Source organism: Oryx dammah, unplaced genomic scaffold (genome assembly GCF_014754425.2).
Source record: "Oryx dammah isolate SB20612 unplaced genomic scaffold, SCBI_Odam_1.1 HiC_scaffold_1, whole genome shotgun sequence".
Taxonomy (NCBI): domain Eukaryota; kingdom Metazoa; phylum Chordata; class Mammalia; order Artiodactyla; family Bovidae; genus Oryx; species Oryx dammah.
This window is the reverse complement of record NW_024070185.1, coordinates 100,087,616-100,335,842: the sequence shown is the minus strand read 5'-3', so window position 1 is coordinate 100,335,842 and position 248,227 is coordinate 100,087,616. Positions and strand designations below refer to the sequence as shown.

General features: G+C 44.0%; 3 protein-coding genes across 4 annotated transcripts; 2 read left to right on the top strand and 1 right to left on the bottom strand.

Moving 5' to 3' along the window:
- The first annotated feature begins 71,055 nt into the window (after positions 1 to 71,055).
- Positions 71,056 to 86,538, top strand: SLC46A2 (solute carrier family 46 member 2). Its single transcript, XM_040239396.1, has 4 exons — positions 71,056 to 74,925; positions 76,440 to 76,523; positions 76,896 to 77,052; positions 85,708 to 86,538. The coding sequence occupies exons 1-4, from the start codon at positions 73,806 to 73,808 to the stop codon at positions 85,763 to 85,765; spliced, it is 1,419 nt and encodes a 472-aa protein (XP_040095330.1). The 5' UTR covers positions 71,056 to 73,805; the 3' UTR covers positions 85,766 to 86,538.
- Positions 86,539 to 90,537: 3,999 nt separating this feature from the next.
- On the bottom strand, positions 90,538 to 199,193 carry SNX30 (sorting nexin family member 30). Its single transcript, XM_040239402.1, has 9 exons — positions 198,807 to 199,193; positions 149,820 to 150,011; positions 137,535 to 137,645; positions 125,917 to 126,075; positions 122,889 to 123,084; positions 120,156 to 120,355; positions 108,204 to 108,290; positions 100,293 to 100,445; positions 90,538 to 96,678 (listed from the first exon to the last, which is right to left on the bottom strand). The coding sequence occupies exons 1-9, from the start codon at positions 198,960 to 198,962 to the stop codon at positions 96,619 to 96,621; spliced, it is 1,314 nt and encodes a 437-aa protein (XP_040095336.1). The 5' UTR covers positions 198,963 to 199,193; the 3' UTR covers positions 90,538 to 96,618.
- Positions 199,194 to 215,381: 16,188 nt separating this feature from the next.
- On the top strand, positions 215,382 to 232,987 carry LOC120863359 (INTS3 and NABP interacting protein). 2 transcript variants are annotated; one of them, XM_040239502.1, is made up of 5 exons: positions 215,382 to 215,418; positions 217,036 to 217,111; positions 226,680 to 226,782; positions 228,853 to 228,943; positions 230,269 to 232,987. In XM_040239502.1, exons 2-5 carry the CDS (start codon positions 217,087 to 217,089, stop codon positions 230,362 to 230,364), a joined length of 315 nt encoding a protein of 104 aa, XP_040095436.1. In that variant the 5' UTR covers positions 215,382 to 215,418; positions 217,036 to 217,086; the 3' UTR covers positions 230,365 to 232,987. The 2 variants fall into 2 exon arrangements, with proteins under 2 accessions (XP_040095436.1, XP_040095429.1); XM_040239495.1 differs by having other exon boundaries at positions 215,398 to 215,563.
- Positions 232,988 to 248,227: the final 15,240 nt, after the last annotated feature.

Genomic DNA, 248,227 nt, shown 5'->3' with positions numbered 1-248,227 from the left:
GTCTGGTGGTAATATTTTCATGAGTGTGTTTCAGCTCAGACCAAAGATTGTGGGGCCTTTAGCATTTTTCCCATTGGTAGAGTTGGAGAGATGGGAACTCTAAGGCAATTGGTTCAGAAAATCTCTTCACAAAACACTAGGCCATGAATATATGGCGGCCTAGTTGTCTCTCTTTCTTTCTCTCTCTCTCTCTCTCACACACACACACACATGCGTGCGCATTTGGCAGTCAGCCTTGAGAGAAGAGCAGAGAACCCATGGCCCTTCCTCCCCACCGCCTACAGCCTGGCCACAGTGCTCTTCCCGCTCCATTTTTGCCCAGTCTTCTGGGAGTCTTGAAAAAAGATTCTGACATGGCAGGTACAAGATTTGGCCAGATGGAGGGAGATGGATGTTTCTGGAATGTGATCCAGTCTTTTGAGTTGACTCTGAGTGAGCTGAAGGCACTAGAGTTCTCTAAACATACAGGTAAAAATGGAAGAGCAGATTTGCAGGATTCAGAAGAAAAGGAGGGACTGTGTAAGGGGAGCTCAGGAGACAGCCTGTGCCTGGGCTGTACTGTTTTCCATTTCCTCAAATCAGTTTGCCTAATTTGACTCACACTTTTTTTTAAGATTTTTTTTGGACCACTTTTAAAGTCTTTATTGACTTCATTACAATATTGCTACTGTTTTTTATGTTTCGGTTTTTTGGCTCGGAGGCATGTTAGATCTTAGCTCCCTGACCACTGGACCAGCAGGTAAGGTCCTGACTCATAGATTCTTATAGACAAATATGAGTCTTAATTCTAAAAAAAAAAAAAAAAGGAAAGAAATTCCTACATTTGTGGTCATCTTGTATAATACATATATTGCTATACCTCTTCCCCAAACTGACAGCTATGCCCACATCTCCCCATTGTTTAAGGCCAGGAAAAGATTTGTAAAAAGCGTCCCCCCACCACTGGCTTGTTGCTCTCATTTCTCTTTCACTGCACTTTTTCCTCTCAGCTGTAAGGCAAGGAACAGAATAAGAATCCATCTACGTCTTCTCTGTTTGTAAAAGGGGAATAATAATGATGCACGCTCAGTCAGTGGGTGGTGACCAGGTACCTGGGGGCACAAATGGAAGTGCACAGTCTCTCCTTTTTGGTATGGAAGCATCCCCTAATTCTTTATTAGAAGTGCCCGTGTTCATGCTCAGTTGCTCAGTCATGCCCGACTCTGCATCCCCATGACTGTAGCCCGCCAGGCTCCTCTATCTATGGAATTCTCTAGGTAGGAATACTGGAGTGGGTTGCCATTTCCTCCTCCAAGGATCTTCCTGACCCAGGGATGGAACCCGCATCTCATGCATAGGCAGGCAGATTCTTTACCACTGTGCCACCTGGGAAGTCTAGTAACTACTAAATAATAGATTGTTGTGAAGATTAAATTACTCAATATTGCAAAGCATTTAGAACAATGCTTCACATGCAGTAAGTACTATCTGAAGTGTTTGCTGTGATTATGCTTTTAACACATTTGGTGATTCACTTTGCTAATAATTATAATTTTTTATCTATCTCCATCATTGCAATTCATCCATAGTGTACTTTTAGTGAACAATTCTTATCAGATTTTTATTTAAGATAATACTAACTTCATAAAATATATAAGGGAGTTTTCTACCTGAAAATGATTCAAATAGCTTTGGGAGGATCTCTTCATTAGAGACTATCATTTATATTATAGACAATGTATCTGTAGAACAATTGAGCCATCATCTTTGGTAACTGCTGTCTTCTAATTTTCCATTCCTCTAGGGCTGTGATATTTGTGTTGTCCACCAAAAATTTACATTTCTCCTGAGCAAATTGAAATTAGATGTGCCTTGCTTTAATCAGTGAATGTGAACGGTAGTTCCAGAGGTCCTGTGTATCAAGATTTTTTAAAGCTCCCCAGGTGATTCTAAAGTGCACCCAAAGCTGAAAAAATGCTTATGTAAAGATGAAATGAGTTAGTTCCCCCCACACATCTGTAAACTAGAATCCTAGAATGCAGGAGACTCAGGTTCGATCCCTGGGTCAGGAAGATCCCCTGGAAGAGGGAATGGCTACCCACTCCAGTATTCTTGCCTGGAGAATCCCATGCACAGAGGAGCCTGGCAGGCTACAGTCCATGGGGTCTCAAAGATTCTGGCACAACTGAGCGACCGACACTATCCAATGGTGGCCAAGTGGTCAGGGCTGAGTTAGATGCAAAGAGGCCACATGGGCCACTTTGGAAGGCCTCTTCCTGAAAGCCTGGGGTCTGGGGGCTTCTGCTAGGGTTCCTCAGACTCTCTGCAAGCCAGAGAAACTAAGTCGATACAGAGCGTGTAGGGGAAGGCCTCCCAAGGGGGCTGTGGGTTGACTGGGAAGTATGAGGCTGGCGCAGATGTTTTTAGAACCTGGGTGTCTAGAATTCCCCATACCTCTCCACACAGGAGTTGCAAAACTTAGAGCCTGCAGGAGACCTGTGTTGGCAAAACCTGGAGCCAGCAGGTGGTTGGTTGATCTCAGCTGCTTGCTGGTTACAGCTAGCCCTCAATGTGTTTGGGGACTGGGAACTTCACCTACCAGGGCCCAGGGCACCCCTAGGTATGTTCAGAATTTGGACCTCAGATTTAGGGCCTGGTGGGGAAGAAGCATCTGGCTGAAAGTGAGTGAATTTGGAGTCTTCGCTTACCCAGCAACTCCAGTGCCTTTAGGAACTAAGGAAGCACCCTCCACCCACAATAGCCCAGCGCTCCTCCAGCCTCCTCTCTGAGGACTGTGAGTCAGTGTAATGTGGGCAAGTCATGAGTTCTAACCTCCAAATATAGGCATTTCCCACTGACCATCAGAAATGAAAGTCAGGTTAATGAAAATCAGAGATTCTGTGTGAAAATGCTAACCAGAAAGTTATTTCCTATTTTTAATGATTGCTTTCTTGAGATATAATTGACAATTAACTGCATATATTTAAATCTGATGTTTTTACATAGATGCTCCCATGAAACCATCACCACAGTCAGGATAGGAGGTATCTTTGTGATCCCCCAAAATATCCTCTGTCCCTTGGTAATCCTTTCCTCCCACATCGCCACCCAAGCCTCAGGTAACCACGTTTCCATTTTCTGTCTCTAGAGTTTGCATCTTCTAGAGATTTATACAAATTCAGTTACCAGTATGTACTATTTTTGTTCTGCTTTCACTCGGCTTAATTATTTTGAGATTCATTCATGTCATGTTTATCAATATTCTTTTCTTTTTTGTTGCTGAATAGTGCTCCATTGATGGAGAAGGAAATGGCAACCCACTACAGTATTCTTGCCTGGATAATTTCATGGACAGAGTAATCTGGCAGGCTACGGTCCATGAGGTCACAGAGAGTCAGACACGACTGAGCAACTAACACACACATAGTGCTCCATTGCATGAACACATAACAATTTGTTTACCTATTCCTTTTGATGTTGATGGACATTTGGGTTGTTTCCTAGTTCTTGGCTGTTACAAATAACTACTATGAACATGCGTTTACAAATCCCTTTATGAACATATGTTTACATTTCTCTTGGTTTATACCAAGGAATGGAATGGCTAGGTCATAAGTGTATACTTAATTTTTGTAAGGAGCTGATGATTTTTTTCTAGAGTGGTTTGCCATTTTACATATTCATCAACAGTGTATGAGAGTTTCTATTCCTGCAGATCCTCACAAACACTTGGAATTTTAAGTAGAAAAAACTGTGATGTGTTACACAGAATCCCCAAATTCCCAAGTTTCCAAAAATCTGAGTAAGACACGTTCAGTTCAGTTCAGTTGCTCAGTTGTGTCTGACTCTTTGCAACCCTGTGGACTGCAGCACGCCAGGCCTCCCTATCTATCATCAACTCCCAGAGTTTACTCAAACTCATGTCCATTGAGTCAATGATGCCATCCAACCATCTCATCCTCTGTCGGCCCCTTCTCCTTCTGCCCTCAATCTTTCCCAGAATCAGGGTCTTTTCAAATGAGCTCTTCTCATCAGATGGCCAAAGTATTGGAGTTTCAGCTTCAACATCAGTCCTTCCAATGAACACCCAGGACTGATCTCCTTTAGGATGGACTGGTTGGATCTCCTTGCAGACCACATTAATTGAATAAACAGTAAATTGTAATGTTGGGACATAAAAAGCTTAAAGCATTATTTCATTACCAAAAACTAACAGGGCTGCCTTGTGTTCACCTAAGCCTGGGATGCTTTTCTTAGACCATTAGAGATGCACATGATTTTTGTTGATAATTCTGAAGTTCTCTCAGTTGTATGCGAGTGAGTTCAGTTGCTCAGTAGTATCCAACTCTTTGCGACCCCAGGACTGTAGCTTGCCAGGCCTCCCTGTCTATCACCAACTCCTGGAATTTACTCAAACTCATGTCCATTGAGTCCGTGATGCCATCAACTATCTCATCCTCTGTCATCCCCTTCTCCTCCTGCCTTCAGTCTTTCCCAGAATCAGGGTCTTTTCCAACGAGTCAGTTCTTTGCATCAGGTGGCCAAAGTATTGGACTATAATCCAATTCTATGTGAACTAGAATCCAAACTTTCCCCAGACTGTTAAAAATATTGCACAATATTTTTTATTGTGAACTTAAGTTTTCCCCCAAAGAGCTGCCAACCACCTGCCACCATTGTACTGAGAAATACAAATATTCCATGAAGATTTGGGTATGAAAAACTAAAAGACTGAGAAAACATTCTATAACATATGCCTTTATTTCTGCTTTTCCCTTGGGGTTCACAATAGGTGCTGTGCTTACTCTGTTCCTTTGACTGCCTGGTCTTATCACATTTTTCCTTTATCCCCTCTTCCTGTTAAAACAGAAATTATGCAACCTTCAGATTCAAACAATAAATTTGCTCTTTCCACCCAACTACCCACACCCCTACCTTGGTGTTGGATGTGATCATGTGACTTGCTTGGCCAGTAGCATGTTGGTAGAAGCAATGGCGTGTCATTCCTTGGCAATTTTGAGAGCCAGTATGCAATTTATCCATCTATCCCTTTGGCAGCACCCAATGACTACTTCTTCCACTTGGTCCCAGAGAATGATGATCCAGAGTCTAGAGTCCTCAGCCAATTTGTGATGGGCAGTTTGGTTGAGAAAGAAATCTTTATGGTGGTAAGCCACTGAAATTTGAAGGTTGTTACCGCAATACAACATTACTATTATGCTGAATCTTGTTCAGTTGCTCAGTTGTGTCTGATTCTTTGCGACCCCATGGACTGCAGCATGCCAGGCTTCCCTTTCCTTCACAGTCTCCCAGAATTTGCTCAAACTCATATCCATTGAGTCAGTGATGCCATCCGACCATCTCATCCTCTGTCATCCCCTTCTCCTCCCGCCTTCAGTCTTTCCCAGCATCAGGGACTTTTCTAATGAGTCGGCTTCTCAAATCAGGTGGCCAAAGTATTGGAGCTTCAGCTGCAGCACCAGTCCTTCCAACGAATATTCAGTGTTTATTTCCTTTAGGATTAACTGGTTTGATCCCCTTGCAGAATACGTGAAGTCAATTTTGGACACCAAGCAAAATTCCTCTAGGTTTTCAAGTTTATTGCCACAGAGTTTTACCTAATATTCTCATGTATATGTCTCATCTCTTCTAATTATGTTGTGAAGCATGTTGCTTTTTTCATTCTCAATCACATTTTTACTGAATATCTGAATCTGCCTTACATACTTTACTACTCCAGTTTTGGGTTTTATTTGTTCAACTTTTTTTCCTAGTTCATTAATTTCAACTTTTATATGAAGGGAAGAGTCTAGCATGGTAGTTAATATCAGAAACTCAATCCAGACTCTCTGGGCATGAATGAAGGCTTTATCAGAGTCTAGGTATGTGATCTTAAGCAAGCTTCTTATTCCCTGTACTTGCTTCCTCATCAGTAAATTAGGATAATGAAATTACCTACCTCATTTGCTTTTTGTAAGGATTAAAACATGCAAAACAGTGCCTAGCAATTATGCAGGTTCAATGGTATTACTATTTCTCTTTGTTTTGTTCTCCTCAAATTACTGAGATTAATATTTGGTTCATTTCCTTTCAATCTTGAAAATATTAAAACATTTAAAGCTAACAGATGGTCTCAGATTTCAGCTTTAATTGTGTCACTTTGGGGAAATATTCCCTTTTCATTACAGATTAATTTCATAATTGAGTAAAAATACCTGAATCAAATAGGATATCAAAATTTCTCAATTCAAATTAAGAATTTGTCATCTTTATTTCTAATTTTATTGATTAGAAAAGAACCTTTGAATTTTTTAAGTGGCCAAATATGTATGCTGTTTCATATGCTCCACAGAACATATGTTCTCTATACAATAGTTCACTTAGAGCTATTATATTACTGCATATGTATTATTCATCTGATTTTTGCCTACTAAATAGCTCTTAAAATTACTATTTAACAATGCCACTAAAATTTTTCTTATCAAGTTTCCATTGTCTTTTGGGAAATTTTTGCTTCTACAGTTGGCTAAATGTAGGCCAAGTTTGACTACCACATTTCCTACTTAAACAGCAACTAATTATATAAAATCCCTGTTTGTCCTGTTATTGCTTTAATAGTCTCAACCTTCCATTTGGAGGAGATTAACTATTTTACATTTGCACACACTGAACATGATTAAAGTGGACGTTTGGAGGGAGGAAAAAAACCTATAATTTTGTTCATGTAACTCCAGTGTATCATAAACAGTAGGGAGCCGTAGAACACGAAGAACATAATATACATTGAAATTTGTAGGCAAGCCATAGCTAGGAACTAGATACAGAGAACAAAGTGCAAGCTTAGGGATAGAGTTCTATATCAAGGTGATTTTTTTTTTTTAATTTTTGGTTGTTCTGGGTCTTCATTGCTATATGTTGGCTTCCTTTAGTTGTGGCAAATGGGGGTTCCTCTCTAGTTACAGCTCACAGGCTTCCCATTGCAATGGTGTCTCTTGTGAGCACAGGTTCTAGACATATGGGCTTCAGCGGTTGCAGCACGTGGGCTCAGTAGTTGCAGAGCACAGGCTGGCGTGTGGGATCTTCCCAGACTAGGGATTAAACTTATGTCCCCTGCATTGGCAGGCAGACTTCCATCCCTTCCACTGTACAACCAGGGAAATCCTGGGTGATTCTTGGATATTATCTGCATTAACACATTAGCTTCATTTTCAACATACTTCAACCTTCCCAGGTCACTCTCTAGATATACTTAACATTAGCCTTAAGCTTAATGTTCTAGAAATGTCCTTACTGCTTCAAGGCATGGTTTATGAATACATCTACTGTATATAAAGTGTTTGGAGAATGGTTAAGGAAATAGCATGGTTGGTTGTGTGGTCTGTAAGGCTGCTTATATTGAGGCAATTAATGCTGGGACTCCAAGTTAAACATGGTATACTGGGTGTATGATTGCCTGTGATTCCTCCTGAAACCTGCTAAAATTAAGTCTTTGAGGAGAAAAAAAGAGGAAAGTGATGGAATCCCTCAAGGGAAAAAAAAAATTAAAGAGGAATAAACGGCAGTGAAGGAAGGAGAGAGATTTGGGGGTTCCCTGGTGTCTCAGATGGTAAAGCGTCTGCCTACAATGCGGGAGGCCTGGGTTCAATCCCTGGGTCGGGAATATCTCCTGGAGAAGGAAATGGCAACCCACTCCAGTATTCTTGCCTGGAAAATCCCATGGATGGAGGAGCCTGGTGGGTTACAGTTCATGGGATCGCAAAGAGTCGGACACGACTGAACGACTTCACTCACTCACTCACTAACCGGAGAAAACCCAAAGTATGGCATTGGAAAAGCCAAGAAGAGCACAGCCTCTCAGTCCAGCACTCAGGAAACCCTCCAGCTCAGGAGACAGGGAGGCAGAAGGAACATCTTGGGAGATGGATCAGAGATGCCCTTTGACACCACCTCTGCCACCAGCCGTCCAGACTGCTTCCGTGGTGGGGGCAATGGAGGCAGTGACATGTGGTTAGTGTCTGGATCTCCGTTTTGGGGTTCAGTGGGTTGTCTGTGGGGTGCCATTTTATATAAAGGACTTGAGCAAATGTGGAGGGTCCTGGAATTAATTCCCCCTTGAGATACTGCTTTTTTAAAATTTATTTTATTGAAATACAGTTGATTTACAATGTTGTGTTAATTCCTACTGTGTATCAAAGTAGTTCAGTTATACATCTATATATACATTCTTTTCATATTCTTTTCCGTTATGGTTTATCACAGGATATTGAATATAGTTCCCTATGCTATACAGTAGGACATTTTTAACCCGTTCTATACGTACCAGTTTGCATCTGCGAATCCCAAACTCCCAGTGCATCCCTCCCCCGTCTCCCTTCCCCTTGGCAACAAAGAGTCTCTTTCTCTGTGTCTGTGAACATGTTTCTGTTTCCTAGGCAGGTTCATTCGTGTCATGTTCTGGATCCCACGTGTAAGTGATGAAGCGTTTGCCTTTGTCCTTCTCTTTCTGACTTCCTTCACTTAGTATGATAATCTCTAGGTCTACCCATGTTGCTGCAAACAGCATTATTCCATTCTTTTTTATGGCTGAAGAGCAGTATTTCATTGTTTATGTTATCACGTCTTCTTTATCCATTCATCTGTCAATGGACATTTAGGTTGTTTCCATGTTTTAGCTTTTGTAAACAGTGCTGCTATGAACACTGGGGTCCATGTATCTTTTCAAATTACAGTTTTCTCTAGATATGTGCCCAGGAGTAGGATTGCAGGGTCATATGGTAAGTCTATTTTTTGTTTTTTGAGGAAATTCCATACTGTTCTCCATAGTGGAAGCACCAGTTTACATTCCCACCAGCCATATAAGAGGGTTCCCTTTTCTCCACACTCTCTCCAGCATTTGTCATCGCAGACTTTTAAATTTTTATTTATTTTTTAATTCAAGGGTAATTGTTTTACAGAATTTTGTTGTTTTCTGTCAAACACGAATCAGCCACAGGTACACATATGTCCCCTCCCTTTTGAACCCCCCTCCCATCTCCCTCCCCATCCAACCCCTCTAAGTTGATACAGAGCCCCTGTTTGAGTTTCCTGAGCCATACAGCAAATTCCCTTTGGCTATCTAATTTACACATGGCAATGTAAATTTCCTTATTACTCTTTCCATACATCTCACCCTCTCCTCCCCTCTTCCCAAATCCATAAGTCTATCCTCTATGTCTGTTTCTCTGTACAGTTCAGTCACTCAGTCATGTCCGACTTTTTGCGACCCCATGGACTGCAGCACACCAGGCTTCTCTGACCATCACTAACTCCCGGAGCTTGCTCAAACTCATATCCATTGAGTCGGTGATGCCATCCAACCATCTCATCCTCTGTTAACCCCTTATCCTCCCACCTTCAATCTTTCCCAGCATCAAGGTCTTTTCCAGTGAGTCATTTCTTCATATCAGGTGGCCAAAGTATTGGAGTTTCAGCTTCAGCATCAGTCTTTCCAATGAATATTCAGGACTGATTTCCTTTAGGATGGACTGGTTGGATCTCTTTGCAGTCCAAGGGACTCTCAAGAGTCTTCTTCAACATCACAGTTCAAAAGCATCAGTTCTTCAGCACTCAGCTTTCTTTATAGTCCGACTCTCACATCCATACATGACCACTGGAAAATCCATGTTAGACTAGACATACCTTTGTTGGCAAAGTAATGTTTCTGCTTTTTAATATGCTGTCTAGGTTGGTCATAACTTTTCTTCCTAGGAGCAAGCATCTTTTAATTTCATGGCTGCAATCACCATCTGCAGTGATTTTGGAGCCCCCCAAAATAAAGTCTGTCACTATTTCCACTGTTTCCCCATCTATTTGCCATGAAGTGATGGGAGCAGATGCCATGATCTTCGTTTTCTGAAAGCTGAGTTTTAAGCCAACTTTTTCACTCCCTCTTTCACTTTCATCAAGAGACTCCTCTTCACTTTCTGCCATAAGGGTGGTGTCATCTGCATATCTGAGGTTATTGATATTTCTCCTGGCCATCTTGATTCCAGCTTGTGCTTCATCCAGCCTGGCATTTCGCATGATTTTCTCTACATGTAAGTTAAATAAGCAGGATGACAATATACAGCCTTGACATAGTACTCCCTTCTCTATTTGGAACCAGTCTGTTCTTCCATGTCCAGTTCTAACTGTTGAGTCTTGACCTGCATACAGATTTCTCAAGAGGCAGGTCAGGTGGTCTGGTATTCCCATCTCTTTCAGAATTTTCCACAGTTTGTTGTGATCCACACAGTCAAAGGTTTTGGCATAGTCAATAAACAGAAGCAGATGTTTTTCTGTAACTCTCTTGCTTTTTTGATGATCTAACAGATGTTGGCAATTTGATCTCTGGTTCCTCTGTCTTTTCTAAACCTCATCTGGAAGTTCATGGTTCACATACTATTGAAGCCTGGCTTGGAGAATTTTGAGCATTATTTTGCTACATGTGAGATGAGTGTAGTTGTGTGGTAGTCTGAGCATTCTTTGTCATTGCCTTTCTTTGGGATTGGAATGAAAACTGACCTTTTCCAGTCCTGTGGCCACTGCTGAGTTTTCCAAATTTGCTGGCATACTGCGTGCAGCACTTTCACAGCATCATCTTTCAGGATTTGAAATAGCTCAACTGTTATTCCATCACCGTCACTAGCTTTGTTCATAGTGATGCTTCTAAGGCCCACTTGACTTCACATTCCAGGATGTCTGGCTTTAGGTGAGTGATCACCGTCGAGATTATCTGGGTCGTGAAGATCTTTTTTGTACAGTTCTTCTGTGTATTCTTGCCACCTCTTCTTAATATCTTCTGCTTCTGTTAGGTCAATACCTTTCTGTCCTTTATTGTGCCCATCGTTGGATGAAATATTCCCTCAGTATCTCTAATGGTCTCTGCATTGCTACTCTATAAATAAGTTCTTCAGTACTATTTTTCTAGGTTCCATATATGTACACTAGAATATGATATTTATCTTTCTCTTTCTGACTTACTTCACTCTGTATAATGGGTTCTAGGTTCATCCACCTCATCAGAACTGACTCAAATGTGTTCCTTTTTATGGCTGAGTAATATTCCATTGTGTATATGTACCACAACTTCTTTATCCATTCATCTGTCAATGGACATCTAGGTTGCTTCCATGTTCTAGCTATTGTAAATAGTGCTGCAATGAACAATGGGATACTTTGTCAGGAAGCACTTAACAGGAGGCTTCCTGTGTGTTGTTTTGGATCTGTCAGGAATTCTCTGTTCCTTATTAATTCCTGAATATTCAGGAATTAAGAGGAGAGGCAAGCCTCTCCCGGGGGCTGAGGAATCCAGGCATTTCCTTCGTTAGTTTTTCTATACGGTGGTAAGTACCCTCTTCCTTTTTATGAACCATATGGTAAAAGTGGTTATTTACAACCCTCTCTTTTTCATATACATGACCTCATGTTTCCTTGATAACTTGTAAGTTTTGATTTTATCTCTGCTGAAAATAGCTATCTTGTAAGACAGTATAAATACCCACACAATGTTGAATAGAACACCTCTGCTTCATCAGAGCTTTGGTCCCCCTGTCTTGCTTTCTCTTCCTCTCCCTCTCCCTCTCCCTCTCTCTCTTTTTCAGGCTGATCCCCTGGAGCGCAGAGGCTCTCTGAGTCCACCTTCCTGCCCGGGCTTCTAAGACCCTCTCGAGAAGGCGCTTTGCACCTTCACCCCATCGAGAGGGTGACTGAGGCCTCCGTGAACAGAGCAAGCCCCATGCCAGGGGCTTTGTTGGCTTTCTGCATAAACCAAGGAATATCAGCCTCTTTCTCTTTCCTTTACTTTCTTATTGGTTGACTCCAGACCACCAGGTTCCAGTCCATTAAACGACCTCAACAATACATGTGTCTTTTTCAATTTTAGTTTCCTCAGGGTATATGCCTGGGAGTGGGATTGCTGGGTCATATGGTGGTTTTATTCCTAGTTTTTAAAGGAATCTCCATACCATCTTCCATAATGGAAGAATCAATTTACATTCCCACCAACAGTGTAAGAGCATTCCCTTTTCTCCACGCCCTCTCCAGCATTTATTGTTTGTAGACTTTTTGATGATGGCCATTCTGACCAGTGTGAGGTGATATCTCATTGTGGTTTTGACTTGCATTTCTCTAATAACGAGTGATGTTGAGCATCTTTTCATCTGTTTGTTAGCCATCTGTACGTCTTCTTTGAAAAAATGTCTGTTAGGTCTTTTTCCCACTTTTTGATTGGGTTGTTTCCTTTTCAAGCATTGAGTTGTATGAGCTGCTTGTATATTTTGGAAAGTAATCCTTTGTCAGTTGTTTCATTTGCTATTACTTTCCAACCCAATGCTGAGGGTTGTCTTTTCACCTTGCTTATAGTTTCCTTTGCTGTGCAAAAGCTTTTAAGATTAATCAGGTCCCACTTTTTTCCTTTTGTTTTTATTTCTATTACTCTAGGAGGTAGGTCAAAGAGGATCTTGCTTTGATTTATGTTGAGTGTTCTGCCTATGTTTTTCTCTAAGAGTTTTATAGTTTCAGATCTCACATTTATGTCTTTAATCCATTTTGAGTTTATCTTTGTGTATGGTGTTAGAAAGTGTTCTAATTTCATTCTTTTACATGTAACTGTCCAGTTTTTTCACCACAATTTACTGAAGAGGATGTCTTTTCCCCATTGTATATTTTTGCCTCCTTTGTCAAAAATAAGGTACTCATAGGTGCATGGGTTTATTTCTGGGCTTTCTATCTTGTTCCATTGGTCTATATTTCTGTTTTTGTGCCAGTACCATACTGTCTTGATGACTATAGCTTTGTAGTATAATCTGAAGCCAGGAAGGTTGATTCCTCCAGCTCCATTCTTCTTTCTGAAGACTGCTTTGGCTATTTGGGGTCTTTTGTGTTTCCATATGAATTGTGAAATATTTTGTTATAGTTCTGTGAAAAATGCCATTGGTAATTTGATAGGGATCGTGCAGAACCTGTAGACTGCATTTGGTAGTATAGTCATTTTCACAATATTGATTCTTCCTACCCAGGAACATGAAATATCTCTCCATCTGTTTATGTCATCTTTGGTTTCTTTCATTAGTGTCTTATACTTTTCTGTGTACAGTTCTTTTGTCTCCTTAGGTAAGTTTATTCCTAGATATTTAATCTTTTGTTGCAATAGTGAATGGGATTGATTCTTAATTTCTCTTTCTGATTTTTCATTGTTAGTATATAGAAATGAAAGTGATTTCTGTGTATTGACTTTGTATCCTGCAACTTTGCTAAATTCACTGATTCAGTTCAGTTCAGTCACTCAGTCATGTCTGACTCTTCGTGACCCCATGGACTGCAACACACCAGGCCTCCTGTCCATCACCAAGTCCCAGAGTTTACTCAAACTCATGTCCATTGAGTCAGTGATGCCATCCAACCATCCTCTGTTATCCCCTTCTCCTCCTGCCTTCAATCTTTCCCAGCATCAGGGTCTTTTCCAGTGAGTCAGTTCTTCATATAATGTGGCCAAAGTATTGGAGTTTCAGCTTCAGCAACAGTCCTTCCAATGAATATTCAGGACTGATTTCCTTTAGGATGGACTGGTTGGATCCCCTTGCAATCCAAGGGACTCTCAAGAGTCTTCTCCAACACCACAGTTCAAAAGCATCAATTATTCAGCACTCAGCTTTCTCTATAGTCCAGCTCTCACATCCATACATGACTACTGGAATTCACTGATTAACTCTAGTAATTTTTGATACTATCCTTAGGGTTTTCTATGTACAGTATCATGTCATCTTGTTGCAGAATGTTGTACACCATTCTGACTGGTGTACCTCATTGTAGTTTTGATTTGCATTTCTCTAATAATTAGCAGTACTGAGCACTTTTTCATGTACCTGTTGGCCATCTGTATGTCTTCTTTGGAGAAATGCTTATTTAGATCTTCTATCTTTTAATTGGGTTGTTTGTTATTGAGTTGTATGAGCTGTCTGTATATTTCGGAAATTAACTCCTTGTTGGTCACATCATTTGCAGATACTTTCTCCCACTCTGTAAATTGTCTTTTCATTTTGTTTATGGTTTCCTTTGCTGTACCAAAGTTTGTAAGTTTGATTACAGCCCATTTATTTTTGCTTTTATTTCTATTGTCTTGAGAGACAGACCTGAGAAAATATTGGTACAACTTGTCAGAATGTTTTGCCTGTGCTATCTTCTAAGAGTTTTATGGTATCATGTCTTATATTTAGGTCTTTAAGTCATTTTGAGTATATTTTTGTGTATGGTGTGGGGGTGTGTTTTAACTTCATTGATTTACACAATGCTATCCACCTTTCCAAACACGACTTGCTAAAGAGACTCTCTTTTCTTCATTGTATATTGTTGCCTCCTTTATTGAAGATTAATTGACCGTAGATGTGTGGGTTTACTTCTGGGCTCTCTGTTCTGTTCGATTGATCTATATGTCTCTTTTTGTATCAATACCACACTTAAAAAAAATTAATGTAGCTTTGTCATATCGTCTGAAATTCTGGGAGGGTTATGCCTCCTGCTTTGTTCTTTTTCCTCAGGATTGCTTTGGCAATTGTGGGTCTTTTATGGTTCCCCATAAATTTTAGGATTATTTATTCTAGTTCTGTGAAAAATGAGAGGATGACTATGTTGTGTGAGCTATCTGTATATTTTGGAAATTAAACCCTTGTCAGTCAAAATAGCTCTCTCTATTTTGAAAGAGAGCCAACAGGGTTTTATGATGGTTGGGACATGTAGCGTGAGAGAAAGAATATGTTAGATTTTCAACTCAAACAACAGGAAAAGTTGAGTTGACATTAGTTGAAAACAACCAGAGTTACAGGCTTAGGAGAGAAGATCTGTTCAGATTTAGATAGATTTGAGATGCCTATTGGACATTCCAGTTGCAATGGAGAGCCATTATCTTTGCAATCCTGGTCAACAAACAAAATGTCCTCTACCCTAGAGAGGGGCATTATCTGTCCTCCCAAGCTGTTTGCTACATGAACATGTGTGAAAAAATGGTCCAGGATATAAACTGTCACAAGATATATAGGTATGCTATTGAAGACTACCTTCTCAACAATATCCACCCCTCATTTCTACATTCTCTGACCTGCCAAATTTTCCTATGAATACATCATTGAGTCAGCCATTATGATTAATTAAGCCAGCAGGAACTAAGACCAGATCCATTTAATTTGTATTCTGCGCAGAATTAGACCTGTTGGTCACCCTACAATGCTGATCTCAGCTATGCCCCCCAGCGTTCCAGCTGAACAGAGCTCAACTATCAGTGTCTACCTTAGAAAGCCAAATGACTTTCTTCCTAAGGTTCTGTATTACCTCAAAGCATTACTCCAAGTGGGGCAGGATGTATTCGCAATTGCAGTGTCCTTGGAAAGTTTCCAGTTTGGGTCAGGGGATGGCTCTGAAGTAGGATCTACATCAGTTGGAAAGCACAGGTTGATAGTCAACTCGTATGCCCTTAAGATCCCAGTTATATCCATTTGGAGGGTATGCCGGAGGACAGTCAGTCTAGCCAGTTCCCATCACCAGCTGGGTTGTATCTGTCCACCTCACAGTGGTCAGAACCATCTGGCTGAGAATGGCAGAGTCAGCCTGTTTAAATTTTTTGCAACAGTTTGGGAGAGAAATAGCATGGGTTTCCTCCTATAGGAAGGCTCCAGACAGGTTCACCTCCCAGGTGCTGCTTTTGTTACCAAATAAATTGGGTGACTTGGGTTCCACTGCTTGCCACTTACAAATCAATTACATACTCACAAATGGTAGGAAAAAGGTGCCTTTAATCAGAATGCTGGCAATCTGGGGAGATGGTGGACTCAACATCCCCCCAAAACCATACCTGAAGATTCTGCTCAGACATGAGGTGTTTTAAAGAGAAATAGAGAAGTAGTCTCAGTTAATCACTGAGACAGAGGTCAGGGTCATAGCCACCCCCCACTGTGTGTGGGCTTGTGCTGCTTGTGATCTTCCTCCAGTGTAGATGCTACCTTGTTCACGCAGTTTGGTTACAGTTTGTTCAGGAGATTACTGACGGGGAAGCTAGGGAAGAGGTATGGTCATCTGTTAATTACTTATTCATTTCTACTTCTTTAGTCTATGGGGAGAATCAATAAGTTAGGTAAGGAATTGTGTGTGTGTGATTAAAAGATTTGACAGGTGTGCTTGGGCCAGAGGTGAGTAGAACCTGAGGGTGCTGGTTTAAAAATTAGTTACAATGAAAGTTTTGCTAAAGTGATAAGAAACATGAGCTTCCTGCTGAGGGCAGTTTCCTACAAGGAGCTGCTTACAAATCCCCACTTGTCAGAAAAGCATTCCATTTCTATGGGATTAGGAGTGAAGGCCTATTTTCTGTAACTTCTCCATGGTGACAATAGGGTGCCATAGTCTCAGAGTGGGAGATGTCAACATTAATCTATAGCATCTCTTTGCTGACAATTTTAATTGCCCATTTACTTATATGGGCAGAATAAGCTACAGATATGTTGATGCCCACAAAAATACTGATTATTATAAGCAATAATGTTAACCCCATATCAGTTCTTGGAATTGAGCAGTACTGAAATCTATGGCTAGCACAAGTTAGAGCACCTTATGTCATGGCTACAGTTTAGACATCAGGTATTTAGTTTTTTCCCTCTGGTGGCAGTTACAGTATTTATAAAACAATTCAGGAATGCACATCAGATACTGAGTCTGAGACTCTACTGTCCTAACCATTAATTGCTTGGTTTTGTACTTGATGTGGGAAGCAGGGGCTGTAGGGTCTTGCTTGTTTCCACTTTGCTGCTCTTCCTTCACCTCCACAAAATCTTGTGTCTTATTCCAGTAGCTATGATTTTACTTTTCATCCAATCATCTCCTACTCACATCCAGAGTCAGGTAAGAGACAAGGGCATTTTTATAAAACCGAAGAATTAACATGGGGATCCTCTGGGCCTCCCTTTCAGTGTAGTCAGAGTAAGCTGAGAAGTAATGTGAAGTAGGGTCAGTGATGTACAGCCTCAGAGGGGATGGAAGGGCTGAGAGTTGATCTGCTAGCAGGTGGAGGGGAAACATCCCTCAGGATGTGTCCTTGCTGGCCATGGGACGAGCAGATCAACTTTTGACATAAAAGATAGATTTAGGTCAGCAGCTCGACTCCAGCTGGTCTCAGAATCACCCATCTCATCTCACCAAAAACTTAACTGTAGAGGGTCTCCAATTTTACCCTGCTTGCAAGCTGACAAGTTAGTCTGCAGACCACTGTTTTTTGGATACCAGGCAAGAAGACACGAAAGCCCTGTGTCAAAGACAGAAAGACTTATTACATGACAGGCAGCATGAGCCCATGTCTACATGGGTTCCCTTTGCTGCTAAGTCCAAGGGGAGCAAAGTAGTACAGGCTTAGGTAGATGCTACACATGGCGCCCTTGTCGTAGCTAAGGAAATCTAGTGTTAGGAGACTCCACTTATTTACAGTGAAAGTGAAGTCGCTCAGTCACGTCCGACTCTTTGCGACCCCAAATAGTACTGGAGTGGATTGCCATTTCCTTCTCCAGGGGATCTTCCCGACCCAGGGATTGAACCCAGGTCTCCCGCATTGTAGACAGATGCTTTACCGTCTGAGCCACCAGCTAACAAAATGTCCACTTTCAACCACTTATCAAAATGTCTCATTAAGAGTACTCAAGGAGAAATCCACTTAGTTTTAAGTGACTTAGAAATTAAGAGTTCTGGCAAGATGAGTAGTCCCTGCAACATAAGGACCATTGTTTGCCAGTTCATACTGTACTTACCTCCTACCGCTGTGTTTTCTCAGATACCAACCCTCAGGCTGGTCTGGCTAGAGTCTAGATCCCTACTTGCTTTCAAGTAGCTTCATTGTGTGATTCTATGGACTTTCTTCTTGAGTAGAAACTTCCATTTTCTGACGGCTTGGACCTCTGGCTTGCTCAGTGCTGTAGGTGGAGCCTGTGGAAGCAAGAGTCCGTAGCAAGTAGAGATGACATTTTTCTCCTTTCCTAGGAGGTGTTCTCCCTCCCCAGTTTCCAGTGGGAAAAACCCAGGGACCTACCTTGTCAAACCATGATTTTCCCCATCCCTTCATGTGGAGGTTTTATTTGGGTTGTCTTCATGGTCCTGGTCCCCATAGGTAGTAATTTCCTCCAAATCCAGGTCTGAAGCCTTTGGAGTCTGGGGTTTGTCAGGAAAGTCTTCTGGTTTGGTGAGAGTAGAAGAAACAAGGACCTAGTATTTTGGTTCACAGAACTGAATTTGGTAATAAAGAGAGGGAACCTCTGTTATCATCATGGTCCAGACTCAGGCCTATGTTTCACTCATCTTGTTTGAAAAGTTCTAAGATTGAGGTAATGGTAGGAAACAGGAGTTTGAAGCCAACCGGGAGGGTTAAGGGAAAAAGTAGATTGTCACTAGTATAAATTCCATAGCATAACTTAAGGTCTGGTGCCGTCACTCCCAGACGACTTTCCCTGAGCCGAAGGAAACTTGTGTAAGTTATTGAATGACTGAAGTTCAGTTTACACCCATGGAAGAACAGACTCACTATAAAGTGGCTTCAAGTCTCCTATCCCAGATTCCAAGCTCAGTACATGTAAACCCTGCCCCAGAAGTGAACAGGTGAAACTTAACTGCCAGACATTATGTACGGTCCTACCAAATATCCTCACTAACTTTTCAAGATCTCCATTAGCTGTCTTTTTTTTTTGGCCACACCCCCACAGCTTGAGGGATCTTAGTTCCCCAACCAATGATGGTACCTCAGTCCTTGGCAGTGAAAGCACAGAGTTTTAATGGAATTTCTCACTCTTTTTTTTTTTTTTTAATGTGAGCGCCTTTAAAAAAAGATGTATTTTGTTCCTCCGGGTCTTGGTTCCACCTTGCAGGATCTAGTTCCCTGTTCAGTTCAGTTCATTCGCTCAGTTGTGTCTGACTCTTTGTGACCCCATGAACCACAGCACAACAGGCCTCTCTGTCCATCACCAACTCCCAGAGTTTACCCAAACTCATGTCTATTGAGTCAGTGATGCCGTCTAACCATCTCATCCTCTGTCATCCGCTTCTCCTCCTGCCTTCAATCTTTTCCAACATCAGGGTCTTTTCAAATGAGTCAGCTCTTCACATCAGGTGTCCAAAGTATTGGAGTTTCAGCTTCAACATCAGTCCTTCCAATGAACACCCAGGACTGATCTCCTTTAGGATGGACTGGTTGGATCTCTTTGCAGTCCAAGGGACTCTCAAGAGTCTTCTCCAATACCACAGTTCAAAAGCATCAATTCTTTGGTGCTCAGCTTTCTTTACAGTCCAACTCTCACATCCATATATAACTACTGGAAAAACCATAGCCTTGACTAGACGGATCTTTGCTGACAAAGTAATGTCTCTGCTTTATGACAAAGTTGGTCATAACTTTCCTTCCAAGGAGTAAGCATCTTTTAATTTCATGGCTGCAGTCAACATCTGCAGTGATTTTGGAGCCCAGAAAAATAAAGTCTGCCACTGTTTCCACTGTTTCCCCATCTATTTCCCATGAAGTGATGGGACCAGATGCCATGATCTTCGTTTTCTGAATGTTGAGTTTTAAGCCAACTTTTTCATGCTCCTTTTTCACGTTCATCAAGGGGCTCTTTAGTTCTTCTTCACTTTCTGCCATGAGGGTGGTGTCATCTGCATATCTGAGGTGATTATTTCTCCTGGCAATCTTGATTCCAGCTTGTGTTTCTTCCAGCCCAGCGTTTCTCATGATGTACTCTGCATATAAGTTAAATAAGCAGGGACAGCCTTGACATACTCCTTTTCCTATTTGGAACCAGTCTGTTGTTCTATGTCCAGTTCTAACTGTTGCTTCCTGACCTGCATACAAATTTCTCAAGAGGCAGGTCAGGTAGTCTGGTATTCTCATCTCTTTAAGAATTTTCCACAGTTCGTTGTCATCCACACAGTCAGTTTCAGAGACTACTAACAAGTTCCCAGAAAGACTCCTATTTGCTATTGATTTCAGCTGTTGTCTTCTTATTCCTGGAATATTTTTCTCATGTGGAACCACTACTTATTTATGTCTTCCCACTAACTGGACCACTAAGCATGCACCCTGCCCCAGATATTTCTATTGCTCCTAACAATCAGACCTTTCCTATCCCACTAACTCCTAACTGACCCAGACAGGCAATTCAATTCATTCCTCTATTAATCAGTTTAGGAATAGCTGCTGGGATTGGGACAGGGACCACAGGACTCAGCACTTCTTTAAATTACTATTAAAGCCTTTCTAAAGACCTCACTGAGAGCCCAGAAGAAATAGCTAATAGCCTTATCACTATCCAAAACCAGCTAGATTCCCTGGCAGCTGTGGTCCTCCAAAACAGAAGAGGATTAGACCTCCTCACAGCAGAAAAAGGAGGCCTATGCCTATTTTTGGAGGAAGCCTGCTGTTTCTACACCAATAAATGAGGTGCTGTAAAGGAAGCAGGAAGAAATCTGACAAAGAGGGCCTTGAGAATACACCAACACCTCAGTAATTCATGGGAAAACTGGTTAAGCAATTGTGACCTGGATCCTACCTTTTCTAGGCCCTCTCCTTCTACTTACCCTTATTCTAACTTTTGGTCCATGTTTAATGCAGCTTTTTTCAAAATTTCTTCAGGACTGCTTACAAGCCTTTACCAACCGAACTATCCACGAGCGACTTCTAACTTACTCAGATTATCAAAAACTTGGACCCCACACAAATCTCCTTGACCCGCAATCCAGCCTTTTCTTATCTTATCCCCAGGACACAGGAAGCAGTTACAGAAGATAGACCTCGGCCCTTATCCTAAATCAAAAGGCTGGAATGATGGGGCCCACATGGGGTCTCATTATAAGATGGCTCTTTATGTCAACCTCGCAAATAAAGAATAAAATCACAGTGGTCTGTGAGACTGACCAAATTTCCCAAATGGCATCCTGTTAACTCACTGGCACCTGTCTTCTCAAAGCTGCGAAACCACCAGATTCTAGGCCTCCAGCTATACGTGAGCATCCCTTCAGAGAATTTGTCACTGGTGGGGTATAAGAAGGATTCTGTCAGAAAGGGAGAACGCTGGTTCTCCTTAAGGGCCAGTCACCCTCTCTTTTCCCTCTAATAAATTTCCCTTTTCTTGCCTGACTGCCCGACTTGCTCTCTTTTTCTCTGCACTTGCCTTACACTTATCTCTTCCAGTTTGGGAGTCTCCCTTTTGGGTTAATACTCAGTGGCTTCAGAATTTCTCCCTTATTTTTTTTCCACTCCCTGGCTAGATTCCTAGAGGGTTTTAGTGTTGTCCTGACTTTGGGGAGGAGGCACCTGGGTGCCTATCATCAGTACCCACCTTCAGAGACATCCTGCCTGCTCTGGTCGTGGTTCATCTGCACCCATCCTTTTTGTTTTACTTGCTGAACATTGTCAGCCCACCTCCTCTCCCCCTTCACTGGTCTCTATTCAATCTCCCTTCCTAACAATGGGACCATCCATGCATGCCTGTTTTTTTCACCATCACTCTGCCATCCTGGGGCAGTAAGGAAGACTCTCCTACAACACTCAGGAGCCCTAAGACTCTGCAGGGTGTGGTGTGGGGGTAGGGAGGTGGAACCACATCAGGCCCTTCTCTTAGCCTTCAGAGCCCTGCCCTCCGCTGCTCTGCTATGTGCCCTAGCTGGTGAGGCTCTTTCCTAGCCTAGGATCATACACAGAAGCTACATACAAGTTCACATTTAGAAGCTTGTCTGGTGCTTTTTTTTTTTTTTTTTTTGCCATAGTGTGCAGCAGGCAGGATCTTGGTTCCTGCACAAAGAGGAACATAGTCCCCACCTGCAGTGGAAGCACGAAGTCCTAATCACTGGACTACTGGGGAAGTCCCCTGGGGAGTCTACTGTGGTTCTACTCTTCAGCAAGGGGAAGTAGCTCAGAAAGGGGGCACAGGCAAGGATGGGATGAACTGGGAGATTAGGATTGACATATATACACTACTATATGTAAAATAGATAACTAATGAGAATCTTCTGATAGTACAGGGAACTCTACTCAATGCTCTGTGTTGACCTAAATGGGAAGGGAATCCAAAAAAGAGGGGATATATGGATATGCATAGCTGATCCACTTTGCTGTTCAGTAGAAACTAACACGACATTGTAAAGCAACTATAACCCAGTGACAATTAACTTAATTTAAAAATTAAAATCAGGAAATAGCTCAGGCTCACTCAGGAACACTCACCAACAGAATTCTCTTAATATTTTCTTCTGTGGTGGGAAACATATTTCTTCCAGGCCCTTTGTTATTAGTCAGGGGGTGCCTTCTAGACAGGGGCGCCTATGAGTACAGCATCCAAGCCAAGGGGCTCTGCTTTTGGGTCCACTTGTGGTATCCATAATTGGAGGCCCTGATGGAAGAAGAAGCCTCTTAGGCATTAAGTGATGTTGTGGTGTTAAGTAAACAGAGGAAGGAGAAGGTCACAACGGCAGGGGGGAAAGCCTGGTCATTGCTGCAGCTGACTGACTATTGAGGGGAAGCCAGCTGCTGCTGGGGTTCTGGGCTGACCCCTGAGAGCTTTTGCTATGAACCCCACCAGAGCTTCCTGCTTTTCTAAGAAAAGCCAGGAAGCTGGAGATGTATGTGAAATGTCCTGGTTTTAAGAAACACCAGGGTTGTGTGGACCAAGTGAGACCGGTTTGTGTGCCTGTGGGCTTCAGGTTGGTTTGCAGCTGCCCCCTCAGTCCAGCACCATGGCTGACAGGGCCTGATAAGTGCAGAGAGAGGCAGCAGGGCTGCCAGGGTGCCAGCATGGCACTTACCCACCCACAGTCTCTCTCGCAGCCAGGAATCCCACTGCCAGTGGCCTGGAGTCCACACTCATTATTCCTTGAGCTGCTAAGGCCAGGAGTTCTGATGTCCTGGCATGGTAGGGCTCCTGTGCTTAAATACTTTCCTCCTCTGACCAGCTCTCAGTTGGAGTGTAGGCTGGGCTTTGGACTGTAGGTGAGTCAAATGACCCCTTCCGTTTCTACTGGAAGCAGAAGCAGCAGCTTCTAATCTGTAGACTGAAGGGCTGACTGGTTCTGGAGTCTTTAAGGAGCCAACCTTTGAGGGAAGGTGTTTTTGTTGTTGCTCAATTGCCAAGTCCTGTCGGACTCTTTGCAACCCATGGACTGCAGCACACCAGGTCTCCCTGTCCTTCACTATCTCCTGGAGTTTGCTCAAACCCATGTCCTTTGAGCCATCTCACCCTCTGCTGCCCCATTCTCCTCTTGCTCTCAATTTTCCCCAACATCAGGGTCTCTTCCAGTGATCTTCGCATCAGGTGGCCAAAGTATTGGAGCTTCAGCTTCAATATCAGTTCTTCCAATGAATATTCAGGGTTGATTTCCTTTAAGATTGACTGGTTTGATCTCCTTGCAGTCCAAGGGACTCTCGAGATGATTTTCTGGAAAGTACTGGTGTACCTGGGATTAATTATTAAATACCTTGGACTTGAAAAACTGGTTTTTGTCCTTCTTCTTGCCCCATGCGTATGGTAAGCCTTTTGCTGCATATACATGTCTTCTTGAAAAATACGTAGCATAACTGGCGTGAATTGAAACTCCATATCAGTAGCATCATACCGTACGCTTCCTTCTCCAGCTGCTTTTTCCCACTCAGATCCTGATTGTAAGATTTAGATAAACAGAAATGGGTAAAATCAGAATTATAATGAAAATGTTTTCAAGTTGTGGTAAAATACACAAAAAATTTAATGTAAAATAAAATAACATAACATAAAATTTACCATCTTAAGCACTTTAAAACATACAGTGTAGTGGTATTAATTACATTTATAATGTTGTTTAACCCTCACCACACCCGTCTCCAAAACTCTTTTCATCTTATAAAACCCAAAGTCTATACCTACCATCTTGGACTATTTTAATCTAAAAAATGACAGATCAAATAAATAAAAAATAAGAGTATAGAATTTTTAAATAATCATTATTAATAACACAAGTATAGTACATAAATATATAGAGAAGACTGTGAAAAGAATATATATTCACTATTTGGAGGGTACAAATACCTTTGGTTATTTTTTAGACCACAAGGAAATTCTTCATTAATTCTGTGGATATAGAGAATATAAAACTAACACTTTGATTTAATCTTTAAAAAAAGCTTTTTAGACTATAGGTGTTAAATCACACTGGTATTAAATGAGAAGCCTTGAAAAATTCCATCCTTGTTCAAACAAGTACTTTGAGAATTAAGAGTTTAAGTGAAACTTCCTGGTGCTAACCATGCCCTATATAACTCATGCTTTGAGATGATCACCCTCAAATAATCAGGGTTTCAGAGGGAGGTGTTGAAAGCCTGCCTGTCCTGCTTACGCTAAAACCAACCTAAAATTTCCAGCTTATCATGGGATATGCCCTTTTTGTTTATAAGTGAAATTGTTTAAAGGGATTCAGTCCATTCAGTTGAATTAATCAAGCATCAGCCAAAGAACATATGAATGACTAGATAGGAAGTCTAATGGAAAAACAAAAGCTGAAAAAATCCAGTTATATGAGCCAAGTGCGTGTGGAAATTTCACATAAATTAAGACGGCATAGTTGACACACACCACTGTATAAGTGTAAGGTAGACAGCATAACGATGACTTACATGGCGCCGTGAGATGCTGACCACAGTGAGTTTAGTGAACACCCATCATCTCATATGGATGCAAAATTAAACCAAAGAAAAAAGGATTGCTTCCATATGATGAGAACACTTAGAAGTTACTCTTTTAATGACTTTCATTTATAACATACAGCAGTGTTAATTATATTAATAATGTACATTATATTCCTAGTACATATTTATCTTATTTAATTAGAAGCTTGTACTTTTTTACCACCTTCATCCAATTCTCCCTTCCCCTATACCTCCAGGGTAGACTTTTAATAAGTGGTGTTGTCACAGCTAATTAGAAAAAGATAACACTAGTATAAACTTCAGCTAGATTAGAGAGCTGTATGTAAAGGAAAAAAATAGAAGAAAATCTGGGTGGATTTCTTTACACTCAGCAATAAGGAAAACTTTCCTAATTATTCAAAATATAGCCATGAAAGAATATATTGATAAAATTGACTACACAATAACCAGAAAATTTTTGCATGCGAAAAGTACTATGTGGAAAATCAAAGGATAAATGACAAACTGAGCAAACAATTTATTACCATGTCACAAAGGGTTATGTCACTAATATAAAAAGCTTTTTAAAAAATTTTAATTGAAGTTTAGTTGATTTACATTATTGTGTTAATTTAAGGTGTAAAACACAGTGATTCAGTTATATATACATTTTTTCAGATAGCCTTCCTTTATAGATTATTATAAGATATTACATATAAATTTGTCCTGTATAGTAAATCCTTGTTTCTTATGTATTTTATGTATAGCAGTTTGTATTTGTTAATCCCATACTCCTAATTTATCCCTCTTGCTTTCCTTTGGTAATCGTAACTTTATTTTCTATGACTGTGAGTCTGTTTCTGTTTTATATATAGATTTATTGTATTATTTTTTAGATCCAATAAACTTTTTTTTAACAGTTGCTTAAGAGCACCAAAAGGAATGATGATTGTGATGGATTGAATATATGAATATAAGAAATCCACAAGTGAGATATCTAACATCATGCTGTACTTCTTGTCTACATGTTTTTGCCATTTAAAGATGATTTACAGAGCACCACGTCAAGATGACAAAGTGAGCCCCAAGTCCATTAAAATACGGGGGTGTTTTAAAGCCTTAAGTAAGAGTGTTTGTCAATGAGCATCTTTTTCAAGCAACTCCACGTTATAGGCTTCCCTGGTGGCTCAGACAGTAAAGAATCTGCTTGTAATGCTGGAGACCCGGCTTCAATCCCCTGAAGAGGGGAATGGCTACCCACTCCAGTATTCTTGCCTGGAGAATTTCACGGAGGAATTCCATGGAGGAGCCCGGTGAACTACAGTCCAAGGGGTCGCAAAGAGTCAGATACGACTGAGGGACTAACATACACAGCCCTCTGTAATTGCAAACACAAACCATACTTTACAATGGTGACATCTAGTGGCCATATTAACCAAATGGCTAAAGCATCACCAGGAGTGAGACAATATGAGGTAATGTGGCTCTTTGTGACTTACAAAATGAAATATATTGCATCACCTATGACCAATTCTTGCCCAAAATGTTTAACTCGAAGTTAATCAAGCCTTTAGTTCTAGTCTCTACTTTACAGGAAACCCAGGGGATACAAGAACAGGTTAAACAGCACTATGAAAAAAAGACAAATCCAGAAGGTAGGGCGTTAAAAAAAAAAAAAAGCACTGGTCTATTCTTTTCAAAAAGTCCATACCATGGCAGTAATGGCACATCAAAAAGCAATGATGTAGAGAAAAGTGGGAGAATTGTTCCCAGGGATCTATTGATCATTGATCTGTTACTTGAAGTTTCTAATAACGGTTCACTGGGATTAATTGGGTTTTGATCGATGAAGTAAAGAACTATGTCATGCTTTTTCTTTCATTGCTTCCCCTAGTTATACCAGCTAGAAAGAAGCCTCTCCAAGGTTTAAAAAAGTCAGGTTCTATTTGACTTAATATCTTCATCACATTAGTCCCATAGTTTGGAAAAGATTGCAAAGAGCCAAGGGTGACAGTAGCAGAGTGCTCATCATAGTATAGCACTGAATGGTTACTCTCCCCTCCCTTCACCCCAGTCAAACTTCAAGGCCCCAGTGAGCCCCAGAAGCATGAAATCAGGTCTAGCTCCAGTGTCCATCGCCTCACAAGCCCAAAACAGTTTTCTCCTTGCCCGCTCTAAGATCATCACACTCTTTCTTTGAAGCCCAAAGTCAGACTGTTATCCCCTTTTCCCAGACGGTGAGGCTACTCACCTGCCTCCGCCAATGAGAAGCTACCATTAGGAACTCCAGGCAAACCCATCTCTACCCTCCTAAGGAATACTTCTAAGGAAACAACTTCAAAGTTCTGGGGAGCTATCTTTAATGAATCCAAGGGGTGGAATTGTTGGTCCCTTTTTATAAATGAAAGTTGATTAGGGAGGGGAATCCACAAATTTGATCTTGGTAACACATCACCTCTGGTAAGATAAACCACTACATCTTATTTTGAAAGATGGCTTTTTAACCTAAAGAATAATGTAGACATCACACCCACTAGGATGGTTATGATAAGAATACATTTTTGAAAGAAAATATAAGTGTTGGGGATATGGAGATAGCCTCAGAAATTTCAGGGATTCAATTGATCTAAATCCAAACAACTGATTTTAAGTATTCATATCTGGTTATGTTTCAACAGCTCCTTTGAGTTAAGTTTTCAGAGACTAGGTCCCAGTTCCTCTTTAATATCTCCTAAATAATAAGTCTGTGAAGAACTGACTCATTGAGAAAGACCCTGATGCTGGGAAAGATTGAAGGCAGGAGGAGAAGGGGACGATGGAGGATGAGATGGTTGGATGGCATCACCGACTCAACAGACATGAGTTTGAGTAAGCTCCAGGAGTTGGTGATGGACAGGGAGGCCTGGCATGCTGCAGTCCATGGGGTTGCAAAGAGTTGGACACGACTGAGCGACTGAACTGAGCTGAAACAGTAAGTCAACAATTGAGGAGTAGATACTTCGAACCATTAGTGGAATAAAAAGGAAGATCCGAAATTTTTTCCTGAAGTATCAGTTCAGTTCAGTTCAGTCACTCAGTCGTGTCCGACTCTTTGCGACCCCATGAATCGCAGCACGCCAGGCCTCCCTGTCCATCACCAACTCCCGGAATTCACTCAGACTCACGTCCATCGAGTCCATGATGCCATCCAGCCATCTCATCCTCTGTTGTCCCCTTCTCCTCCTGCCCCCAATCCCTCCCAGCATCAGGGTCTTTTCAAATGAGCCAACTCTTCGAATGAGGTGGTCAAAGTACTGGAGCTTCCGCTTTAGCATCATTCCCTTCAAAGAACACCCAGGGCTGATCTCCTTCAGAATGGACTGGTTGGATCTCCTTGCAGTCCAAGAGACTCTCAGGAGTCTTCTCCAACACTGCAGTACAAAAGCATCAATTCTTCGGCACTCAGCTTTCTTCACAGTCCAACTCTCACATCCATACATGACTACTGGAAAAACCATAGCCTTGACTAGATGGACCTATGTTGGCAAAGTAATGTCTCTGCTTTTCAATATGCTATCTAGGTTGGTCATAACTTCCCTTCCAAGGAGCAAGTGTCTTTTAATTTCATGGCTACAGTCACCATCTGCAGTGATTTTGGAGCCCCCAAAATAAAGTCTGCCACTGTTTCCCCATCTATTTCCCATGAAGTGATGGGACCAGATGCCATGATCTTCGTTTTCTGAATGTTGAGCTTTAAGCCAACCTTTTCGCTCTCCTCTTTCACTTTCATCAAGAGGCTTTTTAGTTCCTCTTCACTTTCTGCCATAAAGGTGGTGTCATCTGCATATCTGAGGTTATTGATATTTCCTCTGGCAATCTTGATTCCAGTTTGTGTTTCTTCCAGTCCAGCGTTTCTCATGATGTACTCTGCATATAAGTTAAATAAGCAGGGTGACAACAGACAGCCTTGACGTACTCCTTTTCCTTATTTGGAACCAGTCTGTTGTTCCATGTCCAGTTCTAACTGTTGCTTCCTGACCTGCATATAGATTTCTCAAAAGGTGGATCAGGTTGTCTGGTATTCCCATCTCTCTCAGAATTTTCCACAGTTTATTGTGATCCACACAGTCAAAGGCTTTGGCATAGTCAATAAAGCAGAAATAGATGTTTTTTTCTGGAATTCTCTTGCTTTTTCCATGATCCAGCGGATGTTGGCAATTTGATCTCTGGTTCCTCTGCCTTTTCTAAAACCAGCTTGAACATCAGGAAGTTCACAGTTCACATATTGCTGAAACCTGGCTTGGAGAATTTTGAGCATTACTTTACTAGTGTGTGAGATGAGTGCAATTGTGTGGTAGTTTGAGCATTCTTTGGCATTGCCTTTCTTTGGGATTGGAATAAAAACTGACCTTTTCCAGTACTGTGAGTTTTCCAAATTTGCTAGCATATTGAGTGCAGCACTTTCACACCATCATCTTCCAGGATTTGAAATAGCTTAACTGGAATTCCATCACCTCCACTAGCTTTGTTCGTAGTGATGCTTTCTAAGGCCCACTTGACTTCACATTCCAAGATGTCTGGCTCTAGGTGAGTGATCACACCAGCATGACTATCTTGGTCGTGAAGATCTTTCTGTGTATTCTTGCCACCTCTTCTTAATATCTTCTGTTTCTGTTGGGTTCCAGACCATTTCTGTCCTTTATTGAGCCCATCTTTGCATGAAATGTTCCCTTGGTATCTCTAATTTTCTTGAAGAGATCTCTAGTCTTTCCCATTCTGTTGTTTTCCTTTATTTTGTTGCATTGATCACTGAGGAAGGCTTGCTTATCTCTCCTTGCTATTCTTTGGAACTCTGCATTCAGATACTTATATCTTTCCTTTTCTCCTTTGCTTTTCACTTCTCTTCTTTTCACAGCTATTTGTAAGGCCTCCCCAGACAGCCATTTTGCTTTTTTACGTTTCTTTTCCATGGGGATGGTCTTGATCCCTGTCTCCTGTACAATGTCACGAACCTCCGTCCATAGTTCATCAGGCACTCTATCTATCAGATCTAGTCCCTTAAATCTATTTCTCACTTCCACTGTATAATCATAAGGGATTTGATTTAGGTCATTATTGAAGTATAGTTGATTTGTAATGTTATGTTAATTTATGCTGCATAACAAGGTGTTTCAGTTATATATGTATGTATACAAATGTATATATACATTCTTCTTTTAGATATATATATGTTCTTTTCCAATATGGTTTATTGTAGGATATTGAATATAATTCTCTGTGCTATACAGTAGGACCTTCCATTCTCTATATTTAGATACAGAAGCTTACCCCTGCTAGCCCAGACCTCCCATTCCACCCCTCCCCCTGAAAACCACAAGTCTGTTCCCTGCGCCCATGATTCTGTTTACCTCACAGTTTCGTTTGTGTCATATTTTAGACTCCACATGTTACCATGTGGTTTTTGTCTTTCTCTTTCTGACTTCCTTCACTTACTATGGTAATCTCTAGCTGCATCCACGTTGCTGTACATGGCATTATTTCTCTTTTCATGGTTGAATCGTGTTCCATTGTATATATGCATTTTCTTTATCCATTCATCAGTCAATGGACATTTAGGTTGCGTCCGTGTCTTGATTATCGTGAGTGGTGCCGCTGTGAACATAGGCGTCCTTGTATCTTTCTGAATTATACTTTTGTCTGGATATATGCCCAGGAGTGGGGTTGCTAGAGAAGATTTTAAAATTTAAGAAACCATGCCAGATAACATCTACCCAGAGAAAACTGTCCACACATACACTAAGATAACAGTAACTCCTTCATTCAATACAGTCTTCCTTTGAAAAATACACGATAGGACTTCCCTGGTGGTTCAGGGGTTAAGAATCCACCTTGTAATGCAGGGTCCATGGGTTCAGTCCCTGGTCTGGGAACTAAGAACCCACATGCCACAGGGCAACTAAGCCCATGTGCCACAGCTAAAACCCATCGCAGCCAAATAAATGAATTTTACAAAAGAAAAATACACCATAGATGGATATGAATAGTCCCCTTATATCAGGTTAGGGTATAAGAATTGGAGAAGGAAATGGCAACCCACTCGTGTTCTCCCCAGGGACGGGGGAGCTTGGTGGGCTGCCGTCTATGGGGTCGCACAGAGTCGGACACGACTGAGGTGACTTAGCAGCAGCAGCAGCGGGGTATAAGAAGTGATTTCCTACAAAGGTGACTCAGGACCAACAGTCAAACCTTCCACCTTCAGATTATCAAGCATTACAGTCTTTCCTTCCTGCAGTCCATCCTCTCTGCAGTCCATCACTAGGGTGGCTGCTAGTCACAGAGTCCATAGACTTACTGCCAAGTCAGTTTTACCTTTAATAAAAAAAGCTGATATGCCTACTCAATTCTCCTAAAGCCTTGCTTTCTCCAATTTCTCACAAATTTAATATGGAGTCTCAAGAGCACAATGAAACCATCTGAACAGGGCTCCCAGGGCTCCTCTTCCCTAGGAATCACTGTGGATAGAGGTTGAGTGCTGTGACAGCAAGATTGAAAGCAAAAGATTCAGCTCTCAATAATACCTAGTCAAACAAGAAAATCTGTGAGATAATCCAGACCAATTATAAATGTATCATGAATAGGTTATTATATTACTTAATAAGCCAATGAATAAGAAAGAATTAATTATAGGAACATATAGGAAAAAAGATTTTAATGTCTTGACTTGACATGAAATAGTGACATCAATAAAGACAGCATAATATCTAATATAGTAAGAACATCATCCATAAATAGGTTCATGTGCCATTAATTTAAAGATTATGTAATATTAGTTACTGCCCAATAAAAAATGAATTGCCCTGAAATCTCACAGCTCATATTTGAAGGAACCTGTTAAAGTCTCCATATGTGACAAAAATCCCAGAAGGTTGTATTACCAATGAAGTGAAAAGTTGAAAGAAACAAGAAACTTCTCTAAACTATCGACTAAAAAGTTATTGTCATGTCAAAGGGTGATCAAAGAGTATAAAAAAGACCTGAAGGGGGAAAAGAGCATTACAGAAAGGTGTCAAACAGCTAATTAATAGAAATATTAAGTAAAATTCAGAAAAATAATTCTGAAGTTTGTGATATGTGAGTTATATCTTAGCTTCGTGGAATTTGTGTTTTGTTGTGATTTATTTCTCATTCCCTTTCATCAATGTTTACTTTTATTTGGGTAATTTAGAATTTGGTTAAGGAGGTTTCCCAAATTACATAAGCTTAAGGCCCCACAAAACTTTGATTTCAGGAAATTCCCTGGTGGTCCAGTGGTTAGAACTCTGGTACTTTCACTTCCAGGGCCTGAGTTTCATCCCTAATTGGGGAACTAAGATCCCACAAACCGTGCGGCATGGCCAAAAAAGAAAAACCTGATTTCAACACGATGTCCAATAAGTTGCATTCTCTCTGAGCTGAGAAACTAAAGAGGGTCTGTGGGGAAGTGGCAGTGATGAAGTTGGAAAGGGGAATCGAGGCTGAACCACAAAGGGTCTTGATGCTAAGGGACTTGAGGGCTTCTCTCCTGCAGAAAGCAGGGACAGAGGAAGAGTTTTAGGCAAGGAAGTACTGTGATCAGAACTTCTATGAACACTGTGGGGGAGGCTATGGAGTCAAGGAGGCTATCAGCAACCCAATGCCAGAGTCCAGGTGAGAAAGCAAAAGGATCAGCTTAGGCCTTTCGACAGCGATGATCCAACTTACCCAAACTTCGGGAGACCTGGGGCAAGAAGACTACGCTGCCCTTTTAAGGTGTTTATTTAACTATCTACTTGCATTTTATACTCCCTTTAGATATCTCTGTAGAAACAGTTTAGTACATGATTCTACAACTGAATCAGATTGCTCACATAATTTTTCAATTGAGTGTTCACACAGGGAGTTTACTTCATTTCATTTAAAAGCTATTATAAAGGTGCTGCAGCTCAAGCATCAGACCACCCTTCAGCACAACATGTAGCATGAATCTGCTTTAAAAATTTCACAGTATCGCTTGTCTAAATCAAATTAGATCCCAATATGCAAATATGTTTCACACGATGGACAGGTGTTGCTACTACCACAGTCAACCTGGGCCAGCTTTCTATTTTATAAAACAATCTAGCTGTGTTGACCTGGAATGCCTCTTTGTTTGGAGACTTCTCCAAGTGGCCATTGTTTTTGAGAGAAACATAAGACATTTAGTAGTTTCTCGAAGAGAATCAGATACATTCAACAGTCATCTTTCCAAATACCAAATGCATCTGTGCTGGCAGAAATAGTCTGACGGTAAGGCAGATTGTAAAATAGTGGCCTTAAGAGGATTATTCATTACACAGAAGTGTTATACTTTAATTTGATTCACTAGCTAAACTAATATATCTCTGGCCTTTATTTATCAAGTAATAATCCAGAATCCATAAAGCCAGAATCCATAAAGATTTTGATTAGGTGTAAGCAAATAAGAAAGATAAGGAACTCATAGAGATGCTGAACTTGAGTACTTTCTGTTGAGTCTCAGATCATGTTTTTAAACTAAAAACATTTTATGCTAATTAACCTGTCAAAGCATGAATACAAAAATTGTTCTTTTCAAATAATTGGAAAATGGGTACTGTTAACAGAATTTGTGACGGATAGTAGTAACATACTGTGAGATGCTCAATTATATGCCATTTTAACTATTAATATGTAGACAGCATCTAGACTCATCAAAACACCAAGAAATTTTTCAATGACCTTGTATGAGGAGAGCTAAATGATAAGTAATAAACACGTTATTTTCTACTTAAAGTAAACTCCTCCCAAATAAAGTAGGCTCTTGGGAAACACTGTCTGAGCTGGAAACAGGTAAAGCTTGTGGGGTACTCATGGCTGATCAGGATAAGCCCTCTGCTCTAAGATCTCAAAAACACACGAGGGGCAAGGGAGGCTGCAGGTGAGGGAGAATGAGGTCCAACTGTTGCCACAAGGAGGAGAATGAGAACAATCTCTCTGCCTCTTCTGCCTGTACAGTGTCCTCATCAATAGAGGGGTCCTCTAATCAAGCACCCTTTATATGCCAGGGGTTCCTTCAAGTTACAAACAGAGTCTTAATACTGCAATTAGAATGTCCACTTCAAAATATTTATCGACGTTTCTATGTTTATTTCAAAGATAGGTCTTCACCCTTCTCCCAGGGCCAAGTCCGCTGCAGGCTACAAGAGAATGTGTCCTGCTTTCCCCCTCTTCTCCTCTCTCAGATTCCTCAAGGCAGTTTCTGGCTCTCTGAGAAGCACAGGGAGGGGCAGGGAACAGGCCAGAGTGGAAAAGTTCCCACTTGGCTGATACTATCCTAAGGTGACTTTGTGCTTTCTGGACTTGATGTCTGTTTAAAGCAGATCCTTCCTCATGGTGATCCCCCTGAGTGTCCACTGATTACCATCCACATGCTGGGACCAATGCTCCTTTGACTGGTTTCTTCCTATCTATACTTCAATTCACGGGGTCGCAAAGAGTGGGACACGACTGAGCGACTGAACTGAGCTGATACTTCACACCCCCACTTAGCATCTTCCTGTAGCACATCACAGAATCTTCCCTGGAAGGTCATCCACTTGGGCAGGATTCTTACAGTCCTGGCCAACATTTTCTGTAACCATTTCTGAGAATGTGTGAGCTTTGCCCTGCCTTTTGGAGAGAAGGTGGTTATTTTCCAAATGCTGACTGTTCCAAGGCAGCTTTGGCTTTCTTAGCCCAAACTGGCTTCTGCATCCCTCGGGGTCCCCAACAGCAGAGAGCAGGTGTTCAGACCCATCGGGAGATGTACTGGATCTCTGAAGGAGGCCAAACTGGGATGATGGAGCAACCACAGACAGAGAAGCCTGGCAGAACAGACCAGGTGAGAGCAACAAGCTTAGAGTTTGGAATGAGCAGTCATTTCAAGCACAGAATATGATTTTCATGGTTTGACCATGAAAAGGAGCAAGCTCAAGTACAAAACGAACCAGAGACCCAACTGACAGCTGTTCTATAAGAAAAACATCTCTCCTCTACTTTCCTTTCTCAGGATTCCAAGAGGATAAGTGATTCTAATATAAGTGAGCTATATTTGCAAGGATCCCCGAAAATGTCTGGGACTATTTAGGGAGCTGTTTCTAGGAAAATAATGTGCTTCAGACTAATAAACCAGTAGAGGCTTGGAGCATGCAACTGTGGTCAGTCTTCTAAACGTGATCATGGAATCCAGGAGAGTAGAGACTTGATGTTTTTTGTTTGTTTCTGTTTTTTATAAATTGGAGTATAAATGCTTAACAATCTTGTGTTGGTTTCTGCTGTACAACAACATGAATGAGTCATAATTCTATACACATATCCCTCTGGAGCATCCCTCCCACTTCCTGTCCCACCCCTCCAGGCTAGGCTTCCTCTGTTACTTAGCGGCTGCCCACTAGCCGTCTATGTTATACATGCTAGAGTATATATGTCAGTGCTACTCTCTCCGTCTGACCCACCCTCTCCTTCCCCTGCTGCACCAACAAGTCCTTCCTCTACCTCTGCATCTCCATCCCTGCCCCGCAAACAAGCTCATCAGTACTGTTTTTCTAGATTCCATGTGTATGCATTAATATACAATATTTGTTTTTCTCTTTCTGACTTACCTCACTCCGTATAACAGGCTCTAGGTTCAGCCACCTCAAGGACCACTGACTCTCTTTTCATTGCTGCTATATCCTCAGAACCCAGAACACTCTTGTGTTAGTAAAGAATTAACCTTGCCCAAAGAGAATTCTGGCCTTTGCCCTTAGTGACTGGAAGGTGATCTCCAGGTGATCTCGTTTATAATATCCTACCAGAGAAGAGTGTCTTTGTTTACTGTGAGGTGAGTACAGAGAAAAAGAAAGTGATCTGGGTGGTCAGGCAAGAAAAGGGAAATTTATTAGAGGGAAAAGAGAGGGTGACTGGCCCTTAAGGAGAACCAGTGTTCTCCCTTTCTGATGGAGTCCTTCTTATACCCCACCAATGACAAATTCTCTGAAGGGATGGTCACGTAGCCAGAGGTCTGGAATCTGGTGGTCTCAAAGCTTTGAGAAGACAGGTGCCAGTGAGATAACAGGATGCCATTTAGGCAATTTGGTCAGTCTCACGGATCACTGTGATTTATTCTTTGTTTGCGAGGTTGACATAAAGAGCCATCTTATCAATGAGACCCCACGTGGGCCCTATCATTTACCTAGGGGCCTTGGGCCACCCAAGGTCGTTTGACAGGGTGATGTATGATAGGGGTTTTGGGCTATGCAGTATTAGCCTTCAGAGGGGCTAGAAATTATAGGTCAGCACATGTGCTGTCAACCATGTCTGCGTGGTTGCTCCAATAAAATCTCTGGATACCAAGTCCCAGATGAGCCTCTCCAGCTGGCCCTACTCCAAGCACGCTGTCACACATTTTTGCCAGGAGAGTATTCTACCTGTGACTCTACTCGGAGAGGACTGCTGCAGGTTCTACTCTTGGAAACTTCCTGGACTCTGCCCTGTGCATCTCTGCTTTGGGCTAATTTTGTGTTCTCTCGCTGTAACAAAGCATAATCGTGAGTGTTACAGCTTTCAGTGAATTCTGCAAGTCTTTGAGTGAATTATCAAACCCAAGGGTGGACTTGAGAACACCCACCCCCGAACTTTCAGTTGCTGTCAAAAGTGAGGATGGTCTGGCAGTCTCCCTACCACTGCAAGTGGCTTGCACAAGCAGATGTTCAATAAGTGTTCATTGAAGGAAGGAAAGGATGAAGGTATTTGTATATACCAACCAAGGAAGCCATGCCAGTTACCTAAGGGTAGTGTCTTCTTAAATATAGCATCATCATAAAGTTTTGTGTTTACACAATTTACATGACAAAATTAGACTTTTTAATCCTGTCGTGTTCTTCCCAAGTATACTTGGACTTTGCTCGTCATTTCGTAAACATATTTCAATTACCACATTATTTCAAAAACCAAATACCAAGCAGATTTCCGCTTGAAGAGTGAGAATAACAGCAGTGTCATAAACATCTTTACAGAGCATAGGTGGGGTGGAGGCTCGCCCGGAAGGAAGATGCCACTGTAGGTCTTCCTCTGGAGTTACTCCAACATGAATACGTGGAGGGCAGCTGGCCACAAGAGAGACACATCTTCCATCCATGGTTGGCTGAAGCTTCACACGAGAGCTCCTCACAGGCATAGCACACTCTCTAGAGCGCTAAGGACATGGTGGGGTCTCTCCTCAGTGTGTGAGACCAGAGCAGGAGAAAGCCTAAATATGTAATTTGAGGGCTTCTCCCTGCTCGCCCTTCTTCGGTGAACCAGAAAAGTTCTCCTCTGTCAGCTTCAACTTCAGAGTCCAGTTCATCCCCAACAGCAGGTTACTCTCCAGGGACTTTTCAGAGCCGCGATTTCCCCCCACGCAGTTTTCAGCAGTGAATAGCTGGGAGGCAGTTGCTTTCAAATCAGAAGCAGAGAACAGAGTGTTTGTATGATAATGAGGCATAGCCATGGACGGAAAAGAACTTCTTATTCCTGATTCCTATCAGCTTTTTGATGGTTTGGTAGTTGCGTTTTCTCCCAGGATGTAATTCTGGCCTTGGAAATCACCAAAGAAATACTGGCTCCCCTACCCAGACCTGGGCTCACCGACCTTTCAACCTTTAGATCCCCGGTTTTGATCTGATATCCTCAGGCGATGCAAAATTTTGCCATAGATGCTCATCAGCCTCTTTCTAAGAATTCCTACTTCAATTCCAGAAACATATTAAGAAATCCAACTTCTATTTTTAAACTTCGCTAGTGGGTCAGTTCCACTTAAATGTAACCCAGATCTTATTAGGTGGTGCTTCTAGCCTTTTAAGTTCTAGAGAACACAGGCTTGAACCCTCCTCTTCTAGAGTCTAGGGTGAGAGTGTGCCAAGCCGCTTCAGTGATGTCCAACTCTTGGCAACCCCGTGAACTGTAGCCTGCCAGGCTCCTCTGTCCATGGGATTCTCCAGGCAAAAATGCTAAAGTGGGTTGTCATTTCCTTCTCCAGATCTTCCCATCCAGGGATTGAACCTGAGTCTCTTACGTCTCCTGCATTGGCGGGCAAGTTCTTTACTGCTAGCGGCACCTGGGAAGTCCATGGGGTCCATGGAGTCTAAAGCTTTTCAGTGTTTCCTACAAGTTCCCAGAGGGTACATTCTCACGGTCACTCAGTTTCCATGCTCCAGCCTCCTCATGGGCTACCTTTCTCTGTTCAACTCCTTCTACAGTTATCACATAATTCTCATTTATATAAACAGTTTAAGTGTTTTATATTTTCATCAAAATTTGGACTAAGTCAGTAATGGAAGCAACCTCACTTGACATCTCAGTTAACTTGAGATCTCTCTCCCTTCTTAAAAATATCCTTTAACAATCAACTACATAGAACTCCCCATCTGATCATATACTTCTCTCTATCCCTTCTTTTCCAAACTCTCCAAACAAATTTCATTCTTTATTGCAGCAGAGCAATTTATTTATTTATTTTTTAATATTGTTATTTAGCTGCTTCAGGTCTTGGTTGTGGCACGCGGATCTTCGTTGCAGTGTGTGGATTCTCTAATTGTGGTGCACAGGCTCAGTAGTTGCAGCACTCAGGATTAGTTTCTCTGGGGCATGTGGGGTCTAGGTTCCCTAACCAAGAATCAAACCCATGTTCCCTGCATTGCAAGGCGAATTCTTAATGACTGAACCACTTGGGAAGCCTCTGCTGCAGAGCAATTTAATCATTCCACTTTGTGGCCGTGGTTCTTGCTGTTGACTCCCACTCTCTACCAATCAGTTTATCAAAATATTTTCCTAAACCAAAGAGTTCTCTGCCTGGAGAGAATCCTGGTGTAATGAATTCAAGTGTTTTTATTCGTTTCATAAAGAAGTACAGTTTACCCTTGAACAACAAGGGGGTTAGGGACGCCACCCTCTGTGCAATGGAGACTCTGTGCAGTTGGCTCTGTATCTACACTTCCCCTGTATACTTGGTTCCTCCATAAACGTGGTTTCACATGCATGGATTCAACCAACCCGGATTGTATAGTACTGTAGTATATACTACTGAAAAAATCCTGGTATGAATGAACCCATGCAGTTCGAATCCATGTTATTCAAGAGTCAGCTGTATTTTGGCTCTATTGGGTTCAATCAACAAACGATCACTCCTTATCATTGCTCATTCGTGGAGATGGGCACTGTTTTATATTGGATTCCCTGGAGAAAGACGCTGACACAGAGAACTGCTTGCAGAAGGTTTATTGAGGAGTGTTCTTGGAGGTATCCTTGTAAGGAAATCAGGAAGGTGGGGCTGGGCTGCAGTGAGGCTGCAATCGACACCAGCTCTGTGAAGCTTGAATAACTCTGATAAGGACTTTTGGAGTTGACCCAAATTGAAGCAAAGGAATTGGACCTTTGTATCCTTTCAGTTGCCAGTTGTTCATTGAGGGGATGATCCCTGGGAATGGTGCAGAAGCTTGGGCAAAGCAGCCCAATGTGTGAGTGGAATTACCAGTGAGGGATGCAGCTATGGGTGGGTAGTATTTGATACTTAGCTGGGGATTAGGTGCATTGGCTCTGAAGAGAGGATTTGAGTAAACACTACAATATTTGCTGCAGCTCACTTCTCACATCTCTCAGATCCAGCTGGGAATGACTTTTCCACAACTCTGGGTGACCTAGTTTACTAGGAAACTGACAAGAGATGGGTTAGTGTGACAAACTATGGCCACAGCTAAACTGAGGCCATGAATGATTCTCCTCCCCCTCCCTTTATATCCTCTCACCACCCCTGCTGGTCTATGCAGCTGGTGAGGAGACCCGGATCATTGTCCTGAAGGTGTTTGTGCCTAAACCTACTGTCTTACTCAGTCTGGCCACTGCACTTGTCCATTTACTATCATTAACATGGGGCATGGGAACTCTGAGAGACACCCCATGGAACTCCTGAACACCGAATATTCTTTCCTGTCCCAATGAGTAGCTTCAGCCCTAATTATCCCTACTTTTCCTTTTTTGCCTGCTATTCTCTTGTCACACGGGCCTGAGCAACAGCCATAGCCTAAAGTTTGATGGGATTCTGTGTCTCCTGATGGTAGTGGCCCCTTCTAGACCTGCAGAGCTAAAGCTGCAGGGTTCAGTTCAGTTCAGTTCAGTCCAGTCGCTCAGTCATGTCCGACTCTTTGTGACCCCATGAATTGCAGCACACCAGGCCTCCCCGTCCATCACCATCTCCCGGAGTTCACTCAGACTCATGTCCATCAAGACCATGATGCCATCCAGCCATCTCATCCTCAGTCATCCCCTTCTCCCCCTGCCCCCAGTCCCTCCCAGCATCAGAGTCTTTTCCAATGAGTCAACTCTTTGCATGAGGTGGCCAAAGTACTGGAGTTTCAGCTTCAGCATCATTCCTTCCAAAGAAATCCCAGGGTTGATCTCCTTCAGAATGGACTGGTTGGCTCTCCTTGCAGTCCAAGGAACTCTCAAGAGTCTTCTCCAACACCACAGTTCAAAAGCATCAATTCTTCGGCGTTCAGCCTTCTTCACAGTCCAACTCTCACATCCATACATGACTACTGGAAAAACCATAGCCTTGACTAGATGGACCTTAGTCGGCAAAGTAATGTCTCTGCTTTTGAATATACTATCTAGGTTGGTCATAACTTTTCTTCCAAGGAGTAAGTGTCTTTTAATTTCATGGCTGCAATCACCATCTGCAGTGATTTTGGAGCCCCCAAATATAAAGTCTGACACTGTTTCCACTGTTTCCCCATCTATTTCCCATGAAGTGATGGGACCGGATGCCATGATCTTCGTTTTCTGAATGTGGAGCTTTAAGCAAACTTTTTCACTCTCCTCTTTCACTTTCATCAAGAGGCTTTTTAGTTCCTCTTCACTTTCTGCCATAAGGGTGGTGTCATCTGCATATCTGAGCTTATTGATATTTCTCCCAGCAATCTTGATTCCAGCTTGTGTTTCTTCCAGTCCAGCGTTTCTCATGATGTACTCTGCATAGAAGTTAAATAAGCAGAGTAACAATATACAGCTTTGACGTACTCCTTTTCCTATTTGGAACCAGTCTGTTGTTCCATGTCCAGTTCTAACTGTTGCTTCCTGGCCTGCATACAGATTTCTCAAGAGGCAGGTCAGGTGGTCTGGTATTCCCATCTCTTTCAGAATTTTCCACAGTTTCTTGTGATCCACACAGTCAAAGGCTTTGGCATAGTTAATAAAGCAGAAATAGTTGTTTTTCTGGAACTCTCTTGCTTTTTCCATGATCCAAAGCTGCAGGATTGGGAAACACAAATTCCCCAAGAGGGTCACTGGAAGTGATAGTAAGAGGTGTCACACTTACTTCCACCTTTTAGTTTTCAGATGCATGTAGTCCACATTTTAAGGGTCAGAGAACAGCATCATGGGCCTCCTAGGTGGCGCTAGTGTTAAAGAACCTGCCTGCCATTGCAGGGGACATAAGATACGCTGGTTCCCTTCCTGGGTCAGGAAGATCCCCTGGAGGAGAGCATGGCAACCCACTCCAATATTCTTGCCTGGAGAATCCCATGGAGAGAGGAGCCTTGTGGGTGACAGTCCATGGGGCAGTGGAGAGCTGGACATAAGTGGGTGACTTGGCAGCAAGCAGCATCAGAACAGCATTGTGTAATGGTCATTGATTTAGAATAACCTGGATGATAACAGCTCATCCTTAAAGGGTGTTACCTCTAACCTAAGACCCTCTTGATCTTTAGATGATCTATTTATGGATGTATTTATTTTTGGCTGCACTGGGTCATTGTTATGGCTCATTGGCTCTTCATTGCTGCACAGGGCAAGTGGGGGCTACTCCTCAGTTGTGGTGTGCAGGCTTCTTGTTGCAGTGGCTCCTCTTGTTGCAGAGCAACAGCAGCATGCAGATTCTCTAGTTGTGGTGTGAGCTCTAGAGCGCAGGCTCAGTAACTGTGGTGCATGGGTTTAGTTGCCCTGTGGCATGTGGAATCTTTGTTCCTTGACCAGGGATCGAGCCTGTGTCTCCTGTATTGGCAGGCAGATTCTTACCCACTGTGCCACCAGGGAAGTCCCTTGGTTAGTCTTACAAAGACCATTGTACTGCTCTACCATGTGCTGGGGTCCAGCCCCAGCAGAGTCCAGGGATACCCTCAGGATGAACGGCGTTGGCAAAAGAATGATACGGGGAGACCAAGCTTCAGTGAGCGAGGCCTGTAACTTGATTTTCAAAAGGAGCTTTTATACCCTGACTTGTACATAGAGGAAAATGAAAGATGCAAGGTCATGCAGAGTCAGCTCAAACATTCCAGCAATTTTGCCTTTATTGAAACCAGGATTTTTTTCTGCATACCTTTCCCAAGGGTATTATGCTGTGTACATTATCTTTTGGCCTTGGAGGCCTGTTGACATTTTATGACCCTTTTTTGATAAAGGTTGATCAACCAGAAAACTTGTTTTCCCTTGAAGTGTTTTTTCTTTATACCTCTAATCTGTGTCAGCCTCAGAAAGTACTAAACAAAGTTACATTCTCATGGAGCAAAGGTGTAGTGGGTTACAACAAAAAAAAAGAACTTATTAGCTCAAAGGTCTGATGTGATTAATACCAAGGCTACTACTTGTTTTTCTTACATTCCAACTATATTAACTAAGGCACTCCCAGGAACACAATGGATAAGGGATATGGGAACTTGGCAGCAATCATTGGCTCAACAATGAAACCCTTCACCAGTATTATTTTAATAAAAATTTTTCACCCCTCGAAGGGCTCTATATTAGAATGCTTAGGCTTCCCGTGTCATGGTTGGGATGTTGTGAACAAGCATATGTGTAGTTGCAAGAGTCTGGATAAACCTGCCAAGCAAGCTAGAATGCTAATGGGGGGGTTGAATTGAAATGCTCCTTTCATGCCAAGGAGACTTATCAACTAGAGCCCTAAGTTGATTTTCTCCAGAGAAAGGTGGTCGGGGATAGCCCCCTGTTAATGTCAGAAGAGGTGGTGAAAGGCATAATACAGTAAACAGTAGACAGACAGATTTTGGTTTGGGGTAGATGCTTGAGCAGGTCCAGGGAGTCCCTCGAGTCCTGATCCGTCTTGCCTGTCAGGTCTCTTCCGCATGACCTTGTCATGGGTGGGATCTCCCGTGCTGGCTCCCGGCAAGCATGCTCGTGGCTTCCAAGTGATGAAGTATGTATTCCAAGACTTTGTGGATCCCATGGCCATGTGCCAACTACTGTACCTCTTTTGTTCTAAAGTAGGATCCTTAGCTTTGATCTCTTGCTGATAACCAAACCCTCTATCTGGTCTCAGATAGTGGTGCTGACTGAGGCCCCACATCAGGAAAAGTTAACCTATATATAGAATATGTTTTGAACTTGGTCAAGATGATAGCTGCCCATCCTAGTGTGCTAGGAATACAAGGTAGTCAAGTTGCTGCCAAGTGACTGGTGAGTTTCCTTAGGATGCTATATTGGGGATCAGTGGCGGTCTCTGCTGCTGACAAGTGGGACTTTCAACAGAAGCAATATTCATACCTTGGGGGACTTATAGAACTAGGTACACTTCCCAGAAACTTTCCCACTGGGGGGATTTCCTCACTGCTCTCTTTCAGTACCACACCTGAGTGGGGTTCTGAGGCAGCATCAATCCTTGGCTTATTAAGTTCACTGACGTATTCAGTTGGCACTGACTATTTGTGAACCAAGCTCAATCTTTCTCCCCATTGCTTGGCTGTCATAAGAGATTCCTCATGCAGCTGGTGTTGAGGGAGGGCACCGGAGGACATGGGATCTGGGCCACCTGTTCATGCCCCTTGTTTGTGCCCTCTGGCCCTGCCCCAGTGTAAAAGCTCAAAATTGTCCAGAAAATAAGATATTCTCCTGTATGGTATCTTCTACACACACATTATCTCATCTACATCTGGCCCATCTTATCTTCCTCCCTGTGATCCTCTCCAGTTCAAGAGAGATTAGCCCTTCCATCCCTTCCTTTCACTGTAAGATTGTGATCCATTTCTTATTCCCTCTCCAAGCTAACTCTTCAAACAGTTTCTTTTCACTGGCTCTTTCCCATTAGTCTACAATCCCTCTCAATAACCACACTTTGGATAGGGACGCTGTGTTGCATAGCTCCACAAGGCACCATTGACATAATCATCTATGTAATTGGAGCCTCCTGGCGCTGAGCACAGCACATAATAAAACGAATGAACAATGATGAGTGGGAAATGGAGCTCACTAAGCAGTGCTCTGACAGTCCCTGGAGGAGGGCATCAGTTCAGTTCAGTTCAGTTCAGTCACTCAGTTGTGTCCGACTCTTTGTGACCCCATGAATCACAGCACACCAGGCCTCCCTGTCCATCACCAACTCCCGGAGTTTACTCAAACTCACGTCCATCAAGTCGGTGATGCCATCCAGCCATCTCATCCTGGGTCGTCCCCTTCTCCTCCTGCCCCCAATCCCTCCCAGCATCAGAGTCTTTTCCAATGAGTCAACTCTTCACATCAGGTGGCCAAAGTATTGGAGTCAGCTTTAGCATCATTCCTTCCAAAGAACACCCAGGACTGATCTCCTTCAGAATGGACTGGTTGGATCTCCTTGCAGTCCAAGGGACTCTCAAGAGTCTTCTCTAACACCACAGTTCAAAAGCATCAATTCTTCGGCACTCAGCTTTCTTCACAGTCCAACTCTCACATCCATACATGACCACTGGGAAAACCATAGCCTTGACTAGATGCATGGCAACCCACAAATATTCTTGTCCAGTGAGTCCCATGGACAGAGGACCCCGGCAGGCTGCAGTGCATAGGTTCACACAGTCAGGCATGCCTGAGGCGACTTAGCATGTGTACACAGGTGGTGCTCTACCAATTTTCACCTACCCGTGGTGGCAGTGGCTGAGCAGTTCTATCCAGTGAGCTCACTGCGATTTTCTTAGCAGTGTAAATCTTTTAAACACAAGGGTCCTGGGATTAGAGTCAGATTCTAAAAGAAACCGAGTTTTGCATCGCCTCAGCTTAAAAAAATCTTTTGATGGAAGGAGTACAATTCCCACTTAGCTTAGCCAGCTGTTCACTCGTTTCTTTGTCCAGTCAGTCAAGAAGCCTTGACTGAGCACCCCCTATCTCTCAGGCACTGTGCTCCATGCTAAAGATTCAGGTGAGGATAAAAAGAAAAAAGCATGGACCTTTCTGATATTAATAAAAAATTCATACAAGCACCATTAAATTACAACAGTGGATACAATTACAGATTAAAAGTACATGATGTTATGAGGACATCTAATAGACCAAAACAAGAAGTTCAAGACTTCCTTGAGAATGGGATGGCTGAGTTAACCTTTGGAGGGAGAGTAAGTGTTGTTGATTAGATAAAATGGAATTGAAATATTCTAAGCAGAGAAAAAAGCATGTTCTAGGGGCCCTGTGGGGGGATTCAAAGAAGGGAATGATGAAAACCAGTGTGGCTGGACCTCTGTGAGCAAGGAGGAGGGTCAAGTGAAATGAGACTGAAGGGGTAGGGAGGACTAGGCCTCATAAACAAGTTGGGAGATTATTGAAATAGATCACAGGAGAAAAACCAGTGGCTTGTATGAAGGTGTCTTTGAAAAGCTCTATTAGAAATTCATTCCTTATATCAAACATGCCTAGTGGCCCCCAGATCTTTCTCTGGAACCACAAAGAAGAAGTCACATCAATATGGCAGACTTTTAAGCAGATTGAGGAATGCATTGTGCTACCACTTCGTGTACTCTGCCCCTTCTTGCCCTTACCGCTTAGTCTCCTTTCTTCTTTTTTTTTTTTTGGTTGCACCGAGTCTTCATTGCTATGCACAGACTTTCTCTAGTTGTGCCGATTGGGAGTTCCTCTCTGTTGGTGGTGAGCAGGCTTCTCACTGCAGTGGCTTCTCCTGTTGCGGAGCTCAGGTTCCAGGTGCACAGGCTTCAGCGGTTGCTGCACACAGGCTCAGTAGTTGTGGCACACAGGCTTAGTTGCCCTGCAGCACGTGGAATCTTCCCAGACCAGGGATCGAACTTGAATCCCCTGCCTTGGCAGGTGGGTTCTTATCCACTGGACCACCAAGAAAATCCTCCTTTCTTCTTGTTTAAAAAGCATGATTCTTTTAAGAGGTCCTCAAATGGCCTGAAAATGAATTCCTTTTGCCATCCTCACTGCCCTTTCCAGAACAGTCTCAGTTGGTTAATAAAGACTAAATCTCATGATGAGACAAATCTTCTAGAGATTAAGACTAATATAAAAGATAGGCTTGATATGTTAAACTTTAATTAGAGTATGAAAATAAACAAGGAAGTGTTAAACCTACAGCCTGACAGCTAGAAAAATCATAAATTAACTTCTGACTTCTCCATCAGGCTATTACTAATAGAAGTCAACATTTATTGAGACTTTAAAATATATACTATGTACATTGACTCATTTAGTCCTCAAAACAACCTTTGAGGTAGGTCCTAATATTATTCCCATTTTACAGATGGGAAAAATAAGGTACAAGAGACTAAGGTTATGAAATCAGTAATCATGAAAGCCTAGACTCAAGCACTAATCTGATTTCAGGGATTGTGCTCTTACCACTACACTACACTGCCTTCCAAGGTGAGAAAAACTATCTTCAAACTTTTAGAAGGGAAAAATATAAACATGATTTAAAGGAATTAAAGCCCAAAGTTAGAGAAAATAATCAGAGAGTTTATAATTATTTGACTTTAATCTAAAGCCCAGATGAAGAATATTTTAAGACACTGAAAGAACAGTCAGATATAAACCCAAAATAATAATTGGTTATCTTTTAGAGGGCTTCTCTGGGGGCTCAGTGGTAAAGAATCCACCTGCAATGTAGGAGACGCAAGAGACGCAGATTCGATCCCTGAATCAGGAAGATCTCTGGGTTGGGAAGATCCCCTGGAGAAGGAAATTGCAACCTACTCCAATATTCTTGCCTAGGAAATCTCAAGGACAGAGGAGCCTGGCCAGCTACAGTCCATGGGGTCACAAAGAGTTGGACACAACTTAGCTACTAAAAAACAACAACAAATATTGGAAGATGATTAGAGATGTCCAGTATACGGTCAGGCCACTCAAAATGGCTGTTTTCTTGCTCTTTGTACATCCCCTGACCCTCAGCCCCTGTTTTGCCTGCCCCTATTCACATGAGGGCTGTCCCGATGCCTCAGTGGGTAAAGAATCCACCAGCAATACAGGAGTCATAAGAAATGCAGGTTCAGTCTCTGGGCCAGGAAGATCCCCTGGAGGAGGAAATGGCAACCCGCTCCAGTATTCTTGCCCGAAAAAAACCCATAGAGAAGCCTGGCAGGTCACAGCACAGAAGGTGGCAGGGAGCCTTAGGCGCTTGGTCACACACAGGTGCTTGGTCACTTGCCCCAGTGAGTGCTTATTCGAGTCCTTAAGCCAGAATGGCTCCACGTGCTAGTATATTGAGGGAAAGTTCTGCACTTGGGATGATTGTTAATCCAAGGGGCTATGAGGGACGTGCCCTAACTGCTGGTTTCCTTGGTAACTGATGAGCCAACCCAATGTTAATTCCCCCTATAAATAGTAGCCACGGCCCCAGTAGTGAAGTTTGCTGCCATTACCTTCCTGCCTGCCTCATTTGGGTGTTGCTCCTGGACCTTTTCCTTCAGGCATATGAGATCCCCCTGTCCAACAAACCACTGGTGTCTTTCTCATTATCTCTGGGTTCTTTCTTTGGTCTTGACGCTGGTCAGCTATGAGGCTTGCAGGCCTTTGGGGTGCAGCCCAACAACTAGCAAACCAGCTGGGAGGCCGAGGAAACTCTGATGAGTGCCAAGATGTTAGGAAATAAGAATGGGGAAGGGAAAGTGGCGGGTTAACCCGCCCACTAGCACGTGGGCCCCTGTGGCAGCTGACCACCACGAGAGGTGCCTTTCTCTTATATTGATGGTGCATTGTAAACCTCAGTCTCTTTCATGTTTAAAAGTAGCAGCCCTGTGCTCATGGCTCATCTGATTTCTCAGGGGGTGGCTGGTGAATATAGACAAAATATAAGGACCTGGAATATCTACAAAATACATGCATATCGCCTACTCACCACACCTAAACAACTACAGGCATGGGCGTTGGGAATATTAACTCAGGGACAGGCTTATGAATTGGACATGGCCAATTACCTGGAAGGGTTTGGAGGGGACCTATGGCAACAACAAAATAATAAAGTACCCTTGGGCTTTTAGTTCTAGCTATGGAAAGGGACAGAGCAAAGATTTATGTGATGGAAAATAGCTACATGCTGAATATGATGTGTTACAACAGGTGGAAGACATCATGAAAGGCCTACATGAGTTGCCAAGCAATGCAGGAAAACATTATTTGGGGTCTAGAACGGCTGTGTGTAATAATACTGGACCCCCATGAACATGGATCGCAAGCACTTCACCGGCCAGCTATTGGTCAGGACAATACCTTTTGCCTTTGCCACAGGATCTACCCCCAGGGAACACATTATAAAATGGCCCTGGGACTGGCAGAGAAGTCCCAGAGGTCTGGGTTTGCTGCCCAGTGGGAAACAGGGCTGGAAAGGGGTTTACAGAGTTCATCAACCCCACCTGAGACTACTAAAGTTTATATGGGGACCCTCATGGATTGGAGAAGGAAATGGCAACCCACTCCAGTGTTCTTGCCTGGAGAATCCCAGGGACGGGGGAGCCCAGTGGACTGCTGTCTATGGGGTCGCACAGAGTCGGACACGACTGAAGTGACTTAGCAGCAGCCCCATCATGGAGAAAGGCACCGTTGTATTAACCAGTGGTCTGTTGTTACACAGCCTAACCAGGATTTGGCCCCAGCTGTGGGGACTGGGGGTGGACAGGCAGTGTGGTCCTGCAGGCTGGGACAAAAATCACAGGCAGGGGTGGTGCTCTCTCAGAATGCTGTTACTTCTTGCATTTGGCTTAAGGGTCATGATCTGCCCTGTAATATGCTTATTAAACATCTTTCCACTCTAGTCTGAGTGGAGGGAATCTGTTTGCAAACTGGGTGACAGTGTTGGCCTTACTGTGAACTGAGTCTGGTTGCTGGGTTTACAGTGAGATGCGGTTTTTATCCTCCTCTGGCCATGAAAAACTGACCCGATAAGCACCTGGCTTCCTCTCGCTGCTTGTTAGCTGCTGGTAATCTGTATTGTATTTGTGGTATTCAGTTGCAATGTGTCTCTACAGACTGACCCCAAGGATTTAGCAGAAAAGGGGTGGACCAAGTGTCCACCACTGCAAGGGTCATGCAGAGTATGTAGGGACAGAGTGGATGGTCAGGCCATTCAAGATGGCTGTTCTCTTGTTCTTTGGACATCTGCTGCTTGACCAGTCCCCACTTTGCCTGCCCACGAACCACATGAAAGTGCTTTTCCCACTTCCCCAGCTAGTGATTGTTGGAATCCTTAGGCCAGACTGGCTCTACCTGCTAGCTTATTGAAGGGAAGCAATAAGTTAAACAATTAACTAAATGAGAGCAGAAACATCTGCTCTCCTGGTGGTCCTTAATCTGTAAGGTCTACGAGGGACTTTCCCTTCCTGGTGGTTTCCTTGGTAATTGATGAGTCAACCTGACATCAATTACCCCTATAAATGTAGCCACACCCCTGAGTAGTGAAGTTTGCTTCCACTGCCTGCCTGCCTCATCTGGGTGTTGCTTCAGTCCTATAAGATACCCCTGTGCAATAAACTCGGAGAAGGCAATGGGACCCCACTCCAGTACTCTTGCCTGGAAAATCCCATGGATGGAGGTGCCTGGTAGGCTGCAGTCCATGGGGTCACTGAGAGTTGGACACAACTCAGTGACTTCACTTTCACTTTTCACTTTCATGCACAGGAGAAGGAAATGGCAACCCATTCCAGTGTTCTTTTCATGCACTGGAGAAGGAAATGGCAACCCATTCCAGTGTTCTTACCTGGAGAATCCCAGGGACCGGGGAGCCTGGTGGGCTGCCGTCTATGGGGTCGCACAGAGTCGGACACAACTGAAGTGACTTAGCAGCAGCAGCAGCAGTGCAATAAACTACCGATGTCTCCGTCACTGTCTGCAGGCTCTTTCTTTGGTCTTGAGGCTGGGCAACTACAAGGCTTTTTCAGGCCTGCAGGGTGCAGACCAACATCCAACAAATTAAAAAGAACATGCTTTCAAAACATAGGGTTGACTTTAGAAAATTGACTTTATCTCCATCATTCACCTTTCCTTTCATCTGTATTAGTATCTTGTATTACTGACTGGGAAGCACTAAATGGCTTTAGAAAAAACTTTGGAATTGTAACTCTTAACTAATCATCCACTGATTTATTCACAAATACTTACTGAATATCTACTGAATGTCAGAGATTGCTAGGTTCTGGAGAGTTAAAACAGGGTTTTTCCTCATGGAAATCTCTTGTGAGCAATATCATTATTGATATAACAATAACATAAATGTGGGCATAATGACATACTAAATCATATGCTACAGTTTAAAATTGTGTCCAGAGCAATTTTTAATTTTAAGTGGCAAGCAAGAATGTAAATGACTATTATGAATTTTTAATGAAATTTATACAATGAAAAAATCTTTATAATCATTCGATGATTTAAAAGTTTGGTCATATACAAAGAGTAAGACAATGTCTAAAATTAGAATAATAGTAGTGAGATTCCACGGGGTCACAAAGAGTCAGACACCACTGAGCGACTAAACCAACTGAACTAATGGGCATCCTTGTCTTCCTGATTTTAGAGAAAATGCTTTCAGTTTTTTGCCATTGAGGATAATGTTTGCTGTGGGTTTGTCATATATGGCCTTTATTATGTTATGTTACCTCTATGCTTACTTTCTGGAGAGTTTTATCATAAATGGGTGTTGAATTTTGTCAAAAGCTTTTTCTGCACCTTTTGAAATGATCATATGGTTTTTATCTTTCAATTTGTTAATATGGTGTATCACATTGATTGATTTGCATACAGTGAAGAATCCTTGTATCTTGAGATAAAGCCCACTGGATAATGATGTATGATCTTTTTAATGTGTTGTTGGATTCTGTTCACTAGAGTTTTGTTGAGGATTTTTGCATCTATGTTTATCAGTGATCCTGGCTTGTAATTTTCTAAATGAAATTAAAGAATCTGTTTAGAGTCCACCTTTAAAAATTGAGATAATTTATATATCATAAAATTTATCCTTTTAAAGTATATAATGCACATGTGTTATATTTAGCAATGGAACATTACTCATCCATTCAAAAAATGAAATAATGCCCTTTACAGCAACATGAATGAACCCATTGATAATCATACCAAGTGAAGCAACACAGACAAGAGACAAATATCATATTGTTTACATGTAGAATCTAAAAAAGATACAAATGAACTTATATTCAAGACAGAAATAGACTCACAGATATAGAAAACAGACTTATGGTCCCAAGGGAAAATGCAAGGGGAAGGATAAATTAGGAGTTCGGGATTAACATATACACGCTGCTGCTGCTGCTGCTGCTGCTAAGTCGCTTCAGTCATGTCCGACTCTGTGTGACCCCAAAGACGGCAGCCCACCAGGCTCCCCCGTCCCTCCAGGCAAGAACACTGGAGTGGGTTGCCATTTCCTTCTCCAGTGCATGAAAGTGAAAAGTGAAAGTGAAGTCACTCAGTCGTGTCCGACTCCTAGCGACCCCATGGACTGCAGCCCACCAGGCTCCTCTGTCCATGGGATTTGCCAGGCAAGAGTACTGGAGTGTGTTGCCATATACACACTACTATATATAAAATAAATAACCAATAAGGACCTACTGTATAGCACAGGTAACCCCACTCGATATTGTGTAATAACCTATAAGGGAAAGGAATAAGAAAAAAATAGATGTGTATAACTGGCTCTCTGCTGTATACCTGAAACTAACACAGTATGTAAATCAACCATACTTCAATAAAGGTTTACAATGCAGTGGTTTTTAAATATTAACAAGGTTGTATAACCATCACCACCATATAATTCCAGAACACTTATCACCCCAAAAGAAATCTGCTACCCATTAACGGGGTTTCCATTTCCCTCCTTGCAGTCCCTGGGAACCACCAGTCTATTTTCTCTCCCTATGGATTTGCCTAATCTGCATATAAGTGTTATCATAGAATACAGGGCCTTTTGTGCCTGATCTTCACTTAGAATATTTTCAAGATTTATCCATGTTGCAGTGTGAATCAGCACTTCATTCCTTTTTATGATTAGGTATTCCATTGTAAGGATATAACACCTTTTTTAATCTGGTCATCAGTTGATGGATATTTGGGTTGCTTCCACGTTTTGGCTATTAGGAATGCTACTATGAACACTCATGTTCAAGTTTTTGTAGGGGCATATGTTTTCAGTATTCTTATATAAACATCTAGGACTAGAATTGCTGGATCTTATAGTAACTCTGTGTGTAACCTTTTGAGGAATTGCTGGAATGTTTTCCAAAGTGGACGCACAACTTCACATTCGACCACCAAACTAGAGATCTCTTCAAGAAAATTAGAGATACCCAGGGAACACTTCATGCAAAGATGGGCTCGATAAAGGACAGAAATGGTATGGACCTAACGGAGGCAGAAGATATTAAGAAGAGGTGGCAAGAATACACAGAAGAACTGTACAAAAAAGATCTTCACGACCCAGATAATCATGATGATGTGATCACTCACCTACAGTCAGACATCCTGGAATGTGAAGTCAAGTGGGCCTTAGGAAGCGTCATTACAACAAAGCTAGTGGAGGTGATGGAATTCCAGTTGAGCTGTTTCAAATCCTGGAAGATGATGCTGTGAAAGTGCTGCACTCAATATGCCAGCAAATTTGGAAAACTCAGCAGTGGCCACAGGACTGGAAAAGGTCCGTTTTCATTCCAATCCCAAAGAAAGGCAATGCCAAAGAATGCTCAAACTACCGCACAACTGCACTCATCTCACATGCTAGTAAAGTAATGCTCAAAATTCTCCAAGCCAGGCTTTAGCAATATGTGAACCACCAACATCCACTGGATCATGGAAAAAGCAAGAGAGTTCCAGAAAAACATCTATTTCTGCTTTATTGACTATGCCAAAGCTTTTGACTGTGTGGATCACAATAAACTGTGGAAAATTCTGAAAGAGATGGGAATACCAGACCACCTAACCTGCCTCTTGAGAAATCTGTATGCAGGTCAGGAAGCAACAGTTAGAATTGGACTTGGAACAACAGACTGGTTTCAAATAGGAAAAGGAGTCCGTCAAGGCTGTATATTGTCACCCTGCTTATTTAACTTCTATGCAGAGTACATCATGAGAAACACTGGACTGGAAGAAACACAAGCTGGAATCAAGATTGCCGGGAGAAATATTAATAACCTCAGATATGCAGATGACACCACCCTTATGGCAGAAAGTGAAGAGGAGCTAAAAAGCTTCTTGATGAAAGTGAAAGAGGAGAGTGAAAAAGTTGGCTTAAAGCTCAACATTCAGAAAACGAAGATCATGGCAAATGGTCCCATCACTTCATGGGAAATAGATGGGGAAACAGTGGAAACAGTGTCAGACTTTATTTTGGGGGGCTCCAAAATCACTGCAGATGGTGACTGCAGCCATGAAATTAAAAGACGCTTACTCCTTGGAAGAAAAGTTATGACCAACCTAGATAGTATATTCACAAGCAGAGACATTACTTTGCTGACTAAGGTCCATCTAGTCAAGGCTATGGTTTTTCCTGTGGTCATGTATGGATGTGAGAGTTGGACTGTGAAGAAGGCTGAGCGCCGCAGAATTGATGCTTTTGAACTGTGGTGTTGGAGAAGACTGTTGAGAGTCCCTTGGACTGCAAGGAGATCCAACCAGTCCATTCTGAAGGAGATCAACCCTGGGATTTCTTTGGAAGGAATGATGCTAAAGCTGAAGCTCCAGTACTTTGGCCACCTCATGCAAAGAGTTGACTCATTGGAAAAGACTCTGATGCTGGAAGGGATTGGGGGCAGGAGGAGAAGGGGATGACCGAGGATGAGATGCCTGGATGGCATCATGGACTCAATGGATGTGAGTCTGAGTGAACTCCAGGAGTTGGTGATGGACAGGGAGGCCTGGCGTGCTGCGATTCATGGGGTCTCAAAGAGTTGGACACGACTGAGCGACTGAACTGAACTGAACTGAACCGCCAACTTCCAGATGTTCAAGCTGGTTTTAGAAAAGGCAGAGGAACCAGAGATCAAATTGCCAACATCTGCTGGATCATGGAGAAAGCAAGAGAGTTCCAGAAAAACATCTATTTCTGCTTTATTGACTATGCATGGCATCCGGCCCCATCACTTCATGGGAAATAGATGGGGAAACAGTGGAAACAGTGTCAGACTTAATTTTGGGGGGCTCCAAAATCACTGCAGATGGTGACTGCAGCCATGAAATTAAAAGACGTTTACTCCTTGGAAGGAAAGTTATGACCAACCTAGACAGCATATTCAAAAGCAGAGACATTACTTTCCCAACAAAGGTCTGTCTAGTCAAGGCTATGGTTTTTCCTGTGGTCATGTATGGATATGAGAGTTGGACTATGAAGAAAGCTGAGGGCTAAAGAATTGATACTTTTGAACTGTGGTGTTGGAGAAGACTCTTGAGAGTCCCTTGGACTGCAGGAGATCCAACCAGTCCATTCTAAAGGAGATCAGTCCTGGATGTTCATTGGAAGGACTGATGCTAAAGCTGAAACTCCAATACTTTGGCCACCTCATGCGAAGAGTTGACTCATTGGAAAACACTCTGATGCTGGGAGGGATTGGGGCAGGAGGAGAAGAGGATGACAGAGGATGAGATGGCTGGATGGCATCACTGACTTGATGGACATGAGTTTGGGTAAACTCCAGGAGATGGTGATGGACAGGTAGGCCTGGTGTGCTGCGATTCATGGGGTTGCAAAGAGTCGAATATGACTGAGCAACTGAAATGAACCAAGTGAAGTGAAGTGAAGTGGTAGCCGCACAGTCGTGTCTGACTCTTTGTGACCCCATGGACTGTAGCCTGCCAGGCTCCTCCATCCCTGGGATTCTCCAGGCAAGAATACTGGAGTGGGTTACCATTTCCTTCTCCAGGGTCTTCCCAACCCATAAATTGAACTTGGGTCTCCCATATTGCAGGCAGATTCTTTACCACTGATCCACCAGGGAAGTACTGTATCTAGTTTTGTAAGTTACCTTCATACTGTTCTCCATAATAGTTGTACCAATTTACATTCCCACCAAAAGTGTAGTAGGGTTTCCTTTTCTCCACACCCTCACTAGCATTTATTGCTTGCAGATTTTTTTATGATGACCATTCTGGGCTGTGTGGGGTGATACCTCATTGTAGGTTTCATTTGCATTTCTCTAATAATTACGGATGCTGAGCATCCTTACATATGCTATTTCGGCCATCTGTTTGTCTTCTTTGGAGAAAAGTGTATTTAGATCTTCCACCTCTTTGTTGATTAGGTTGGTTTTGTTGTTGTTGTTGTTATTGAGCTGCATGAGTTTGTATATTTTGGAGATTAAATCCCTTGTAGGTCATTTCATTTCTCCGATTCTGTGGGTTGTTTTTTCATTTTGTTTATGGTTTCCTTTGATGTACAAAAGCTTTTAAGCTTAATTAAGTTCCACTTGTTTACTTTTGTTATTATTTCCATCACTCTAGGAGGTAGATAAAAAATGATACTCCTGAGATTTATGTCGGAGTGTTTTGCCTACGTTTTCCTCTAAGAGTTTTATAGTATCCAACTTTACATGTATGTCTTTGATCCATTTTGAATTTATTTTTGTGTATGGTGTTAGGGTTTTAATTCATTCTTTTACATGTAACCGTCCAGTTTTCCCAGCATTGAAGAAAACTGTCTTTTCTCCACCATATATTTTTGCCCCCTTTGTCACAGATTAGGTAATCACAAGTGCATGGGTTTATCTCTGGACTTCTAGCCTGTTCCACTGATTCACATTTCTGTTTTTGTGCCAGTACTATACTGTTTTAATAACCATAGCTTTGTAGTATAGTCTGAAGTCAGAGAGCCTGATTCCTCCAGCTCCAGCTTAAGATTGCTTAGGCTAGTTGGGGTCTTTTTTGTTCCCATACAAATTGTAGAATACTTTGTTTTAGTTCTATGAAAAATGCCATCAGCAATTTTATAGCATTGCATTAAATCTGTAGATTATTTGGGGTTGCATAATCATTTTCACGATATTGATTCCTCCAATCCAAGGACATGGTATATCTCTTCTTCTGTTTGTGCCATCTTTCATTTCTTTCATCAGCATTTTGCAGTTTTCTGAGTAGAGGTTTTTGCCTCCTTAGGTTTATTTCTAGGTATTTTATTCCTTTTGATGTGATGGCAAATGGGATTGTTTCCTTGATTTCTCTTTTAAATCTTTTGTTAATGTATAGAAATAGAAGAGATTTCTGTGTATTCTATATCCTGCAAAATTCCAAATTTATTGATGAGTTCTAGTAGGTTTCTGGTAGCATCTCAGGATTTTCTATGTATAGTATCACATCATCTGCAGACGGTGACAGATTTACTTTTCCAATTTGGATTCTTTTTCTTTTTCTTCTCTGATTGCTATGGCTAAGACAAGGGAATTGCATAAGGCTATCAGCCGACTTCAGCAGAAACTTCAGGGCAGAAGGGAATGGCATGATGTACTGATATATTTAAAGTGATAAAAGGGAAAAAAACCTACAACCAAGAATACTCTACCCAGCAAGGCTCCCAGTCAGATTTGACTGAGAGATCAAAAGATACACAAACAAGCAAAAGCTAAAAGAGTTTGGTACCACCAAACCAGCTTTACAGCACATGTTAAGGGAACTTGCCTAAGTGAAAAAGGAAAGGCCACAACTAGAAACAAAAATATTATGAAATAGCTCAATAGTAAAGGCAAACATACAGAAAAGGTAGGAAATCATCCACACACACAGTTAGCAGGGGATTAAAAGGAAAAAGTACTAAATCAACTATATCCACAATAAGCAGTTAAGGGATACACAAAAATGGAGATGTGAAATAATATTAAGAACAGTAATCATAAGAGGAGAAGAGTACAAATGCAGGGCTGTTAAAATGCATTTAAGATTAAGAAGTCAGAAACTTTATCATATATATAGACTGCTGTATTAAAACCTCATGATAACCACAAACCAAAAATATATAGTAAATATACAGAGAGAAAGAAAAAAGGAATCCAAATATAACATTAAAGAAAATCATCAAATCGCAGGAGAAAACAACAACCGAAAAAAAAAAAATCCCACTATAAAAACAACCCCAAAACAATTAAAATGGCAATAAGAACATACATATCAATAATTACTCTAAATGTAAATGGATGAAAGGTTTCACCCAAAAGACAGCTTTATACTGTTATCTCACCATCTAACAAAGGTCATTAAAAATCATGACAAAAATTTTTACCATAATCAATAATACATCTTGTATAACATTTTAAGAGGTTAACCAAAAGGACACAGTTTTACATGCAGTATCAGTGCAAATGTTATTATTGTTCAGTTGCTAAGTCATATCCAACTTTTTGTGACCCCATGGACTGCAGCACACAGGCTCCTTGGTCCTGCACTATCTGAGTTTGAGCAAATTCATGTCCATTGAGTTAGTGATGCTATCTAACCATCTCATCCTCTGCCACTCCCTCCTTCTTTTGCCTTCAGTCTTTCTCAGCATCAGGGCCTTTTCCAATGAGTCAGCTGTTTGCATCAGGTGGCCAAAGTATTGGAGCTTCAGCATCAATACTTCCAGTGAGTATTCAGGGTTGATTTCCCTTAGGATTGACTGGTCTGATTGGACTGCAAGGGACTCTCAAGAGTCTTCTCCAGCACCACAGTTTGAAAGCATCAATTCTTTGGCACTCAGCCTTCTTTATGGTCCAACTCTCACATCCACACATGACTACTAGAAAAACCATAGCTTTAACTATATGGACCTTTGTTGGCAAAGCGATGTCTCTGATTTTTAATACACTGTCTAGGTTTGTCATAGCTTTCCTTCCAAGGAGAAACCATCTTTTAATTCCGTGGCTGCAGTCATCATCTGTAGTGATTTTGGAACCCCTCCCTCATTAAAGGGAAGTGATGTGGAATAAACTAACCCAGGTCTGTTATGACTCCTCCTAAATCTTGAAAACATTAAATTGATTTCTGAAAGGGGAAGCAGATGGTCTTTTCTCTTCAGCCCTACTGTGATTCTGTAAGTTTGGCAACATTTACTCATGGGAAAATGCCCTTGATTGTTTCTTTCTTCCTCTGGACTAGTTTCAGCCTTTTCCATAGTGTTTGTGTTTCTCTGACACTTGTAGTCTTTGAAATCAGAAAGTGATCATGTCCTAAGTTGATTTACCTCACTACAGAGGTGTTTCCAGGCCTATGCCCTTCATGTCTCTCTAAGATCTACTTTTTCTGTTTCACACACACAAGAAAATTTGACTCGTAAAAATGATAGTGCAAACCAAAAAAAAAAAAAAAAAGCGCATCAGGATGACTCATGCATAATTTCAGTTTTAAAATAACAATAATGCTGCTTCCCCCTTTTTCCTTGCCTTCTTCCTGAATTATAAAAGATGGTTTTTGAGACAAAACTTCTTTAACTAGGAACAGACACTGCATTTTAATTTCTTAAATTTGGGGGGTAGCATTTTGGAGATTTTTTTTCACTCAGAGGTGGCTGAGCATGTGTTGGGTAAGGGGCATAATTTAGAACCCCACTCCTAAATTAGGGAACTTCAAGTTTCTGTCAGCTCCTGAAATACAGGGATCTTTCCCCCTAGAGAATCGATATGGTGAAGTACCTGAGAGGAGGGAATGGTGGCATTAGATCTTTTTATTTTTTTAATTGGAGGATAACTGCTTTATAATATTATGTTGGTTTCTGCTATATAACAATGTGAATCAGTCATAAGTGTATATATATACATATCTATATCTATATCTATATCTATCTCCCTTCTCTCTTAGCCTCCTTTCCCGCTCCCATCCCACCCCTCTAGGTTGCCATAGAGTGCCAGGCTGGGCTCCCTGTGTTATACAGAAGTTTCCCACTAGTTATTTATTTTAGCCATGATAGTGTATGTATGTCAATACTACTTTCTCAATTCATCCCATCCTCTCCTTCCCCTGCTGTGTCCACAAGTCCATTATCCATCTGTGTCTCCATTCCTTCCCTGCAAATAGGTTCATCAGTACTATTTTTTCTAGATTCCATATAAATGCATTAATATGACATTTGTTTCTCTCTTTCTGACTTGCTTTAAACAGGCTCTAGCTTCATCCACCTCCCTGCCACTGACTCAAATCCGTTCCTTCCTGTGGCTGAGGAACATTCCATTGTGTGTATGGACCACAGCGTCTTCATCCATTCATCTGTCGATGGACATCCAGGTTGCTTCCACGTCCTGGCTGTTGTAAAGAGCGCTGCAGTCAACGTTAGGGTACATGTGTCTTTCTGAATTGTGGTTTTTCTCTGGGTATACGCCCAGTAGAGGGATTGTGGGTCATATGGTAGTTTTATTCCTAGTTTTTAAAGGAATCTCCATACTGTTCTCCAAAATGGCTGTATCAATTTACATTCATTAGCTTTTGACTGAGACAAGAAGCAAGGTAGGTGTATGTGTGTGTGTATTTTAAGAGTTGCTATATCCTGACCTAGGAGAACCAACAAGGGCTGATTTGCTAAGATTAATGTGATCCCTAAAGCACCTTTGCCAATGAAGTTTCTTGGTTTATTAGGAGCTGCCAGGTGATGAGACAGGAAATATGGGCTGTCGCCTCTGCCTCTACATCCAGCCCCATTGACTGCAAAGTTTTCAGTAAATCAGGGCTTGCAAGATTAGCAGGATCATGAGCTCACCTTTGTCACCACTCAATAAAACCCACTGTGTGTCCAAAGTGTAGTGCTAATGAGGCTAAGTATCTCATCCCAAAGGTACCAGTGAGTCAAACTTAGCCCCATGGTCACATGCTGCTGCTGCTGCTGCTGCTGCTGCTAAGTCGCTTCAGTTGTGTCTGACCCTGTGCGACCCCAGAGATGGCAGCCCACCAGGCTCCGCCATCCCTGGGATTCTCCAGGCAAGAACACTGGAGTGGGTTGCCATTTCCTCCTCCAATACATGAAAGTGAAAAGTGAAAGAAGTCGCCCAGTCGTGTCCGACTCTTTGCAACCCCATGGACTGCAGCCTACCAGGCTCCTCCATCCATGGGATTTTCCAGGCAAGAGGACTGGAGTGGGGTGCCATTGCCTTCTCTCTACTCTGCTGCAAACACACGCTATGTCGGAGGGTTTAAGTGCAACCCATCACCACAGCCTGACGGGAGGAGAGTGATACAATGGAAGGTGTGGATCATATAATTAGACTAGGGCTAACATAACTGTGGATGGGGGGCCTAAAGTTCCTTATAATGACTAATATTTAATTTTCCCATCTCTAAAAGTCTAAACCCATGGGTTCCTTAGACAGTGGGAATGTAACATCTTTATTCACTTACCTAACAAATATTGATCCTGTACCTTCTAGGTGGGACAATATATTAAGCTCTGGGGCTTTGGCAATGAAAATATGGTCTCAGCCCTCATTCATTTTTTTTTTTTAAACAATCTGATGGCATCAAAAGTTATGAAACAAATTTACCAGCAAAAGTGAAAATTACAGCTTTGACAAAAGGGATTATGAGGTGCTGAGGGACGTTCTAATGGGGATGGGGTGCAGTGATAGCTAGGAAAGACAGGGCATGTTTTCCAGAGGAAGTGGTACTTGAGCTGAGACCCAAAGGATAAGTCAATGTGAACCAGTCAAAAATAGGAATTAAGTAGCTTTTGAGAGAAGGAATTAATTGCCTGTGCAAAAGCCTATGATAGGAGGAGTGCAAAGAATATTTGAGAAATAGAAAGCCAATATGGCTGGAGTAGAGACAACAACGAGTGCGGCGCATGAAGGTGGAAAGGAAGATAACAACCAGACTGTGCAAGGCTGGCAGACCATGGTAAGAGGATTTGTCATCCAAATAGGATAAGTGAAGTGAAGTCGCTCAGTCGTGTCCAACTCTTTGAGACCCCATGGACTGTAGCCTACCAGGCTGCTCCCTCCATGGGATTCTCCAGGCAAGAGTACTGGACTGGGTTGCCATTCCCTTCTCCAGGGGATCTTCCCGACCCAGGGATCAAACCCAGGTCTCCCGCATTCCAGGCAGACGCTTTAACCTCTGAGCCACCAGGGAAGCTCTCAAATAGGATATGTATCTTGAAAAGAGAAATCTGATTTCATTCCTGAAGAAGAATGAAAATAAGTAAAGATCAATTGATAGTTGATTGTGTGGGTTAAACAAGAGATAATGATACTTTGAACTAGGGTGCTAATATCGAAAGGGAAAGAGCTCAATGGATCATGGAGATGTTTAAGAGATTAAGAAAAGATGATTTGGTGAAGAATTGCATAAATAAGGCAAGAAAGATATCAAGGATACTTTTATAACATATTATCTGGAAGGATGGATGGTAGTACTGTTCAGAATAACAGGGAACGCTGAAATGGGGCTGGGGAAAGGAATCTATGAGTATGGACTTGTACACATTAGAAAGATATCAAGTAGGGAGTTGATATGTGGGTCTGGAGTTCAGAAGGGTCTGGATTGGAGACAGAGCAATGAGTCATCTATATATGAAAGTGAAAGTGTTAGTTGCTCAATCCTGTCCGCTTCTTTGTGACCCTGTGGACTATAGCATGCCAGGCTTCTCTGTCCATGGGCTTCTCCAGGCACAAATACTGAAAAGGATTGCTGTGCCTTTCTTCAGGGGATCTTCCCAACCCAGGGATTGAACTTGGGTCTCCTGCATTGCAGGCAGATATATACATATGGTACTTAAAGCTATATGTGTAGGTGAAATGACCCAATCAAAAAATGGGCCAAAGAACTAAACAGACATTTCTCCAAAGAAGACATACAGATGGCTAGCAAACATGTGAAAAGATGTTCAACATCACTCATTATCAGAGAAATGCAAATCAAAACCACAATGAGGTACCATCTCACGCCAGTCAGAATGACTCCTATCAAAAAGTCTACAAACAATAAATGCTGGAGAGGGTGTGGAGAAAAGAAAACCCTCTTACACTGTTGGTGGGAATGCAAACTAGTACAGCCACTATGGAGAACAGTGTGGAGATTCCTTAAAAACCTGGAAATAGAATCGTCATATGACCCAGCAATCCCACTGCTGGGCATACACACCGAGGAAACCAGAATTGAAAGAGACACGTGTACGCCAATGTTCATCACAGCGCTGTTTACAATAGCCAGGACATGGAAGCAACCTAGATGTCCACCAGCAGATGAATAGATAAGAAAGCTGTAGTACATTTACACAATGGAGTATTACTCAGCTATTAAAAAAGAACGCATTTGAATCAGTTGTAATGAAGTGGATGAAACTGGAGCCTATTACACAGAGTGAAGTAAATCACAAAGAAAAACACCAATAACAATATATTAATGCACATATTTGGAATTTAGAAAGATGGTAATGATGACCCTATACATAAGACAGTATGAGAGACATAGATATAAAGAACAGACTTTTGGACTCTGTGGGAGAAGGTGAAGGTGGGATGATTTGAGAGAATTGCATTGAAACCTATATATTACCATATGTGAAATAGATGACCAGTGCAAGTTTGAAGCATGAAACAGGACACTCAAAGCCTGTGCACTGGGACAACCCAGAGGGATGGGATGGGGAGGGAGGTGGGAGGGGCGTTCAGGATAGGGGACCATGTACGCCCGTGGCTGATTCATGTCAGTGTATGGCAAAATCCACCACAATATCATAAGTAGCCTCCAATTAAAATAAATAAACAAATTAAAAAGCTATATGTGTAGGTGAGATTGTTTAGAGAAGAGACTGAGATGAGAGCCTGTGACTGAGCCAATAAAGAATTGTAACTTTATATTCATTTTTACATTCTTTTCAATTGTGGTTCATCATAGGATACTACATATAGTTCTGTGTAAAAAGCAAGACCTTGTTGTTTAATCCAGCCTATACATAAAAGCTTACATGTGCTAACCCCAACATCCCACTCCATCCCTCCTCCAACCTCCTCCACTTTGGCAATCACCAGTCTATTCTCGGTGATTCTTTCTATTTCATAGATTAGATTCATTTGTGTCATAGTTCAGATTCCACATATATGTGATATCCTGTGGTATACGTCTTTCTCTGACTGACTTCACTTATTATGATAATCCCTAGGTCCATGCTGCAAATGGCATTATTTCATGTTTTTGTGGCTGAGTAATATTCCATTGTATATAGGTACCGCATCGTCTTTATCCATTCACCCATCAATGGATGTTTAGATTGTTTCCATGTCCTGGCTACTGTGAATAAAGTTATGGACATAGAGGTGCATGTATTTTTTAAAATTATACTTCTGTCTGGATATATGCAGATCATATCATAATTCTATATTTAGTTTTCTATACTATAGAAGCTAGTTTCTATATAGTTTCTGAGGAGTCTCTATACTGTTTTCTACAGTGGCTGCACCAACTTACAAGGAATTTTAACTTTTAAAGACTGGTTAGGGTTTGAATCTCCAAAGGTGAAAGAAAAGAGTGGGTTATAGAGAAAGGAGATAAACTAGGAAGTGTGGTATAGGCAAAGCGAGAGCATAAACTCTCAAAGGTTTAAAAGAGAGGGCAAAACTCTTCGCGGCTGCTCAGTAAAGTAGGCTGAGGACAGAAAATGTCCATTAGATTTAATGACATGGAATCAATGACTTCAAAAAATCCATTTTGTGACAAAGCTGAAGATAGAAAATTGCAGAGTTGAAAAGTTTGAATGGACTGTCTAGAAGTAAAATGGAAAATAAAGTTTGAGGGGAATGGCAAAGTTCTGAACTTGTAATTTTGGAGGATGAAAGAGTGAGAGTTGACTGGAAGAATATCATAGGACTGCTGGGTAGCTTAGAGGGCTCATTTGAGATTGGAGTCAATAAATTTATAGTTCAAATCTGCCTTATTGTGAGACTTACAACAAGTCCTCAGCTACCTGAATGCCAGCAGATGACCAGGTTCATCCAGGGTTGACATGCAAAGATAGAAAAACCAGAGAGTTTGATATATGGAGAAGGGTATTGCTAAAATGATGTACCATAAAATCTAAGATGAGAAAGAAGGAAAAATCATACATTGATTTGGAATGATTTGGAAAGTCATACATTAATGTAGGAGTGAGCAAGTCCTGATAAAGGAAACCCTGAAGTAGAAATAGCTGAGCAAGAAACACAGGAAAGGGGACTGTCGTCAGAATTTTGTTGTTCAGTTGCTCAGTCTTGTCTGAATCTTTGTGACCCCATGAATGGCAGCACACCAGGCTTCCCTGTCTTTCACTATCTCCCAGAGTTTGCTCAAACTCATGTCCATTGAGTCAGTGATATCATCCAACCGTCTCATCCTCTGTTGCCCCCTTCTCCTCCTGCCTTCAATCTTTCCCAGCATCAGGGTCTATTCCAATGAGTCACCTCTTTGCATCAGGTGGCCAAAGCATTGGAGCTTCAGATTCAGCATCAGTCCTTCCAATGAATATTCAGGGTTGAGATCCTTTAGGATTGACTGGTTTGATCTCCTTGCCATCTAAGGGACTCTCAAGAGTCTTCTCCAGCACCACAGTTTGAAAGCATCAATTCTTTGGCACTCAGCCTTCTTTAGAGCTCAAACTCTCACATCCATACATGACTACTGGAAAAACCATCACTTTGACTATATGGACTTTTTTTGGCAAAGTGATGTCTCTGCTTTTTAATACACTGTCTAGGTTTGTCAAAGCTTTCCTTCCAAGGAGCAAGTGTCTTTTAATTTTATGGCTGCAGGAACCATCCATGGTGATTTTGGAGCCCAAGAAAATAAAGTCTAACACTGTTTCCATTTTATCCCCCATCTATTTGCCATGACATGATGGGACCAGATGTCATGATCTTAGTTTTTGGGATGTTGAGTTTTAAATCAGCTTTCTCACTCTTCTCTTTCACCTTCGTCAAGAGGCTCTTTAGTTCCTCTTTGCTTTTTGCCATTAGGGTGGTGTTATTTGCATGTCTAAGGTTATTGATATTTCTCCTGGCAATCTGGTTTCCAGCTTGTGCTTCATCTAGCCTCGCATTTGCATGATGTACTCTGCACATAAGTTAAATAAGCAGGGTGACAATATACAGCCTTGACGTATTCCTTTCCCAAGTTTGAACCAGTCCATTGTTCCATGTCCAGTTCTGTTGCTTCTTGGCCTGCATACAGGTTTCTCAGGAGAATGATAAGGTGATCTGGTATTCCCACATCTTTAAGTATTTTTCAGTTTGTTGTGATCCACACAGCTAAAGGCTTTGGCGTAGTCAATGAAGCAGAAGTAGATGTTTTTCTGGAATTCCTTGCTTTCTCTATGATCCAATGGATGTTGGCAATTTGATCTCTGGTTTCCTTTGCCTTTTCTAAATCCAGCTTGTACATATGGAAGTTCTCAGTTCATGTACTGTTGAAGCCTCGCTTGAAGGATTTTGAATATTACTTTGCTAACATGTGAAATGAGTCCAATTGTAGGGTAGTTTGAACATTCTTTGGCATTGTCCTTCTTTGGGACTGGAATGAAAACTGACCTTTTCTAGTCCTGTGGCCACTGCTGAGTTACCCAAATTTGCTGGCATATTGAGTGCAAAACTTTCATAGCATCATCTTTTAGGATTTGAAATAGGTCAGCTGAAATTCCACCACCTCCACTAACTTTGTTTGTAGTGATGCTTCCTAAGGCCCACTTGACTTCACACTCCAGGATGTCTGGCTCTAGGTGGATGGTCACACCATTGTGGTTATCTGGGTCCTTAAGACCTTTTTTGTAGTTCTTCTATGTATTTTTGCCACTTCTTCGTAATATCTTCTGCTTCTATTAGGTCCATACTCTTTCTGTCCTTTATTGTGCCCATTTTTCCATGAAATGTTCCCTTGGTATCTCTAATTTTCTTGAAGAGATCACTAGTCTTTCCCATTCTATTGTTTTGCTCTATTTCTTTGCATTGTTCACTTAAGAAGTCTTTCTTATGTCTCCTTGCTATTCTTTGGAAATCTGCATTTAGATGGGTATAGCATATTAAAAAGCAGAGACATTACTTTGCCAACAAAGGTCTGTCTAGTCAAGGCTATGGTTTTTTCAGTGGTCATGTATGGATGTGAGTTGGACTGTGAAGAAAGCTGAGCACCGAAGAATTGATGCTTTTGAACTGTGGTGTTGGAGGACTCTTGAGAGTCCCTTGGACTGCAGGAGATCCAAACAGTCCATTCTAAAGGAGATCAGTCCTGGGTGTTCTTTGGAAGGAATGATGCTAAAGCTGAAACTCCAATACTTTGGCCACCTCATGCGAAGAGTTGACTCATTGGAAAAGACTCTGATGCTGGGAGGGATTGGGGGCAGGAGGAGAAGGGGACGACCCAGGATGAGATGGCTGGATGGCATCACTGACTCGATGGATGTGAGTCTGAGTGAACTCCAGGAGTTGGTGATGGACAGGGAGGCCTGGCGTGCTGCGATTCATGGGGTCGCAAAGAGTTGGACACGACTGAGCGACTGAACTGATCTTTCCTTTTCTCCTTTTCCTTTCACTTCTCTTGTTTTCTCAGCTATTTGTAAGGCCTTCTCAGACAACCATTTTTGTTTTCTTGAATTTCTTTTTCTTGGGGATGGTTTTGGTCACCACCTCCTATACAATGCTATGAACCTCCATCCACAGTTCTTCAGGCACTCTGTCCACGAGATCTAGTCCCTTGAGTCTATTTGTCACTTCCACTGTATAATCATAAGGGATTTGATTTAGGTCATACCCGATTTGCCGAGTGGTTTTCCCTACTTTCTTCAATTTAAGTCTGAATTTTGCAATAAGGAGCTCATGATCTGAGTCACAGTCAGCTCCCAGTTTTATTTTTGCTGACTGTATAGAGTTCCATCTTTGTCTGCAAAGAATATAATCAATCTAGTTTCGGTATTGACCATCTGGTGATGTCCATGTGTAGAGTCATCTCTTGTGTTGTTGGAAGAGTGTGTTTTCTACGACTAAAGCGTACTCTTGGCCAAACTCTGTTAGCCTTTACTCTGTTTCATTTTGTACTCCAAGGCCAAACTTGCCTGTTACTCCAGGCTAGATACTCCAGGTATCTCTTGACAGTCCCCTATGATGAAACGGACATTTTTTTTTTTTTTGGTCTTGTAGAAGGTCTTGTAGGTCTTCATAGAACCATTCAACTTCAGCTTCTTCAGCATTAGTGGTTGGGGCATAGACTTAGATTAGTGTGATTTTGAATGGCTTGCCTTGGAAATGAACCAAGATCATCCTGTCATTTTTGAGATTGTAGCCAGGTACTGCATTTCAGACTCTTTGTTGACTATGAGGGCTACTCCATTTCTTCTAAGGGGCTCTTGCCCACAGTAGTAGATATAATGGTCATCTGAATTAAATTCACCCACTCCTGTCCATTTTAGTTTCAAATATTGATGTTCACTCTTGCCATCTCTGTGTTTGACCACTTCCAATTTACCTTGATTCATGGACCTAACATTTCAGGTTCCTATGTAATATTTTTCTTTACAGCATTGGACTTTACTTTCACCAGCAGACACATCCACAACTGGGTGTCCTTTCTGCTTCGGCTCAGCCTTTTCATTCCTTCTGGAGCTATTTCTCCACTTCTTCTCCAGTAGCATACTGGACACCTACCGGCCTGGCACGGGGTTTATCTTTCAGTGTCATATCTTTTTGCCTTTTCATACTCTTCATGGCGTTCTCAAGGCAAGAATGGTGAGTGGTTTGCCATTACCTTTTCCATCACTTTAGAGGTGGTACAGGTACAGTTGATGATCAGACTCAGGATCCAAGGGAGTTTGTGGTTGAAGAGGGGTAGACGTCACAAGAGATGAGAGGTCGTGTGCTTGGCTCCATCAAATCTTTTTCATTTGTAGCTGGTGGAAAACCCAAATCAAACTGTGATTGGGAAAGAAGAAAACAGAAACTTTTGTTATCAAAAAGTGAAGAGGTAGTTTAGGTTAGGCACAGCTCATAGGATGCCATCAGGGTCTAACTGTCCATCTTTCAGCTCTGATGTACTTGATAAGGGCTTCAATCTTAGGCAAGCTGTGCCTTAGTGAGAGCAAAAGAGCTGCCAGCAACTCCAAGCTTTCATCCTTACCAGTCTAAGATGAGCAGAGAGTCTCTTCCCTAACTAGTGTCCTGCGCCAATTCTTATTGGTCCAAATTTGGGTCATATTTCCATCCATGAGCCAGTCACTATGATCACAAGCACTCAGTGCTGTGATTGGCTAGAACTGAGTCTCATCTACCCTTGGAATGGTTCATCAGAGGGAAAATGGGGTGTATTATCAGAAGAAGAATCAGTGTGTCCTGGCTAGTAAAAACAGATGTCTTACTTCTACAGTATTGAGCAGGTTGTTCATCAAGCCATTCAGTTTGGGAGATGAGCTTGGGGTGGAGAGGAACCTCATTAAGCCAGAATCTTTGAAAGAGGAGTTGTGGGCTGGTATCAGTGACTTCATGTGTAAAATAGAATTTGGAGTGTTAGTACAGTGCCTGTTGATAACTCTTCATACTGAAAGATCCTTGAGGGCAAATGGTTTGCCTCCCTGGTACCAAATAGTGGTCCTGATCCTCCAAAAATGCTGTAAATGATGGATGGATGATGAATGAATTAATTAGTTAATCACTGAGTTTGAAAATACCGTAGATAAAAACAGGCTCAAAGTACTTGACAAAGTGTTCAACAAATACATCCTTTTCCAAAATGTATCTCTTCTCTTCAATTATGTCAGAAGTGGAGCATTGTGAAAATAGCATAGACTTTGAAGTTAAATCAAGATTTGAATTCTAGCTCTGTGTGACCGCAAATGACTTCACTACCCTAGGTCTCAGTTTTCTCATCTTTAAAATTGGGCAGAGCTGCCAGTTGGTTACAGTGCCATGTAGAGGGGGAATGGCCAATGAAATAATTTCCCAAGGGGATCCATGGATTGCATTCATTATTTTGATAACCTAATATAGTCAAGGCCTAGCTCTCAGCCTGACAGAGTAAAAAACTTCATTTCATCCGCACGTAAGAGGGAAGTCATTTCCCAAAAAGAGGCCCACATTGACCAAATTAGAAAGGCAGAGAATTCAGAATACCAGTGTATTAACTTACTATGAGAAATTATTTATTCATATAACTAGCATATCTTCTCCCTGTGTGCAGCTACATAAGATTGTTTGTGCTCAGGCATGGGTAATTGGGCTGCCTCCTGCTTGCAGAGATGGCCCAGCCATTGGGAAACCCTAGAAAGAAAGTTCTTGGATGGTCACTGACAAGATTTATCTCTGTATTTTAGGATGAGTTTGTGCCTCTTTGTTCATTATATAGTTAAGTCTTGAAAGGCATATTCTTTCTTTCACTTGCATTGTCTTGGGGAAAGGCTCTTCTCAGCCCCTAAAACATCAGCAATAAAGAACACCTTTCCCATCAATGCAGGCCGCATCAGCCACCAGGGTCTCCTTGACCGTCAATGTCAGACGGCTTAACTCCCACAGTCCACAGCCTGTGACAAGCCCATCCCAGATTATAGCCAATCCTTGGGAGACTGGTGTTCCTATGGTCTCTTTCTGCTCATGTGATTTTTGCCCAGAGTTATGTTAATCCAGACTTGAATCACAGCTCCTTCACCAGTTTCTACCAAAGTAAAAAATCCGACTCACACAATATGTTCACAAGTAGACTTTTCTGTAGAACCAAGGAGGCGTGGGTGAGGTCTCAGGAAACATTTATATACACAGGAGAGACTGTAAGCTCTTTAAAGCCCTGTTAGACCTTCCTCTTTTAAAGTTCCTCTGACCTCCCTGACAGGGGAGTTCCTGTTCTCAACAGACCGGACTCTCACTTCCCCACACCTCCTGTCCACCTCCCCTCCTCCCCGCCCCCTCTACACTCCCCCACCCTACTCTCCGTCCCTCCAAAGCAGCAAGCTGTGTGACTCAGGCACAGAGGCTCCACCCACTCTCTGGTGCCTCCTCCACAGCTGAAACCCAGGCCTGGGGATTTCACCTTTTAAACAACCCAAGGCATTTTCCAAAGACTGACTGTTCCTTTCTTTGGGGGCCTGTTGAGAAAACAGATGTCCTCTTTGGTTGAGAAGTGCCTGGGATACGCATTCAATCAATACATTTCATCCATCCCTCTGAGTCCTCTCCATTTGTTCATACATTGTTGATCAAGAAAGGTTTCATTATGACTTAAGTGTTCCTGCCCCTCTCCACATTCCTGCGCAGGTTGGGAGGATGGCCTCAAATAATGTTCTCTGTTACCATATTTCCCCTATGGCTACAGGCTTTCAAAGACAAGTGCTAAATGCTGGCTCCCCAACTTCCTAGCTGTGTGATCTTGTGTGAATAACTTCACCTCTCTGGCCTCAGTTTCTCCTCTGACAAAATGAGGTGATAAACTAGTTTACAGACTTTTGGCGTGGGGGATGGGGGATGAAATTTATTCCTGTAGATTGCTTTGGGTGTGCTCAGTCACTTTGGTCTGACTCTGCGACCCTATGGACTGTAGCCGGCCAGGCTCCTCTGTCCATGGGATTTCCCAGGCAAGTGTACTGGAGTGGGTTGCTATTTCCTACTCCAACCCAGGGATCGAACCCACATCTCTCTTGTCTCCTGCATTGGCAGGTGGATTCTTTGCCGCTGAGCCACGGGGAAGCCCCTGTAAATTGCTTAGTATATAATACAGGCTCAGTAAATGTTGCTGCTCCTTTTTATAAGTCCCTTTCTTCTCAAATAGTGTGACTTTATCAATGTGAAAAAACGAGAATTTAACCTTTGCAGTTGAATAATGCAAGCCTTGTGCTAGAGACTAAAGTGTCAGGGTCAGGCCTCAACTTGGCTTAAGGGCTATACCTGCTGGTAGCCTAGACTACACAGGACAGCCAGGCATTCACTTAGCTATAGCCTGCTTCAGAGATGGAGAGAGGAGTGGGACATGATGAAAGATACAGTGCTGACCTCAGTAGCCTAAACTGGGAGAGGCGCCAATTGCCCTGGTAATAGTTCATTTCTGGGCCAGAGAATTCAGGTCCCAGGGCTGGCTAGCACCATGATGACACAGTTCCCACCAAATGTGTCCTGGCATGAATCTCTCAGAGGCCCCTCAAATTTCCCTGGTTTCACAAAGTATGGGAAGAAGTGAGACCTCATGGACCCTCCCAGACCTCTAGGGCTGTCTTCTAGGCTCTGTGGCCCCAAGAACAGACAGACCTCTTGATTAAATCCAAGTGATCCATCTGGTCCAGGCTGTTGTTCTGGTGGCCATATCTGATGGGTGAATACCATCTTCCTCCACAAGCTATCCATCCCCTGGAGCCTCTGCCTGTTACAGGTACAGGCTGGTCAGACTGCTTTGTTTGTCATGGCCTCTGGAAGAACAGGGTTAAGAATGGAGTGGGAGAGCCAGACATGGGTTGGGTGAAACCAGCACCTCCCAAGGTAGGCCTCCGTGACGGAGTGCAAGAGGGCAGTGTGGGAGTTTTGAGGGACTGCCCGGCTTGTAAGAGAGATGAGGTGGGACGTTCTCTTTGCAGAAGGCAGAGCTGACTGGACCTGGACACAGGGCCATGAGCAACAGGGAGGGGTAGAGAAGATTATAGCTCATCTAAAAACTGTCTAAAGGGTGCACATCTACACGAAATCATTTAGAGTTCAGTCCCTACTCCCACAGGTATGTTATCCTTTTGACTTTATAAACTCTCTGCGCAGATCTGATCCTCCCTTGTATGACTTCAGGTTCCTGCTTGCCTGAGCTGCATCGGGGTTAAGCACACAGGGAGAGAGCTGGAGTGTTCTGCCTTTCCACCCCTGGGGATGATTCTGAAGAAACGTTGCTGTCTGTGGTGCGCCTTGGCCCCTGCACCACCCATCACCCTGGTCCTCTTTGCAGGAGTGTGTACAGGAAGCAAGGCAGCCAGGGAAACCCGTCTCCACCTATCCCCAAGGCAGTGAGCCCATGACATGGAAGAAGAACTGCAAAGAAAAGCGAAAGGGTCCTGGGGACTTTACTCAGAAGCAAATAATCCTGGTGACTTTGTTTTTGTGGAATCTGCCCCTGCCAGAGTCCAGTTTAGCATCTGTAGGGACATGCTGGGCTGACAGGACCTCCCCATCTCTTTCTCAGTCCTGCGGTTTGAGGCCAAAGCCTCCAGACTGGGACCTATGCTGGCCTGGGTCCTGTCGTGGCTCTGGGCCCATTAATTCAGGTGCTCAAAGCAGGACTCTTCTCTGAGAGGTCTTTGGTATGGCAGAAGGGCTAAGCATAGCTTCTCCTGAGGTTTTTGTTTGTTTGTTTTTAATTATGGTAAGAATACTTAACATGAGAGCTCCCCTCTTAACTAACCTTTACATGTATAATGTTATTGACTATAAATACAACGTTGTACAGCAGATCTCTGGAGCGTCTTCGGTACTTAGCTTAACTGAAACTTTATGCTTGTTGATTAGTAATTCCCCATGTCTTCTTCCCTCCACCCCCATCCCTGGCAAGCACTGTTCCACTCTGACAATTTTAGATACCTCATACAGGAGATCATGCAGTATTTGTCTTTCTACAACTGGCTTATTTCACTTAGCATCATGTCCTCAGGTTTGATCCATGTTGACACAAATCTCAGGATTTCTTTCTTTAAAAAAAAAAAAATTTATTTATTTATTTATTGGCTGCATCGGATTTTAGTTGCGGCATGCAGGTTCCTCACTGGGTCATGCAAGATCCTTGTTGCGGCGCCCAGACTATTTGTGGCACACGCAGGCTCAGTTGCTCCTCCTTAGGTATCTGACCAGGGACTGAACCCTCATTCCCTGCATTGCAAGGCAGATTCTTAACCACTGGACCACCTTCTTCTTAAAGACCAAATAACATTCAGCTATATTTATATACCACATGTTCTTTTTCCACTCATCCATTAATACACATTTAGGTTGCTTCTATATCTTAGGTATTCAACAGAGTCAAAAGGCAATTTACAGAATGGGAAAAAATAATGCACACTATATAGGAGGTTAATCTCCAAAATGTGTATGAATTTCTACAATTCAGTCGTAAAACAAAAATGTGCTAAGGACTTAGACAAAAAAAAAAAAAAAAGTTCTTTGGGCAGAGATTTCTCCAAAGAAGACAGACAAATGGCCAACATGCATATGAAAAGATACTCTAATCGTCGGGGTAATGCAAATCAAAACCACAATGAGGTATCGTCTAATTCCTCTCAGGACGGCTATACCAGAATAGCTATAGAGGTGATGGTGAGGCTGTGAGACACTGGAGCCCTTGCTCACTGTTGCTGTGAAAGTGGGGCAGCTTCAATGGAAAACGATGTTTCCTCAAAAAAAAAAAAAAAAAAAAAATGAAAGCAGAGCTACCCTATGACCCAGCAGTCCCGCGGCTAGGTATTTATCCACAAGTCTGAAATCAAAGAGAGATTAGCGCTCCTGAGGGTTGGTTGGTTGGTTTCTCTCGAAGTCTGGCGCTACCCGGGCTCCCTACAGCATGTAGGTCCCCGTTGCTTAAAGATAAACTCCCTCCACTGATCCCAGGCAGATTCCTAGGCACCCCACTGCTTAGTCCAAACTGCCTTCCAGGGCCAGAATTTTGCTTCCTGCCCGGGGGACTCAAGCCAGGCCTGGGCAAGTCCCAGGGGAGAGAGCGCCCAGCTACCTGCGCGGATCAGAGCAGCGTGACGCGGCGGGACTCGCTGTGCGCTCCCCAGACGCATGGCTTCCCTGGGCCGCGGCCAGTCCCGCTCCCCCGGCAGGGCGGAGCGTGGCCTTTTTTAGTCCGGGGAGGAGTTGCCGGGGAGGAGTTGCCGCGGTCCGGGAGGTCACCGGCCCGCAGGGCTGGCTGCTGTCACTTGCGCCCTGTTGCTCGGGTTCAGCTCAGCTCACCCGGTTCCCGCGCGAACCCGGAGCCCCAGCCCTCGGGAATAGCAGCCGCAGCGCCAGCCGGCCAGCCCCTCCATCCCCCTATCAGAGACCCTATCATGTGCCAGGGGAGCATCTGGCCGTGGAGGGGCCCCCCGCCTCGCATCCAGGTGTGGACCTGGATCGAGCCTGTGGTGGCCTCCACGCAGGTGGCCACCTCCCTCTACGACGCCGGGTTGCTCCTCGTGGTGAAAGCGTCCTTCGGAGTCGGGACCTCCTCCAATCACAGTTCCAGCCCGTCACCCCGGGGGGCTCTCGAGGACGAACAGCAGAGGGCCATCTCCAATTTCTACATCATCTACCAGCTGGTGATGGGCCTGACGCCCCTGCTGTCGGCCTACGGGCTGGGCTGGCTCAGCGACCACTACCACCGCAAGGTCTCCATCTGCGTGCCCCTGCTGGGCTTCCTGCTCTCCCGCCTCGTGCTGCTGCTCAAAGTGCTGCTGGACTGGCCCGTGGAGATGCTGTACACAGGGGCCGCGCTGACTGGACTGTGCGGCGGCTTCTCCGCCTTCTGGTCGGGGGTCATGGCCCTGGGATCCCTAGGCTCCTCCGAGGGTTGCCGCTCCCTGCGCCTCATTGTGATCGACCTGATTCTGGGCTTGGCGGGGTTCTGCGGGAGCATGGTCTCGGGACATCTCTTCAAGCAGATGGTCGGGCACTCCAAGCAGGGCCTGGTGCTGACCGCCTGCAGCGTAAGCTGTGCCACCTGTGCCCTTTTGTACAGCCTGTTCGTGCTGAAGGTCCCCGAGTCCAAGGCCAAGCCCCGCAAGGCAGTGGATATAGTGCCTGGCACTGCCGGCAGGTATGACACCCTGGATCCTGATCAGACAGACAAGCAGAGTGTGGTGGGGGCCCCTCCACCTCCTGCAATGGCTAAGCCCAAACAAATCATCATTGCCCTGCTCTTTGTGGGCGCCATCATCTATGACCTGGCAGTGGTGGGCACAGTGGACGTGATGCCGCTTTTTGTGCTGAGGGAGCCTCTGAGTTGGAACCAAGTGCAGGTGGGCTATGGTATGGCTTCGGGGTACACCATCTTCATCACCAGCTTCCTGGGCGTGCTGGTCTTCTCCCGCTACTTCCAGGACACCACCATGATCATGATCGGAATGGTCTCCTTTGCGTCAGGAGCCCTCCTCTTGGCTTTTGTGAAAGAGACATACATGTTCTACATTGGTGAGTCTGGCATTCTTGGGGAGACAGGAACGAGGACACTGCTGATCCCCTAAGTTGGGGCATACACCCACGGTGCTGTGGTCTGTCTCAGCTCAGCACCAGAGATCATGTCTGCTACCTAGGAGGCACAAGGGACACAGGATTATGCGCACTTGAGTTTGGCTGTGTTGCCCACTGTTATCTGTGTTGCCCACTGAAATGTAATCAGAGCAGGGTCTGTAGCTCTAGGAAGTCAAGGGAGAGATGGTCAGTGGTGCCGGGAGTCAGGAGAGGCTTCAGGATGGCCTTGAGTGGAAGAGATGGGGTTAAGTTTATCTCCTTGATTTTAAAGGGATAAAATATTTTCAAGTAATCCAGCTGAAAAGGTCCTTTAATTAAAATCATTTCAAGTCAAGCACAGGCTTTTCAAAAAGAGAGAAAAATCCTCCATAAATGCCTTCCACAACCAATATAATACATTCCTTCAAGGAAGCAGAATGAAGTTTCTGAGGACACAGACAACCACAAGCAGAGCACTCTGGACCAGTGCTCTAATAGAGCTTTCTAGAGTGATAGAAATGTTCTGTAACGTTTCTGCCTAATACAGTAGCCATTAGTCATGTGTGGCTATGAAGCCCTTAAAATGTGGCTAGAGCAACTTGAACAGAACTTTTCATTTTATTTCATTTAAGTAGTCATGTGACTTGCCAGTGGCTAACGGAACAACTCTAGACCATTCCCAGAGACCACCCTTTGACTGAGGTCACACGGCTCAGAAAATCATCTCACAAAATGGCTAGATTACTTTTAGCAAGCTCCCAGTTAAACAGGCCAAGTGCAAGCCTGAGTAACCTCTCCCCTTCCCTCCCATCACTTCTAGCCACTCCCACCCCACCCCACCCCCTCGCCACACACACAGACACACACACACACAGACACACACACACACAGACACACACACACACAGACACACACACACACAGACACACACACAGACACACACACACACAGACACACACACAGACACACACACACACAGACACACACACACAGACACACACACACACAGACACACACACAGACACACACACACCCACCCTCCCCAGGTTGATGAACAGGGCTAGAGGGAAAGAGCGGGGTGTAGCAGCTATGTTAGTGGCACACGTTTCTGGTGCAGCTTGCCAAAGCCACTGAGCCTGCGTCCCAGAGATGATGGTGTAGGGTGAGGGCAGACACTTCCCTTCTGGGAGGCAAGGAGCTGTAAGTCACTTGAGTGACATCAGCTCCATTTCCTTAGAAACCACTTAACTCTGCCAATAAAGACGCCCTTCACCACCTGTCACCATGTCCCCGATGCCTTGCCACCTTCAAGATAGGTCTGCAGCATCTATAGCTCCATCCGAGAGCTCAGGGAGTCAGCCTGCCCTGGGGCAGGGTGGGGAGGCGGCTTCTAAGGGAAGTTTTTCTGTTCTGATTTAACTCTTTGGCCAAGGCTGGGCTCCAGTGAGGAGTGTTTTCATGTGCTTCTTTTCCAGCTCGGGCCATCATGCTGTTCGCTCTCATCCCCATCACAACCATCCGATCAGCAATGTCCAAACTCATCAAGGGCTCCTCTTATGGTGAGTGAAAGGAATCTGAGAGGTTTCAGAGGCACTTGGTTTGAGGCACAGGGTTTGGACTGACAGAAGGCACAGGAGAGAGCTCCAGCAGCAGCCTTGAAGACACTGGGCACACACCAGTGTCCATCCAGGGTGGAAGGGGTAGGAGCAGGAGCAGGGGAGAGACTGGGAAAGTCACAAAGGAGAACACTGCCACCCACGGGCCGTGGGGAGAGCCAAGTGGATGCAGGCCAGAATCCTGGCAACATGCGCCGGGAACACAGAGGGAGTCAGGGAAGGGGAGGGGGCTCCCGAGAGCCTCCCAGAGACTCAGCTATCAGGGAACACGGAGGGACAGCACAGTAACCTTGGTAACCTCGGTCCCTTCCACAGGAAAGGTGTTCGTCATCCTGCAGCTGTCCCTGACGCTGACTGGGGTGGTGACATCCACGCTGTACAACAAGATCTATCAGCTCACCATGGAGAAGTTCATCGGCACCTGCTTTGCACTCTCCTCTTTTCTCTCCTTCCTGGCCATCCTACCAATTGGGTAAGACAGGAGCAGTTCCTGCTTTTTGGGCCGGGGCTGAGGTCAAGGACTGTTGGAGCATTTCCAGCCTATTATCATAAAGTATTTACTTTTCACATTTACACAATGGGTTCTGAGTAGGTTCTCCCACTAAGAAAAACTTCTCCTGTTCCCCCAAACTAATAATCTGGTAATTTGGGAATTCCCTAAAGTCATAAGTAATAAACAGAGGGCCTCAACATGCTGGCTCACTTCCTGGCAGTTTTGTAATAGGAGCCTCATATACTTTCTTGTAATCAGAGGCTGGGATAAGAAACCCTCTCGAACCACCCAGACCTTGTTGAGTCTCCTTTAGGTGACAGTCATCCAGCCTCACTTTCAAGTATTCTTTCTTCTCTGTATCTTGGGAGGGCTTTGAGCACCCCTGCAGGACATGGGTAAGTCCTCTGACCTCTCTGGGGAAATTGTCTCATTTGTAAAACAAGAGTGCTTACATTCTGGGAGAAAACAGGCAGGAGGAAGGCTGGAGATACAAAGGCCCGTGGGGAGAGTTGCCAGCTGAGGTTATCACCAATATAGACCACACAAAATAGTCTGGTCTTCAACCAGCCCCATTCAAAAGAAATACAAAACCACAAGCACAAGCCATATTATATGATTTTAAATTTTCTAGTAGCCACGTTTAAAAACGAGGAACAGGTGAAATAATTTTAATAATATATTTGATTTGGCCCAAGCTCCAAAGTATCTTTGTAATCAACCTACAAAATCAATGAGTTCTTTTGAATTAAGTCTTTGAAATCTGGTATATTTTATACCGACAGCACATCTCAACCTGGACTCCATTTGAATACAAGAATTCAGAAGCCAGTGTCACTAGTGGCTACATATTAGACAGCTGAGCTTTGGTCTGTTTAGGCCCTTTTCCCACACTTGTATCAATCCCACCAGAGGAGAAAGGAACACAGTAATGATATTCACAATAAGATACAAAGGGCATGATGTGGATTTGCATTTTAAAGGGATCTACTTGGTAGTACACTGGAGCCCTCCATATCATTAATGGTGGCGTTCTAGGCTGCAGAGTAGAAGAGTTGAAGGCAGGTTGGGAAAAGCTAAAGGTAGGTTGGAAAAAGTGGGAAGTGGATGGTGAAAAGGGCCGCCTTTGGATTCTCGCATCACGTTGTATAGCTTGATGTGCTTGCATAGAAAGTTGAGCTTCCTAAGACAGAAGCCATCAATCATGAGGGTTCTTTGATTTCACAGTTGAGAAAATAAGATCAAACAGTTGAGAGAATTTGTGCAAAACAGCAGACTTGATTACCAGTGCAATCTCTGGCCAGTTTTCATTTGCAAACTGTCCAGCCCTTAGGCCTTTTCATGTGCCCCTGTTTTCATGAGAGTCTTGGATGAATGGGTTGGGCTTAGCTAGACCTGACCCACAATGCAAACTTCTCTGGAGTGCCAGCTCTTTGTCCAAGTGAGTAATGGATTAATAACTGTGCCACTTGGAAGTTACCAAGTCCTGTTTGATTGGCAGTTGGTTGAAACAGTCTCTTTGACCTAAACAGATCAACAAAAAACAACAAAAGAAAACAAGGCTGACTAGACTAGTTAATATCTCATAGCTAGAGAAATAGACAGACAAATGAAAGCAATAAGAATATGCAATAAATGGTTCCTTTCTACAGCTTCATTGCTTTCCCTTTTTAAAGAGACTTTGGGGCATGTGAAGCAGGCGGGCTGCTCTCACCCCAGGTGGGGAAACCTCACCCCAATGGACTTGGGCCGAGTCCTACATTGTGTGCATGGAATTTTAAGATATCTAGGATCTTCCTCAGCTTATACCACAGAAGCTGGGTCAGTATTTTGAACCAATCCTAAGTAGTAATGCTTACGTGAATTGAGGCACTCAACTAGATGCCTCTGTTGGAGACATTTAGCAGTAGAGGGACTCGCGTGCTAACAAAGCCTCCTTTGCCTGCTGTACGTTGGAATCATTTGGAGAGATTTAAAAAACTACGACTGTCTGGATCCTACCCAAGGAGATTCTAACTCAGTTGATCTGGGATATAGCCTGGGCATGGGAATTTTTTAAAGCTCTCCAGTTTATTCGGATGTATAACCAAGGTTGAGAACCTTTGGTAGAAAGGGAGTGTTTCTAGTACTTTTCCTTCCACAAAATCACTAAATGAACAAAATCCTGAAAATTTCTTTCAAGCGGCCAAGGCTGCACCACCAATCATTAAGCACGATCAACAGGAAAGACCAGTAGAACTCTCAAGCTGCAGAAAGAAGAGCTACATTCCTAAGACAGGAAAGCCCAGGGAGTGGAGGAGGGCAGAAGGTGGAGAGGAGAGGTTCCTGGGTCCAGCTGCCAACAGCTCATTTGCAATAAGTGACTGTGGCCCCAGCCCTTCCTGGTACTGAAGTGAGCCAACTTCACGGCACCATGAGAACCTGCCCTCTCCTCCTCACTCTTCCTTACGTGCAGCAGGGAGATGCTGAGGGAATGTCTGTCTGACTCTGCCCATCCGCAAGCCCCCAACCCCTCGTCACACATGTACTCAGCTGCTGCCTTGTGGTTCATAGATGCCATCAGAAGTGAATGGGCTCATCTTCAAAGTAGACCTCTAAGCCTGAGTTCTTTTGCACCCATCCTGTTCCCCTCCCTCAATCTCTCAAAGATAATACTAGCAAACATGTAAACAGTCTTGATTATGTGCCAGGCACTACTTTGAATGTTTTATATGTTTTAGCCTTCTCAAACAATCCTCTGAAGCAATTACTATTTTATCCCCATTTTGCAGGTGAAGAAACAAAATCTAAGGTGTCATGTAACTTGCCAAAGGTTACACAGTTAATAAGGGGCAGTGACAGGATTTGAACCCAGGCAGTTTGTTCTTAGTCACTATTTGACGGTGCCACCCCTTCTCTCCCCTTAGAGTTTACTTGTACTACTTAGCAACCCCATCTCCTGAGTTCTTCCTGTCAGAACTGACACGTGGCTGGCCACCTTCTCACCTCCTCCTCGCCCCCAGCCATGTTCTCCAGTGCTGGTCTGCACCTGCTTATTTCCCATTCACTTTCAACCCACCCCAGACTGACTTCCCTGTTCAGTGCCTCCAGGGCTGCGCTGAGATCTGACTTCCTCACAGCTGAGTACAATGGCCTCCCTGCCATCCCCTCCCCATTGGTTCTCAGTGGCCCCCAACACTGTGGGTCACTTCTTCCTTGGAAGGCACTTGTCACTTGGCTTTCTTAACACCTCCTCTCCCGGGTTTCTCCTACCTCTCTGACTTCTCCACAAACCTCCACATGGAAGAGTTCTTTGAGGCTCAGATCTGGGTTGTCTTCTCATTTCATAGTCTCAAAGCAATCTAAATTATTTTCAAATTTTCAAATTACCATCTGTTTCCAAAATTGCATCCTTGACGCCCTCCTAACATCTGCTCCCCTCCAGTCTTACCCATCCCATTAAATGGCATCACACTCAGCCAGGAAAGAAATCTGAGAGTCACCAAAGTCCTCCTGCTTCTTCATCTTCCCGTACCTCCCATCCATCAAGCCTCATTGATTCTACCTCCCACATATGCCTCAAACTACTGTTGCTACCCTAGTCCAAATCACTTGGGGGATCAACTTCGCCCCTGAGCCAACCTCCCCGCGTCCATCCACCCTCTCTTTACCAGGTGGCCTGAGAAATTTCCTTAGAGTGGACACCAGTTCACATCATCTGCTGCTCAAAGCTCTACTTGGCTTCCATGGTTCCTAGGATGAGCGCCACTGTCTCACGGTGGACCACAGGTCTGGCATAACCCAGCCTCGCCCTCTTCTCCAGCCTGCTATTCCTGCCACTCACCACGCTCCCCTCTCTGCTTCAGCCCCAGGAGCCTCCCCATCATGCCCTTCCCCTTTCTTTACGCACATGTCGTTTTTTTTTGGCTGGGCTGAGTCTTCGTTCCTGCAGGGGCTTTTCACTGCGGGGGCTTCTCTCATCACAGAGTGCAGGTTCTAGCTCATGCAGGCTTCAGCAGTTCTGGCTCATGGGCTTAGTTGGTCCTTGGCATGTGGGATCTTCCCAGACCAGGGATCAAACCTGCACTGGCAGGTGGATTCTTAACCACTGAGAAGCCTGACGCCTCACACCTCCTTCTTAATATAGCTAGATGTGGTCTTAACTTGAACGCCATTTTCTCAAAGAGGATTTGAGAAAATTCCCTTCCCAATCTAAGCTAGATCCTTCTACAATATGCTCCCCTAGCTTCCTATACTTTTCCTTCAGAGCATAAGAATTGACGATTACTTAGTGATTTAGTTTTACATGCTTGCTCACTAGACCATAGGCTCCCTGAGGGCAGGAACCACGCCTGTTTGAGGGACCTTGTACCCTGTGTCCAGCAGAGAGCTTAGTGCATAAGAAATACTCAAAGTCTTTAATGAAAGAACAACTGACAGAGGGTGTGACGTCAGCACTACTGACCACCCAGGAGCTGCCTATTGAGCTGCCATGTCAGGTGCCATGCCACCATGATCAACAAAAGTTGATCACCAGTCAATCTAAGGAAGAAAGAGAAAATTTTAGTCCTGCTAATCCAAGGATTATAACCCAGAGGGAGACTATTTCAGGAAACGCCGAGGACTGTTCTACTTATAAGACGCCAAGGCACAGTTACAGTTCTATGTTTGTGAGACAACGTATTGTGGAGGGGGTGGGGGATAAATTAAAAGAGTTTGGGATTAACATATACACACTGCTGCTGCTGCTGCTGCTAAGTTGCTTCAGTCATGTCCAACTCTGTGCGACCCCACAGACGGCAGCCCACCAGGCTCCTCCGTCCCTGGGATTCTCCAGGCAAGAACACTGGAGTGGGCTGCCATTTCCTTCTCCCATGCATACATGCATGCTAAGTCACTTCAGTTGTGCTCGACTCTGTGTGACCCTATGGACAGCAGCCTAATCAGGCTCCTCTGTCCACAGGATTCTCCAGGCAAGAATATTGGAGTGGGCTGCCATTTCCTTCTCCCATGCATACATGCATGCAAAATCACTTCAGTTGTGCACGACTCTGTGTGACCCTATGGACAGCAGCCTAACCAGGCTCCTCTGTCCACAGGATTCTCCAGGCAAGAATACTGGAGTGGGTTGCCATCTCCTTCTCCTATATACACACTAGAGATAGGAATACCAGACCACCTAACCTGCCTCTTGAGAAATCTGCATGCAGGCCAGGAAGCAACAGTTAGAACTGGACATGGAACAACAGACTGGTTCCAAATAGGAAAAGGTATACGTCAAGGCTGTCTATTGTCACCCTGCTTATTTAACTTCTATGCAGAGTACATCATGAGAAACGCTGGACTGGAAGAAACACAAGCTCGAATCAAGATTGCCGGGAGAAATATCAATAAGCTCAGATATGCAGATGACACCACCCTTATGGCAGAAAGTGAAGAGGAACTAAAAAGCCTCTTGATGAAAGTAAAAGAGGAGAGTGAAAAAGTTGGCTTAAAGCTCAACATTCAGAAAACGAAGATCATGGCATCCGGTCCCATCACTCCATGGGAAATAGATGGGGAAACGGTGGAAACAGTGTCAGACTATTTTTTTGGGCTCCAAAATCACTGCAGATGGTGATTGCAGCCATGAAATTAAAAGACGCTTACTCCTTGGAAGAAAAGTTATGACCAACCTAGATAGCATATTCAAGTTCAGTTCAGTTCAGTCACTCAGTTGTGTCTGACTCTTTGCGACCCCATGAATTGCAGCATGCCAGGCCTCCCTGTCCATCACCAACTCCCGGAGTTCACTCAGACTCACGTCCATCGAGTCAGTGATGCCATCCAGCCATCTCATCCTCTGTTGTCCCCTTCTCCTCCTGCCCCCAATCCCTCCCAGCATCAAAGTCTTCTCCAATGAGTCAACTCTTCGCATGAGGTGGCCAAAGTACTGGAGTTTCAGCTTCAGTATCATTCCTTCCAAAGAAATCCCCGGGTTTATCTCCTTTAGAATGGACTGGTTGGATCGCCTTGCAGTCCAAGGGACTTTCAAGAGTCTTCTCCAACACCACAGTTCAAACGCATCAATTCTTCAGCGCTCAGCCTTCTTCACAGTCCAACTCTCACATCCATACATGACTACTGGAAAAACCATAGCCTTGACTAGACGGACCTTAGTCAGCAAAGTAATGTCTCTGCTTTTGAATATGCTATCTAGGTTGGTCATAACTTTTCTTCCAAGGAGTAAGCGTCTTTTAATTTCATGGCTGCAATCACCATCTGCAGTGATTTTGGAGCCTAAAAAAATAAAGTCTGACACTGTTTCCACTGTTTCCCCATCTATTTGACATGGAGTGATGGGACCGGATGCCATGATCTTCGTTTTCTGAATGTTGAGCTTTAAGCCAACTTTTTGTCTCTCCTCTTTTACTTTCATCAAGAGACTTTTTAGTTCCTCTTCACTTTCTGCCATAAAGGTGGTGTCATCTGCATATCTGAGGTTATTGATATTTCTCCCGGCAATCTTGATTCGAGCTTGTGTTTCTTCCAGTCCAGCGTTTCTCATGATGTACTCTGTATAGAAGTTAAATAAGCAGGGTGACAATATACAGCCTTGACGTACACCTTTTCCTATTTGGAACCAGTCTGTTGTTCCATGTCCAGTTCCAACTGTTGCTTCCTGACCTGCATACAGATTTCTCAAGAGGCAGGTCAGGTGGTCTGGTATTCCCATCTCTTTCAGAATTTTCCACAGTTTATTGTGATCCACACAGTCAAAGGCTTTGACATAGTCAATAAAGCAGAAATAGATGTTTTTCTGGAACTCTCTTGCTTTTTCCATGATCCAGCGGATGTTGGCAATTTGATCTCTGGTTCCTCTGCCTTTTCTAAAACCAGCTTGAACATCAGGAAGTTCACGGTTCATGTATTGCTGAAGCCTTTGCCGACTAAGTTCCATCTAGTCAAGGCTATGGTTTTTCCAGTAGTCATGTATGGATGTGAGAGTTGGACTGTGAAGAAGGCTGAGCGCTGAAGAACTGATGCTTTTGAACTGTGGTGTTGGAGAAGACTCTTGAGAGTCCCTTGGACTGCAAGGAGATCCAACCAGTCCATTCTGAAGGAGATCAGCCCTGGGATTTCTTTGGAAGGAATGATGCTAAAACCGAAACTCCAGTACTTTGGCCACCTCATGCGAAGAGTTGACTCATTGACGACTTTGATGCTGGGAGGGATTGGGGGCAGGAGGAGAAGGGGACGACCGAGGATGAGATGACTGGATGGCATCACTGACTCGATGGACGCGAGTCTGAGTGAACTCCGGGAGTTGGTGATGGACAGGGAGCCCTGGTGTGCTGCGATTCATGGGGTCACAAAGAGTCGGACACGACTGAGCAACTGAACTGAACTGAACTGATATATAAAATAGGTAAACAAGGGCTTACTGTATAGCACAGGGAACTCAATATCTACTAACCTATAATGGAAGAGAATCCAAAAAAGAATATATATATCACTTTGCTGTACACTTGAAAAAAACACATTATAAATGAACATACTTCAATTTTTAAACATTTTCCAAGATGGACCGGGGGGGACAAACCAAAGCAACATATTGACAGTTTACGTAGTCCAACAAGGTGAGCGATGGGTTGTGACCTATTACAAGATTGAGAACGGAATGTTATCTCCCAGGGAGTTATCTTATTGGAACCAGGAAGAAATTCTTTTTTTTCTTTCCCAGCGAGTAGGAATTCCTGCGTCTTCTAAGGGGATCAAGTTGACACAATGCGGGTGTGCAATACACTCTAAAGTGGAGGAGATGGTTACTCAAATGGGCAGAGAATCTTAATGTTGAAAAGTTTTCCTGTCCTGCTTTAAAATAACTCACCAACCACGTAGCTGTGCTATCATGGTCCCACAGCTGGGGTGAGCTGTGGAGTTGGGCCTGGAACAAGCCCTGTGGTCCTGGGCTGCCTGCCTCTACTTGCCTCTTGCCAGCTCTGTCATACAGTGAGCTTTAAGAATAGTGAGTGCTCCTCCCTGGAGAGCCCTGGGTAGGATAGGAAATCTGTGTTTGGAAGTTTCTACAAAGCTTTTCCTTAGAAGGATTTGGATTTCTGTCCACACCCCACCCACTAGCTCCAGATGTGGTCCATCCATTAGGAAGAACTGTGTTCCAGCTTAGAACCTGGGGTTCCTAGAGCTCAAACAGTGGAGAAGGAGAACACCAGAGGTTGAAGGACATGCCAAAGGTCACACAAATTCAAGACTTCAATACAGCTCTTCATTCCTAGGCGTCCATTTCATCTCCCAGTATTTTTAAACAATGTGATGATTTATGGAAGAGAGAAAAGGGCAATGCAAAGGCAGAAGGGGATGCAGCTAATTCCGCTTGGGATGAGTGAAGCTTGAGCTTGAGGTCCGCATGGGAGTGCGTCATCAGACAGAAGTGAGATGGAAAGAGGCCCCAAGAAAGGGAAAATGTAGATGCAAAGGGCTCTCCATATTATGGGACAGGAAGGAGGCTGGAGTGAGGGAAGTTCTCTGGGGCCACTTTCCTCTAGAGAGTACAGTGGTTCTGCTGCCATAATGGACAGAGTCTCCGAGAGACGGCTAGAGACCCTCCCTCCCCATTCCAGCTGTTCCCCTGTAATTCTCTGTTGTAAATTCTTACAGCATCGTGGCCTATAAGCAAGCCTCGTGGTTGCAGCCTGGAGACATCACAGAGAAATGAAGATGCTGATCTGCGGGAGCCAGAAACACCAGCAACGGCCAGACTCCCTCTGAAGACCAAGGACGGGACCAGGAACTGGTGTCCACAGTAATCCATTGCTCAAGGAACCCAAGTTCCAGCCAGAGTTGGCCTCAGAATGACTTGCTGTGGCTCAGGGGTCCTGGGTGGGTGGGGGAAAGCACTTAACTGGTGATGGAGACACTTTCTCAGCTTTCAGACGTTGCTATTAGGCAGAGGTTGGGTTCTGCAGACAGTAGAGTGCGAACTTTCAAGGGAGATACAGAGGCCACAGGCACAGCCATACCCAACATGGAAGCCAGTTTTTTTTCCAGGAATGTTCTGGGGGCTCCACCCATGGTAACTAGTCACCCAGGAGTCCTGTGTGAGAATGCAAAGGCAGTCAACCACCTGAGGGGGATGAGGAAGGGAATTTTCAAAAGAACTGCCAACACTGAACATCATTCAGTATTTTTAAAATTGAAACAGAACCTTGAAAACAAAGTTTAGCTTTCTTCCCTCAGGCCTTGTTAGGCACAAATGACTCCGGAGCGATCTAGGGCTCATGCATTTGAAGTCAGTGTAGTTTTGTTTTTAAGAAGGAAATTATCAAAAAGGCTTTCTTCAAAGGAATACTTTCCATCAACAGTACTTCCCAAAATGAGAGGTGTGAAAGGAGAGGGGAGATATGTTAACACCATTTTATTTTGAGTACTTATTTTTTTTTAATTATGTGAATAAAAGACTCACCTAATAAATCAACATTCATAGCATGAGTGTGTGACTCACTGTCTCTTTGGTCAGCTTCCCTCTAGAACTCAGACATGGCATTCTCAGACTAGGATAAAACTTAAAGTTAGAGAATGGATTTAAATCTCAGAGCATTTGGGCTCGGAGTCTGTTATCATCACTGATGCCCTGCATGGACTGGTCCAAAACTTCAAGGCACATCTTCTTGGATCCTAGCACCATGCTAGGTGCTGAGGTAGAGCAAGCATGTGACAGCTCCCAGCCCACCAGTGTCTGACCTACATAAGGGAGGATATAACCCAAATCCAAGAGCACAGAGAAGGCTTCTCGAGAGAAGTGGCATAAAAGTGGAAAGATGAGTTACCAAGGCTGGATGTTAAGTGAGACTCCAGGCAGAAGGAACATGCTGGAAGACCTGATGGTGAAAATATCCCCAAATACAGAAAATCAACAGGGAGGGAAAAAAGAGGGATGGAGGGAGAGGTATCCAGGGGGCTGGAATCGAGAGGTGAACTGGGACAGTGAGGAGGAACATCAAATCAGAGCCTTTAAAAAGTTTCTCTTTAGGGACTTCCCTGGTGGTACAGTGGATAAGAATCTGCCTGCCAATGTAAGGGACACAGGTTCAAGCCCTGATCTGGGATGATTTCACATGCTGTGGGCAACTAGGCCCATGTGCCACAACTTCTGAGCCTGTGCCCTACAGCCCAAACATTGCAACTACTGAAGCCCACATGCCTAGAGCCTGTGCTCCAAAACACGAGGAACAACCGCAATGAGGAGCCCACGTACCGCAACCAGAGCAAGCCCTCACGCAGCAGCAAAGGCACAGGGCAACCAAAAGTGAGCACATTAGCTTTTTTAAAAAAGTTTCTCCTTAGAAATACAAATCAAAACTACAGTGAGGTACCTACCACCTCACACCAGCCAGAATGACCGTCGTTAAAATGTTTACAAATAACACATGCTGGAGAGGGTGTGGAAACCCTCTTGCACTGTTTCTGGGAACGTACACTGGTACAGCCACTATAGAGAACAGTATGGAGGCTCCTCAGAAACTAGCGTCGCCATATAATCCTGTAATCCCACTCCTGGGCATATACCCAGACAAAACTATAACTCAAAAAGATTCACAGCGCTATTTACAATAGCCAAGACAAGAAAAAGCCTAAGATGTCCATTGACGAATGAAGAAGGTGTGGTACATATATACAATGGAATGCTAATCAGCCATAAAAAAGAATGAAATGCCGTTTGCAGCAACATGGATAGACCTAGAGATTATCATACTAAGCAAAGTCAGAAAGAGAAAGACAAATACTATATGATATCACTTACATAGTGGAATCTAAAATACAATTCAAACCAACATATCTATGAAACAAAAACAGACCCATAGATACAGAGAAGACACTTGAGGCTGCCAAGGCAGGGCGGCGGGGGTGGTGTAGAAGAGGGAAGGAATGGAAGTCTGGGTTTAGCAAACTATTATATATACAGGATGGATAACAACAAGGTCCTACTGGATAACACAAGGAACTATATTCAATATCCTGTGACAAATCATAATGGAAAAGAATATGAAAAAGAATATATGTGTGTGTGTGTGTGTGTGTGTGTGTATAATTGAGTAACTTTGCTGTACAGAAGAAGTTAACATTGTAAATCAACTACACTTCAATAAAATTTTTTTTAAAAAGGAAGAATCAGTTTCTCTTTAATAGGATAGCTGTTGAATGGTTTTGGGCAAGAATGTCAAATGCTTACATCTGTATATTAGGAAGAGGACTTTGGCAGCACTGAGAAGGAACTGGCTTTGGAAGGAGTGAGCGAAGACTTGCAGAAAAGCGACAAGCAGAGAGGCCTGTTGAGGAATCCAGGTGAAGATGATGGTGGGCTGACACTAGGTAAGAAGCTATGAGGATGGAGAAAGGTTAGACAGACTTGGGGGAATATTTGGAAGCTAGAGGTCAGCAGGAGTGGGTAGTGGATGAACTGCAGAGAGTGAGGCAGATGGAGGCAAGAATGATTCAGACTTGGGATTCCGGCAACTAGAAGGGAGGCACAGGTCCTCGCTGAGACGGGCAACAGGAGCAGAGAATGTGTGATGGGGAAAATGAGTTCAAGGCCATGCTCTAGGCAAACTCTAATCACTTTGCTCATTCCTCTTGACTCCTTGCCTTCCACCCCAGCCCCTGACCAGTTCCCCAACCTAAATGAATCTAATCACTAGCTTCCCCATTCAAGCTTGCTCTCAACATCTAGAAAAATTTCCTTACTTGTCCATACTGACCCTGCCATAAACTGTGGGTGTTCACCTAAGCTGGGCTCACAACACCATAGTACTGACTCTTTTTCAACCCCACCTGTCACCAGGTCTTTCCAGGTCTTTCTCCAGGTCTTTCCAGCAGATGTTGTAAACTGTTAGTTCTCAGAGTGTGGTTCCTGGATCAGCTTCATCAGTATCCAATGGGAACCTGTTAGAAAAGCAAATTCTCTAATATGATCTGAGACCTAGAGATTACCATGCCAAGCAAAGTCAATCAGAAAGACAAACACCATCAGACTCTAGGGGTGGAGCCCCCAAATTGCTGTTTTCACAAGTTCTCAAGCTTAGGAACCACGATTCAAATCTATGGAAATCTTTTACTCTTTTGAACTTTCCCTGAGCCCCCCTCCACCTCTCCCAGGATCCCTAATTCCTGAGGACCCCAAAGTCCTGCCCTCGGTTCTCCTCCCAGGTACTATAGTCTACCAGAATGCTCTTCCCAACAATCTAGTCAACACCTCCCCCTGGGTCTCCTCAAATGTAAGTCCAAACCAAATTCTTCTTCTACCCCACCATCTAAGCCTACTCCATCTCTTATGTTTTTCCGCTGATTGATTTCATGTTTCCATAAATGACATCACCTCCCAGCTCCCAGGCTGGAGATCACCAAGTTGTCTTCACCTCACCACTGAAATCCATCTCCCTTTCTATCACTTCTAGTTTATCATCCACTCCCTTCTATTTCCCCGGACCTTCCGTCTGACTACAATCCTCCAGCATACTATTTTCATAATCTTCTTAAAAGGAAAACAGTTTTAAAAAATGATATATCCCCCCTTTAAAATTTTCAACTGGCAAAACATAAATTTTCAGTAAAGCACACAGGAAGGATTCTTACGGGAACATCTCGGATATTTAAGTTGGCTGGATTTGAACAAGTAGTAGGATAAGTCTTCCCATAAGGGTTATGACGTAAGGAGGGCCCAGCAGACACTTAGGTGCTTTGTAGACATTATTGCTAGTTTCTATCGGCGACCCTTCAGGAAAGGCATATCTTCATTTCAAAGATAGTAATGCTGAATTTCAGAGAGATGGCACTTGCCCAAAGCTACAGCACTAGTAAGTGGAAAAGCTAAGACTTGATCTCAAATCTCTTACCCCACACCTTCCTGCCTCATTTTGTGTGACTGAAGTCTTATATTAATGATGTCTACTATCAAAAAGCCAAGTTTAGCACCAGCAGAAGTCTAGTTCCAGTGCACGGCCATCATGAGGTAAGCTTAACTGAGCACTGTGGTCTCTGATTTACAACACACTCAGATGTGCTAAAGAACCACAGATATTTCTCCTTTCTTTACAGATTTTTAAAAAAATAGCAATAAAAAAAATAGGCAATGACTGGCTCTGACTCAGAATATGACACTGTGCTTTGCTACGGGATAAAGTGGGAAGAAATCCTTCATGTAGTTACCTAGGCCGCTGCCAGCCTTCCTGCCAATCACAGTTACAGATGGACAGTAGGTGGTTTCTTCATCTTCTCAGATCAGTACCATCTTGTAAGATGTAGGAAAGGGTAAATTGAGGATAAGAAATGAAGAATACAACAGTTGGTATTTTTTTCCTGTTGCTTTGCATATCCTGATTCTTGCCTATAAACAGATACCTCCTTAGAGAAAACGAGAAAATAGGATTAAGAGTCATGCATATTCTGTACTATAAAGCTGTACAAACGGAACATGACTCAAGGTAAAGAAAGCATCTTTTATAGGTTTATTGGTCCATTACTTTAAGTTAATTGAGGTAAAGAAACCTTTTTAAAATTTACAAGCTAATAGTTTTTATCAAGCAATACAAATTCATTTGTTTTACCTTGAAATGTAATACTAATCCCATAGTAAACAATGGACAGAATTTTTTTTTACACAGATATGAAAAAAAAGTGGACAAAAATCTCATGCCAGCATCAAAAATGCAACAAGAATTTTTTTTTTTTAATAATCTCTGGGTTCCGTAATTTAAAAAAGAAAAGTGACATTCTTTTTAAAGTTTGGTAGCTTCATGAAACAAGGACTTTGATCTGTAAATCACTTTCTCATCTACAACACACATTCTCAAGCACATTTCTTTTTTTTTTTCACAGCTTTTGATTTGGCTTAATGCCAGCAAGGACAGAGGAGAACACATTTACACAGAGGACTTCATCAATACCTCAAGGATTTTCTTTTAAAATTCTAAATGTAAAGAATGATTTCTCAAATAATAAACAGTCGATAATTTGGACATGACCTAAGCAAAAAGGTTTGGTTTTTTTCTCCCCCTGCCCCCAAGAGTTAAAAGTTAGAAAGTTTGCTGGCAGTTTATTTCATGGGAATATATCAGATGTAGCTCATGTCTGAACACATTCCCGACACACGGACATCAGGGAACAGGCACACAGGGACGGAGGACAGGGCGCTACAAGACGGGACCAAACCGCGGGGGTGCCCAGGGCAATGGCGCTGACTGCTCGGAGATGCTGGTTTGTTACTCGACAAGGGCCCAGCTGACTCAGGCCTCACTCTGTCCCACTGGGTCACGTTTTTGCTTGCAGTGTACTGTCTCCTCCTCACTTCCCCACTGGGGGAAAAGCGATTCCCCTCCCCTCCTTCCAGCAGCACCTGTGACTGGAGGGATGGTCTGAGAGTGTGAGCCAGCCTGTCACACAGCCGTGTTGGCAGGGGCTGCCTGCTCACACCCGGCCTCCAGGGAGCCCAGAATCACCTGGTGAGAGGGCTGCGCTGCCTGGAGAGGTGCGCTGTGCAATACCCAATCACTGGCTTTTATTAATAGTGAAAACTCTGTGACAAAGGACCAAATTCTGTGAGTCAACACCGTGTGTTCGTTGTTTTTTGGCATTTCAACCTGTGGAGAATTTCTATGTAAAATATGCTGCCTCTAGGCCCCCACAGTATCTTTTAAAAAGCTCTTCTACAGAAGCGGGGTAAACCTTTAATATGTCATCATCTATAGAGTTCTTTGTATCTGTGATTTGTCGATGCTGATACCATAATCTCCTCTACAATAAAATATGTGCCAAAAGGCACGAAATGCGTCTTTCACACTTGAAAACAACAACGAAGAAAAAGGTTTTGTGGTCCCTGTATTTCCTGACATTATCAAAAAATATCATTTGGCAATAGCAGTACTTAGCTTTCTCTTCCCAAAAGGCAGCCCTAATTATGAACCTCACTTTCTGGCTTGTTTCTTTAAGAGGAATGAAGACTGGCTAGGTTAGGCCTCAAGTGTTTAAACTGAACAACTGATTACATCTCTAAAAACTCTTTCCTAACCAGAATCTAAACAACAGTAGTCGAAGAATAAGGCATATTAGTAGGTGTTGACAAATTCTCAAAAAGTACTGTTAGGCTTTTAACAGTCTGTGGCATGTCCAAAAGTCTGGATTTGTTGATTTTTCAAGTGCTAAATACACAATGTTTACGAATGAAACAAATATCTTACTGGTTTGTTAGAGTTATTTTTTCCAAGTACTTATTTACAGGCTATCTATGGTAGTAAAAACTACCTGGATAACATTTTTTTTTTGGCCACACAGAAAGGGTTAGACAGTCATACCCAGAGAACATTTCAAACTCATATGACTGAGAGAACAGTCACACCCCCTTTAACACCCCTCCCCCAAAGCTTTTCTAACACACACAACCCTGCGCCTGCTCTGATCTGTGCAACATGGGGAGACCAGGTACCCTCAACCTAAAAAGCTGGCCACCTACTGGGTGGGCTGGTGAAAAAATCAGGTTTCTTAAATTCACTGAATTCAAAACTGCAAGGAGGTGAACAACTCCAACACACCCAGCTCCATCTGTAGGTCTGGCCCAGAGGGTGGCAGGCAAATTTGAGGGAAACGTTGTCAGAAGAGAGACCACAGTGAGTGAGTGGGTGCGCGGGCATGCTCCAGCTGGTGGCCCCTTGGGGACTCTGGGAAGGGAGAAGGCAGAACCCAAACCCCAACATAATTTCGTGTTACTCCAGCCTGATGATGAGACCATCAGGCCATGAGTGAGAAGGCAGGGATCAGCACTGGCGTGCCCTACCCTGACCACACACAGACCTACACTGGCCTTATCTGTTTGGGTCTCGGGATGGCTTGAAAATAGGCTCCACCCTGGCTGCTCTAAAGGGCTGTTTCTGCTCAGAAGATGGGCTAGTCTAGACTTTGCTCTCCCTATACTCTCATCTGCTCAGGACACAGGGCAGAGAAGGACTCTCATGAGACTCAGTGAATAGTGTTGAAACAGAATCAAGTGCCTGCAACTCGAATGCTGTCAATGGCAGGGCCAAGTCATACAAACTCCGAGTGCTTCTTGGGCTGATACTGTCCCAAAAGCAAGTCCACGTGCAGACAGCCACATGGCAGGTTCCCTTCTCTAGACTGAACTGCCTGGCGTCCCAACAAAAATGGCAGCCTCGCAAGCAATGAGGGCCACGTGTGCCTTTTAATTTCCCCCATTGTGGATGGCGACTGAGAAAACACATTCAAGTCAACAACACGTAAGACACCCTCTGGGTGTGGCTGAAATTTGGCATGAAGACATACTTAGGTTACATTCACCACCATCCCTAGAGGTGTGCTGGGTTTTGTTATTTCAGCTAAAGAAAGGTGTGTGGTGGGTTCAATGAGCAGCACAGTGAAATACAAGCCAGTCACGTCCACAATCACACTTATCTGAGGAATCATTGTTAAGTCTTAATAAAGGATAAAACCCAACCCCGAACCTGGCCTGAGCAGGAGCAGGTTCTTTGCTTTGAGCACAGTAGCTGACAGCCTTCTTGGCAATCCAGCACGGGGTAAGGACGAGCAGTGTCCCTAAAATGCTATAAATCACCACTGCTCTCTTCAACCTCATCTGCATCTCTAAAATCGCTCAGTTTCTACAAGCTCTTTCTTCTGCCCTAGCCTGGACTTCTAACCCAGGTGAATGGAACCTTCCACTTCCCCAGCCCAGGGACAGTCAACAGGGATGACTTTCCACTCCACAGCCATGTACTCAAGTTTCAACCTGTCCACATGTGTCTAAGGTTAAGACACAGCCTGAAGCAAACCTCTCCCAGAAAATAAACACAAGAGAGGAGTTGGTGATTCACGACTTTGTGGAGCCATGAAGGATGGGGTGATGAACCAGGAGGCAGTCTTTGGCATAGAGGTCTCTGGGTTATGGTTCCCATGCGGAATCACCTTTGTGATGATGGAGATAAAGAGGTGAATGCTTGAGGCTGCAGACCTTCTGTGGTGGGGCCCTTGGGGATGTGAAGGGCTGGAGAGCCTCCACCACTGCCTATTATCCCTTGCCTTCTGGGCCAGCCTCCTCACCTCATCAGATGCCAGCCAGAAATAAGGGACAAAGGTTCATTTTCTGGAACAACCACTCCTTCAAGGAAGGCTGCAAGGTACCCTGGTCCTCCAAGCTCTGCTAACAGTGGCACGCTGGAGGTTGGTTTGCCTCATTCCAGCTCTCCCTGGAGGCTTAAAAGTACAGGCACTTCACTGAGGGACCACACAAACAGAGAAAGACAGAAGCCCAAGATGCCTGCAATGCTTCAGAACCAGTCTTCTGCCTCCAATCATGTAAGAGGATGACTGTGTACCCCACTTATCTCCATACGTCCCAGCAAGGAACCTGATGGGTTTCTTCTGAAGGGCTGCCTTCTTGCCCAACTGACCTCCCACGGGAACGTCCCTGGGCTCTGGCCAGTAGCAGCAGACTAGACTCTAGTCTTTCTGTAACTCCTTCCGTGGTTCTTCCCAAGCATTAGTCACGCCAGACATTTTTAAAGCATACGTTCCACCAGGCAAGACTTCGCACGTTTGTTCACTTCTGGGACAGTCTAGTGTCTTCTGCCAAATATCCACAGAAGGCCATCAACCCGCTATCAGATACACGCCCCGATTCTACCAGCAAGCTGTCACGCTGGACCCGCACCACCACAGCCACACCAACAGGATGGTTTAGAGGTAGAGTGAAACACTGACTCACCACTCGGGGTCAGTGAACTCTTCTTACCCTTTTTCTCCACTGAATCATCTCTAACTGTACCAAACGGAAGATTCACATCAGAGGATTTTAAAATGGCATGAATGGGGTCTAACAGTACACGAAAGTACCAACTGACACACAAATTATCCCTTAAACCATGACTTTTTCAAACATGATGAAAACAAAACCAAACTCTTCAGGGCTGTCTGATGGCTGCCCCACCAGCATCACAGCCATGGCTACCCCAAGATCAATTCTGCAGCTAGAAACAGGATGTAGTGACCTCAGGAGGTTGCATGCTGACCAGTATTTGCAGGTTCACTTGCAAACACAGCAGGGTCTCAGCACAGCTGTTTCATTAAAAATAATAATAATACTACCGCTTATTTGAGGCTCAGATTTGTAATTTTATAGAGATGAGCCACAGACAAAAGAACACAAACATCACACAGGTAGTTTCACTTCAAGAGGGGAAAGATAATAAGCTGGAGGAAGAGATCCTTTTTGTCTATTTTGTGTTGACACACTTGAAAAGGAAACCTGTTAAGAGTCTGAAATGAAGGCTTCAAATGGAGCCAGGAGGAGATGTGAGCTTAACTAGAAGCAAAGAGTTTGCTGTCACACATGTCATCTTCGAGGCCCATCTGGATGCAGGCTCTTCTTTCTGACTAGGAAACAGCAAAGTTAAAGCACTTCATGAGGAGCATTCATTCACACTAGAGTTTACAAACCTTCACTGTATCCTAAGAGCACGCCAGCCTCTCCCCCAAAGCTTGCCCAAACGTTCAGTGGACAGAGGAGGAAACATTAAACTAGCAATTTTTGGTGAGGTAAAGGCAAATTGCACAAAGTGGACGCGGGAGGTGGGGCTTGGTATACGACTGCTGACCTCAGCAACTCTCAACAACTCAGAGTTATTCCGACTTCAAGACAACAGATGACCCCTCTCAGGCCTGTCTCTCTACCCTGATGACATTTAACAAGCAAAAGAACGGTGAAGAACGTCACAGAGAAAAATGCACCCTTTTTTTTCATTTTACATAAAACAGTTCCCAATCTACTACATTTTAGTGTCTGAAAATGAGTTTGGGGAACACTGCTCCCTCCACTTCCCAAGGCATCGGCATAAGGACAAGGACGCTGGCTGGCTGGCTCTAGCATGGATGCACCAAGACACCGATTTAAGCGGTCCCACATGAACTGGAAACCCTAACGCAGGTGTCACTCGTGACGGGCAGGCAGCAGGCCACACTCAGAGCCACACAGACCACTGTACATTAAGGGCTTTTCCTGGAGGCGCCGACACCACCTTCCAGGCCGAGACGAGTCAAGGCCCGTGGAGGCCGATGTCAGAGCGGCCAGGCGTCCACAGAAAGCAAGCGCCGCCTCCTGCTTATGCCTTCCCCAGGGCCTTGCGGAGCAGGACCCGGCTCTCCTCCTCAGCAGGCAACTCTGCTGGCCCCAGAGAGGGGACTGTAATGAGATGTCAGAATGTCAGCTGAGGGCTGACGTGCCCCTCAGTTTCAAATCTTCGTAGTGTCCCACCGAGCAGGTTCCTTCACACCATGGAGGCACGCTTCTTCCTCTGAGAGATGACGACAGCCCTTTACGGACTCCACCAAGGAATAAATACTCATGGAAAACAACTGTTGACAGAGGTGGGGGCGGGGGAGGGAAAGGAGTACACCGAGGAGAGATGCTGCTGCGGCTGTTTTCTCGGTGCCGCGTGTCCGGCACCGCAGGGACGTTCCGGGGTGGCTGCCAGGCCCTGCGTAGGTAGGAGAGTCTCAGTCCCGAGGAGGAGCTTACTTGGCCTCTTGCTTCTCCTGCAGTAGTGGGATGATCGACTCCCACGCCATGAGGCACTGGAATGACAACACACGCACAGTGCGTCAGCGTGGAGATGCAGATTTCAGGGTCAGCTGTGAGCTACCCTCCCACAGCCAATCCTGCTGGGTCACCTTTGTCTAATGGCGCCCTACATGGGTTATTCAGAGCTAGTAGAAAGAAGGGAGGCAACAGGTGTTTGATTTGACTACATCCCTTTCCCCCATCTCTATGAAAGACAGCAATGTCTCTACGAAGCCTAAGTGAAGTATCTGTAAAGCTCATCCCAGTGAGTGGGAAAGGTATTCACTGAAAGAAATCCCCTCCCTTTCAAAAGCAGAAGAGAGAGGCAGGCTGCAAACCCTTGGTGAGGCCCCAGGTTCCTATCTGCGGTGGAGACACTGCTCCATGTGTGGGTGGGAGGTAGAAACCATCTTGGAATGGGCCAGACGTGTGACTTGGGGCGCTCTCGTTCAGCCACCTCGGATCTGAGGTGGAGAACTACACAAGGCCTTCCTGAGAGGCAGCACCGGGGTGAAGCAGGACTTCAGAGCTGAGTCACTGGGGAGGAGGAGACACACATCTCCAAGGAGACACACATCCCCAAGTCAAGCCGGGGGAAGGGAGTGGTGAATGGCTCACCGCTTCCTTCCTTGGTGACTCTGAAGTTGGAGAAGAAGCTGGACTCAGACCCTACCCTACAGAAGGAAGCCTGGGGAGCCTCAAGGAACTTGCTGTCAGAGAGAGACCCAGAGCGGGGTCCGTGGCATCCTGGGTCCCGCTCTCTACCTCTGCCATCATCTCTCATCTGGAAGGTTCTGTGTCAGTGATGGGGACCAAGGCCATACCAGCTTGCCTGCTTGCTTTCTTCCCTTTTTAGCATTTTAAAGATATATTTTATTATACAACTATTACATGGAAACATTTTCACTGTGAAAAAAATTCAAACAATACAAATGAACCAACTAAATATGAGCCTTCTTTACCAAGTGAAATACTGGCCAAATGCTCAAGCTTTTTCCCACCCCAGGACCCTTACATATGTTGCTTCCTTTGCCTGGAATACTTGTTCTTTGTCTCTGTGACTCAGGTTAAAAGTTGTGTCCTCAGACTGGCCTTTCCTGCCCACTCTGCTTGCTCCTTCCATCCTGATCTGAATGACGCCTCCCTCAACTTTTCTCCCAGCTTTCTGTTCTTTTCCTGGAGGGCCTGCATCTCTCTGAAGAGGTGGGATTCTTGGATTAACGTGTCTCCTCCACTAGACAGGGGCTTTCCTGATAGCTCAATTGGTAAAGAATCTGCCTACAATGCAGGAGACCCCAGTTCAATTCCTGGGTTGGGAAAATCTGCTGGAGAAGGGATAGGCTACACACTTGAGTATTCTTGGGCTTCCCTTGTGGCTCAGCTGGTAAAGAATCCACTTGCAATGTGGGAGACCTGGGTTTGATTCCTGGGTTGGGAAGATCCTCTGGAGAAGGGAAAGGCTACCCACTCCAGTACTCTTGCCTAGAGAAGTCCATGGACTGTACGGTCCATAGGGTTGCAAAGAGTAGAACGTGACTTTTGCTTTCACTCACCACTAGACAAGGGGTCCTTATTGGAAGGATTGATGGCTAAAGCTGAAACTCCAACACTCTGGCCACCTCATGTGAAGAGTTGACTCATTGGAATATACTCTGATGCTGGGAGGGATTGTGGGCAGGAGGAGAAGGGGACGACAGAGGATGAGATGGCTGGATGGCATCACCGACTCGATGGACGTGAGTTTGAGTGAACTCTGGGAGTTGGTGATGGACAGGGAGGCCTGGCGTGCTGCGGTTCATGGGGTCACAAAGAGTCAGACGCGACTGAGCAACTGAACTGAACTGAATGGCAGGAGTCCGGCTGCTCTGTGTATCGATGTGTACAAGGAACCAGGTACACAGATAGTACACAGAAAGCATCTGCCAAGACGAGGCCCCAGGGCAGGGGCCCTGTTTGCGGTATAGTGGGAGGACACAGATAAAGGCCCTGGGTTTGAGATCTGAGCCCTGGGAACACTGGAATTAATCACCAAGAAGAGGAGGGGACATCAGCTGAGCTGGCCCTGGTGCAGTGGGAAGGTGGGGGACAGTGAGGGTGGGAGGGAGGGAGGGATGGAAGCCCCATTCACTGTGCATCAACCACACGCCAGGCACATTCCAGATGCTCCGGCATCATTTCAGTGTTTCTTCACCATCATTCAGTGGAGAAGGATCACTCCCATTTTACAGATGAAGAAACAAAGGCAGAGAGAGGCACCCTGCCTAATGGCCCAGTCAGCAGAGGAATGAAGCCTTGACTTCACCTGGAATGATCTTTCCACCTGTGGGCAGGCAGGACTGTCCCCCTCACTGATAATGCATGGGAATCCTCAGGGCTGTGGACCCAGTGGAGCCAACTCTGACCCTAGTTCAGTCATACACAAGTTGTGTGACCTTGGGCAGAGTTTTAAAACCTTGCTGAGCTTCCACGTCTTCAGCTTTAAATTGAGGGCCTCTAAAACCCACGTCACAGTGTTATGGTCAAGGTTAAGTTTAAATTTAGCAAGCCGACATATGCAAAGCATCCAGCCCAACGTCAACTCAGACACACAGTGAGCGTCCGGAAGAAAGGTAACGAGGACAGGAGGACGGCCCCTCCCCCTCTCCGAAGCAGTCTATCCTCGACCTGGCAGGCAAGGGCCATTCCGTGACTCTTTCTCTTAACCCTCCTCCAAACTAAGGCGCAGACACGCTGCCTCTGAGCAGCAGCCAGAGCTTCAATGTTTTTGAAGGAGATGGATTCTTCCAGTTTGGGCCGAGGACATGTTTCTAGAATTGTGGTGGGAGTAGCTGAGTTAACGGTTGTCCAGCTTGATTTCAAGTCTACAGGTTACTTGTTGAATTATGATTGGGCCAGTCTTCATCTTCATTAAGCTTTTAAGAAATATTAGGATTCATTAGCAACCATGCTCTAGAGTTGGATGTGCTAGGGGCAAACCTTGACTGAGGATATTCAGCTGCAGCTTCATGACAGTTGAGCCTGTGTGCGTGCGTGCATGTGTGTGTGTGTTGGGGGTGCTTAACATGAAGTCCACAGATCAAGGGACTCATGAAAAAAAATTGTTTTTTAGTGTTAACAGTTTTCCTTTGTAATCCTATATCCTTTTGTATTAGGTATTTAAAAACAGTATTTTAAAGTCTATTTTAAAAAACACATAGTGTTCTAATAAGGAGTCTCTTTACCAGATGACCAAAGGGATCCACAGAAGAATAAATGCAAAGAACCCTTGGGTGCAGAACCAGAACAGCCTGACAGGGCCCCAGAGCCTCCATCAACTGGGGGTATCCATGTGCTACAGGCCTGACTGGCAAGCAGCTGCTAGAAGAACTAGAGGGCTTGGAGGGTAAAACCAGTTTCATCAGCAGGGGGTGCAAGTGAAACCCCTGTGGGCACCTGAGGGGCCCCCAGTTCCAAACTCAGCACCACATCTAGCAGAGTAGGGTGAGGACACACGGGGTTCACTAAGACTAAACACGCAAATTAAGGGAAGGAGATGGGCCTGGCAGGATCCTTCCGGACTTCTGGCAGGCCCTGACCAGAGGCTCTGGCTATTAAAGGGAGGACTGTCGTCTCATCACCAGCTCATTACCTTCTCGTAATACTGGATGTTCTTGTCGGCCATTCCCATGAGCAGCTGCCGAAAGTCCTGTCTCTTGTTGTTCTGCCACCTCTCCATGTCGGCTTTCAGATCAGCATTGAAACACTCCATCCGATCCTGACATTTCTCCACATCCGCTGGGACCTGGGAGGGGAATGCGTACATGAGAGCTCTGTATGTATAACAAGGACCTCATGCCCTGGGTTCATGTTTGTGAGAGGCCAGATTACTGCCTTATAATGCCACGAACACATTCCCTCCTCTGGAGGTGAAGGCATAGCCTTGAGTTTCCAAGTGAAAGAAGGAATTCTGAAAAGTGCCATCCCTGACCCAAATTTTCAAACCCATCCAAGCTAAACAGTGACTCATGGGGGAAACACCTGCCTGTTTACAAACAGGAAGAAGAAACGCTGTGATTCAGAGTCATCTGTCTTTGGTTCCTTTTAGGAGTTACCCATTGGTAAGTGAAAGTGTATGTAGGTTTTGTGAGTGTTTGGCACTGCCCTGCTATCCTCCCATGCTCCATACTGAAAGCAGAAAATCAGTGTTTTCACATCACATGAACTGTCCCATTACCTGTGACGTTTCTCATTAACCAGATAATTCACTGCAATAAGAAGACAATTGGCCCACTTTACAAATCAGCTGGAGACTTATCCATGCATTCTCAGATAGCAGATAATCAAAAATAGAGAGTCAAAACTGGGTAGTTCTGGGGAAAATGGAAGGCAAGTTGTTTATGCAGGCCATAAACCATGAAATTCAAAGAAGAAATATACAGCAGGCTAGTTCTAGTTTTCCTTAAGGAAGTTTGGAAGACTTTCTCAAAATAGAACTAGGTTGCCTGAATTTCACAACTTTCACTTTGCTTTGGTGAGTTTCACCCACTCTACACCCAGTATTGTTGGGTGTAGATAGCTGGATAGTATAGTTCCAATATAGTTGGAAAGAAAACACCCAATATTATAAGAAAGTAATGGGAAATGGTAACCCTGGGACCCAAAACATAAAGCTGGCTTCTCTCCTAACTCAAGAGACTCCACTGGACTTTGATGGTGGCCAGGGGGTTCGGGGCAGGGAGGCAACCTGCCCAAAGCTGGGTCACACAGTCACCTACCAAATGCTTTCCCAAAACAAGTGAGGCCTTGTATATTTGGGTGCTGGGGCCTCTGATCCCAAATTTAACCATCAAGGTCAATCTCTACCAACCAGGGACGTTTTATACCCAGACATTATGGGCAAGGAGCCTAGAAACAAGGCCAAGCCTAGGGAAGTTGACTCCTTCAGGGTTTCTAAAGTGCTGAGGGCACTTGGCCATCTGCCAACCAGACCACTTGGCCGTGGCTGAAGTATACAAGAGCAGGGGAAGGGGAGCCACCCAGGCGAGGGAATTCAAGTGCTGCCTGGCATGGAAACTATCCTGGGAGAGACGAGGATGAGTGAGAGAAGAAGATATAGAAAGGTATCCTAGGCAACTGAAAAAAAAAGAAATTTGGGGGATTCCCTGATGGTCCAGTGATTAGGGCACTGATGGTCCGTGCTTTCACTGCTGTGGGCTCAGATTCAATTCCTGATTGGAGAACTAAGATCCTGCAAGTTACTCAGCAAAACAAAATAAAACAAGCAAGGAACTTTTAAGGGCCAGGGTGAGTGTCCTCTAAAGCACTTATAGTCCTGGAGGAAATTTTAAAAAGGACTCGATTTTTATCTTCTGATGCCAGAACTGAAGTCACTTTTGCCTTTCCCTGCTGATTCACCTGTTACTGTTGGCCACCTTGGGGGAAAGTGAAGTAAAAACAATACTGCCTGACTTTGCGTCTGCAAAGTCTGCAGAGCATCCCTGGCAAACATCCTGGGAACCAGCCTCCACCCAGCAAACTAGGCCTGGCCTCCCCGCCCTCCCAGGAGGCACAGTCCATTTCCCTTATTTTTCTTGCGACCACTGCTAATCATAGCATCTGGGGAAAAGTGTCCAGAAACAACATCCTGTTTGCTTAACAAAACTGCTGCAGCAAGGAGGAAAGCCAAGCTCTGAAAGGAAGACTTCCTAGACACAGTGAGAAGAGGCGGGTAGGCTCTCTGATTCCAGGGAGTGCTCGCCTAGGAAAGATTCCTGGGTCTGGTCTGGGGATGGAAACTCTGGATTGTATGGCTGCCCGAGCCTCAGTGTGGGAAATGTTTTTAGCTTATCATTCTCCCAACATATTCCACACGGGGCACAGAGGGGACATGAAAGTGCTTAGGTCTCAGCAGGCAGATCTTGTCTCAAGTCACCCAGAGTCTAGGTGGAAAGAAAACAAACATGGTTGGACATGGAGGGGAGATGGCTCACGTACTTTCACTTCACTCAGAGCCTGTGACTCGCACACTGTGAGGAGGAGCTGGAGACTGAGGACAACGTGGATGCGGGAGAGAGGAGGAATACCACTGAGGCAACACCTAACAGAAGATGGAGGGACTTCCCCAGTGTTGCAGTGGGGAGTTCACCTTGCAACGCAGGACGTGGGTTCAACCCCTGGTCTAGGAACTAAGATCCTACATGCTGAGGAGCAACTAAGCCTGCACCCCACAACTAGAGAGCCCATGTACTGCAAGAAAGCATCCCACATGACCTGGCAGAGATCCCACGTGCTACAACTAAGACCCAGCCAAACGAGTATTAAAAAAAAAGATGGTGGAAGTGGGGACCTGTGACTCCAGGGGATAGACAAGTGAGGAGAGGTGAGACCACCCCTGGAGCCACCTCAGGAATGGCTCACAGGCCACAGACCCCCAAAGACAGAGAGAGAGAGAGAGAACCCCAGCTGGCAGAGAACAGAGAGCAGAACTCATGGAAGGACCCACATGTGCAGGGTTACTCGAGGAGTGGGCAAAAGTTATTAAGAAGCCTGGACACAGAAGCAGGAAACAAGTAAGAGAGAGCAGAGCCACAGAAGCACAAGGATGGAGGAGGTGGGGGGAGTGCGAGTTAAAAAGAAGAGAATAACAGCAATCTTGAGTGACTCTGAAGTAACCAGCTACTGAACTGCCCAACCTTATGGAGAGGAGGGCCACCCAGGCCTGCGTTCCTCTCATCTTTGCTTCTTTCTGGATGATGTCTCAATTTACCCAGGAGCAGCAACCAGCATTCCCTCTTATCTTAGTGTTCTGATTTTTTGACTGAGGTACTCTTAGAGGTATTGTCTGGAGGGGTTAGAGATGGAAATATCCAGTGCTAATGGTTGGGTGCTGCTGTTCACAACCCACCAAGAAGGACAAAGAAAGTCTCCAGATAAGACTTCGCTGTTATTTAGTTGCTAAGTCAGGTACAATTCTTTTATGACTCCGTGGATTGTATTCCGCCAGGCTCCTCTGCTTATGGGGTTATCCTGGCAAGAATACTGGAGAGGGTTGCTATTTCCTTCCCTAGGGAATCGTCCCAACCCAGGGATCAAACCTGCGTCTCCCCTGCCTCCTGCACTGGCAGGCTCTTCACCACTGAGCCACCTGGGAAGCCCCAGACAAGACCTCGTGAGACCAAAATTTCTGAAGAGAGGACAAGGCTGCATTCTCCATGTTGGTTCCCCTAACTCTCATGAGAAGTTCCATTACAGGATATGAGTTACGGAGTGAAGGGGGAAGGGTAACACAGGATGAGATAAAGCATATATCTGTGTTAGAGAGCAAGGCGGGAATGTGAGTTCACTCAGCATTCACTGAGAAATGTATCACTGAGCTCTGTCCATGAAACAGGTATTGCTCAGCCCTACATAGAAATCTCTAAGTGTCCTCCTCAGAGGTAGGCTGGAGACATCATATTATCTGTTCCCATGATGACAGTAGGTTAATAAAGTCCTCAAAGATTACATAAGGCAGACATGACCCCAGTACTGGGGGAGAGGGGACTCCTGGCTGCTGGGGGACAGGTGCCAGGACCAAGGAAGAGTCAATTCGAGACAGGTGTCTTCTCAGTCGCATGCTGCTAACTGAAAAACAGGCAGAGCTTCCTAACTGGTGCTGTGTGAATGACAGCCATACTGGTCCCCCCAAGCCCCGGAGGAAGTCAGAGCTGACCACCTCCAGTTTCAAGCAACCTGGTCTTCAATCCCAATGTTCCATACAAATATTTTCATGTGACCTGTGAGATGGAAGAGAAGTTGAGAAAACACTGAGGCAGGGTGAAGTTTGAGAAGACGCTACTGAATTTGGCAAATATTCAGTAAGAATGCTTAAAAAAAAAAAAAGGCAGATAAAAAGAAGCAAACTTCAGAGAATGGCTGGTGAGGAGGGAAAAGTGAGCACCCAAGATGTGTGGGGAGCAGACACTGAGGAGAGAGGAGCCCTGGGCTCACATGCACGATGGCTGAATGGGACAGGCCCAGATTCTCCCCGCCAGTCCCTCCAGCATCAGCCACACATCTTCCAAAGGCAGGAAGCCTCCCCCTCAATGAAGCAAAGGTTGCTGGGAGCCCTCGCAGTGGGGATAAAGGGCTCCAACTTGGGAACCAGACATATCGGGGGTCCAATTCCGGCTCCACCATGTGTGAGCTTTTGTGGGTGGGTCACATAAGTCCCCTGAGCCCTGGCTGCTCATCTGTAAGGTGGGAACCGCACTGATAGAAGGCTGTTGTAGGAATTAAACAATGGAGGTACAGCCCTGCCCTGCTGTGGTGGATTACTCTGGCTTCCTAAACCAGGCTGAGGTCATGGCTCCTGTGGAGAGAACTGGGAGTCATCAGGCGCGCCTCTCCTCACTCACCAGACATATCTGGAAATAACAGATAACTCCTGCAGAACTCTCAGGCCTATGGAAGCTTCATATTCAGAAGTCCCCATGTTTCTAGCTGCTGTTTCAGAACTGAAGTTCTTGCTACTCACTGCCACATCCCCTTCATTCCAGAATGTTCACCATTCTGGTGGTTCTAAGAATTTGTAAAGATCCACCGCCTTTGAGAGGCTCCTCACCCGCTCCCTCCCCTCCTCACCCACGCTCACCCTGAGAAGCGCACATATTGCCTTCTGCTCCATCCACATCTGCACCACACGCCTCCACCCACGATGGTGCTACCCACTTCCAACAGTCTCTGGAAGGATCCAGTACCAGACTTCAGTGGGTCGGGGCCTGAAACAGCCCCTCTTTCTCTTTTAACCTTTCATAAAACATTCTCTCTTGGCATCCCTTTTTTAATTTTTTGAATCAACATGTGACTATATAAGCATTTGTTGAGAATCAAACGCAGAATACAATGTGCCTGGTCCCCCGGGGTTTGCCCTCACAGGAGTCCACATTAGAGTGTGCATGCTTGCCATCCAGTTTTAAATGCAATTCCTTGGGCCCCCTCTGTTTCCACTAATAGCTTTGATAGCATCCCTTTGATAGCTTCTAAGGAAGGGCAAATTCTCAGATTTCCCTAAGTCCGTGGTCCTGACAGAGGCAGCAAAAAGCAGCCAGCTCCCTCCCTGCTCAGAGCCTTTCATTTCTCCAAATTAAAATCAAAATTAAAATAAGGAAGCCGAGTCTGCACAATCCAAGCTCCACTTGCCTGAGAATAAACCACCTCAGGGTCTGCGGACTTTCCTTCACCTAAAACCACAGCAATCTTTAAATTTTACGATACAAACATTTTCCCTCTGTTCCAGAGGCCTCTTTACTGCCTGCCTCCAGCATAGCACATGCCAAGAAGCCACAGCCACCGGGCTCCCCATCCACCTGGCCAACAGCCAGAGTCACAGGGCTCAGCCCTCTGTCCAAAGGCATCCACTCCCCTGTGAAATCCCAGTGAGGGGCACTGAGACCCAAGAGGCCCACCCCTTCTCCTGTGTTACAGAGAAGTGGTCAGTTTTCAACACCTCTCCGTGGCTTCACATAAAATCAACTTTGCCTCACTCTTCAGAGCTACCTTTCAAGACTCAAAAGGAAGTCAGCCCTCAGACTCCCTCAGATTTTCTGTTTTCCAGCCCAGACCCCAGCCTCCCTGTGAGAACCCCCCATCTCAGGGTGGGAATCCTTTCCTTGCCTGCAGCCCTGGGATGGACCCGTGAGCAGTCTTGTTCCCACGACAGTTACCAACAGTAGAGCCTGTTGAGTCCTGGGGGAACATCAGCCCTGACCCGCTTCCTGAAAGCCTGGCTCTTTTCTCACCAACAGCAGCTCTGGAAAGTGAAGCTCAAACATAAGACATTAAACAGAACACAGCCAAACCTTAAGCTACTCATTTCCCACAGCAGCTGTCTCTCTGTTGCTATAGACATCTGGGAGGCGTGGGGACACAGGGGACACCTTGGGACACAAGGAAGCATTGCCCCCAACACTGCACTCAGAAAAAAAAATTTTTAATAATTAAAAAAAAAAAAAGTGGCTGACAAACCTAGAAAACGAAGCTCTCATTCAGCGCTCCTGCTAGAGGCAATGGGGAAGCAGTCTGGACAATAGAGGACCCACCAGCAGAGCGTCTGTTATTGCATCAGACACTCGACTGATTCTCCCATCTTCACAGCAATCACATGGATGAATCCCACAGAGGCTGGGGACAGAGTGGGGATTCAAACCTAGGGCCATCTGATTCCAATCCTGGGCTCCGTCTACCAAGCGGTGGTTGATTGAACAGGCCGCCAACCAAGCCCTCCATGGTCCACCAAAGCAGTGGCTGCCCCAGACCCCAAACTGGAGACACAATTTCAGCTGACCCCACTGTTGATTACACTTACCTGCTTTGTTAAATATCACCATTGCTATATGAGAAGCAAGTTCACTTTGGAGTGGTTCAGAATCCCACAAGACAGAGGGAAGACAGATACTGTGCCCTGCCCCCCGCCCCAACGCTGTGCTTAGGGTGTGGGAATGTTTGGAATCTCCAGATTGGAAAGAAACCCTTCCCCCTCTTGGAAGAACTCTTGTGGCCAAGAGAATGAGTCAGATGGGTGAGCAAGTGATGCTCCAGGGAAGTGAGGGCAACAGCAGCAGGAAGATTTCAACACCCAAGATTTCACCCAGGCCGGCACAAAGGGCACAGCACGAGGCCCGAGCCCCACAGCTTAGCTGGGTGGAACGCGGGAGCCAGAAACAGCAGCTTCCTCTGCTCCCAGGTGGGTGTGACCCGCAGGCAGCCAGCGATCCAGGGCACAGTCAGCATTTAATTCGGCCTATTACTCATACCCTTTAGTTCCTGTCTTTGGTAAGGCGCCATCCCAAATTGGGCTGAACAGCTACCAAAAGACCAGTTTCTGAGAAAGCTTGCACTGGGTGCTGAGTAGGTAGGACAGCTGATAGAACTATTTAAGTGACATCTTTTAAACACAGGATTTTCAGCTTCCAAGCTGGGCTAGTGGCAGAACTTCTTGTCTCTCCTTCCATCCCTTGCCAGGAAAAGTGACTTCTGTACTTATATTTAGAACCTAAATTGTTAAGAGTGAGATTTTTAAATACAGTATCCCTTGTCATTCTTTTAAATGAGACTGAGATGTGGGCTCAGCAGGCTGCACCGTGTTCCAGAAAATCAGAGGAGCGGCTTGGAGCTAGTCAGCGGGACCGGCAGCTGCAGGCAAAGGGCGGCTGGGCACACAGCATTTTAACAGTGTACCTCTCGGCTTCTGTGCTTTTGGGTGGGTTACAGTTTTGAGAACACTGATCTAGAATGTCCTCCTTTCTCCCCAGTCCCATTTCATAGATGGGAACTGCCTCTGAATCGCAGAGCTGGAAACCTCAAAATAAATAAATAAATAAATAAAATCCCAGGAAACAGTAAGAAAAAGCTCAACCCCCCAATGTACATCGGACATAAAAGGGAGCAAAAAGAGGAAAAGAACAGCATCAACCCCACCCAGCTGGCACTGGTCACTTTGGTCATACCGATCAAGGGACATGAATTCACCTGGCACAGCTGTGGGGTGGCACAGCCCGCCCGCCCCAGGGGTTCCCCTGACCTTGGGCCGCTCTTCCTTCCTCAGAGCCACAGCTTCCAGTTTGGCTTCGTACTCGGCTTGCACTTGGTCCCTCTTCTTCAGCACGCTCTGTGGGCGGGAGAAAGGGAAGCGTGAGCACAGCCACTGCTTCTGCACCCCGTACCTGCCCAAGCCACCGCCACAAGCTCCTAGGATGGTCTGGCTGCAGCTGACACGGGCTCTGTGTTCCTAGGACTGCCTGGTCATGGCTGACATGGGCTCCGGAGAGAGCTGGTGGAGGAGGGAGAGGAGAACCGCGCTTAGAGATGGAGCTTTCCAGCACAGTAACTCACCCTGATGCTCAAAGTCACAGAATCGCAGGAAAGGGTGGGTGGGGGGAGCAGTGCCCACCACACAGGTATGTGGATGAGGGGACCCTCAGCCCCCTGTGCACAAAGACCTCAGCTGTGCCGGGACATGGAGCCTGGCAGGAGCCAAGGTGGGATGCTGTCTGAACTGTTAATGGAAAAGTCTAAGTCAGGAGAGTTCTTGTCTCCTTAATTCATCGAGTTGCCCCATGGTGGACTGATCCACTCAGCGATCCACCATTAGCCACGTATCTGTCCTCCACTCTGGGTCAGGTACTTGAAGAGCAGAGATACACAGCTCGGACCTGAGGGTTCTGTCTATGGGAGATGTGTGGAGGTGGAACTAGGCTGCTCGTGCTCAAAGAGCCACGGATGAGGCCAGAAGCCCTGCGACCACGTGGGGAGACTGCCAGATGCAGCGCTGGACGGGCGCAGGGGCCAGCCTGGGTGGGACGAGGTGGGGCAAGCCAGGCGCCCAGGATGCAGACTCTAAGGGGACACTCAGTCCTGGGTCTGTGCAAGTTCAAGGCTGGCACCTGAGTGTGAGTCCCTAAACTTATGCCCTGGGCGCCTCCCTCTGTCTCGGCCACTCAGACCCCAACAGGTAGAACAGAGAAGCTTACAGTCAACCTTCTAGAAAAGCATGTTTCATCCAAAGGTTTCTTTTTCTTCTTTTAGTAGAACCACAAGTGGCAAACCAAGAGTAACAAGAACTTTCTTTACCACTGACTCAGAAGTTTCTAATCTCTGAGTTTCTAATCTTCCATTCTCCAGCAGAGCATGGGGTCCGGTGGGAGGGGACCATTCCTCGGCCACCGCAGTGGACACCTTCAGCTGTACAACATGCTGAAACGTGATGAGTGACTGAGTCATGGATAGCGCTCTGGGGACACCCTTCTCATGGAAGGCATCAACATGGGGAACCCCCAGTCTCCCCTAAGTATTTACTTGGAGAAGTGTTTCACCATGAGAAGAGCATGAGATGAAACCTGTAATAGCTTCGCTTTTCATTGTTTTCCTCTCAACTTTCTCGAAGGTGCTCTGAGGTCTCCTCCCCACACTCATCATCCTCTGGGCCTAGAACTTTCTGCCGTGATGGAGAGGATCCACGACCTGCATGGACCAGCATAGCAGCCGCTAGGCCCACATGCCAACTGAGCTCTTGAAATGTGGCTGGTGTGGCTGAGGAACTGGATTTAAATTTTTATTTAATTTTCCATAATTTGAGTTTAAACTGAAATAGCCACCGATGGCAAGAGGCTGTCGTACTGGACGGAACAAATCTATAAGGTAAACACAAAAGAACAAAAAAGCCAGGTCTCCTTTCTAGATTTCACAGAGCCGAAAGCATTCTCAATCTACTGGTCTCTTATCAGCAGGAGCTGCTCTCTGTGGGGACACAAATGTGGTTCCCTGGGGGTCAGGAGGACAGGGGTGGGGGGTGTTGTTGAGGAACCTGGTTCTGCCTTGTACTCCCTTCACAGGACGCCTCACATGGTTTGGGGAAAAGCACGTGTATCCAGGCTAGGAACAGGCTCCGCAAATGATGAGTTGTTCCAAAGACACACTCCTGGTAAGTGTGGCAAGAAACTCCCAGCCAAAGCTAGAAATGCTCTTAAAATGCCTTCGAAACACAGTAAGCACAGTGTGGCATGCTTCCTGTCCCCAGTTCTGCTGAGAAAGTCTCGTCTCTCTGATGAGGTTGCCCAGGCCCTCAGGCAGGGAGGGACGGTGACAGGAGCCCTGTCACCTCCACTCAGCTCAGTGCGTGGCCTCTCCCCCGCCTCAAGGCAGACGAGGGGGCCGAAGACGCCACCACACTTCCTCAGGCCTGCCCTGGCCCCGAGGAGAGGTAAGGGCTCTTTCTCCTCAGCCGCTGCCAGCCCGGAGCCACCGGAACGCGGCCTTCTCCTGAAGCGGGGCTCTGGGCTAGCGCCCCTACCTCATTGGACTGCAGAAAAAACTCACGACAACCACAAAAGCTCTGAACAACCCTGCGGAGGTGAAAGGGTGCTATCTCCGCTCTCCAGGCAAGAACACTGAGGCACCCCGAAGCGGCCTGGCTGAGGCCAGACCGCTGGCTAAGAGCACAGTGGTGACTCACTCGGGCCTCTCTGCTGAATTCCAGAGCGCGCGTGGTTCCCCAGCCTGACTGCCAGCCAGCCAGGGCAACCTGTTCCGAATCAAGATAAACTGCTGAAGACTACCGTCCTTGCTGGGAGCACCTTCGCACACCATGGGCGGTGGTCTGAAGGGACTGGACTCCCTCCCCAAACAGCACAGGCTCTGCCGATAGACCCGGCCACGCTGGCCTCTGGTTGAGGGGGTCTCAGCCTACAACGGAGTGAAAGGGCCTTCAAGATACTGGGTCAGCATCTGCAGAGCAGTTTCTCCAGCACTGAGTGATGCGCAAAAGATCTTTACCCTCTGAGCTTCTCCCAGAGATCAACAGAGCGCTCTGATGCCAGTGGATGGGGGGATACATGCTTCCCACCCTGTTGCACTCTGCCCTGGGTCTGCACAGCCATCCCCACCCCATTTCTGTCTTGCCTTAACATCTCTTCATTTACCCACATGCTGGAGATACGGCAGAGAGCAAAACACACAGAACCCTCGCCTTCCTGGAGCTTACATTCTAGGGAGAAGGCAGACAATACACAGATAAAATATAATCGGCCTAAGAGTCTGTAAGATAACGCTAGGTGTTCGGGAGGAAAAACAAAGCAGAAAGGAAGACGTGGAGCACTGAGGGTTTGGGAGACGGCGAATCACACACGGAGTGGCCAGGGAGGACCTCGATGAAAGGAAGCTTTTAATTAGAGACACGGAGTAAAGCTTTCTCAATGCTACATATATTTTTAATGTAGAGCATTTCATCATGATTTCGAAATGGTCCCAGTAACCTGAAACTTCACTACCTCTCTTTTCAAATGCAAAGGGGGGAAAATGACTCCTTACTTTAATAAATAAATTGCAAACAAAAATAAATAGAGGGGGAGGGATTCTTAAAATACTTTATCAAGCAATGTATGGATTTTATTTATATCCCACTTTGGAAAAAGCCTAAAAACAGTGTCTAAAACAACTGGGGAAATTGAACACTAACTGCATATTTGAGGAAATATTAAGGAAAGAAATATCTATTTAGGTGTGACACTACGAGCAAAGCTATTGCAGGTGATGGAATTCCAGTTGAGCTCTTTCAAATCCTGAAAGATGATGCTGTGAAAGTGCTGCACTCAATATGTCAGCAAATTTGGAAAACTCAGCAGTGGCTGCAGGACTGAAAAGGTCAGTTTTCATTCCAATCCCAAAGAAAGGCAAGGCCAAAGAATGCTCAAACTACTGCACAATTACATTCATCTCACACGCTAGTAAAGTAATGCTCAAAATTCTCCAAGCCAGGCTTCAGCAATATGTGAACCAGGAACTCCCTGATGTTCAAGCTGGTTTTAGAAAAGGCAGAGGAACCAGAGGTCAAATTGCCAACATCTGCTGGATCATGGAAAAAGCAAGAGAGTTCCAGAAAAACATCTGCTTCTGTTTATTGACTATGCCAAAACCTTTGACTGTGTGGATCACAACAAACTGTGGAAAATTCTGAAAGAGATGGGAATACCAGACCGCCTGCCTCTTGAGAAATCTGTATGCAGGTCAAGACGCAACAGTTAGAACTGGACATGGAACAACAGACTGGTTCCAAATAGGAAAAGGAGTACATCAAGGCTGTATATTGTCACCCTGCTTATTTAACTTATATGCAGAGTACATCATGAGAAATGCCAGGCTGGAAGAAGCACAAGCTGGAATCAAGACTGCCGGGAGAATATCAATAACCTCAGATATGCAGATGACACCACCCTTATGGTAGAAAGTGAAGAAGAATTAAAGAGCCCCTTGATGAAACTGAAAGAGGAGAATGAAAAAGTTGGCTTAAAGCTCGACATTCAGAAAACTAAGATCATGGCATCCGGTCCCATCACTTCATGGGAAATAGATGGGGAAACAGTGGAAACAGTGGCTGACTACTTTTAGGGGTTCCAAAATCACTGCAGATGGTGATTGCAGCCATGAAATTAAAAGACGCTTACTCCTTGCAAGGAAAGTTATGACCGACCTAGACAGCATATTGAAAAGCAGGGACATTACTTTGCCAACAAAGGTCCATCTAGTCAAGGCTATGGTTTTTCCAGTAGTCATGTCTGGATATGACAGTTGGACTATAAAGAAAGCTGAGTGCCGAAGAATTGGTGCTTTTGAACTGTGGTGTTGAAGAATACTCTTGAGAGTCCCTTGGACTTCAAGAGCCAACCAGTCCATCCTAAAGGAGATCAGTCCTGGGTGTTGGAAGGACTGATGTTGAAGCTGAAACTCCAATACTTTGGCCACCTCATGCAAAGAGCTGATTCATTTGAAAAGACCCTGGTGCTGGGAAAGATTGAGGGCAGGAGGAGAAGGGGACAACAGAGGATGAGATGGTTGGATGGCATCACCGACTCAATGGACATGAGTTTGGGTGAACTCCAGGAGTTGGTGATGGACAGGGAGGCCTGGCGTGCTGCGGTTCATAGGGTCGCAAAGAGTCGGACACGACTGAGAGATTGAACTGAACTGAATAATGTGGTCCTTCTTCTTTTTTAAAAGAATGCTTGGGGACTTCCTTGGTGGTCCAGTGGTTAAGGCTTCACTTTCCAAAGGAGGGTATATGGTTTCGATCCCTGGCTGGGGAGCTGAGATCCCACATGCTACATGGTCAAAAAACCCAAAAACATAAAACAGAACTGATATTGTAACAAATTCAATGAAGACTTTTAAAAATGATCAACATTAAAAAATTTTTTTTAAAGAATGTATTTTAGAGATATGTATTTTTGTATGAAATGATTTAATGCCTAAGATTTGCTTTAAAATAAGCCAGGGGGTGGGGGCTGGGAGCAGGTGGGAGGAGAGCTAGAATAAGATGGAACGTGAGTGGGCGAGTGTTTGAACGTTTCTGTAATAAAAAAGTTAAGCAATGAAAACATAATACCTGTCATCCAAAATGTTTACAGACCAAACTAATAACAGCCATTAAACAAAAGCATCAGGAAATTAGATCACAGATACTAGGCAGGCCAACAAGTTTGTTCAGGTTTTTCCATTCCATCTTACGGAAAAGCCAAATTTACGGAAAACCCGAATGAACTTTTTTGGCCGACCCAGTACAGCCTGTGGTTTGGCTCTCGACATCTGCACTGGATTTTTTCCAAAGTGCCGTGGTGGTCAGGATCAACTGGAAAGCCCGACACCCAGGAAACAGGAACGCCTCCCCTTAAGGAGGCTGTGGGTTCACAGACGTGGGGACGGAGGAAAATGCAGTCCAAAGACAGCCCCAGTGCAAATGGTCAGCAGCTATCCCAAAGGCTCCTGGGGTCCAGAAGGTTTTTGAGCATCAAATCCTTTTGTAAGAGGTGAAACGGGATTGAGAGAGTAAATGAGAGCAGTAGGAACAGCTCAGCCACACGGAGAGAATGACAGTACAGAGTGGCCTATGGTCTGGGACGCCTAAGGCTGACAGCCCAAAAGACCCAGGGGGAGTTTGTGTATAATGATGAGTGTTCCGTAACAAAGAAGCTCAAAGGAGAATAAAACTCAAACACACAAAACCAAACCAAGTCCAGACTCACAGAGAACAGATCAGTGGCTGTCAGAGGGAAGAAGGGTCATTAGGGGGGTTACAAAATGGCTAAAGGGGATCCAGAGGTACAAAATTCCAGGCATAAAATAACTAAGTCATGAGGGTGTACCGTCATGGAGAACACGGTTATAACACTGCACTAACCCTGTTAGGTGACAGAAGGCAACTAGACTTATTTTGGTGATCACTTTACAATGTATGCAAATGCGGGATCATTATGGGGCACCCATGAAACTAATATGTCAACTGCACTTCAATTTTGAACACTGACACCCAGCATAGCCCTGTGGCCTCTTTGGGTGTCCCTCTACGAGAGCATTTCCCTAGAGGCAAGAAATTTAGTCTGAATTTGATCCTGGTGACATAATGTGAGACTTAAATGACCAAACTTAGGTCGCCCTTTCCAACATGCTCTTTTTCACACATTCCTTCTTTGATGACAGACATCCTGTGAGTTACATTTTCTAGGACAATGTTGCTAATACTAAAACCACACATTGTGCCTTCATTTTAAACAATATTTGTTACAGATAATTTGAAAAATAAAGAAAAATGTAGAGGAGGGGGTTAAGCATCAACCACCTCATCTTTCAGGCACAGCCTGCAACATGTTTTGTCTTCACTTCCAGTCTTTTCTCTTGAATGACTCTGATGCTCCCCCATCTCTCTGTTTTCTCCTCCTGTTTTCCAGATGTTGTCTATCTGAAATATTAGACATCTGGTCTGGTCTGGTCCTCTCACTTTTGTATATTTTTTCTCTCCAATCCTCCATCTGTCCTTTTGTTTCATTTTATAGTCATTTCCTTAAACTGTTCTTCTAACTCTCCTGTTTGTGGTTTTCTTTTCTTTCCGTTTCTACTCTGATCATCATTCCACGAGCTCTTTGCTTATTCTCTGGAATTTTAAAAATGCTTGTTTTATAGCTGTGACATCTCTTCTCTCTCAGAAGATATCAATGAATTTTTTTTCCTGGAAAAGTTCTTCTCTCGCAACAATGTTTCATGTTTTCCCTTCTTTGTATTTACTTGTAGTCACATTAGAAGCTTCCCTTAAATATTTGGTGAGCCTTTTCTGCACAGTCTCCCAAGATGGAAACACTGAAAACTGGTTGAAACTTCTCTGATATTGAGAGCTTCCTGACTGTTCTCTACAGGGACTCTGCTGGGTCCTTTCACTGAGGATTCCTCCCTCCCACTAAATATCAGTATATTCTAGTCTCTTCTCCCAGCCTGTTTAGATTTTTCTAAAAGGCCCTCCAACTCTTCCAGGAAAAGGTATAAGGCTGAGAGCCCAAGCAGAGGAAGACAACCAAGAGTTTCAACATTTAGTAACCTTTTGCTCTTGATGTTAGGATTTCAGTCCCCACCCTCAACGGTGCCTAGAGTCTCTTGGAGCAGAGACCCTCTATGGGGACTTCCCCAATGGCTAGAAAATCCACCTGCAATGCAGAAGATACAGGAAACGTGGGTTCGATCCCTGGGTTGGGAAGATCCCCCGGAGGAGAAAAATGGCTACACACTTCAGTATTCTTGCCTGGAGAAGCCCATGGACAGAGGAGCCTGGCGGGCTACAGTCCACGGAGTCGCAGAGTCGGACACAACTGAGCGATCAAGCGTGTGCAGCAGGGAATACACCTCCAGTTCTGCCCGAGTGGAGAAGGGACAGTGCCCCGGTGTTTGGAAGGAGGACAGAACCGGACGCTCTAACTGCTTCTTAAACAGACTCCTGCTCAACCCTTGTCTTCAGCTCCCTCTTTCCCGCAGTCCCAGAGGTAGCTGGGACTTCGCCTTTCTTCACCTTTCTGAAGAAGTCTGCAGTGTAAACTAGGTGGCTTCTCAGTTTTCCCCACAGTCAGCTTAAGCAGCCTTGAGTCACCTGAGTCTCTACCATCTCTCAACTCACTTTTGGTTCCTAATTGTACTGCTTCTGTTTCCCTTCCTGCTGCTCTTCCCGCCCACCGCCTCCAACCCCCTCCCCCCACCCCAGACTTAAGCCCTAAAAAAAACAGAGAAATCATTCCGGAGTCATTCTGATTGTATGAAAAGAGGAAGTTTCAATATGTATCCAGTCAGCACTAACTGGGAATCTCAGAGTTTTGATTTTTATATTTTTCTAAATTTAAAAATATTTGAGATCATTATGTACATTGATACATCCCTAATTCTTCACATTTTCAAGAAATCAGGCCCTCAAGCCTATAGTCACTTTTGTTTAGGAAGGAGGACTTTCTTCCCCTCAAATCAGCCTTCTAGAAAATCTCTTTTTTAAGTTTTGAAAGGCACCCACCCCACTCCAGTACTCTTGCCTGGAAAAATCCCATGGATGGAGGAGCCTGGTAGGCTGCAGTCCATGCTAAGGGTCAGACACGACTGAGTGACTTCCCTTTCACTTTTCACTTTCATGCATTGGAGAAGAAAATGGCAACCCACTCCAGTGTTCTTGCCTGGAGAATCCCGGGGACCAGGGAGCCTGGTGGGCTGCCGTCTCTGGGGTCGCACAGAGTCGGACACGACTGAAGTGACTTAGCAGCAGCTAAGTGGGCAACCTAAAAGCATAGACTAGTCACTTGACTCATTAGCTCCACCTCGTGGTCTCTGGGGGAGTAGGCGCATAGGCCAAAGAAATCAGACTGGACCTGGACTTTATCATAGTAAGTGAAGTTTAAGTCAGACAGAGAAAGATAAATATAATATTATACCACTCACATGTAGAATCCAATTTTTAAAAAATGACACACATGAACTTATAAAACATAAACAGACATATATATCAAAAACAAACATGGTTAACAAAAGGGAAACATGGTGATCAGGAGCTTGGGATTAGCATGCATACACTGCTATGTATAAAACAGATGACCAAGAAGGACCTACTGTATAGCACAGGGAACTCTACTCAGTGTTCTGTAATAACTTCTATGGGGAAAAGGTCTGAAACAGAGTGAATATATGTATAACTGAATCACTTTGTTGTACACCTGAAACAAACACAGCATTGTAAAATCAACTATACTCTAAAAAATTTTGTAAAGAAAAATTAAAAATAAAGTCAAGAGATCATATGGCAATGAAATAATCAGAATTTTTAAAACAATTTTTGGGTCTTCCAACCCAAACTTCGTAGCTACATCTTACACCTCGAATCACGATCAGCAGCGACTTCTGCATCATTAAGTCTGATGGTCACTGCTTATCATGCTCTAACGGTTGTTTCTCTCGGCTTCACTAAGGTGCTCCTCTACTCTTTCTCCTAGTACACTGACCCCTCCTTCTCAGGCTCCTTTCTCCTACTTGTCCATCCCCCTAATTAGGTGTTAGACTGCTAAATACTGGAAGATACAGGAAGAGTCCCGGACTATTTGCCTCAGTCTCTTCTCACCAGATGATTGCCCCAACTCTCACAGATTTAAATGCCATCTATAAACAAACGACTCCCAAATTTCTATTCCTTCTGAACTCATAACCAGCTGCCATGACAGCTCTACCTTAATGTCTAATAGGCACTTTTTTTAAACTCAGTATGGTCAAAACAGCTTGATTCCCAGCTATTCTTCTCCAAACTTCTGCACCTCACTAAACAGGACCTTTATCAACGCAGTTGCTGAAGCCCAAAACCCAGGAGTCATCCTCAAATTCCCTCATGTCTCACTTCACATTAACATAGCAGCAAGTCTAGCTGGTCCTGCACACAAAATATACCCCAAGTTTGCTCACTTCCCCAAGCTCTACACTCAGTTATCTGCTACTCGGCTCCCTGCAACACTTTCCTGATGGCCTCCGGACCTTTATCTCTCTCTCCCTCTCCCCGACCCTTTCTCTCCACAATCCATTCTTCATTCTTATAGCACCAGCTGTCTTCCTAAAGTACAAACCATAGCCTGTCATTTCCCTGCATGAAACCAAATGGCTTCTCTTTTATTCCTAAGAACAAAATCCAGACTTACCAACTGTGACCTTTAAGATACTACCATATATCTCCTCATATCTTATCCTTTACTTATCTGACTTCCCCACCTGCCACCCATTCCCTTGCTCAACTGGCTCCACTCGCATTGGCCTTTACCTTATCACTCTCTCCCTGACTCTCATCTCACTAGTCATCACCAGTACTTCTGAGATAAGCATGCTCTTTGACTTGCTACGTATAGATAAACCTACTACAAGTTATTAAAAATAACAAGATAGGTGTCATACAATAGTTATATATCTGTAAACATTCTAAACGCACCACACTGCCAGCCTCAGTTAAATATCACTGACTACCTTCCACGAATAAGGCAGTGTGAGATATGAAGTATAGGGCCCTTCCCTAACTTTCTTAAATAAAGCTTCAACTCCTGGCCTGGTCATATTGACACCAGTGCTCAAAAAGCACTGCTAGGACTTTGCTAAAGCTGCTCTCTCTCCCAGCCCATCACTATCATAACCATATTTTATATACACGCTGTGTATAGAATGTGAGCCCATATAAGGGGCTCACCTGCAGATGTCTATAGCGTGTTTGAGTCCTGGGCCTGAGGCTAACTTTGGACCCTTCTCTCTCGAGCTCTGTCACTCCACAGTGTTCTTGGAAGCACACATCCTCAGTCACCAATCCAGCACGAGCTGTCTTCACTGTCCACTGACCATGACCCACCAGTTCCACGTGGGCTCCTAGGGCCGTTTCCTGTGCTTTCTCTCTGCCTCTGAAGGGAACAGAACGTGCCGTGCCACGACGACACTTAAAGACAGACAAGGTCCGCCTCAGTCTTGACAAGCAGGAACTGACCCAGTTTCTCTCGCCAACCGTAAAGGCACGACTATAAGGTGGCTGCTCATTAGAACTGGGACCATGGAGCAGAGAAAAGATCTACCTGTGAGCCTCTGCTTCTTCATCTATAAAAATGAGCCAGCTAGCCGAGACAAACCTTGGCCGCCATCACAGGAGCCCCCGCAGCTATACTCTCCAACCGGTCTAAGTGCAGGCTGGGGCAGTTTCTAATGCGGACATTAAAGCATTTGATCCTGTACCTGAATCTTATCACTTCTGCCCTAAAATTTTACAATGATATGCTTTGGGTTGGTTTTCTGTCCAGTCCTTTTGCTGGGTAATCAACCTGTCCTTTTAATCTAAAGACTTACGCCCTTTGGTTTAGGGAAACTTTCTTGTATTGCTTCTTTCATAATTTCCTTTTCTCAGTTTTCTCTGTCCTTTCAATCATAACTCTTATTAGTCAGACGCTGAACCTTTGAGATGAATCCTCTACGTCTTTTATCCTTCTTTCACATTTTCAGTATTTTTGCATTTTTGTTCTACTTTCCAGCTACATTTTTAAGTTCGTTTTACAATCCTTCCCAAGATTTCCTCAGCCTCATTTTCCAACTGTGCTCTTCAATTTTATTTTAGCAACCACACTTTAACTTCAAAGAGCTCTAATTATTATTCAATTGCTCTCTTCTCACAACATACTGTTCTTAATCAGATGTTACATCTCAAACACTCAGAGAACTCTAGCTAGCTCCCCCTCTAAGATTCTAGTAAGAATCTCTTCCAAACTTTCTTCTTTTTTTTTTTCATTTAATTCACACGCTTGGATTCACCATGTGTTCTTTTTACATGTTCAAGAAAGAGGTCAGTCCACATGTCTGACCCTGCCCATCTAGGAAGAAGGAAACCTAAGTGAAGTGAAGTGAAGGTCACTCAGTCGTGTCCGACTCTTTGCGACTCCAAGGACTATACAGTCCATGGAATTCTCCAGGCCAGAATACTGGAGTGGATAGCTGTTCCCTTCTCCTGGGGATCTTTCCAACCCAGGGATTGAAGCCAGGTCTACTACATTGCAGGCAGATTCTTTACCAGCTGAGCCACCAGGGAAGCCCAATACCACAAGCAAATAGGCAATAACCAATTAGTTTTTGATTAATGACAACAAAGAAAGTACCTAGGTGCACAATGAGCGAGCCAGCTTACCTTCATGGAGTCAGAGTATAAAATATATTCCCTGAGCACAGGCAGAAAGTCCTCTGTCATGTCATCGGTCAGTTCCTCCAAGGCTGTAGAGCAGTTGCCGATGCAGGCTGACACACCCTCCAGGGGCTCGGCTAGCTCCGCCTCTAAGGCGCTCCACGTGGAGTACACGGGCCCGTATTCTCTCAGCTCCACAAGGTACTCTAAAAGGGGAAGAGAAACCAGTTGAGATCTGGCTGGGCAATAAACTATGGAAAATTATGAAAGAGATTAGAATACCAGACCACCTGACCTGCCTCTTGAGAAACCTATATGCAGGTCAGGAAGCAACAGTTAGAACTGGATATGGAGTAACAGACTGGTCCAAATAGGAAAAGGAGTACGTCAAGGCTGTATATTGTCACCCTGCTTATTTAACTTCTATGCAGAGTACATCATGAGAAATGCTGGGCTGGAAGAAGCACAAGCTCGAATCAAGATTGCCGGGAGAAATATCAATTACCTCAGATATGCAGATGACACCACCCTTATGGCAGAAAGCGAAGAAGAACTAAAGAGCCTCTTGATGAAAGTGAAAGAGGAGAGTGAAAAAGTTGGCTTAAAGCTCAACATTCAGAAAACGAAGATCATGGCATCTGGTCCCATCACTTCATGGCAAATAGATGGGGAAACAATAGAAACAGTGGCCGACTTTATTTCTGGGGGGCTCCAAGGTCACTGCAGATGCTGATTGCAGCCATGAAATTAAAAGATGCTTGCTCCTTGGAAGGAAAGTTATGACCAACTTAGATAGCATATTCAAAAGCAGAGACATTACTTTGTCAACAAAGGTCTATCTAGTTAAGGCTATGGTTTTTCCAGTAGCCATGTATGGATATGAAAGTTGTACTATAAAAAAAGCTGAGTGCCGAAGAATTGATGCTTTTGAACTGTGGTGTTGGAGAAGACTCTTGAGAGTCCCCTGGACTGCAAGGAGATCCAACCAGTCCATCCTAAAGGAGATCAGTCCTGGGTGTTCACTGGAAGGACTGATGTTGAAGCTGAAACGCCAATACTTCGGCCACCTGATGTGAAGAGCTGACTCATTTGAAAAGACCCTGATGCTGGGAAAGATTGAGGGCAGGAGGAGAAGGGGACAACAGAGGATGAGATGGTTGGATGGCATCACCGACTCAACAGACATGAGTTTGGGTAAACTCTGGGAGTTGGTGATAGACAGGGAGGCCTGGCGTGCTGCAGTCCATGGGGTCGCAAAGAGTCAGACACAACTGAGCAACTGAACTGAACTGAAAGGGGGAAGAGAAAAACCAGCTGAGATCTGGCTGGGCAGCAATCACTGGTATTACTGACTCAGTAACTATTGCAGCAAAGAGCTCTCTGAGCATGCTTCCCTTTAAACACAGCACTGATGGTAACAGAATATTTTTTACAATCTCTGTAAGCTGATGTTACAGCTAACATCATAACATCAATCAACTCCACTCCATAATGGAAATGTCATGCCTCTGGATAATGGGAGCCCCCATGCCTTCGGGGGAAAGTGCTGGGAGCGACATCCACTAAATATCTTCCAAAAAACCTACTCACCTACTCCTACAGTGAAGCAATATTTTGACAGGCCATGGAAGCAAAGTTTCATAAAGGTTTAGGGGGATGTTTTCAAAAGGGAAAAAAAAAAAGAAAATCATTCACAATGGAAAACCAATCAAATTTTAGGAAATACTTGATATAAGAAAGTGTGGTCTTACATAGGCAGACTCGCTTTCTCACTCAGGGGTCACCCCAACACCTTGGGCCCATCAGAATTTACCCCATATGATCTTTAGGTGTGGATGGTACCTAAAGCCATCTCTAAAATCTGCAGGCCCACATAAGACCAGCAGCAGGTAAAGGAGAATTAAAACACAGAGAACAGGGGAAAATATTATTTCTCCTCACAAAGAAAATCTGGCCATCAACTGTCACCAGGATTCTTGCCATTACGACAAAACGTTGCTGCCATTTCTCAATAACCAATGGACTGCAGCTACCGGGGAATCCTTTCCTACGTTTCACATCACATGCCAGCATGATCACTAACAGTGTTCAGGTGTGTTTGGCCTACACGTGTGTAAGAAGACAAAAGGCCCCCACATTCTGGGATACAGAAAAGCAAGTGGCCAGGAGAGGGGTGGGGATGAAGCAGTGGCAGCAACCAGGAAGATTAAAGATTAAAGATTAACTCTCAGGAAGAGTGGGCTTGAAATGAAGCCAAGGCGAGGCAGGTGAGTCAATTTCAAGTCTGAAACCTCCTTAGGAACAGAACTTTGGCAAACACAGGCTGTCCTTCTGAACTGCCTTTCTGCCAGAAAAGATACTCAAGTTTAATTTTTAAATGATCGTCCCTATAGATGAGAGAGAGGATGGCATCCAACCATCTCATCCTCTGGCGATGGAAGAAGGGAAATCGAGAGAGAGAGAAAACTAGAAAAGCCTAGTGGCTCAGAGTGGCTGCTTGCCGTGGGGAAATCAAACACAGGATGAAACGTAGGGCCAGGGATGGAGAACAAAATTCCCCTCTGGTCTCAACTACCTCCCCCGCTCCGTGTATATACTTGTGTGTGTGTTGGTTTCACGAGCATAGTGTGGCCTGGTTCTGCCACTCCAGCATTTCAGCAGTGAGTGCCTGGCACACGTGAGTGCCATTTCTGCAAATGTGGTTCGCAGGCCTGATCCAGACCTTGACACACAGCTCACCTATTTCTTCCTTGATGATCCGCTGGGCTATTCGATCGATGGTTCCCAGCTTGAGCGCAAACGTGTCTAAGTACTCGCCGATGGCTGCGAATTCAAGAGGCCGATTTCTCAGCTTGTAGCCGCCAGCGACATGCTTGACCGACTCGCCCACTCGAGTCAGCAGTGCCATCCCTTGCTTCTTGTGGGCGTTCAGGTCCTAAGGATGACACACGAAGAGACAGACTCAAAGGGCTCACCCGCTCACATGGCCAGGATTCGGTAAGCCAATTCCTTTAGGAAATGGAGGACTCCGAAAATAAGGGACTGGGGATTCCCTGGTGGTCTGGTGGTTAAAAGGCCACCTCCTGATGCAGCAGATGTGGGTTCAATGCCTGGCTGGGGAACTAAGCTCCTGTATGCTGCGGTACAACTAAGATGCAACACAGCCAAATAAATATATATTTTTAATTATTAACAAAGAAAAAGAAAAGTAGCTGAGTTAAGTAAGGCACTAACCACACACACACAGACACACACATGTCTCCTCCCCTTTGTCATCGTGTCCACCGCGCTCACACCCCTGCACCTGCACACCAGGTCTCTTTCTCCAGAGCTGGACTCCTTCCTTTCCAATAAGGAACACTGACCCTGCACACGTTCCTTTAATCACAACTGTTGAAATACAACTTTTTTTTAAAGAGCCCCTTTCTCTTGTACAAAATATCCTAAATTATCTTTAGGAGCAAAATTCAACAGCTGAGATTCATTCATTTCTATCCAACCGAAGCCACGTAAGGGAAGTAGAGTTTGGGAGGCAGGACGCAGTTGACAGGAAAGGCCGTGCGGCAAAACCCAGTCAGCGCTCTGCGATGCTAGAAATCAGGCCAGCGTTCATTCTAGGGAGGAGGAGGGCGGGAGTGATTGGGAGCAGGGGCTTCCACGGTGCTGGAGATTTTCTGTCTTGATACAGGTAATGATCACAAAGGGTGTGTTCATTTTCTGATCACTTATTGAGTTATGATTGGCATACTTTTCTGGACGTGTATTCTTCAATAACAAAACTGAAGACACTTTAAACATCAGTTCATCTTGCTTGGCCCACAAATAAAAACCACACATACAAAAAAAAAACCTTCCTCCTATTTTTCACACAAATTCCTAGTGACCAGGGGTCTAAGCTTTCTCCTGCTTTGTCCCTTTATTCAATAAAAATGATGAAACTTGAGGGCTTGCCTGGATGAAGAACCTGCAATTTGGGTGAAACGGTGTGTTGTACTTCTGGAGAACAGGGGGGACTTTACTTTGTGTTTACTCTGGAAGAACTGTGCCTGAGGAGCAGTTCACCAGGAAATATTTATTTTTTTTAAAAGAACACAAGTTTGAACTGTGGAGGGAAGGCTTCCAGGGAAAAGAGAAGATGAATAAGAATGTCATCCAGGAGGCTGAGTGCCAACTGAGGTTTGGGAAAAAGGGAAAAAAAAAAACAAAAAACAAATCGCAACACTGGCAGACTCTGGCATGTGATCCTCACTGTCTGCAGAATGGCATCCCTCTAAGGTCTTTACGTCAGGTGACACTGTTTGTAAATATTTTTCCATTTGGGATTTTGAAAAAAAAAAACTGGAAAGTACCTGGACCTCAATATCCTTGCCAATGCGGGAGGAATTACCTATGGCCTGAACATGAGACTAGGAAGCATGAGCGTAAAGGGATGGGGGGTGGAAGACAGCTGGCACAAGAGTCTGAACACGAGCTCTCACTTCTGCAGACAGTCAGAGTGGAGCACCTCGGGTTCTGGACCAGTTCTGCCAAGGGAAGTCCCGAGACTAGGCAGGGGGTGGCCCCCTTGAGTCAGCTGCATCCCACAGGTTTGGGGCTGTCATGTTCCTGCTGTCATTTGTTTCCAGGAATTTTTAAATTTCCCTTTTTATTTCTTCAGTAACCTTTTCGTTATTTAGAAATGTATTGTTTAATCTCTATGTGTTTGTGTTTTTTACAGCTTTTTTCCCCCTATAATTGATATCTAGTCTCATAGTATTATGGCCAGAAAAGATGCCTGATATGATTTCAATGATGCCTGATAATGATTTCAGTTTTCTTAAATTTACTGAAGGGGAGATGGCCAACTTGAGTCTGACTATGTAGAATCCAGCACCTGTGTTTGTCCTAACTCTATCCCTGGCAAGTGCCTGGAAAATGCCCACCTGCTAGGAACTTGGCTGCAGGTAAGTAATGTTATATTCATTGGAAGGATGGATGCTGAAGTTGAAACTCCAATGCTTTGGCCACCTGGTACGAAGAGCTGACTCACTGGAAAAGAGCCTGATGCTGGGAAAGATTGAGGGCAGGAGGAGAAGGGAACAACAGAGGATGAGATGGTTGAATGGCATCACCGACTCAACGGACAGGGGTTTGGGTGGACTCCGGGAGTTGGTGATGGACAGGGAGGCCTGGCATGCTCCAGTTCATGGGGTCGCAAAGAGTCGGACACAACTGAGCGACTGAACTGAAATGAAGTAATTCTAAACTCCTCTTGGTCAGGTGGTCTGATACCCAGGAAAACTGTGGCCTCAGGAGCTACAAAGACCCAGTTTACATCCCAGTGATGCCAGCTGAACTCGAACACACACCCTGAGCTTCAGTCTCCTCACCCGTGAAATGAGACTCTGAGCCAACACTGATGAAGTTCCTGTGAAAAATGTCCTTACCAAACACTCAGTGAACATTCTTGCCCTTTCATGCCCACTGTTATCAGAATGGCCTCATCCAGTAATATCGCTGGTAAGTGTTCAGGAAAACATCTCTGCTTTTGGCAAGTGAAAATAGTCTAACTTCCTCAGCTGCTGCAGGGGGATAGTTCTCCTGAATTCTAACATGGAAACCATGCCAGGGCAGATGAGCACCAAGAAAAAACACTAAAGACACAAACCCAGAGCAATTCTATGTCACCCACTCACTACAGATGTGCCTTGGAGAGATCAGAACACCTTTCAAGGGAGAGTAGAAAGAATGCTGATTTGGGGGAGGAATATAAAAGAGTCTGCCTTACCTTGGCAGTAAGGAAAACATTAAAGTGTTCATTGAAGGAGAGCACAGGGTGATCTGTAATTCTTTTCAGGAATTTATCCAAAGCTTTTCTTCTGGTCTCCACAAACTCTTCTGAAAATCGATCCACGACACCTTTCACCACAAACTTCTCAGGAAGTGGCTACAATGACATGAAGAAAAATATTCAGAATAATTGACAGTAGGGTGCAAGGAAAAACTAGGCTAGCAAATAAGTCCTGGGACCCATCCATCAAGAATGGTCTTTATTAAATCAGTTAGATCTGTATGTAGTCATCAGTATAAACAAGTCTGAGAAAATGCTGATGGAGTAAAATTACAACTACACTGTCAATTTCATAATAATAAAAAAAATGAAACAGTAGAGCATAGTCTCTGGAACACCAAAAATAGTCGGGTAACATCTACCATTAAATCCAGTTGTTATCTTTATGCCGCTTGATGCACAGGTGACAAAGTGGGAAAGTTAGGACAAGATAAGAAAGACAGGAAAGGAGCCAGATACAAGCCATATTATTTAAATATCTTAAGATTCTACTTCCAGTTCAAAGAATAAAAGAATTTGGTAAATGAAAAAATAAGCGTATTAGGGAAACCCCTGGGTCTATAAAATACCCTATTTTCCAAAGCCCTTTTTTTTCGTTTAGGTTTATGTTTAAAAGTTCTTAATGATATAACTTCCTTTACTCCTTACTTGAATTTCTCCACTGTTACTTACTTTGAGCCAACATTGTGGGCAATTTAATACTACCTGGCCACCAAGGGATCTTTGAGCTTTAACCTATTTCCGTAGCAGCTTCATTAAAAGGCTTTCCTCATCACTGCCACCACAGGGAAAGAGAGTATCCACTAATGCACAATTTGGAAGTGTTTTGATTATGAAATATTAAAAGAATATTTACATTTTTAAAAGGTTAAGTGACCCAGTAGACATTTGTCCAAAGAAGACATACGAATGGCCAAAATGCACATGAAAAGATGCTCAACATTATTAGTCATTAGGGAAATACAAACCAAAATCACAGTGAGATACCACTTCACTAGGATGGCATCTCACTAGGATGACCATAATAGAGATGGAGAAAGACAGGAAAGGAAAAGAAACAACAAGTGCTGATGAGGAGACCGAAAAACTGGAACAAGCATTTAAGTCTGCAACCTCCTTAAATTCTGTAATATGTCTATAAAGAATTTTTTTTAAGTTATAAACCCAAGCGCATGTGTGCACACACACATGAACACAAATGTTGAAATAAGATAGATGAACAAGAACTTAGCCCCCAAAAGTATAATCCTAAGCACTTAAGAGTAGGGAAAGCCAAGAAGCAACCCAGATTTTATAACAGAAGACATTTGAAATATTTAGGAATTGGCAATACCAGCACTCCTGGAAAAGAAGCACTTGGGTATGAGAGAATTCAACAGCCTCAACCTGAAGTGCTTTGGAAAGACCACATGTTTTCGATCTCAAGAGTCAAGACTCTACTGGGTACCACCTTTGCCTCCACGCCTCGGCTTGCTACAGAGAACATCCCCGTGCCCAGAGCGAACCATTCCATCTGTGTCCATTAGTTCACTGTCTTGCACCTGTCCTCATCAATTACTTACACCTTCTCTGCCATTTGTCTTCAACATCTGACCTAGCTCTATTCTGAGTCTACAAAAACATGGTTGGTTCTCATGCTACTGACCATGAAAAAAAAAAAATCTATCTCTTAACCTTATATCTTCTCCATCTCCTTCCCATCTCATTCAACCTTTTTGAAAAGAATCATTTACCTTTACTTTCACTCTTTCCCCTTGATTTCTCCACCCCTAACCTTTCTTCACCCCAAAATGAAGCCATCTGTGGTACTGCCTTCAAGGCTGCATTTCTCTGCCCCATCCCTGCCTAATGCAGAAACCACTCTTCTCAAATCATCAAAACTTTCTAATTACCAAATCCAGTGACATTTTAATCTCATGAGTCCTGCTGAGCATACTCCCATCTGCTTACACTGAACAAGAAACAGGGAAAAGATCTAATGAGCAAATAAGTAGTTAGGTGGGCCTCATTTCACACAACAGACAACCTTCTGAAAAGAGTGATCCATTCTTCAGATTTAGTCCCTTGAACGTGGGTCAATGAACCAAAGAAGCTTGCTAGTTAAAGGAACCTGGGAGTGAATCCTTCTGCAAACAGAATTTCCTTCCGTAATAAGGAATCTTATCATCAAATGTCTGTGGCTTCATAAATTTGTTTCTTCCCATTTCAAGCTTCCTTAAAAGAATACACCTACTCTCTTCCACACCCTTATAATTACCTACTGGGTTGTTTATGCATAGGAATCTGAAGTGAAAGTCACTCAGTTGTGTCCTACTCTTTGCGACCCCATGAACTATACATGCCATGGAATTCTCTAGGCCAGAATGCTGGAGTGGGTAGCCTTTACATTCTCCAGGGGATCTTCCCAACCCAGAGATCGAGCCCAGGTCTCCCGCATTGCAGGCGGATTCTTTACCAGCTGTGCCACAAGGGAAGCCCAAAAATACTGGAGTGGGTAGCCTATTCCTTCTCCAGAGGATCTTCTGGACCCAGGAATTGAACCCAGGTCTCCTGCATTGCAGGCAGCTTCTTTACCAACTGAGCTATCAGGGAAGCCCATATATGAATCTGGATTGCTGGTCAAGTCGAGGGTAACTATACCCCGTAAGTGAGATAATACAAGTGAAGAGCTCAACACTGCTCCAAGCACATGGTAGATGTCAAATGAATGCCAACTATTTGTATTAACTTGTAAATTCTGAGGGCAGAAAGGACAAAGGAAGTGGACTAAACAGCAGCACTTCCGTATATGTTTTAAGCCAAAGTATTTAAAAAAAAAAATCGCCTGGGATAACATTTCAAATCCACTAGGATGGCCATAAAAGGCGGGAAAGAAAGAAAAATCACAAGTGTTGGCACGTAGATAGGGAAACGGGAATTCTCACACACTGCTGGCAGGCATGTAAAACGGCTCAGCCACTGGCACAACAGTTGGGCAGTTTCTCAAAAACTTAAACTTAGAATTGCCATACTATCTAGCAGTTCTACTCCTTGGTATATAGCCAAAATCACTGAAAGCAAGTTTTCACACAAAAACTTGTACAGCAAATGTTCAAACAGCATTATTCACAATATTTGGGCTAGGGAAAAAGAAGGGATTGGATGGGGCTACTTAATGGGTACGGGACTTCTTTTTGGGATGATGAAAATATTCTGAAATTAGATAGTGATGGTGATTCAAAACACTGTCAATATAATAAAAGCCACTGAATTATACACTTTGGTGAATTTTATGTTATGTAAATTTTATCTTAATTAAAAAAAAAAGATTGAAGGATGGAACCAGATGTCATAGAGGAGAGGAGATGCAATGCCACTGGCTTTGAAGATGGAGGAAGGGGCCTGAGCCAAGCAATGCAGACGGCCTCCAGAAGATGGAAAAGGGAAGGACAAATTCCCCCCTAGAAACTTCAGAAGGGATACAGCCCCGTGTATATTAATATACCAACTATTCTACTAAGCCGCCTGCAGTGCAGGAGACCTGGGTCCAGAAGATCCGCTGGAGAAGGAATAGGCTATCCACTCCAGGATTCTTGATATTAATCCATGAAGACTGATTTTGCACTTTTGACTTCCAGAACTATTAGATTAAAAAATGTTGTTTAACTCACTTTTTTGAAAAAGAAAAAAATCACCTGGTGTGGGGATGAGGGAGTGGGTAGGGACAGAGGTGAAACAAGACTGGTCATGAGTTGATATGTGCTGAGACTAGGTGATGAATACATTGAGGGGGTCACTGCACTGAAGCAACTTTGACATTTTCCATAATGAAGTTTTTAAAAAACTATATATGCATATATATATGTTGGAACCTTCAAAAATCCTATTTGTGAAACGTTACAATAATCTATTAAATATATCAAGGTTTAATCTTAAAACATTTACATTTTAGAGCACTAAATACTCTGGTAAAGTACTTTCATATATACCATACTTTATGTTAGTTTATAAGAAAGTATTTTATAATCTATGAAATAAAAGTACAGTAGATTGTCTCAGAAAAGCTACTGTTTCTGGGTAGGAGATCTGGACAAAGATTTCAACTACTCAGTCTTTATGTGTCCACTGTCCTCATTTTTTTAATTGCTTCTTCTATGCAACTTGACAGATATTTACTGCATAGCCACTACGTGACAGAAAACTATTTTTCATATTCATATCAAACTAACAGAAAATATTGCTCCTAACCAAAATAAGTAACAAACAAATAAAAGAGCATCAAGATTAAAAGGAAATCTTAACCATCTGAAACAACATAGATGGACTTGGAGGGTATTATACTAAGTGAAATAAGTCCTACAGAGAAAGAAAAATAGTGTATGATGTCACTTATATCCCCGTGGTCACATACGGCTGAGAGCTGGACCGTAAAGAAGGCTGAGTGCTGAAGAACTGATGCCTTTGAACTGTGGCACTGGAAAAGACTCCTGAGACTCCCCTGCACAGCAAGGAGATCAAATCAGCCCATCTTAAGGGAAATCAACCCTGAATACTCATTGGAAGGACTGATGCTGAAGGTGAAACTCCAGTATTTTGGTCATCTGATGCGAACAGCTGACTCACTGGAGAAGTCCCTGATGCTGGGAACGACTGAAGGCAGAAGGAGAAGACAGCGTCAGAGGATGAGATGGCCGGATCACTGGTGCAACGGACATGAACTTGGGCAAACTTCAGGAGATGGTGAGGGACAGAGAGGCCTGACATGCTGCAGTCCATGGGGTCATAAAGAGTCAAACAAGACTGGCAAACTGAACAACAACATCATCACTGATACGTGGAATCTAAAAGGTACAACAAGCGAGTGACTGTAACAAAAACAGAAGCAGACTCACAGATACAGAGAGCAGCCAGCAGTTACCAGCGGGGAGAGAGGAGAGGCAATTACAGGAGGAGGAGAGTAAGAGGTGCAAACTATTAGGTGCAAAATAAGCTACAGGAATATACTGTACAACACTGGAAATAGAGCCAATATGCTATAGTAACTATAAGTGGAGCAGCACCTTTAAAAACTGTGCATCACTACACTGTACCCCTGTCATTTATATAATATTGTGCCTCAACTACACTTTAATAAAATTTAAAAAAAAATTTGTTCCTATAAAGAACAGTCATCAAGCCTGATTTAATTCAAGGTTCAACCAGTGAACTGCTTATTAACTTACATGCTTGATCAGCTAAAAGCACATATATTGAAGAGTACAAAAAAAGGAACCAGCTAAAGAGTGAAGTGAGACATTCTACTGATTACTTCATATTAAGAAAAACAAACACTGCATTACAAATTTCTCCTTATTAATTCCTATGCGTTTACCGCTACCCAAAACATAAATGGGTCCGTAATACACACAAATGCAGCCTTCTAGAAAAGCTCCCATCATAAAAATTGAAGCAAGCATTAAATTTCCAAGTGAAATTAAAAACTAAAGATTCTAATAAATGTATTTGCTTCATCTCCAAACTCTGTGCCCATCGAGTCATGAAATCTCTGCTGTGTAATGAGTTGTGCCCTAGTTAATGAAGCAGTGTTAAAGCCAACTTCCGAGACAAAATGTAAATTAAAAAGCAAAAACCACGTCACAGTGAAGACTCTGGTGGCTCCCACTGTCAGATTACAAAGAAAAGCAAAGTGAACTGCCATTACGAGATGACAAACATACCCATCCAGCCCAACTCTAGCTTTAGCATGCCATTTGAAAAACACCTGATTGTTTCTGCTTTTCAAATCCCAGAAAAGTTAAGCAATATAAAAAGAGAAATTTTTTTTGGAGCACTAGAGAATATAATGGTACTGTTAATAGGACAGAATTTGTTAAAGACACAAAGCAGAAAAGATTGGGTTGAGAGAAAAACCCATCACCATTAACCATCTTGTGATACTATTCAGGCAAAGCAACAGTCGACTTAGGAAGTAAGGGGTTGAGTTTCCCTGAGAGAGCCCCAGAAGCTACCAAGTTCAGAGCCACTGGGGCTGAAAACTGGGCAAGCCTCAGGGCAGCCAATGGGAAGAAGCAAATGAAAGAACTTGGGGTCCTCCCCAGAACCACAGTCTGGCTGGCTGTTTGTCTACCATTTCACATGGCTCCAGTGAAGCCCTCCAAAAAGTGGGAACTTTATCTCCGTGCTCCTAACGTAAGCAATAGGCTCTGAAAGCTCAGGAATTCTCACAAAGTTTTAACCATAGCTGACTAAAATTGGCAAAAAAAAAAAAAAAAAAACCAGCAAAAAAAATCCATTTCTCTACCATCATTCCCAATTTTCCAGCTGATTCACTAAAGTTCTAAAGTTCACTTGAAAAATAAAGCATGTGCAAATAGCCAGAAAAACTTGGAAAACAAAGAATACGGTGGGTAGAGACAGGGACCTATCCAACCAGATGCTGATACATTCTGTAAACTTATAATAATTCAATAGTGTAGCAGGGATACCACACTAAAGAGATCAATGAACCAGAAGGTTCAGAAACAGCCCAAGGCTAGACAAATCTAATGCATGACAGAGTCTAACACACGAGCTATGATATAGGTGACTGACTACTCCTAAGCAGTTGTGGGACATCTCACCGTCTGAAAAAAACAAGATCTCCCCATCTCACATCAAAATACACTCTAGCTTTAAGCACTAAACACAAGGACATAAAAGTAACAGAAGAAAATATATTACCTTTTTTTTTTTAACATCCTAGGTTAGAAACAAGCTTCAAAGCCAGAAACTGTACGGGAAAAATTACCATGGCTGGGAGGGAAGGGATATTATCTATTGCAGAGTCAAGTTGGAGAAAAAAGGTAACTAAGAAAAAAACAGATATTCTCAACTGGGTTAATGTCCTTTGCAGATACACAGAGTATTCACAAAACAATGAGGAAAAAAATTTCAAATGAAGAGGCAATTCATAACAGAAATGCCCACCTCCAATAAAGTAACAGGAAAGATAACCAGCTTCACTAATTGGATAATGGAAACTAACCGTACAAAAACAAACTCAAAATAGGTTAAAGACCTAAATATAAGAGCTAAAATTATAAAAATTTCAGTGAGCAACATAGATGTAAATCTCTATGATCTGGGATTAGGCAGTGGTTTCTTAGCTAAAACGCCAAAAGCACACACAAACAAAGTACAATAGGTAAACTGGACTTCATTGAAATTTTAAAACTTTGTACTTCACAGGATACCATCAAGAAAATAAAGAGACAAGTCATTAAATGGGAGAAAATTTTTGCAAACCATATACCTGAAAAGGGACTAGTATCCAGATTATACAAAGAACTGTCTTAATGCAATAATAAAAGGACAACCCGGTGCTGGAGAAGACTCTTGAGAGTTGCTTGGACGGCAAGGACCAAAGCAGTCCATCCTGAAGGAGATCAGCCCTGAATATTCACTGGAAGGACTCATGCTGAAGCTCCTCTTGACGACTCCCTGGGAAAAAGCCTGGGGAATGTTGGAAACTGGAAAATGCTGGGAAAGACTGAGGTAGAAGAAGAAGGGAGCGAACGAGGATGAGATGGTTGGATGTTAACTGTCAGGGAAATGCAAATCAAAACCACAGAGAGATACCAATCCATCCCCATTCAGTTCCATTTAGTTCAGTCACTCAGTCGTGTCCAACTCTTTGCTACCCCATGAACCGCAGCACGCCAGGCCTCTCTGTCCATCACCAACTCCCAGAGTCCACCCAAACCCATGTCCATTGAGTCAGTGATGCCATCCAACCATCTCATCCTCTGTCGTCCCCTTCTCCTCCTGCCCTCAATCTTTCCCAGCATCAGGGTCTTTTCCAATGAGTCAGCTCTTTGCATCAGGTGGCCAAAATTTTGGAGTTCCAGCTTTAGCATCAGTCCTTCCAATGAACACCCAGGACTGATCTCCTTTAGGATGGACTGGTTGGATCTCCTTGCAGTCTAAGGGACTCTCAAGAGTCTTCTAGGGTGGCTATTATCAAAAAGAAAGGTTATAACCAGGGTTGATGCAGACGTGGAGGAAACAGAACCCTCATACACTGCTGGCGTGAACATAAAATGAAGCAGCCACTTTGGAAAACAGTCTGGCAGTTCCTCAAAAGGTTAAATACACAGTTAAACGTGATTCAGCAATTATAGTCTTAGGTATACACCCGAGAAAAATGAAAACATATGTCCACACAATAATTCACACATGAACGTTCATAGCAGCATTACTCACAGCAGCCAAAAAGTGGAAACAACCCAACTGTCCACCAAAGGCAGCAAACAGAGAAAATGTGATATAGCCATAGAAGGGACGCTCATCTGACAACAAAAACAAAGTACTGACTGACGCGTGCTAGAACATGAATGAACACTGAAAACATTATGCTATGGGGAAAAAACTGTCACAAAAGACCACTGTGTATGATTCTCCTTATATCAAACGTCCAGAAATAGGCACACCTATAGAGACAGAACATAGAGAAGTGGTCACCAGGCACTGGGGAAGACAGGGTTTGGAATTAACAGGCAAGGATTAAGAGGTTTCTCTTCGGGATCATGAAAAGGTTCTAAAACTGATCTGCTGATGGCTGTATGAATACACTAAAATGACTTGCATTTTCAAATGGGTGAATTGTATGGCATATTAATCAGATCTCAATAAAGCTTTTCTTAAAAAAAAATGAAAAATGAACATTTAAACAATAACTATGCTATATGTTTACTGGGTCTCCCTCTGATAATAAACTCTCCTGGATAGGAGTCTTTGTCCATCTCATAATCCCTCACCTTCCCAAGGGCGGTAAAAGGACCAACACAAAGTTGATTATTAACAACAAACAATCACCTCCTAGAAAAGCTGCTGTAAAGTGAACTTCTGGGGGAAAAAAATGGTTTGTTTCCAGTCTGACTTTCATGTTTAAGTCAGAGATGCTCTCCTACATTGAATCTCTCTCCTCCCCAGATATACACTAAGAATTTACGAAGAAATTTAAATCTCTACATGCTTCAAAAGTACCTTCTACTCAATGCTTCCACCCAGACCAAAGGAAACCAGACTTAAAGATACTGGTTAAAGATAACAGACTTAAAAATTCACCTTGGGCATTCTGGGAGACTTCCAGTCTCCTAATTCTGGCTTGTGTCTACACATGAGGCTACTATGTTTTACCAGCAGGTGTCGCTGTCTAACTTTGATCTTTAAGTGCGGAACTTCAAATTCACCTAGTTGCCAGGAGGTGGCGCATTAATTCCCCTTATACATAGTATGAACTACACATAAAGAGCAACTTTCTACAGAGAAGGAGAGAAAAAAAGGGGTAACTGTACGGTGGAAAAACCTGACAAGCATTACCTCAAAGCAGGTGAACAAGATTAACAACCACAGTGATAAATACTGTTAATGACAGTATGTACCCTTTCATGATGTAAATGAGGATTGTACTTAACCTCATGCTTTTCCTCCACAAAACACATCACGCCTGGCTAACTGCGAGCAAAACACCAGACAAATCTCAACTGAGGGACATTCCACAAAAAGCCTGACCAGTACTCCTCAAAGCGATCCAGGTCTTCCCAAATCAGGAAAGCCTGAGAAACCGTCACAGCCAAGAACAGCCTGGGACTACAGAAACGACAATGTAAAGTGGTATTGGTTCGTTATTTGTGACAAACGTGCCATGCTAATAGAAAATGTTTATAATAAGCCAAACTGGCTGTGAGGTCTATGAGAACTCACTGTACTGTCTTTTCAATAATTCTGTAAATCTAAAACTGTTCTAAAATAAAAGTCTATTAAAAAAAAATTCACTAGTCGCCAATCTTGCCAAATTAATATCTTTAAGGGATAGTTTCAACTGCTTACAAACTATTGGCTTTTTTTTTTCTTTTGGCATGTCTTTAAGTGATCAAAAAAAGGAAAAGGGAAACTTTAGGCTTCAAGAGCAGAGGGAATGGGAGTAAGGGGTGGGGGGTGAGGGGTGAGGGGGGTGGGGGGTGGGGTTCATTCTCATCACAGCACTAGCAACATGGCCACTCCTGCCTTGAAAATTAAGAAAACTGCTGGAGTGCTCCCAGCATAGCCAGCCTCTTCCAAGCACGAGGGGATGACTGGAAGGTACAGTAGGCAGTGCTGAGCAGTTACCCAGCCAAGGTTTTTACTGAAAGATAAAGCCATCACTTCACGGGAAATAGATGGGGAAACAGTGGAAACAGTGTCAGACTTTATTTTGGGGGGGGGGGGGCTCCAAAATCACTGCAGATGGTGACTGCAGCCGTGAAATTAAAAGACGCTTACTCCTTGGAAGGAAAGTTATGACTAACCTAGATAGCATGTTGAAAAGCAGAGACATTACTTTGCCAACAAAGGTCGGTCTAGTCAAGGCTATGGTTTTTCCAGTGGTCATGTATGGATGTGAGAGTTGGACTGTGAAGAAAGCTGAGCGCCAAAGAATTGATGCTTTTGAACTGTGGTGTTGGAGAAGACTCTTGAGAGTCCCTTGGACTGCAAGGAGATCCAACCAGTCCATGCTGAAGGAGATCAGCCCTGGGATTTCTTTGGAAGGAATGATGCTAAAGCTGAAACTCCAGTACTTTGGCCACCTCGTGCGAAGAGTTGACTCATTGGAAAAGACTCTGATGCTGGGAGGGATTGGGGGCAGGAAGAGAAGGAGACAACCGAGGATGAGATGGCTGGATGGCATCACTGACTCGATGGACGTGAGTCTGAGTGAACTCCGGGAGTTGCTGATGGACAGGGAGGCCTGGCGTGCTGCGACTCATGGGGTCGCAAAGAGTCGGACACGACTGAGAGACTGAACTGAACTGAACTGAAAGCCCTACTGAAGTGTTTCATGACTCAAATTTCCCTAAAGCCCTAGAGTTCAAGAAACATCTAGGATCTAAATAGTCATTTATACTTCAAAGAGAAAGTAGTCAAAGAAGTATTCCACATGTATGCTGATTTTAAGTAGTCTTTTAAATTTTATTTGCTCTAGTTTTTTTTTTTTTAATGTGCAACTAAAATAACGGATGAGTAGTATGTTTATTCAATAAACAGAGTTAGGCGGCTTTGGGTTTGTTGTTTTAAAGGAAAAGCTATGGTTGATGGATTGTGTGCTAGATTCCTGCTCCCTGAATTACCCATGTCTCAAGAAAACCTGGCCAGCTGTAATCTGAGGCATCTTTCTCCACCTGGTGGCAGCTCTCCAAGCCTCAGAACTGTATCTAGGAAGGGTGCAACAGCCAGCCTTTGAGGAGGCAGCAAAGGAGAACTAGAACTCTCCATACTTAAAAAAAAAAAAAAAAAAAATCAATCTCCTTGTCACAAGGAATACGAAAATCTACCCCACTCCACCCAAGAAACCAGCATACTGTATAGCAGATCAGAAATCAAAACCCAAAATGTGAAATAATTATACAGCATCCACAAAATGAACAGTTGATGGGTGATCTGGTATAAAATGTAAGGCAGTGTTTGCCCATAATTTGAGGGGTGAGAGTTGAGTGAATACTGTCAGGAAAGAGAAAGAAGGAAAAGTGAGTAACAAGCTGTACTGACTTAGTACCTACGGGAATGAGATGAGTGGGCTGGGATTCTTCCAGTTTGTTCCTCAACCAGTCAAAATCCTGGTATCTTCGACGGACAGAATATTCTGGCAGGTCAAACTCCACCCGAGTACTCTGCAAATGAGAAGAGCAGAACAAAATCAGGGTAAGGAAAGAGCAGCTGTCTTGGCAGAAGGGAAGGAAAAAAGCTCTTTCTGGATAACCTAACTGGGCAAGAACACACTTTCCTTCCACCAAACACGCCAGCCACATGGCAGGGTTTCCCAGGATGGAATGACGAGTCTAGGCGTGGGGTCCAGTTAAACATTTCAAGGATCTATAAGGAAAATGTTGAGATTTCATTCCCCTCGGAAATGGAACTATCCTCCAGAATTGTGTTCAGAAAACATTTGATTCATCTTCTCCAAGCTTAACTTTGAAAATTTCTTTTAGTAGATCCCTGGAGAAGAAAATGACAACCCACTCCAGTATTCTTGCCTGGAGAATCCCATGAACAGAGGAGCCTGGAGGGCTACAGTCCATGGGGTCGCAAAGAGTCAGACACGACTGAAGTGAATAACACACACAGAGAGAGTAATTCCACTGAGAATCTTGCTTACTGAATCCAAACCTGTGACTGTTTAGAAAAAAAAAAGTTTCCACCTTCTGCTAAATATGCTGATAAGTTCTGCCAAAGGCAGAGGAAAAATAAAAAGTAGAGATAACAGATTACCTGCTCATTTAGGAACCAGATTAGATGAAAATAGAAAAGGTTTTGCCTACTCTGCCATATCCTCCCAGGACCATAAGCCTGAAACTATACTGCATTTTAGATGATTTTTTTTAAATCTAGAAGGAAATGATACTAAAATATCATTGTTGGCAGAAAAAAATATTAATCACATCCCCTTCCCTGAATTTAAGTTTTCTGAAATGTAATTTCAACACTTAACAACAAAAATACTAAATAAAATGAATTTATACCAAAGCAAGATTTTTATACATTAATTAGTCCAAACCAAAATTATGTCTCCGATACACCACTTTTCCCTATGAGGGTACCAACTATATGACAGTCATAGTTCTCAGAATTTAAAGCACAAAATAAAAAATGGCTCAAGCTGTCTTTAATAAACTTATTGAAATCTTTCACATCAAAAGTCTGTTTTAATCCATGGCACTAAGAAAACCTTAAAAACACATAAACAAGAGTCATCCATCACAGAAGCAGCCAGTGAACAGCTCTGGCATCAAAAATTATGATTTCATCCTCCCCAGAAGCCAGGCTCACAGACTGAGCAAAACTGTGAAGTCAAAGGACTCGATCTTGGACAAAACCCCAACACTTTCTGCCTCTTTTCCCCTTGTCAAAGTTCTGCACACCAGCATATGCCCACGAAACACAACCTTCCCCTGTGAAGCAGAGGCAGGAGCGGGAGATATGGGCACGTTTGTTTAATGAGGCATTTATGATTTATTAGAAGACTCCCCAGAGGAATGAGTGTTATAGAACTTGAGAGAGAGAGAGGAGAAGGAAAAAACTTAAATCTAAATCACTATTTATGAATCTTCAGGCACAAGGGTGACAGAAACATGGGCAGTAGCCTGGCACTTTGGCCACTTGATGCAAAGAGCCAACACTCATTGGAAGAAACCCTGACGCTGGGAAAGTGAAGTGAAGTCACTCAGTCGTGTCCGACTCTGCGATCCTGTGGGCTGTAGCCCACCAGGCTCCTCTGTCCATGGGATTCTCCAGGCAAGGATACTGGAGTGGGTTACCATTTCCTTCTCCAGGGGATCTTCCTGACCCAGGGCTCGAACCCAGGTCTCCCACATTGGAGGCAGACACTTTAACCTCTGAGCCACCAGGGTGGCTAGCCCCTAGATGCTGGGAAAAATTGAAGGCAAAAGGAGAAGGGGGCAGCAGAGGACAAGACGACTGGATAGCACCACCAATTCAAAGCACATGAGTCTGAACAAACTCGGGGACATAGTGGAAGATAGAGGAGCCTGGTGTGCTTCAGTCCATGGGGTCACAACTGAGCCACCAAACAACAACAAGAACAATAACAACAGAGCCTCGCCCCGCACGTGAAGCAGTCCCAGCATCTCTGGGACGCCACCAAGACTCCCCGAGCTTCGGTTCCCTCAACAGCAGGAAGGCAGCTGGAATGGAAGTGCTTCAAGACCCTGCAGAGCGCCCCCAACAGACTCTGTCTGGGGACTTGACAATGATTATGGGCTCATGAGAAGTAGATTTTGAAAGATGACAAATTAATGCAACTCGTTTTCATTGTAAACAGAACTGGTAAGAGGGCTCTGCTTTATGCCCTCCTAAATGTTACATGATATCAACTGGTTGCTGCTCTTTATTATAGTTTGCAAAACCATTTCACTGAATTATAGTCTATGTAACGTTTCTACTCTAACTTTAAAATCAATCTTTGATAACCACAAAAAGCAGTATGTATGATGAAACACAAGTTTTATTTCTGCTGTAACCAATTTTACTTTCAGGCAATTGCTTTTTTTGTTTGTTTGTTTTTCCTTCTTATTTAGACTAGACACATTTATTTTAAAACGTCAGGAAAATTAAAGTAATATAAAAACTATAATCCCTTTAAACAGAGAAAAATGCAATTATATTATGGTTTCCATGTTTTTTTCTATGTATAGTCCCTCATATTTTCTATATCTCTTTAATATATCTTGGATATCTTTCTATATCAATATAATCCACATGGATATACCATAATTAAACCAAATAACCATTTAGGTTATTTCTAATTTTTCAATCAATAGATCATTACAGCAAACATCACTGAACAACTGTTTGATAATTCTCTTGAAAGTATGAAACAGTAAATATGAAAGATTATACTAATTTTTAATCAACAAACTATTTCCAGATATAGACCAATTTATTTTCTAACCATATATTCTCAATACTGGTTATCTTTGATGGAATTATAACTGAAAAATAGTATATCTGTTTTGTTTATTTAATGACTGTTTCAACTGAATATCTTTTAGAATATTTGTTGGCTGCATATTTTTCTTCTTTTGTTAGAGAAGTTTATTTTTAATTTGTGAGTCTAGTCTTTTCCATATGTGAAAATGCTTTAGAGCCATTTAACCTATCATAATTGCCAAATAGCTTTTATTACACAGAATTTTTTAAATTGTTAAATAGTCAAATTTATCCATTTTTTCCCCTTTAGGGTTGCTAGTTTTAGGGCCACTGGTAAGAAGGCTGCCCTCATTGTAAGCTTTTAAAAATATCTGCCTGAATTATTCCCTTTATTTGTGGCTTGTGTGTGTGTGTGTGTGTGTGTTCAGTCACTCAGTCATGTCTGACCCTTTGCAAACCCATGGACTGTATAGCCCACCAGGCTCCTCTGTCCATGGAATTTTCCAGCAGGTTGCCATTCCTACTCCAGGGGATCGTCCTCACCCAGGAATTGAACCCGCATCTTCTGAGTCTCCCGTATGGGCAGGCAAATTCTTTACCACTGTGCCACCTGGGAAGCCCCTTTATATATTTGTCTTTAACTGCTACTATTCTATGTCTAGGACTCTATCATTAGAAAATACTTTTTAAAATTGTGGCAAAGATATTTGTATAATGATGTTCACTGAAATATTATTTAAATAAATTCAAAGAAACTAAATATCCAACAATAAAAAAAGGTCAAGGAAATTATCGTATAATTATTCTACAGTTATCAGTAATCATGCCTACAAGTCATTTTTACAACAAAAATGTTTCAATATAGTTTTAAGAAAAAAAGTAGGATACGAAATTGTATATTATTTCATTGGTATTAAAGTTTTGGACATAAAAAGTTATAAGAAGAATCTAGAACTGATAATGACAACTATCTACTTTACATGCAACTTTACTTCCAAACTTTCTAATATTCTCGTATAGTACTTTTAATAGTTACAAAAAAACCTACTCATTTAAAAAAATAACTCATTTAAGGACAGAGGAGTTAAGAAATCAGTGAAACTTGTTTGATGCTTTGGAAAGCAGTAACATTAAAAAAAAATCATAAAACAGAAAGGAAGCTCACAATTGCTAACCCAATATTTATTTTACTTATCTTTATCACTTCTTGTTCTAGAAAAGATATAGTGATACTTGGAATATGATCAAGTGACATAAATTAGGTGAGCAAGATAGAGGAAAAATAAGGACAGAAAGAAAAAGTAGAGCTGAGAATGAGGCTAGCAACACTCACTCACCTTGGAATTCTGCATGCTTGTTAAAACTGGGCCACAGACATCACAGTGAATTTCTGGAGGGAAAACTAGTCTGTTGTAAGACACACAGTGTTCGTAAAAGATACAGGTCAATAAAACCCCGACTCTGAGTCTGTAGTAAAATTTTCCTCTCTGAAATTCAGAGTCTAACTTAGAAAGAAAAATAAAGTACTAATAAGTGTTTATCTCTATTTTCTAGTATCTGTAGTCAACAAAACAATAAAAAAGGAAGTGTACACCCACAATCCCATGATGAGAGGCAACCACTTCACACCTTACTGTGTTCCACAGTCTAGAATGTTCCACAAGATCACCAGATCATGTGTACACACCTAAAGTCAGATCTACAAATAGGCAACGGAGCACAGGAGTGGTAATGAAGAGTATCCATTTTCACTGTTGCACCCTACGAATATCTCCTTGGTCACTCTCCAGCCCGTTTTGTTAACACGCTGGAAGACTAAGCACAGGGCCACAGTAAAATCAGCCACCCAGGAGCTCACCCAGTCCCCTGGGCCTCACCTTCCCACAAAAGAACGCCTCTTTACTCCCTAGGGGCTGATGGGCCAGTGACTGTGGACTGAAGCTTCTCCCAAGAATTTTCATTTAAATTCAAAATTTACAGTCCTTTCACTCTAGAGAGCTTCAGTCTTTTGTAATAAATGCCATCTATCTAGGCCACAGCTGGATCCTAAGAAGCCTAAGCAACTCCCTCCCGTAGAAAGGACCTCTTCCCTTATCAAATGGTAGCCAGCTCACTCCAGTACTCTTGCCTGGAAAATCCCATGGGCGGAGGAGCCTGGTAGGCTGCAGTCCATGGGGTCGCTGGGAGTCGGACACGACTGAGCGACTTCCCTTTCACTTTTCACTTTCATGCACTGGAGAAGGAAAAGGCAACCCACTCCAGTGTTCTTGCCTGGAGAATCCCAGGGACGGGGGAGCCTGGTGGGCTGCCGTCTATGGTGTCGCACAGAGCCGGATACGACTGAAGCGACTCAGCAGCAGCATGAGCAGCAGCAGCATCTCAATCTGCTTCAAAGCCCCGCGGCGCTCAGCACACCTGAAAGGATACCTGAAGAGGCTTCTGGCTGCCTCCCTCTGCGCTTCCATTTACCTCCTCCTTAGATCTTCCCACCTAGTTCCCTAGGACTCCTGTTCCGTAAGTAACAGTCCTGCAGGTCCCTGACCTGCTCACATCCTGAACGCTGGCTCTCCCGAGACCACACCCCGCCCTCCAGCTTGCTGCGCCGTCAGGCGGAAAGCTGCAGGCGTTCTCACATCTCGCCACCTCTGAGAGCCGCTGGTGACGCCGGCTCGCTCCTCCCGCGCTCCGCCACGCCCCCGAAAATCCCTGAGAGGCCCTGACCGCTCCCGCCCTCCTCGCGCTGTCACCCGCTGACACGCCGGCCCTTCTGCTGACTCCCTGACAGACCAGGCTCTCAGGCTTCGTAACGGGGCTGCCCTCAAGACCCAGCTGTTCCCACACACCACACTCACCTCCAAGCCAACAGCACCTCACCCCATGCCCACGGCCGCCCCACAGACGTTGCCATCACGCTGAAGTGCAGACATCTCCCTTGCTAACAGGCACCTCCTATAGTACAGACTCTTCCATTTCCCAGGATCCCTGTTTATTCAGCCTCGGGATTTACAGTTCCTGACAATCCATCCACTCTTGTCTTTATTTCTTCCTTATTCAGCCGTCAGTTGCACGATCAATCACTTCAACCTCTTACCTGCTGATATCCTAAATGCCCCTTCCAAGCTGTCATTCATGCATGCATGCTAAGTCGCTTCAGTCCTGTCTGACTCTTTGCAACCCTATGGCCTGTGGCCCTCCAGGCTCCTCCGTCCATGGGATTCTCCAGGCAAGAGTACTGGAGTGTGTTGCCATACCCTCCTCAGGGGATCTTCCCAACCGAGGGATCGAACACACCGTCTGTCTCCTGCACTGGCAGGCAGGATCTTCGCCACTAGCACCATCTGGGAAGCCCATCGTTTAAGCAGCTCTGGCAAAAATGCAACCACCTACTGCCTGCTTTTCCAGACTTAGGTACTGTCTGAAGGAAAAACAAAATCAGAGAAACACACTGAAACCATGAATTCTACAACTGGACCCGAAACACTGCCAAGCAATCTCTGGATACTTCCTTAGTCAATTCTCTTCCCCATTTTTCATGAATCAATGCAAAGTTTTGAAAGCTTCTAAGCCCCACTTTAAAACCTCCCACTTCACTCTTTGTAAAGACTTGGCTATCTCTTTATGGGAAAACTGCAGATATAAGCAAAGAATCCCTCAACTTCCTGCCACAAAAAACTCCTACTTCCCTTTTTCCTCCAGAAACAATGGGAAAAGTAGGCCTCCCTCAATGGAGGCTGTTCCTTCCCCCAATTCTGCTCAGGACTCTCTCCCCCCTCCTCCTCCTCAGTGGCTTCCATCCTTACCTCCAACCTCTGACCCAGTTCTTCTCTACCAACACTGGCCACGTGGCACTTATACAAGTCTCTTCCATCCTAACAAAATGCCTCTCCCCTCAAAGCCACAACCCCACAACAGCCACTGCTCTTCTCTTGTTACTTGCATTGCCGAACGGGGTGCTGTACCACCACCGCGGTGAAACTGCTCTCACCTTAGTCATCAACAGCCTTCTGGTCATTAAATCTAACATTCACTTTGTAATCCTTATATATAACTTGACCTCAGCAGCATTTAGCCTCTGTTGACCACTGAGGCATTTGAAGAGAGGAATTAATTCGGGCATAAGCCTTGGGCTCCGAAATCACGGCATATTGTGACTGTAGCCATGAAATTAAAAGATGCTTGCTCTTTGAAAGGAAAGTTATAAAAAACCTAGACAGCGTATTAAAAAGCAGAGACAACACTCTGCTGACAAAGGTCTGTATAATCAAAGTTATGGTTTTTCCAATAGTCATGTACAGATGGGAGAGTTGGACCATAAAGAAGGCTGAGTGCCAAAGAACTGAAGCTTTTGAACTGTGGTGCTAGAGAAGACTTTTGAGAGTCCCTTGGACTGCAAAGAGATCAAACTAGTTAATCCTAAAGGAAATCAGTCCTGAATATTCATTGAAAGGACTAATGCTGAAGCTCCAATACTTTGGCCCACCTGATGGGAAGAGCCAGTTCACTGGAAAAGACCCTGATGCTGGGAAAGATTGAAGGCAAAAGGAAAAGGGGGTGAGAGAGGATAAGATGGTTGGATGGCATCACCGACTCAATGGACATGAATCTGAGCAAACTCTGGGAGATAGTGAAGGACAAGGAGCCTGGCCTGCTGCAGTCCATGAAGGCCACGACTTAGCAACTGAACAACAAAAGAGCTTTAGTGATGACTATCAGGTGATGGGATAAAAGTCAAGAAGAGCATGGCTTCTAAAGGGAGCAGAAGGCGCCTCTCTATTTCTAACACCCGTCTACTTGCACTTCTTCATCAATTTCAACAGTCAGGCCATGGTAGTAGACACCACAGTGCTGGGGGTATGGGGGTGGAACTTTCTGGAAAATCATGTTTTTTGAAAGCACAGCACAAGACAGATCTGGGTTTAAGTTTCAACACATGTTAGTTGCATGTCTTTGAGCAATTTTCTCAATTATTGCTGTGTCTTAGGTTCCTCATTTGCAAAAGTAAGAATACTATCAGTACCTACTTCATTGAGGATTAACTGATGATATATTTAAAGCACTTAGCACAAAATAAATGACAGTTCATCCACAGAATGCAATACTGCTGCACGCTTAGAAACGATAGCATAAAAGTGTGCTCACTGGCATTTACTAGCAGAGAAAGACATTTGCAACATATTAAGTGAATTGGCCACTAGCAAAATACTCATTTTTGTGAATGGATAGAGACAAATAGTTCAGAGAATTCTAAATCATTATTTCTTGCTGGTGAGCTTGTATTTTTTTATTTTATTGTTTTAACTTACTTGAGTTTTTAAATTTCTCTGTAATGAGCACATATTAGTTATAGAAAATTTGAAGGGTTTCAACTGCAAATAAAACACATAAAAGTACAGCATGTGGGAAAGGCTCAGTAATTCTCTATTATGATGATGTTATCTTCTAGAAGTTGCAGAAAAAACTGCTAGGATCTGCCAGCCCTGAGAAAGCTGCTCTCCACAAATGGAGAGATAAGATACCCATGACTTAGACCTGGGTGGGGAACACTTTGCCTGCATTCGCTCCCAGCCCTAGGTTCATCTGAGCTCAGGAAAAGCAACTCTGTACTTTGGCCAGTTTTTGTCATCAGAAATCTGAACTAGGCCTGGAAGTCAAAGCAATAAAGTATTTGCACAACCTCATCCTTGGACCGTTAACTCTGCTTGATAATCTCAGCAGGAGTCAGGGTCCTAGACAAGAGCAGGTGTTTGGGAACCTGTGTTCCCCTCTGTCCCCTCTCTCATCCCCAAATATCCCTCAGTACATTCAGTTCAGTCACTCAGTCATGTCCGACTCTTTGCAACCCCATGGACTCCCTGTCTATCACCAACTCTGGAGCTTGCTAAAACTCATGTCCCATCGAGTTGATGATGCCATCCAACTATCTCATCCTCTGTTGTCCAGTTCTCCTCCTGCCCTCAATCTTTCCCAGCATCAGGGTCTTTTCCAGTGAGTCAGTTCTTCACATCAGGTGGCCAAAGTACTGGAGCTTCAGCATCAGTCCTTCCAATGAACACCCAGGACTGATCTCCTTTAGGATGGACTGTCCAAGGGACTCTCAAGAGTCTTCTCAAACACCACAGTTCAAAAGCATCAATTCTGTGCTCAGCCTTCTTTATGGTCCCACTCTTACATCCACACATGACTACTGGAAAAACCATAGCTTTGACTAGATGAACCTTTGTTGGCAAAGTAATCTCTGCTTTTTAAAATGCTGTCTCATTTTTAATTTCATGGCTGCAGTCACCCTCTGCAGTGATTTTGGAGCCCAAGAAAATAAAGTCTCTCACTGTCATTGTTTCCTCATCTATTTGCCATAAGGTGATGAGACCAGATGCCATGATCTTAGCATAATCTCTCTAAATGTTGAGTTTTAAGCCAGCTTTTTCACTCTCCTCTTTCACTTTCATCAAGAGGTTCTTTAGTTCCTCTTTGCTTTCTGCCACAGGGTGGTGTCATCTGCATATCTGAGGTTATTGAAATTACTCCCAGCAATTTTGATTCCAGCTTGTACTTCATCCAGCCTGGCATTTTGCATGATGTACTCTGCATAAATAAGAGGTTGACAATATACAGCCTTGATATACTCCTTTCCCAATTTGGAACCAGTCTGTTGTTCCATGTCTGGTTCTAACTGTGGCTACTTGACCTACATACAGGTTTCTCAGGAGGCAGGTATGGTGGTCTGGTTTTCCACATCTTTAAGAATTTTCCAGTTTGTTGTGATCTACACAGTCAAAGGCATAGTCAATGAAGCAGAAGTAGATTTGTTTTTGAATTCTCCTGCTTTTTCCATGATCCAACGGATGTTGGCAATTTGATCTCTGGTTCCTCTGCCCTTTCTAAGTCCAGCTTGAACATCTGGAAGTTCTCAGTTCACATACTGTTGAAGCCTGGCTTGGAGAATTTTGAGCATTACTTTGCCAGCATGTGGACTTCCCTGGTGGCTAAGACAGTAATACATCTGCCTGCAATGCAGGCGACCTGGGTTCGATCCCTAGGTTGGGAAGTTCCCCTGGAGAAGGAAATGGCAACCCACTCTAGTACTCTTGCCTGGAAAATCCCATGGATGGAGGAGCCTGGTGGGCTACAGTCCGTGAGGTTGCAAAATGCTGGACACAACTGAGCAACTTCACTTTCTTCCTTTCTTCCCTTCCTTCCCTCTTTCTTTCTTTCTTTTTTGCCAGCATGTGAGATGAGTGCAATTGTGCAGTAGTTTGAGCATTCTTTGGCATTGCCTTTCTTTGGGATTGGAATGAAAACTGACCTTTTCTAGTCCTGTGGCCACTGCTGAGTTTTCCAAATTTGCTAGAATATTGAGTGCAGCACTTTCAAGCATCATCTTTCAGCATTTGAAATAGCTCCACTGGAATTCCATCACCTCCACTAGCTTTGTTTGTAGTGATGCTTTCTAAGGCCCACTTGACTTCACATTCCAGGATGTCTAGCTCTAGGTGAATGATCACATCATCGTGATTATGTGGGTTGTGAAGATCATTTTTGTACAGTTCTTCTGTGTATTCTTGCCACTGCTTAATATCTTCTGCTGTTAGGACCATACCATTTCTGTCCTTTACTGTGCCCATCTTCCACATGAAATGTTCCCTTGGTATCTCTAATTTTCTTGAAGAGATCTCTAGTCTTTCCCATTCTACTGTTTTCTTCTATTTCTTTGCATTGATCACTGAGGAAGACTATCTTATCTCTCCTTGCTATTCTTTGGAACTCTGCATTCAGATGGATATATCCTTCCTTTTCTCCTTTACACATATCCCTAAGCATCCTTTTCATACAACACTTAGAAAGAAGGCTCCAGATGAATCACCAAGGTATTAAACCTGGTGTCACTATTTGAAACAGGAGAAGAAAAGGAGTCTGATTTGAGGTCAGAAGTGGAATTCACGGTAAGAAGTAAAAACTGAACCTTGAAACAAGTTCAGCCTTGAGGTGTTGTCCTTAAAGCCAAGGGAAAATGTGGGATTGGAACGTGGAAGAGATCCTTCTGAGATAATCCTGACTTAAGAGAAAATAAAATAACCCCAGGAAAAGAGACAGAAGTAAGAGCATAACGGAGAAAGGGGCCAAGGGAGGGCAGAGAAGAGGCAGAGGAGAGCGTGGGGAGCTGCAGGAGGGTGTCAGCCTGAGAGCCAGATGGCAGGGAGGCCCTCTGTGGGGCGGAGGACAGAAGGGGCGGGGGCGTGTCAAGGCAGGCAAGCACTGCTGGGCCAGCAAGGGGGCCACCTCGCCATTCAGCTGTTTCGCGCACAAATGCGAGCAAACCAGGCTTGCATTTCACTGACTACAGGCTAAAAGATAAGTTGACCCCAGGGTGAAAAATGCCAACAAAGGTACATGTAGTCAAACTTCTGGTTTTTCCAAGGCTTCCCTGGTGGCTCAGTGGTAAAGAACACACCTGCAATGCAGGAGACGCAGGTTCGATCCCTGGGTCGGGAAGATCCCCTGGAGAAGGAAATGGCAACCCACTCCAGTATTCTTGCCTGGGAAACCCCATGGACAGAGGAGCCTGGCTGGCTACAGTCCATGGGGTCTCAAAGAGTCAGACATGACTTAGCAATTGAACAACAAGGGGGAAAAAATAACTAACTAGAAATGACTCATGGGAATACACGTATCAACCTAGGACCTCCGAGGACATACTACACACTGAAGCACTTAGCAATGCTGAGGAATATTACCCAGTGGCAAAAGAGACGGGGGGAAACTGAGTTAGCACACGTGCATGTACACGCACACAAATTTTCAAATGTCAACCAGTGCAGAAAAGACTGGGCAGTAACACAGTGGCCCGTGGCAGAAAGTCAATAAATATTAGTTCCCATCCTTTTTTGACATCAAGTCTAATGAAACCAGATTAAAATCATGGTCTCATCACAGAGCTTCAGGCTGATACAATGACTCATAAATTTCAACAGTAAAGAGATTCTGGGACTTCCCTGGCAGTCCAAGGGGCTCAGGTTCAATCCCTGTTTGGGGAACTAAGATCCCACATGTTACACAGTGCAGCCAAAACAAAAACAAAAAAAAAGAGAGAGAGAGAGAGAGAGAAAGTAATGAGATATTAACATGTTAAACACTGTCACCATAGAAAGTGTCTTACTTTCTATGACTAAATTCCAAAGACTGGGGTCACAATTTCTCTTTCATTTTAAGATAAAAGAAAAAAGTTACATGTAACCCTTTTAAATCTGAATATATCCACTCTCTGAAAAAGCTGTACCCAGGCTGTGATAAAGGCGAACAGGGCTGTGCAGAGGGAGGGAAGAGGAAAAGGCAGGAACGACGGCGGGAGGCCGGCTTCTCCAAGCGGTGCACGCAAGGTGGAGGAGGACGGAGGGACCTACTTTGGTGGTGATCCTGTACGTGATGTAGGTCTCCATTGTACAGACATGCTTCTTAGGGTCATCAACCGTGACAAAGAGGTCTCTGGTCTCACCATCCATGTCATCATCAAGCTGAAGTCTGTTGAGAAGGGAAGATGAAGAAGCTGGACTCGCGGTGCCTGCTGGAGTACCACCATTGGGCAAAATGAGATCCTGAGGGAAGAAAAGAATCACCTTACACGTGAGCTGAAACACTCTCCTAGAGAACACCAGCCAAAGCGGCTGGCGGGGCCAAACTGAGAAACACCTCTAAATACAAAAATAACTTTCAAAGAATCTGATCCTCTCCTTTCTTAACATTTCTTAAGTGAACGGAGTCTTTTATGACCACAAGAAACACACGACAGGCAGTGCTCGCCACCAAATCCTGTTGATTCATCTCCCAGCACTGCAGGAACCAACAGTTCAGGGACGGAGAACCTAAGAGCCACCTGCACCGTCAGACTTGGACAGAGAAGGAACTCCTGAGCACGCCACAGTCTCTCATTTCCCCACTTTCTCAAGACCGCCACTTGGGCCCAGGTGAATTAAAGGGCCAGAACCCTCTTAAATATCTAACACATTTGAAAACTCAACCAACCATCACAAAGAGATAATTAAACATTATATATCTGGAATAAGTTCACACCACTACCTATTAAGTATGCTTCCCAGAAAACTGAATCTATATCCTGAACAAAGCACAACATCCATTTACAGGAAACATAGAGGAGTGAGGAACATGTTAAAACAGTCTATAAGGACGAGATAAGCAGAATCTACACTCTGTGAAACTAAAGAGAACTAGAGATCCAGTTTCTTCCATAAATAAACTGCAAGGAAAAAAAAAGAGAGAGAGATAGAAAGAACACCTATAGATGTAAAGAAATTTAAGAGATCTATCAACAATTGCAGTGGGTCCTGATTAAAACACAGGGTTAAAACATTTTTGGATATTCAGGAAAACTTTAATATCAAATACTTATTTGATGACATGAAGGAATTATTAGGTGTGGTAATGAAAGTATGATGATTTTACAAAGTCTTCATCTTTTAGTAACATGTAACTATGGTATTCATAGATTAAATGATAGAATGTGTGGTGTTAACATTTTTTTTAAATAATTAAAGACAGATAGGTGGGTAATGGGCTTCCTTGGTGGCTCAGACAGTAAACAAACTGCCTGCAAAGCAGGAGACCTGGGTTCAATCCCTGGGTCAGGAAGATCTCCTGGAGAAGGGAATAGCCACCCACTCCAGTATTCTTTCTTGCCTGGAGAATTCCACAGTCAGAGGAGTCTAGTGGGCTACACTCCATGGATTCACAAAGAGTCAAGATACACCAAAGTTGATCATTATTGAAGCTGGTACTTGCAGATTCACTAAAAATTATCTCCTCTTCCACATTTGTTTAAAATTTTCCATAATAGAAAAGCTTAAAGGAGGTGGGGAGAGCAAATACCAGAAAAGAAAGGGAAGGAAAGGTTAAAAACTTAGGGACTTCTTTCTTCTTGGGTCTCAGCAGGAAGCCACTTGAATCCATTATGTCCCTTTAATATCAAAAAATATGCAGTCTTCCAGTTACCTTTTCTGCTTTTCTTCCAGTTACCTTATGCTACTGCTGCTTTTCCGATTTTAAGATTTGACAAGAGAACAAAACCCTGTTCTAGCAGATGTGAAAGCCTCTGAATGTCACCTTGGAATAATTAGAAGGCAATGACTAAGGAATATGGCAAGAAATGACATGATACTAAGCAAAGGGCCTTGGTCAGGAATGTTGTCTGCATTCCTGACCTGTGCGGCAGTCAGATCACAGGCTGCGGGTGGGGAGGTGCTTTCCCCTGAATGAGGTCTTCTTGTGTGCAGGCTGGATATGACTTAGCCCCCAGAGAAAAGAACATACAGGAAATGAAAAGTCAACCAAGCCATCATATCTACGAGCTCCAGCTGAACAGGGCACATCTGGGAACAGGGTCTGGAACAAGGCGGAGGGAAGCACGGCCTGGGGTCAAGGGCAATGTCACCTAACTTAATGGGTGACGGAAAGTAAATTAAAAAAGCACCTTCCTTTGTCTCCCTGACCACAGATAATTTAATCACATTCTTAACATATGCCATCAAAAATACTTTTGTAATTACTGAAAGGGTACCATTTCAGAGAAGATACTCAATGGGAACGGACCCCACCCCTCCACTTCTCAGCCAAGGGGCTTGTTAGCTGGGAAGGCAAGCCCCTCAGCAGCTGCTCTCGTGTGGCCCACAGAACCTTGATACAGCAGTATCCTGCAACCTGCTTCCTCAGCACACTGATGCCATGGGGCATGCAGTGTCCTACCCCAGGGTCTAGGGATCCATGAGAGGACATCTCTGGAGCTCTGAGACAACCATCACATCTTAATCTCTTCAGTAAATATTTAAACACTGACCTCAGGCAAGACACTCAATTAGGCATTGAGGGACCCCCTCTGATTTTTTTGTCAACTCTAGCTCACTGGGCCTCAGAAAAGCTTCATCACCTACAGCTAAACATTGCACAAAAGAATGAAAGAATTCAAAACCTTTAGTCAGGTAAGCCAACATCAGCTCAGACAGCAATTTTCTACAATCTGGCCTGAACTGATCCTGGAAATCACTATGCTACCGCATATTCCTCATCATGGCTTGCACGGCATATACACACCCCTCTTTCTAGGCAGGGGGCTCCAAGGATCTCACAGGAATCTGCCCAAATGACCCCCTCTTGGAATCCTTCCTGGATCCACGCCCAGGCAGAACAGCCACTCCCTTCTCAATAGCTTGAAGATACATCCACGGAAGCAATTTTCATAGTTTTAATCATTTATTTACATATATAGCTTACCCATAAGTACTGTGCATCCCCAACAACTCTGTGCCTTGTGTGTGTGTGTGTGTGTGTGTGTGATTATCTGTTTGTTTGCAGGCCCCCCCATGACTCCAGCCAACTCCCCTAACCTTTGCTCTGGGGACCTGAGTCAATAACTCTCCAGGAACAGCCCACAAGAAGGTCTAAAAAGTCTTGGACGGAGAGTGGGAACTTCAGTTCTCAAGTCAGTTAGTGGGGTTTGGGGAGGACAAGAGCACATCAGTCAGACCTTGTCACATAGCATTCTTTCCTTTAGAACTACACGACCAGGAAAAGCACCCGTACCTACCCTACAAGGTGTTCCCTGGGGTGTTATTTGAGCATATATGCACAGCTAATGAGCGATATGCCTGGAATTTTCTAAAAAGGGAAGCTAGGGTGTTCAAGTTCCACATCTGTGCACAGGGCTTCCACATTCTTATTTCACTGGCCCCGGCGTCAACCTTGTGAGGTTAGCAAGCAAACACTATCTCTACCGATAAGGAAGCAGACTCGAAAAGTTGAGGACTGTGTTCAAACGTATGGAAGCCAGCCATCACTCTGCTTAGTTGAGCCCAGGCTTCTGGGGTCAAGGGTGTGATCAAGCTGAATCCCCTTTGTGTGGCGTTTCCCAGCCCAACACCGTCCCCGTCTCCATTCTCAGGCCATAAATCCTTTTGGGTAAACACGAAGCGTCTGTTTTTAAAACAAGTCCAGGAATGCAAAGATTTTCCCTTAGGGTCTGAATACACATTATTCCCCAGATAACCCCTCTCAAGATACTGTCCCCATGAGGAACAAAGGTAAAGAGAATATATGAAAATCTTCGGAGGAAGCGCAGGGCTCAGGTGGACGCAGTGACCTGACTCCTCTGCCCCCGGAGCCCTCCGGCAGCCTGTCTGCTTCCCTGAGACCTGAGCAGGCACTGTGGGAGAGCCGTGCCTTTGCAACTAAGGTGACTTACGGGACGACGGGAGAAGTGAGACAGCCCCTTGGCTCAACGCAAAAGCCTCCTGTTTTCTTGCTGCTACCTTACTGCAGCCGGAATGTGCTCTGAAAAATGTCAATCAAAACACGTCACACACACACATACACACACTGGCTCAAAACTCTCGAAGACTTCCATCCCCTCACGTTCAGTATAAAATCCTGATTCCCTCCCATAACCCACAGGGCCAACATGATCTTATCACTGTCTCTGACCTCCTCCCAGACATCCTCCCCTCCCCCCCAGCTCATCCTGCTCTACACTCTCTGGCCTTGGCTTATCCTGACCTCAGGGCCTTCACGCTTGCGGCTCACTCTGCCTGGACGTGGGTCTCCTCGCTCCTGTTGCCACTGGGCTGGCTTTTCTCCTCAAACTGGTTTTTGCTCAAATGACACCCACTCGGAGAGGCGTTCTCAGCCCACAAAAATCTAAAAATAGCCCTGCACCCCTCCAGCATTTTCCAGTCCCTTCCCTGGCTTTATTTTCATCGCAGGACTCACCTCTCTCTGAAAATGTATTGTATATTAATTGATTATCTGTCTGACTCCCCACCAGTCCATAAGTTCCACAGGAGCAGAGACTTTGTCTTGTCCACTCCTCTGTTCTTTGACACATAGTAGGTACTCAGTAAGTATTTGATGAATGAATGAGTTTTGGCAATGATCCAACTCAATCTCTTCCCAATATAACGTACTCAATAAACGCCAGTTGAATGAGAATGAAACAGGCCAACCTGGCCAAACTGCCTAGTTTTGAACCCCAGTTCCACTATTTACTAGCAGCATGACTTCAGCAAATTCCTAATCTCTCTATGCCCCGATTTCCTCACTTATAAAATGGGCATAATGAGACTGAGTTAACAAATGGAGCAACTGGAACAGTACCTGGAACATGGTAGTCTCTACATCACTATTAAAATACACACACACACAAGTCAGCTGGTTGGCACATATTCGTGCATACCCTCACAGACTATGGGGCTGGGTTCACAACAGACAATCAGTTCAGTTCAGTCGCTCAGTCGTGTCCGACTCTTTGCGACCCCATGAATCGCAGCACGCCAGGCCTCCCTCTCCATCACCAACTCCCGGAGTTCACTCAGACTAACATCCGTTGAGTAGGTGATGCCATCCAGCCCTCTCATCCTCTGTTGTCCCCTTCTCCTCCTGCCCCTAATCCCTCCAGCATCAGAGTCTTTTCCAATGAGTCAACTCTTTGCATGAGGTGGCCAAAGTACTGGAGCTTCAGCTTTAGCGTCATTCCTTCCAAAGAAAACCCAGGGCTGATCTCCTTCAGAATGGACTGATTGGATCTCCTTGCAGTCCAACAATAAATGCTGCTAAAAATTAAAATTACACCTAGAGTCACAGTCCCTGCCTTAACCACATCTTTGTTAATATTTCACTGTAACTAGATCTACAGTAGCCCTTGTGAGAGTTACAACTGCAGAGTTGACAAATAAATGAAAACTTCTCATTGCTCCAAGTGATCAATTCTTACTATGCAGTTTCAGTTATAAGAGAATTTCTTCTCCCAGCCACCCCTTTTTACTTAGGAAGAGAAATATATAATTAGGCCACTCTGGAAACTCCCCTTATTCAAAGAATTTCAGTTAAAAGATCCAACATCATGGTCAGCCAGCCCCAAGACAGGTTATTAAACTAACAGAAGTCACCAGTAAAATTCTATTGCTATATTAAACACAGGGTTTAGGAAAGAAAGTAGTATGCATTAGGAGCCAACATGGATGTAATGAAAACAAGTCATCCTGGCGTGCGGTCGGCGGCGGTGGCAGCAGCGGGTGCCGGGAGCGCCGGCCGGGGCGGAGGGGGGAAAAAAAAAAAAAAGAAAACAAGTCATCCTAAAATACTGCCGTTTCTCTTTTTGATACCGTTAAGAGAAATGTGATGGCAGCCCACTCGAGTACTCTTGCCTGGAAAATCCCATGGGTGGAGGAGCCTGGTGGGCTGTAGTCCATGGGGTCTCAAAGAGTTGGACACGACTGAGTGACTTCACTTTCACTTTTCACTTCCATGCATTGGAGAAGGAAATGGCAACCCACTCCAGTGTTCTTGCCTGGAAAATCCCAGGGACAGCAGAGCCTAGTGGGCTGCCATCTATGGGGTCGCACAGAGTCAAACACGACTGAAGCGACTTAGCAGTAGCAGCAGAGAAATGTGGGCACCACGACGATCTAGTTTCAGAAGACCCTGCCAAAGCCTCTCAAGGCATCCTGAACAAGAGAATGGTCAGAGGAACTAGAAGGTGCCTGCTTGCACCTTCATGAAGTCAGCTGCCCTGGGTGGGTCCACCAAGCACAGAGGAGGCAAGAGCGCACATTCTGAAAATGCTGGACTCCACGAGATGAGGAGAGCACCTAAAATGAGGAGGAGGCCAGGCTATACTAGACCCAAACAACAGAGGAACCAAGCCAGGTCTTGCTAACCGCCTGCCCCTGGCCCTGGCTTCCTTTCTTCTAGGGCTTTTCCCCACAGAGAGACCACTCAACTGACCTGTCAGCTGGTCACTCAACTTAACCTACAGTCCGAGAAGACAAAGGTAACATCAAGTGCAAACAGGGTATCTAATTACTCACCTGTTCTGGTGAGAGGCAACTAGCAGGCCTGTATTACCTCATCAGACCCAAGAAAACCGAAAAATTTATCCAGCCTATATTAACTCATCATTCAGACCCAAGAAAGCTGAAACATGAGGAAAGCAACAGTCCTTAAGAGCAGATAAATGTATACATTTGAAAAAGATTTATCCCACGAACAGTACGCTTTAGTCCACATTTACTCTGTACACTAATTTAAAAAGAAAAGTCAACAGAAAGTAGAAGAGGGAATAAAAAAAATAAAGCATAAATTGAAAACAAACAGGGGACTTCCCTGGCAGTCCAGTGATTAGGACTCTGAGCTTCCAAGGCAGAGAGCACAGGTTCAATCCCTGGTCGGGGAACTAAGGTCCTACATGCTGCCTGGCCAAAAAATGTTTTGTTTTTTTTTAATTTGTAAGTTATAAATGAAACAAAAATTTAAACTAAAACTTAGGAAGCCTGATCAATATAGAAAGAGTATGAGGGAAAATGAGCAGGCAACAGTGGTTTAAATCTTACTTCTATGTATGATTATACATTACAAGGGTGTGCTATGAATAGCTATGTTAATAAATCTGTAAGTCTCTACGAATTTGATGACTTTGCAGGAAAATGTATGGCCAAGGAGAAATTAATTGAGGCAGAAAATCTACACAAATAAATAACCTCAGAACTGTGGTCAGAGAACTTTTACTGAAAGGTGAGCTAAGTCCCAATGGCTTTACAGCTGAGCTCTAATAAGCCTCATGGAAAAAAGCTCTGTTTTGTTCAAACACTCCAAAACACTTCAAAAAATGAGGACGGTTTCAAGTCATTTTATTATTACCTATGAAAAACTGAAAGTCACTTAGTCGAATCCAACTCTGCAACACCATGGACAGTAGCCCGCCAGGCTCCACTATCCATGGAATTCTCCAGGCAAGAACACTGGAGTGGGTAGCCATTCCCTTCTCCAGGGGATCTTCCCAACCCAGGGATCAAACAGGGTCTCCTGAATTCCAGACACATTCTTTACTGTCTGAGCCATCAGGGAATATCTGATACCAAGACAGTAGGACAAAAAAAGGAAATCAGATTAAGTGTAAACTTTGTCAATAAAGTAACAGCAAATGGTACATTAAAAGAATTGGTTTTCAAAAGAAAGAAAGAAACATAATATATCAGGGTTGAGTCAAACATTCTCCAGGAAATCAAAAATTATTTAACATTAAGAAAGTTATAATGCTATGTATTACATTAACTGATCATTGTCAAATATAATCATGTCCACATCTGCCACAATGTTTGTTGGCATCACTCACTAGTAAATATCACTCATTCCCTTAAAATCTCTAAGAAAAAAAAAGATCCCTAAATATGTTAAAGAGTATATATCAGAAAACATCAGCTATGAACCTTGAAAACACTGCTCTAAGTGAAAGAAGCCAGACACAAAAGGCCACGTGTATAATTCCATTTATATGAAGAAGCCAGACAGGCAAATTAGAGAGACAGAAAGCAGACTTTTGGTTGCCAGGGGCTGGAGGCAAGAGGAAATGGGAGTGAACACAATAAATATGAGTTTTCTTTTTCAGGTGACAAAATAATCTGGAATTCAACATTAATTAATGATGGTTGCACTGTGCTGTGAGTACACTAAAAACCACTCAATTGTATAGTTTAAAATGATGAATTTTAGAGTATGTGAATTAGATCTCAGTAATATAGTTTTAAAGAAGGAAGCAATACGAAACCCTGAAGGCACGTCTATTAAATTCAGAAACAAGACTCTGATACCTAATACCACTCCTTTATTCATATCGCTCCAGAGACTTGAGCTAAAGCAACAATGTACGACAGGGCTCCGTGCACTGCAGTCATTCAAGCCAAACACGCAGTGATCTACCACATCACTTTATGGCAAAAGGTTGCTTTCTTCAAAAATTAATCTAAAATTGTGATACCCATAACAGGGAGAAAATGCATTTAAAGCATTTTAAAATGGTAAGTCTAAACCAAGGTAAGGCATTTACTACGTAGTTCAGTGACCAAAGGAGAGGACAGAAACCAAACCGTATGGTAGACTGTATTATCGTTCGCAACTATTCACTCCGTACCTTTAACAGGATTATATACCCTCACTATTGCCAAGTGACAGCCGCCAGGAAGGCTCATCCCCACTCCCTAAGTAACCTGTTTTGGCCAATGGCCATGAGCGAATGTGATCTACGGGAGATGGGAGCAGACGCGTTAAGAGCCAGGGCCTGTTTCCATCAGCTCTCATGGTCTCTTCCCTCCTCTGCTCTGCAACTAGCACGTGCCAAACAGGCTGAGCTTTCAGAACGGAGACTTGTGAAAAAGAGCCATAGCAACGGACTCATAGCCACCAACACATAACTTGACCTAGAAATGAATGCTTGCTGCAAACCTCTGTATTTTGCGAGCTGTTCACTACCACAGCAAGGCTAATACATATAATTATAAAAATGTCTATGCAATTTATTTTGTGGCTGAGCTATGCAGCACGAAGGACCTTAGTTACCCGACCAGGGATCAACCCCCTCTGCACTGGGAGTTAATCACTGGACCACCAGGGAAGTCCTAAAAATGTCTGTGTAATTTTTTTTTTAATCTGGGTAGGAAATAGTGTATAAAGAACATGGAATTTTAAGAGGTACAGCTTTTTTTTTTCCTGCAGAGTTACATAAAATTCATCTTAACTGTGTGACCTAAGTCCTAGAACTCTTACTTGCTCACCAGCAGAAGTTCAGTCTTCCTTCCTTTCCACCCCTGCCCTAGAATCGCATCTCCAATATTCTCCCAAACCTCCAAGGTTGCTTGCATAAGTGTCCCCAAATTCCCACAGCCCAGCAGTCTGTGACGTCTAGGTTAGCATCTTCCCTGAGCAAACTTACATTTTCCCACTTCGGATTCTGGAGCATTACTTATAAGGGAAAGGCTCTTCTTTAGACATGGGTTAAGAGATCACTTTTAATTATTTGTAGGTTAATAAAGTCATTTCAAATGAAACTGTTTCCCCAGCTTTTCTATTAGAAAAACTCCCTTCAAGTAAAATCCTCTACTGACCCAAAAGACAACCTCCGACAAGATTACAAATGAAGAGCAAGAGCCCACATCCACATTCTCCAGCTCAGCTTCCAATGTTTACTACCAGCTTTTTCTAAGACTCTTCAGACATTCCTGTGATTCTTGGGAGGAAAGGTTTTTCTCCTACCCTCAGATGAATTTAAACATGATCTCTTTCCATCCTTCTAAAGAGGATATATACTGTTCAACCACATAGTGAAGTATCTAACACACGTTAGTCAAAGTGCTGACACAGAGCTACGAGGATGTGACGCCTGTGTTTAGATCACTCAGTCTGGCTGGGCACATGGTCACCAAAACCTCTACCTGTGACACAAAACAACTTGGGATACAATGGAGGTCCATGCGAAATGAGGGAGGCATGCAAAGGCTGCTGGGGCAACTCGAGAGTAACAAGATAATTTGCTGAACAGAAAACAAGACAGTGGGAGAGCTTGGTCTGCACATTCCAGGTTGAAGGAGGAGAGGTATTTCTGCAAGCTTGTCCCTAACTGAATGATACCTAGGACCCACAACACAAAGGTTGTAACTCTGTTGCTGGTCAAGTATATGCCATGATGTGGAGGAATGAAAAGGCCAAGCAGACAGCTTTCTGAACACATGAATTAAACCTCAGCCAAAGTACCCAACAAGAGAACATGACTCTAAAAACCTCTCTGAAAACCTCTTTCCTTCCCACCTTGATGCATTCTGCCAACCGAAAGCTCAGCAGGAAAGTCATTCCTCCCTGACATGTCTACATCAAAATCACGCAGGGGTCTGGGGCGGAGAACCCCTCAGATCATCCAAGTTGGTTGTGTCACTTATAAGAAAAGACTCAGAAGTTGCACGTAAGCAGTCATGCAGGCAGTAATGTGAGGACGTCAGGTCTTTGCTCTCTCACCTAGGGCTGTGGTACACCACATAACCCAGACATCCCATACAAGAATGAGAACGAGGCACCTGAGTACATAAAGAGCTCCAGAAGACCAACTGAGAAAAAGTTACATGACTGGTGGCAATCAACAGAGGAGAAACAATGTTTCATAAAGACCTACTGGGGGTACTTTCCTGGTGGTCCAGAGGCTAAGACACCAAGCTTGGGCCTGGGATCACTCCCTGGTCAGGAGAACTGGATCCCACAAGCTGCAACTAAGATCCAGTACAGTCAAAAAAAAAAACACCTACTGGGGATATTCAGTCTAAGGGCCTCATTTCTATACTCGCCCAACCTTAGTACACTCCATCTACCTCTGGTCTTTTAGCAGACGAGGCAAGGCAGGAAGGAAGACCTAGGCTTAGAGTCCAAATGACTGGGCTTGAATTCTGGCTTTGCTCCTCACCAGGCCTGGAGTGAGGTACTCAATCTCTGTGAGCCCAGTTTCTCCATCTATGACACAGAGGGTGTAAGGATTCAAGGAAACACACAAGCAATGTGCTACCCTAATCCCTTATGTGTTTTAGTTCCTGCCCACCCTTCACATAACACTCCTTAACTGTACCATTTGTTCATCTCACAAACTGGTCCTAACTGACGTAATTTTTGTTACCATCTGACACAGCACTGCACACGTGGAATGCACTCAAGAGTCTGAGGTAACGAGTCAGACTAAGGAAAGAGAAGGGAAGCATCTTGGTTTTCAGAACAAGGACTGAGACAAAACAATATACTTATATTGCTGAATATCTACTAGGGGATCAAACACTTGTTGATTAATCATCACCTCAGACGAAATCCCTTTCCAAGGACAAAAACCATTCAAGTGAGGAACAGACCAGGGCAAGATTCCACCATCAGTTCAAGTGAAGTGGTTACTCTTAAGGCTACGCTTACACCATTCAGCTGTGCTTAAAACAGCCTTGAGCACTGAGCGAGACTAAAAGTGTCTTGTCCTCAAAAATGACCTGAGGCTCACCGTTCCTCCATAACTGGGACTCTTTTCTAGAACCCAAAAACACCCCATGCCAAAAATAATGTGCAAAATTTTGCACGTGCCCTTGTAAATCTGAATCTTCCTTCGGAGAGAACCTAGCATTTTTAGAGTCCCAGAAGTACCCATGGGGGACAAAGTTAAGCCCTGCTGCTTCTAAACTGTCTGTCTCAATTAAAAAAGGAAGCAGAAGTATGTCTGAACTCACATGAGCTCCCTAAATTCAAATCACTCCTTAGTTGAGTACTCTCACGCTCAACAATCTGTGCTCCTTAATTGCTTACTCTCATGCTCAACGATCTGTGACACACAGACCCAGCCTTTAGGTCCAGCCTTTAGGAGGATGCCCTTGAACCTCCATCCAAGCCTAAAACTAACCTGAGGTGAGCATTTGTCAAATTAGAAGGAAATATGTGACTGTACTCAAATAGGTCACAGTTGCTTGATCTATTAGGATTCTTTCCCTAACAGGATTCTCTCAATATTAGTCTTGTGGCATTAAACACTGTTGTGTTGATTCAGGAATCTGCATCTAACCACAGAGGAGCTAAAAGAGATGGTTTTCTGAGAAATTCTTCAAAGCCTGAGATATGCAATCCCCATGGCATCCTTTTTAGAAGCCTGAAGCATGCCCACCTCCCACCCAAAAGTACAGATGCATTTCTTCTAGGCTTGAGACCTACCTGACTACCTGGCTGCTCCAGATCTAATCCCCACACTCCTACTGACATGACTCGAACCGGACTGGGACATGGGGAATCTCTCTTTATTTCCATGGTGAATGGATTTACTGGAAAATAAGAAGGCACTCAACATTCAGCTGATCACAGTCCTAAACAACCAAGAGTGAAAGAAAAAGCAAGAGCAGGACATTCTACACCAAAACAGCTCAAGAGAGTTTCACAACTAAGTAACCGGACAAGAAAAGTGACAGAAAGGCAGGAATGAAGGACATGCAAGAAAAGGGCCCCGTGCTTCATACTGATCGGTCTGGCCCTCTTAAGTGGGTGTTCTGAGCTCAGAGGCAGAAACGAGCTCTGTAAATATTAATATAAGGATGAGTGGAAGTATTTCAGACTGGGTACAAACGTAGAGGGCAGAAACAGATAAAAGAAGTCAAGGAATGAATGACAGGGAAAAAAAAATACTGCGACCTTAGATGCCTATGAACTATGAGGATAAAACAAAGTCAGGGACTTCCCTGGTGGTCCAGCGGTTACAAATCCACATGCCAATGCAGGGGACACAGGTTCGATCCCTGATCCAGGAAGAGCCCACATGTGGAGGAGCACCTAAGACCCTGCACCGCGCAAATCCTGAAGCCTGTGTGCCTACAGCCCACACTCCAAAAACAAGAGGAGCCACCGCAATGAGAGGCCTGAGCTTGGCAACGAAGAGAGTAGCCCCCGCTCACCGCAACCAGAGAGAAGCCTGCATAGCAACCAAGACCCAGCACAGCCAAAAGTGAATAAATAAAATAATACATAAATAAAAACAAAGTCAGAAAGGGGGCAGCTTCCCTGTGGTGGCGCAGCAGAGGCTGGAGGGTACGCATCCCCGTGGGGAGGTGTGGAGGTTTGTCTTGAAGCCAGTATACAAGACAGCAAGACACAAGGATTTCTCAAGATGCTTTCATTTACACTTCATACACGACAGAGAAAGATGTCAACTGTTCACAGTAAGGATGCTTATTATTACTCTTCAGGTTGTTGTGGGGAGGTGGGGACTGGCAGATCAAGGGAGAGTTAACTTTCTTCAAAGCCTCTTTTAGGTATACCTGTTGTTTGACAAAATTTAGCTGAAGGATTACCTTCTTACAATATATATAATTAAATACGTTTTCAGCATCTTACTTCAAGGAATCTCTGTGAGATGGCAGAGAGAATGGGACAAAATAATGACCACTTTCTATTTCTTCTGTAGGCCAAAAGAGATGTTTTCCTACACACGGGCGTTTTAAGTAGCCTAATTACCAGGGTACCATCTTCCCTCAAACCACAAATTACAGGATATGGAAAGAAAAAAAATCTACTCATTCATGTCTTCATCCAAACAAACATTTATCGAGTTCCCACAGAGGGCCAGGTGCTATTCTAGAGGCAGGAGAATTTGAGGAATCAAGTTTCGGGGTGGAGTGCGGGTGTGGCAGGGACCCAGGACAAACAGCAACATGATCTAGCGAGACAAATACACGAATAAGGGGACAGCGCTGTGCTGGAGTCCAGAGAAAGCGAGAGTAACTGTGCTCCGAGGCCGGCTCCAGAGAGGTACCCTGCCACCCCAGCCCTCCTACCAGCTCTGCGGCAGCAAGAAAACCACTTGAATTCACCAATGCTCACTGGAAAATGGTAAGGCCAACCCACCCAGGTGGCCAGGCAGCATGGAGGATACAGCGAATGCCTGTGGAAGCCTGTGTACACAGAGAAGAGCCACTCCAGGTAGGGCCAAGGCGTCCCCAGCCTGGAGCGCGGCCTCAGCAGGCAGACACAGGCTAAGAGGCAAAGGACACGGCTGGGGACTGGCCTCATGGGCTGAACCAGGGGCAGCGGCTGGAGAGAAGGCCTGAAGCACCGATGAGCTCCAAATTCTCTGAAGAATCTCAAATACCAGGCTTAAGAATTTGCGGTGCACCCTACAGGCAGTGGCTAAGATTTTAGGCAAGAAAGTGACAGTCACATGTAAGGTTTTCAAAAAGACTTCAGAAAGAAAATAAACACAGATCAAACAGAGAGGAGAAGAAATAGGAGACGAGAGAGGGATCATTTAGGGAGCCCTCGTAATTGTCCAGGCACACCTCCCCTGCCCTGCCCCCAGTGGTACCTGAGTCAGGTGGGAGATGCCACAGAGAAGAAAGGACAGGTGAGAAGAGTCGCCAACAATAAGGTCAGGTGGCCTGGGAGACTCTGATGAATGTCTCCTCAGCAGGAAAAAAAAACAGTCTGGCCACACTAGAGGGATCATGTTTCAAACACAGGTAAATTACAGAGGATTAGAAATTCCTGAAGTTCCAGCAAAACTGAGTAAACAGAAGGTCAACAGCCCTGTGTGCTGTGGTTAAATCCATGAAGCCCATCTCTGGACAAGAGGGCAAATCCTGCCAAAATGACTGTGCTCAGCAAGGCTTACACCAAGGTGGCCAGGGCTTGCCACTCTCACCTGGGGAGGGGAGGCTGCCTCCATGGAGCAGACTCCACCCACTCACCTTCCGACACCTGCTTTCGGGATACCTGTCTCAGGTCATTTTTCCTCTGTCACAGCCAGCACGCTCACTCAGGAACTCACGGGGAGAATCTCACACCAGCGTCCACTCACGGCCACATGAGCAAACAGCCCGCAGACTGTCAGCACCGCCTGGTTCCAGCACCTGGCCAGAGGGTTCTGGCTGTCACCTGAACCCACCTTTGGCAGAGAGCCAGCTGAGTGCCCTGGGAGCCTGGGCTATGAAGCGACTCAAAACAAAACAAAACGCCAAAACCGAAAGCAAACCCTTGGGACTGAGAAAGATCACAGGCTGCTGCTGCTAAGTCGCTTCAGTCGTGTCTGACTCTGTGCGACCCCATAGACGGCAGCCCACCAGGCTCCCCCGTCCCTGGGATTCTCCAGGCAAGAACACTGGAGTGGGTTGCCATTTCCTTCTCCAATGCATGAAAGTGAAAAGGGAAAGTGAAGTCGCTCAGTAAGTGTCTGACTCTTTGTGACCCCATGGACTACAGCCTACCAGGCTCCTCCGTCCATTGGATTTTCCAGGCAAGAGTACTGGAGTGGGTTGCCATTGCCTTCTCCGGAAAGATCACAGGACTTGGAGACAAAAATCCATACATATGCACACACCTCTAAGTCAAGGAAAAACAAATCAAATATTTTAAGCTCATACTCTCTGCTGAGCACTGTGCAAGCTTGACATGGTATGTCTTAACCCTCAAACTAATACCGGGGTGGGATGGGGGGTGGTGAGCTTGATTATACATGTTCCTACTAAGAGAACAGGTCCAGGGAAGGTGAGAGGATGGGCCTAAGGTCACTCTGCCAGTACAAGGCAGAACTCACAACTGAAGCCCAGTCCCAAGAGACCAGAGCAGAAGCTATGGCTGTCCCGCACCGGCCCCTGGTCACGAGAGAGCTCTCGGAACAAGGACCCACCCAACAAGAGACCCACCACCACCACCTCACCTCGGAACCTGCAGCACAGCCTGGTCATGAGCCATCCTTCATGTGTGTTCCTTCAAACCAGTAAATTCCCAATCCACCAGTGCCAGAGATCTTGCCTCTCAAAGGATCTTTTAAGAGCCAGCCAGCTCCAGAGAAGATCCGACATAAAGGACCAGAAACCATTAACCAACAGCCGCAATCCCCCACGGGCTCCAGAAGAATCAAGCCAGAGCCATCACACACATCTGTGTGCACGCCGAAACAAACCTGAGAGGTCAGCCACCACTGTGCACAGGTACGTCTGGCTTGAACACTTAGTGTTAAAGCAGGAGGCGAGGGCTTCTCATCCCCAGAGAAATCCTGCATAGAACATATCCTGCCAAAATAGCCTACTGATTAATCCCATCAATATCTAAATTGATGGAACAGATCTGAGTTTTTACTATATGATAACTACGGAATTTCAAATAGTGAGGAGAGAACAGACTAGTCAATAAATGCTGATGAAGAATTTGGTTAACCAACTAGGAAACAATTAAGTCATATCCTTACAGCGAGTGTAAAAATAAATATCATGTCATATACCAAATTAAATGCAATACATTGACTATACCTTAAATTGTTTAAAAAAGAATGAAACGCAAGATTAAAAAAATAACCAGATGATGTTTTATATCAGAGGCTGGCAAGCTTTTCTGGTAAAGGACCAGACAGTACATTTTTCCAGCTTTTCGGGTCACACAGTCTCCGCTGCAGCAAGCTGAGTCTGCTGTTGTAGTACAGAAGTCGTCTTACACAGTAGGTGGACAAACAGGTGCGGCTACATTCCAATAAAACTTCAGTTATGGACACAGAAGTCTGAATTTCACTAATTTTCTTATGTCATGAAATATAAATTTTTTTTTTATAAATTTTTTTCAGTCATTTAAAAATGCCATTCAAAACCTCTTAGGACGGCAGGTGTCATGGAGGACGGGGTGGGCGTGGTTATTAAAGGGCAGCAGAAGGGAGCCCTGCTGTGTGGAAAGGGCTGGCATGTTGACTGTGGTGGTCCTGGTTACAGAAATCTACACACGTGATAGAATTGTAGAGAGCAAACAACGGGCATGCGTGTACACACAAAGGAGCGCTTGTGAAACAGCTGAACTCTGGACGAGTTCTGTGGATTGTATCACTGTCAATGTGCTGCTATTGTTAAGCAAGACGTTGGCTTTGGAGGAAACTAGATAAAGAGCACCTGGAATTTACACTTCTGGTGAATCCATAATTGACTGTGAATTGTAATTATTTCAAAATGGAAAGTTAACAATTCTTTACTCATGAGTTATATATATTAAAAAAAAAAAACAAGGTAGCTGGCCAGAGTTAGCTTCTTGGATTTCATTTGCTGTTTCCTAATTTAGATGAAGTAATGCTAATTTAGTAAAGTACTGCTCAAAATTCTCCAAGCCAGGCTTCAGCAGGAAGCCTGAACTTCCAGATGTTCCAGCTGGTTTTAGAAAAGGCAGAGGAACCAGAGATCAAATTGCCAACATCCGCTGGATCATTGAAAAAGCAAGAGAGTTCCAGAAAAACATCTATTTCTGCTTTATTGACTATACCAAAGCCTTTGACTGTGTGGATCACAATAAACTGTAGACAATTCTTCAAAAGAAGGGAATACCAGACCACCTGACCAGCCTCTTGAGAAACCTATATGCAGGTCAGGAAGCAACAGTTCGAACTGGACATGGAACAACAGACTGGTTCCAAATAGGAAAAAGAGTACGTCAAGGCTGTATATTGTCACCCTGCTTATTTAACTTACATGCAGAGTACATCATGAGAAACGCTGGGCTGGAAGAAGCACAAGCTCGAATCAAGATTGCCGGGAGAAATATCAATCACCTCAGATATGCAGATGACACCACCCTTATGGCAGAAAGTGAAGAGGAACTAAAAAGCCTCTTGATGAAAGTGAAAGAGGAGAGTGAAAAAGTTGGCTTAAAGCTCAACATTCAGAAAACGAAGATCATGGCAAATGGTCCCATCACTTCATGGGGAATAGATCGGGAAACAGTGGAAACAGTGTCAGACTTTATTTTGGGGGGGTCCAAAATCACTGCTGGAGAAGACAATGTCACCCCACTCCAGTACTCTTGCCTGGCAAATCCCATGGATGGGGGAGCCTGGTAGGCTGCAGTCCATGGGGTCGCTAAGAGTCGGACACGACTGAGCGACTTCCCTTTCACTTTTCACTTTCATGCATTGGAGAAGGAAATGGCAACCCACTCCAGTGTTCTTGCCGGGAGAACCCCAGGGACGGGGGAGCCTGGTGGGCTGTCGTCTATGGGGTCACACAGAGTCGGATATGACTGAAGTGACTTAACAGCAGCAGCAACAAAATCACTGCAGATGGTGATTGCAGCCATGAAATTAAAAGACACTTACTCCCTGGAAGAAAAGTCATGACCAACCTAGATAGCATATTGAAAAGCAGAGACATTACTTTGCCGACAAAGGTCGGTCTAGTCAAGGCTATGGTTTTTCCTGTGGTCATGTATGGATGTGAGAGTTGGACTGTGAAGAAAGCTGAGCACTGAAGAATTGATGCTTTTGAACTGTGGTTTTGGAGAAGACTCTTGAGAGTCCCTTGGACTGCAAGGAGTTCCAACCAGTCCATGCTGAAGGAGATCAGCCCTGGGATTTCTTTGGAAGGAATGATGCTAAAGCTGAAACTCCAGTACTTTGGCCACCTTGTGCGAAGAGTTGACTCATTGGAAAAGACTCTGACGCTGGGAGGGATTGGGGGCAGGAGGAGAAGGGGACGACAGAGGATGAGATGGCTGGATGGCATCACCGACTCGATGGACGTGAGTTTGAGTAAGCTCCGGGAGTTGGTGATGGACAGGGAGGCCTGGCGTGCTGCAATTCATGGGGTCAGAGTCAGAAACGACTGAGTGACTGAACTGAACTTAGATGAACAGTATATAAAATCCTGTGCTTTGGAAAAACTTTCCAGAGTTTTCCCAAAATCAAAAGTAGAATCCATAAAGGAAGGGCAACTGATTTAACAATTTTTTTCTCCATGTCAGCAAAACAATAAAAGTAAAAATATAAACAGCAAACTGGGAAACGGATTTGAACATGTATGACCACAGACTGATTTAACATACTAAGGGTTCAGAAAACCAATATTAAGGACAGACAGAGCCTGGTATAAAAATGGACAATAAGTAAATATGGCCAATAAATAATCATTGTTCTGGAATATTATGCAGCCATAAAAAAGAATGAAATAATGCCATTTACAGCAACATGGGTGGACCTAGAGATTATCACACTAAGTGAAGTCAGACAGAAAAAGACAAATATCATCTGATATCACTGGGAAATCCCAAGGACAAAGGAGCCTCACAGGCTACAGTCTATGGAGTTGCAAAGAGTTGGACACAACTGAGCAACTAACACACACATACACCCACATATGCGGAATCTTAAAAAATTATACAAATGAACTTATATACCAAACAGAAATAGACTGACAGGCATAGAAAGCCAACTTATGGTTACCAAAGGGAAAAGGTGGCGGGGAGGGATAAATTAGGAGTTTGGGATTAACACATACACACATATATAAGACAGATAACCAAAAAGATGTATGTACTGAATCACTCTGTTGTATACCTGAAACACAACATTGTAAATCAACTATATTTCAATTTAAAAAAAAATTGTTCAACTTCAACAGTAAACAACAAAATGAAAATTAAAACAAGATATCATTTCTCCCTGTCAAATTAGTGCAGATTAAAAAGATTACCTCTGGTTCTAAAGTCATGCTGTTTCTACTATACCATACTAAAATAGACTCTCGAGAGTCCCTTGGACAGCAAGGAGATCAAACCACTGAATCCTAAAGGAAATCAACCCTGAATATTCATTGGAGGGACTGATACTGAAGCTGAAGCTCCAATACTTAGGACACCTGATGCAAAGAGCCGACTCACTGGAAAAGATCCTGATGCTGGGAAAAACTGAGGGCAGGAGGAGAAGGGGAAGACAGAGGATGAGATGGTTGGATGGCATCACCAACCCAATGAACACAAGTTTGAGCAAACTCAGGGAGACAGTGAAGGACAGTGAAGTCTGGCGTGCTGCAGTTCAGGGGATCACAAAGAGTCAGACAGTTTAGCAACTGAACAACAACAACATTAAAAAAAATATTCAGGACAACAACAAAATAAAATGGCTTTTCCCAAGCTCTGTTCAGAGCCAGAAGAGCAAGGAAAGAAAAGAAAGTGAAGTCGCTCAGTCGTGTCCAACTCTTTGCGACCCCATGGACTGCAGCGCTTCTCTGTCCATGCAATTTTCCAGGTAAGAATACTGGAGTGGGTTGCCAATTCCTTCTCCAGGGGATCTTCCTGACCCAGGGATTGAACCTGGGTCTCTCACACCTCAGGCAGACTCTTTACCATCTGAGCCACCAGAGAAGAGCAAGGAAGGACCCTATAAGAAAGAAGAGAGACTGTGGGCTGGGTGACAACCCGATGGTTCAGAGACTCTGTGATGGGCTAAACTACCTTTATTAGCTATGAGAAAATGCTGGTGATAGAACTAACGTCCCCTCCCTCAATCTGCAGCCATACCTAGGTGTCATCAATACTTCTGTCAAGAACAAAGATGCAGGAGGCATGACCCACATGTATTTGTCTTCAATGACCCGTGTGCTTTTCCTCTGTCAGCTGAGACTAACAGCAGATGGTAATATTTATACCCAGTGAGTTTCATCTTCCTATGAAATTCAAGCCCAGGAAAACAGGCAGTCCTCAAAATCACCCAAGGAAGCAAAGGACACAAACGACAGTCGGCCAAACGGTGTACTAAAACTCAGAGTAAGGAGCAAGTTTTTCTACGCACGGTGGTGTTACTACAACAGGGGAGGAGTCTGTGTAAAGCAGGCAGGAAACCCATTCTTTTGCTGTAAAGATAACAGCTTCCAAAAGTGCAAGTAAAAGGCCCAGAGATCTCCTTCCAGCTGCTATCAGCAAATCCACACATCACGTGTTCAGGACTCTAGAGTGCTTTCCTTTTCCTTAGGCTGTGCCAAACAGGTCCCGTGATTGCTTTTTTAACTGTGGCAAAATATATATAACATGAAACTTAACCATCTTAGTCATTTTTAAGTGTACAGTTCAACAGTGTTAAGTACATTCATACTGTTGTGCAATTCATCTCTAGAACGCTTTCCATAACCTTCGCCTACCTAATGTCCCTGTGTGCTTTTAAGACTCAGCTCCAGAGATACTCCTGCTAAGATGCCTCCTTTCTTAACAGACCTCCCCATCCAGTCCAGCATTTGCCCAGTTTGGGTCAGATATCCCCTACACTGCTATCATGCCTGTGTCTACCCTTCTCAAAACACATTATCACCTGTGCTGAGTGAACCATGTAGCTGAGTCCAGGGAGCACATAGGGCCACAAGGCATACGAATAAACGTGTCTTGGGACTTCCCTGGTGGTCCAATGGCTAAGACTCCTCGTTTCCAATGCAGGAGGGCCGGGTTCAACCCCTGGTCAGAGAAGTAGAGCCTGCATGCTTCAACAAAGATCTTTCATGTTGCGGTGAAAAGCAAAGCTCCCACATGCTACAACTAGGGCCTGGTGCAGCCAAATAAATATATATATTTTTTTTAATGTGTCTTTTAACCTACCTCATTTGGGGGTGGTCTGCTAAGCGCAGTGCATAACCAAAACACCGTCCACCTGGTACACAGGGGGCACAAAGTGAAAGAACAATTAAATCAGCTCTGACATAACATGCAGCCCATAGCACTCAATGTAACAGCTGCTGCTGCTACTGAAATTATGTGGAAGAGGAACAAAGAGAAACTGGTGGAAAAGGCAGGTATATTCCTGCCAGTGAAAAATAACAAAATCCACTGCGTCCACAGTGGGTATGCGCTGAGCCCTGGGCTTGACTCTCGCATTCCATCAAATTCCACAGAAATGACAAATGCAATATAAAATTAGGAATAAATCTGTTTTCAAAATCTGGAAAATGGGGATGGATGCCATCATTCAAAAAAAAATTTGTTTTGCAGTATTTCTGGAAATATGTGATAAGACAGGATCAAATTTATATAAAAATCAAATCTGGCCAGAGTTGAGAGACCAAATCCTAACTGGACCACGGTGGGAAATGCTGGATATGGGAAGGGTCTGAGAAAACCCCAAATTCAGAAGTGAGTAACTAAGAACAGAAGCAGGCACTGAGTCGGCAGGTGGGGTAAGGAAAAGGGAGTGGAGTGCTGAGTTTCTAATGCAACTTGAAGAAAGAGAAGGGAAAGGGGACTTCCCTGATGGCTCAGTGGTAAAAGAATCTGCCTGTCAATGCAGTAGACAGGGGTTTGATCCCTGGTCTGGGAAAATCCCTTATGCCGCAGAGCAACTGAGCCCATGCACCGCAACTAGTAAGCCTATGCTCTAGAGCCTGGGAACCACAGCTGCCGAAGATCTCTCACTCCAGTGCCCAGGCTCCCCAGCAAGAGAAGCCACTGCAATGAGAAGCCAGTGCACCTCAGCTAGAGAGCAGTCCCCGATTGCTGCGACTAGAGAGAAGCCTGCACAGCAGTGAAGACCCAGCAAAGCCAAAAAAAGAAAAAGACAAAAGAAAGAAAAGAGGAAGGGTATTTTTGGATCAACTGTGAAGTTCTCCATCTGCAGGGCAACTGTCTCCCCACTTCCTCAATTAAGAAAGGTCCACCCAGCCTATTGTCCTGTTATCTGCCACCCACCCCGACAGGAAGCCTGCCCAAGAGCAAAGCCACGGATCGCTTCTCCATCCTCTTCTTACCGCGTGGCAGCCCATCCCAACCCAACCACAGGCAGTCAGGCACACAGTCTCTGTGTATCACTTACAGCCATGCTGCTGCTGCTGCTAAGTCGCTTCAGTTGTGTCCAACGCTGTGCAACCCCATAGACGGCAGCCCACCAGGCTCCTCCATCCCTGGGATTCTCCAGGCAAGAATACTGGAGTAGGTTGCCATTTCCTTCTCCAGTGCATGCATGCATTCGAAGTCGCTTCAGTCATGTCTGACTCTGCAACCCCATGGACAGCAACCCACCAGGCTCCTCTGTCCACAGGATTCTGCAGACAAGAATACTGGAGTGGGTTGCCATTTCCTCCTCCAGCTTATGGCCATATATGCACGTTTGTATGCAAACATAGGTATGACATGGCCAAACAACTGCATGCCCCAGAGGAGGCCCAAGAGCAAATCTCATCACTTGGGACAACAGCATGTGCCTCTCCAAGAAGGGAGAAGCAGCCGAACCCCACGTGCAGACCAGAAGGTCCATGCACCTCCGTCTAAAGGTGGTCAGCTCTTGCCCAATGCCAGGATCATCATCATGGACACCACACTGTGAGAGCACGTCTAGAAACATGATTGCTAAAACAAGTTAGATTCAATTTAAACAGAAAAGTAGAAATAGTCGAGTGGAATGAAATTAAAAATAAACCCATCATTCAGAAGATCAAATCAATGAATCTTCCCAACATAAAGAATGAAAATATAACCTGATAAAATCAGCCCAGAAAAAGTGGAGCCTCGAAAAGTACAGACTAAAATCCAAACAGCCACAAGTCCTTTCTCCTAAAAAAGAGAATGAAGGAAAAAAAGAATGAAGAATAAAAAGGATATAGACAAAGCAGTAAAATTGAAAGGCTTTAGAGTACAAATATCTAAGAAAAATATACACCTAAATACAAGCAGGCTGCTAAACCTCTCAATTTAAGAAGAAAACCCTAGGCATACGTGGAAGATCGGGTAAGGAAGAAAAAGAAGCACTGGCACAGACTTCTCGCCTGGGACTCTGAACTGAGGTCAAGGAATATTATGCTGTCATTAACAGAAAAGGAAGGGAGGGGAGGGAGGAACAGAGTTATGTACCATATGGAATGGTCTCTAAGATCTATAACTAGCGTACAGCAAGGCACAAGACTCTGTACAGTATGCTGCCATTTGACTTTCAAAAGGATTCCATGTGTGTACTTTCATATTCGTGCATAACATCTACCTCTAGAAAGCTTCTCCAGAAACTGGTAAACCTGGTTGCTTCTGGGGAGGGAAACCTGCTGCCAGAAGAAAGGAAATGATGGGACCTGGGCAAAAGGGACACTTTTCATCAGATACAATTTTGTATCTTCTGGATTTTGTGCCATGGCAATGCACTGGCTAAACCACACACCAAAAATTTTCAGTCGCTCTCCCTCCCTCTTTCCTCCCCTTCTCACACACACAGTCAAATTTTAAAGTAAAAAATACAAGCTATAGAATGGGAGAAAATACAATACACATATCTGATGAGCACCTGTATCTAGAATATATCAAAAACTCTTAAAAAGAATATATGTGAGATACATACATATATACATATATATACACACACAATGAAACGTTATTCAGCCTTAAAATAGAAAATTCTGTCATTTGCAATGACATGAATGAACATGGAGAATATTATTAATATTATGCAAAGTGAAATAAGTGGGTCACAAAAGGACAAATTCTGCATGATCCCACTGATCTGAGGAACCTAAAAGAGTTCATTTCACAGATGCAAAGAGTAGAATGGTGACTACCATTCTACTGGGAATAGGAAATGGGCTGGGGAATGCGAAGATGGGGTGGTATTAGTCAAAGGGTACAAAGTTTCCATTATGCAAGATGGAAAGTACTAGAGATCTAATGTACCGCACAGCATCCACAGTTAACAGTAGTGAGGCTTCCCTGGGTAACACTCTGCACTTCCACTACAGGGGTGTGGGTTCCATCCTTGGTCAGGGAAATGCTGCATGCAGTGAGCTGTGGCCAAAGAAAAAAATTAAAAAGAAAACAACAATACTCCATTGTACACTTTAAAATTTGCTAAGAAGGTAGATCTTATTACAAATAACAATATTAGGAATAGCAATATAAAGAGGGTAGAGGAAACTTTTGGACATGATGGACATGTTTATAGCATAGACGATAGTGACAATTTAAGCAGATACATACTTATTTCCAACTCAAATTATATACATTAAACATAAACAGCTTTCTGTATGTCAGTCATACCTCAATAAAGTGATTTTTAAAAGAAGAATATGTAACTAGCTCAGTATATATAGTATATTCAATATATAGATAGATATGTGTATATCTCAGTAAGAAAAACAACCCAATAAATATAGGCAAAAGATCTGAAGATACTTCAAAAACGTATACAAATGGCCAATTAGCATGTGAAAAGAGGTTTAACGTCATTAGTAACCACATTAAAAAAAACGAAAGTGACAATGAGACACTACTATGCATCCACTAGAACTGACCAAACAATACCAAGCCTCAGCAAAGACAGGGAGCTGCTGGAACTCTGGGACACTGCAACTCTACTGTTAGACACTTACCCAAGAGAAAGGGAAACCTGTCAACTGAAGACAGGAACGTGAATGTTCACAGCAGCTCTATTTGTGTCTGAGAATGCGTCCATTCCCTCTAAGTCACACAGCTCACTGACACAGAACTGCTCACACCATTACTTTATAATCCTTTATTATTTCTGTAAGGCCAGGAATGTCTACTCTTTCATGATTTTAGTACTTTGAATCGTCTCTTTTTCTTGGTCAATTCCAGCTAAAGGCTGCCAATTCTGTTGACTGTTTTCAAAGAATGAAATTTTGGTCCTATTAATTTTCTCTATTGTTTTCCTATCCTCTATTCCATTAATTCCCACTCTAATCTTAATTTCTTCCTTCTGTTTGCTTTAAAGGTTAGTTTGCTCTCCTTTCTTCAAGTGTAGTAGCTTAATTTGTAACAGCCCAAAGCTCAAAACAACCTACATATTCATTAATGAGTGAACGCATAAACAGATAGTGATTATATTCATTCAATGAATGAATGAATATAGTCAACAATTTAAAAAAAAGAACTATAGATAGAACAACAATATAAAGTCATCATGCTGAAAGAAACTAGACAAAAAGAGTATATATTTTATGATTCCAATTATACAAAATTCTAGCAAGTGCAAACTAACATAGCGACAGAAAGCAGATCAGTGGTTAACTAGGCCAAAGGTGAGGGAAAATATGAACTACAGAAGTGCATGAAAGCCTTGAGAGGTGATGCTCTGTATGTGGATTGTGATAGCAGCTCCACAGGTATATATGCAAGAGTCAAAATTAATTGAATCACACACTTAAATGACAGTTATTTTATATGAATTACAACCCAAGAAGTTACTTCTCAACAATGCTTTAAATTTATGTTTTTAAAGTGGAAAAGAAGGCACTGGGCAATCTCTGTATAAGTCTCAAGAGGAAATACTCAGCCAAATAAACATTCAGACAAGAAAAGAATAATATAATACTACTCAGCTGTTGTTATAGAATATATATCATCCAGGGTGGTTGTGTTTTTTTTTCCTTAAGTTACTCTCAGACATAAAATATAGTACACTGAAAAATAAATCAGATGAAGATTTGTTTGAGAAAGAAATATTAGTTTAAGGAAGAGCTGATGCTACTGTGAAATTTGACTCAACTGTTAAAAAGAATTCATACAATAGAAGAGGCATTAATCTAAAAAAAAAAATTGATCACAATGAGGAACTCAATAATTTCACTAAAATCTAAGAGAGGAAGTAAAAATGAACTCAAGGTCTCTCCTTGTTCTGGAGAAAGTCACAAATACTAATTAAAACTTGATTATGGTAGAATATAATTATAGACATTAGTCAAATATAAACAGGAAACAGAACTTGGAAGAAAATAAAATTGAACAAAAGCACACTTGATCAATGTATCCAGAGTCAGGAAAAGGAGAAAGAAAACAAAAAGAAAGCATAATAAATAGAAAATAAAGAATAAAAGTAAAATTCCACATAAAATATTAGCAAACTGAATCCAAGACTAAGTAGGACTCATTCTCAGTATAAATAAGTATAAGTAAGTATTAGGAAATTAACTATTTAAAATATCAATGCAGAAAAAATAATTTTCATAGATGCTAATAAGGCATTTTATTAAACCCAATTCCATTCCTATTTTTTTTTTAATTGGTAAGCAATGAATACAAAAAAAAAAAAAAAAACTAACTCGATAAGAAAACAACAACAAACATATCTAATGAGAAAATACTCGATATATCCCCTTCAACAAGAAATAAGATAAAAATGCCCTCACTATTTTAAGAATTTCCATAGTCTTGGTCAGTGCAACAAAATGAAAAAAATATATTTTAGGAAAGAAGCATTCAGTTGCAAAGTATATGATTCTCTTGGATTTCCAAGTAGAAAATAAATGAAAAATGATTCAAAACATGTTAGGAATTCAATAAGGTGGCTAAGTGCATGATAAAATTTCAAAAATAATACCTTCTCTACATACAGGCAATAAGAAACTGCAATTAACAGTAATTTTTATTTTAGAACTTTATCTTTTGATCTTGGGGCAGAGGAAGAGAAACAGGAACCTGAAAAGCCCAGAAATGCAATGGTCTGTCCAAAAGGGATTTGGCTAGAAGCACCTAGAACAGTGCCGGGCACTGGATAAACATTTTATGAATAAATGAATGGAATATGAGCTTCCTGATTAGGTCTGGTTCCTCTCATCTATTTCCTCTAGGAGGGGGTTCTGTTTTCTTGCCAGCTGAAACAGACCTTTCTTCTCAAGGTATATAGCTCACACATCAGAAAGATTTCTCCTTTCCTTTTTAGTATGTTGAATGAGCCAAGAGTGATTTACTCTTATTCAAACAAAACGAAAATCAAATAAAGGAGAGGAAGTGAAAATATCTACCATAATCAAGTCATGGCAATAATCACATCAATGGTAATGTAAATATGACATGATTGTGAATGTTTATTGTGAGCTGTTTATTGGTTAAAGCTATCTATAATCTGGCCCTGAACTGCAGAAAATAACCCTAGAGCTGACTCAAGGTTTTCTTTCCCACAGTTTATGCATTCTTTCTGTAGAACTGGGTCTGTTTCCTCTTCCTTCTGTGCAGTCTTATAAAAATTCTTAACTACACAACCTTGCTGTAGTCTAGGAAGCATTTTTCTTTTCTCTCACCTGTATTATTATGTTCTGAATGTTAACACACCACGTGATGCACATATGCCTACCACTGGTACCTATCAAAACAGGCAAGGAATCTTTGTAGTCATCTAAAATATGTTGTTCATATCAATTACAAGGATCAATCACGGGGCTTTCCTGCTGGCTCAGTGGTGAAGAATCCATCTGCCAATGCCGGAGACATGGGTTCGATCCCTGATCCAGGAGATTCCACATGCCATGAAGCAACTAGGCCCATACACCACAACCACTGACGCCCGCATGCCCTAGAGCTCATGCTTCACGAGAGGCCACCACAGCAAGAAGCCTGCACACTGCCTCCAGAAAGTAGCCTTCGCTCTCTGCAGCTAGAAGAAGGCCCACACAGCAACAAAGACCCAGCACAGACAAAAATAATAAACAAATAAATATAGTTATGAGAACAGCTTTTGGGGCCTACTATGCATATGATTCCAGCCATGAAATTAAAAGACACTTACTCCTTGAAAGAAAAGTTATGACCAACCTAGATAGCATATTCAAAAACAGAGACATTACTTTGCCAACAAAGGTCGGTCTAGTCAAGGCTATGGTTTTTCCAGTGGTCATGTATGGATGTGAGAGTTGGACTGTGAAGAAAGCTGAGCGCTGAAGAATTGATGCTTTTGAACTGTGGTGTTGGAGAAGACTCTTGAGAGTCCCTTGGACTGCAAGGAGATCCAACCAGTCCATTCTAAAGGAGATCAGTCCTGGGTGTTCATTGGAAGGAATGATGCTAAAGCTGAAACTCCAGTACTTTGGCCACCTCATGTGAAGAGTTGACTCATTGGAAAAGACTCTGATGCTGGGAGGAATTGGAGGCAGGAGGAGAAGGGGACGACAGAGGATGAGATGGCTGGATGGCATCACCAACTCGATGGACGTGAATTTGAGTGAACTCCGGGAGATGGTGATGGACAGGGAGGCCTGGCGTGCTTCGATTCATGGGGTCGCAAAGAGTCAGACACGACTGAGCGACTGAACTGAGCTGAACTGATGCATGTCATTAAGTTATCAGAACCACCTTACTAGCTCAAATGGTAAAGAATCTGCCTGCAATGCAGGCGGACCCAGGTTTGATCTCTGGGTTGGGAAGGTCTCCTGGCTGAGGAAATGGCAACTCACTCCAGTATTCTTGCCTAGAGAATCCCACTGACAGAGGAGCGTGGCAGGCTACAGTCCATGGATCCCAAAGAGTTGGACATAACTGTGCAACTAAGCTGGTATGCATGCACTATAATTCTCATTTTACTGACAAGATAACAGAGGCTCAGGGCAGGTAAGTGACTTCCCAGCCAGTAAGTGATTATATTAGGACTCCCTTGGCTAACTCTCAAGGTTCCATTTTTTTCTTTCTACTCAGCTGCACCGGCTTCAAACCTACATTACTCTAACTTCTCTAATGTAACAGTTCGAAATTACTTTGATTTGGAACCAGAGGAGCAAAAAAACTTTATTCCTCCTGCTGCTGGCAACATTGTTTCTCATGATGGACAGATTCTCTCTATCCATTTCCCGCAACATCACAGACCAACAGAGAAATGAAGTTTCCCTGATTCATGAATAAGTCAACAGCAAGACTCTTCTGTCAGTTTCATCATAATTTAACCTCCAAGAGAGTTTAAAATGGACAGTCTTGTGATTTTAAGTAAGCAGCCAGCCTATCAAGGTCAATACCTGAAAACATATTCAGCTATGTGATACCAAAACTTCTACAGCTTACAATCTTGGGATGCTGTGGTGTGTCTCTAATGAATGTTATCCTTTTCCACTCACACATCCAAGAGAAGAATGATTTGAGAGAAACAAAAAACAGTGGCTATCTTCTTCAGAGTCAGGTTGAAAGTGGAGATGTGACCATTTTGCTCAAACCACAGCACTTGAGACATGCTTAGTAATCTGTGGAGACCTTCCTGGTGGCTCAGTGGCTAAGACTTCACACTCCCAGAGCAGCGTGCCCAGATCTGATCCCTGGTCAAGAAACTAGATCCCACATACCACAGCTAAAAGCATCTCATATGCCAGGACTGAGACCCAGCACAGCCAAATAAATAAATAAAGATTAAACAAAGAAATCTGTAGATGCACGTTAGCCCCAAATTTGGATCTCAGTCTAAAAATCTAAACAGTCTAGTCTAAGATACTATATAAAATAGTACCTAGGTTACTCAAAAAGCTCCATAGATACCTACAATCATGTGCCGAGCCCCGAGCCTCCCAGAAGACCTGGGAAGGAGAATTTGGTTACACTGAAAAAGTCAAGTCCACTGAACTGTTTCAGACAGAGCTGTCGGTCTATCCCTAACATAAGCATGCATGCATGCTAAGTAAGTCGCCTCAGTCGTGTCCGACTCTGTGTGACCCCCCGGACAGCAGCCCACGAGGCTCCCATGTCCACGGGATTCTCCAGGCAAGAAGACTGGAGTGGGTTGCCATTTCCTTCTCCATCACTAACATAACCATCCCCTGGTACCACGTCTTCCATTTGCATTTGTTTGTAAGTTGGTCACCCCTCTCTCTAAAAAGCTGCAACGAAGCCCAAAACCCCTCCCCAGGATAAGGACTGCTATGAGGAAAACTGGAAGGGAGAAGAGCTCTGATCATCACTGGCTGAAAATGTGTCTCTTTCATGGAGCTAGGCGAGGGCCACGGCAGCCCTGTGGTCAGGGAGGGTGGGGGCAAGAGCATGAAACAGGGTCTGACAAGGTACGGACAGCTGGTGAAACACAGCAAGGTCCTGCTCCTCCTCAGTGACTTGAAGCAGGAAAGAAAAAAATGTCTTAACCCCAGGGTAAAAAAGATAGTTCAGAAAATTGAATGATCATTGGGAGAAAAGGGTAAAAGCTCACTCTGAGCCAGTATTCACCCATATTTGATGAGAACAGATTAAAATCTACAGAAAAGGGCTTTCCTGGTGGCCCAGCAGTTAAGAATCCACCTTGCGATGCAAGGGACACTGGTTCGATTCCTGGTCCGGGAAGATTCCACACGCCTCAGAGCAGCTAAGCCTGTGGGTTGTAACTACTGAAGCTTGCATGCCCTAGAACCTGTGCCCCACGACAAGAGAAGCCACCACAATGAGAGGTCCATGCACCAGAACGAGAGAGGAGCCTTCACTCTCCACAACAAAAAAAAGCCCGCACAGCAACGAAGACCCAGCAAAGCCAAAAATAAATAAATATTAACAAAAAGCGACAGAAGAGCACTGTCTCCTCCCTCCCCTCGGTTAGCAGCTGAGTTGCGTCCTCTTTACATCTGCGCAGTTTTAATTGTTTTCAGGCACGAACAACGTACACACCCCACCGCACATGACTGCGAGTAAAAAGCCCCATTTTTCTTTTTAAAATAATTTTTATTGGAGTACAGTTGCTTTACAATATTGCGTTAGTTTCTACTGTACAGGAAAGTGAATCAGTCACATATATATGTATATACCCTTTTTTGGATTTCCTTCCCATCTAGGTCACCAGAGAACACCAGAGTTCCCTGTGCTATTAGGTAGGTTCTCATTAGTTATCCACTTTATACACAGTATCAGTAGTGTATATACTGTTTGTCTGTTTGAAACAGAGTTACACAAGGGTTGTTAATCAAGTTTTCCCTTTTTCATCAATACCAACTATTATTAACCAAATTAGGAAGAGAGAAGGAGGGCTCTTTCTCTCTGATTTGGTCAGAGAGCCTCCAAGGAAGGAAGACCACACTCTCAAAGGGTCAGAGAATTACCTTCTGAGAAGCATCAGTGCACCCTTGCGAGGCTAGCATTCACACCTGCACTACTCTTACACAGGCACACAAGCGACAGCAGGCCACTCGTGGTTTGTAATGTTTCCATTTTTACTTACTATATCTTGCCATTACTGCAAATGAGTGTGTGTGTATACTCCTTTTTAATACATTTTAAAGATTATCATGGTTTACAAAACTAGCTCCCTATTGGTGGATATTTAGGCTCCTTATCTTTTGCCATTAAAAATAACGTTGCAACAAATACATTTGTGCACGTGTCTGTTTATTGAGTCAGCACATACTTGGGTGCTCACCCCATCCTAGGCTTTGCTCATGTACTGCCATTACAGCATTAAGCAATCAGAGCCCCTGCCCTCACGGAGTTTACAGTACAGTGTAGGAGATACACGTCTGAGGGCGCGTTCCCTCTGAGTGAATCAGAGGATCCTTTTAAAGCAACTGATCTCAACCTTGGCTACACGTTATAATTCTCTGGAAAACCCTTTGTAAGAAATACTGGGCTCTGGACCATCCTAGACTCATGGGATCCAAATTTCTTGCGATGGGGCCCAGGCAACAGCATTGTCTAAAAAGTCCTCGGATGATGAGTGTTTGGCTACATACATCTTGATTAGGCTATTCACAATGACAGGGGGAATGAAGAAGGGCGTATAAAGAATAGTGGTGTCAGCTGTTCTCGCCTTCTGAAATGGCCTACACACTCTGCCGGTGGAGTGTGTTTCTTTCTAAATAAATCCGCTTCTTACCTATCACTTTGTCTCTTACTGAATTCTTTCTGCAGTGAGACATTGAGAACCTGAGCTTCACTGAGTCCTGAGACCAGCTGCAGGAGATCACACCTCGGCCACACCACACTGGAGTAAAGAAGACCTGGAGAGACAGCCTGGTCCAACAGACCTCCCTGACTGCTCACACGAACTGCTCTCTGACCTGAGGCTTCTCGTCTGAAAACACAACAGAAGTGCGGCCAGGGCTATGCAGGCCATAGCAGTGGGCCTCCACATCAGGGCACACAGCTGCCTACAGGCAAAAGACCTAGATTCCTGCACTTTTAGGGAAAATCTGCTCTTGATAATACTTGGGCCCTGTACCTTTAATTTTTTTTTCTTAAAAAAAAAATAAAAGCAGTGATGTTATATATAAAAACAGCGTGTTTAAAAAAAGAGGCAAAGAAAGATGTGGTTTCAAATACTTTCACCATAGGGAGATTATAATGTGCTAAAACAAGAATCACAGAAATACCTGGAAAGATGTGTTTAAAGCTGGAAAGAAGATGAGGGAGTCCTGGGCCCTGCTGCAGTAGTGAAGTCCATCCAGAGATGAAACCTAAGGAACTAGCAAAGGGCAGGAAACACGGCAGGACAGGCTCACTGCTGGAACTTAGAAGGAAGGAGAGGAGGGCCCAGCAAAGCAGGGGCAGAGCAGGGGAAGGAAGGCCAAGAGAGGAGAAAATTAATTCATCCAGTGAATGAAGCATCCACTCTGTGCCAGGCATTGGGCCATGAACAGAGTTTAAGACCCTGAGAAAAAAAAAGGCAGAGAAAGAAAGCATTAAGGGGAAGCTAGTTAATGTATCACTCAAGGAAAATAAGCATTGAACCAAGGGTCTAGAAACCTGGGTCCTGACCTCAACTCTGCCACAAACCAGCCGGGTGACCCTATCTGATAAATCACTCCTCTCTCTGAGTCACAGTTTCCTCTACTGAAAAGAGAGGGTCCTGGAGGGAGAGACCACGGAGTCCTCTGCGGCCCTAAAGGCCTGAGTCGTTAATGGCACAGAAACAGCTGCTGCGGTTCTCCCTGAGCTGTGAGCGGTCGAGGCAGGACCTGGCCCGTGGGGCTGGATGCTGAGGCAAGAGGAGGCAGATGGTGAGGCAGATGGGAGCAGTGTGCAAAGACTGCTCGTCCAAGGAGCCTGACAGTGATGGGAGAGCGAGCAGGCAGCAGGCAGCGAGCCCTGGGAGACTTCTCTAACAAGGGAGGCTGCTAGGTGGGAGGAAGAGGCTGGAAAAAACCAGAAACTGAGATGAGGGAAGAGACACAGGCTAAGATACACAGGGGTTGGTTTCATTTCCCTTGGCCCGAAACTGTGTTTTGTGTAATAAACGCAACCTACAGTGCCTAATGCAAATGAACGCTCAAAACAGTGGGGAGTGGGTTTGGAAAACGATGCTGGTTTGCAGCAGTCATGGTGATGAAGAGAGTGGGCTCTAAGGGCGGACAGATCCAAGTTCAAATCCCAGCCCCACTCTCTTCCAGCTCTGTGACCTTGAATATGTAAATGCAACTTCATCTTTCAAAGCCTGTATTTCCCCAGCTGTCAAAGGAAAAGGAGATAGTAAATGCATGCTAGGGGAGTGCTCCCTAAAGGTTCGTAATGATCACAGACACGTTACTATCGTCTCTGGGTAAAGGTGGTAACTGCAGGGACACCCTGGATGGGGAAGACATCAGAACATAAGGAAAAGAGAAGAGAAGCAACAGTTAGGGACGCAACAGCAGTCCCAAGCGGATGTTAAACGTGACAGTCTGGGCATACAGGAGACCGTGTTAAGTTAGTCCAGATGTTGACTGGGGGATGGAGTGCTCCGGGCAAGCCCCACAGTCAACCCAGAATGGAGAAGCCAGCCTGGGGGGACCCCGACTCACTGCAAGCATACCCCCAGAATGGCAACAGTCCTGAACCAGAAGACTGAGATGGTCAAGAGGTGATTTTAACAGGATCCAGAAACCAGGACGTCCAAAGGATACACTCAGGGCCAGCTTCACAGGGACCCCACGTGCCGAAGGATTTCACACTAGGTTTAATGCTCTGCTGTTACTATCTTGAAATTCTTAACAATTTTTTTTAACATGGGGTAAGAATTTTCATGTTGCACTGGGCCCCACAAATTACATGGCCAATCTTGGATATACATACAGTGGTGAAGAACAGTCACTGCGTTAACATGCACAAAATAAAAGCTAAAGGACTGAAAAATTTACTATTAACTCAGGCCAAAAAACAATTATTTAAATCATTGAAATCCCAACACTGACTAATTCAGAAGGCAAATGCAGTTGTTATCTTTAATAGCTAACCCAAGACCTCCTTCCAACGTGCTTCACTTAAAATTTTCTTTAATAAATTACTCTGACTACCCCCCTGGCATTCAGCACGTACCCCCGTCATCATGTTAAACAGCAGTGACTCACCTGTACTTCCCTGTCTCCCTTCCTGGACCTTGAGTGGCTAGAAGGTAAGGTCATCTGTTCATCTTTGCATTCCCCAAGCATGGCACATGAGAGGCCCATATAAATCTCTGAGGAATGAACAAAAAGTCCAAGCGTCCTTCACTAGTGCTGATGCAAGTCATGAAATAAACAAGATTTACTGGACCAGACAGTGCAGAAAAAAGGCTGCTATACTGCATTTTTGCGGCACAGATGCTGACGCAGCAAGATGATAAGCCTAATTCCTTAGAATGTTGTTGTTGTTTAGTCACCAGTCGCATGCGACTCTTTTGTGACCCCATGGACTGTAGCCTGCTGGGTTCCTCTGTCCATGGGATTTTCCAGGCAAGAGTACTGGAGAGGGTTGCCATTTTTCCTTCTCCAGGGGATCTTCCTGCATTGGGAGGTGGATTCTTTACCACTGAGCCACCAGGGAAGCCCTCCTGAGAACATACCTCTTCCCTAATTAAATAGCCTGAAAAGAAGGTCTAAGTTTCCATTTTCACAATAAAAGAATTATTCTACAACCATTTTTATTCTATACATCCAGTAAGCCATTTTTTACCTGGAATGTCTGAGCCCTGACCTGTCTCAGGTAATTGTTATTTCCAAAATGTAGGTATCTTAACTCCCAAGGAACTTAATGCCTCCCACAGCACATAAGACAGAGGAGGTTCAAACACATGTACAAAAATTCATGTTAGCACTTCAAGTATTAATATGCTCTACTGATTCTAGTAAGAAATTATATTTAAAAGTACGTGTGTGTGTGTGTGAAGTCGCTCAGTCATGTCCGACTCTTTGTGACCCCGTGGACTATAGCCCACCAGGCTCCTCTGCCCATGGGATTCTCCAGGCAAGAATACTTAAAAGTATATACACCCTCAAAGGGGAAAGAATAATTTTTTCAGCAAGTGATACTGAGAAACTGGATATTCACATGCACAAGAATGAAATTGGACCCTCTTCTTAACACCATATACAAAAATTAACTCAAAATGGATTAAAGACCCAAAACTACAAAACTTCTACAACAAAACATGGCGGGGAAGCGTCATGCCACTGGAACTGGCAGTGATTTCTTAGAGATGACACTAAAAACCCAGATAATGAAAGCAAAAATAGACAAATGAAACTACATCAAACTTAAAAGAATTTGTGCAAAGGATGAAATCAAAAGAGTTAACAGGCAAACTACGGAATGGGACAAAACATCTGTAAATCATATATCTGATAAGGGGTTAATATCCAGGATATAAAAAGAACTCCTACAACTCAACAATAAAAAAAATCAGATAATCTGATTTTGAGTAGACATTTCTCCAAAAATGATATACAAATAGCCAACAACAATATGAAAAGATGCCCAGCATCCTTAGTCAGAGAAGTGCAAATCAAAACCACTAGATACAACCTCATAGTCATTAGGATGGCTACTACCAAAAAAATAGAAAAAAATTAGTGCTGGTGAGGATGCCGAGGAATTGGAATCCTTGTGCACAGTTGGTGTGACTGTAAAATGGTGCAAACACTATAGAAAACAGTATGGAAGCTTCTCAAAACTTTAAAAATAGAATTAGCATATGATCCAGTTTTTATATATAAACTTTTGGGTTTATACATCCAAAAAAAAAAAAAATGAAGACAGGATCTTGGAGAGATAGCTGCACACCCACTGCAACACTGGCAAGAGGTAGAAGCAACCTAAACGCCCATCAGTGGATAACTGACTTTTTAAATGTAGCAGTGTTCTTGCCTGGAGAATCTCACGGACGGCAGAGCCTTATAGGCTGCCGTCTATGGGGTCGCACAGAGTCAGACACGACTGACAGGACTTAGCAGCAGCAGCAGCAGCATACATACAATGGAATATTTTTCAATCTTAAAAAGGAATATCCTGTGACATGCTACACCACGGATGAACCTTGAGAACATTATTCTAAGTGAAATGAGCCGGTCACAAAAACACAAATACTGTATGATTCTATTTATATGAAGAATCTAAAGTAGAGGCTTCAAATTCATAAAGACAGTGGAATGGTGATCACCAAGGCCTGGGGGGAGGGAGATAATGGGAGTTGTTATATTTAATGAGTATGGCGCTTTAGTTTTGCAAGATGAAGAACTTTGGAGATCAGTTTCACAACAACATGAATATACCTATCGAACTATATCCAATACTTTGGCCAGCTGATGTAAAGAGCCAATTCACTGCAACAGACCCTGATGCTGGGAAAGACTGAAGGCAGAAGGGAATGACAGAGGATGAGATGGTTGGATGGCATCACCAACTCAATGGACATGAGTTTGAGCAAACTCTGGGAGACAGCGAAAGACAAGGAAGCCTGGCATGCTGCAGTCCATGGGTCGCAAAGAGTCAGACATGACTGAGCGACTGAACAACTGAACTATATACCTAAAAATGGTTGAGATGGTTAAAAAACAAATCATCAGGGTATTTACAACCATCTCATTGTACATTCAAGTCTAAAACTACTACTAACTTCAAATGTCAAAATTATTGTAGAAAATTAAAAAAATTGTATTTCACGTCTTTTCTTTTTTTTTTTTTTTTTGGCTTCACTACAGGGCGCTTACTCCTTGGAAGAAAAGTTATAACCAACCTAGATAGCATGTTGAAAAGCAGAGACATTACTTTGCCAACAAAGGTCTGATGGCATGTTGAAAAGCAGAGACATTACTTTGCCAACAAAAGTCTGTCTAGTCAAGGCTATGGTTTTTCCAGTGGTCATGTATGGATGTGAGAGTTGGACTGTGAAGAAAGCTGAGCACTGAAGAATTGATGCTTTTGAACTGTGGTGTTGGAGAAGACTCTTGAGAGTCCCTTGGACTGCAAGGAGATCCAACCAGTCCATTCTGAAGGAGATCAGCCCTGGATGTTCTCTGGAAGGAATGATGTTAAAGCTGAAACTCCAGTACTTTGGCCACCTCATGCGAAGAGCTGATTCAGAAAATACCCTGATGCTGGGAGGGATTGGGGGCAGGAGGAGAAGGAGACGACAGAGGATGAGATGGCTGGATGGCATCACTGACTCGATGGATGTGAGTCTGAATGAACTCCGGGAGTTGGTGATAGACAGGGAGGCCTGGTGTGCTGCGATTCATGGGGTCGCAAAGAGTCGGACACAACTGAGCTACTGAACTGAACTGAACAGGGCAGCTGGAATTCGAGTTTCCCAAACAGGAATCTAACCCAAGTCTCCCACACTGGAAGCATGGAGTCTTAATCACTGGACCACCAGGAAGTCTAATGTGTTTTTTTTTAAGCATACAGTGGTCCTTTGAACAACATGTGGGTCCTCTTATTACTGGATTTTCTCACTACAATATCCGTGATTGAAACCACAGATGTAGAACTGTGCTGACTATAAGTTAAAATGTGGATTTTCAACTGTGTTGGAGTCAGCACCCTAATCCCCAAATTGTTCAAGGGTCAACCATATGTATCTAAGAAACAACCCAAATGCTCATTAACTGCTGAATGGATAAACAGAAAGTGAGGTGAGGTGAAGTCGCTCAGTCGTGTCCGACTCTTTGCAACCCCATGGACTGTAACCTACTAGGCTTCTCCTTCCATGGGATTCTCCAGGCAAGAAAACAGAAAGTAGTCTATCCATATAATGGAATATTATTCACCTATAAAAGGAATCAGTACTGATATACACAACATGGATAAACCTTAAAAACATTAGACTGAAGGCCACATATTCTATAACTCCAGTTTTATGAAATATCCAGAGTAAAAAAATTCATGGAGAACAAAAGCATATTAGTGATTGCTAGGGGTTGGGAGTGGGGGAAATGGAGTGTCTGATAATAAGAATGAAGAGTTTTCTGGGGTCACAAGTTTTATGGGGTCCAGAAGTCACAAAACCCCTCTGGAATTAGATAATGGTGTCAGCTGTACAACCTTGTGAATATACTAAAAACCACTACATTGTATGTTTCTAAAAGGTGGCATTAATGGTCTGTGCATATGGTATTGCTTAAAGTAGTGTGAGCTTGGTTTCTATTGTTTGCTAATGAAACTCCTGACCAGTATACCCCCTGAATCCAGTGAGTCAGAGCCCTCCTGAAGCTGCCTCCCCTCTACCCACCACTGCTGCAAAAGGACACTGCCAAGCTTGTGGCACAGACTGGTTCTTTTGCTCCAGTTACCCCTCTTTCCTGTCCATTTGGGAAACATCTACTTCACCCTCCAGCTTAAACAGCATCTCCTTTGGAAAAGTCACCACGCTCCTGAGCACCATCACTCCTATCCCACCCCTACACGTTATTTCCATGTAGATGCCATGGGTGCCCATCTGTCTCCTCTCGCTGGCCAGTTCAGTGCCCACTGACCTGACTTCCAACCACCAACACCCACACTTCTTGGCCCAACTGCTTCCCCCATTGCTGAACCTGCTTCGCCCACCCATGGGCAGGCTGGAAAAGTGCTCAGAATTTAATGCTCAAACACCACATCCATGCAGTGGTCAACCAGTAATTGACAAGGGCTGCTGTCTGAAGACCCAGCTCCTTCCCAGGGTGGGGATAACTGAGGTGCATGTTCTATATAGGCTCTCAGGACTCCCAGTTATTGCTTCTAAGGCAGTTACACCACCAGCATTTTCATAGTACTTACTATGTGCCAGATACTATTCTAAACTTCAGAACACTACCTGAAATAATCCAAAATTTAACAAGGGAGACACTGAGGCATTACAAGGTTAAGGAACTTGCCCAAGGCCGCAATGCCAGTGAATATATCTAGGGTTTTCACATTCTATTGCATCTGGGTATATGTCTGCTCTCTTCTGCACTGGACCATGACTCTCTCAGGAGACAGATCTTTTTTTTTTTTTTTTTTTGGTTGAACCAGGCAGCATGTAGAACCTTAGTTCCCCAACCAGGGATTGAACCCTTTGCCCTCTGCAGTGAAAGTGCAGAGTCCTAACAACTGGACCACCAAGGAAGTCCCGAGAGATCTTTTTCTTTTTTTTAAAAAAATCTTTCTCAATGTCCCCAGCATCCAGCACAGAGCCAGGCACGTAACTGATACTCAAGAGGTTCAGGTTTTGAGAAGTGCCCAAACTTTGACACCCAAAGATGCCATATGCTTTTCCTGCCTCTGTGCCTTTTTTCAAATGAGAGCCCTGAAACACCTTTTCTACATGTCACTCGTGCCCTTGTCCCCTCCAGCCCCAACACACACACACACATACACTCACACAAATTCTTGATCCCTGCTTTGTGGCAGCCAAAATGAGGAATTCTGTGGGCAAGGCAAACGTGAGATAGCGTATGACTCACCCGCCCCAGGGTCTAGTAAACAAACCCAATTGCTCACATATGAGTTACTGCACCTTCACCAAGCTGTTACTTATGTACTTATTCTGAGAGACTCTCATTTAACAAGGAACATCTGTCTTCCTCCCTGTAACCTCTATTAATCCCTGATCCGCCATCGTAAAGACCTTCCCTCAATCCTATTTTTCCCCCAAGCTACCACCTTTCTTCCTACAAACTGCTAGGATCTCCTGCCTTCCATTTGATTGCTAATATCCACTTTGTTTAAATTCTGACCTCAACCTCTTCATCTTCCACTCTCATCTTGCTTTGGATTGCTTGGAGTTACACATTCGTATAATAAAGAAGAGCTTCCCGGAGGCAGCACGTGTGCTAAACCTTGAAGTCTGAGTGGGCTTTTAGCAACAGGGTTCAGACAAACTGTCCCAACTTGACTTCATGCTGCATTCCAGCCATCTTTACACCTGCTCCCATGCGCTTCCCCAGCTGTGTTCTTCCTCTCAGTGAGGGTGTTAGTCTCTTTCTTAGACTAGAAAACCAGCCATCCCCACTGCACCAAAACTAGTTATCTTTTCATTTTCTCATTTTTCTTCTTTCAGGCCACAGTGGCAACCTAAACCAAACTGACAGCTTTCTAATTTAGCTCTTTCACTGCCAGACTCTCCCCACCCCAAGCACTAATCACACACTCCCCTGCTCAAACATTCTCACGGCCTGGCTGCTGCCTGAGAAATAAAACTTCCACATCAGAGCATCCAAAGCAGTCTCAGCCTCCTCCTGCTCTGTCCTCCCACCTCCTCTCTCCCTGATCCCCATCCTGACTCTCCAAACCCACTCCCGATACACGACCTGACCCAACGCAACCCCAGTGGACATAAGTCTCTTCCGTCCCAGGAGCTTTGCTCAAGCTGCTCCCTGGGCCCATGATGCCCTCCCAACCCTGCCCCTAAAAGCCTCCTCGAACTTCAAGGAACCTGGTGAAAACACACCTCTGCCACCAAAGCTGATTAGCTGATAATACACTCTGTATTTATAACATATCCAGCAGTGTGGCTGGCCAAGAGGAACTAAGCATCCTCCACTCCATGCTTCCAAAGTAAAATTTAATTTTCACTTCATGTTTTAAAGTCGACATATTGGTCTTTTTTTTTTTTAAAGTTTCAAGGGACAAAAAGGCAATCTCGGGACTTCCTTGGTGGTCCAGTGGCTAAGAATCTGCCTGCCAGTGCAGGGGACACGGGCTCTATCCCTGGTCCTGGAAGATCCCACGTGATGCGGAAACAACTAAGCCTCCAAGCACTGCAACCACTGAGTCTGCGCTCTAGAGCCCATGAGCCACAACAAGAGAGGCCACCGCAATGGGAAGCCCATGCACCGCAACTAGAGAGTAGCCTGCACTCACCACAACTCGAGAAAGCCCGCACGCAGCAATGAAGACCCAGCACAGCCAAAACTAAAAATGAACTTTTTAAAAGGGCATCATGGCCTCCTGTAACCAGGATGCCCGGGCAGCAGTGCTGGCTTCAGGCACAGCCGGCACAGGTGGATCCAGGCTTCAAGTGATCTTCAGGGATCGTCCCCCTCTTCCTCTCCAACTCCACATTCCTCTCCAGCTCCACTCTCCACATCACAGAGAACAATGGCTCATGATCTAACAAAAAGAGAGATTCTTTCCCCACAGCAGCCATCTGAGCAAATCTCTGTTTGGTTACTTGGCTCTGCTAGGATCACGTGTCCACCAAGGATGCTGCTGGGGCCAGTGGATGCCACAGATGAAAGACCTTAAGGGGCAGGAGGAGAGAAGCCAGAGTGTGTTTCTCCCCCACCCTAAGCCCTCCTCTCTGGGTCACAGAGCATCCCTGGCCGCAGCTGCTTCCTCTCCAGCGCTCCCTCCTCCTGTGGTCTCTGCACTGGCTCAGCTGTCCAGCCATGGTCTAGTTTCCACAGAAGCTCCTGGATTCTGCTGACCTCACCTCCTCCCGCCCCCCGACCCCCACCGCTTGGGTGACTGCAGCTTCCTGCTTTCCTAGGCTCTGGGTTACCTCCCTGTCCTCAGCGTGACTTCCACATGTCTTCCAGCAGCAATGCAATTAACTCCCTGTATTATAGTCTCTCAGTTTGAAAAAACCTACTGTAGTTTTTAAACTCCCTGACCAGACCACAACCAATATTCAAGTTGACAAAGAACAGACAGAAATGTACCAAGAAAATGTGAAGAGGTCAGTATCAGGGAATAACAAATACCACTACCACCACCTCACAGCTATTCAAGGGTGGGCTGCCGTCTATGGGGTCGCACAGAGTCGGACACGACTGAAGCGACTTAGCAGCAGCAGCATCAGGCGCTACTCTAAGTGTGAACTCACTGCATCTTCGTGTCAACCCTGTGATGGAGGTACTCACTTCCGTTATCCCCTTTCCACAGAGGAGGAAACTGAGGCTCAGAGAGGTTAAATAACTTACTGTCACAAAGACTACACCCAGTGGAGCTGGGATTCAAATCTAGGCAACCTGGCTCCAGAGCGTACACTCTAAAACACAAATCCCAGCGAGGAGAGAGTTTCAAGCAGGGGGTTACTCAGCAGGATCAAGTGCTGTTCAACCTATCAAGAAATCAGGGAAGGCGGAGATATGAAGTGCCTACTGGATTTAGCAATAAGGAAGTCACAAGGGACCTGTAATAAAGCCAGAAGCCAGACAGCAGTAGGCTGAGCAAGCTAGAGGTTAGGAACTAGAGACAAGAGGAGCAAACCTTTCTTTCAAAAGGTTTGGCTCTGAAGAGGAGTCACAAAATAGGGCATGAGATGGAGAAGGAAGTATCGTAAGAGTTCCCTTTGCTCTTACTTTGTTTTAGAAGCAAGAGCAACTTGAGGACCTCTAAACACTGATGGGAATGCAGACACAGACCTGCAGACATGGAAAACAAATTTATGGTTACCAAAGGGCAAAAGGGTAGGGGATGGATAAATTCAGAGCTTGGGATTAACATACACAATAGTATATTCAAAGCAGAAAACCAACAAGGACCTACTGTATAGCACAGGGGACTACATCCAATATTTGTTAGTAACCTATATCGGAAGAGATGCTGAAAGATATATATGGATACAGGTACATAAACTGAATCACTGTACTTGTACGCCTAAAATTAACACACTGCTAATCAAACATACTTCAATTTAAAAAAATATTTTTAATAAATTTTTTCTTTAAATTTTTAAAAAATTGATGGGAATGAGCCAGTTGACAGGGAGTGTGAAGACACAGGAGTGAGGCAGGCCAACAAAAAGCAGGGTCTCTGAGAGGCCAGAGCAGGTGGGCTGTACCTATAGTCCAGGATGGGCCTCGGAATCCTCTTCTACTGCAACCCGGCTGGGAGGTATAGAAAGGGAGGCTACGGATTCTGATCACCATGAGTTTGGTGGAAGGAAGTTCTTTTACAGCAGCTTCTAACTTCTCTAAGGCAGGAAGTGAGGCCAACAGAATGAGCAGGTAGAGTGGAGGCGGGGGTGCAAGGTGTGAGGAGCAAAGCTTCCATCAGCCACGGTGCAGAATGGGAGGAAAGAAAGGAAGGCCCAGCCCAACATCCCCAAGGGAAGGGAATGGCAACCCACTCCAGTATTCTTGCCTGCGAAATCCTGTGGGCAGAGGAGCCTGGTGGGGTCCTATAGTCCATACAGCCCCTCTTCCCGCACAATTGCAGAGGAGTGGAAAAGGGAATGTAAATATGAAAGTAATGTGTGGATGTTAGGCTCATCAATTTGGGCTCTAGTGAAGACAAGACTGACAGCCCCTCTAGTCCATGGGGTCGCAGAGAGTCAGACACGCCTGAGCACAACACAACAGGCCCAACATCACCAAGGCCCCGGCTGTGCTCGGAAGCTGTGAGGCTACACTGGCAGCAGCTCTCCAGGTACCACCCCTCCCAAGGCGCGGGCCATTCCAGAAACCAACAGAAGGACCCAGACTGGATGTAGAGGAAGGAGAGTGAGGGGACTGCGTCAAGGACAGCGGCAGAAGAAACCGACAAGCGGAGCCATGGAATCTGAAGGAGTCCGGTGAGCACAGGCCTTTGGGGGACCGGTGCAGGCAGTTCTCACTGACTGGCAGCAGGACAGGCAAGATAAGAGCTCTCTGATGGCACTATTTCAGAGTGGGCACAGCTGTCAGTGTTACAGTGTGAGGGTGTGGCCACAAGAGAGGGCAACGGAACTGGGAGAAAGGATGGAGGTGAAAGATTTGCACAGAGTTCTTGCAGTGAAGATATAATTGGAGAAGATAGCTGGGGGTTTAAAGATTTTAACGAATAAGAGAAGCAGGGAAGTTACGAAGAAGTAGGGACAAAGGCGGCAGTGGAAGGTCTGTGATGGACACTTGTGAAACAACAGATGCTTGTCCAACATTCATTCATTCCTTCTCCTCCTAAGAGCAACCTGACCCTGCTTCGGAAACCACCTCCTTCTTCCCAGGCACAAAGAGGGCTTCCAAAATACGAGTAAGAGTCTATGCCTTAACTCTATGTCCGGAGGGTGGGGGTAGGAACAGAAGTGCTCATTTTATTATTCTTTAAACTGTATAGATACATAATACAGATAACATTTATATACTTCATCTATTTTATATTCAGAGTTAAAACATACATAAAAAAACTTCCCTCCTCTACCCTCCAAAGATAAGGTCTTGGCCAATCAGTTACAAAGATTTAGCATCTGACCCAATTCAGGCCCAGAAGACTCTAGCCCAGAGCTTTGGCTGGTATTATTAATATCAGGAAAGAGGTGCTTTCTTTCGGCTGGAGTTGCAAACCTCGTCTGTAGGCCGTATCCTTTCACCAGCTTGAGAACATCACTAGTTAACACAGAGAGAAGGAAGCAGAGCCAGGAGTCAGAAGTGACAGATTCCCAGCATCATTTGAATACCTTGTTCCAGCCTTCCAGAAACCAAAATACCTGCGGCTTTTCAACAGGAGCCAAGAGATTTTTTTTTTTTCTTTTCTTCAGCTAGTTTGCACTCAGTTTATGTCTTTTTGACGAAAAGGAAACTAAACTCAGTGGAGCAGTCAAATAAAGGATTCTCGATTCAACAGCCTGTGTGATCCTTCGATACTTAAGTCAAATCATACCCTCCTACTGTTCAAGTCCCTGCAATGATACTCAAAGTCAAGGCAAAAGTTGAGAGTGGCATACCGGGCTCTAGATCACTGGCCCCCTTCCCCTTCTACCCATGGTCAAGGCTTCCCCACTAGCACTCTGCCCCAACCACACAGGCTTCTAGGGTAGCCCCTGACATGCTGAGCAGGCGCCTCCAGGACTTAGCTCTGGCTGTTTCTTCCACCAGGACACTCCTCCAGACATCCACTCGCTAACTCCCTCAACTCCTTCAAATTCTCTGCTCAAATCTCAAGTTCTCAATAAGGTCTACCCACCTCTGTACAGCCAGTGATCCTGAACACTCCCCCCGGCCCTCTAGTTTGACTTCCTTTCACAGCATTACTTAGGGACTTCCCTGGTGGCTCAGACGGTAAAGCGTCTGCCTGCAATGCGGGAGACCTGGGTTCGATCCCTGAGTCGGGAAGATCCCTGGAGAATGGCAACCCATTCCAGTACTCTTGCCTGGAAAATTCCATGGACAGAGGAGCCTTGTAGGCTACAGTCCATGGGGTCGCAAAGAGTCGGACACGACTGAGCAACTTCACTCACAGCATTACATACAATCACTAAAAATATACCCAACCAGGACAGGGGTTTTCAGCTGGTTGACTTGAGTTCCTAGAACAGTGCCTGGCTTGTAGGAGGCCCTGAAACATATTCTGAGTGAGCAAATACAATGACATGAGCCTCAAAGGAGCAGCACTTGGTCTTTAAAAGGCAGTGGAGAGAAAGGACATCGACCACTACCTCCTGAACGTAAAATAAGCAGAGTGGAGGAGGAAAGGACCCCGACCCCCATCGCCTGAACTTGAAATAAGTGGAGTGGAGGAGGAAAAGATACCTCCGTTTTGAAGACTTTGAAGGGGAAGTAGTGACCTAAGGAAGCAGAAAGTAGGTGGAAGAGCTCAGTGAAGAAGTTAAGGATGTGGGTAGAGGTGTTAACCACAGGTGGGGCTTGAGAGGACTTGGTGTTACATTTTGGGAGGAACACAAGAGCTGGAGGCTGAGTTAGGGGAGAAGCAAGCCCAGAGTGGTTTGCAGGTGAAAGTAAAAAAGAGAAATGGGCTCAGTGGTTTATTTACATTTCAGGTGTCGATAAAAGATACAGTGCTAGAAGACCCGGTGAGTTTAGCCAGCATAAAAGAATTCCTAGCAACTCTTGGTCGATAGAAAGGATTCTGCCCTTCACACCAAGGTTTGAATGATTTTAGACTTTGTGGGTGAAAAGGCTATCACATTTGGTCTTTCCTTCCTTCCCAAAACCCCAGAGGCCACTGAGAAGTGTCTGCTGGACTGAGACGCAAGGCTTTCCCTTTCATAGCACTACAGAAAGCAATTCCCCTCTGCATAATAACCCTGCACTCTAAGCAGCCTGTCAAACACTCATTCTCCAGGTCCAGAACTGACCATGAGTCAGGCATCCAGGGTCACAACCCCAAGGCCCCAAAAGGCAAGAAGACACAGGCTCCTTTTCAAAGACAGACCATAGCACTCAACACTCCTACCTGCCTTTCAATGACCCCGATATTTCCTGGGCAAGAGAAACCGGGACAACGGAAAGGCTTCCTTCCACAGGTCCTGATTCACTGCTGTTGCTTGATAAGCTTCTCTCTGCAGAAATTTCTCCAGAGTTATGAGAACATATGTGTATGCCAAGACTCAAGGAAAATGTTCCTCCCAGTCAAAGAAAGAAATTCTATTGCTCTGTAAGCCTCTAAGGAAAAGTGGCTCACTATAAATCAGGCCCTTGGGAGGGAGGTCATTTTGATGTTCCTCATAGCTCTAATGAGACTTATTAAATATTTTAATAATTAATAATAATGCCTTCAAGATTGTCTTTCTCGGGGATCTGTCCCTGTAAAGAAAGCCAGGGGTAATTAGACTTAAGCTTGACTTCGGGGCCACCAACTAGATCCTGGGGGTACAGGGCAGCTGTCCTTTCAGTACTTAGCAAAAATGCCCACACTTCTGAGTCAGGTATCCTCCAACAGTGGTTCATTAAGCAATCAACTTCCAAGATGGCCCCAACAATTCTCACTTCCTGGGATTCATACCTTCTTCCCAGACTGTACCAGTGATGGCCAGTGTGACCAATAGAATATGGCTCAGCTATGTCATTTCTGAGATTATGCATCTTGGGATCTCTCCATCTCTTGGATTCCTTGCTCTCGGGGAAACCAGTTGTCACCTGAAGCAGCCTTATGGAAAGGAACGAAGGCCTGACAACAGCCAAGTGAGTGAGCATGGAAGCTGGAATCCACCCCCTAATCTAGTCTTCAGTGACTGCAGCCCGTGTCAAAGCTTGAAGAGAAGCTCATGAAAGATCTGAGTCAGAACCACTGAGATTTAAGTTGCTCCCAGATTTCTGACCCAGACACTATTTTCAGATGCTCAATGTTGGAGTAATTGGTTACACAGCCATAGATAATTAATTCACTATCCTATATAGACCTGAGAAAGAAATCATAAGTTTAACCTCAATTCCTATTCTACATGCACACACAGGACCAAGTTCTCTGTCCATAAGAAAGCAACAAATTATCATCATTCAACAATTACTTATGAAATAGCAAATATAGGCAAGGTATTTCCAAGCGACTGAAACCTTCATATAGTTTATAATCTATAAAATAAAGAGAAATATTTACAAAGAGACATGCACATACCTCCAGTTGCTCAACCCATTGGTTTCATTGGCTTTATAAGTTTCCTTACTCCTAATGCTGCCCCTCCCCTTGCTCCCCCAACTCTACTCTGCTTTCACAAGGCTCTTGGGAAGGTTCATCAAGTCCCACTCCCTGGCTATTCTGACTGCTCAGCGCTCTCACACTCATTTTACTCACCGCCACGTGTCCTGCCATCTAAGGGGGAAAGAAAGTTGGGTCTCCTGATTTCATTTAGTACTGGGACAAAGAGGCATTCATTTAGTATTTTACTAGGAGAGAATAAATATCCTGATCACAGGTGTTGAGAACAACTCTAATTTCTACAATTAGTGACTAAGTCACCACAGCAGCACTGATACAATCACTGCTGAGTCCCGATCACAGCTGAGATGCCTGTGGGGGGAAGGGAGATACCGTCCGCCCCTAACCCGTCACTGGACTCTCCTGTCCCTCAAAGCAGCAGGAGGGTCATGCTGCTCTAAGAGAATCAGGAACCTCCCTCTACACAAAGGAGGTCAATGGGCGACCTTTCTTCCCATCAGCCACAAAACCAGCCTCTGCCAAGCCTAAACAGCGTGGGAGACCGTCAGAGGTAAATGGAGCCCCAGACAGAAAACCACAGGGGCACTCTCCTCCCGCAGCCGGCGGGGATCTGAGTCAGGTGACTCTCCTGGGCACACAGCAAACCTAAACAAAGATCACTCCCCACGTGACAAGACGGGGGGTAAGAAGCCTCTGGCAGTTAAGACCACGGAAAACCATTAACTCTTTTTTCTTTGCAGTCCCAGCAAACTGGCGGAGCTACAAGTGACTGCATCTGGAGGAACCGGGACCCCATCCCCGGACACAGGCGCCGAGCACTGCACACACGCCTCCAGCCTCAGCGAGCAGGCGGGACCCCTCCCCACCAGCTGTCACTGGCGCTCGAGACCAGCCAAGCCCGGCCAGCCCCTCGACTCTGGCCGCTCCCCCTGCGCGGCTGCGACCCCGCGAGGGCGGCAGAGAGGAAACGCTTCTTCCCAAGGCTCTGGGGCTAGGGCACGCCGGCCCCCGGGAAACAGGCGGCAGGGTGGGCGCGGCCCGGTGCCCAGCCGGCTCTAGATCTTTCATCCCCCTCAGGAGCCCAACCAGTCTCCCAACCGCAGCCCCGCGCGTCCCACCTTGTCGCCGAAGCTGCGGGCAGTCAGCAGGTCCGGGCTGGGCGTGCTGTCGCCGCCCACGGCCTCCTCGCTGCTGGAGCCGGCCAGCGGGTGCGGCATGTCGCGCAGAGATTGGGGCCCCGTGGACGGCAGGGCCTTGGGGGGCCCGCCAGACATGGCGCGCTCGGCTCGGGACGCGCCCGCCGCCGCCGCCGCTTCCTTCTACAGCCCGCCTCCGCGGGCTCCCCCAGCGCCCCGGCCGAGGCCGCGCTCGATCGGAGGCCCAGCACCAGCGGGGTCGGGAGCCGCCGCCACCGCCACCCGCCGGCTGCGTCTGCCCGCGCCGCGCTGGGCTGGGCTGGGCCGGGTTGCTCCGCTCCGAGCCGCGCCGCGCGCCCCCGCTCGGCACCCGAGCCTGCGGCGGGTCCGCTCGCACCTTAGCCCGGGCGCCCGGCCCGCACCGCCACGCCGCCCAGCCAGCTCGCGGCCCCGCCCCCGCGGCGCCCGGCGGTCCCGGGAGGGGAAGGGGGAGGGGGCGGGGAGAGCGCGGGAGGGGCGGGGAAGGGGAGGCGGTCAGCTCGGTCCCCGCCCGCCGTCCCGCAGGAAGTGCGCCCCCGGCCCTCTGCGGCGGTGGGGCGAGTGTCCAAGCTCGCCTCCCGGAGGCCGGCCCCTTGGGGTCTGCGCGCAGACCCCGGAGCTAATGTTTAACGGAAATCAGAGGTGGAAACAGACGTTGGAGGGCCCTGTTCTACTCCAGCCGCGTTTACTGCTGCGCCCAGGGGCAGCCACGCTTGGGGCTGGGGCGGGGGCTTTAGGGACACGCACGTGAGTTGGGATTTTCTGGCCTCTCAAACCCAAGATAGAAAGAACGACGAAGCAAGAATAGCATAAAAGCTTATGAGGCTCCTTGAGCACGGAGAACATCGGGCGGGGAAACCTACAAGGGAATTCGAGGAGGCATTGTGGATTTCATCAGAGGCACGCTGAGATCCCTATGCCTCCCTGCTTCTGCAGTTCACCGGATTTATGTAAGGTAGAACCTCAGGAGAGAGAGCATCAGTAAATAAAAAGCGAGAGCTACACTTGATCTATGACTCTTAAACGCACACCTTGACCGAACTGCCGTTTGAAAGCATTGTGAGGTTCCCTGTCGTTGGTTTTCATGTTTCTGTGCTTCCTTTCCAGGCTTTTGGCTGGGCTGGACTCTGACCTTCGTTAGCCGGATGGAGATAGTCAAGGCGTTACTTGTCTATTTGAAGATGGAAGTTCACCTTTCTCCACTTTACCTGGCTTCACCGCTTCTGTGTTCAGGGCCAAGTCAGTAGAGGTCATTAGCCCATGTTAGAAGAGATTGATACTACAGTAACAGGGAGGGGTGCCCTTGTAAGGGACCACATTTCCTGATCTATTTCCCAAACCCTTTAGGTCTATCCAGTTTCACCTGACTAATCTTTTTTTTCTTTCTGGCTCCCCTGGGTCTTAGTTGCAGCAGGTGGGGATCTTTCGTTGCCTCCTATGGAATCCAGTTCCCTGAACAGGAATCAAACCCAGCCCCCTGCGTTAGGAGCACAGTCTTAGCCACTGGACTAATCTTGAAACTAGGATTCACTGTGGTCTCCATCACGTGTTGTTTTTTTTTTTTTTTTCCCAAACAAACAAATGATACTTTAGCAGGAGGAGAATGCCAAGAGCTAAAGCTGACCCAAAACATCTCCCAGGGATTCACTGAGACCTTCCCTTATTTCCCCTGGTCTAAATCATCCGACCTTAGTCCTCAAGTTATCATCTATTCCCTTCCCCCCATCCCCAATGCGGGTCTGCCTTGGTGGAGGAGAACAGGGCTCAGAGGATACTGGGAACAATTTTAAACACTAAATCTACCTCACAGGAATCCAGTGTCCAGTCCTCTTGGAGTTGCATAAAATTAATACTTTTATATTCAAGGGATACTTACAACTATGACAGACCCTGTTGTCTGTTCTTTCAATTAAAGCAAATAGCATGAGGACATGGAAACAACCTAGATGTCCATCAGCAGATGAATGGATAAGAAAGCTGTGGTACATATACACAATGTATTACTCAGCCGTTAAAAAGAATACATTCGAGTCAGTTCTGATGAGATGGATGAAACTGGAGCTGATTATACAGAGTGAAGTAAGCCAGAAAGAAAAACACCAATACAGCATACTAACACATATATATGGAATTTAGAAAGATGGCAATGATGACCCTGTATGCAGGACACCAAAAAAGACACAGATGGGTATAGCGGACTTTTGGACTCAGTGGGAGAGGGAGAGGGTGAGATGATTTGGGAGAATGACATTGAAACATGTATAATATCATGTAAGAATCGAATTGCCAGTCTATGTCCGATGCAGGATATGGCACGCTTGGGGCTGGTACGTGGGGATCACCCAGAGAGATGTTGTGGGGAGGGGGTGGGAGGGGGGTTCATGTTTGGGAATGCATGTACACCCGTGGTGGATTCATGTCAATGTATGGCAAAACCAATACAGAATTGTAAAGTAAAAAAAATAAATTATATTAAAAATAAATAAATAAATAAAATGTAAAATAAATAAATAAAGCAAATAGCATGAATATAACTAGACATGAGAGTTACATAGATGTACAACAGATTTTTTTTATTGAATGGTGTTTTTTTTTTTTTTTAACACCCAGGCCACCTTCCCATAATCAAGATCTTATTTTATTCAGACTCCACACAGCTTTCTCTTCAGAATGCCAAGTAAGAGTGAAAAGGGACCAATATTTGAATTCCTGATTGCAAACTCTAAGTGGGTGACCATGAGCAAGTTACCTAACCTAAATGAACCCACTTCCTAAACCAAAAAGGACAAGGAACAGGTAATAAAACTTACTTTACTTGGTGGTTGTGAGAACAAAATAGCATTTGCTATCTAACATTCCCAGCAAAATGCTGGCATGGATAGATGTTCCCTAAATTTTAATCCCCTTTCTTTCCCTCTGTGCTTTCTCTACTATTCTTATGAAATGATAATCATAAAGCTTTCATAAACATGCTACTCTCTAAACTCCTCTCTTTGCTCATTTGGGGTCAGTATATCATTTTTCTATGCTCCTACCATTTAAAAAATACCAAAACCAAAACAGAGTCTCTGAAAGCCCATATGAAACAGTTTATTTTCCAGTTTCCTGGTTGGTCAATGGCTTGTGGCCACAATGATCCAGTGGGTAGTCATCAAAACTAAAGAAAGTGAACTTCTGTGGAAAACATTTTGGAATACACTGTCCACCATTCCAATTTAGCCTAGGACTGCCTATTCATATTCACCATTTCCTGTTGTATTTCAGTGCTCTTTGTGGTGGAAAACTGTCACTGAAATAGAGCAAGTGTTCCGGACTATGTGCCTGTGCTTCTACTAAAAGTTTTTCAAAGCAACATGGTGGCAAGGAGGAAATGTGAAGTGTCTGTATCGGAGCAAAAGGTTGTACTGTTGACTGGAATTTATGCAGGGAAGCTTGGGTTTCTAGGGCTCAGCTCTGAGGAAGATGCACTGGATATGTGTGCATAGGGGAGGTACCACCGGGACCCAAGAACACAGCATGGGGCCTTCCCCTGCCTCTCAATCCCCTCACCCCTGTCCATAAGGATTCTTGGGCACTTAAGCCGGAACCTTTCAGAAGACAGGGCCTTGGGCCCCAGAATTCGGTAATTACGCCTGAATCCTGAAACGTCATAGCAAGTCTCAGGGCTTTCCATGAGCACCCAGGCCTCAGAAACAAAGCAGAGTCACAGCGAAGCATTCTCTCTCTCCCTCCCCTGGTACAGCATGTGCTTAGGCCTTATTCATGTTTGCATTAGCTGCTTATCCTCTTCTGGTTTTTCATACAATCATGGCTTTATTTTATATGACATCCCAAACCCTGCCTCAAAATAACACCACCACTTCTGAAGTGGACGGTTGATGAGGACAAAGGAGGTTTTCAGAGGGCATTCAGAGTGACATGTAGAAAGCCACAGTGGGCCGCCTCCAACAAGAGGGGCAACTGAGAAGGCGCTATCACCAACCAACAGAGGCAAAATTGTGTGCACAGTTGAATTTAGCCAGTGATGTCCCAGGAAAAAGCAAAAGCCAGAAGGTCCACTGGAGGCCTTTTGCAAACTAGAAATTAGAACTTACCCCAGAAATAGCAGAGAAGCTTGTGGGTAAGTGATAGGATTGTTTCATCTTTCCATGTAGAAGCTCCTAGCTTGAAAGCATGGAGACCCTCTGCAGCAGGAAATGTAGTACAGATGGTGGAGATGGTGCCTAAGAACCACCAGTGAGTTTGTTAAGATGCAACTTTCTAGACCCACCTAAGAGAGTCTGATTTAGGGATGATGGGGTCTGGAATCTGCATTTCTTAAAACAACATCCTAGCTGATGCTGATTCTGGTCTATACAGACTATAAGAAATACTGTTTCTCATAGCTCCACCCATTTCTCTAAATCATATATTGATGTGCCTCTTTTTGTCAATAGCACTTTTAAACTTGTTACTTTGGAAAATTTTCCTATTTGATGAAAAGTTGCTCAGAAAGGCAATTTTCTCTTATAAAATTCTAATTATTTGGTTCTTTTGGCCTAAATTTTATGCTTATTTTTATTGACTATTTACCAGGTGCTTAAAATGTGGGCGAAGAGCTCAGATGAACTATCTGCTGACAGATTCATATCACGGCTCTGGCTGTAAAGACCCTCACAATGAAGTAGATGTTTTCCAGAGGGCCCCCCTACCCCCCCACCCCCCACCCGCCCGACTTCTCTAGCTAACCCTGCAGGCTTCCCGGAGCTTCATCTGGCCAGGGAAATGTGATTCATTGCCAGTACAGAGGGCTACCTATTACCTGACTGTCTTTACAAGATGGCTCTGGAGTGTGTAGGTATATGTGTATTTCTTTGTAGTGTCTACCCATTTGAGAAGCTGGGCTGGAGAAGGGTATTGAGCTAACAAGTACTGGAAGCGTTAGTATTGAGGCTTATTAGTGAATCTTTGGACAGAATGGAAAGCCTGTTTATTAGCTGTGTGACCCGTGATAGTCTTTGGTTCCATCACGAGGAATGATCTTTAAAAAGCATCTAGAAAATGAACATTCAGACATCATATGACCCAACAGTTGCACTCCTAAAACATACAAACAATGCATATGTATATTCATCAAAAGATGGATTCAAGAGGGACTTCCCTCATAGTCCAGTGGTGAAGGCCCCTTGCTCCCAATGCAGGAGGCATGGGTTCTGTCCCTGGTCAAGGAGCTAGATCAATCCCATAAGCTGCACAGCATGGCCCCCTCCCCAAAAAAAGAAAAGATGGATTCAAGAATCTCCATAGAAGCAGATATTTATAGTAACCAAAACTAGAAAAAAAAACCCACCTGACTGTCAACACCATAGTGACACAAGGAGGATGAAGAAACACGTGGTGGGGAGATCCCTGGTGGTCCAGTGGTTAGGCTTCTAGGCTTTCACTGTGTGCAGTGGTCTGGCTTCAATCACTGGTATGGGAAACTGAGATCCTGCAAGCTGCACAGTGTGGCCAAAAAAAAAAAAAATGATGCAACATGGTGAATGAATTTCACAAACATAGTGTTGAGTGAAAAAAGCCAGATATGAAAGAATGTCTCCAGCTGATTCCATTTGTATAAAGTTCAAAGACAGACAAAACTGATGTACTGAGGTAAAAGTGGAATAGTGTTACCTTTGTGGGGGTTTCTGGGGTAATGGTATTGTTTCTTAATGGGGGGCTAGTTCTTTGTAAAACTTCATCAAGCAATACCTTTCTGCTCTGTGAGCCCTTATGTGATAACTTCAGTAAAAAGCTTACCTACATAAAGCATCTAGTCTATGCCCCTCACTCCCTAAGTGTGGAAGCTGAGGCTCAGCGGTGTTAAATAACCTGCATGAGGTTGACCAGTTAGTTCTAACTGTCCGCGCCCCTCGTGCTGTGGTACATTCTGATGTGGTGTGGGTCAGCAGAATGCTACTCCAGGCAAAGCCAAAAGGCAAAGGAGGGAGGAAGTAAGCAAGGAGAGAAAGAACTGTGAGCAGCTGTGAGTTGGCTGCCCGTCCTTTGCCTGTCTTCCTCTCCGTTCAAATGCAGCCTTGTGAGGCCCTGATGCCTGGAGCTGCTACTGCCATCTTGTGGCCACCAGCGAGGCGTTCCCAATACCCCGAGGATCACTGAGCGCATAAATGTAGTGTGTCTTTGATGGCATCATTGAGCCACTACACTTAACTCCGGCCTTCTTAAATGGAAAATGCACATCCCAGGACTTCCCTGGTGGTCCAGTGGCTAAGACTCTGCACTCCCAATGCAGGGGGACCGTGTTCAATCTCGGGTCAGGGAACTAGATCCCACATGCTGCAACTAAGTTTGAATGCTGCAACTAAAGATTCTGCATGCCTTGTCAAAAGACCAAAGATCTTGTGAGCTGCAACCAAGTTAAGACCCAGCGCAGCCAAATAAATAAATATTTTTAAACACACACACACACCCCTAAAGTCTCAGGAAGTTTAATGGGGATCCCTGCAACGTGCAGCTGAACTCATGCTAATGGATTCACAAGATGAGGAATACAAGGAGGCAGGGGAAAGTCTAAGAAGAGAGCATGCCTTGGTGGCAAGCAACGATCCCAGCAGCAGCAGCATCCTTCAATAACGTGAATTCCCAAAGAGGCGAGGTGAAAACCAGTTCTTGGGTGGCGGTGAGGGGAGCAAATAGTCTTAGACATTACAATGGCTGTGGCCTGGCAAAGCTCAGCCCTACCCAACAAAATCTGATTCCTTAGTATTTAGTTAGTTATTTTTGCTTGGGAAATCTGAAACCTCATTAACCGTTCCCCTCTAGAGGTAATGATAATGAAAAAGAAAAAAAGGTGGAAAGGAAAAAAACATTACTCTCTAAAGATGCAGGAAAAGCTCTAAAATAGAAGAGCAGTATCATGCATTGGAGAAGGAAATGGCAACCCACTCGTGTTCTTGCCTGGAGAGTCCCAGGGACGGGGGAGCCTGGTGGGCTGCCGTCTATGGGGTCGCACAGAGTCGGACACGACTGAAGCGACGCAGCAGAGGCAGCAGCAGCAGCAGCAGCAGCAGCAGCAGCAGAGTTCCTGCTTCCCTAAGGCAGAGCTCCCGAGCCTTCCCAAAGCCTTTGAACGCCACCAGCTCTTCCCAGATCCTTGCCACCCTGGTGGCTCAGGGCAGGCCTGCTCTGCCCAGCCCCTTCTGTGCTTTATACACAGGGTGATAAACAATCATGCAGGTCCACAGACGCATCTTCATTATACAGAGGTAGTGAGACTGTGCAGGCATGAGGCCTTGTCTTTCTAACTGCTGAGCACTGTGGCAAGATGGTGCTGAAAGTTACACTCAGGGCCCAGATTTATGGGCTTCCCTGATGGCTTAGATGATAAAGAATCCGCCCGCGATGCAGGAGACCTGGGTCCAATCCCTGTGCTGGTAAGATCCCCTGGAGAAGGGAATGGCAACCCACTCCAGTATTCTTGCCTGGAGAATTCCATGCCCAGAGAAGCCTGGCAGGCTACAGTTCACAGGATTGCAAAGAATACGACACACGCACAGCCCGATTATAGATCCAGATGACTGGGCGTGTGCTCAGTTGTGTTCAACTCTCTGCAACCCATGGACTGTAACCTGCCAGGCTCCTCTGTCCATAGAAATGTCCTAGGCAAGAACACCACCGTAGGTTCCAATTCCTTCTCCAGGGGATCCTTCTGACCCAGGGATAGAACCTGTGTCTCCTGCATTGGCAGGCAGATTCTTTACCACAGTGCCACCTGGGAAGCCCCCAGATGACTCACAGCTGGCTAAATATCAAGGACAACAAGCTTTACTTTTCATGTCTGGGGGGGGGGTCTGATGATATTTAATATGAGTAGCAAAATAAATATATAAAAAGTTTATAAAATTAATTTCTCTTGCCTTTATAGCAGCAAAATATTTACATTATAAGATGATAAGATTTTTCACATAAATGGTGCGTTCAAAAATAAATCGAAGTGACTGGGAGATTGGGATTGGCATATAAAACTGCAATGTGTAAGATGACGACAGAGAACGACTGTGTAGCGCAGGGAACTCTCCTCATTACTCTGGTGATCTGAGTGGGAAGGAAATGCAAAGAAGAGGGGACATATGTGTACACACAGCTGATTCACTTTGCTGTTCAGCAGGAACGAACACAACATTGAAAAGCAACTATGCTCCAATTTAAAAAAAAAAGGTGAACTGAGGTGTATTAAAAATTCTAAGAGTATTTTTTTTTAATTGTAAGAGTTTATTCAAGCAAAAATCTATTTGAATCAGGCAGTGCCAAACCGGAAGTGGTTAGGAGTACTCCATGGATAGGGAGCTGGGGAAGAGACTTTTATAGAGAAAGGGCAGAAGTAAAGAAATGATGGGTTGTCTATAACTTAAAGGCTACTTGGCTGTTAGTGACTGGTCAATTTCATAACCTTGAGTCATTTACAGGCTTACATTTGGGTTTGCCACAGCCTAATGGCCTCCTTGTTTAACAAAAGTAATGTCAAACTGGACAAAGTCTCTTAAGTGACTATACTTCTCAAGACAGCTTTAAAAATTAATTTCAATTTGAAGAAAACATGTCCTCTGGTAAGTAAACAACTGAAGTTGCTGATTAAATTCTTAATATTAGATTCAGAAATGAACCAAATTTTACATATCATATTAAAACACTGAAATGGGAATACATATGATAAATGATTATCATAGTATATTAAAATATATTTTATATCATAAATTATCACTTATATTGCATTTTTTACCATCTCTTAAAGCAATAACTAGAGGCAGACAGTAAAGAATCAGTATTATGCTTCACTCTGGGTTGGGAAGATCCCCTGGAGAAAAGAATGGCTACCCACTCCAGTATTCTGGCCTGGAGAATTCCATGGACTGTATAGTCCACAGAGTTGCAAAGAGTCAGACACGACAGAGCAACTTTCACTTTCATAGTATATATAAACTGATACATATACAAATATGAGAGGACTATTGTTTAATATTGCAAAAATGTCCCTCAGCCATAGTCCAACTCTACTAACTCATGAGCAACTCCAGAATCACAAATGAAAATAAGAAGAAAAGCAAAGAAATGGACATTCAGCTCTAAAGAGAAATGACTGTTGGTTGTGCAAGAATTTATTGAATTCATCTGGTATTTAGAAGTTAATAATTTGTTTTCTTTCTCACCTAAGGACTTCTGCTCCTTAACTATTCCTTGCACCAAAAAGCAGTGTCCGTTTTTGACCTTGTGAGAAAATAGAAAAAGTATATATTAGTTTCTGCCTTCCATTCCTCACCTCGTTCCTGGCACAGAGTTTGTGAAACTCTTGTGAATTCCTAAGTGATGAGAACACAAGGAGCATTTGCTGGTCTAATTGTTGACCTTTGCCTCTGGTTTCTGAAACAGGGTTCTTAAACCCATTGGAACTTTCTGGGTAATAGGAGTTGCTGCTGCTGCTAAGTCACTTCAGTCGTGTCCGACTCTGTGTGACCCCAGAGACGGCAGCCCACCAGGCTCCCTGGTCCCTGGGATTCTCCAGGCAAGAACACTGGAGTGGGTTGCCATTTCCTTCCCCAATGCAAGAAAGTGAAAAGTGAAAGGGAAGTCGCTCAGTTGTGGTTTGTTCTAATGAGGTGATTCTGGGTGGGCTCCTGGATGGTAGTTAAATCACCACCGGAAGACCAAGTCATGATCAGAAGCTTGGAATTTTCAGCCCTATTCCCCAGTCTCCAGAGAAGGGAGGGGCTGGAAATGGAATTAACAACGATTTACCATGCCTAGATGATGAGGCCTCCATAAACATCCCAAAGAATGGGATTTGGAGGGCTGCCAGGCTGGTGAAGTCCCCACACACCAGGAGGGGATACACCCCAACTCCACAGTGACAGAAGCTCCTAAGCTCAGGATCCTTCTAGACCTCACCTTATGTATCTCTATCTGGTTGTTCAACTGTATTCTTTATCACAGTCTTCAATAAACTGCTAAACACAGGTATTTCCCGGAGTTCTTTGAGTTCTTCTAGCATTTAATCGGAGAAGGCAATGGCAACCCATTCCAGTGCTCTTGCCTGGAAAATCCCATGGACAGAGGAGCCTGGTGGGCTGCAGTCCATGGGGTCGCTAGGAGTCAGCACGACTGAGCAGCTTCATTTTCACTTTTCACTTTCATGCACTGGAGAAGGAAATGGCAACCCACTCCAGTGTTCTTGCCTGGAGAATCTCAGGGACAGGGGAGTCTGATGGGCTGCTGTCTATGGGGTTGCAGAGAGTCGGACACGACTGATGTGACTTAGCAGCAGCAGCAGCAGCATATAATCAAATCCTGGTGGAAAGGAGGTAACGGGAACCGCCAAATTGTAGCCAAGTCAGACAGAAGTTGTGGGTAACCTGAGGACCTACTACTTGTGACTGGGGGGACTGGGGTGGTGGTGGGGGTAGTCTCCCGAAACTGAGCCCTTACCTGTAGGGTCTAATGCCAGCTTCAGGTGGATGGTGTCAGAATGGAGCTAAATTGCAGAGCACTCAGCTGGTATCCAGCTTCCCAGGTAGCTCAGCAGTAAAGAAGAATCTGACTGCCAATGCAGGAGCCGCAGTTTTAATCTCTGGGTCGAGAAGATCCCCTGGAGGAGGGAATGGCACCCCCTGCCCGTATTCTTGCCTGTGAAATCCCCTGGACAGAGGAGCCTGGCAGGCTACAGTCCATGGGGTCACAAAGAATTGGACACGACTCAGCGCAGCACAGCTGGTGCCTCAGAACTGCTGTCAGAAGTGTTGTGAGCGTAACAGTAGTGTAAAAGAGACACACAGGAGGAAGACTGAGTCTTTCTCCAACCCAGACCTCAATGTGGACAAAACCGATAAACCTGCACAGCATTTCAGCCCAGCTGCCTTTCGCTTTAGAAGCAGAGGGCAAGAGATATGAAATGTTTCCATGGGGCTTGAGTAGTGTTAGGAGCAGATGTCCTAGGCTCTAGGTTGTGCCGGGCCAGTGCCAAGAGCCAGAGGTTCTCATCTGTTCCTTAAAGAACGTGCCTGTGAATGGAGTATTACTCAGCTATTAAAAAGAATGCATTTGAATCAGTTCTAAGGAGGTGGATGAAACTGGAGCCTATTATACAGAGTGAAATAAGTCAGAAAGTAAAACACCAATACAGTATGTTAACACATATATGGAATTTAGAAAGATGGTAGTGATGACCCTATATGCAAGACAGCAAAAGAGACACAAATATAAAGAACAGACTTTTGGACTCTGTGGGAGAAGACGAGGGTGGAATGATTTGAGAGAACAGCATTGAAACATGTCTATTAGCATATGTGAAATAGATCACCAGTCCAAGTCTGATGCATGAAACAGGGCACTCAAAGCTGGTACACTGGGACAACCCTGAGGGATGGGATGGGAGGGAAGCGGGAGGGGGGTTCAGGATAGGGGACACATGTACACTCATGGGTGATTCATGTCGAGCAAAAACCACTACAATGGAGAAGGCGATGGCACCCCACTCCAGTCCTCTTGCCTGGAAAATCCCATGGATGGAGGAGCCTGGTAGGCTGCAGTCCATGGGGTCACTAAGAGTCGGACACGACTGAGCGACCTCACTTTCACTTTTCACTTTCATGAGCTGGAGAAGGAAATGGCAGCCCACTCCAGTGTTCTTGCCTGGAGAATCCCAGGGACAGGGGAGCCTGGTGGGCTGCCATCTATGGGGTCGCACAGAGTCGGACACAACTGAAGTGACTTAGCAGCAGCAGCATTGTAAAGTAATAACCCCCAATTAAAAAAACAAAACAAACGTGTGTGTACATGTGGGTATTATGCAAGACCATGTAAAAGGCGGAGGCAAGAGCCTCTTTTGCTTGGGCCTATTGGTAGTACTGGGCCAAATGAAAGCCAAGTGACTTCACATTGTGCCACAGAGATGAAAGTTTACAATCTTGAACAGAGAAAACTGGTGGAAGAGGCAAGCAAACCCAAAGATGCACGCAGCTGCTAAAGGCATCCTCTTCACACTGTGAATAGTGGCCAAGTTTGCCAAAACATCAGTGGCACATAAAATTTAAAGTATTAATCTGAATGTATCAATTTTGTAAGTTTTTTTTCTGTGATTAAGTTGTAAACAATTCTTAATTTTGATAAGTATCATCATATTTACCTTGAAAATCCTGTAAAGGTAAGTGGGAGTTCTGTTGCCCTACAGGTGTTAGGAATAAAGTATAGAAAATGATCACACCTGGTGTTGCCAATGAAAAGATTCCTCAAAATGATAAAATGATATTTGCTCTGGGAGAATCACATGCTTTAAACTGCATCGGTGTAACAAGAGAGACAGGCATGTTATTAGCTCAAAGTTAGAGTCACATATTTAGATATTAGATGGTAGATACTGTTCAAGAAAAGTAAAAATGGAGTCAGAATTGCTAAAAGACCTCTTTAAGTATAGCCAGGGTACTTCCTGGCAGTCCAATGGTTAGGACTCTGCGCTTTTACTACCGGGGGTCGGGTTGGGTTTGATCCCTTGTGGGGGGACTAAGATCCTTCAAGCTGTGTAGTGGGACCTAAAAATTTTTTCTTTAAATAAAACACAGCTGGGAGGCCACTGAGGAAGTATGCCTTATGTACGTTTCAGCCCAGATGGAAATCTGACCTTTGACCACTTACTGTCTTAACACAGGCATCCAGAGCATCTGCCCAAAGTTCCAGAAATTCAAGATATTTAATGGACCCTCACCTTAAAGCAGCTTGTGACAGCCATCTCTTCAGGATATATACTCCCTTTCTTCTGTCAGAGTACGTGGCTCTGTACTTTATACTCTTCCGTCATGGCTTTTGCCTTTATAAGCCCCTGACACTTTCTCTTCCCCAGAACACTCTTCTGGTTTTACCCAAATCTGTCTCCAGAATTGCAATTCTTAAACCCCCCAATAAACTCTTATTTGAAGCTTTCTGTATTTTTTGGATTGACCTTACTGAGTAGGAGCCTTCCTTTAAAACCATGGGGAAATACTGTAATAGCTCTTTTAACAGGATAATGTTGGTGCAAAAATTTCCTGTCCGATTTGTCTAGTATCATCCACATTGCCCAATATGCTACTTTGCATGTAGAAAGTATTCAAGGAAAGAGCACAATTACCAAAAAAAAAAGCAAAATTGCAAAATAATATATATACATATATATATCATATAGAGAGCAAGATAGAAGGTTCACGTTTTTATAAGTTTTAAACAATATATTTTAGAAATACAATGTAGCAAAAAGTTAAAGATATGTATTGGAGCAATGACAACCATATTCAGGAGAGTGACTTACCTCAGAGATGGATTGAGAGGAACATAGTGGAGGAAGGGTGTCTGGAAGAATTCAAATATACTTGAAATGTTTTGCTTTTAGGCCAGTAAAGTAAGTTCCACAGTGTCTATTACATTATTATATATTTTTGTAAGTCTGAATCATGTCATGAAAGTGCAACCCAGACAAAAAAGTCTTTCCAGCATTTGGTTTTCAGGTACTCTCACACGTGCTCTGAGTGAAAAGCAACGTATTACTTTCCTGTGAAGGCCGTAACAGATGATCACAGACTCGGTGCCCGTAAGCAATAGAAATTTATCCTCTCCCGGTGTTGGAGATGAGAAGTCCAAAATCAGTTCGTGCTGCAGCTAACGGAGGGGAGAATATTCTTGCTTCTTTCGGCTCCTGTGAGCTGTCAGGAATTCACTGGGTTGTGGCTTCATCACTGCAGTCTCTGCCTGCGTGATCACACATCTCTTCTGCCTGTGTCAACTCTCCCTCTCTCTCTTATAAGGACGTTTGTGATTGTATTCAGGGCTCACCTGGGTAATCCAGGATCATCTCCCCACCTCAGTACCCTTAATGCCATCACATCTGCAGAGACCCTTCTCCCGTATAAAACATTGATATTCATAGGTTCCAGAATTCAGGATTACATGCTGACCACAAGGCCTTGGGGGGCTTCCCAGGTGGTGCCTGTGGTAAAGAATCAGCCTGCTAAAATTATTTGACAAAAGGATTAGATCAGCCTTTAAAGTGAAAGTGAGATTCTGGCCTACACACTCAGAAGCATCCCACAGAAAAGGACAAATCATTCAGCATGTATTTTTATTAAACTTCTATTGAATAAATGAACAGAAGGGCACATTTCTGCTTCATTATGTTTAAAGATCCATCAGCAGGTGTACCTGCTTAGCACTCTTCTGGAGATTCTGAGGACACTGGCATGTACTGGAAACCTGGTTCCTTAGAGGTGACCACGTTAGAGGAGACGACATGAAGCACTACACTGCATTCAGGCTCCCAGGCCCAAGAGGAGCTTAATGAAGTGTCGTGAATCCTCTGCATAGCCCATTGAAAAGAGTAGGGTTCAGTCTATTTAATTAAAGGGACAGAACAGTGGCAAAATAAAAGTTTCTATTTTAAGTCAATCAATCTGGACTTCCCTGGTGGTCCAGCTGTTAAGAATTCTGCCAGTGCAGGAGACGCAGGTTGATCCCTGCGTCGGGAAGCTGGAGAAGGAAATGGCAACCCGCTCCAATATTCTTGCCTGGGAAATTCCATGGACAGAGGAGAATGGTGGGCTATAGTCCGTGAGGTCACAAGAGTTGGACACAACGTAGTGACTGAACAAGTTATCATACTGGCTTCAGAAGGAGGCACCTCACAGACTGTTACCTGGAGTTTCCTTACCAGTTAACAGAGCCCCAGGTCTATCACACACATTCCTTTTGTCTTGGACTTTCCACTAGTGGATATGTAGGATTTACATACTTATCAAACCAGCCAATCCTAAAGGAAACCAACCCTGAATACTCATTGGAAGGACTGATGCTGAAACTGAAGCTCTAATACTTTGTCCACCTGATGCAAAGAGCCAATTCATTGAAAGAACTTGAGGCTGGGAAAGACTGAGGGCAGGAGGAGAAGGGGGTGACAGAGGACGAGACGGTTGGATGGCATCATCAATTCAACAGACGTGAGTTTGAGCAAACTCCAGGATATAGTGAAGGACAGGGAAGCCTGGCATGCTGCAGTCCATGGGTTGCAAAGAATTGGACACAACTGTGAGACTGCACAACAACATACTTACCTGAACTACTGACTAGATAGATGGGTGACACAGTGGTAAAGAATCTCCTTGCCAACGCAGGAGACTCAGGAGATACAGGTTTGATCACTGGATCGAGAAGATCCCAGGGAGGAGGAAATGGCAACCCACTCCAATATTCTTGCTTGGAAAATTCCATGGACAGAGGAGCCTGGTGGGCTATATATAGTCCATGGGGTCGCAAAGAGTCTGACATGACTGAGCAGGCACATTGACCAAGATATCCAGTAAAACACAGATCTTTTTTTCTTTTCTAAGAGTTTACATTTTGCAAACTTTATTTAACATTTTCCTTTTTCAAACTGTGGTTTCAGATCTGACTGTCCAATGTATTGATAGGCATGCAGCTCCTCTGTGCTGGCATCAGGCTATCCCACAAGGAGTTACTTCTTGATCTGAGATGTGGCATATCCACAAATACACATTATTGCAACTGCACAGCAGTAAAAAATTTCTACAAGTTTAGTGCTTAACTTATGTTTAATTAAAAGACGCTTACTCCTTGGAAGGAAAGTTATGTCCAACCTAGATAGTATATTGAAAAGCAGAGACATTACTTTGCCAACAAAGGTCCGTCTAGTCAGGCTATGGTTTTTCCAGTGGTCATATATGGATGTGAGAGTTGGACTGTGAAGAAAGCTGAGCGCTGAAGAATTGATGCTTTTGAACTGTGGCGTTGGAGAAGACTCCTGATAGTCCCTTGGACTGCGAGGAGATCCAACCAGTCCATCCTAAAGGAGATCAGCCCTGGGTGTTCTTTGGAAGGACTGATGCTAAAGCTGAAACTCCAGTACTTTGTCCACCTCATGAGAAGAGCTGACTCATTGGAAAAGACTCTGGTGCTGGGAGGGATTGGGGGCAGGAGGAGAAGGGGATGACAGAGGATGAGATGGCTGGATGGCATCACCGACTCGATGGACATGAGTCTGAGTGAACTCCGGGAGTTGGTGATGGACAGGGAGGCCTGGCGTGCTGCAATTCATGGGGTCACAAAGAGTCGGACACGACTGAGCGACTGAACTGAACTGACCTGACCTGAAAGTAGAAAAATATCCCCGGGATTTATGTACATTAAGATGCGCATCACCAAGATGGTTGTTAAAGCTCGCTCTCCGAGTGCCAACAGCAGCTCCGCCTCAGTCCCAACCTAAGTGGATTTACAGTTGCTGCCCTGGTGGCTTTTCTGCCCCCAGCGGTCTGGACGGAATAGCTATTCGCGGTGCTAGGGACCCATTCTGTCTCTGCCCCGCCCCTACGTCACTGCGCGCCCGCCCCTTTCGGGCCCCGCCCCCGGCCTGCAAGTTCCCTGAGCCTCTCTGGCTGCCACTCTTTGGAAAGGAAGTGGCGTATGCATGAGGTTGGCAGTTCAAGTACGAATCACCGTGAGGAGCGGCAGTTGAGTCCAGGCGGGAGGCGGGACTTCCGCTCCCTCGTGGGTAAGTCACCGGGGGGGCGGAAGAGCAGGGGGGCGGGAGGGTTGTAGAGTTACACGTTGAGCTCCAGTTGCGGGTCCTTAAGTGGTCGCGCCCCCTTGGAGAACGCGACCAGACGGCTAGGCGGTCCTGGCTCTTCCGCCTCGCGGTAAGTAGGACCGCCTGGCGGCACCGGTTATGGAGGTGTGTGGCCCCGGCGCTGACTTGCTGCCGCCATCCCATGCTATAGGGTAGTGGCTTCCCCGTCAGCTTTGCCTCCCAGCATTCACTCCCCGTGTTGTCCTGGGTCTCGGCCGCAGCCGCTGCGCCAGCCTCCACGCACGCCCCAGGGACCCTTCTGAGAGGCTGGTAGAACCTTGTCACGTCCCTGCTTGAAGTCCCCCGTCACAAGATGGCCCTCTTGTTCCTCCCTTCCTAACCCGGTTTTCGTCTGCTCTGTACTTAAGCCGCAGGAGACACCTAACATTATTTTGTTCCAAAACCGACATGTGTTTACTAGCTCTTGTCTTTTCGTGCGCATCTTATAAGGCATGCCGCGTCACGCCAGTAGAATCAGTTCGTCTCTGCTTACAGAGCGTTGTTTACGCCTTGTAAAAAGCGCGTATTAAACTTTTTTTAGTATGGTTGCTTGAATGAGACAGTGTTTTCCCACTGGATTGTACATTTCATGAGAGCAAGAGTAGGGTCTTGTTCATTTGGGATCTACCCAAGGCCTAGTTCAAAAGCACGAAATTTAAAACTAACAGTATTCGCACTAGCTTCGTTACCTTGGGCACAATCTCCCCATTTATAAAGTGGTGATAAATAAAATAACTAATTTCAGTCATATAATGTAGAGTGCAGAGTATATACTGGAGAAATATTCGGCTTGTTTCCCTTTTTAGCCTTAAGTAGTATACACAGTAGTTGTTAGCTAGGTATCTTAAATGAATCCAGAGGCACTATAGTTGAGTGGTTTTTGCTTCCTAGTAGGGCATCCCTGGTGGCTCAGAGGTTAAAGCGTCTGCCTCCAATGCAGGAGACCCGGGTTCGATCCCTGGGTCGGTAAGATCCCCTGGAGAAGGAAATGGCAACTTACTCCAGTATTCTTGCCTGGAGAATCCCATGGACGGAGAAGCCTAGTAGGTTACAGTCCTTGGGGTTGCAAAGAGTTGGACACGACTGAGCGACTTCACCTCACCTGTAATCGAATTGATACTATCAATTAGTTGATACATTTGGTAGTATTTGGTAAACATAACCTAATGATGTAATTAAAGACAGAAATGCTAACTGTTGGTATCAACATCTGCAAGAATAAACATTTGACTTTCACTCTCTAAGTGGGCTTCCCAGGTGGTGCTAAAGGTAAAGAACCCATCTGACAATATGGGAGACATAAAAGACACTGGTTCCATCCCTGGGTCAGGAAGATCTCCTGGAGTAGGAAATGGCAACCCAGTATTGTCTGGAAAATCCCATGGACAGAGGAGCCTGGCAGGCTTTAAGGTCACAGAGTCAAACATGACTGAAGCAACTGAGCCCTCTAAATGACTTGATGTGCTTGCTTTCAGTTGTGTGCATTTCAGACATATGTTTCTGAAGAGATGAAGATAAGTGTGTACACATTATTTTTCACAGGTGTTTGTAAAGTGCTGACCCCTGAACATAGTTGAAACAGAAAATAGGAAGATGGCAGCAAACCCTTCAGGACAAGGTAAGTGCATCCTGGAATTTCTTTTATTACTAGGAACTTTCCCCCTCTATAGTAAAGTATTTTGATAGAAAATTTAGCATAGGGCAGTTATTGTAGGCAGAATTAAAAATGAATAGCAAAAAAAAAGACTAGCAAAATAAAATCGCATATTTGAAGCAATTCCATCATTTTGTCTATATGTCAGTCAGTTCAGTCGCTCAATCATGTCCGACTCTTTGCGACCCCATGAACCGAGGCCTGCCAGGCCTCCCTGTCCATCACCAGCTCCTGGAGTCCACCCAAACCTATGTCCACTGAGTCGGTGATGCCATCCAACCATCTCATCCTCTGTCGTCCCCTTCTTCTCCTGCCCTCAGTCTTTCCCAGCATCAGGGTCTTTTCCAGTGAGTCAGCTCTTTGCCTACATGTAACATCCTTAATATCTATTAATCCTATATTTTCAGTTCAGTCGCTCAGTCATGTCCAACTCCTTGTGACCCCATAGACTACAGCACGCCAGGCCTCCCTGTCCATCACCAACTCCCGGAGTTTACTCAAACTCATGTCCATTGAGCCAGTGACGCCATCCAACCATCTCATCCTCTGTTGTCCCCTTCTCCTCCCGCCTTCACTCTTTCCCAGCATCAGGGTCTTTTCCAATGAGTCGGTTCTTCACAACAGGTGGCCAAAGTATTGGAGCTTCAGCATCAGTCCTTCCAATGACTATTCAGGACTGATTTCCTTTAGGATAGACTGGTTGGATCACCTTGCTGTCCAAAGGACTCTCTAGAGTTTTATCCAACACCACAGTTCAAAAGCATCGATTCTTTGGCTCTCAGCTTTCTTTATAGTCCAACTCTCACATTCATACGTGACTACTGGAAAAACCATAGCTTTGACTAGATGGACCTTTGTTGGCAAAATAATGTCTCTGCTTTTTAATATCCTGTCTACGTTGGTCATAACTTTTCTTCCAAGGAACAAACATCTTTTCAGTTCATGGCTGCAGTCACCATCTGTAGTGATTTTGGAGCCCCCCAAAATGAAGTCTATCACGGTTTCCACTGTTTCCCCATCTATTTGCCATGAAGTGATGGGACCAGATGCCACGATCTTAGTTTTCTGAATGTTGAATTTTAAACCAAATTTTCACTCTCCTGTTTCACTTTGATCAAGAGGCTCTTTAGCTCTTCTTTCTGCCATAAGGGTGGTGTCATCTGCATATCTGAGGTTATTGATATTTCTCCCAGCAATCTTGATTCCAGCTTGTGCTTCATGTAGTCCAGCATTTCTCACGATGTACTTACATATAAGTTAAATAAGCAGGGTAACAATATACAGCCTTAATGTACTCCTTTCCCAATTTGGAACCAGTCTGTTGTTCCATGTCCAGTTCTAACTGTTCCTTCTTGACCTGCGTATAGATTTCTCTGGTTAGGTGGTCTGGTATTCCCATCTTGGTAAGAATTTTCCAGAGTTTGTTGTGGTCCACACAGTCAAAGGCTTTGGCATAGTCAATGAAGCAGAAGTAGATGTTTTTATGGAACTCTCTTGCTTTTTGATGATACAGTAGATGTTAGCAATTTGATCTCTGGTTTCTCTGCCTTTCCTAAATCCAGCTTGAACATCTGGAACATTTAAATCCTATATTTTAATCTGTGTTAATATTGCTCACATTGTAAACCTTAGGTCCTGCTCTGACATTTGTTCTCTTACTTTTTTACTTGAGATAAGAACCACTTTTAAAGAAGTTAAAATTGTCATTGGGCCATATCCATGCTTTTATTTTCATTTGCTTGAAAAACTTTCCATACACATTTCATGTGTGTTAAGAGCTCCCTTAAGCAAATCAAGTTAGAAACATCCCAAGTAAGGAGTTTTTGTGTTTTTTTTAAAAATAAGTTTTCAAAAGCAAAGTTTAATCTCCAGAAAGTATTCAGTTCCACCTGTAAGTGAAACTTACAAACTTATAAACCTACTTGAAAAATTGAAACTTCTGTTTTCCTCTCCATATCAAAATTAAACGTCCATTTGACAGATCTTATTTTTAAATTAAGCTTAGTCGTGTTTCATTTTAAACGTCATATAAACATGTTTTTGTCCCACTCACACTCACTGTACTGTCTGTGAGAACCATCCATGTTGTGCCATGTATCAATTGTTTATTCTTTTTTATTGCAGACTAGTATTCCATTGCATGAATTTACCACAGTTTACTTATTTGTTTTCCTTTTTGGAGAGTTTGGGGTTCTATCAGTTTGGGTCATTGTGAATAAAGCTGCTTTGAATATTTGTAAGTCTTTTTGCAGATATTTGGATAAATAGCTAGGAGTGGAGCAGAGGAGTGTAAGAGTCTAGACACAGGTTCTGTGTCACTGCTAATTACATCACCTAGATCATTTTGGAGTTGGTTTCTGTTGATTGCGTTTTTTTTTTTTTTTTTTGAGTATGGGTCACATTTGTCTTTTTCTTACTCTAAGTGAAAGTCGCTCAGTCATGTCCGACCTTTTGTGACCCCATAGACTATACAGTCCATGGAATTCTCTAGGCCAGAATACTGGAATGGGTAGTCTTTCCCATCTCCAGGGGATCTTCCCAACCCAGGGATCGAACCCAGGTCTCCCGCACTGCAGGCGGATTCTTTACCAGCTGAGCCACCAGGGAAGCCCAAGTTTCTTACTACACTTAGTGATTTGTTATGAAACCCTGGGTACTATGACTAATACATTATAGAGACCCTGGATTCTGGTATATTCCTCTGAAATGTGATTTTGTTCTAGTAGATGGCTTGGCTCAAGTGATACTCCAAACAAACTCTTGTCTCTTTTATGTTGGCTGTAGAAGCTGAAATCTTGCTCACTTTTTTTTTTTTTTTTTTTGGTCTTAAACAACAGTCTTTATTTTTACACAAAGCAGTCAAAATGGGGCAATTCCTCAAAGGGTATTTGGAATTAGAAAATCCATCCTGGGTGTGAAAGTTTTAGTTGCTAAGTTGCGTCCAACACTTTGTGACCCCATGGACTGCAGCCTGCCAGGCTCCTCTGTCCATGGGGTTTTCCAGGCAAGAACACTGGAGTGAGTTCCCATTTCCTTCTCCAGGGAATGTTTCCCAGGATTGAACCTGAGTCTTCTGCCTTAGCAGGCAGATTCTTTACCACCAAGCCACCTGGGAAGCCCTTTATAGAAGTGTGGTATTGTAAAAGCCTAGCTGTGGTGACAGCTTTACTGGTTGTTACCAGCTAATGCAGTTCTGTTCTCTCAAATACCCAAGAGTGATTTGTGTGTCCTATGGACTGATTACAGGTTAGCATTCCCCTGTGGTCTTTGACCTCTTCTTTTCAACAGGTTATAGGGGTTCAGATTAAAATTTTAATTTGAACCAAAATGAAACTAAGAGAAATCCATTTTGGAGAGAAAATATGCTTCTAAAAGTCACACCATGAAGTCCAAATGAAAACAAAATAAATACTTTTATCCTTCTGTTGTAATAGCACAGATATTCAAGATTTATAATTTTTTAAGCAGTTGGAATAAAACACAATCATTTTTACTGTTGCCTTTGATTGATTCGTAGTCCAATCCACTAAGAAACATCCCCTAAATAGAAGCAAATTTAGATTAGTCCTTTGACTTTTGTTGCTCTTTTGTCCATGATTTTTTTGGTGTCATGAGCTGTTGCAATTAGACACCAGCAGAGGGAGTCCATATCATGTTCTATAGACTCTGAGACTCTCAGGGAAAATAAACTATTTTTGGAGTTACTGCATTTTACTCTTTATGTTAAATTACTTTTGTACTGTTTATGTGTATTGGAACTACTTATTATGAAGATTGAAGACAAAGTTCCATAATTATCTTACAATAATAACTGAAAGAACAATGACTTTTACAAAAATCTTCATCTGTATGGTGTAATGTATTAATGTCTCTACTGTAGGGGACAGGCCATCTGGAGATCTAGCAGTCTATCATACTGCAGCAGCAGTCTGAACTGCTAAATTTCACAAGCTCTTCAGACAGTTACTGAAGTCTCTCAATTCTCCTTAGCATTAGTGTGGAACATTTGATGGGTTCATAATAATTATTTGATCAATAAGTAACATTTTGAGAATTTAATATGTAGAAGCAGATTGTCAAACTGGAATTTGGCCAAGGTACCATTCCTATGGAAAGAGGCTGTCATGACTGGTAAATATCAGAGTCCTGTGATCATATGTTGGCAGTTGGGAGATTGGTCTAACCTGATTTTAGCTACACAGAGAAACCCGGTGAAAAACCAAGTAAGATCCTAGTTCTTTTAGTTCTTTTATAGTTACCGCAGAATGCTTAGAGTAATAACTGTAATTCCTGTAATCCAGTGATGGGAACTATTGATTTGGGGCCACTTTGGATGTTCTTAGCTGTGATTTCAGGATGCTGTGTAGGATTGGAGTAGCATAGCTCTTGGGAGGTGTCTTGGTGACCTCAGACCCAAGTTCTTAAACCATCTATGTTCCAGAAGGAAAGCAAATTTACCCTTCAGGCTTGTGCTAAGGTATGCTACCTCTTAATTAAGAATTTATCCTAGTGATGCATAAAAATCACCTTAAAATTCTTGTATTTCTACCTTTTTTAAAGATGAGAGTGTGGATTCAAAGACACAATTTGGAGTTGGTTTTTTAAAGCTAGATTTCTACATAAATAAAGGTAGATTTCTTTTTGTCTCATTTTTCACTGCCAAGGCAAAGGCACTACAGTAGTTTTCTGATGCTGGAATTGATCTATAGGCCCAGGTTCAAATAGGAACGAAACTGAATTGAGGCGGAGTGTTATATAAACTAGAATGAGATTGTTTGTATAGTAAAAGAGAGCTTGTGATCCCTGGTCCATTGAGACTGACCTGGGAGGCCAGTCATGTGAGTGTAACCTTGAAAGCTGTGCTAATCACTTGTACCCTTTGTAATGGAAACCTGTTTACTGAACGAGAATTGTCAGAATGGAGCTGACAAGAATCTAGTGAGGGGACTTCCCTGGTAGTCCAGTGGCTAAAACTGGGCTCCCAATGCAGGGGGCCCAGGTTTGATCCCTGGTCAGGGAACTAGATCCCACATGCCTCAACTAAGACTCAGCGCAACCAAATAAATAAATAAATATATTTTAAAGAATCTAGTGAGGTTAACAAACTAAATGATAGAGAACACTGCTGCTGCTGCTAAGTCACTTCAGTCATGTCCAACTCTGTGCGACGCCACAGATGGCTGCCCACCAGGCTCCCCCCTCCCTGGGATTCTCCAGGCAAGAACACGGGAGTAGGTTGCCATGTCCTTTTCCAGTGCATGAAAGTGAAAAGTGAAAGTGAAGTCTCTCAGTCGTGTCTGACTCTTTGCTACCCCATGGACTACAGCCCACCAGGCTCCTCCGTCCATGGGTTTTTCCAGGCAAGAGTACTGGAGTGGGGTGCTTCGCCTTCTCCGGATAGAGAACACTAAGTGATACTAAAAGTAATAGCTAGTATTTAGTAAGTAAGTAATAGTAAGTAAGTAATAGCTAGTATTTAGTAAGTAATAGCTAGTATTGAGTAAGCTTTGGAAGGACTGATGTTGAAGCTGAAACTCCAATACTTGGCCACCTGATGTGAAGAACTGACTTCTTGGAAAGACCCTGATGCTGGGAGGGATTGAGGACAGGAGGAGAAGGGGACAACAGAGGATAAGATGGTTGGATGGCATCACCGACTCAATGGACATGGGTTTGGGTGGACTCCGGGAGTTGGTGATGGACAGGGAAGCCTGGCGTGCCGCGATTCATGGGGTTGCAAAGAGTCAGACACAACTGAGTGACTGAACTGAACTGAACTGAACCACGTGGCAGGCAGTATGCTAGGTATTTTATTTATATTTACTATATTTCATATAACCATCCTTCAAAGTTGTCATTGTTATGCCCATCGGTCCTGCATAGTGAGGTAATTTTCCCAATATTAAATAGTAACTGGTGGTACTGAGATGAGAACCCAAATTGAATCTGTGCCCAAGTTCCCTGTTGATTGTTTCCCACACTGCACTTTTGCTGTGGGTTTGAACATTGTAATTATAGCATCCAAGAAAAAATTGGGAGCTCTAGACTAGGGGCAAAAGACCTCTCCTTTATTTTTGTATCTCTTATGCAGCTATTATTAAGCAGAAAATCCTTACTATAAACTCTAAAATAAAATATAAAATCTAAGAATACTAAAGCTATTTACTATAAATAAACTCAGAGAAATGAGTTTATCTGTAAGAGGAAAAGAAAAATGAGTGAGGAGGAAAGGGTGATCCAAGCAGAAGAGATTTCATCATCTTATTTAGCCACTGATGAAGACAAGGAACCTCAATAGATAGAAGAAGAGGCAGTAGCTTAAAGGGGTAAGTCCTCAGGGTCTAAGACAGAAAGAACTTGAACACAGGGTTTTAAGAGTTGAATAATTTTTTAATCTTGCAAGTTATAGGAAGTGTTTGCCATTAACTATCTATCTAGAAGACCAGATACTGTTACTAATTAATTCAATTAATAATGTTGTTATATTTTTTATTCTGCGAAGACTTAGACTGAAGCAATCTCTCCTGAAATAGTATAAGCTTGAACCACTGAATACATTTTATGTATCATTAAGGAGGCATAATAATATTCTGCCTGCCTACCCTCCAAAAATGTGGCAATCTGCTCCAGTTTTCTTGCCTGGAAAATTCCATGGACAGAGGAGCCTGGCGGGCTACAGTATGGGGTTGCAAAGAGTTGGAGATGATTATTCCTTGTTCCTTACTTCATACTAATTCTCTCATTGTCCCGTTGATTTAACTGCCTAAAAAGCTCTTGGGTTTGGCATGTCTGTTCATTTCTCTGGCCATGAACAACCTCTCATCTCTAGCTTGTTCTACTGGCTTTTTTCCTCTTGTCCAGTCTATTCTCAACCTTGTGGCTTCTGTGATCTTTCTACCAGGGGGAGGGTTATTTTGTCCCTCCACCCCTAATTAAACTAGTTAATCTAACATTTCAGCTCAAGCGTTCCTTCCTGAGGGAGTCTGCTTTGACACTGCTCCCCCTCCTTCCAGTCTGAGTCAGGTTGATTCAACATTGAGTCCTACAGTGATTGTTATAAATGCTGATAGAATTTTATTTATTTCAGACTGCTCATCTTAGACTCTAATTATACATTCATCTGTGTAATTATTTGATCATTTCTGTCTTCACTGGAATGTTTTAAGAACCACGAGAGCTAGAGTGAAGTCAGGTTGTGACACATGGCTGCGTTCTTAGCATCTGCCTTAGTGGCTGCATGTATGGCATTTATACACAAGAAATAACTTAGGACACGTGAAACTAATAGTTTATTAGTGAACCAGTGAACTAATTGGAGGAATGGACTGCTCCAGTACTAAGCAGCTGTTTTGTTTTTTTGAGGACGGGACACACTAAGCGGCTTGTAGGGTCTGTTACCCAGTCAGGGATTGAACCTAGGCCACGGTACTGAAATCGTGCAGTGCTGACCAGCAGGCCGCCAGGGAACCTCCCCCTAAACAGCTCTCTTAGGGTGATATAGTTGAATTCACTGAAGAGCTGTGAGGAGTATATAGCTTGTAAGATAACTACTTGAAAGGATTTGAATTTTTTAAATATCTTTAAAAATAATCATTGTTATGAAAGCAGAATAATAACTGTAATTGGAAAGTATATTATCCATAACCCCACTTATCAAACAGTAATTTTCATTCTTTAGTTTTAGATTTTTTTCAATAAAAAGGTTTCCTATTAGTCCTTGTTTAAGTGTCATAGAACTCTTCACACAATGTGAATTATTAGCTGTTAGGTTTTAAGTGCAATTTGATGTAATGCTAGTTACTCCAGAATATTTTTAGTGACACAGAAATGTGTGGTATTAAAATGTTTCTGTAAATGAATGTGGAAATGAGAGTACATATGATTGTCAATGGAGACAGTTATAGTTCTGAAAGTGGAACTTTTAAAGTGTGCTGCATTATAAAATAATTTTATTAGGAAAAAATTTAGTTATAAAGAAATAGTAAGTATTTCCTACTGTACATGAGATAATATGTTTTACTACCTTCATGCTTCTAAGAATGTAAAAGTTACCTTTAACTTTAAGATAAATGTAAAATAACATAAAAGTAAAATATTGAATTATGGCAAGAGATAGTTTGTGTTAAAAAACAGTTCATGTAGTGACTGTAATAGAAGTTAAATTTTATATATCTATGCCTTTGAGTTAAGTTTGTGCAAACCTTGACAGTGGGAGAATCTTGCTTTAGAAAATTGTACTTAACTACTTCACATAACCCACCTTCCCGGGTGGCTCAGTGGTAAAGAATCTGCCTGCCAGTGTAGGAGACTCAGCTTCAGTCCCTGGATCAGGAAGATCCCCTGGAGGAGGAAATGGTAACCTGCTCCAGTAATCCTGCTTGAAAAATCCCATGGACAGAAGAGCCTGGAGGGCTACAGTTCACAGGGTCGCAAAGAACCAGACATAACTGAGTGACTAAGCATAATATACTTCAGGTAACAAACAGCTACCTAGTGTTTTGCCTTAAGTTTCAAACTTGAAATAAGCTATTATTGTTACTTAAGTTCTATTGACTATATATGTCTATAATACAGTAAATGTTTTGTGCAAAAACTGCCATATAAATTATTTTTGAAAGGTCAAGAAGGAAGTACAATTCGGGGACATCAGACAAGATCAGAAAATAAGAGCCTAATAGACCTGACTGTAGCCTTTCCCTTCAGTTATGTTCCATTTCTCTCTCAGAACTGTTTTCTGCTGCCAAGTCACTTCAGTCGTGTCCGACTCTGTGCGGCCCCATAGACGGCAGCCCACCAGGCTCCCCCGTCCCTGGGATTCTCCAGGCAAGAACACTGGAGTGGGTTGCCATTTCCTTCTCCAATGCATTAAAGTGAAAAGTGAAAGTGAATTCGCTCAGCTGTGTCCGACTCTTTGCGACCCCATGGACTGCAGCCTTCCAGGCTCCTCCGCCCATGGGATTTTCCAGGCAAGAGCACTGGAGTGGGGTGCCATTGCCTTTTCCGGAACTGTTTGCTAGTCAGTTGCAATTCTTTGACTTGTTCCTTGAAAGACTGTGTATGTCATTTCTGAATGAAAGCTGTTGAGAAAAAGAAATACTGTTTTGACCTGAGTATATCTAGTACTTTTCATGCTCTCCACTTCCATGAAAGAGGCATTCATAAAGACTCCTAAAACTGAGAACCAAGAAAATCTCCACTTCAGAGACTGGCTGAGCAAGGTAGAGATTGGTCCCTGCTGAATATGGGGCCACAGAGATTTTAAGAAACAAATGCTGTTACCTGTCTTTGGTGATTAAAATTCTGTAGAACTAAGTCTTAAAAGTCCTCAGTCAGTATTATACTTTGCTTTTATCTGCATATAATGCTGTTGCAGTTGGTTGAAAATAGGCAATAGAGAAGGAAAACTGCTTACTAGTAGTTTATTATCATGTTAGAAAATTTTGCTTTCTGGATTTCTAGGTAGCCTAGGCTTATAAAGTAGTTCTAATCTGTTTTCTTTCTTTCTCATCCCCCGCCCCCTCTCTTATTTTAGGTTTTCAAAACAAAAATAGAGTTGCAATCTTGGCAGAACTGGACAAAGAAAAAAGAAAGTTACTAATGCAGAACCAATCTTCAACAAATCATCCTGGAGCTAGGTATAGAAGAATAATCTGGTTTTTATATTTAGTGATACAAAAAGCATCTTGGACAGAATTAAAATTGGTTGGCAGTGATTTGTTTCTTTAACATTGGAATTTAACATGTGATGTTTTATATCCTAGTTGGATTTGAAAAAATTAGATTTTAAAAAACTTGATTAGATTTTAAATATTTTCATTCTAATCAGAATATTTAATTTTCTCTACAGGCTACTTGCAAAAAAAGAAAAGAGTTTTGTTTTTTTGGTTGTTGTTATTCATGAAATTATTGCTCATGTCCCACTTTTTAAGCATTATGCCAAGTAGGTAAAAGTGAGGTAGCTTAATGACCTTTGTTTCATTTCTGCCATCTTCAGTCTCTTCCCTGACACCCATTCTCCATTCAGCCCCCACCTTAACTTCCCTCTCCCTCTTTCAGGCAGATCTCCTAAAAAGGAGTTGTCTGCACCTACTCATCTCTGCTCTCTCACTTACTGACTCCTTAGCCCACTACAGTCTGACTTCCAGGCCTCCCCACCCTGGCCCCAAAGAATGGATTGGAGCCCAGGTCACTTGCAACTTCCTCGTGGCTAAATCTGATGAACCAAAGTCCTTTTCTTGTTAGACTGCTTAGCATTCTTTGAAACCACTGATTTCTTCCTTTTCAAAAAATGGAGATATAGTTACTGTACAGTATGAGGTTAGCTGCAGGTTTATTGCGTAATGATCTGACATCTGCAGACATTGTGATCTGATCACTACAGTAAGTAACCATCTGTCCCCACACAAAGTCAGTACAACATTGTTGGTCACATTTCTTACGCTGCATATTACATTCCTGTGACCTCTTTATTTTCTAACGGGTTGGTGCCTCTTAATCCCCGTTACCTGTTTCTCCCACCTCACACCCCTCCTCTCTATTAACCACCTGTTTATCTGTGAGTCTGTTTTCTTTTTTTAATTATTACTGGTTAATTTTTAAATTTTTATTGGCATATACTTGATATACAATATTGTGTTAGATTCAGGTATATAGAAGTCTGTCTTCGTTTTGTTTTTTAGATTCCACATATAAGAGCTCATACGGTATTTGCCATCACAGATGACAAGCTTTTTATTTTTTTTATTCCATTGTACACAGCTTCCTCCTCCTTAAAATAGTCTTCTTGGCTTCTGTTCATTCACTGTTACACCGTCCTGGTGTCTTTCTTAGACATTTCTCCACTGCCTGCCTCCTGAACGTTGGTATTCCTCCGAGTTCTGTTCTAGACCAGTTGCCCAGTCTGCGTCTTTTCACTGGACAGTTGCATCCACTTTCACAGCCTGTTATTTATGTGCTGATAATTTTACACGCTTACGTCTCTAGCCCATTCCTCTCTCAAGTACCAGACTGCCTCCTGGACATCTGCACTTTGATGTCCTGCAGGCATTTCACACTTGGTGTGTTTTATACTGAACTCATCTCCTGTCTCTACCTACTTAGTATTCTTGGCTTACTTGTTGCCAGGAGTGGTACAGATCTACTAGTAATCAAAGTCAGAAATGTGAACTTTAATTGTTCATTATTCCCTGTCACTTCCGTCTCCAAGCATCTGTCATTCTCTTATGTTTAACTTCCTGGCCTAGGAATCGAATTTCTTGATTTCTTTCACGAGGCTGTACATGTCCTGGTACCTGCCTTCCTTCCTAGACTCATTTTTTGACAGCCCACTTCTCCCCTCTCCAGACCTCCAGTCCTGCTGAACCATAAATTTCTTCAAATGTGTCAGGGTTGAATCCTGCCTTCGTATGCTCTACTATCTGCTTGAAATAGTCAGCTCTTTAGTCTTCATCATAAATGTAACTTTACCTCAAATCAGTTTGAAAGCAGAAGACCATAAATCATTGATAAAAAGATAATCTGAAGCACTAGTAAATAATATAGGCTTTTCCTTATAAATTAATATAAACAGTGGAAGAAGGAAAGAAGACTTATTCAGGAAGATGTTTTGTTTTTTAAATAATTCCTGTGTAGGATATCTAATGAAAAATGTGATTCAGAAGTAAAGGAGTCTCTAAATAGTCAAGTAACTAAGATTCTCATTTTAGCATTGCGCTCTCGAGACCCGCCCTCAACAAGGACTTCCGGGACCACGCTGAACAGCAGCATATTGCAGCCCAGCAGAAGGCAGCTTTGCAGGTGAGAAAAGTGTGACTGACATTCTTATCTCACTAGAGATTTCCCGGGGCTTGGAAACCAGCACAGTTCTTATTTTGTATTTCATTGGAGCAATATCAATAAAAATGTTCCCTACATAATTGCAGTGGTTTGCTGATGTTCAGTCATGCCCAAAGGATTTGAAGGACCAACACAGGAGTGATGAAAGCATCTTTTCTGTTGTTGATGTGGTCATGAGTGATTTTTTGCTGCACCTGGCAAGGGACTGCTTGTGCACAAAAGAGTGTAGGATATTTGGATGGCCTGAATGAACTCAAGAAGCTGAACTGGCTGGCTAGTTTTAATAGTACATATATATTTTTCAAATTGGTCATGCTGTTATGTCCTTTGATAGTCTGATTTATTGTTGCTTGGATTCTTTTTTTAATAGTCAGCATATCTGTTTTGAGTGGTGCTAGTGGTAAGCCCACCGCCAGTGCAGGAGACATGAGACACACAGGTTCAGTCCCTGGGTTGGAAAGATCCTCTGGAGGAGGGCATGGCAACCCACTCCAGCATTCTTGCCTGGAGAATCCCATGGACAGAGGAGCCTGGTGGGCTGTAGTCTGTAGGGTTGCAAAAAGCTGGACACGACTGAGCAAGACTTAACTCTTAATATGGAAATCTGACAACCCATCATCTGAAAAAAATTGACTGTGATGAACAGTTTTAGTATTTCATTGATCTTGGATAATTTAAGATTCTCAGAGACCTTGGACAAGACATCATTACTGATGCTTTTAAGCCTTAGAATCTCAGAATTGCAAGGAACATTACATTAAAGATCATCTCCCTTTAGACCACCTATAAACAGTCCTTTGTTTAGTGACAAAGGACATCACTGGTGGTTTTGTTATTTACATTCCAGCGTTCTCTACAAAATGTTGGCATCTTAATCACCAGTAATCAGCTGCCTTCCCTCTTCTCCTTCCAGCTTCTGCCCTTCTCTCTCACTCTGCTGCTTTATTGACCAAGAGCAGAGCACTCTGGGACCTTGTTGCTGGTTTTCCTCCCCACTTCCAGGAACCAAGTAATTCACGTCTTTGACTCAATTACTGACTGATGGGAACCACAAGGAAGAGAGTAGGGAGGATAAATTAGTACCTGGTGCAACTTGTTAATGTGAATTCTTTATTATTGTAGATCTTCTGGTATTTAAACAAAATTAGCAGCAGCAGAACTGGCTTTTAAAACAAATTCGGTCTTAAGCACTCAGAAAGGGTACGTAATTTTAATGCCTTGGTTGAGGAACTGTGACTCTTAGTAACTAACTTGCCTCTTTTTCTTTTTTTAAAACCCTTTCTTAGCATGCGCATGCACATTCCTCTGGATACTTCATAACTCAAGATTCTGCATTTGGGAATCTCATTCTTCCTGTTTTACCTCGCCTTGACCCAGAATGAAGAAAAGATCTGTAATGGCAGTGACTTTGTAATATCAAATGCCAAAGCCACTATCATTCAGTGCTATACAAACTGTGACTTTCAGAATTTGGTGGACTTTTTTTTATATGTTTTGTTTCTTTAAAAGAAAAATATGTCTAAGTGAAAGCAAAAAAAGGAGACTGACCAGGATGATGAAAGCTCTGGAAGCTGTATTATCTGGGAACTGATGCTGCTGCTCAGGACTATAATCTGTGTGTAAGGCAGTTTGGTTTTTAATTCTGAATCAGACCCCAGATTGGATGTGGTCACATAACCCACCTTCCAAACTAGTTGAACTGAATATATCATGTCTACAGTAGAGTTTCAAGAACCATTTAAAGTACTTTATAAACAAATGAGGGCACTGTTTAAAAATGTGAACCAGTAGGCTTAAGTTACATTCACATTTGCTGTTTATAGAATTGATATCAGTGTACCTTTTGTGTTTATAGTCATCATATCCTAAAATATCCTTTAACTGGTAACTAGTTTCCCTATTCTCAATTTTAAAAGAAAACCCAAGATGCGAGTAAGTTACCAGCCAGTCGTAAATGCCTTTTATAAACCTATGCCACTGTAAATTATGTGACTAAATGCTATTAAAAACAATAAGAAATATAGCTTTGAATTTTGTACATGCTCTTATTTAGTGTTACTACATAAATGGTGTGCCTGAAGTTTTATTGCCCATTTTTGCTCTTATTAGAAACAAAGTTGAGCCCCTTTTCAGTTAAAAAGGAAAGAATTAGGTTAAGCAAGTTTCTCAACATGATGCATCTTTGAACAGAATCCAGGATGCTTACTTAAATATGCAGTCCCCACAACTGACCTTAGTCCTACGGAATTAGTGTCTCCAATTCAAAATAAAGTCTGAAAACCATGGGCTAGAAAATTCAGTGTTCATGATATCTAAAAATCTATACATATGTAGGTCCCTGAACCTTAGATGTCATTGAGCTAACGGTATTTTTTTTTTTTTTACTTTTAATAGGATTGAAATTATGTTTTATACTGTATCACAGATACAGTATTTTTTATAACTGACCTCATCTTGGCCTTAAGTCCCCATCCTGTCTGGTGGTAGGATGAGATTTTAAACTAGAAGTTACAGTTTGAGTGAAGAATTAGAAAAAGTTCATGTCCCTTTTTGAACAGATTCTCCTTCCTTCCCTTAGGTATTTGTTCCATACACTCAGCCCCATCTCACCTAAACTGTATGAAGCAGGAGTGGACAGTTCTAGATACGGCTGTGCCATTTAGATTCTCTCTGTTGAGAATTGGGACTGGTTTTCCTCATTTGCGTGAGTTGGCAGCTGTCCCCATTGTAATGGTCACCGGTACAGCAAAGGTGCCCTTTCTCCCACTGCTGGCGAGCACCCAGGCCTTTGCCTCTGCCTGTCCAGGTTCATGCAGCTAGCCTTGGCCCTCCTTTTCTTGAATCAATGTAAGTTACTCTTCCGTGCAATCCCTGAGCTACTGGCATCATTCTAAATCTACTGATGCTAGGGATATAATATTTTTGGATTGAACAGTTTTTATACTACTGATGCTTCTACCAAACATGTAACTTTTATAATCTGGGTGAGAAGATCTTTTTCCCAGTGGTATCTTTTCTGGTCTCAGCCCTTTAAATAGATATCGCCTAAACATCTGAATCTTTCAGTCCTGACTATTAAGCACTTCCTCCACCCCTTTCCTTACAAATTCAGTTCAGTTCCATGTGTATTTACTAATGCCTGCTCTGTAAAGCACTGTGCTTTAAGGGGAAGAGATGAGTTAAGACCTGCTCTTAAGCCGCAGTGCAGAGGAGCCCACTCTGGTGCGGCAGCGAGGAAGCAGCATCCAGTGCGGGGCCTGGGAGTGGCCAAACCTGAGCACACGCGGTCTAGTCAGGCCTAGAAGTTACTAATGTGGTCTTCCCTGGCAGGGAGAGAAGGTCTGCCCTAGGCAGAGCTCAGGATTTCACCATCAAAGTAGAGACTGCGACAGCAGTGAGGACCGCAGAGGATAATGGGGAGGGTGGCAGTGGGCTCCAGTGGTGCTTCCCTCGGGTTGCAGGTGTGGCCGACCCACTTAACCTTAAGGCTTACCTGTCGCTCTGTCTCCTCTGTAAAAGGGGAATGATACACACACTGCCTAATTCATAACTTCCCTAGACCAGTACTTTTCAGAGTGCAGGTCTCACTCAATACATTACCAAATTGAGATGCCAACTAAATGGCTGAATGGGGTGTGGCCCACTTTTTTTTTTTAATAGAAAATATCAGAGTACATGGCATGTAGAAATAGGGGTTTTGATTCACGAATCTTCCTTTTCTGTGCGTTTGTGAGTTTACTTTATCATGTGCTCCACCGGCATGTAAGGTCTTGGAGGGCAAGGGCGTTTGTTCTTCCTGCCTGTTTATTACTGTATTCTGCTGAGAATAGTATTTGGCGTATTCCTTAACGAAGGAATGAATGAATGTGATCTGGATTGTGATGTAAAGGGTGTGTTTTTTTAATACTATGAGTCATGGCAAAAATGTTTTGAAAGCCACTTCTAAATAATACAGATGATAGTGCTTTGTATGACTCTGGAATAAAAACTGAAATGACTCAATAATTTCAAAGGCTGATTTTTTTTCCTGAAAAGTTTATAAGCTGTCTCATTAAGTTGTCTTAGGTCTTTCCTTTACTTTGGCAATAAAAACCCTGCTATGCATTTAAGGCCCATTGAGGCAAATATTTTGGCAGATATGGTTACATTCAGAAATGGAATATCAACACAGAGGACATCAGTTCGTTAGTGCAGTTGGTGCCCCTAATTGGAATCCCTTCAGCTGGCACGAGCCCCTTTTCAGGAGCATTAAATCCAACAGTGTCTGCTCAGTGCCGCTTCCTCACCTCTGTGTGCGTAGTGACTAGTATGCAATAGACACCCACAACTTTTTAAATGAGTAAATAGAGAATGAATTGTGCTGGAGAAGACTCTTGACAGTCCCTTGGACAGCAAGGAGATCAAATCAGTCAATCCTAAAAGAAATCAACCCTGAATATTCACTGAAGGACTGATGCTGAAGCTGAAGCTCCAATACTTTGGCCACTTGACATGAAGAACTGACTCACTGGAAAAGACCCTGATGCTAGGAAAGATTGAGGGCAGGAGGAGAAGATGGCTCCAGAGGATGAGATGGTTAGATAGCATTACCGACTCAATGGACATGAGTTTGAGCAAACTTGAGATAGTGAAGGACAGGGAAGCCTGGCGTGCTGCAGTCCGTGGGGTTGCAAAGAGTCAGATATGACTCAGGAACTGAACAACAACGAAAGAATGAACATGGATGGAGGAGGAGAACTTCACTGTCCTCAAGAATCTGACAGTTTGGAGCAGGCAACACTAGTAGCAAAGGCTAACAGCACACCAGTGGTGAGGAAGGGATGAGTACGTGAGTGTGGAAGGACTAGTGAAGGCTCCTTCCGAGAACAGTCATTTGAATTTGAAATGAGAGATTCAGCCAGGAATGGTGGTAGACCAACATTCACAGCATAGGAAAAACCTGCACAAAGGCAGGCAGGAGAGCTGGTGTAGAGGGTGTTGTGAAGCAACCAAAGGTCCAGTTTGGTTGGATTTGTATGGACAGATTTGGATAAATTGGTTCAGTTCAGTTCAGTTCAGTCGCTCAGTCATGTTTGACTCTGCAACCCTGTGAACTGCAGCACGCCAGGCCTCCCTGTCCATCACCAACTCCCAGAGTTCACTCAAACTCATGTCCATTGAGTCACTGATGCCATCCAACCATCTCATCCTCTGTCGTCCCCTTCTCCTCCTGCCTTTAGTCTTTTCCAGCATCAGGGTCTTTTCAAATGAGTAAGCTCTTCGCATCAGGTGGCCAAAGTATTGGAGTTTCAGCTTCAACGTCAGCCCTTCCAATGAACACCCAGGTCTGATCTTTAGGATGGACTGGTTGGATCTCCTTGCAGTCCAAGGGACTTCTCAAGAGTCTTCTCCAACACCACAGTTCAAAAGCATCAATTCTTCGGCACTCAGCTTTCTTTATAGTCCAACTCTCATATCCATATGTGACCACTAGAAAAATTGGTATACAGCAATAATTAGAAATGAGGCCAAATACAGGCTGTACTCATTCTAGAGAGTCTGGAATTCCAGGGTGAGGCAAATGTCTCTAGCCTGATATAAAACAGCTGGGAGCAACTGACCATTTTTGAGCACAGAGAGGTACAGAGATGAACCAATTAGGCCCTAATCAGCTCTGGGGAAAGGGGAACTAAAGGAATATTTACTCTCAATTTCTATTGAGAATTCAGACAGGCATGCTCTCATTACACCCAGGCCTCAGCTCTAGTTCCATCCAGCTCTGCTCTTCCATTTAGTTCTTGGATCCTTAACCCAAATTTCTTGTTTCCTCACCTCCTTCCACCCCCATCTGCCTTTCTTCTCCCCCACAGCTCTTCTAGAGTGCTACCTCCAAGAACCTTTAAGAAAGAAAAAGCAAGGCATCCTTGCACAGTATTCATTCAACCTGCATGACAGCTCAGCTCATGAGTAGACATTCTTAGTAACCTACTCATTCCCCCTTCCTAATAGTGTGTGCATGCTCAGTCGCTCAGGCATGTCCCAACTCTGTGACCCTATGGACTGTAGGCTCCCAGGCTCCTCTGTCCATGGGATTCTCCAAGCAAGAATACTGGAGTGGGTTGCCATTTCTTACACCAGCGGATCTTCCCGACCCAGGGATTGAACCTGCGTCCCCTGTGTCTCCTACATTGGCAGGCAGATTCTTTACCACCAAGTCACCTGGAAATCCCGTCTTCCTAACAATACTCAGATTTTATTCAGCATGGCCCTTCCCCATTACCGGCAATATGCTGACTGTCTCAGCAACAGGTGGGTCTTACATGCTCCAGATTGATCTGGTCAACTCCCTTTTGCCATAGCCAGTCAACACATGGCATTTCACAGACCATGAGAACTAGTTCAAGAGTGGACATGTTACCCAAATTCAACCCCAGTGAGACTGCTGGAGAGGTTTGCTGGGTGTAGAGATGTGTTTACATTTTTCTGAGACTGCTACTAAAAGGGAGTCATTCTAGATGTGTAAAAGGAAATTATGTATTTTTTTTCCTGAGTATTCTTGGCAGCCACCATGTGACCAGGAGGTGAAACCAGTGTTAGAATGAAGCCCCCACCATAAAAGGTGCAACAGAGAAATAGAAAGAAACTGGGTCCTTGAGGACATAACTGCACAGCTGAGTCAGTTCCTAAAGTGGTGCCCTTCCTCTTTGGAAGGGTATGTATGGGGGTAATCAGCTCTCATCATTGTTTAAGCTAGATTAAAGTAGCTATCTAAACACAGATGTGGAAAATTCTTCAAGAGATGGGAATATCAGACCGCCTGACCTGCCTCCTGAGAAATCTGTATGCAGGTCAAGAAGCAACAGTTAGAACTGGACGTGGAACAACAGACTGGTTCCAAGTCAGGAAAGGAGTACATCAGGGCTATATATTGCCACCTGCTTATTTAACTTATATGCAAGGTACATCATGAGAAATGCTGGACTGCATGAAGCACAAGCTGGAATCAAGATTGCCAGGAGAAATATCAATCACCTCAGATATGCAGATGACACCACCCTTATGGCAGAAAACGAAGAACTAAAGAGCCTCTTGATGAAAGTGAAAGAGGAGAGTGAAAAAGCTGGCTTAAAACAACATTCAGAAAACTAAGATCATGGCATCCGGTCCCATCACTACATGACAAATAGATGGGGAAAGAGTGGAAACAGTGACACACTTTATTTTTTGGGGCTCCAAAATCACTGCAGATGATGACTATAGCCATGAAATTAAAAGACACTTGCTCCTTGGAAGAAAAGCTATGACCAACCTAGACAGCATATTAAAAAACAGAGACATTACTTTGCCAACAAAGGTCCATCTAGTCAAAGCTATGGTTTTTCCAGTAGTCATTTATGGATGTGAGAACTGGACTATAAAGAAAGCTGAGTGCTGAAGAACTGATGCTTTTGAACTGTGGTGTTGGAGAAGACTCTTGAGAGTCCCTTGGATTGCAAGGAGATCCAACCAATCATCCTAAACGAAATCAGTCCTGAATATTCATTGGAAGGACTGATGTTGAAGCTGAAACTCCAATACTTTGGCCACCTGATGCGAAAAGCTGACTCATTGGAAAAGACCCTGATGCTGGGAAAGACTGAAGGCAGGAGGAGAAGGGGACGACAGAGGATGAGATGGTTGGATGGCATCACCGACTCAATGGACATGAGTTTGAGTAGACTCTGGGAGTTGGTGATGGGACAGGGAGGCCTGGCATGCTGCAGTCCATGGGGTTGCCAAGAGTCGGACATGACTGAGCAACTGAACTGAACTGAAACACAAGATGTATGACCTTGCTAAATGACCTCTTAGGCACACAGCTAGTGGGTGAGAGAGCAGAACTCCTCCCACCTCGCCTCGGGTGCTGCCCCCGTTGCTGGCCTTCTGCTCTCAGTCAACACCAAAGTGAGCTGCCAGGGCTTCCCTTCCTAGCGGTTCAGCCTCTGGCCATGTACCCGCAGCCCCCAACCCTCCCACAATGACGTGTCCTTTCCTGATGATACCCTGCTGTGATCTCTGGAATTCCTTTGGTTCAGTCACCAAAATACATCTATATGCGTGAGCTCTTCCTAGTTCCTGCCTTCCTCTCAAGGTCTACAGGTCTCTGGTGTCTCTCAGTGGGGCAGATCAGGGGTTCGCATCCTGGCTACAGGTTCACCTAGTGTCTGGCTCACTGACCATTGCCACTTTAGAATATTTATTTTCTTTCAAAATTCACTTCTTAAAAAATGCATGCCCCCTCCTCCCCTTAAAGACTCCAATGTCGCCATGGCTGAGTATCCTGCCTGGGCGCTCCCTTACCTTCCTTATGGTCTCGTGTCCTACTCCAGAGTTGTCTTCTCCCCTGTGTTACCCCTGCTACTGTCCTGGGGATATAGGCAAACACTTTGGTGTGAGCTAATACCCTAGTCTCCCAGGGTTCCAGAGGACATCCTGGGTTCCAGAGACTGCCTTCCCCCTTCTCCAGTCGCCCCTTGGGCCATCCTCCTTACCTGGATGGGCCATACCTCCTTACCTTACTTTGTCTCTCTTCCTTCCCAAGGTCCACTGCTATCATCTTGTTCCAAGCCACCAGCATCGTATACCTAGACTACTGCGTGTCTGCATGCTAAGCCGCTTCAGTCGTGTCTGACTCTGCGCCCGTACAGACTGTACCCTGCCAGGCTCCTCTGTCCATCCAGGCTAGAATACTGGAGTGGGTTGCCGTTCCCTTCTCCAGGGGATCTTCCAGACCCAGGGGCTGAACCTGTGTCTCTTTCGTCTCCTGCACTGGCTGCTGCTGCTGCGAAGTCACTTCAGTCGTGTCCGACTGTGCGACCCCATAGACGGCAGTCTGCCAGGCTCCCTCGTCCCTGGGGTTCTCCAGGCAAGAACACTGGAGTGCGCTGCCATTTCCTTCCATGCATAAAAGTGAAAAGTGAAGTCGCTCAGTCGCTCAGTCGTGTCTGACTCTTAGCAACCCCATGGACTGCAGCCCACCAGGCTCCTCCGTCCATGGGATTTTCCAGGCACGAGTACTGGAGTGGGTGCCATCCTGCATTGGCAGGCGGGTTCTTTACCTAGAATCACCTGGGAAGCCCCCCTAACTGGCCTTCATCTCACCTTACAGTTGAGAATTTCAACACAGCAGCCAGAGTGATATTCGGCTGGCCAAAGAGTTCCTTTCCATAAGATGTTATGGAAAAACCTGAGTGAACTATTTGGCCAACCTGATACTTTAAAAATGTAAGTAAGGCCTCTGAAAAGATGATCAGCATGTCTAATCATTAGGGGAATGCAAATGAAGAACCACAACGAGACCACTTCACACTCAGGACGGCTGTTGCAAAACAAAAACCAAACCAAACAAACCCCAGAAAACAAGCGCTGGTGAGAATGTGGGCACACTGGCGCGCTGTTGGTGGGGATGTAAAATGGTGCAACTGTTGTGAGAACAGTAGGGCGGCTCCTCAAAAAGGTAAACAGAGAGCTTCCCGTGAGCCGGTGATTCCACTCCAGAAGACCTGAAAGCCGGGGCTCAAACAGGCATGTGTGTGCCCACGTTCATTGCAGCATTACTCCCAAGAGCCAGAGGCGGAAATAACCCAAACGGCCATCATCGGATGAAGGAACAAAGTATGGTATATACATATGACAGGATATTCAGCCCTAAGAAGGAATGAAATTCTGATACATACTACAACATAGATGAACCCCGCAGCCATGTACTAACTGAAATAAGCCAGACACAGAAGGACACATATTGTATGAGTCCACTTACATGAGGTGCCTGCTGCTGCTGCTGCTGCTAAGTCACTTCCGTCGTGTCCGACTCTGTGCGACCCCATAGACGGCAGCCCACCAGGCTCCCCTGTCCCTGGGACTCTCCAGGCAAGAACACTGGAGTGGGTTGCCATTTCCTTCTCCAAGCATGAAAGTGAAAAGTGATGTCGCTCAGTCATGTCCGACTCTTAGCGACCCCATGAACTTCAGCCCACCAGACTCCTCCGTCCATGGGATTTTCCAGGCAAGAGTACTGGAGTGGGGTGCCATCGCCTTCTCCACATGAGGTGCCTAAAACAGTCAAATTCACCAGAAACAGAAAGTAGAACAGTGGTTACCCAGCGGCTGGGAGAACGGGGAAATGAGTTATTGTTTAATGGGTACTGAGTTACACTACTGGGTGGTGAAAAAATTTTGGGAATGGATAGTTGTGATGGTTACATAATAATGTGAATGTACTTAACACCACTAAACTGTAACATTTAAAAATGGTTAAGATGGTAAATTTTATGTATATTTTACCATAATTTTAATGTAAGCTCATGTCTTTAATAAGTTTCCATCTCACTAAGAGTAAAGCCAAAATCTTTATAATGGACTACAAATCTACAAAATGTTGTCAAATGAGTTTATTTGTTGGAGCAGAGAGAATTTAGCTGAAAACAGGCAATCATAGTTAAAAATTTCTCCCCCTTGAATCTTAATATACCCCCTTTCTCCCTTACAGTTAGTAAGCTTTTCTACTGAGAGGCTGTTGATCTCCTGAAAATGGCCAGTGGCCAAAATAACGATTGGAAATCTGAGCCAAAAGTTATATGTGCTTTCACCTCGTGAAAACTAACAGTTTAGTTAGTTTTTCTAACTCGTGTTAGAACAGGTTTGACTGATAATGAATGTTGGTCCCTGGTCCAGAGTGAGATTCTCTGCCGCTTTGGTTAGACAAACTAGCCTGGTCCATCCAACAGAAAATGGTTTAACCTGAGATGCTCAGCGGTTCCACTCTGCCAGAAGGTGGTGATATTTTCTCAGACCCTGCTGTCTGCCTTAATGTCAAGCAAAAGTAACTTTGAAGAGATTGGGATATCCCCCAGGTCTTCAGTGCTGACCCCTCTGCTTGGCACGGTCTTCTTCCCTTTACCCATGCCTTTATCCATGTAGCTTGCTCTCAGTGGTCTCAAGTCTTTACTTAATGTTATCTTTTCAATAATGCCTTCTTGGACCACTGTATTCAAAACTTCATCCATCTCAAAACAACCTTGCTTACTTTTTCTCTGTGATACTTGGCACCCTCTAACACAGAATATAATTAACTTTTTAATTATCTGCCTTCTCCCACTAGAATATATGGGCTGTACGTGCAGATCCTTTTCTGTGTGTTTGTGTGTTTTACTGACACACGCCCCCAGTGCTTAGGGCGCGAGCATGCTCAGTCACTTGTCGTGTCCTACTCTTTGTAACCCTATGGACTGTAGACCACCAGGCTCCTCTGTGCATGGGGTTCTTCAGGCAAGAATACTGGAGAGGGTTGCTGTACCCTCCTCCAAGAAATTGTTCCAATCCAGGGATTCAACCCACATCTCCTGCATCACAGGCAGATTCTTTACCGCTGAGCCACCGGGGAAGCTGTGCTTAGGATAGTGCCTGGCAAATTATAAAAAGTGTTCAAACATTTTAATGAATAAATGAAATAAGTCTAATCATCCAAAGGGAAACCTGGCGCCCAGCATGGACCCCCTCCCCAAGCAAATGTACACAGACATACAAACTATGCCTATAATCTTAGGGGGTTCCTAGATTCCTTGAAGCCCAGCCATGGGTGCCGGTTAAAACTCTTTGGTCAAAAGGAACATAGCTGTACCTCTTTGGATGATTTTTCAGTGCAATCTTTTGGAAACCATCTCCATGCCACAGATGTTATAACTACTGGGAGTCTCCCAGGAGATTCCAGAGCCTTGCAATATTGTAGCAAACACAGTGAAGCTGGCAGCCATAATTCTGTTAAGAAAACAGGAGTGTGTGCCAGCCCCTCATTATTCATTACTGAGCTATTAATTCAAGTTCTCTTAGGAAAGCATCCAACAGTGAAAAGACAGGCTCTGAGCAGCCACCAGCTGAAGCACAGCCTCTTGCCTGGTCTCCCAGGTTAGCCAATGTGGGGCAAAGGCTGAGCTGCTCCCTTTGAACACACCTGGTTCTTTGGGGATAGGAGTGGCCCTACAGGGTGACAGTGACCAGCCAATATGTCCAGTTCAATGCTGCTAACTCTCGAGGCTGCGAATCCAAAAGCATCGGCTGCTCCTTAGCGGAGTTCACGTGTCCAGCATGCTGGATGAAAACTGAAGATCAAGACTTTCACATAAGAAAGTGGTGAGGGCAGAGGAGTGGGTGGAAGGAGAGGGTATGCCAGGCAGAGGTGAAGGAGGCGCTGGCCCAAGGCAGAGAGGAGAGAATGGGGTGACAGCACGAGCCAGCATCCACATGGAGGATAGGGAGCTTTATCAGAAGGGCCTTGGAGAGCCATGGGTGGGAAAATGACATAATATGTGCATGTACTGAGATTTTCCAAGGAAGCAGTGGAGGACAGAATCGTGGAGGCACGAAAACCACTCAGATTGATCTACGTCATCCTGGGGCAAATGGTATGGGCTGACCAAGCTGGTGGCAGAAAGAACAACGGGAAGGGAAGAAATTCAAGAATTATTCCCTGTAGCCCAGATGGTAAAGAATCTGCCTGCAATGCAGGAGACCCGGGTTTGATCCCCGGGTTAGGAAAATCCTCTGGAGAAGAAATCGGCAATCCAGTCCAATACTCTTGCCTGGAAAATCCCATGGGCAGAGGAGCCTGACGGGCTACAGTCCTTGGGGCCACAGAGAGTCTGACATGACTGAGCAACTAACACTACGAACACCAAGGTGAGCCGAATTATCCAGAGACGGAAACACAGTGGAGGATGGGAGGGGAATCGGGAAGAGGGAAGACGAAGGTCGGAGAATAGCTGCCAGGATTCTGCCTCGGGCAACACGGTGGGCACGGGTGCCATTTGCTTAGGGAGACGTGCTGGTGGGCCAGCGGGTTGGGCCTTTCTCAGCTGGGCTTCCACTAGAGCAGTAAGCATGAAGGCCTCCGCCATCTGGAAGGAATGAACATCTCTCCCCTGATCTGGAAAGGCACTAGCTCTCCTCGGGAGAACTGAGCAAAGAGGAAGTTGAGTTGAGTTCTGCATTCTGTGGTTCGGATGAAGAGCCCCAGTTGAGAAAGGTTTCGATAACATAGATCTGCCTATGCTCAGGCCCTGGGAGTGGATGAAATCACCCTGACCAAGTATAGAAAACTGAGTCAGGATGAATGAAAGTCAATGGATGAGGTGCCTGAAAAAGAATTGCGAAAAAATTGGGAGACAGCAAGGCCTTAAGTCGTGGAAGCCAAGGAGAACGCTGGCACTTCAGAAAGGAGAGGCTGGCCAAGCTGCTTCCCACAGGGTGGTTGTTGTGTTATGCTAGAGAAGATTCTTGGGGTGTATATGGGTGAACATTTTTAACTTCAGTAGTTATGTATTTTTATCTCAATGTACTGCAAGTAATACAGCATTTATGTGGCAATATAAATAACCAGGCATGTGTGCGTGCTAAGTCGCTTCAGTCGTGTCCAACTCTTTATGACCCTATTGACTGTAGCCCGCCAGGATCCTCTGTCCATGGGATTCTCCAGGCAAGAATACTAGAGGGGACTGCCGAGCCCTCCTCCAGGGGATCTTCCTAACTCGGGGATCGAACCCATTCTCTCTTACATCTCCTGCACTGGCAGGCAGGTTCTATCATTAGTGCCATCTGGGAAGCCCATAAACAACCATAGCTAATGGTTATTATTTTTTGACAGTGACCAGGTACTGGTCGGAGGAGGCAATGGCACCCCACTCCAGTACTCTTGCCTGGAAAATCCCATGGACGGAGGAGCTTGGTAGGCTGCAGTCCATGGGGTCGCGGAGAGTTGGACACGACTGAGCGACCTGACTTTCCCTTTTCACTTTCATGCATTGAAGAAGTAAATGGCAACCCACTTCAGTGTTCTTGCCTGGAGAATCCCAGGGACGGCAGAGCCTGGTGGGCTGCCATCTATGGGGTCGCACAGAGTCAGACACGACTGAAGCGACTTAGTAGCAGCAGCAGCAGGTACTGGTCATTGTACTAAGTGCTTTATATATGTTAAAATCCTTACTTAATCCTCACCACAACCCTACAAGGTAGATATTATTGTTATATCCAGTTTAAAGATGAAGAAACGGAGGCACAGAGAGGTCAAATACCTTGCCCATGATCATAGAACTAGTAAGAGGCAGACTTGGAATCTGAACCTGAGAGGTTTGACTCCAGGAACTCTGATTTTTGAAGAAGTGCTTATTTCTACCTTTAAAATAAATTCAAGTTAAAAAAATGGATTTTTTTAAAAAATAGTAAATAACAGAATGGCTATCACAAAGTTGTGGAGGAGGGATATGACTGACTGACACTTGGGCAGTGTGGTTATACTAAGGGAGAAATGCATGGCAGTGGACTGTACATAGTCTGCACATATCCTGAGACTATGGAACAAAAGGAACCATCCAGATCATGCTGTCCCCTGCCTAGGGGTAGACTCAATTATATCCTTTCAATTTTGGGCCATTATCCTAGGGACCGACAATAGCAACCACAAATATGATATTAACTATTAACTGTCGAAAATGTTATTTGCTATTGGTGGGGGTTAGATTCTTTAATAATGTCCTGAAAGATTCACGGGGTTCTTTAAATGTGACCAAACTCTTACACATTATTACCATACTTAAGTGTATTAGAAATGTGCTAAATTACTTCCTTGATTGCATTTGGAACATTTCAACAGCTGAGTACATTGTAAATACTCCGGCAGGAATTTTTATTTCTCATCCTTATTTCTTTGGGATCCCGTGAGAAATACAAGAAGCTTGTTTATTGCTGAAATAGATCTTGTTTAATGTCTTTCGTGTCTGTCCCTGGTGTGTTCCCAGCAAAAATGGTAGTGAAAGTGGTCCTAAGCAGAGCAGGAAATAAAATGGAAACCGAGCAGAAACAGAAAAGGAAATGTGCTGGGGAAGGCAGACAGGCTGCACACCTGCTGGGACTCCAGGTTCTAATCTGGGAGAGTGAGAAAAAGGAGATGGGACAGACTGAAACAAGCCAAAAGGCACTGGTCGTGGGAGAGACACTCAGCCATCGAGAAACAACGTCTTGACACCCACGGGAGAGTGGGCGGCACCAAGCCACAGACCCCTCTGTGTCTGTCTGCCCTACACTTGCACCCTTGCTGGTCCTGGTCTGCAGGTTCTCTATTCTTCCAAGATTTTGGTAGCATGTAGTTTCCAGAGCAACACCATGAGGAGTATTTGTCCTCAAGGCCTAGAAAGCCATGTGCTACCCCAGGCCCTTGGGACCCCAGTTCAGTGTGGCAGTCTTCACAGTACTTTCAGCGTGGTAGATCACATCTCCATCGTTAGAGACATGTTGTACCTATCTCCATGTCATACCTAAGATGACGGGAATCAGGAGTTCCCCAGATCTTCTTTCTGCATTAAACGGAGAGACAAAAATGTGTTCCCATCTGGTAGAAATTTTCACTTGTTTTTGCCCTTACTGCTGCAACTCAGCATTCTTGCCTGAAAATTTCCCTTGGGTATTATCTAGAGGATCTTTCTTATCAGGATCGTTACTCTCGTCTTTCTTTAGGTCCTTCTTTTCAGCTTGAAAATTCTGATTCTCTATGATTGGTGAGGAGGGTTGGGGAATCTCTATTAAAAGAATTTTTTTGTGTGTTTGTTTTAAACTCTGCCTTAGAGAAAATTTCAAATATCTACAAAAACCCAGAAGAATATAATGAATTCTCCTGTACCCAATGATCTGCTTTCATAATGATCTACTCTGAGGCCAGTTTATGTACTATCTACACCTCCACCTTCTCTACCCCTCTGGATTATTTTGAAGCAGATTCTTAACTATTTTAGCATAAATCTCAAGAAGATAACTTTTAAAAATCTAGCGTAGGAGTTTTTAAATGTGGGTTTATATGTATAATGTTACATGCAAATATGGATCTTCTTCAGAAGATGACCTATAGCGCTCATCAAATTTTTTAACTGGTTCAGGAGTCTTTTTAAAAATTATAAGCAAAACAATGAGCAGAGATGAAATTTACCTTAGGGTCAATAATTGTGAAGGAAACCTCATCTTGTCACTATTCTCATCTTTTCACTATGACCACATTATACTTATCCTTAAGTATTTTTCAGAAACTTGTTTCTTAGGAATGATTTTGACTCTTGTATATCTAGAGAGCGTAAATTTCAACTTTAAAAGGCTTTAAGATTAAATGCACTCCCTTAAAACCATAAATGCCACCTGATGCAAAGAGCCAACTCACTGGAAAAGACCCTGATGCTGGGAAAGACTGAGGGCAGGAGAAGGGGGAAAGAGAGGACGAGATGGTTGGATGGCATCACCGACTCAATGGACATGAGTCTGAGCAAACTCGGAGACAGTGAAGGACAGGGAAGCCTGGGCATGCTGCAGTCCATGGCGTCGCAGAGTCGGACACAACTTAGTGACTGAACAACAACAAAGTCATCAATACTAATTTAAAGAGCAGAAAACCATTAGAGACATATATACAATGGTCAATATACAGTCACTGAAATTTACTGCTCTCTGTATATACAACAGTTAAGATCATTCCTAAGAAACAAGTTTCTGAAAAATACTTCAGGATTTGAGAGTTTCCCAAATGGGCTCTCAGCCTGCCTAGTGAAGAAACTCAAGTCAGAGAACCAGAGGGAGAGTCAGTCAGGACTATTTCACCCAGAGCAATAGCCAGGAGGCATAGAATACAGGTATAGAGCTGCTCAAAATAGCCTAACGTTTTGCAAAATACAAAGGAAAACATATTTCCAGAAACATGCTACTAAAATAAAAAATCCAGAAGCCATACATACTGCTGATTAAGTTGAAATGACTCAGTTATTTTAATAAAACAGACATAAAATATACATTAACATTTTATTTTCAAAAATCTGGGTTGAACAGTCAAGCTGCATGTACATAAACCAAACCAAACAATACACCAACAGCTTAAAAAAAAAAAAACCAGAACCTTGCAAATCGTTAAGACTCCACTAGACTATCAATGAGAGGGCTGGGCTAAATGAACAAGAAACCCTGACACCCTTATGACAGAAAATCAAGGTTATGCACGCCTTCCCACTCAGGAGATCACATGTGCACAAAAAGAGGAGTATATGTGCAGGCCACACTGGAGGAAGAAAGAAAAAGTTGAAAACGGTACAATAAAATAATTCAAGGTACTGACCATTTCCTCTGTCATTCAGAATGATGTTCCCGGTGTTAAGAAATTATGGCCAGTGTTAAGAAATTATGGACAGCCTCTCTACATTAAAAAAAGATACAGGACAATGAAAACATCAGGACACAGTTTTGTTGCTATCTTTTGGAACATACAACTAGAGAAAGCATTAACATTTTAAATAAAATCATCCTGTTTCTTGTCCAAGTAGTTAAAGTGAACAGACTTTTGTCAGTTACAGCCAAGCAAGAGGAGACCCTGCGAAAGGTTACACTTGGAATTTATCCATAAGAGACTCCTTCCATCTGGAAGAGGTTTTGCTGTGCTTCAGAAGAAAAACTAAACAAACGCAAAGCAACCCACTCACTTTTCTATCGCTAAATTTAAAGCAAACGTGCTAAGATTGTTGAAAATGTAAATTCCACTTTCAACTGTCATGACCACTTGGGGGCACAGACAAAACCTTCATACCACCAGGAAGGACCTGGGCAAGGTCAACGATACTCTGGATTACTGTGTGTTTTCAAGTCTCTCCAGTACAACCAAATGAAAACCAAACCGAAGCAACCCAGGTTTAAGTTCTAACACTGACACTGTAGACCTTGGAAGTAACTTAGTGAGCTCTTTTGTTTTTGTTTTTACTGCTTTTATCCTTACTGTCTGAATTTAAACACGATTCTATAAAACTTCAAGTACAGCTGAGGAAAGCCCCTCAACTGCCTCTGGCCAGTTTCCTGTTGTTGAAACTGAACTTTTCTGGCATTTGTACTCTAAAACAAGTTTCATTTCTCCTGGTCTCTTGTTGCAACAAACATTTATCTTCTGTAATTTTCTACTTTTGCACCGGTTGTTAGTTCTGAGTTTGGGAATAGCAGAGAAACACACAAGGCGGCCTCCACAAGCTCCGGTCTTGGCTCTCAGACCCCAAGAAAAACGTGGGGGGCCCTCCCTGTTCTCACATGGAAGCAAGGGCCCATCAAGACAGTGTTTTAAATGGTAGTGAGGAAAACAGAGCAATTATACTTGTAAAAAGATGTCTAAATATTCTATTTATACTATGAAAGTGAAAAAGTGAAAGTCGCTCAGTTGTGTCCGACTCTGTAACACCATTAACTAATAGAGTCTGTGGAATTCACCAGGCCAGAACACTGGAGTGGGTAGTTCTTCCTTTTTCCAAGGGATCTTCCCAAGGATTGAACCCAGGTCTTCTGCATTGCAAGCAGATTCTTTACCAGCTGAACCACAAGGGAAGCCCAAGAATACTGGAGTGGGTAGCCTATCCCTTTCGCCAAAGGATATTCCTGACCCAGGAATCGAACCGGGGTCTCCTGCATTGCAGGCGGATTCTCTACCAACTGAACTATTTGGGATCAAGTGAAGGTGATGGAATCCAGTGGAGCTATTTCAAATCCTGAAAGATGATGCTGTCAAAGTGCTGCACTCAATATGCCAGCAAATTTGGAAAACTCAGCAGTGGCCACAGGACTGGAAAAGGTCAGTTTTCATCCCAATCCCAAAGAAAGGCAATGCCAAAGAATGCCCAAACTACCGCACAATTGCACTCATCTCACACGCTAGTAAAGTAATGCTCAAGATTCTCCAAGCCAGGCTTCAGCAATATGTGAACCGTGAACTTCCAGATGGTCAAGCTGGTATTAGAAAAGGCAGAGGAAACAGAGATCAAATTGCCAACATCCGCTGGATCATGGAAAAAGCAAGAGAGTTCCAGAAAAACATCTATTTCTGCTTTATTGACTATGCCAAAGCCTTTGACTGTGTGGATCACAATAAACTGTGGACAATTCTGAAAGAGATGGGAATACCAGACCACCTGGCCTCCCTCTTGAGAAACCTATATGCAGGTCAGGAAGCAACAGTTCGAACTGGACATGGAACAACAGACTGGTTCCAAATAGGAAGAGGAGTCCGTCAAGGCTGTATATTGTCACCCTGCTTATTTAACTTCTGTGCAGAGTACATCATGAGAAACGCTGGGCTGGAAGAAACACAAGCTGGAATCAAGATTGCCGGGAGAAATATCAATAACCTCAAATATGCAGATGACACCACCCTTATGGCAGAAAGTGAAGAGGAAC

Coding starts and splice junctions, on each gene's coding strand:
- SLC46A2 (XM_040239396.1), top strand. CDS start 73,806: ATGTGCCAGGGGAGCATCTGGCCGTGGAGGGGCCCCCCGCCTCGCATC. Junction 76,524..76,895: donor CATCAAGGGCTCCTCTTATG/GTGAGTGAAAGG, acceptor TCCCTTCCACAG/GAAAGGTGTTCGTCATCCTG. Junction 77,053..85,707: donor CTGGCCATCCTACCAATTGG/GTAAGACAGGAG, acceptor AAATTCTTACAG/CATCGTGGCCTATAAGCAAG.
- LOC120863359 (XM_040239502.1), top strand. CDS start 217,087: ATGGCAGCAAACCCTTCAGGACAAG. Junction 217,112..226,679: donor AGCAAACCCTTCAGGACAAG/GTAAGTGCATCC, acceptor CTCTTATTTTAG/GTTTTCAAAACAAAAATAGA. Junction 228,944..230,268: donor AGCAGAAGGCAGCTTTGCAG/GTGAGAAAAGTG, acceptor ACCCTTTCTTAG/CATGCGCATGCACATTCCTC.
- SNX30 (XM_040239402.1), bottom strand. CDS start 198,962: ATGTCTGGCGGGCCCCCCAAGGCCCTGCCGTCCACGGGGCCCCAATCT. Junction 150,012..198,806: donor CCCGCAGCTTCGGCGACAAG/GTGGGACGCGCG, acceptor TTCTTCCCTCAG/GATCTCATTTTGCCCAATGG. Junction 137,646..149,819: donor CGTACAGGATCACCACCAAA/GTAGGTCCCTCC, acceptor TCTCATTTGCAG/AGTACTCGGGTGGAGTTTGA.